Here is a 288,358-nt window from a genome sequence, read left to right on the forward strand (position 1 = left end):
GAAGTACACCCCCTCAAAAAAGGATGGCCTCTTTCAGCCCTCATCAGTCCCCCATCAGCTCCCCCAACCAGCCCCTCATCAGCCCCCATCACTGCCCCATCAACTCCCCTATCAGCCACCATCAGCCCATCAACCCCCTTATGAGCCCCAGACCATGAGCCAGACAAGCTCCCTTTGCTCATCTGTGCTGACAGTGAGATTATAGCCATCACCAGCCAGGGGCTGGGCCCCCGACGTGCCACCAGCCCCTTACCAAGCAGGACGGATCCATCACAAGTGCTCAGACCCTGAAAAGCGCTCCCATTCCCAAGTAACATTTGCTCCTCTGCTAACTCTACCTTGGAAACACCAGGTTTCCCTCCCAAGAAGTGCAAGTGAGAGAGGAAGAGCAAGTTTTTAGCCAAAATAAGTGGGAAGTACAGTCTAACTCGGTCTTGACTCGTTTCACAGATTTTCTGATTTAGGGATCTGAAGAGGCCCGCCGCTTCTCTCGTCTGTCCCTGTGACTTCACACAAACCCAGCTGACAACAACAAAGCACTTTCTTTGTCTCCACATCAGTTCATTTAAAGGGGACATGTTTACCAGCAGCTTAATCTGTTTAGTGCAAATACTCTTACATTCTTTTCCTCCATCAGAAACAAAGCCCTTCAAAAATCACAGGGAAACTTGAAAGTCACAAGCTGGCCTTCGAGGCCACGTGACAGCCGTGTGCATCTCAGCTGCACACACACGCCTTGCTCAGCTCTCTCAACTTCCTCCCTTTGTGAAAAGTTAAGACCAGAAGCTGGCTTTCTGAGTGCTGGTCTCCGTTTTTACAACTTTGCGTCACACAAACAATACAGTACCAACAAAAGATCGCTTTGATCCAAAGAAGCCCGTTCCTCTGATAATCAGCAGAAAGGAAAGCGACTTGTATGTCTGGCAATAAACTTAATTAGATCTGACATATTTAATAAGTGAACAGTTGCTTGGCATTTCACAAACAGAATAAACCAAGATGCTTTTCTTTGGCTATTACATAGTTATATCAGAAAACATCTGATGCTACCAAATCAGCTGCCTGGAAGTTTTAATATCAGATTTGCAAAAAATGTATAGTATAATTATAATACTGTATTTGCTTGTATTTTACTTTAAATATAAGTAATCTTTTAAATTGAATTTAACTATAAAACTTCCATAAAATAAAAATGCATGATCTCATAAAATCAAATCAGTCTTTAATTGTAATAATAAAAATTACATTTAAGTAATGCTGTCTCTGAGTTAATAGCTCCATAAAAGAGCAGCTGAAGAGCCAATCTGTGCTACCTGAGCAACTATTTCTTCAACATTTCTGTAATTAAAAGATGAGGTTTTAATACACCGTGCCCTGATTTGGCAGAACTCTTTGTTTGGAGGGAATTCCCAAGGGAGCCCACCTGGAAGTGGTGAAAGATGGCAGAGCAAAAATGACTTCTGTTGTTCTCCAAAGGAGTTATTCATTTTAACCAGATTCCAGAGTAAAATGGCAACATTAAATTTGGAAACATTAAGAAAAAACCAGTGCTGGTATTACACGTATTAATAAAGATGGAAGTAAATTTTGCTGTTGTTATTCACTGAACAATGAGTATTATTTTCCCAGTATTATACACTAATTTGCTAATTTGTGGACCATGTGGTTTAAAAGTCTGATCTTCATTTTTTAATGCATTATGAAGCTAACTAGTAAGAAAATTCTACTTCACCAATGAACTTTATTTTCAAGAAAGGCCCCCACTTGTTTATCTTCAAAGTAACACATGGTTACTTCTGTGTCTCAGAGGAGAATATCTGAAGAGTTTAAAGGCAGCTGATGGGACAGCAGAATATATCTGCAAATCATTTATGCCTCATCAGGGACTTAGATCCATAATATATGAAGAAGTCCTAAAAGTCAACAACAAAACAACCCAATTCCAAATGAGCACACAATGTAGCTTGTCCATTAAAAGCTTAATTTACCCTTTCCAAGGTTTCAATCCTTCTATCCACCCAATTATTAAGCAAAATTACTTGCAAAAAGCAGGAGTGACTAGTGACTGACTTAAAGCAACAGCCTCTGAACTTTAGACTGGCCTCTGAACCACCTGGTCCGTACAGCCAGCGGATGCTTTCTTAGTTACTGAAACTAAAGGGACAACGTGATGAGCCCTGGGCAGGGAGCCCAGGGACACCAAGTCTTGCCCTCAGGCCCCCTGAGGCCTTGAGGCGGGGAACATGGGAAACAGCGTCCAGGCCAAGTGGAACTTCAGGCACCTTCGGCCGCTGGCCCCCAACCCCAGTGCACAACCCAGGAAACTGGACTTGCGGATGCCTTGCTTCCCAAGCCAGCTGGGAACAGATGACTTTAGAGCCTTGAAACACCAGGTGGCTTCTTGCTCTCCACGTTCACTCTCGGCACCCCACCGTCAGCTGCGGAACCGCAGCCCTGACCTCATCACCGGCCGGGTTACCAGCTCTGCGGCCAGGACAGCAGGCGGCCTGCCCCGGCGCATCCTCGCCGCGGCTAACACGGCCTGACTCCTGCTGCGCACTCAGCGCCCGGGGGTGGCGTCTCCACCCGCCCTGGACACAAGCGCTGAGCCCCGGGCGCGGGAGCGCGCCAGCCGAACCCTGAGAGGCCTCGCACAGCTAGACAGGGCCTCCTCCTTGTTCTGTCTTCCTCTCCTTCCTGGGCCGGATTTACCTAGACAGCCGGGTCCTCAGACGCTATTTTAAGCCAGGACCACGACCTTAAGGACCTAAGCCCCTCCGGCCAAGGCTGGAGACAGAGGGTCCTAAGGCCGGACTACTCTGCGGAGCCGCCAGCGGGCCGTGCGCGAGAGGCCCACTCAGAGCTCCGCCACCGCAGCCACAGCCGAGGGGTCCCCGCCCCGCCCCCGCCCCCCACCCCGCTCCCCCGCCCCGAGCCGCTCACCTCACCTGAGGGGCCGTCTTCACTGGCTGGAAGGAAGCCATTTTTTCAAAGTGCGGGAAATGCTGATGAACGTCTCGTGCGGCGACCTCTGAGGAGAAGGTCCTCTGAGGCCCGGCCTCGGAGAACAGCCCAGACGTTCAGGAGGCTGGAGGTGAGGCCCGGGACACCCGGCGCCGCGCTCGCAGCCCAGGCCCCGCCCCCACCCGTGACGTCCCCTCGCGTCACGCCTGGCCCGTGACGTCACCACGCGTGTGCGGCTCCCGTGCGGAAGTCCCTGTATCGGCCTGTTTCCACCGGCAGCTCGACTGCCTCGGTGAGGACGGGCACGGAGGTCGTCTCCCCGCGGGTGACTTTTTAACCCTTCACAGGTGATGTCTGTGAGCATGGAGCAAGCACTTTTTCTCACATTTGCAGCTTCTCTTTAGAGCCCTACGGTAACCCGGAGTTAGCCCCCATTGGGAGCTCCTGTGTGCCCAGCACAGGTGTGTGCAGGTGTGCCCTGGCATTGCACGGGCACGGAGCCAGGTGACTGGTGGGCGCACGACACACCACCAATCAACACAGCGTTTCCTGGGTGCTGCCGGGGACAAACACAGGGGTGCGGGCACCTTGGGGAGCAGATGCCTGTCCTGGGAGGAGCCACACGTGACTGATGCCCAGCCAGCCTGGCAAAGGGGAGAGAACGGGCACGCAGGGACCTGCCCTGGCCGAGGGGCCCGCTTCGGGGATGACTGCGGCCAGAGCACAGACCGCATCAGGGGCCTGGCAGGTGGCCGGACAGTAGGCCTGGGCCTTCATCCTCAGGGCAGTGAGCATCATCATGGGGATGACAAGATGTCAGGATGCCTCCTGAGGTTTTCTTTCTTTTCTTTTTAAATTAATTGCATTGGCCTATAGTTGCTTTCCAATACAGTGTGAGTTTCTATTGTACAGTGAAATGAATCAGCCACACCTGTGTGGATCACAATAAACTGTGGAAAATTCTGAGAGAGATGGGAATACCAGACCACCTGACCTGCCTCTTGAGAAATCTGTATGCAGGTCAGTTAGAACTGCACATGGAACAACAGACTGGTTCCAAATAGGGAAAGGAGTACATCAAGGCTGTATATTGTCACACTGCTTATTTAACTTATATGCAGAGTATATCATGAGAAATGCTGGGCTGGAGGAAGCACAAGCTGGAATCAAGATTGCTGGGAGAAATATCAATCACCTCAGATATGCAGATGACACCACCCTTATGGCAGAAAGTGAAGAGGAACTAAAGAGCCTCTTAATGAAAGTGAAAGAGGAGAGTGAAAAAGTTGGCTTAAAGCTCAACATTCAGAAAACGAAGATCATGGCATCCAGTCCCATCACTTCATGGGAAATAGATGGGGAAACAGTGGAAACAGTGGCTGAGTTTATTTTCCTGGGCTCCAAAATCACTTCAGATGGTGATTGCAGCCATGAAATTAAAAGACGCTTACTCCTTGGAAGGAAAGTTATAACCAACCTAGACAGCATATTAAAAGGCAGAAACATTACTTTGCCAACAAAGGTCTGTCTAGTCAAGGCTATAGTTTTTCCAGTGGTCATGTGTGGATGTGAGAGTTGGACTATAAAGAAAGCTGAGCACTGAAGAATTGATGCTTTTGAACTGTGGTGTTGGAGAAGACTCTTGAGAGTCTCTTGGACTGCAAGGAGATCCAACCAGTCCATCCTAAAGGAGATCAGTCCTGGGTGTTCATTGGAAGGACTGATGTTGAAGCTGAAGCTCCAGTACTTTGGCAACCTGATGCAAAGAGTTGACTCATTGGAAAAGACCCTGATGCTGGGAAAGATTGAGGACAGGAGAAGAAGGGGATGACAGAGGATGAGATGGTTGTCTGGCATCCCGACTCAATGGACATGGGTTTGGGTGGACTCCAGGAGTTGGTGATGGACAGGGAGGCCTGGCCTGCTGCAATTCATGGGGTCGCAAAGAGTCAGACACGACTGAGCAACTGAACTGACTGAGGCATATATCCCTTCCTTCTTGGATTTCCTTCCCATTTAGGTCACCACAGAGCATTGAGTAGAGTTCCCGGTGCTATACAATAGGTTCTCATTAGTAATCTATTCTATATATTCTACTATCAATACTGTACATGGGTCAATCCCAGTCTCCCATTTCCTCCCACCACTACCCCTTTCCCCCTTGGTGTGCATATATTTGCCTGTAGAGACATGGATGGACCTAGAGGCTGTCAGGAGAAAGACAGATACTATATACTAACACAGAAATCTGGGATTTAAAAAAGATGATCTCATGCTGCAAAGCAGAAACAGAGACACAGCCATAGAGAACACCTGCATTTGTAGAAGATTCTTCCCAGAATTAAGAAGAAAGTCTGCGGAGGGAAGGAGGGGTGGGGCAGGCTGACCCCAGCTTCCACAAGGTCAGCGGCACCAGCACTCAACGGGGTGAGCGCCTCTGCCCGGCACCCAGTGAGGCGGGAGTGGGCTCGGGACATGGGTCCCGGAGACCGGGCCATGGTGTCCAAGGAGCCGGGATTCAGTCTAGTTGAAGTCAGTTCAGCCACGTTTATCGATGCCCTTGCTGTTTTCCTTGGGGAACCCCAAGTCTAGCAGAGGTGCTGCCACCCACACTCACTAGACACCCCGGTGCTAAGAGCTGGGGCAGTCATGGAGCAGGCAGGCAGGTAGCTGAGCAGTCTCGTGAGAGGAGGCGGCTCTGGGACTCAAAAGATGAGGAATTGTTGGGGGTGACACAGGCCCTCAGGGGGCAGTTCTGACTGTAGCTGCTTTAGAATGGACTGCTCCTGGACTTCTTGGTTCACTGAGTCCGCAGCAGCCCAAGAATTTGCCTCTCTGTCAGTTTCCCACCTGACCCGACGTCACTGACCTCGGGACCAAGCCCAGGAAACACGGGGGCACAAGAGCGGGCACGAGCCAAGGCAGAGGGCCCCGCGACAGGAAGACTGCTGGGCACAGGTGCCCGGGCCCCTCCCCAAAGGCCTGTGAAACCCCCGGGGGACCGTGAAGTGCTCCAGAGGTGACACCCGAGGACCCTGGTCGGGGCGTGAGCCGCCTCTCCCTGCTTCGTGTCACTGGTGACACATGAGTATTCTTTTTTCCCTAACTTTTTATTCTAGGTGGGAGTCCAGGTGATGAACCATATTATATTCGCTTCAGGTGTACAGCCGTGATTCAGTCATACGTGTATCTAGTCTTTTCCTGGAGAGGGCACTGGCACCCCACTCCAGTACTCTTACCTGGAAAATCCCATAGATGGAGGAGCCTGGTGCGCTGCAGTCCATAGGGTCACTAAGAGTTGGACACGACTGAGCAACTTCACTTTCACTTTTCACTTTTATGCATTAGAGAAGGAAATGGCAACCCACTCCAGTGTTCTTGCCTGGAGAATCTCAGGGACGGGGGAGCCTGGTGGGCTCCCGTCTATGGGGTCACACAGAGTCGGACACGACTGAACTGACTTAGCAGCAGCAGCGGCAGCAGTCTTTTCCCACTTAAATTGTTACATAATATTGAACAGAGTTCCCTATGCTTTCCAGTAGGTCCTTGTTGGTTCTCCATCTTAAATACAGGAGTGTATGTGTGTCAGCCCCAAACTTCCTGACTGTCCCTCTCCCAGCCATCCCCTCTGGGAACAATAATTCCCCATCAAGGCCACTGATGAGATTTGAACAAGCTGGAGTAAGGAAACACAGCATCAGAGATTTGTCCTCCCAGTTTACACCAGCTCCTTCACAGGTGTCGCATGGACCCTGGGCATGGTACTCGGCCCCGCCCACCTTACCCTCCACAGGCGAGGACCTCCGTCGTCTCCAGCCGCTCTGCAGCCCTCGTCCTGCCAGCACCGGCACCTGCAGGCACTCGGTGTGGGATTTACTGAGAGATACCTGGGAGCCATTAAAATCCTGCCCGTGGGGAATGCCATGGCAGAGTGTGCATTTTAGGGAGATCCTCAGACTGATTTAAACAGGAAATGAGAGATCTCTTTTGCACAGTGGTGATCCTGGTAAAGATAAAGAGAATGTTGGAAGGCAAGGAGAGATGCGAGTTTTAAACTGGAGGTAAGAGCTGCAGGACTGAATGGCAGGAAACTAGGCGTACCGCTCTCTTTGGAGAACATCTGTTCACTCTTAACTTAGCAATGGAGTCCTCAACTGTCTGATTGATGCAGATTACAGAAACAGCTTTAGGCCTCTCAGTTCCGCCTTTCCCTGTGTCTCCTTTCGTCTTCTTTCTCTTCATCATGAACTGCATGTAGTCTGACCCCAATGCCATAAAATCAGGCCTACACAGCAGCTGTCTGTCTTCATGTTGAGGAGACAAGCACTAGATAGACCCACACAGACTCCTGGAAGCGCACGTGTGCTTGGTGCATGAGCACCCAGATCCTGCCCCTCGGCAGCTCACCCCTCACCTGTGGCCTCAGGAAGACCACCCAGGACCAGCTGAGTCAGGAACAGAAAGCTGAGACCTCGTGTGTGAATGGTTGTGTGGGATGGCCTGCTGGTACCTTCCAAAAGTGGGCAGCAGGGGCCCCTGGCCCCACGCAGGCTGCTCCGAAGAGCTGTGGTTGAGGGGATCCACCCAGCAGGCAGGACTTCAGGGACAGCGTCCATTCATTCTGCCTGGAAGGAAGCGCAGCTGAGCTTCCCCGAGAGGCGTTGTTGCTGGGCTGGGTGGTCAGAGATTTGGAAGGAAACAGGTGGAGAGTAGACCACGAGGTGTGAGGAGGCCCGTGGAGAGACCTCTGCAGTGGACACAGAAGGAGAGTATCCGGGTCCCATGGAAAGCTTCCAAAGGGCAGCCTCATCTGAGAAGGATGGGTTTGTGAGCATCCGAAGCCTCCTTCCCAGCCACGATGGCCATGTGATGGACGCCGAAGCCGAGTGGCTACAGCAGCAGGGAGGGAGCCTGGGCTGGGGCTCCTCAGTGTCAGCGTCCACTCACAGAGGCCACCGTGGCTACGCCACGCTGAGCCACACGCTGCCAGCAGCACATGACAGTGCTGAGTCCTCAGATGGTTCCAGCCTGCAGGGCGACCATCTGCCCCCTGACAGGGGTGGACAGCATCTCCATCCTGGGAGAGGTGGGTCTGTCTGTTCTCCAGAACCGACAGGTGCTCCAGAAAGAGATTCGCTTTCTCCACCCACAATGCTTTTGCCAAAATTGCCATCCATAGAATAATGCAATACCCTTTTCATCCACCGATATTCCTTGTGACACTGCTTCTGGCCAGGGAAACTCATCTTGCAGCAAGCCAGCTCTTGTCTCTGCAAGTCCCTGCCCTCAGCACGTCCTCCTTTCCCTGCCTGTCCACAGGACCAGAGACGTGGGCCTCCACGCAGGGCTGGGGCAGTGTCCTCCCGGCTGTGCCAGATGCTCTGAATTCGTGACCGAGGAAGGTCCGGCGTTCAGCTCAGAAGTCTTTGCTAGTCAGACGGGTCCAGATGTACATGTCCCTGGACTGAACAGAGTTCTTGCAAATCTCCTTCTCTCCCTTTATCATGATCACTTGACTAACATCATCCACCTACATGTTTGCCCCCCACCTGAAAATCTAAAATGCCCAGGGGCATGGTGCCTGTCACATGCACAACATTTGAGGAAAGGAAGTGAAAGTCACTCAGTTGTGCCCGACTCTGCGACCCCTTGGACTGCAGCACGCCAGGCTTCCCTGCATATTATATCTCGAGATTCTTCATCATATCCTGGAGTTTTCTCCAAATCATGTCCATCAGGTCAGTGATGCCATCCAACTGTCTCATCCTCTGTTTCCCCCTTCTCCTCATGCCCTCAGTCTTCCCCAGCATCAGGGTCTCCTCCGAAGAGTTGACTCTTCACATAAGGTGGCCAAAATATTGGAGCTTCCGCATCAGTCCTTCCAATGAATAGTCAAGGTTGATTTCCTTTAGAATTGACTGGTTTGATCTCTTTGCAATCCAAGGGACTCTCAAGAGTCTTCTCCAGTACCACAGTTCAAAAGCATCAGTTCTTTGGCACTCAGCCTTCTTTATGGTCCAACTCTCACATATGTATATAAGTAAGTAAAGTCACTCAGTCGTGTCCGACTCTTTGTGACCCCGTGGACTGCAGCCCACCAGGCTCCTCAGTCCATGGGATTCTTCAGGCAAGAATACTGGAGTGGGTTGCCATTTCCTTCTCCAACATATGTATATGACTCCTGGAAAAACCATAGCTTTGACTACATGGACCTTTGTCATCAAAAGAAAAGGTAAGTGACATTATATAAATAGAAAAAGAAGACATGATCAGGGATTTTACAGAAGAGGAAATAACAGAAAGTTATCATATAAGAAGTCAACTTACAAGAATCATTTTTCTGTATATAAGCAATAAACAATTAGAAAAAAATGTAAACAGTAAATATTCACAGTAGCTCCAAAAATCATACATTTAGGTATAAATGCTAAACACATTCTGAAAACTGTAAAACCTTGATTAAAGAAAGAAGATATAATTAGATGGAGAGACATACAATGTTCATGGATTATAAAACACTCTTCAACCATCCTACAGGTTTAATGAAATTCCAATGAACATTCCAGCTGATTTTTGTGTGTGCATTCGAGCTGATTCAAAAACCAATAGGGAGGACTTCCCTGGTCGACAAGCGTCTGCCTGCCAATGCAGGGGACGTGGGTCTGATCCCGGGTCCAGGAAGATCCCACACGCTGAGGAGCAACTAAGCCCGTGAGCCGCAACGACTGAGCCAAGTGCCGCAACGGCCGCAGCACGTGTGCCTAGAGCCAGGCTCCGAGGCGGGAAAGCCGCCACGGGGGAAGCCGCGCACCACCGCGGAGTGCAGCCCTGCTCGCCGCAGCCGGGCAAGCCGGTGGGCAAGCAGGACCCAGTGCAGCCAAAAGCAAACAAATAAACAAGCTTAAAAAGATAGGGCAAGACAAAGCAGCCAAAATAGCCAAGCAACTGTGAAAAGAAGAGCAAACTTGGAGGACTCCCAATAACCGATTTTAAGGGGGGGCGCAGAGCGGAGAATATTCGTAAGTCACTTATCCACCAGGAGACTTGTATCCAGAAACCACGATGGATTCAAGCAATGCTTTTTTAAAATTTTTTTTAGTTTGTTGAATGTTAAGTTTTGTTTATTTTTATTGCTAGATATTTGCTTTACAATACTGTACTGGTTTCTGCCATGCATCAACGTGAATCAGCCACAGGTCTGTGTATATATAGGTGTGTGTGTATATATAAGTCCGTTTATATATTGGGCTTCTGCTGTCTCAGCTGGTAAAGAACCCGCCTACAATGCAGGAGACCTGGGTTCAATCCCTGGGTTCAGAAGATTCCCTGGAGAAGGGAAAGGCCAGCGAGTCCAGTATTCTGGCCTGGAGAATCCCATGGACTGTGTGGTCCACGGGGTCAGACACGACTGAGTGACTGTCACTTATGTATACACCACGCACATTGGGATGCTGGGAGGAGGGCAGGCAAGCCTACAGCACCCGGTGCTGGTGAGGAGGTGACGCGGCGGGAACTCGCTGGCAGCATCCCAGGAGGTTGTGCACACTCTCCACCAGACCCCCACTCTTAGATATCGATCTAAGAGAGGTGAGCACACGTGATCACACAGAAACCAGCAGGTGAGTGTTTATAGGGGCTTTATCCCTAGTTGCCAAAAACTAAGATCAACCCAAATGCCCATTAAGCTGTGAAGGGATTAACAAGGTAAGGCACACTCCCCAAATGGAATGTGTCTCAGCAGTAAAAAAGGAACTCAGCTTGCATGTCGTGACACGGATGAATCTCAAGCCACATCACGCTTAGGCCAGACCCAAGAGGTCACATACGGTGTGATTACATGTACAGGACGTACTGGAGTGGGCAAAGCTGCAGGGATAGAAAGCAGCTGCCTGGCTGCCAGGGGCTGGGGACAAGGGGAAGGAATTTGTTACAATGGACGGAAGGAGACGTTTATGATGATGGGTTGTATGTCTTGATTTTGGTGCTGGTTACGTGATTGTTTGTCAAAATGCAAACTGTACAATCAAAAAGGCGTGTGTATTTTTTTACCTCAATATATTTAACTTTATAAATATTCCTGGTGTAGAAATATAAATTTAAAGGAATAGTATTGCTTCAAACAGGAGACAAAGGGAATGCTGAAAAATAATGGTGTGCCTGGATAAATTCTGGTACACCCATACCATGGATTATTTTGCAGCTATTAGTTATATTTGTAATATACAAGCTTGAATTTCCTACCAATAATTAACTCTACAAATGCAGCTTGAAGAGCAGAGCTAAATTTCTTTTACGAGAATCGTAATCTAGAAGAGTTAAGAGTTAAGCATAGCCAAATGTCCCCTGTCCCAGTCCTCTCTCCTTCACCTTTTTATTGATTTGAGCCATTGCTTGTTAAAACCCGAGAGGAAATAGAAGTACAGGGCATCCCAGAAAACAATTAATTTATCTCCCAATATAATCAACACAGGCTCAATAAAAAGAATCTGAAACCAAATGTTCAGATGAAGATTACATGCCTTTGTTTTCCATCCAGTTTTTATGGTGTTGAAACAAGGATTTTTTTTTAAAGCCTTGACTTTCAAAAGGTCACATGAGCACCATTTCCCTGAATCTTTGTCTGGTCTCACAACAAGTTTCCTTAATGCTGCCGCCCATCAGGTAAAAGCCAGGCCGAGGGGAAAGTTAAATAAAAAGCTATCTCAAATAGCATTTTTAAAAGGCAAACATCAACCTTGTAAGTATTAAAAGCACGTTCTGAAATCCGCTCTGATGACAGTTTAAGAAAGCTGCTTTTATGTGCGGGGAGCCCTGCGGTGCAAGGCCTTTTAAATGCGAGTGTTTACCTGAAGGACCGGCAAGGGCCAGAAGCTGGCCTTGAAGAGGCGCCGTCAGTGGCAGCCGGGGAGCTCAGCCTTGAACTAATAAACTGTCCCGCACCTTTGTCTCGCCGAGAAAGACCCGGCCTGCTCTCTCACAAGAACGTACAAGCCTCTTTAAAGGACTTGGGTTTTCACTCTGCGTCTCTGTACTTGTTGATTTAGAGTTTCTGTGAGTGACAATGCACATCACTGGGTTTTTTTCTAACTCTGTCATCTGTGCTACTGAGTGTACTTTGACTCAGATCAAAGTTGAAAGCTTCTAGAAAGATACACAAACCACAGTGTGACAAATAGCAGGCTGTGTTTGACCCGGCAAACAATAAATTACTTTCATCAATCCCGGTAAAGAATCCCATGTTTTCAATGCTAATTCTGAGGTATGAAATGACAGAACTTTACTACATTCTCAAAGAACGAAGAGCTTTAAATGCTAAGGAAAAGATATAAATAAAACTCACATACTACAAGTACTGAAATTTCCATTGTTCAGAGAACTGTGATTTCAATCTGCCCTTGTCTGAAATCCAGTCGTAAAGTTTAAACGAAGTAGCATAAGTTCCAATAAAACATGTTAATTTGCCTCTCTTTCCATTGTTAGTCGCTCAGTCACGTCTGACTCCTTGCGGCCCCATGGACTGCAGCTCACCATCCTCCTCTGTCCATGGATTCTCCAGGCAAGAACACTGGAGTGGGTGGCCATGCCCTCCTCCAGGGGATCTTCCCGACCCAGGGAGCAAAACTGTGTCTCCTGCGCTGCAGGCAGATTCTTTACGAGCTGAGCCGCCAGGGAAGCCCTCTCTTTTCATAGTTGAGAATAATTTGTAGTATGTCCATGGCCACTCAGATGGCATGGAACGACACAACCTTGCTCTCACCCTGTGGACTCACCAGGGATGCTCTGATCAGGAATGGTCATCAAATAATATGGGAACAGGAACACCCGCCACCTGTAACCACTAATCACAGCAAAAACACCAACCGTCCACAAGCACGAGCTACCTACAGGCACTGGGGAAGCGCTCTACACACATTCCCTCAATGATTCCTACAAAATTCCTCACAGTTTGCATATACCACCTAACTTAATCTAATGCAGACATTATTACTCCCATTCACCGAGTGAGGAAACTGAGGCACAGGAAGTTGACTGTGCTGCCCAAGACCACACACACCTCGTAAGGGACAGAGCCTGGACTTGAACCTAAGTCTTTTCACTTCTAAAACCCAAATCTTACTGCATCGCAATAAGAACAGTTTATCCTAATATTTACTGTGCTGTGCTCAGTCGCTTGAGTCAGGTCCAATTCTTTGCAACTCCATGGACTGTAGCCCGCCAGGCTCCTCTGTCCATGGGATTCTCCAGACAATACTGGGGTGGGCTGCCATGCCCTCCTCCAGGGGATCTTCCCAACCCAGGGATCAAACCAGCATCTCCTGTGTCTCCTGCATTGCAGGCAGATTCTTTACCGCTGGGCCACCAGGGAAGCCCAATAAACAGTCTCTATAATGGTTTAACAATTGACACACGTATCTTTTATTTCAAAATCCTTCTAGAATCAAAGAAAAAAGTCCTTCTTTTCTATCCCTAACTGAAGGCTTAAATTACATGGCTATTCCAGCTTGGAAAAGGATGAAGTTCACACTGGGTTGCTGGGTGCCTGCTGTGGGCGGGTTACTGAGCTGTGTGCTGCGAACACCACAGTGAAGAAAACCAAGTAAAACAATCCTCAGTTCCATGAGACTTCTGTTTTGATTTTTTTTAAATGTAGTTTTGGATTCAGATGTCCTGCCAGAATCTAAAAACCAGTAAATTCAAACTGGAGCTAACATTTTAAATTTTGAATAATCCTTGTATTCCCTACAACTACTCAGAAAAATTAGGTGACACAATGTGGGCGACAATTGATAATCACAGAACAAAAATAGGGAAGTTGCAAACTGTGGAATGAAGGCGGCTGGCGCGTTTCCGTGGGATCAGAAGCGATGAAACGCGCAGGAAGCACTGCGCCGTGGAAGCGCCGGAAGTGACAGCAAGGAGCCGCTTTCATTCTTCACTCTCAAGCAAAGCGGACTCACTGGCCGTGCTTAGTGATGCCTCGTTTCTTGGCTGTCGACATCTTTTGTTAAAGTTATTATAGAAATTCCTACAGAAAAAAATAAGCCTCGATTATGAAGCTAAAGCTTTTTTCTCTTCCACACTGAAACCACTTCTAATGAGTCATGATGGTGTGAGGCCACACAGGTAAACCTGGCGTTGTGCAGTGAACGTTCTCTCCTGCGCTTCCGCGAACCTGCTCCCCGATCTCCAGGGTGCCTGGCCCCTTATGCCCGTCCTGGGGGTCTCATGGGGGCCCCTCCTGGCCACCCGCGCCCCTGACGCTGCTGCACCCCTTCCCCAAAGCCCTCCCCACCCAGGCTCTCCTATCTGCAGCTGAGCATCTGGGCGGGAGCCCTGCCGCCCCGACTCCTCCCAGGACGGGGCCACCAGGCCTGCCCTCGCGCTGCCCCTCCCGCCCTCCCCTTCCCACCCCGCCTCTCTGCAAGCCTGCCCGCCCTCCCCTCCTTCCACACCTCGGGCCTGGACACACACCTGCCCTGGCTGCTCACCTGTGTGGCTCCTTCCAGGACCTCGCTCTGCACGTGCTGCCCGGATCTCTTTGTCTCTTCTATTCCACTTTGCCTCAGGCCTTCTCTGATCTTGAATTCCCACCCCAAACCCTCGTCATCACTGCCCCCAGCGTCCCCCCACCCCAGCCTCTCCCTCCTCCCCCGAGTGGCCCGCAGCTCTTTTTATCGTAAGGTCAGTTCTTCACACGCATGCTTTTCTTCTCTTTCTAAACGATAATCTCCTTGAGGGCAGGACTCTGAACTGATTTCACTTCGATGTCACTGGCGTTCTTGGCATCATACTTTCATAGACTAAGCATTTCATAAATATTAGTTTAATGACTAGGCAATCAAACATGGATTTAGAAATAATGGCCATGTAAATTAGTTATGCTGAAAGCAGCACAGGAACCAGCTTTATTTAAAATATACTATACAGGAAAATACTTCCAAACCAAGCCACGCAGAGGGTTAGCATAGAACAACTTTAGAAAAAGAAAACTCACTCTTTATGTACTATCTTTTATTTAGGAGTTTCTTTTTGCATTTCTACTTACACAAAACTACCTCTTTTTCTGGTAAAGGAGTTGAAGCTTCGTAAAAGTTCTCAACATGACGTTTGTTCCAGCGTGGTGTTTATTTCCTGTTCGACACTGTCACAACGAGGCAGCTGGACCCTTTCAGTACTCAACTTCATGCATTGCTGTGTACACAAAACGTGATGTCTTCTTACAAAATTCACACACCTGCTGTACTTAAATATACTCCAAACTCACTTTCTTTATGATTCATTTTAAGGGCAATAAAGAAACAGTGACAGTTATTATAATAGGATTTAATATGAAGGAAAGTATAACCTATGTGTGAGGCTGTTGCTACCTACAGGCTCAGAACTAAGAAACTGAGTGCAGCGGGCAAAAAGAAAAGATCGTGGATACTTCATATAGAAACTTCTAGAGGACTTCGGGGCGTGTTCCACATGAATGACGCATACGACACTTTCAATTCTCACTAAACATTTACTTCCAAATTATCTCTGAGCTCTGAAGAAACACAGGCCACTGCATAGAAGTAGTTTAATGGACTCGTTCTAAATAATTTCTTGATTAATTAAGAAATTCTGGACCCATGAGCTAAGCTTTCACTTAAAAAGTAGTAATGATACGTTTCGCCTGTGTAACCGAATGAACTACCGTCAATGAAGCTGTCTCCCCAGACAGTTTCACTTGCCCAGACATAGGGGGTGTGGCCCCGCCCCGGGGCCGTGGAGGGGGCGGCAGGCGGGACGCAGAGTCAGGCAAAGCGCTCCGGCAGCCTGGCCCACCCCGTCCGCGTGCGCCCGTGCTCTCCCAGGCACTCCGGGTGCCACCCTCTGATCCGCGCCCCACCCTGGGCCTGCCCTGGCTGTCAGCGCAGCAGCACGCGGGCACACACGGACCTGAGCAGCCCCGCGGAGAACGCACCTGGGCCGGCCTGAGATGCAATGCTCCTGGGGCAGGACTGAGCGACCCCGGTTGCCAAGGCCACCAAGGCCACTTGAATGAGAGCGCTTTTCGGTTTCTTCCTTAGTAAGTTGCTTGTTCGTGTAAGAAGTCATCCCCGCCAAGGCCTCCAGCTAAGCCCAGCCAAAATCGCCAACCTGCGGACTTACTCACAGCCTAGATGAGTCTTACTGCTTGAAACCCACTGAGTCTGGGGTGGCAAAGGGCTGTCACGGGTCATCACTGCGACCACAGACTCCGGACGTGGGGTCGTGGGGGGACTGAGTATACAGGCAGACAACAGCCAGACCATATGTGATAACAGAATGCTGACCCACAGTCTGGCAGCAACCAGCCAGGGAGCCAGCCTGTAGCCTCTGCAGCCATCAGGCCCGGCAGTCAGGACTGATCCACACCGGCTTTGGTGTGTTTTATCCATCCTGTCAAGTCAGGGCAAGGCAGAAAAGCGAAGTGTGCCCCAAAGCAGGCACACCAGATGCCCCGCGTCTGTCGCATGCAGCCCATCCCCCGCTTCCCTGGGCCCGCAGCCTCCAGCAGGGCACACTGAGCCTCCCGCGTTTCGCTCCCGCCCATCTTCGAGGCTCTGCTGGACACAGTGCTGGTGGCCAACGCCCTCTTGAAAGAAAGCCCTCAATCAACAGCACGTCTTCCTGGTCAGTCTTTCTTTACTTCCACTGCACGAGGGCGCAGAGACGTGTAGACGCCATTACCAGCTCTGACAGAGGTATAACCAGGAGCCAAATGGACAGGTCATAACGTAAATAAAAGTGCCTGGTCAAAAAGCTGCGTTTTCACATCCCTTCACTTCAGCTTTGCCTTTTACAGCAGAGTCTTTCGTCGCAGGTGACGAGACATTCCTCACCGTGTGCCTAGGAGCTTCTCTTAACCCTTCAACCTCAAAGCCTTTCTCCTCTGAAGCCCCTTTCCTGGTGATCATCCTTGTCAATCTCCTCTAAAGTCACCGCCTAGTCTAAATCCACCAGATCTTCAATCAGTGATGGCTTTCCCCATGAGGCCATTTCCATCAGCCACAGTACGTCCTGACGCTCACAAGATCTGTAATCTTAGCTTTGCAATCTCTTTGCCTCATGTTCTTAAAAGTGTTCAGTGTCCGCCCTCAGTCAGAGGTGGACAGAGAAGCTGCGGCACAGCGGACGGTGGGGCATGGAAGGGACATTTCTATAGAGCTAATTCTGTAAGTGCTTCGGTAGATCAATTCTGATTGTGAAGCCAGGAAGCGATACTTCACTGTTTTCATAATCTTCTTGTGTTTTAGAAAGATCTTTTGGAAACAAAAAACATTATGGTAAAAAATTTTATCTAAAAACAACCCTCAATACTTTTTATTTTTTAAATAGCATGTCAAGTGTGATTCCCTTGATCACACATTCATTTTTATAGTCTATCTATTTGTATACATGCATTGGAGATACGGCTAAATGGTATTCACCAATGTTCATGATAACTGCTCCTTATGGTGGGGCCTTAAGTGTGTCCACATATGTTTATACATGTGTGTATATGTTTACTTTCTTCTTTGTACAGTTATATATTATTAGAAGTTGTTTAAAAGGCTCTATGATTTTACAAAACAGTAAAGTTTTTCTTTTTGAAAGCCCAAAAGTTGAAAGTATACAAATAAACATCTATTTATTCAATAACTTACTGACAATTTATGAAAGTAAAAAACAATCAGGGAAGAGTTTACAAATGTATATATACCAAATAAACAGTAGGTACAAGAAGGCTAAGGGAGTAAGTAAAAAAAATCAGGGATCATATAAAGTAAAAGGTTAAAAAACTAAAAGAACAGATAATGAGGGAGGGAGAAAGAAAAATTACCCAATGAAAGGGAATGAAAGAAAGTAACCCAAGAAGAAGACAGTTATGGGGGGAAAAAAACAACGAAACATCTAGATTCGCAATGCTGACTTTCACCTTGACATGTAAATAGCTTGCAGACATCACTCCCATACTCACAAGGAAAGAGCTGAAAAAAATCAACAACTTTTCTTAGGATGACCAGAGATTAAGATCAGAGGGCAAACCATCATGCAAAAAGCAGAGCTGGCTCGCTAATCACTGGAGCATGGGCTGGCTTAAGAGGTAAAGACCACTGGGGGCCAGGTCTTCCATGAGCTGTACCTCCAGGAGTTTCAACAGGTTCTCACGGTGAATTTTGCAGGAAGACTCCCCTCCCCTGGTGTCCATGGCAGTGGGAGGGACCACGCAAGGGAAGAGGCATTTTGAAATACACATGGGGCTTTCTCTTCTTTGATCAGAGACCTGCCCTCATGGGAAGCTTTGCTGTTGCAGCCAGTGACCTGGGGAGAGGACAAGTGGGTGAACCAAGCCCCTGCTATTCTTCCTGCCTCACAGGGCAGGAAGGAGGGCAAGGAGGCTGACGGCCTCTTGTCAAGTTCACAGCCCGTGGACACCGGCCCATTAAAAAGTGAAGACTTATCCTAAGACTACAGAACGCTTCTCCTCCCCCATACCCAGCCACCACATCAGCAGGGCTCCAGGATAATCAGAGTGGATTATGACTAAGAAAGATGAGGCAGAGCATCTGTCTAAGAGAGAGTTTCGAGGGAACTCCGACAGTACAGGAAAGAGCAAAGACCACAGCGGAAATGGAGGTGCTGGTACCTCCAGCTACAGCAAGGATTAAACACAGCACAACTCCTCACCAGATAAGAAAAACCATGACGCTGAAGGTCTATTCACCTCCCTTCCTACTACCCAAAGCACATGCCTGGCTCCCACCAAAAATAATAAGACACACAAAAGGCACTTTAAAAACTGCTGTCTGGGACGTCCCTGGTGGTGCAGTAGATGGGAAGCCACCTGCCAGTGCAGGGGACGTGGGTTCGATCCCTGGTCCGGGAAGCTCCCACATGCCACGGACACCACCGCTACTGAAGCCCACACGCCCTGGAGCCTGTGCTCCACAAGAGGAGCCACTGCAGCAGGAAGCCCGTGCACCAAGGTGAAGAGCGGCCCCCGCTCGCCACAGCTAGACAAAGCCCACACCCGGCAGCCAAGACCCAGCGAAGCCAGAAACTCAACAACAAATCTGTTTTTCAAAAAACATGAGGGGCAGTCCTAAGATGGCAGAGGAATAGGACAGGGAGACCACTTGCTCCCCCACAAATTCATCAAAAGAGCATTTAAACGCTGAGTAAATTCCACAGAACAACTTCTGAATGCAGGCAGAGGACATCAGGCACCCAGAAAAGCAGCTCATTGTCTTCAAAAAGAGGTAGGAAAAAATATAAAAGACAAAAAAAGAGACAAAAGAGGTAGGGAGGGAGCTCCGTCCCGGGAAGGGAGCTCCGTCCTGGGAAGGGAGTCTTAAAAAGAGAGAAGTTTCCAAACACCAGGAAACACTCTCACTGATGATTCTGTGGCGAGCCTTGGAAGCACAGAGGCAACATAACAGGGAGGAAAACTAAATAAATAATTAAAACCCACAGATTATGGGCCCAACGGTAACTCCTCCAATGGAGAAGCAGCGCAGCAGAGAAGCCTGCAGAGAAGCCTGCATCCGCCACTAGCAAGCGGGGGCTGGGCAGGGAGGCGAGGGCTGCATTGCTTTTTGAGGATGGGGCCCAAATGCCCCGAGGGTAACCAGAGTGAACTAACTTGGGCTAGCAAACCAGACTGTGGATAGCTACCACGCGAAAAGCTCTAACATAAGACACCGCCAGGACTGCGCACAGAACAAAGGACCGGACAGAATTAGCCGGCTGCAGACCATCCCCCTCTGGTGACAGGCAGCCAGAGCCGGAAGGGCCGGAACGGGGCAATCGCAGCCCCAGAGAGACATTACCTACCAAACTGCAAGCAGGCTTCTTTGCTAACTAAGACTTCTTGGGGTTCTGGACAGTCATCATCCGCCTGAGAAGGTGTGCCAGTTGTACACCCAGAAAACCAAGCAGCAGGGATGGGAGAGGCAATAAGTCACAGTGACCACGCTCGCCAAACACCTGAGCTACTTGGACCTGGGAAGGGCACAAAACGCAGGCCCAACCGAGTCTGCGCCTCTGAGGACTACCCGAGTGCCTGAGCCTGAGCGGCTTAGACCTGGGAGGTGCATGCAGCCCAGGGCCGGCCTCAGACAGTTCCCGGCGGAGCAACCTGGAGCCTGAGCTGCGTGTGCCGTGGGCAGGGGCAGGCGCAGTGTGGCTGAGGCACTGCGGGCACTCGCCAGTGTTATTTGTTTGCAGCGTCCCTCCCTCCACACAGCGCGACTGAACAAGTGAGCCTAAAAAAAGCATCCACCACCACCCCCCTTGTGTCAGGGTGGAAATCAGACACCGAAGAGACCAGCAAACAGAAGAAGCGAAAACAGAGGGAACCGCCTTGGAAGTGACAGGTGTAATAGATTAAAACCCTGTCGTTAGTACCGACTACACAGGAAGGGGCCTGTAGATCTTGAGAAATATAAGGCGGACCAAGGAACTACCCAAAAATGAACTGACCCCACACTGCCCACAACACCACCAGAGAAAGTCCTAGATATATCTTTACTATTTTTACGATCATTCTTTTTTTTCTTTTTCTTCTTTTTTAACTTTTTAAATTTTTAAGTCCTCTATTACTCCTTTCGGAGAAGGCAATGGCACCCCACTTCAGTGCTCTTGCCTGGAAAATCCCATGGATGGAGGAGCCTGGTGGGCTACAGTACATGGGGTTGCGAAGAGTCAGACATGACTGAGTGACTTCACTTTCACTTTTCACTTTCATGCATTGGAGAAGGAAATGGCAACCCACTCCAGTGTTCCTGCCTGGAGAATCCCAGGGACAGGGGAGCCTGGTGGGCTGCTGTCTCTGGGGTCGCACAGAGTCGGACATGACTGAAGCGACTTAGCAGTAGCAGTATTACTCCTTTAATTTTCATTTTTATAACCTACTATCACTTTTCCAAAAAAAAAAAAAAGACCCTATTTTTAAAGAAAACTTCATATATATATATTTTTTTTAATAATTCTTGTGACTTTGTGGGTTTTTTTCTTCTTCTTTTCTTTAATATTGTATTTTTGAAAATCTAACCTCTACTCTAGATTTTTAATCTTTGCTTTTTGGTATTTGTTATCAATTTTGCACCTTTAAAAACCCAATCTTCAGTACCCATTTTTACTTAAGAGCGAGATTACTGGCTTGACTGCTCTCTCCTCCTTTGGACTCTCCTTTTTCTCCACCAGGTTGCCTCTGTCTCCTCCCTCCTCCTTCTCTTCTCTACTCAACTCTGTGAATCTCTGTGTGTTCCAGACGGTGGAGAACACTTAGGGAACTGATTACTGGCTGGATCTGTCTCTCTCCTTTTCATTCCCCCCTTTTATCCTCCTGGCCACCTCTGTCTCCTTCCTCCCTCTCCTCTTCTCTGTATAACTCCGTGAACATCTCTGAGCGGTCCAGTTGTGGAGTGCACATAAGGAAGTGATTACTGGCTAGCGAGTTTGATTCCACCTCATCTCATTCGGGTCACCTCTAACTCCCTCCTCCCTCTTCTCTTCTCCATGTAACTGTGAACCTCTCTGGGTGTTCCTCACTGTGGAGAAACTTTTCATCTTTAACCTAGATGTTTTATCAATGGTGCTGTATAGAAGGAGAAGTCTTGAGACTATTGTAAAAATAAGACTGAAAACCAGAAGCAGGAGGCTTAAGTCCAAATCCTGAGAACACCAGAGAACTCCTGACTCCAGGGAACATTAATCGATAGGAGCTCATCAAACACCTCCATATCTACACTGAAACCAAGCACCACCCAAGGGCCAACAAGTTCCAGAGCAAGACGTACCACAAAAATTCTCTAGTAACACAGGAACACAGCCCTGAGCTTCAATATACAGGCTGCCCAAAGTTACTCCAAAACCATGTCATCTCATAACTCATTACTGAACATTTCACTGCACTCCAGAAACAAGAAATCCAGCTCCACCCACCAGAACACCGACACAAGCTTCCCTAACCAGGAAACCTTGACAAGCCACCTGCACAACCCTACCCACAGCGAGGAAACTCCACAATAAAGAGAACTCCACAAACTGCCAGAATACAGAAAGGCCACCCCAAATGCAGAAATATAAACAAGATGAAGAGACAGAGGAATACCCAGCAGGTAAAGGAACGGGATAAATGCCCAACAAACCAAACAAAAGAGGAAGAGATAGGGAATCTACCTGATAAAGAATTCCAAATAACAATAGTGAAAATGATCCAAAATCTTGAAATAAAAATGGAATCACAGATAAATAGCCTGGAGACAAGGATTGAGAAGATGCAAGAAAGGTTTAACAAGGACCTAGAAGAAATTAAAAAAGAGTCAATATATAATGAATAATGCAATAAATGAGACCAAAAACACTGGAGGCAACAAATAGTAGAATAATGGAGGCAGAAGATAGGATTAGTGAAGTAAAAGATAGAATGGTAGAAATAAATGAATCAGAGAGGAAAAAAGAAAAACGAATTAAAAGAAACAAGGACAATCTCAGAGACCTCCAGGACAATATGAAATGCTCCAACATTCGAATTATAGGAGTCCCAGAAGAAGAAGACAAAAAGAAAGACCATGAGAAAATACTTGAGGAGATAATAGTTGAAAAGTTCCCTAAAATGGGGAAGGAAATAATCACCCAAGTCCAAGAAACCCAAAGAGACCCAAACAGGATAAACCCAAGGCGAAACATCCCAAGACACATATTAATCAAATTAACAAAGATCAAACACAAAGAACAAATATTAAAAGCAGCAAGGGAAAAACAACAAATAACACACAAGGGGATTCCCATAAGGATAACAGCTGATCTGTCAATAGAAACTCTTCAGGCCAGGAGGGAATGGCAAGACATACTTAGAGTGATGAAAGACAATAACCTACAGCCCAGATTACTGTACCCAGCAAGGATCTCATTCAAATACGAAGGAGAAATCAAAAGCTTTACAGACAAGCGAAAGCTGAGAGAATTCAGCACCACCAAACCAGCTCTCCAACAAATGCTAAAGGATATTTTCTAGATAGGAAACACAAAAAGAACCCAAAACAATAAAGTACATGGCAACAGGATTATACTTATCAATAATTACCTTAAACGTAAATGGGTTGAATGCCCCAACCAAAAGACAAAGATTGGCCAAATGGATACAAAAACAAGACCCCTATATATGTTGTCTACAAGAGACCCACCTCAAAACAAGGGACACATACAGACTGAAAGTGAAGGGCTGGAAAAAGACATTCCATGCAAATAGAGACCAAAAGAAAGCAGGAGTAGCAATACTCATATCAGATAAAATAGACTTTAAAACAAAGGCTGTGAAAACAGACAAAGGACACTACATAATGATCAAAGAATCAATCCAAGAAGAAGATATAACACTTATATATGTACCCAACATAGGAGCACCACAATATGTAAGACAAATACTAACAAGTATGAAAGGGGAAATCAACAATAACACAATAATAGTGGGAGACTTTAATACCCCACTCACACCTATGGATAGACCAACTAAACAGAATATTAACAAAGAAACACAAACTTTAAGTGATACAATAGACCAGTTAGACCTAATTGATATCTATAGGACATTTCACCCCAAAACAATGAATTTCAGCTTTTTCTCAAGTGCTCATGGAAACTTCTCCAGGATAGATCACATCCTGGGCCATAAATCTAGCCTTGGTAAATTCAAAAAAACTGAAATCATTCCAAGCATCTTTCTGACCATAATGCAGTAAGATTAGATCTCAATTGCAGGAGAAAAACTATTAAAAATTCCAACATATGGAGGCTGAACAACACACCTATGAATAACCAAAAAATCACAGAAGAAATAAAAAAAGAAATCAAAATATGCATAGAAACAAATGAAAATGAAAACACAACAACCCAAAACATGTGGGACACTGTAAAAGCAGTGCTAAGGGGAAGGTTCATAGCAATACAGGCATACCTCAAGAAATAAGAAACAAGTCAAATAAATAACCTAACTCTACACCTAAAGCAACTAGAAAAGGAAGAAATGGAGAAGCCCAGGGTTAGTAGAAGGAAAGAAATCTTAAAAATTAGGGGAGAAATAAATGCAAAAGAAACAAAAGAGACCATAGCAAAAATCAACAAAGCCAAAAGCTGGTTCTTTGAGAAGATAAATAAAATTGACAGACCATTAGCCAGACTCATCAAGAAACAAAGGGAGAAAAATCAAATCAATAAAATTAGAAATGAAAATGGAGAGATCACAACAGACAACACAGAAATACAAAGGATCATAAGAGACTACTATCAGCAATCATATGCCAATAAAATGGACAACATGGAAGAAATGGACAAATTCTTAGAAAAGTACAACTTTCCAAAAGAAATAGAAGAAATAGAAAATCTTAACAGACCCATCACAAGCACGGAAATTGAAACTATAATCAGAAATCGTCCAGCAAACAAAAGCCCAGGTCCAGTCGGCTTCACAGCTGAATTCTACCAAAAATTTAGAAAAGAGCTAACACCTATCCTACTCAAACTCTTCCAGAAAATTGCAGAGGAAGGTAAACTTCCAAATTCATTCTATGAAGCCACCATCACCCTAATACCAAAACCTGACAAAGATGCCACAAAAAAAGAAAACTACAGGCTGATATCACTGATGAACATAGATGCAAAAATCCTTAACAAAATTCTAGCAATCAGAATCCAACAACACATTAAAAAGGTCATACACCATGACCAAGTGGGCTTTATCCCAGGGATGCAAGGATTCTTCAATATCCGCAAATCAATCAATGTAATTCACCACATTAACAAATTGAAAAATAAAAGCCATATGATTATCTCAATAGATGCAGAGAAAGCCTTTGACAAAATTCAACATCCATTTATGATAAAAACTCTCCAGAAAGCAGGAATAGAAGGAACATACCTCAACATAATAAAAGCTATATATGACAAACCCACAGCAAACATTATCCTCAATGTTGAAAAATTTAAAGCATTTCCCCTAAAGTCAGGAACACGACAAGGGTGCCCACTTTGACCACTACTATTCAACATAGTTCTGGAAATTTTGGCCACAGCAATCAGAACAGAAAAATAAATAAAAGGAATCCAAATTGGAAAAGAAGAAGTAAAACTCACTGTTTGGAGATGACATGATCCTCTATATAGAAAATCCTAAAGACTCCACCAGAAAATTACTAGAGCTAATCAATGAATATAGTAAAGTTGCAGGATATAAAATCAACACAGAGAAATCCCTTGCATTCCTATACACTAATAATGAGAAAGTAGAAAAAGAAATTAAGGAAACAATTCCATTTACCATTGCAAATAAAAGAAAAAATACTTAGGAATATATCTACCTAAAGAAACTAAAGACCTATATATAGAAAACTATAAAACACTGTTGAAAGAAATCAAAGAGGACACTAATAGATGGAGAAATATACCATGTTCATGGATCAGAAGAATCAACATAATGAAAATGAGTATACTACCCAAAGCAATCTACAGATTCAATGCAATCCCTATCGAGCTACCAGCAATATTTTTCACAGAGCTAGAACAAATAATTTCACAATTTGTATGGAAATACAAAAAACCTCGAATAGCCAAAGCAATCTTGAGAAAGAAGAATGGAACTGGAGGAATCAACCTGCCTGACTTCAGGCTCTACTACAAAGCCACAGTCATCAAGACAGTATGGTACTGGCACAAAGACAGAAATATAGATCAATGGAACAAAATAGCCCAGAGATAAATCCACACACCTATGGACACCTTATCTTCGACAAAGGAGGCAAGAATATACAATGGAGTAAAGACAATCTCTTTAACAAGTGGTCCTGGAAAAACTAGTCAACCACTTGTAAAAGAATGAAACTAGAACACTTTATAACACCATACACAAAAATAAACTCAAAATGGATTAAAGATCTAAACATAAGACCAGAAACTATAAAACTCCTAGAGGAGAACATAGGCAAAACACTCTCTGACATAAATCACAGCAGGATCCTCTATGACCCACCTTCCAGAATATTGGAAATAAAAGCAAAAATAAAGAAATGGGATCTAATTAAAATTAAAAACTTCTGCACAACAAAGGAAACTATAAGCAAGGTGAAAAGACAGCCTTCGGAATGGAAGAAAATAATAGCAAATGAAGCAACTGACAAACAACTAATCTCAAAAATATACAAGCAATTCCTGCAGCTCAATTCCAGAAAAATAAACGACCCAATCAAAAAATGGGCCAAAGAACTAAATAGACATTTCTCCAAAGAAGACATACAGATGGCTAACAAACACATGAAAAGATGCTCAACATCACTCATTATCAGAGAAATGCAAATCAAGACAATAAGGTACCATTTCACACCAGTCAGAATGGCTGCGATCCATAAGTCTACAAGCAATAAATGCTGGAGAGGGTGTGGAGAAAAGGGAACCCTCTTACACTGTTGGTGGGAATGCAAACTAGTATAGTCACTATGGAGAACAGTGTGGAGATTCCTTAAAACACTGGAAATAGAGCTGCCTTATGACCCAGCAATCCCACTGCTGGGCATACACACCGAGGAAACCAGAATTGAAAGAGACACGTGTACCCCAATGTTCATCGCAGCACTGTTTATAATAGCCAGGACATGGAAGCAACCTAGATGTCCATCAGCAGATGAATGGATAAGAAAGCTGTGGTACATATACACAGTGGAGTATTACTCAGCCATTAAAAAGAATACATTTGAATCCGTTCTAATGAGGTGGATGAAACTGGAGCCGATCATACAGAGTGAAGTAAGCCAGAAAGAAAGCCACCAATACAGTATGCTGCTGCCGCTGCTACTAAGTCGCTTCAGTCGTGTCCAACTCTGTGCGACCCCATAGACGGCAGCCCACCAGGCTCCCCCGTCCCTGGGATTCTCCAGGCAAGAACACTGGAGTGGGTTGCCATTGCCTTCTCCAATGCATGAAAGTGAAAAGTGAAGTCGCTCAGTCGCTCAGTCGCTCAGTCGTGTCTGACTCTTGGCGACCCCGCAGACTGCAGCCTTCCAGGCTCCTCCGTCCATGGGATTCTCCAGGTAAGAGGACTGGAGTGGGGCGCCATTGCCAATACAGTATACTAACGCATATGTATGGAATTTAGAAAGATGGTAACGATAAGCCTGTATGCAGGACAGCAAAAGAGACACAGATGTATAGAACAGTCTTTTGGACTCTGTGGGAGAGGGAGAGGGTGGGATGATGATTTGGGAGAATGGCATTGAAACATGTATAATATCATATAAGAAACAAATTGCCAGTCTAGGTTTGATGCAGGATACAGGATGCTTGGGGCTGGTGCACTGGGATGACCCAGAGAGATGGCATGGGGAGGGAGGTGGTGGTGGGGTTCAGTATTGGCAACACGTGTACACCCATGGCGGATTCATGTTGACCTATGGCAAAACCAATACAGTATTGTAAAGTAAAATAAAGTTAAAAAAAAAAGAAAGAATACTGAGCTTGGCCAAAAGCAGCAGAAAAAAAGCAAAAAAATAAAAAATAAATTTAAAAAACCTGAGATCTGGAAAGTCAAAGCAAGCATGTGAACCAGACTCCAATATGGCAGAGATTTTGAAATGATCAAATGGGTCTTTTTTAAAACAATGACAAATATGATGATGGTTCACATGGAAAAAAATGAACAACATGCAAGAACAGACAGGTAATTTAAGCAGAGATGGAAATTCTAAGAAAGAGTCAAAAGGAGACCCTAGAAATCAAAACTACTACAAAGAACTGAGTGCCTTTGCTGGTTCATCAGGAGGCTGTGGCACATGACCAAGGAGAGACTCAGCAAGCTTGAAGACATGCCAGTGAAAACTTCCCAAACTGAAATGCAGAGAGGAAGAAGAAGGAAAAAGAAAGAGAACATCCAGTAACTGTGGGACAGTTCCCAAAGATTTAACATTTGTGTAGTTAGACTATCGGAAGGAGAAGGAAAGAGGCAGGGAAAAGAAATATTTGAAATAACAATGGATAAGAACTTTCAAAATTAATGGTAGACACCAAACCACAGATCCAGGAAGCTCAGCAACATCAACCAAGATAAATACCAAAAATTGTATACCTGGCATATCACATACAAATTATAGAAAACCAAAGGAAGAGACAAAATCTTGAAAAGTCAAGAGAAAAAAAAAAAACTCACCTTACCTATAGAGGAATAAGGATAATATTTACATCAGACTTCCCCTCAGAAATCATGCAAGCAAGAAATAAGTGGAGTAAAATATTTAAAGCATTGGAAAAAAAAAAACCCACTAACCTAGAATTCTGTATCTAGTGAAATTATCCTTCCAAAGTGAAGGGGACACTAACAATAATCTGAAAAGGAAATAAAACAATTCAATTTTCAATTGCATCCAAAAGAATAACATATTTAGGAATAAATTCATGCAAGGAGGTATAAGGCTTTTACACTGAAAACTACAAAATCTTGCTGAAGGAAACTAAAGAAGACTGTAATAAATGCAAAGATATCCTATGTTCTTGGATTGGAAGGCTTAATACTGTTAAAATGACTACCAAATGGGGTACAGAGATTCATTGCAATGAACCCCTTCAAAATCCCAATAGTGTTTTTGCGGAAATGGGAAAATAAATTCTAAAACTTGTACGGAAGCTCAAGGGACCTAAAATAGCTAAAACAATCTTGAAACAGAAGAGTAAAATTGTAGTCTCCTATGGCTCAATTTATGGCACCTGCATAAGGACAGACACATAGACCAATGTAACAGAATTGAGATTCCAGGTATACATCTATGGTTAACTGATTTTTAACCAAGGTGCCAAGGCCATCCAATGGGGAACAGGTAGTGTCTTCCCAAAACTGGTGCTGGGAAAAATAGATATCCACGTGCAAGAGAATGGAGTGTACGTCTGCCTCACACCATATACAAACATTAACTCAAAACAGACTGAAGAACTAAGCGTGAGAGCCAAAACTACAAAACTCTTCGAAGAAAACATGAAGGGGAAATCTTCATGACACTGGATTTCGTGATGATTTCTTTAGTGATGACACCAAGAGCACAATTGACAAAAGAAAACACAGATAGACGGGACTATTAAACTATGAAATGTCTGCTTATAAAAGACGTATGAAGGGAGTGAAAAGACATACCACAAAATGGGAAAAAATATTTGCAAGTCACATAAATGATAAAAGTTTCATTTCCAGAATATATAAAGATCTCCTAAAATTCAAAAACAAGCATACAAGCCAATTTAAAAATGAGCAAGTGACTTGAATAAACATGTCTTCGAAGACAATATGCAAATGGTCACCAAGCACACGAAAAGCTGCTCAATGTCATTAGTTATCAGGGAGATGCAAATTAAAGTCACAGTGAGATACCACCTCACAACTATTAGGATGGTTGTTACATTTTCAAGTTCAAGTTAGCAAGTGTTGGAGATAATATGGAGAAACTGAACTCGTACATCTCGGATAATGTAAAATGGTGCATCTGCTATATAACAGTGTGGTGGTCATGTACCATATGAGCAGTAATTTCCCTCCTGGTATGTGCACAGAAGAATTGAAAACAGATATTGAACAAATGCAAGTACACGTGTGTTCACAGTAGTGCTACCGACGTTAGCCAAAACATGGGAACAGCCCAAGCACCTAAGAATGGTGAATGGATACACAGATTGTGGCATATACATACAAGAGAATGCTACTCAGCCACAAAAAAGAATCAAGTACGGACACATACTACAACACGGATGAGCCGCAAACACATTATGCTAGCTTAAAAAGATCAGACACAAAAGCCATACAGTGTACGAGCCTATGTGTATGAAATACCCAGAATAGGTAAACCCACAGAGTCAGAATGCAGACTGGTGGTTGCCAGGGGCTGGGGGAGGAGGGAATGGTATGGGATTTTATTTCCACCATGGAGTTATCAGAATGTTTTGGAACTAATCAGAGGTAGTAGTTGCACATTTTGAAGATGTTAAATGCCACTGAATTGTTCACTGTAAAATGGTTAACTTTATGCTATGTGAATTTCACCTAAATAAATTGTTTTTAAAATAATGGAGAAATATAGACCTTTTCAGACAAACAAACAACAAAAAAAAAAAACCTGAAGGAATTTGCTCCCAGGAGAACTGTCTTGCAAGAAATGCCGAAAGTTCTTCAGAAAGAAGGGAAATGACATGGCTCAGAAATTCAAATATACTTTTTAAAAAGTATATTTGAATAAAAAAGATGGTTAGAGAAGGAACAGATGAAGGCAAAACAAAATTTTTCATTTTTTTATATTCTTCACTGATCTAACAGATCTATTGTTTGTTCAATATAATCAACAAAGAGCAATATATTGGATGATTTATAGCTTACAGATAAGTGAAATGACACCAATGTTATAAGGAATGGCAGAGAATGGAGAGTCTACTCCTATCCATGAAGCAACATAATGTTATTTGAAATCAGATTTAGGTTAGTTGCAAATGTATACAGTAAACTTAGTGAGTGAGTGAGTGAGTGAAGTCACTCAGTCGTGTCCGACCCTTTGCAACCCCATGGACTGTAGCAGGCTCCTCCGTCCATGGGATTTTCCAAGCAAGAATAATGGAGTGGATGGCCGTTTCCTTCTCCAGGAGATCTTCCCGACCTAGGGACTGAACCCGGGTCTCCGGCATTGTAGGCAGATGCTTTACCATCTGAGCCACCAGGGAAGTCTCCACTAAAACAATTTTTAGAGGAGTATAATTGATGTACTAAGAAAGGAGAGAAAACGGAACAATATAAAATGTTCAGGTAAAATCACAAAAGGCAGAAAAAGAAGGAAAGACCAAAAAGAAACACAGAACAAATGCCAAAAAAATAGAAAACATGTATAGCAATAAATATTAATCCAACTCTATAAGGATCACTTTATAAGTGAATGATCTAAACACATTAAAACACAGAGACTGACAAAGTGGATTAAAATACAACAGTCAACTACATGTTGTTTAAAAGAAACCCACTTTATATAAAGACAATGCTAGATTAACAGTAAAGGAGTAGAGACAGATATACCATGCTGCTGCTACTATTGCTAAGTCGCTTCAGTCGTGTCCGACTCTGTGCGACCCCACAGATGGCAGCCCACCAGGCTCTGCCGTCCCTAGGATTCTCCAGGCAAGAACACTGGAGTGGGTTGCCATTTCCTTCACTAATATACCATGCTAGCACTAATCAAAAGAAAGCTGGAGAAATTGTATTGATGTCAAACAAAGCCAACCTCAGGAGAGGATAATCATCAAAGATAAAGACAGGCATTTCATAATGATAAATGGGTCAACTCTACATGAAGACATAACTATTTTTAATGCGCATGCACCTAACAACAGGTCAAAATATGTGAGGCACGAATTTACAGATCTGCAAGAAGAAATAGATAAACCCACTATTATAAGCCTCCCATCAGTAACTGACAGATCCAGCCTGTAGAAAATCATTAAGGACACAGTTGAGTTGACCAGCACCATCAATCAACCAAATTCAATTGACATTTAAAGAATAGTTCATTCAACAACAGCACAATGTACATTCTTTCCAAGTTCATATGGAATATTCATCCAGATAAACCACATTCTGAAACTAAACTACTAGTTATCAATAACTGAAACAGTTTGAAAATGCTGAAATATTGGGGAAATCAATTACACATTTCTACATAAGACATGAATCAAAGAAAAAAGTCTCGAGATTTTTTAAAATACTTTACATAAATATGAAAATGTAATTTATTGAAGTTTGTAGGATGCAGAAAAAGCAGTGCTTAAAGAAAAATGTATAGTATTGAACACATGTTAGAAAATAAGAAAACTCTAAAATCAAGAATCCTGGCTTCTGCATTAGGAATCTAGAGCAAGAAGAGCAATATAAACCAAAAGCAAAGAGAAGAAAATAAGTAATAAAAATTAGTGCAGGAACCAATGAAATTGAAAGCAGGAAAACAATAGAGAAAAATCAACAAATTCAAAGCTGATACTTTTAAAAGATCAATAAAATGTATAAACCTCTAATCAAGGCAAAAAGAGAAGACAGAAATTGCTAACCAGAAATTCAAATGGGATGATCAATGGATTGCTACTGAGCCATTGGACATATAAAAATAGTAAAGGGATATTCTGAACAATTTCAACATCCACAAATTTGATAACATATTAAACAGGCCAATTTCTTAAAAGATAAAATCTAACAGAACTTTTAAAAAGAAAAAGAGATAATCTGAACAGCCTATATTTAATAATAATATAGGTGCTAAAAAAATTAAGCAGCAGGTCAAGAGTGTTTCACAACTAGACTTTTAAGAAAGAAATTACACAAATTTTCTACAATCTCACCCAGAAAAACAGAAGCACTACGCTGATACCTGCACCAAATAAAGGTATTATAAGAAAGGAAGACTACAAACCAATATCCCTGATGAAAATAGATCCCAGTTTCTCAACAAATTATTAGCAAGTAGAACCCAACAATGCATGAAAAGACTTACATACCACAAGCAAGTGAAATTTAATCCAGTAATGCAAAGCTGGCTCAACAGTCCAAAATCAGTTAATGCAATCCATCACATGAAGAGGCTAAAGAAGAAAAATCATACGATCTTATCAATGGATGCAGATAAAGCATATGACAAAATTCAACACCCATTCATGACAAAAAACTCTTAGTGAACTAGGGATAGAGGGGAACTTCCTTAACTTGATAAAGAACATCTGTGAAAAACCTAACAGCTAACATCAGACTTTACTGGGAGAAGACAAGTGCTCTATCCCTCTCATGGGGAAAAAAAAGGCAAGAATGTCTCCTTATTCCACACCTATTCAACATCACACTGAAAGTCCTAGATAATGCAATAAGACAAGAAAAGGAAACAATAAAAACATACATATTGGGAATCTTTGTTCTCAGAAGATATGATTCTCTACAAAGAAAACACCAAAGAACTAGCAAAAAAGGAAAAAAAAAAGTCCTAGAACTAATAAGCAATTAGAACAAGGCTGCAGGATATAAGGTTAATATAAAAAAGTCAATCACTTTTCTGTATACCAGCAATGAACAAGTGGAACTTGAAATTAAAAACAGAACACCATTTACATTAACTCCAATAAAAATCAAATACTTAGGTATAGATCTAATAAAATATGTATAAGATCTACATATGGAAAATTACAAAACTCTGAAAGAAAGCAAAGATCTAAATAAATGGAGAGATATTCCATGTCCAGGGAAAGGAAGACAATGTATTTAAAATATCAGTTCTTCCCCAATTTGATCTATGGACACAACACAACCAAAATCCCAGTGAATTATTTTGTGGGACTCAACAAACTGATTCTACAGTTCATTTGAAAAGGCACAAGACCCCAAAATGTAGTTGTTGTCCTACAACAGCTAAGTCATGTCTGACTCTTTGAGACCTCATGAACTGCAGCACGCCAGGCTTCCCTCTCCTTCACTGTCTCCTGGAATTTGCTCAAACGCATGTCCATCAAGTCAATGATGCCATCCAACCATCTCATCCTCTACTGCCCGCCCCCTCTCCTCCTGCCCTCAAACTATTCCAGAATCAGGGTCTTTCTCCATGAGTCAGCTCTTTATATCAGGTGGCCAAAATATTAGAGCTTCGGTTTCAGCGTCGGTTCTTCCAGTGAATATTCAGGGCTGATTTCCAGGATTAACTGGTTTGATCTCTTCACTACCTACAGTATTTCAAGAGTATTTCAGCACCACAGTTCAAAAGTATCAATTCTTTAGCTCTCAGCCTTCTTTATGGTTCAACTCTCACATCCGTACATGACTGCTAGAAAAACCATAGCTTTGACTATACAGACCTTTTCCGACAGTGTCACGTCTCGGCTTTTTATTATGCTGCCTAGGTTTGTCACAGCTTTTCTTCCAAGAAGCAAGCATTTTTTAATTTCATACCTGCAGTCATTTGAAAATGCACAAGACCCAGAATAGCCAACACAATACTAAAGAAGAACAAAGTTCAAGCACTACATTATAAAGCTATAGTAAACAAGGCAATGTGGCATTGGTGAGAGCGGACAGATAAATGGAACAGAATAAAGAGCCCGGGGGAAAAAAGGATCTAGACACAGATCTTGAATCTTTCACAACAACTAACTCCAAATAGATAATACACCTAAACGTAGAATGCAAAACTATAAACTTTCTAGAAGATAAACTGTGAGAATATCTAGGTGGCCTTGGCTTTGGCAATGACTTTTTACTAACAATACCAAAACCACAATCCAAGAAAGAAAACAAATTTTGAAGATGGACCTCATTAAAATTTAAAACTCTGTTTTGTTAAAAATGTTGTTGTTCAGTTGCTCAGTTGTGCCCAACTCTTTGTAACCCCATGGACGGCAGCACACTAGGCTTCCCTGTCTTTCACTGTCTCCTGGAGTTTGCTCAAACTCATGTCCATTGAGTCGGTGACGCCATCCAACCATCTCATCCTCTGTTGCCCCCTTCTCCTCCTGCCCTCAAACTTTCCAGCATCAGGGTCTTTTCCAGATGAAAAAGACAAGACACAGACTGGGAGGAAATCTTTGCAAAATGCATATCTGATAATGGACATGTATTCAAAATATACAAAGAACTTTTACCACTCAACATAAGAAGGTATCTTAATTTTTTTAAGTGGGCAAAAAATCTAAACAGACACCTCACCAAAGTAAATACCTAGACAGCAAATAAAGATATTAAAGATGTTCAATATCACATGTCATAAAGAAACTACAAATTAGAACGAAAATGTGATGCCATTACACACTTATTAAAACGCCTAAACTTCAAATAACTTACTATATCAAGTACTGATAAGGATGTGGAGCTAGTGAGGATTCTTTGGAAGACTGGCAGTTTCTAACAAAGCTAAATATGGTCTTCATATAATCCAGCAATCCAAATGAGCTGAAAACTTATGTCTACACAATAAGCTGCACACAAATGTTTACAACAGCTTTATTCATAATCACTGAAAATACCAGAGCGTCCTTCAGTAGATGGGTGGCAAACAGTAGCATATTGCTCAGCAATAAAAAGAAATGAGGCATCAAACGTAAAAAGACGTGAAGGAAACTTACATGCATGTTGCTAAGTTAAAGAAGCCAGTCTGAAAAGGCTACACACTGCGTGAGTCCAACTCTATGAAATTCCAGAAAAGGCAAAACGACAGACGGTACAAAGATCAGCGGTCGCCCGTTATTAGCATCCTGCATTTATATGCAACCAATGTTGACACATTCTGATTAGCTGAAGTGTCTACTTTTAAGCATTCACATCTCTTTTTGTATTGTTGTAAAGATTTTGACAGCTGCACCACACCATGTCCACGATTACATTATCACTCAGAGAACTTCATTACCGTAAATATCTCTCCCTCCCTTCTTTGTACTGTCTGTCATTTTGCCTTTTCCAGAATTTCAAGATGTTTACGGTTTTACAGTTTATGAACTCTTAAAACTACACACGTCAGCTAATCGGAATGTATCAACATTGGTTGGTCGTTTGGGACAAATGCAGCAAAGAAATGCAAGATGTTAATAACGGGAAACTGTAAAGACACGCTCTGTATTATATGCTTAATTTGTCTATAGATTTCATTAAGTAAATAAAATTTAGTAATTAAAAAACCGTACCTGGGTTTGATCAGGATTGAGTCCGCACTGAATATATCAAAGCATCAGCGGATTCAACTTCCAGAGAAACTGTGCTGTCGCTGCAGTGGTTAGAGGCCAGCACGCACCTCTCTTCCAGGCTGCCGTGGAGTTCACACTAGAAACCTGGCCATCGTAATGCTTTTAACGGGCGTCCCTGGTGGCTCAGCTGGTGAAGCATCCATCTGCAATGCGGATGACCTGGGTTCGATCCCTGGGTTGGGAAGATCCCCTGGAGAAGGGAAAGACTACTCACTCCAGTATTCTGGCCTGGAGAATCCCACGGACTGTCTGGTCTGTGGGGTTCACAAAGAGTCGGACATGACTGAGAGACTTTCACTTCACTTCATTAGGGCAGAAAAATCACAAATGTCTGAGCAGCATCGGTACTTGCAACCTCCAGTGAGTAAGCATAATCGCCCTGAAGTGGCTTGTAAAGCGTCTGGGGCAAGAGAATCACAGGGCAGTGGGCACAAATATCTTCATCGTGCCAGCCATTGCATCGAAACAGGACACCCCTCTTCCCCAAAGTGGCAAATCGATTCTAAATATATTGGTTTCAACAACAAAGAATGAATTTGCTCCATTTCCTGTTCAGAAAACAAGTTTTCAAAGGAGCTCTTTGGCTATGCCCGTGGCCTTAAATTATAGGCAAGGTGCTGAAACACCTCGATCCCTCTCCCACCCCCACCCGCCCCGACGTAGGAGATGTTGCCATTAGTGTCTGTCGCTATTTTAACGTTAACAGGAATGGTGCAATCACTGCACTCTTGTCACAGATATGAAAATACAGATATGCCTTTGGCCAGAAGGGATGAACTCAACCCAAGCTCTTTCTCACTCCTTTATTACAAACAAAACACAACTCTGGTATAATCTCTAGGAAAAGGAGTAGTTTAGAAACATCCCCCACTGGTGTAACAGCCTTTACAGGATGGCTGCCGCAGGACTCAGAGAGATCGCAACATTTCCAAAGTTTCTGGACCTCACATATTGCAAAATACAGGAGAAGACTTGGTTATTTGGAAAAAAGACTTGGGTGGAAGTAAGATAGTTCAGTTCAGTTCACTTCAGTCACTCAGTCGTGTCCGACTCGTTGTGACCCCGTGAACCGCAGCCCACCAGGCCTCCCTGTCCATCACCAACTCCCGGAGTTCACTCAGACTCACGTCCATCGAGTCCGTGATGCCATCCAGCCATCTCATCCTGGGTCGTCCCCTTCTCCTCCTGCCCCCAATCCCTCCCAGCATCAGAGTCTTTTCCAATGAGTCAACTCTTCGCATGAGATGGCCAAAGTACTGGAGTTTCAGCTTTAGCAGGAAGTAAGATAAGAATTAGTAACAAATCTTGAAATATTAGTAGAAAGTTAAGAGCGATACTAAAGATTGAGAGAAATATATTGAAGGGAAGGCATTTTTGGTGACAGTTAAAATTGAAAGCTATCCATAAATTAAAGGTGGATTCTGCGCCACTGTTCTCCACTTTGCAGGTTTATTTCCAGCATTAAGGACAGTGCTAAGAGAGGCCGGAGTGGAATATGCATCGAGTGGGACTAAGAATATTCTGCAGGCAACAAAGGAGAAACGGGAGAGCACTAACGTCAAATACACGAGGATGCGGAGGAGGTTAAACTAGGAAGGACTGCTCTAAGCCTGCCTAGCGTCCATCAGCACAGCGTCCGTAGCCTTGGCGGACGGGCAAACTTCACCTGTGTGGACCAAACGTACTGAGAACCCAGACTCTCCCACCGCTAGTGTCCAACAGCTTGTCTGCAGTAGTCGTGGGAAAACCTCATTCTCAACCAGGAGACAAAGTCCAAATGCCAACTGTCATAGCTGGATATTTCCCTGTGTGGTAGAGAAGAACACGCCCAGCTCCACACTGACTCTCACCTCTGGGCTCAATCGTGCTGGCTCTGCACTTCTGTAAAAGGACATCGACTATAACCTGAAATATACACGGGAGCGCTTTCTCCATGCTCTGCCTCCCAGGCTTGGCCTTTCCATTTAAGGAGAGAGAAAAACGTGCAGGACAGAAAAATACCAATTATCTGGCTGGAGATTCAAAGGAACATTGTGAACAAAGGATTCTGGCACCAAGAAATATGCAACAAGCCCCTCCTCTTTGGGTTAAAAAAAAAAAAAAAGAACCCTCAATGCTAATTTGGGTAAAATGGTTTTCCGGGACACTAGTCCGCCATCTTCTCTGTCTGTTGGCTTCCCAAATAAAGCCACTATCCCCTTGACCCAACAACTGGTCTGTGGATTTATTTGACTGTCAGGCTGCGAGCAGTACCTGCTTGGACTCGGGAATACCTGCATTGCTCCTACACAGACAAAACATAGTATATGATTCCCCCATCACATACATGCTTCTCATCAAAGAGCCAGCCCTTCCCGTCCTTGGCTGCCCTGCCTTTGAGGTGTGTGGACACCACCACCCTTCTCTTCACCGTGTTCATGCCCGGATCACTAAACTACGGCACCACACACAGGAGGCCTCCCTCTTCGGGGCGTGGAGAACAGAGCACAGCGCACTCACTGCAGGCACGTCCGCGTCTTCTCTCCGCATCGAAGCGGAGCAACCAGCCTCAGCCTGTCCTCTCCACCCGCATCTCCTCTCCTCCCGGTGTCTTCTCCTCAGACCATTCCCAGAACATCCAGTTCATGCTTCTGAAATTCTAAGACATTAATAACGCAGGTGGAAGCAGACAGGGTAGGGGGTCCCCAGAGAAAGGGAACCAGACATGGCCTTCTAGACATGAGAGAAGCCATTTTTGGTCTAAGCCATTTTGAGCTCTAAGCCTGGCCGCAGTGCTTGCCCTTGACCAGGTCTCAGCCGTTAATTATATTAAAAGAAATGAAGAAATGCAGAGCCAAAGAAGACGCAATCAAGAAACAATAGTTCACCGATAACAGAGCCCGAGTTCCCCCAAAGGGGTGCAGGTGACAATCTGATGCAACCACTGTTGTTGTTCAGGCGCTCAGTCATGTCTGACTCTGCAGCCCCACGGACTGTAGCCCCCTGGCTCCTCTGTCCATGGGATTCTCCAGGCAAGAACACTGGAGTCAGCTGCCATCTGCAACCACTGAGTTCTGCAGGAATTAAGGCCCACCCCTCCACGCCAGTACAGAACGGAATGATGATGTTGACCCTTTAAGACCAAGACTTGGATAAATGAAAACCTGGACTCTGTTGACCTTCACCCCAATGCAATGCTGAATTCTCCTCTGCTCAGGCCCCTTCACGAACGTGCATGTGAAGTGAAAGTCACTCAGTCATGCCCGACTCTTTGCAACCCTGTGGACTATACAGTTCATGGAATTTCCCAGGCCAGAATACTGGAGTGGGAAGCCTTTCTCTTCTCCAGGGACTCTTCCCAACCCAGGGATTGAACCCAGGTTTCCCGCATTGCAGGCGGATTCTTTACCAGCTGAGCCACCAGGGAAGCCAAATTCATGACTGTGCATGTACCTTAGCTTAAAACTTCCCCAACTTGGCTGTTCTGGGAGGCACTGCCCTGGGATGGAAGAGCCTGGTGGGCTGCCCACCTATGGGGTCGCACAGAGTCCGACACGACTGAAGCGACTTAGCAGCAGCAGCAGCAGCAGCAGCAATCTTTATATCAATTTAAAGGTATTTGTTCTTTTTAAACTTCAACATCTAAGGAAAATTCCCATTTAAAAAACTTCCTTCACTCCATCCAAGTGTTCGAACTTTCAGGACTGTTTTCCTCTCTGCATGTTTTCTATCCTAAGGAAGTGGGTCTTTCCTCTGAGTGACACAGAATACTTTTCTGCAGGCATTTGCTTAAAATTTTAGTCTTGCACTTGTCACTTTGTAATTCTTGATAAAAAGCATAGCTGATGTGGCTGATATTTGAAGATGTTGTGAGGACCACAACTGTAGAGGGCTTTCCTGGTGGCTCAGAGGGTAAAGCGTCTGCCTGCAGTGCGGGAGACCCGGGTTCGATCCCTGGGTCAGGAAGATCCCCTGGAGAAGGAAATGGCAACCCACTCCAGTATTCTTGCCTGGAGAATCCCATGGACAGAGGAGCCTGAGCAGGCTACAGTCCACAGGGTCGCAAAGAGTCGGATACGACTGAGTGACTTCACCTAACTCACTTTCACTTAGGCGCTGTACTAAGCGGTTCACAAACATGTGCTGTTTTAGCCTTATCCATACAAGCATGGGGTTCCAGGCAAGAATACTGGAGTGGGTTGTCACGCCCTCCTCCAGAGGATCTTTACGACCCAGGGATCGAACCCACGTCGCTTACATCTCCTGCACTGGAAGGCAGGTTCTTCACCACTAGTGCCACCTGGGAGGTTCTGTTTTAACCTCACCAGAGCCCTAAAGCGGCAACAGTATACCTATTTATCATCTGAATTCTTCCCATTACAAGTAACGGAAAACCAGACCTCAACTGCCTGAAGCTTAAAAGGAAGTTATTCACTCAGGTTAACTGGAAAGACTCAGAGTTGGCTTAAAGCCCCTTCAGGACTTAAACTACCTCACCAGGGCTTGGACTCTGTCCAAATCTATGGCACTTCCTGTTTAATCTCCTTCTGAGGGTTCAGAACAGCCCCCAACAGCTTCGGGCTCTCACCTGGTGAGAAGACAGCCAGCACAGCTGCAGCTTCGCATCTTTCCTTGTTCCTACACTCGGCAGGAAGAAGAAAGGAATCTTCCCGTTGCTCCCACAAGTAGGCAGAGTCCATCTGATCGGACCCGCTCCGTACTACGCTCATGCCAACTGTAAGTCACTGTGGCCAGGACACGGAGACGTTCTGCTGAGCTGAGGCTGGTCGTAAGCTCCATCCCAGGGCGCCTGATGGAGCAGGGCTCATGGACGCTGAGGGGAGGAATAAGTGCCCCCTTTATGTGCAGAACCCAAAAGTAAGACCTACTGACTGATCCCAAAGCTCTGGCGCTCTCTCCTCTGTGCTGGAGGGACACTCCCAGTCACAGAACAAAAGGTTCTCAGACCAGTGACCCTGCCTTGCCTCCGAGCCCCATCACCAATCGGAACATCAATCAAGGTTACAGTGTTTGTTGGAAAAGCTTCCAATAGTATGTGAAGATTAATAAAATTCACTTCATTATGAATTTAATTTGGCTTTACCAAAAAATTTTAGCTGTTTTTAGTCAGTTTCTACAAGCTTCCAAACAAAAGTGGCCACCTTACAAAATTTAATTCCACTAGGAAAAAAAATCTTCAATGAAGCTTCTAATTGTCTTGTCTCGTCAATATAATACCATTCATTCCCATGTTACATCACTAACGTGGCCTTCACCAATCAATGATCTATTTCCAACCAACTTGGGAAGTTCTTTAGACCTCGCTTTCAGGGGAGTGGAGAAAAAAGGGACTATTTGCTTTTTGCATGCTGTCTCTGTACTTTCAGCTGAACTTCATTTGAATGAAAGCTGAAATAGTACAACTGGGTCAGTGTCTCAACAAGCTTCTGTTGGTCTCCGGTTGGGCCAGAGTGTGGCGTTAAGCACGGGATCCAAGCTTACCTCTAACAACTAAAAAGCCAAAGAAATGTACGAAACTGGTTTTCGGACGCTGGACAACGGTAGTGCGTGATGTGATGCTTAGAGAAGGGAAACCAGGGGGCCCAGGCGAGTCCAAGACATAACCGAGGCAGGGCGGCGGCCCGGGGAAGGCGGGCTCCAGGAACCGCGCGGGGCGCGTGGGGAGAGAGCCGCGGGAAGAGCGCCCCGGGCCCGGCCGCACGCCAGCCCGCCCCGCGCGACCCCGCGCCCCGCGCTCCGCCCGCACGCCTGCGCGCGGGCCCCCACCGAGGGCCGGGGGAGCGAGCACCCGCGGCGCGGCCTGTGCGGCGCGCGGCCGACGAGCGCGCGGTAAGAAAGCCCCGCCCAGGCGCGGTGGGCGCGCGGCAGGGCCGGCGAGCATGCGCAATGCGGCTGCAAGCGGGGCAGGACTGGCGAGCCTGCGCAGTGTGGCAGAGCCGCGATGGGCCTCCGGAAAGCGGCTCCCGGCCCGGGGCGGCACGGGGCTGATGAGCATGCGCGCTGGTGCTAGCCCGGCGCGGCGGCGGTTGCTAGGCAACGGCGAGCGGCGTCGGTGGAGGGCTCCGGCCGCGGTGGACGTGCGGCGGGCGTGCGGCGGGCGGGGTCGGTTGCGCCGCAGGTGTGGTCTCCGGTAGGGTACGGGGGAAGGGAGGGGAGGGGACGCCCTGCGAGAGAAAGCGGTCGGCACTGTCCCCAGGACAGCCCACCTGCTCCGTGGCCATCCGTTGGGAGGGCCTGACGGGTCAGTGCTTGAGAATCCGTTACTGAAACGCTTCACGTGTACAGTTGACCCGTGAACTCCGAGTGAGCTGCTGAGTCCTCCCGGGTGCTGTGCGCGGATGTTCTTCAATAAATAACGTGCTACAGCACCGTATCCTCCCTGGAGGAGGACGGGAGGTGGCGGTGGGCTCCTAGGGCTTGAGCGAAGTGGGGACTTGGTCAAACCACTGGTACCCAGGGACCCGAGGACGTCACTTTACATCTGTCTCTGTGCTGGCCCACCTAGGTGCAGTCTCATCAAACACGTAAAAACAAGGGATTCCTGAGTTATAAAACGTGATAAGACAGTGTCCAGTTGTCTTTTTAAAATTGTGTTTCTCTTGTATGCCTGTGTTTTTAACTAGCGTGTTTATAAATTAGCTTAAAGTCACTCAGACAAATTGGTAACTAATTACTTTGGCACCACAGTAGTGTTTTTTTGTTACCAAGTCCTACATCTTTTAACAATGGAATTTACAAAGAAAGAATATTCCTATTAATTTTAGCTCTAAATACTGGCTAAGGATTAACTTTCTAACCCTACCATTGCCACAGACTAATTATATAATTTTGGAGGAGTCACTAATCTCTGGATATGTTTTCTCATTTTAAAATGAAGTCAGTGTGTATGCGTGCACGTGCGGGCTCAGTTGCGTCCGACTCTGCGACCCAAAATGAAGTTGGACTATACCTCAAAAAAAATGAAATTGGGCTAAATACTTGAAAATAGTTTCTAATGCTGAAATTTAATGACGCTATAGGACTTACAAGGGGCACCGTTTTTAACAGCTCTTATCCTGATGTTAATCACAATGGCTTACAGGAGATAAAAGTGTCAACTGCAGATGGTTAGCTGTGATTATTAAACAATTTTTAGGATGATGTAAACTATACTCTGCCAGGTTGTGGGCGTTTTGAAAGTCAAAGATTCTGGTAGTGATCTTTCAGCATTGTAAATGTCTTCTGCCATTTCTCCAGCCTAGACTGTTGTGATAAAACATTGGAAGGAAACTTCCTTCATGCTTCTCTTGATGCCAGCATGTAAGGGGATGAGGTTGCCATGGAAACGGTCACCTCACTTCTAGGGGATCTTGGCAGCAGCTAAGCCCTGACTTTTCTCATTGTACATTTCTCATTCAACACTCTCTCCTTAGGACATTCATTCTGTGGGATTAACTGGATGTAGGTGTCCATCCTGAGACACACATGAGGGATCACTTCCTTTCTCCTCTTCCAGTCAAGCCCTCAATACTGCTCCCTAGGTGACCTCAGCAGGATACTGTCTCTCCCCACCCCAATGTATTTTGGTCTCTTGTCTTCTCAGATGGTAAAGAATCATAAGATATACCCTTGTCTAAAAACCGCCAGGGTCAATTCCAAATTCTTCCTCCAGCTTTGAAGGGAATCGGGCTGTGTCATCTAATCCTCACAGTAGTCCTGCATGGAAAGTGCTCTGTGTGTGTCCTGAGATGGGAAAGCAGACTCAGATATGCTGCGTATTTTTCAAACAGAGCAAGACTGGAACCTGGCTCACATTCTGTAGTCTGTACTCTAGGCAGGGGGAAGTCACAGAGCGCTCCTCCTCCATCCTGGGGCATCCGCGGTTCCCTTCTCCTCTGAAACGCAAACCTCTGCTGAGTTCTGGAGCGTCTTTGCTTTTCTCGTGCTGTGAGGCAGCATGTTCATCGCCCGCTCTCTGTCCTTCAAATCCCAGGTTTAGTATAATATTATCTCCTTAAGAGGCTTCCCTGATGGCTTAGATGGTAAAGATTCTGCAATGCAGGAGACCCAGGTTCGATCCCTGGATCAGGAAGATCCCCTGGAGAAGGGGATGGCAACCCACTTGAGTATTCTAGCCTGGGAAATCCCATGATCAGAGGAGCCTGGCGGGCTACAGTCCATGGGGTTGCAAAAAGTCATAGCAACTAACACTGACTTTTCAAGAAGTATTTCACTTACAATATTTCAAGAAAGATTTCACTGATCTTTTAGTCTGAAATTCTGTTGTATTCACACATGATATCATTATAATTAGCAATGGATTGTTCTTATTCATGTTGATATGTTTCCCCCAACTCACTGGAGAACTGCTTGAGGACAGGGCTTGATCAAGATGCAACTGGCTTGAATTCCTCCAAGACCAGACCACGGAGCACGGGCTGTGGTAGTAGGCGGTCCTATCACTTCACCATCAATTAGACCCTCAATTGATCTCTTCCCCATAAACTTCACCAGATAGTTTATGCACACTCTAACTTTGACTTTCTGTTGACTTTTTTACAGTAGAAGAGTTAAAGGACTGGGATATGAAATGATGATATAATTTGACATAGCCAAGCAACAGCTTCTCCTGAATCAGCATGTTAAGAAATAAGGTACACAATCCTCTTTAAAACACAGACATTGCTTTACTCATGAATATGTTTTAATTCAGCTATTTAATGGTATAAAAATGGTTTGCAAACCTTGCATCAGTGAGGCACTGTCAGCTGTGGTGCTTGGTGCAAGCATTTCTTAGCTGCAGAGCAGTTTTATTTTGTATAAGTTTTCACCAAAGAAACATGCACTTGAATGCGAGGTCCTCTGTAGTATAACAGAAACAAGCTTTGCCTGATCTAATTATAGTGAAACAATGTGCTCGGGCATGCACAGCTTTTATAGGTCAGAAAGTATTCACTCTTATTATGATTAAGGCCTTAGTAATTAAGTGAAAAGATGTTACTGTGTCATTAACACAAATGAGACTGGGCTTTGGTCCCCCGACTTGGGTAGCGATAGGTGTAGCATTCTTTACTACTGGGTCTGGTATGCCATCAAGGTTGAGGATTAAAGTGTAAGCTTTCTTGTAAATGAGCCATTAGATAATGTAACTATAAGGCTTTTTTCCTGCTTTTAGGGTCATTCCTCTAAACAGGATAATTTAGCAGTCACTGCAGTGGCTTTACAAGATCACATTGTACATGATCTTCAACTTCAGAATCTTTCAATAGCAGATCATTCTAAGACAAAGGTACAAAAGACAGAGAACAGATCCAAATCTCTAAAAAGAAATGCAAAGGCAATAATAGATACTGGGCTTAAGAAGACCCCACAAGGAGGCCCTAAAGTGGAAGATCCAGAAAAAGAATATGTTCTTGATCCAAAACCGCCACCATTAACTTTAGGTAAGCTGATCTCATCACTCTTATTTTGACTTACTAGAGCTAAAGAATCTAGTTGAGATGAATAGTACCATTTTCTCTGATACAGAAATTATTTTAATTTACAACCTTGCAGAAAGATACGTGTGTACTAAAGTTTAAAAACAGTGGTGGGGACAGTTTGAGCAAAAATTAAAGATAGTAATGATAAATGAAAGTTGCTTGGTCACGTCCGACTCTTTGTGACCCCATGGACTAAACAGTCCATGGAATTCTCCAGGCCAGAATACTGGAGTGGGTAGCCTTTCCCTTCTCCAGGGGATCTTCCCAACCCAGGGATCAAACCCAGGTCTCCCACATTGCAAGTGGATTCTTTACCAGCTGAGCCACAAGGGAAGCCCAGTAATGATAAGTAGAGCAAGAATAAGTAAGAGGAGAACACAGTAAATATCCGTTAATCTACAGTGATAGAAGTAAATCATTGAGTAAATAATAGGAAAGGCTCTTTCTTGCAGTCGATTAACAGCTATTAAATATAGTAGGTAGGGGCTAGAAATAGGAAATCACCATCTGGCCAAGACCATAGTGATAAAAAGCAGCCACATCACCTTGCTGACAAAGGTCCGTATAGTCAAAGCTGTGGTTTTTCCAGCAGTCATGTACAGATGTGAGAGTTGGACCACAAAGAAGGCAGCAGCCAAAGAATTGGTACTTTCAAACTGTTTTTCTGGAGAAGACTCTCGAGAGTCCTTTGGACTTCACGGAGATCAAACCAGTCAGTCCTAAAGGAAATCAACCCTGAATATTCATTGGAAGGACTAACGTGAAGCTCCAAAACTTTGGCCACCTGATGTGAAGAGTCGACTCATTAGAAAAGACCCTGATGCTGGGAAAGATTGAGGACAGGAGGAGAAGGGCACAACAGAGGATGAGATGGCTGGATGGCATCACTGACTCGATGGGAGAAACTGAGGGACGCGAAACCTGGTGTGCTGCAGTCCACGCGGGCACAAAGAGTCGGACGTGACTTAGTGACTGAGCAACGCCCACAGTGATGGCGGTGGTGCCGGGATGCTGGCACTGGCAGGGAGTGGCACTGAGACTCAGGCCTGGGCGCAGCCTCAGAGCGCCACCCCAGGGACGCACTCACTGCTCGGAGAAAGCGGCGGCACCTTTCCCGGGTGAAGAAGTCTAGGGCCAGGCTCTCAGAAGGGTGCAGGCCCCTCCTAGACATTCCCGCCAGAGAAGCCTCTCTCAGTCTGCTCTGAGGACATATCAGTTGACCCAGAGGGAGGTTCCTGGCCGGGGCTCCACAGAAGCGTCAAGCAAATAAAGACCAAGGTGCCAGGCCAGGTCCTGAGGGGCCGAGGGGGCAGGTCTGCCGAGCACATGTGGAATCGGGGTCAGAGCACAAGGGCGTCAGTGAGACTAGAAGGACACCCAGCGGGGCGGACAGGTGAATCAACAGCGCTGGATCAACAGGCCGAGCTGGATGGGACCACAGCGCTCAGGTCCCGTGACATGTTAGCATCTGGGGAGGCCCAGTGCAAGGCGCGTGAGGTTTTACAGCGTTTACAAACAAGTCCAAACTATTATAAGCTGCAAACTTAGGAACAGAAAAGGTTTTATTTTTTTTTCCATTTTTTGCAAGGGAGGTCAGATCCAGCCATGCACACCCAGAAGGAAGCTGGTGAACATCAGCCAGCTTCCGCCATAGATTCACAGGGTAAAGAGGGTCTGTCCCGGCAGTTCCCTCATAGCTCGTTGGTAAATCATCTGTGTGCAATGCAGGAGACCCAGGTTCGATTCCTGGGTCGGGAAGATCCCCTGGAGAAGGAAATGACAACCCACTCCAGTATTCTTGCCTGGAGAATTCCATGGACAGAGGAGCCTGGCGGGCTGCAGTCCACAGGGTCGCAAAGAGTCGAACAGCACTTAGCGACTACACCAGCACCACCCAAGAACAAGGAAGGATGTTCTTGATGGAGACGGGCACATGCAGGGCTCTGAAGCAGGACAGCGTGGGTGGCTGAGTTGCTGAAAGGAGAGTGAGCTGGGGCCTGGTGAGCGAGCGTGGGGCAGAAGGGGAGGCTGGGGAGAAACCGGGAGGGGCCGACTAGGAGAGGGGTTGTGGTGTGGAACTTTTGCTGTGATGGAATATATCAAGTTTAGCCCTTCAGCCATGTTTAAGTGTGCCGTTCAGAGGCAGTAAGTGCACTCCCGCTGCCCAGCAATCATCGCTGCTGTCCGTCTCCAGAGTGCCTTCATCCCCCCAGACTCTGCCCACTTACTCCCCGCCCCTCTCCCCACCTTGGCAACCACGAGTTTCCTCTGCGTCTCTGAGAATCCGACCACTTTGGATCAGTCTGGTAATATCTGTCCTTTTGTGTCTGGCCTGTTGCTCTCAGCGTGACGTCCTCAGGGTTCTTTGTTCTGACAGCTGCAGCACTATCAGAACCTCCTCCTTGTTTAGGCCCGAACGCCACCCGCTTGCCAGCATGCACGTCTGTCCGTTCCGTCGGCGGACACTTGAGTTGTCTCCTCTCTCAGTTACCGTGGATGGTGCTGCCAGGAAGCTTTTTGTACAAGTACCTGTTTGAGTCTCCACTTTCCATTATTTGAGGCATGTGCCAAGAAGAGGAATTGCTGGACCGTGTGGTAATTCTATATTTAATTTTTTGAGGAACCACCATAAAATTTTTTAAATGATGCTGGGCCTGGAGAGGAGGTTTGCTGGGGACCTGGTGGTGGAGGGCGGCTGGCGGGCGGAGAAGGAGCCAGAGGCCTGCTGGCGGGAGCTGCCCTGTGAAGGGGGAGCCCGGGGCCCCCAGAGCGCCACGGAGGCTCCGACCTTCTCCCCAGAACTGCTCGCAGCGCTAGTCCCGTCCTAGACGCGGCGTCGTGCGGCAAGTGCACAGCGTGGAGCACACGACAGTGGTTAGTGACCGCCTTCCGTCTGCACGTGCAGTTTCTGGAAACCATCAGGAGCCTTGGCACCGTCACCTGAGGCTGTAAATTACAGCAGGACGAGCGACCGATTTGGGATGAAAAAAACAGCGTTACGCATGTTAGCTACTAGTAAGGTGGGACAGTTAGGGGAAGCACGCTGACTGAAACCTCCCTCCCTGGCCAGGCACCCCGGTAACCATTTGCATGAGTTGTTTTACGGCCGGAGGTCCCGGTAAGGAACACGGAACTGATAAGCCACCTCCCACCGGAAGACTGCGGGAAAGGTCAAAAGGAGACACCACATGTCTGACCACCTCCCAGAATCCTCCTCTCTGGCTTCCATCTTGGCTGAACAGGGCGTGCACCACCAGGAAGGACCCTGAGTCAGGATGATTGGCTAAGGACAACCTGGAAACTAATCCTGTCACCATGAAACCGGAGACTGCGAGCCACATGTGTCTCCTTGGACAATTCATTTCCGAGTGTTAGACAAGAGCCCGGTTTCAGGTCCCCCTTCCTGCAACAGTACCACACGCTCTTAACTGTTGTCCAAACCTAATACTGCTCTGGGGTTCCCACCTTTTCTCGCTGACATGCTGGAGTTCTCAGCGCCTCTCTGTCTGAATCCCGTGTGGACTTTGCCACGGAGACTACCCTCTCCAGGTCTGTGTCTGATCGTACATTTGAACAGATTCTTCAACTACCGTTTCGTCTACCAGTTTTTCTCGTTATCCTTTATGATTTGGGGGTTTCCATCTTTACCCATCCTTGAGATCGCAAAGATGTCCCTGTCTTTCCTTCACTACCTTTGACGTTTTGCATTTCACTTAGATCTCAGCCCAGTTTATTTTGCAAATGATCTGGGGGAACATCGTTTCATATAACAGTTAAAGTTAGAGTCTTCCCTCAAATCGTGAGCCATGCCTCCTTAGCTGGCTTGTGGCACCACGTTGTGCGTGTAGTGAGTTTTCTCTGCTTATCTGAGAGATGGGGAGGGGAGTGTGCGTGATTTGGGGCCTCTGTTTCTATATCAGCATCTCACTGTTTTCATGCATAAAATTTTGTAAGACGCTATAATAACTCATAGGAAAAGAGCCAAAATCTGTCCCCCAGAATGTCTTCCAAAAATATACTCTCTCAGAACATTAAAATACAATCGGTGACTTTTCGTTTTATCCTCATGGAGACATTCCTTCTAGAACCTTCCACCATTCCGCTCGCATCTGGACAGTTGCTCTGCGGGGCTGGTGCGGCGCTGTGGGCCCTGGGCCTCTGCTCAGCACCCTCCTGTGGGCTGCAGCCCTGAGGCTCTCCTGCCCCTTAGCTTTCTGCACCCCGCAGTGCCATTGTAGCAGGAACTTCTGGGAAACAGCATGTGAGCGGCCACGTCCAAGGGAGCAGACAGCAGACCCCTGCGCTCTGCTCTGACGTGGAGTGTGGCTGATAAGAGACTCTCACATGGAACGCGCTGCCTCACAGTTCCGGAAGGGCTGCCTCCTGGCGTCTGTGTTGCTGTGGAGGCATCCGACGTGCCTCTAGCTCCTGGTACTCTGGGATCTTTCTCTGCCTCTGCAGCATCGCAGTGACCGGACCTGGGTGAGCCCTTCGTTCCGGCCTTGCTGGGTGCTCTCTGGCTAGAAACAGGTGTCCTCTTCTGGGAGACGTTTGGGCTGTTTTCTTTAAGTTGTTTACTCTCAGATGCCTGACTTTCAGATGTCAGGCTGATCCTTGAGTTTTCGTATTCTCTGTCTCCTCCTTTACCGTTTTCTTCTACTTTGAGATTATCTTAACTTCCTCCTCCAGTCTTTTGGTTGACTCTGGTGTTTCTATTGGACACTAAGAATAGAGCTCTTCTTGTACTCTGAGCGGGCCTGACGAGGCCTCCCACTCTTGTTCCGTAGACCTAGCGCTTCACTCTCCATCCCTGAAGGCGGCCCTGTGGGCTGATGCCGTGTCCACTCAGTGGCCTGGGGCCATGGTGAGGAGAGCGGAAACTGTGCTGACGCCCTCAGCCCCATTCTCCCGAGCTCCTCGCAGTTCCTTCTCCAGAGTGAGTGCTTCTGCTGGCACAGATGCTCTGGTCCTGCTCCAGGGTAGACACGCAGAGGATCCTCAAACGTGGCTGAGACAAGGACTAATCCTAATGGGTAACTGTATGTCATAAGAAATTTTTAGCAAGGGAAGAACTGGGTTGATACTCATTTTACAAAGGTCACTGGCAGCAGAAACAAGCAAAATTGGAGGAAGGCAATGCCAAAAGCTGAGAGAGAAGTTAGCTGAGAAATGAGGAGACCTTTGGCCAACACCTATGAAAAATTCGTAAAATAGGATATCAGCCCGGCCTACTTTATAGAATCATTGTGAAAATGAAATAGATATGGGAAATTTTTTGTAAATAAAAACAACATAAGTGTAAGATATTATTCACCTTGAGGGTCCCTTGGACAGCAAGGAGATCAAACCAGTCAATCCTAAAGAAAATCAACCCTGAATATTCACTGGAAGGACTGATGCCGAAGCTAAATCTCCAATACTTTGGCCACTTGATGCAAAGAGCTGACTCATTGGAAAAGGCCCTGATGCTGGGAAAGACAGAGGGCAGGAGGAGAAGTGGACGACAGACGATGAGATGGTTGGACGGCATCACGAACTCGATGGACGTGAGTTTGAGCAAGCTCCGGGAGTTGGTGAAGGACAGGGTGAGCTACAGGGTGTGCTACAGGGTGTAGCCTGGTGTGCTACAGTCGATGGGGCTGCAAAGAGTCGGACATGACTAACACCAAATTATTCTCCTTGATGTCTGTGCACCCGTATAAAAGCAGCATTCTAAATACAGTGGAATGAAGTAAATAATGTAAATGTTTTGCCTTAATATTTGCAAAATAATGTCATTAAAATGATGCATGAGTTACCACCCTCTAAAATATACTGGACTCACATTCCCTGTTGTTTGCACTTCAGCACAGAAGTTGGGCCTCTTTGACCCTCCCCCGTTGCCACTGTCGGCGGATGAGTGGGACAGAGTGAAGCAGAGGTCCGTGGAGCAGGGGGACTCCATGCAGCCGTGCCCGATATGCAAAGAGGAGTTTGGACTTCACCCGCAGGTGCTGGACGTGAGCCTTAGATAAGCACGCCTGCGGGGCGCTCTCCAGTGACTGGACTCTGAACCGGGGATTAAGAGGGTCCATGCTGCTTTCTTCCAGCCTCTTCCTCCTACTTGACCCTCAAAGACTCAACATTTTCTTTTCCATTAGTTAAGTTTGTATATGAGAAAGAGCTAAACACCCTCACTGAACAGTCTTATTTACTGATTGCTCTTAATTCTCAAGTACAGAGTTTGTACAAGACCGTTCCCACTCCACCGGCCGTGCACAGCTGGCAGCGTGCACAGAGCAGAAGAGTGGGTAACGTTTATGTTGTTTTGATCATTGAAATCCTAAAAGGAAAACTGAGCTCGAATATCTCCAAAGAATCTGTGGGAGGATCTTTAAGTAAAATCCTATAACAATCTTTATTATGAAAGTTTACCATAGTTAAGACTGATGATAATACAGTTAATACACAGTCTATGTCAAAGGTTTGTTTGTTTTCCTATACGTACTTTGTCTAATTAAACTTCAATCTCGTGGAAGTTAAGGGACTCTGCTATTCCTAGAATCTTTTCTTTGTTTGTTTTTAGAAAATGACCACCCTGAGTAATTTCTCTCATGTGTAGCATTATGCTTCCTACACAGAAGCACTTGGAACTTTGCTTTAAAAAAAATATATAGCAAATATATTTAAAAGCAGGCTTAGAATTCACAGCCTAGGCATCCCAGGCTTCGTCTACCAACCTAGCGCATAAACTCTCAAACTTCATTTGTTGTAATAAGTTTTTATGGTTAATGAGTTAGTTCACAGTCACAAACTTTTGTTCTTTACTAATTTGAACTCACACATTATTTTAAACATACTTATCATGTTCTAGTTCTCTATCAAGACCTAATCTCTTAGGTACATGAAGGTTGGGTATTTCAGAAAGATTGTGGTCCTTAAAGTGCAGAAGTAGCTCTGGGACGATTTAGCATTTAGTGAAAGAGCTAAAAAAGCCACGAGGAGTCTTTCTGGCCCCAACAACCTCTTCCTTAATTGTGCTGCAGACACTTGGTCCGATGGTGATGTGAAGAAGGGAAGCTTGAAGCTGAATATCTGAAGGGGGACCAGGGTGTCGCACCCCCGGCGTTTCTCCCATTCTGCTTTTCATAAGCTTCTCACTGTAACGTTTTTGATTATAGACGTAGACGTGTGTCTCTTTTCAATTTCTGGTTATAGTTCTCAGGTTTAGCTTTTTTCTTTGTTGTTGTCTAGTCGTTCAGTCCTGTCTGACTCTTTGCAACCCCATAGACTGTAGCCCACCAGGGTCCTCTGTTCATGGATTCTCCAGGCAAGAATACTGGAGTGGGTTGCTATTTCCTTCTCCAGGGGATCTTCCCCACCCAAGGACTGAATCCCAGTCTCTTGTATTGGCAGGCAGATTCTTTACCACTTAGCCAACTAGGAAGCCCAGTTTTTCCTTAGTCGGCATTTTCCCGACCTTTGATACGTTCAACTCATGTGTCTCTGAGGTGGGCGTTATATCCCTTAACTGATGAGGAAATAAACAATTCCCATGATCCACAGCAGGCTGCCTTAGGACACGTACTCAGCAGGGCTAGGATCCAACCCTGACTTCGAGGACACTTTCAGTGTGTTTACCACCACTGAGTCATTCAATTTTCTTATCTCAGAGAATATTTGCCAATAACAACTATTCATGAACGTTTAATAGTATATTTTAAAAATACAGAGTTCAGTTCAGTCGCTCAGTCATGTCTGACTCTTTGCGACCCCATGGACTGCAGCACACCAGGCTTCCCTGTCCTTCACCATCTTCCAGAGCTTCCTTGAAGATTTGATGGACTCATGTCCATCAAATCGGTGATGCCATCCAACCATCTCATCCTCTGTCATCCCCTTCTCCTCCTGCCTTCAGTCTTTCCCAGCACCAGGGTATTTTCCAATGAGTCAGCTCTTCGCATCAGGTGGCCAAAGGATTGGAGTTTGACTTTCAGCATCAGTCCTTCCAATGAATATTCAGGACTGGTTTCCTTTAGGATTGACAGGTTGGATCTCCTTGCAGTCCAAGGGACTCTCAAGAGTCTTCTCAACACCACAGTTCAAAAGCATTAGTTCTTCGGTGCCCAGCTTTCTTTACAGTCCAACTCTCACATCCATACATGACTACTGGGAAAACCATAGCTTTGGCTAGATGGACCTCTGTTGGCAAAGTAATGTCTCTTCTTTTTAATATGCTATATAAATTAGTCATAGATTTTCTTTCAATCTTTAATTAGCTTTTTAATCTCTAAGGAACAAGCCTCTTTTAATTTCATGGCAGCAGCCACCATCTGCAGTGATCTGGAGCCCCCAAAATACACTGTCGCTGTGTCCACTGCTTCCCCATCTGTTTGCCATGAAGTGATGGGACCAGATGCCATGATCTTAGTTTTTTGAACGTTGAGCTTTAAGCCAACTTTTTCACTCTCCTCTTTCACTTTTATCAAGGGGCTCTTTAGTTCTTCTTTGCTTTCTGCCATAAGGGTGGTGTCATCTGCATATCTGAGGTTATTGATATTTTTCCCCACAATCTTGATTCCAGCTTGTGCTTCATCCAGCCCAGCATTTTGTATGATGTACTCTGCATATAAGTTAAATAAGCAGGGTGACAGTATGCATCCTTAATGTACTCCTTTCCCTATTTGAAACCAGTCTGTTGTTCCATGTCTGGTTCTAAATGTTGCTTCTTGACCTGCATATAGGTTTCTCAGGAGGCAGGTAAGGTGGTCTAGAATTCTCATCTCTTTCAGAATTGTCCACAGTTTGTTGTGATCCACGCAGTCAAAGGCCTTGGCATAATCAATAAAGGAGAAGTAGATTTTTTTTCTGGAACTCTCTTGCTTTTTCGATGATCCAACGGATGTTGGCAATTTGATCTCCGGTTCCTCTGCCTTTTCTAAACCCAGCTTGAACATCTGGAAGTTCACGGTTCACGTACTGTTGAAGCCTGGCTTGGAGAATTTTGAGCTAGACTAGATGGACCTTTGTCACCAAAGTAATGTCTCTGCTTTTTCATATGCTGTCTAGGTTTGTCATAGCTTTTCTTCCAAGAAGCAAGCTTAAAGGAGGATAATTTAAAAGGACCCATGTTAATGAGTTTTTGCAATTTAGGCTTCTTGGTGGCAGTAAGTTTCAAGGATCAGTTTTAGAACTTTCTGAGTTGTATTTATTTTGATATTTCTCCCATTCTCCCCATTATGAAGAAAAGTATAGACTGAATAAAGGCATGATGGTAGGGTGAGGGGACGATTACTTTAAAACTGGGAGGTTTCCCTCAGGCCAGTGGCCCAGGGAAGGCACGGGCCCGTCCTGTCTCAGAACATGCACTCCTGGCAGAGTTTATCTGCTGCATCCCCCTCCAGCCCAGCGCCCTCAGAGAGCCTTCAGGAACGCGGAGCAGGGCAGTGGGCTGCATGCTGGCTGCCCTGGTCTCACCCTTCCCTGGTCCTTCCTTCCAGAAGAACCAACGGCCTTTCTCTTCATTTAGTCTAAGCTCCTTTGTTCCAGCCCAGAGTATCTTTAGACAGTCTGGATATAACATATCAACCCAGAATATCACAGCACCACCGACTCGATGGACAAGAGTCTGAGCAAACTCTGGGAGATGGTGAGGGACAGGGGAGCCTGGCGTGCTGCAGGTCACGGGGTCACAAAGAGTCGGTCATGACTGAGCGACTGAACAACAACGGAATATCATTGTTCAGTGGGAATGTGGGCCACAGAAAGGTGGAATTTTCTGGCGGCCACCCTTGCTCTGCATTTAAAGGAGAAAAAGTAATTCACGTGTCTCTGGGATTTACTGCTCATTAAATTTGAGAGTGCAGTTGAGTTGAACAGAGCCCTAAGAAAAGGTGTTTGCTTTCTGTCCTCTGCACCCCGCCCCCAGCCTGGGTCCCTGCCAGCTGTGCTCTTTCTTAGGATCTGCCCAGAAATACTTCTTTTTTATAATCGTCTCATTTTTAAATATATACTTGTTCTGTAGCAAACTTCGTGTGTTCGTTTGATGTTTCAGATTTTTGTTAAGTTTCTCTTGTAGAGCTTATATACCTCCGAATATTGTAAATGTCAAGGCTGTTCATCTGCTTCTTAACTTTTTCAAAGAAGCAACACAGCTTACCTTTCAAAGAGTCAGAACTTTTCTTTTAATTAATGCATTTATGCTGCTTCTCCTTTAAACTAGTATAAGCTTCAAACCTCCTTTGTCTTCTCTGAACAGGTGCTGCTCTCCTGCTCACACGTGTTCCACAGGGTGAGGAGCCCCCTCCACGCCCCCGGGGCCCACGGCGCCCTCCTAGCTCAGAGGGCGGGCCGCCTCTCACTTTGGTGTTTAGTCCCTCAGTTGTGTCTGACTCTTGGCGACCCCATGGACTGTAGCCCACCGGACTCCTCTGTCCATGGGATTTCCCAGACAAGGATACTGGGGTGGGGTGCCGTTTCCTCCTGCAGGGGCTCCTCCCCACCCAGGGCGCGAACCTGCATCGGCAGGTGGCTTCTCTACCACTGCGCCACCAGGGAAGCCCTCTCTCACTTTCCGGCTCCTGGAAAGAGCCATTTATGTCATCCAGAGTCACCACTGATGGCTAGAAATATGATTTTAGGCTAGAGCAGGACTCATCCTGTTTTGAAAGTTGTGAGTTCTCGGTGGCGTTAGAGCCGCACACGTCCCTAGAAGAGAGTGTGGTTAGTGGCGTCCGCCGGCACGGGTGAGCCCCCCGCTCCCTCCGAGTTCACTGCCCGGCCGCCTGAACCAGCGACATCCCCCTTCACATGGGGGTTCTCGGAGGTGTTTGATGTGCCTGCATGTACAGTCTTGTAAAATATCACTTTCCATGAGGGAGGTGTTAACGTATGATGAAACTTCTTCCCTTCGTAATCTAAATTGGGCCAAGTCTCATAATTATGCGAGAAAAGAACACTGTAATTACATGAGAAGTAAAGTGTGTTGTTTCTACGTAATTACTCGTGAAATTTCAAGTGAAATGTTTTCCTTCAGGCTTGCCTTCAGGCTTTCGAAAAGTTCACAAATAAAAAAACCTGTCCTCTCTGTAGAAAGAACCAGTACCAAACCCGGGTGATCCGCGATGGGGCCCGACTCTTCAGAATCAAGTGCGCGACCAGGTGAGTGGCTGAGCCCGGCACGCGTGCCCGCCACGAGGGGCAGGCCAGCCCCGGGCGCTCTGGGGGCTGCGGGGTGGGGGGTTTTCCCTCCCCCAGGGCTGGCCCAGGGCTGACGGCGCCCTGTGCCCTAGGATCCAGGCATCCTGGCGCGGACACGTGGTCAGGAGGTGGTACCGGGACCTGAGGCGGACAGTGCCGCCCGCAGATGCCAAGCTCAGGAGGAAGTTCTTTGAAGCCAAGGTGGGTGTGTCCCCGACGCGCCTGCCGGGCCGCGACACCCTGAGCCAGGCTTCAGGTTTAGGCTCTTTCAGATGGTGGAAGGCCGGCCCCTTAAACTGGCTTTCTAACCCAGGCGGTAAATACTTTCAGATTTCCTCTTCTAGTCACCGCATGAAACAGAAGTCGCTCAGTCGTGTCCAACTCTTTGCGACCCCAGGGGCAGTAACTCACCAGGCTCCTACGTCCATGGGATTCTCCAGGCAAGAGTCCTGGAGTGGGCCGCCATTTCCTTCTGCATCATAAAACTTGTAAAATCGGATAAGGTGAAATTCAGAGCAAGCTTTTGTGTGTCCACCTTATGACAACGATTTAGATAAACTCATCTCTTCAGAGAAAGGAAAGGGAGCCAGCTCAAGGTTTCACACCTCCTCCTGAGCAATGGAAGGGCCTCCTGGCGTCACCAAAGTGCAAGAGAGTTTTAGAAATAAGTAACTGCGGTTTCTACCTTTTCCTTTAACCAGTTTTTACCTGTGTGTGTGTATATATATACATATATTGGTCTGTTTAACAACTTTCCCTTGCGCGCCTCATACAGAAAGGCCAGGCGCAGAGGAGGGGCCAGCCCCGACCTGCACCCCAGCTCTGCGGCCTCGGGCGACACCCCGGCTCCTGCCTGGGGCCCCATCTGTGCTGTGAAGGTCGTCGTCTCCCCCGCAGAGCGGAGGGCCTAGCCCACAGTGGGCACCGGAGACCACGTTTACTGTAAACGTTACTATATCGTTCAGGTCAGTCTGTGCGCGGCTTTAGACGTAGCGCAATTCCGTGTTTTGTAGACGCGCCCTGCATGAGAGGATGGCGTTGTGACAGTGTCGCCTGGAATCACTGGGCAAACCCGCAGTCACACTCCTGTGCCTGTTGTCTGCAGAAGCACCACTCGCGTTTACTTCCATCCTTTCTAAACACATCTGTCTCCTAGCCTGCACTCCACGTGGGATAACGAGCGCTAGGAAGTTACCCTTCGCTGTGCAAGGGGTGCCCTCTCTCCCGCTGTGTGATTCCTTGTGTCCAGAGGCTAAGGACTGAGCCCCGTGTGCTGGGGAGGGGGTCACCGTGGGCCCTCGGCCGACCTCCTGCCCGACTTCAGGCTGCAGGGCTGATGTCAGTGGGTCTCACGACCCCACCATCCTTCTGCGTGCCCAGGGTGGGAAGCTTCTTCACTGTCCCTGAAAGTGGGCGGATTTAGCTCGACCACAAAACAGCGATCATAACAGATTTTTCTAATGCCCTTCCTGGTCGCTAGGTAATGGCTCCAAGCAAGGTAGCTGTCAGTATGCGCAAAAGAAAATCAGAATCGTGGCTCATGTGACGTCACCATGCCTCAGACTTAATAGAGAAAGTGTTGTTGATTTGCACTCAGGAGTAGGACACCAGTGAAGGCAGCGTGTGAGCAAGCGGCCTTAAAATACCAAGTCTCTTGATGACTCGGGGGTTGACGCAGGTGGAGCGAGCCCTTCTGTGGCCCAGCACGGCTGGAGCTGCCCCGGGGCCGCCCCCTTCCCTGGCGTGGCGGGGGGCCGGAAACAGGAAAGAGGCGTCCGGAACCTGGGGCTCCCCCGGCAGGACAGGCGCGGTGGACGTGGGGCCGGGGCGGGGCCTGGGCGGCTGCAGGTGCAGGGGTGAAAACCCCTGAGTTCCCCGACGCCTGGGCCTTTTGCAAGCATCCCCATTTTACAGGAGAAACAGCAGATCAGCTAGGACTCCGGATAAGGGACCCGATAGAAAGGACACGTGCCGCCCTTGCTGTCCCTGGACAGTGAGCTCAGGCAGCACCATGCTCACCTCCTTAGTAGCTCCCAGCTCCACCGAGTCTACCGGCCTCTCCAGAGAGCCTTGGCCCTTCCCCGCACGGAGACCCTGTGCTCAGCGACTGCCTCCCACGTTGGCGTTTCCTCTTCCTCTCACGTTCCTGCCATGCTTCTCTGCATTCTTAGTCTGACAGTGAGGCTTATTCTCTGTGCTCCTCTTAATAATTTATAAGACATAATAATAATTATTATATATAATTATTACATAAATATATGTGGGCTCTCAAATCAGAAATTATCATTTCCGCTTGGAAGAATTTAATGACAGACTCAATCGTCGTTTTACCTTCTGAGTATGGTTTTTTAATTTTCATGCATCAGTTTAACTTTTGAAAGCGTAGACCACCCTTTGCGTTCACACGGAGCAGCGTCGAGCGGCTCAGCCGGCTGCACACACACGTCACTCTTCCCCAGAAGCATTTTAACTTAGTGAAGTTATACTCCTACTTAGTTACACAAATAGGATTTTATAATTGCCTCTTTCAATTTATGAAATCTAGAATCCCTGGCTCTCTCTGCTAGTTTCCTAAATCTTCTCCACAATATTTTCACACCTCAGCCCGGCCCACTTATCCCATTTGGCCATGAACAATCGACATCTGTAAACCCAAACCTCACTTTCGATAAGTGAAGACTGAGTTTACACCAGGTAGAGGATTGGCAGAAGTACGCACGCCTGTCCCTGCTCCTGGTGGCTGATGATGGTAGAGGCCTTGGACACTTAAATGCCTTCCTAGGTGGAGCCCAGAGACTGTCGTTTATGATGTAGACCACTCCTATCATTTATTGAACGACTTGATGGACTCACTTGTTGAGCTGTAAGTATGGTCTTGTTGCTCAGTCCCTCAGTCGTGTGACCCTTTGTGACCCCGTGGACGGCAGCACGCCAGGCCTCCCTGTCCTTCACCATCTCCCGGAGCCTGCTCAATCTCATGTCCATCGAGTCAGTGATGCCATCCAGCCATCTCATCCTCCGTCGTCCCCTTCTCCTCCCGTCTTCAGCCTTTCCCAGAATCAGGGACTTTTCTAATGAAGAGTCAGCTCTCCCTAGGGATGGTCTAGGAAATGTTGGCCTACAGCTTCAAGTGCCGGCATGCTTGTGTGGAGTCTGAGAGGTGATGGAACTAGGCCACTGAGTTTCACATCTCCCAGGAGTCTACACTCAGACAAGGATGTGCACAGATGGCAGTCTGAGAGCCATACCAGTAAGTCACTGTGAGCCGCTGGGTGAAAGGTTGTTGGGGAGCTGCATTTTTCACACACAGTCTCGAAGGAATCACCCCACAGATGAGTCAGAATCCATCGAGAGGAGGAGAAGTGCACACACTGGAAAAGCCCCGTGATCCTCTTCTCAGCCCAGGGGCCACAGTGCCAGGCACTGGGCAGACTGACCCCTGAGCCCCTCGTGTGCACGTGGAGCGCTGGGACAGAGCTGTGCCTTTGCACTTACACACCTGGGCCCAGCCACAGGGGCCCCTGTAAGCAGGTGGACCCAGAATGAGCAATACTCTGTGAAACAGCTGGCTTCAACAGAACAGTGTCATAAAGAAAAAAGAGGAATGTTCTGGAACAAAGATACTTGAGAGATATAATATTCAAGTGTGATGAAAAGCCTTTGACCAGCTCCTGGGCCAACACTAAACGTGAAAGGAACGTGAAAGCCAAGCAGCTGTGGCAGCAGAGGAGCACGCTGACCTTCCCAGCAACCGGCTCCAGAGGCACGGAGGCCTGCGGTCCCCATGGGAAGGACTCGGCGTCTCGAGGAGGCTCAGCGAGCGACCATGAGCACAGAGAAGCCATTCAGCAGTCTCAGGAACACACGCAGAAACACAATGAGAAGCTTAACAGAGTGATAGAAAAAAGAACCAAGCAGATTCTGGAGCTGAAGTATACAATGAATGAAATGAAAAAAAAAACTTTAAGAGAAGCCCTAAACATTAGAATGGTTCAGACAGACGAGTGTGAGTTAGAAGACAGAACTTCTGAAACTGTTCATAAGAGGAGAACAAGAAAACCAGTGCCGGAAGCACGTGTGACCCCGGGAGTGCGTTAGAAGCGGCAGTGTGTACATCAGCAGAGCCCAGGAGAAGAGGGAGGGGGCAGCAGATGGCGTATGGAGGACGATGGCCGAGAACTCCCCAGGCGGGGTGAGATTGAGGCATCCAAGTTGGTAAACCTCACAGGCCACCAAACAAATGCAATTTAAAGAGCTGTTCTCCAAGACACATTATAATAACAGTCAAAAATCGAAGACAGCATCTTAAAAGCAGCAAGAGAAAATAAGCTTGTAACTAACTTCAGAAAATGCCCACAGGCTATCAATGGGTCTCATCAGACTCACAGACCAGAAGGCGATATATTCAAGGTGCTAAAAAGAGAAAAAACTACCGAGCAAGAATCCTCTGCTAGCAAAGATGTCCTTCAGAAATGAAGGAGAGGCAGTAGAGCCTGCCCCAAACAGATGAGAGCCAGGGGCTTCATCTCTAGACCCGCCTCCTGAGAAACCGTGAGTTTTTCAGGCTGAATGCTAATTTCAGGAAGGACTCTGTGGCCCGTGGACTGCAGCCACCAGGCTCTCCTGTCCATGGGCTTGCCCAGGCCAGAATACTGGAGCAGGCTGCCCTTTCCTCCTCCTGGCGATCTTCCTGACTCAGAGATCGAACCCTTGCCTCTTGGCGTCTCCTGCATTGGCAGGGGTGTTCTTTACTATTGCGCCACCTGAGAAGTCCAGGTAGTAACATGGGAACATAGAAAAGAAAGCACATTGTCAAATTCAGAATACTCTTAATACTGTGATATTGTGCTATATTACTCCCTTGTAAAGGTTAAAGGACAAAGTATTAAAAATAACTATAGCTGCAGTAATTTCGCAGTGAATATATTTGTCAGTACTATAAAAAGATGTCAACTGTGGCACCACAGACGTAAAAGGGGGAAGTAAAAGGGCGGAGTGTGCGCAGTCACAGCCGTCAGCGCATCTATACCGTGTTTCGTGGAAGCCTCTTGGTGCCCACACGGCAAAACCCTACCGTAGATGCACTGAGTCAAAGAGAAGCGTAGAGAGTGTTCCACCCTGCAAGCCCTTCAGTCCACAAGGGACCAGTGAGGGAGGAAGAGAGGAAGACAGGAACCAGGGTCAGACAGGAGGCAGTAGGGGGCGTCCGGAAGTCCTAATATGAATGCATTAATCTGTCCACTCAAAAGGCATAGAATGAGCAGATGGATTAAAAAGCAAAACTGCCTACAGAGAGACTTGCTTCACCAGTAAGGGCACAAATAGGCCCACATTGAGGAGACAGAAAAGATATTCCATGCAGGTGGAAACCAAGAGAGCGCAGGGGCAGCTGTGCTTCTGTCAGGTAAAGTAGACGTTAGAGCTGCAGCAGACGGAGAAGGCCACTGCGTGACGGCGGAGCGGCTGATCCAGCCAGAGGGTGTGACTGAGACTAACCCAAAAAGGGCTAAAGACTTAAAGCCTGAAACCACAAAACCCTCAGAAAAAAGCACAGGGGGAATCCTGGCACTGATCTTGGCAATGATGGTTTTGGATAGAACACCAAAACACAGGCAACAAAAGCAAAAGTAAATAAATGATCCACCTGAAACCACCACAACATTGTTATATCGGCTCTCAGTGCAGTTCAGTCCAGTCGCTCAGTCGTGTCCGACTCTTTGCGACCCCATGAGTCGCAGCACGCCAGGCCTCCCTTTCCATCACCATCTCCCGGAATTCACTCAGACTCACGTCTGTCGAGTCCGTGATGCCATCCAGCCATCTCATCCTCTGTCGTCCCCTTCTCCTCCTGCCCCCAATCCCTCCCAGCATCAAAGTCTTTTCCAATGAGCCAACTCTTTGCATGAGGTGGCCAAAGTACTGGAGCTTCAGCTTTAGCATCATTCCTTCCAAAGAAATCCCAGGGCTGATCTCCTTCCGAACGGACTGGTTGGATCTCCTTGCAGTCCAAGGGACTCTTAAGAGTCTTCTCCAACACCACAGTTCAAAAGCATCAATTCTTCAGCGCTCAGCCTTCTTCACAGTCCAACTCTCACATCCATACATGACCACTGGAAAAACCATAGCCTTGACTAGACGGACCTTAGTCGGCAAAGTAATGTCTCTGCTTTTGAATATGCTATCTAGGTTGGTCATAACTTTTCTTCCAAGGAGTAAGCATCTTTTGATTTCATGGCTGCAATCACCATCTGCAGTGGTTTTGGAGCCCAGAAAAATAAAGTTTGACCCTGTTTCCACTGTTTCCCCATCTATTTCCCATGAAGTGATGGGACCGGATGCCATGATCTTCGTTTTCTGAATATTGAGCTTTAAGCCAACTTTTTCACTCTCCTCTTTCACTTTCATCAAGAGGCTTTTTAGTTCCTCTTCACTTTCTGCCAGAAGGGTGGTGTCATCTGCATATCTGAGGTTATTGATATTTCTCCGAGCAATCTTAATTCCAGCTTGTGTTTCTTCCAGCCCAGCGTTTCTCACGGTGTACTCTGCATAGAAGTTAAATAAGCAGGGTGACAATATACAGCCTTGACGCACTCCTTTTCCTATTTGGAACCAGTCTGTTGTTCCATGTCCAGTTCTAACTGCTGCTTCCTGACTTGCATACAGATTTCTCAAGAGGCAGGTCAGGTGGTCTGGTATTCCCATCTCTTTCAGAATTTTCCACAGTTTATTGTTATCCACACAGTCAAAGGCTTTGGCATAGTCAATAAAGCAGAAATAGATGTTTTTCTGGAACTCTCTTGCTTTTTCCATGATCCAGCAGATGTTGGCAATTTGATCTCTGGTTCCTCTGCCTTTTCTAAAACCAGCTTGAATATCAGGAAGTTCACGGTTCACGTATTGCTGAAGCCTGGCTTGGAGAATTTTGAGCATTACTTTACTAGCATGTGAGATGAGTGCAATTGTGTGATAGTTTGAGCATTCTTTGGCATTGCCTTTCTCTGTAATTGGAATGAAAACTGACCTTTCCCAGTCCTGTGGCCACTGCTGAGTTTTCCAAATTTGCTGGCATATTGAGTGCAGCACTTTCACAGCATCATCTTTCAGGATTTGAATCAGCTCAACTGGAATTCCATCACCTCCACTAGCTTTGTTCATAGTGATGCTTTCCAAGGCCCACTTGACTTCACATTCCAGGTTGTCTGGCTCTAGATGAGTGATCACACCATCATGATTATCTGGGTCATGAAGATCTTTTTTGTACAGTTCTTCCGTGTAGTCTTGCCACTTCTTCTTAATATCTTCTGCTTCTGTTAGGTCCAGACCATTTCTGTCCTTTATTGAGCCCATCTTTGCATGAAATGTTCCCTTGGTATCTCTAATTTTCTTGAAGAGATCTTTAGTCTTTCCCATTCTGTTCTCAGCTATACTCCAACACAAAATAAAAAGTTTAATTAAAAACATAATTAGCTAGAGGGGAAAGGAGGGAAGAGAGGAGAGAAGTTAGGGATGGAAGCCAGATTTCTCTGAAAGTGTTCAGTTTGTGTTTTTATTGATTAAATGTTCATAATAACTAAAAATAAATAAACTACAGCAAAATAAATAGCTTCCGCACATCACTGGAAACAGTCTACAAAATGAAAAGAGACAACCTAAAGAATGGGAGAAAATATTTGCAAACCATAAATCTCATAAGGGGATTGTATTCAAAATATATAAAGAACTCATACAACTCAATAGCCAAAATAACCCAACCATCTGATTTTTTTAAATGGGCAGAGGCAGTGACCAGGCACTCTTCTGAAGAAGACATACACACAGCCAGCAGGTGCATGAAAAAGGTGTTCAGCCTCAGGAATCATCAGGGAAATGCAAATCAACACCAGGGTGATAGCACCTCCCGCCTGTTAGAACGACTGTAATGAAAGGCGAGAAAGAACACGTGCTGGCGAGGATGTGGAGGAAAGGGAACCTCTGGGCGCCCGCGGTGGGAATGTGAACAGGTACGGCCTCGATGGAGACCGCATGGAGGTGCTAAAGCTTGAGTAGCAGTGGGGCTACCACAGGCCGCCGCGCCACCCAGCAGCTCCACTCCTGGGCGTCAGGCCATCTAAGGCGAAACCGAGCGCTCAGGGAGATTTCTGCACCCCCACGCTGGCGGCAGCACTGTGCCTGTCGGCCGTGACCCAGGCGCAGCCTGAGCGTCGGTCAGCAGGCGGATGGACGAGGAAGACGGGGTGCGCTTGCAGTGGAATTCGGCCGCGAGGAAGAAAGCAAGGCTGCCGCTGGCGCCCGCGCACAGGCACCTCGAGGGCGCTATGCTAAGCGACACGAACCAGACGAGCAGGGTGCGATTCCGCTTGTCTGCGAAACCCGCCGAGGTGGAACTGACAGAAGCAGAGCAGGACGGCGGTGGCCAGGGCCAGGCGAGAGGGGCGGGCAGGGGGGCGCCCGCCAGAGGGCAGCGTCCCGCTGCGAGCCGCCCTGTGCGCAGCCTGGCGGTGGCCGCCAGCAGCACGGCACCCGACGCCTGAAAGCTGCCAGGAACGAGATCGGAAGTGCCCTCGCCACAGACGGGAAACGGTGCTAACTCGCCCTTCAGTACCTAAGAGACTCGGGTTCCACCCCTGGAGTGGGACGAGCCCCCGAGGGCACAGCAGCACACTCCAGTATTCCCGCCTGGAGCGCCCCGCGGACAGAGGAGCCCGGCATGGCTGTGCGCTGTGGCCCACGGGGTCCCGAAGAGTCGGCTTAGCGCGCACGCCCCCTCCTGTGGCGATTGCTCCCCAGTATCTAAGTGCATCCAGTCATCACATCGAACAGGAAGCTTACACCACGGTGTACATCAGTTCTGCCCCAACAAGGTTGTAATGAGGTAGCACATCCTTGCTAAATATCAAAATAGACATAAAACTTTGGTAACTGAGATTCTTGTGAAACGACAGACGGACGGGTGATGAACCAGTAGAAAATCACCCACCTCAGTGTCCAGAGATCCTAAACCTACAGGAAGGAGACACAGCAGATGAGTGAAGAGAAAGACCTGTTGAAAAGGACGGTTAATCCCGGCGCTCATGTGAAGAAGAGAGGCACACATTGCCTCATACCTTATCCTCAGAAGAGTTCCGTGTTAATTACACGAACACTTTCCAAGAGAATATATAAAGTTACTAAGAGGCAACAGAGGATGCACCGGGCCCCTGAGCTTTGCCCGCCCAGGGCCCAGGATAGCGTGGAGACCCGTGTGCGCCGGGAGCTTAGAAGACCCTCCTGACGTTGCCGCTGGAGCCAGGGGTCAGCGGCCCCCACCGAGCCGAGCTGCTCAGCAGAAAAGCACCAACACGACGATGGTCAACAGGGTGAAATGATCGTCTTTACCTGAGTTTTTAGTAACAGCAGAGCACTGGCTTTTATTAAGACATAGATTGAAATACACATGTTATTCAGGGGTTTTGGGTATTTCCATGTGCTTTTTAAAAGATGTGATCCTGTGAATAGAATAAGTATTTCTCAGTGCAATACCGTAACAACCTAATAAGAGAGATATTAGACACGAAACAACCGTGAACTCTGAGTTAGTAAAGAAAGAAGTCATTGTCCAGAGGTGCCTTTAGGAAAAAGACTTTCATCTCAGTTCAAAATGATACCCTATTTTATTAAAGATAATTCAATGGCATTTTTCTAATGGTGGAAACTCTTGAGAGTACCTTGGACTGCAAGGATTTCAACCCTGAATATTCACTGGAAGGACTGATGCTGAAGCTGAAGCTCCAATACTTTGGCCACCTGATGCGAAGAGCTGACTCACTGGGAAAGACCCTGATGCTGGGAAAGACTGAAGGCAGGAAGAGAAGGGGGCAACAGAGGATGAGATGGTTGGATGGCATCACTGACTCAATGGACATGCGTTTGAGCCAGCTCCAGGAGATGGTGAAGGACAGGGAGGCCTGGCGTGCTGCAACCCCTGCGGTCGCAAAGAGTTGGACACGACTGAGCGGCTGAACAGCAATGATGGAAACAGAATTTTATCATTTTCATCAAAAAACAAACGTGTAAGTTTGAACTGATTGTTTTCCTTTAAGTGCCTATAAAAATACTTTAACTTGAGCTTGTCAGTATAATGAGCCTTTCAAATCTAGAAATCACAGGTTAAGAGATTTAAAATAAGAGTAACTCTTGGTCCTGGATGCTCACTGTCTTTATCTTGACAGTTTTTCAGAACCAGACGTGTGTCCCAAACAGAGCCCAGCTTCAGAGGCACTGGGGCCTGCAGGTTCCCTAGTGATAGATCCAGTAAAAGATAAAGCCCAGAGCCGCGGCGAGCAAGGGGTTCATCGAGGCCCCAGTGGGCGGGAGACCAGCCCTGTGACAGGGACATTCCAGGAGCGCTAGGCGCCTGCACGGGCCTGCCTTTGGCTCTGCCTTCTGATACCCGCGTGCTCACCCCGCCACCCTCCTCACACAGAAATGTCGATCAATGCGCCGTTAGGGACCCAGAGTCTGAATTTCAGAAATCGGACCATTTACAGAGCAAAATGTGCAGTAGCTACGGTATTGAATATAGTGCGTTTATCCTTCTCTGTGGAACCGGGGTCCTTTAAACTGGCGGTGACTTGTGCAACCAGAAGCTGCATTTCTCAGCTGTATCTCCATACTGACCACGGGCGAGAGTCAATGTAAAGTCATCTTAATTTAGTCTAAGAAACTGAAACTGCCAATGACTAAAGAAACCGCGTGACCCACTTCACCGCCCAAGGCCGACGGATGGGTGTGTGTCGGCCCCGCCACCTCTGTGGGCCCGTGAAATCGGGGCACTGCAGTGGGGTCCCCTCTCCTCACAGCCCCTGCAGCTCTGTACCCCAGGGGTCCCCAGCCGTCCAGAGTCTGCCGGTGATCAAAGAGAAACCCCGCCTCCAGCAGATTCATTACCAACTTTCAAAAACTGTTCATTTGGCCAAGTAAGAGTTAAACCCAAGCATCACATGGAGGCCCTCAGAATCATCTCGTAAGATTGAAGGGCTGTTTCAACAGCAGGAAAGCTGGAAGTACCTGACCACACACTACAGGATATTCCTGGACACTGAATTGTTCAGCTCTAAAAGTTCCACTCCACTGAATTCCCTTTTTTTTCCCCTTGACTGGCCATAGGTGAAAACTTCTCGCCATACCTGGGGACCACTGGCCTGGTTTCCTTCAGGGAAAGGAAGGCTAATCCACAGAAAGGGAAGGCAAAGCGGGGGTGAGACTGTGATATTTTTAGGCACCACACATGAGGAAGTGCTCTTTCCTTTAAAGTTTCAAGACCTCACCAAGATGTATATGTCTTTAATACTCGAGATTAGATTAGCTCCGGCCATTCTATTTTTATAAATCAATCCGTCTTTCTTGTGAAGAACCCTGGCCTTGCCTGCTCGCCCTTCTGTCTCAGGGCGATTAATAAGGGGAATTAATGAGGTCTTCTCCCGCCTCAGTCGTTGTGCGTCTGCCGGGTGTCAGCAGTCCAGCAGAAGGCAGAGGTCATCTCTCTACAGACAGTCACGCTCCCCCAGGCCCAGGCTTTGTCTTGGCAGAGCTGCCTTGCCTGGAATACCCCTGGCACATTCCTGACAAGACGCAACAGGGCAGAGTGAAGCTGCGTCACACCGGAGGTCTCTCAGACACCAGGCAGGGCTGTGCTAAGGACGGAAGGGGGTCGCCTGCTGAGCCCGAGCCCCGGGGAAGCGTGCGGAGTGACCCTGCGTTCGCGGCGCCCTCGTCGCAGCGACACTGCAGGCCGGGCGCGCTCCCGCGCCGACGGCTGAACCCAGATCAAAGCAGCCCAGGGAGGTCACGAGAGCCGCCGTGCTCACGCCTGTCGCAGTGTGTGCAGAACGCCCAAGTGTCGCCCAGAATGCAGTGGCCGGCCCTTGAGTGCCTTTGATCCTTATCTGGGAGTTCTGCTAGCATATGTCATATAATTGAGGTATGGCCTTTTATTGCGGCAATTAAAACTTTTCAAATGCATTATATTATCTCCACCCGAGCTAAAAGTCCGGGCCATTGTTTAGAAAGCGAGGTGAGGGGTCTGTCAGATGCTGCGGTTGACTTTAGGGACGGCCGCTCCCAGCCCCGCCCCCGGGAGGGTGCTCTAACTTTTTTTTTCATTCCATCTCACCAAACAGCATAATGGTCTTCACGTTTGCTCAGCCCTTTTGACTTCCTTTATCACATAGAGATGGCAAACATTCTGTTGCTAACTTGAAGTGGCTCCAAGCAGCAAGATGGGAGGACATTAAACCAGTAAAAGCTTATCAACGGATTCATTGATACGCTGTAAATTCCAGGCGTTTCACTTTGCTTTTGAGGGCGGCCGTAAGTCAACACATTAGTAAGCAATTGCTGACATCAAGATGGATGCTCAGAGGGGCCCCTGGGCAGGCAGAGTTCACCTGGGCACTTCTGTGAGCCCGTCTTCTTGACTCTTTACCCGGGATGTGCTTGTAAATGACCAGTGATTGCTCTACATATTGGTTACCTGAAGCCGTAACTGCTTAATTTATCAAATAATATGAAATGTTAGGCTTAGAAAGAGAAATAGAAGATACTTATTTTTAATGGAAAATTTTATGTACTTTGTATGCTTCTGTAGAATTAATATTAACCACTAGCTTGAAAACTAGAAGCCGATCGTCTTGGTGTGTGTGTTCTTGCCTTTCCAACCACTAACGGCCTCTGACCCACGTGACAGTGAGGAGCTTAACAGGAGCAGGATGCTGTTCAGGCAGGAATCTGACCCGTAAGAAATATTTAATAATAGCTACACTTCAGGCGTGGCCCTGACCCGGCCACAGCATAGTCAGTACCCATTTGCTAATTTAACTTTTTTTAGGATGTTATTCTTGCTAACTTTTCAATACTTGAAGCGCATGAGTGAAGTCACGCCAGCTCACTCCTAGAACTGCGCCGAAAGTGCACACGGAAGGCTTTTCCGCGTGTTTATCAACAAGCAAGAGCCCGTATTACCGGCCAAATACTGATGCTTTACTGAACCTCGGCACTGGAAATTTGTTCAGAATCCTCGCACACCGACAGGGCCCTCTTCTCAGCCCCCACGAGGAGCCGGCAGGGCGCTGCTGCAGGAGGTGTACCCTGGGGGCGTGTGGGCCTCCTCAGCTGTCGCAGATTTCAAGGTGGCGTCTTTGTTGAACGCCAAGGGCCTCCCCAAGATGAAGCGGAGGAGCCAGGAGATAAGAAATGCACACAGGAAGAAGGAAGGAGCCCCGGCCGGTGGCAAGTGTCAGCGGAAGGAGCCAGGAGAGCCCTCTGGGCGGCCAGGCAGAGCGCTAGCCAGGCCGGAGAAGCGCGGCGGGCAGCGGGCGGAGGGAGCCGGGCCGGCCTGGGCAGAGGAAGGCGGCGAGGAGAGGCTGCCGAGAGGCCCGAGGAGGGGAGCCGGGGTCAGAGGCGGAGTGCGGGGCGGCCGGCGGCGTCTGCCCGCCCCTCCCGCCTTCCTGCTGAGCCGGGCGCCCCGCTGGTCAAGGAACCACGTGGTCCCTCTCCCCGCTGGGCCAGGACCCTCTGTGCTTTCACCCCTCACCTGCGAAAGCTAACCGGCAGGGGGAGGGCACAGTGCTTTAGCTTAGCTTAAAGAACCTGCCTTTTTTCAATTAAAAAAAAATTTTTTTTATTGGAGGATAACTGCCTCACTGAATTTTGCTGTTTTCTGTCAAACCTTAGCTTGAATCAGTCATAGGTATACATACATCCCCTCCCTTTTGAACCTCTCTCCAGTCTCCTGCCCCATCCCACCGCCCTAGGCTGATACAGAGCCCCTGTTTGAGTTTCCTGAGCCACACAGCAAATTCCCGTTGGCGATCTATGTCACATATGGTAATGTAAGTTTCCATGTCACTGTCCCCATGCATCTCACCCTCTGGTCCCCTCTCCCCAGGTCCATAAGCCTATTCTCTATGTCAGTTTCTCCATCGCTGCCCTGCGGATAAAGTCTTCAGTGCCCTTTTTCTAGATTCTGTATGTGTGCATTAGGATAGGATATGTCTCTCTTTCTGACTTACTTCACCGTGAATAATAGGTTCTAGGTTCATCCACCTCATCAGAGCTGACTCAAATGTGTTCCTTTTGATGGCCGAGTAATACTCCACTGTGTGTGTGTGCCTCAGCTTTCTTATCCCTTCATCTGTCGATTGGACGTCTAGGTTGCTTCCGTGTTCTAGCTGTTGTAAATAGTGCTGCAGTGAACAATGGGATACACGTGTCTCTTTCCATTTTGGTTTCCTCAGGGTATATGCCTAGGAGTGGGATTGCTGGGTCGTATGGTGGTTTTATTCCTAGTTTTTTAAGGAATCTCCATACCATCTTCCATAGTGGCTGTATCAGTTTACATTCCCACCAACAGTGCAAGAGTGTTCCCTCTTCTCCACACCCCCTCCAGCATTTATTGTTTGTAGACTTTTTGATGATGGCCATTCTGACCAGTGAGGTGATATCTCACTGTAGTTTTGATTTGCATTTCTCTAATAATGAGCGATGGTGGGCATCTTTGCATGTGTTTGTTAGCCATCTGCACATCTTGTTTGGAGAAATGTCTGTTTAGGTCTTTTTCCCACTTTTTGATCGGGTGGTTTGTTTTTCTGGTGCTGAGTTGTATGAGCTGCTTGTATATTTTGGAAATTCATCCTTTGTCAGTCGTTTCATTTGCTGTTATTTTCTCCCATTCTGAGGGCTGTCTTTTCACCTTGCTTATAGTTTCCTTTGCTGTGCAAAAGCTTTTACGTTTAATCAGGTCCCGCTTGTTTCAGTCCAGTCGCTCAGTCGTGTCCGACTCTTTGCGACCCCATGAACTGCAGCACGCCAGGCCTCCCTGTCCATCACGAACTGCTGGAGTCCTTCAAACCCATGCCATCGAGTCAGTGATGCCATCCAACCCTCTCATCCTCTGTCGTCCCCTTCCTTCTCCTCCTGCCCTCAATCTTTCCCAGCATCAGGGTCTTCTCAAATGAGTCAGCTCTGTGCATCAGGTTTCAGCCTCGACATCAGTCCTTCCAATGGACACCCAGGACTGATCTGCTTTGGGATGAACTGGTTGAATCTCCACTTGTTTACTTCTGTTTTTATTTCCATTACCCTAGGAGGTGGGTCATGGAGGATCTTGCTTTGATTTATGTCATCAACTGTTCTGCCTGTGTTTTCCTCTATGAGTTTTATGGTTTCTGGTCTGACATTTACGTCTTTAATCCATTTTGAGTTTTCTTTGTGTTAGGAGGTGTTCTAATTTCACTCTTTTACATGTAGCTGTCTACTTTTCCCAGCACCATTTATTGAAGAGGCTGTCTTTGCCCCATTGTATATTCTTGCCTCCTTTGTCAAAAATAAGGTTCCCATAGGTGTATGGATTTATCTCTGGGCTTTCTGTTTTGCTCATTGATCTATATTTCTGACTTTGTGCCAGTACCATACTGTCTTGATGACTATAGCTCTGTAATATAATCTGAAATCAGGAAGGTTGATTCCTCCAGCTCCATTCTTCTTTCTCAAGACTGCTTTGGCTATTCGGGGTCTTTTGTGTTTCCATATAAATTGTGAAAATCTTTGTTCTAGCTCTGTGAAAACAATGCCATTGGTGATTTGATAGGGATCGCAGTGAATCTGTGGCTTGAGCTTGGTAGTATAGTCATTTTCACAACATTGATTTTTCCTACCCAGGAACATGGACTATCTCTCCATCTGTTTATGCTGTCTTTGACTTCTTTTGTTAGTGTCTTACAATCTTCTGTGTAGAGTTCTTTTGTCTCCTTAGGTGAGCTTATTCCTAGATACTTAATTCTTTTTGCTGCAGTGGTGAATGGGATTGATTCCTTAATTTCTCTTTCTGATTTTTCATTGTTAGTATATAGAAATGCAAGGGATTTCTGTGTATTGATTTTGTATCCTGCAACTTTGTTAAATTCACTGATTAGCTCTAGTCACATTTATTTTTTAACTGGAGGAAAACTGCTTTACAATGTCATGTTGGTTTCTGCCATCCAACAATGCCAACCAGCTATAACTACACAGAGTGCTGTCCCTCGTGAGCCCCCCTCCCCGCACCCTACCCTCCGGGAGTCACAGGTGCCAGGCGGGGCCCCTGTGCTGGCCGCAGCCTCTCACCAGCTCTCTGTGTTAATCTGCATTTCAAGTCTCCGACAACCCCTGCAGATAAAGGGATGGCTGTTTTTCTCATTCGTGAAACGCTTCCCATTCAGGCTGAGGAAGGTGCCCGTTAACAAGTGTGAGAGCGACGTCAGGTGAACTGTGCACCCCCATGCACACTGACCCTGCCCTCCGCACCCAGGACCGGGTTCCAGCTGGGGGGCTGTGCCGCAGACCCGGCACACAGGGAGTGCCCCCGGCCAGGTGCCTCCCCCAGGCCCACGGCTACCTCTGGGTGTGTCCCGCCTTCCTCGAGGGGAGACACAATCAGTCAGGGCTTTGTTGAAAACATGGATTTCCACCAGTTGTGTCCTGGAGAAAACCCTGGAGAGGTGAAGGGGTGGCAGCGACTTCAGCCGCCCCAGAGCTCCTGGCTGCATCTGCAAAACCGCCACGGCCATGTTCTTTAGCCAGTGCTTCCCCGGCGCCTCGCGGGCCCGTGCACAGAGCGGCTCACAGACACACAGACGGGGGCACACGGGGAGACAGCCCCGCCCAAGCTGGCAGAGAGGACGAGGCGGTGCCGCTGCAGGGCTGGGGGCAGGCGGGGGGCGCCACGGGCGTCCTCACGGGGCCACTGGGACCAGCGCGCACAGCCGCTCCGGGCACACCAGCTCCGTGCATCTCCAGCCGTGAGAGCTCACGCAACACGAGGACAGGAGTGGATTCTTGCCATCGCCCTGGGCATGTGCACAGGAAGAGGAACACACATGTCTCGGCACGCACACGTGACAATACACACACATATATAAGAAAATAGAAGCGCCCGTGGCCTCCACACTTCCCCTGCCACTCCCTGAAGTGACCCTGGGAAGCTCGGGAGGGCACCGCACACTTGAAGCTGGGTGGTCCCGTCTCAGGGAAGGGAAGGGAGGTGAAAGCCGCTCAGTCGTGTCTGACTCTGCGACCCCGTGGACTATACAGTCCATGGGATTCTCCAGGCCAGACTACGGGAGTGGGTAGCCTTTCCCTTCTCCAGCAGATCTTCCTGACCCAGGAATTGAACTGGGGTCTCCTGCATTGAAGGTGGATTCTTTACCAGCTGAGCAATGACGGAAGCCCCACATCTCAGGGAGTGACGACTAGATTGGTGTTAAACAACTGTGACTCCTAACCCTTAATCGGGCAGCTTCTACGAGAGCAGTTCCCGTCGCCAGTGAGCGTCAGTCCCCTTGCCCCAGGGGCTGTTAGAACACGGATGGCTGCCTCCGCCCACAGCGCTGACCCAGGAGGACTGGGGCGGCCCGGAATCGGCACTGCTAGCAGCTCCCCAGCGAGGCGGATGCTCTGGTGCAGTGGCCTCGCCTGGAAGAAGACTGCGGCCCCCCCACCCCAGCGGTGGGACACCCCGGCACTGCCGTCCCAGCAGGCAGCACTTCTGCTGAGAACTAATGTGAGAGCCAACCTCGGCATCCCAGAGACTGTGTAAGGTCTGCACTGGCAGGGGCTACCTCTGGAGAAAGAAACGATCTTACCTCTCAGCTCTATACGGGGAATCTCTCATGCTGCATGAAAAGCCAACTCAGAGAAAACCTGACTTATAAGACATTGATTGGAAGGCACCTGTATATGCATTTCCAAGGAATTCTTCCTTTTATAAAGTATAGGGACCTCTTCTACTTTTAATAATAGAGATTATCAGGTATTTGAAAGGCCAAGACGTAGGCGCCTGGATTCAAGCCGTGGGCTGCCGGCCGCTTCACAGGCGGCCTTCCCCTGACAGTCGGCACCTGCCCTGTAAGCCCCAGGGACCAAGGCCGGGGAGGGTCAGTCCCCACAGCCCTGCCCCCATCCTGCCCAGGCTCAAGGCTTCTTGCGGGACGGAAGGGAGCTAGAAGGGGCCCCTGGGGCCACGAAGGCACCTTCTGATGGAGGTGACCGGCACGGACACGCTGCACACATGCGGTGTCCTGTAGACCGGAATACTTGACGCTGGGACGTCCTCTGGGCCCGTGGAGAATGTGTTCCACGCATCACACACCTGAAGGACCATGAGGCCAAACTGAGTCCCGAGGAAGGAGGACATAGCTTGTGCTTTGCAGTGAGCCACCGTTAGCCCCCAGTGGCGCGAAAGGCGCGGGCTAAGGGGCGGCACGCCCTAGTCCACGCGCCTCCCACGCGACCTCTGCCCGTAGCATTTTACAAACCACACGTGGCCAAGTGCGCCCAGCAAACGCGTGTGCTCATCTCGGCAACCCAGGTTTGCTCAGAGCTGTCGCCCTCAGCGGACGACCACGATTCCCGTTACCTCGTTTGTCCTGAGAGCAGAGTGCTTTTCTAGATATCTCTGTACCAAATGCAGACCTTTATAAAGAGGCCTGAGCCTGGGGGAACGTTAGAGACTGTATTTGAGGGCTGTGCCTTCAAAGCAAAACCAAAGTTTGCGATAAGCTGTGATAAGCCGCCTTCATATTTAGGCTGACAGTGAAATCGCGATGGGTAGGTAAGTCCTAAAAATGCGTTCTGTAGCATGGAGACACACGATCATCCATAAACTGATTACCTCAGCTTATTTTTTTTAGCTCTTTAGGCAACAGGGGTGGGTTCAAAATGAGGATTTCAGAGCTTGATGAGGAAGGCAGGATGAGTAACCAACTCAAAGGGAGGAGATGGTCTTTCTCTTGGATTCCCTTTTTGGAAATGTTCACACTGAAAGGACGGTTCCTGACCTGCAGCTGCAAGGGACGATGCTGCGGAGCCAGGGGACGTGCCATGCTAGGCATCACTCACGACAGCCTGGCGTGGGCCCGGGGGGTGGCACTGCCCAGGGGCGGGCTCCGGGGGCGCTGTGAGCACAAAATAAGCGTGTGACCCACTGTACCCGGCTCTGGTCCCTCCTCATCTCAACTCACCAGCGTGCTCCCTGCCACCAAGCAAGTCTCGCCAGCAGGTGCCCCTTCCTGAAATCTCCGCCCACGCCCTCTGGGCTGGCGAGTGTGAGGGCAGCTGGGGGAGGGTGCTGGGGACCCCGGGGCACTGCCCAGTGTGGCTCACGGTGGGCGCGGGTGCTCAGTTCACAGAGATCAGCCAGCGCCTGCTCTGCTCCTTCTGCACGGACATCGACGCGCTCTTCTCTGAGGTGGACCACTGCCTGGCCATCAACCGCAGCGTCCTGCAGCAGCTGGAGGGGCGCTGTGGCCGCGAGCTCTCGGAAGAGGAGTGGGGCGAGATCCAGACCCAGGTAGGCGCGCCAGGCCGGCCCTGCAGCGGGCAGGGAGGGGAGGGGGTGAGCTGGGCAGATCCAGACCCAGGTAGGTGCGGCCAGCCTGCCTGGGGCGGAGGGCCACACACCGCGTAGAAGGGCCTGGGATGTGTGTCTGCCACCAGAGGGCCCTGGGACCCTCGTCACCCACTCTGGGGTGAGGTTAAGGGCCTTGGGTGTGGAATTCCGCTTTGATGAAGGCGTCTAGTGAGCAGGGAAAGCACCAAGGTCAAAGGCCTCCCCACGTGCCCCCACCCTGAGCTTCCCGCCAGTCTCAGCCTGCGCACCCCTTGCATCTGAGGAGAGGGACTCCAAACCCGGCAGGGGAAACACTTACTTCAGTTCAGTTCAGCTCAGTCGCTCAGTCATGTCCGACTCTTCGCGACCCCATGAATCGCAGCACACCAGGCCTCCCTGTCCATCACCAGATCCCAGAGTTCACTCAAACTCATGTCCATCGAGTCGGTGATGCCATCCAGCCATCTCATCCTGGGTCGTCCCCTTCTCTTCCTGCCCCCAATCCCTCCCAGCATCAGTCTTTTTCAATGAGTCAACTCTTCTCATGAGGTGGCCAAAGTACTGGAGTTTCAGCTTTAGCATCATTCCTTCCAAAGAAATCCCAGGGCTGATCTCCTTCAGAACGGACTGGTTGGATCTCCTTGCAGTCCAAGGGACTCTCAAGAGTCTTCTCCAACACCACAGTTCAAAAGCATCAATTCTTCGGCGCTCAGCCTTCTTCACAGTCCAACTCTCACATCCATACATGACCACAGGAAAAACCATAGCCTTGACTAGACGGACCTAAGTCAGCAAAGTACTGTCTCTGCTTTTGAATATACTATCTAGGTTGGTAATAACTTTTCTTCCAAGGAGGAAGCGTCTTTTAATTTCATGGCTGCAATCACTATCTGCAGTGATTTTGGAGCCCCCCAAAAATAAAGTCTGACACTGTTTCCACTGTTTCCCCATCTATTTCCCATGAAGTGATGGGACCAGATACCATGATCTTCGTTTTCTGAATGTTGAGCTTTAAGCCAACTTTTTCACTTTCCTCTTTCACTCTCATCAAGAGGCTTTTTAGTTCCTCTTCACTTTCTGCCATAAGGGTGGTGTTAAAAAATCACAAAAATAGTAAAATGCATAAAGAAGTTTAGCAGCTACATAGTGTCAGAGACTGCTTAATTAAAAGAAAGTTGGTTACAAAGGTTCAGCATTTGATAAACTGTGTTTTGAAGTGAGTTATCCCGGGTGGGCTGCGGTCCCTTCCATTTTTTGCAGGAGTAGCACAGCACAGACATAATCAGCATTATTTTAGCCCAGGGTGAAATGTCTTCACATTTAGAAGACCCTCGTCTGTGGGTGTCTGGTTCTCACTAAACTCGGGGCACTGCCCGCCGCGGCGTGGCCCGCACGTGTGACCGCCCGCCCCTGTGTTGCAGGCCCTGTGCCGGGAGGCCCCCGACTGCCCCATCTGCCTCGCCGCGCTGGCGCCACGGGAGAGGGTCCTGCTATCCTGCTCACACGTGTTCCACCACGCGTGCCTCCAAGCCCTGGAGGAGCTCTCCCTGGGGGACAGCACACCTTTCCACACGTGTCCACTCTGCCGCTGCTGCTATCAGAAGAGGATTCTTGAATGTTGAATTCACAGGGAAAAAATTGCATAATTCGGGGGGGGAGTGTTAACTTTATTGTTGGTAGTTGTATGTTAGGAAAGCTGACAATATTTTAAAAGCTCACAAACCCATCCAATTCTAGTCTTTATAAAAAGAAAACTTCAAATTCATAAGTTGAGTCAGCTGAAGTGAGAAACAGATTAAAAACTTCTATCTTGGAGGCTCTACAGTTTGCTGATTAGCTTGGCTTCTAGTTGGTGGGCTGGGCTGCTCGTGAGAGTACAGTGATTCCCTCCCCAGCCCCTCCACAGCGGTGCTGATGGTGTTTGGCGGGCCTGCCGGCAAGGCGACAACACAGCATCTCCCCAGGCCTGCTCGACAGCGGCAGCTCGTGTCCGACTGCAGGCTGAACCCAAACCTCTTAGAGCGTCCAAAGGCCCTCTGCCACTCAAATGCTTGCTTGTAGTTGTTGCTTTATCTCTATGGGATAAGTTACTGTTGACTCCAGCACTTTGAATACATAAACCCAAGATATAAAAATAAGATATTCACTGGTTTCAACATCAGTTCAGCCACTCAGTGGTGTCTGACTCGTTGTGACCCCCTGGACTGCAGCACGCCAGGCTTCCCTGTCCATCACCAACTCCCAGAGTTTGCTCAAACTCATGTCCATCAAGTCAGTGATGCCATCCCACCATCTCATCCTCTGTCGTCCCCTTCTCCTTCCGCCTTCAATCTTTCCCAGGGTCTTTTCAATCAGGGTCTTTTCCAGTGAGGCAGTTCTTCCCATCAAGTAGCCAAAGTATTGGAAGCTTCAGCTGCAGCATCAGTCCTTTCAATGAACGTTCAGGACTGATTTCCTTTGGGATTCACTAGTTTGATCTCCTTGCTTTTCAAGGGACTATCAAGAGTCTTCTCAACACCACAGTTCAAAAGCATCAGTTCTTCGGCACTCAGCTTTCTTTATGGTCCATACACATCCATACACGACTACTGGAAAACCATAGCCTTGACTAGACGGGCCTCTGTCAGTAAAGTAACGTCTCTGCTTTCTAATATGCTGTCTAAAACAGCACATCACGTGTTAATAACTCAGAGTCACATGTTCACGGCTCACATGTAAAGAAATCCATGACTCTTCCTGGAGCCTGGTCATTCACAAGCACTGACCATAGGGTCCTGGCGAGGTGCCCCAGCTGCTGGGACAGAAGAGGCCCCAGCTGCTGGGACAGAAGAGGCCCCAGATGTTAGGGACAGACAAGGCAGCCTGTCCTGAACTTGCCCGCCCGTCAGCAGTGGGAGAGGGCCGAGGAGCTGCCCTCAGTGGCTCCTGGCTCTTGGCCGCTCTGCCTGGGGTCTCCAGCGAACCCTCCCCCGTGCTGAGGAAGAGCAGGTAGACTTTTCCTTTTAACTAAAAAAAAAAAAAAAAATCTTTCTTTATTTGGGTCTTAGTTGTGGCTTGCAGGATCTTCATCGTGGTGCCCGGAGTGTGTGGGATCTTAGTTCCCAGACCGGGGGTCAAACCCACATCCCCTGCATTGGAAGGCGGGTTCCTACCCCTGGGCCACAGGCAGGTCCTGCAGGCAGGCTTTGCGGCCACCCAGGTGCTCCTGGCAGGTCAGTGCAGCCACAACTAACAGCCAGGCCGGGAGGCAGGGACAGACAGGCGGCCAGGGCCAGCCGCACGCCTGTCAAGGTGCACAACGGCCCCAGCGTCGCCTGGGAAGGAGCCCCACCACGCCTGTTCCTGTTCATTTCTCATCCCATCTGGGGCGCTTTCTTTACATAAAGCCCATGCACACATGGAACAACAGACTGGTTCCAAATAGGAAAAGGAGTACATCAAGGCTGTATATTGTCATCCTGCTTATTTAACTTCTATGCAGAGTACATCATGAGAAACGCTGGGCTGGAGGAAACACAAGGTGGAGTCAACATTGCCAGGAGAAATATCAATAACCTCAGATGTGCAGATGACACCACCCTTATGGCAGAAAGTGAAGAGGAACTAAAAAGCCTCTTGATGAGAGTGAAAGAGGAAAGTGAAAAAGTTGGCTTAAAGCTCAACATTCAGAAAACGAAGATCATGGCATCCGGTCCCATCACTTCATGGGAAATAGATGGGGAAACAGTGGAAACAGTGTCAGACTTTATTTTTGGGGGGCTCCAAAATCACCGCAGATGGTGATTGCAGCCATGAAATTAAAAGACGCTTGCTTCTTGGAAGAAAAGTTATGACAAACCTAGATAGCATATTCAAAAGCAGAGACATTACTTTGCCGACTAAGGTCCATCTAGTCAAGGCTATGGTTTTTCCTGTGGTCATGTATGGATGTGAGAGTTGGACTGTGAAGAAGGCTGAGCACTGAGGAATTGATGCTTTTGAACTGCGGTGTTGGAGAAGACTCTTGAGAGTCCCTTGGACTGCAAGGAGATCCAACCAGTCCTTTCTGAAGGAGATCAGCCCTGGGATTTCTTTGGAAGGAATGATGCTAAAGCTGAAGCTCCAGTACTTTGGCCACCTCATACGAAGTGTTGACTCATTGGAAAAGACTCTGATGCTGGGAGAGATTGGGGGCAGCAGGAGAAGGGGGCGACCCAGGATGACATGCCTGGATGGCATCACGGACTCGATGGACGTGAGTCTGAGTGAACTCTGGGATCTGGTGATGGACAGGGAGGCCTGGCGTGCTGCGATTCATGGGGTTGCGAAGAGTCGGACACGACTGAGCGACTGAGCTGATGCACGTATGTCCCTTAATGAGTACATCCACATATCCTGGGGTATGTTCACTTTGCAATGATGGAGAGTCCCATGAAAGAATCTGGAGCCTGACGTGGAGATGATTTAAATGGTGAGCAGACACTTGTTGGACCATTAAGAAGGCTGAGCACCGAAGAATTGATGCTTTTGAACTGTCATGCTGGAGAAGACTCTTGAGAGCCCCTTGGACTGCAAGGAGATCCAACCAGTCCATCCTAAAGGAAATCAGACCTGAACATTCATTGGAAGGACTGGTGCTGCAGCTGGAACTCCAATGCTTTGGCCACCTGATGAGAAGAACTGACTCATCTGCAAAGACCTGATGCTGGGAAAGATTGGAGGCAGGAGGAGAAGGGGACGACAGAGGAAGAGATGGTTGGATGGCATCACTGACTCGATGGACATGAGTGTGAGCAAGCTCTGGGACATGGTGAAGGACAGGGAGGCCTGGCGTGCTGCAGTCCCTGGGGTCGCAGAGAGTGAGACACGGCTGAGCGGCTGAACAGCAACAACAACACTGTCATGAGAGCTGGGGAAGGCTGGCTCCCAGACACGCCCCCTCCTGCTTCCCGCCGGTGGCCCCTCCAGCAGAGCACAGCCTGCTGAGGACGAAAACCTGGCCGACCTGATGCCAGCCCCATGCCCAGAGCCTGCAGGGGGGCAGCCAGGGGGCCCCAGGTGCTCGGCGAGCACGGGGGGCCACTCAGGGCCGGCGTGACCGCGTCCTGGGCATGCTGCCCACACCTGGTGACCCTGCCCGCTTCCGCAGCCCGCCTCTCACACTGTCCCTGGCTCCGTGAGTTGTGCAGATCCTTCCAGGAAAGGACATAAGCAGCGGCTCCGCAAGAGCCTGGGCTGCCGTGGGAAGTGGCAAGTGAGAACCCCGTGAGGGCCCCGGGGCGTGTCTCACTCGGCCGGGACTGTTGATGGCAGATCAGGGAACTTCCTTACTGAAAAGCTCTGGAACATGACGCCCGGCAAAGGCTGCAGAGGCCACACTTACCGGACAGGAAAACGCCACAGTGGGGCAGCCGCTTCTCCGGGCAGACGTGCGCAGGGCAAAAACCACAGGCACCACGCAGAGGCTATACGATTACATCGCAGTCTCTCTGGGTCTCCTTTGAAAACTGTTCACTGATCAAGAAAGAGTGGCGGCCCAAAGAAACGCGAGTTTGGTGGAGGACTCACTTGTGAGGCTGCCTAAATCCATAGATACTCCCTAAGTTTCGTCTTACCTGTCCAGGCAGCTGGGTATTTGGCTTATTCTCATTTTAGTAGTGAATTCCATAACCTAGGTGCACAGAGTTTTAACAGTTCCCAGGGAGCCTTCGCCCAGCTTCCCTGCATGTTAACACGCCTTAGTAAAACTGTCAAAACCAGAAAACTAGCATTGAAACAACAGTGTTAACTGACCTACAGATTTGATCCACTGTCTCTGGGATGTCTTGTGAACAAGAATTTTCTTTGCCAACAAGAGTGCTAATGTCTAAAAGAATACATTGTCCACGCTATAAGCCAGGGGTATGTAGGGATGTCACCGTGTCCTGTGGGAGACAGAGGGGAATGAGTCACTGATCAGGGCCCAAGAAGTGAAGAGGGCGAGTAAGTATCCGTAACTCAAAACACACGGTTAGTGTTTGGTACATGAAGAGGCGCATATTCTTCAAAACAGTGTGAGAAATACTAGTGAGAGCTCTGGGTTACAGAGTTTAGACTCAGCCCGATCCTTAAGGACACTGGGTTTATGGAGAAGACACGAAGGTCACACACTGTTCGCCGTACAATTTGCCACGACCCACAGCAGCCTCGTAGGGAAGCAAAGCTGATGGGCGGGAGCTGCGTTCGGGGCTCCGAGCAGACTGACGGTGGTGACCTGAATGCCCGCGGGGCGGCCCTGCCCTTGGGAGCCCCGGAGGGCAGGCAGCCAGGTGTGCCCCCGGCGGCTGCCCAGTCCCTGCAACTGTCCCTCCGGAGGGTAAGTTCACGCTTGGAAGTGGCTCGGAGTCCTAGGGGCAACTCCCCTTCACATCCACAGAGCTTCTCCGGGTGGGCCCGCTTCTTTGCAGTCAGTCACCTTCCCAGGGCCCCACACCACACGGCTTTTGTTTGCCCCTGAACCGCGAGGGGCCAGGGCCCCGGCCGCCTTGCGGGAAGCCACACTCCTTGCTCTGAGCAGCTGTGTGGCAAGTGACAACCACGACTGCATTCCTTTCCTCAGAAGAAACTGGGAAAAGGATGACTGATTTCCACAAAGGAAGCCTTCCAAGTGGCATGTTTGGGCTTCCCTGGTGGTACAGTGGCTAAGAATCTGCCTGCCAATGCAGGGGCCACGGGTTCCATCCCTGGGCCAGGAAGATCCCACATGGCTTGGGGCAGCTAAGCCTGTGCTCATCAATGCCTGAGCCTGGGCCCTAGGGCCCGGAGCTGCAACCTCTGAAGCCCATGCTCTGCAATTAGAGACACACGCACACCGCAGGGAAGGGTAGCCGCCGCTTGCCGCAACCAGAGCGCGACCTGTTGCAGCAAAAATAAATTAACTTTCAAAAAAGTAGGCTGGTTTGAGGAAACGGAAGTGTTCTGGGATTGATGTAGATGGTGGTGTTTGCCCAACCCTGAGGATATACTCAAGGTTAGCCACCTGGGTCACCGGGCTAAAGCCCGTGTTCCCTGGCCTAGCGGCAGTCTGGGCCCCCACCAGAAATGTAACCTCGGCCCACTGTCGGGGGCCTTCCGGTCCTCACCAGGTGGCCTGTTGTGTGGGCCCCCTCTGCCCAGAGAGGGAGGGGCAGCCTGCACAATGGCACCCTGCCAGTTGCCTTCCCCCAAGATGCCTTGGCTTAAAAACGCTCCCTCCTCCTCTTTGGCTGATAGCCCCCTTGTCCTGCCCCCTCCCTATAAACGAGCACCTTCCTTCTTCTACAACCCCTGGATGCTCCCTCTAGCCACAGGACGAGATGCTGCCCGAATCATAAACCACCTAGTCAAGCCTTCAGATCCCTGGATTTACTTGAATTTTGGTTTTGAACATGAACCACCAATGGACTGTACACTGTGGGAGTGAGTTTTATGGTGTGTGGTCAGGTCCCCCCCGCAAGATGGCCATTCTCTTGCTCTCTTGCTGGCCCAGTCCTTGCCTCACCTGCAGCCTTCTCACCTACACCCCTTCCCTCTTCCTCACAGAGCCTGATCAGTACCTGCCCGCACGGCTGCCTGCCAGCCCCAGCTCCTGAGCCCCCCAAACTTCCACCCAGAGGGCTCCTTCGTGCTGTTTTCCTGACACCCAGCCAGCCTGACATCCCCCACCACTGACATCTACCCCCCGCCACCGATACCGGGCCCTACCCCGGGGCCAGCCTGTAACTGATCCACACCCCCTGTAGCTGACACGCACCCCCACCCTCCACTCGCAGCCTGAAGTCACTCTAGGACCTTGCTTCCGAGGTAAGAGCTCTGATCCAACAAACCACTGAGGTCTCTGCTGCCGCCACCAGCCTCCTCCTTTGGTCTTGTGACGGGGCAGTTACAGGCCTTGTAGGCCTGTGGGGTGCAGCCTGACACGTGGTATGCGAGGTACCGCTCAATGAAAGGAGTTGGGCAAAACTCGGTAAGTACTTTAAAAGCTCTTAGAGTAGGGAAGTCCTATGTACGATATCAAAAAGTTTATGGGTTATTATAAACTTTACTTCAAAATTTTAATTTCCATATAGCAGAAAACAATGTGAACAAGGAAAAAAAAAAGCAGGGAAAATATTTATGACGAAAAGATAAGCACTTAGCACTGGATAACTGTATGAAAGAGTCAGGATGAGAGCTAGCAAATGGCGGCTAGGCATCTGTAATAGCCATAGAAGGAGAAATGTAAACAGCGGACTGACGCTGACGCTGAGCTTCCGATCCTTTGGCCACCTGACGTGAGGAACGGACTCACTGGAAAAGACCCTGATGCTGGCGGGAGGAGACGGGGACGACAGAGGGTGAGATGGCTGGAGGGCATCACTGACCTGATGGACATGAGTTTGAGCAAGCTCCGGGAGTCGGTGATGGACAGGGAAGCCTGGCGTGCTGCCGTCCATAGCGTTGCAAAGAATCGGACATGACTGAGCGACTGAACTGGATGGAAAAATTCTTTTTAAAGCTCTCCCACTAGTTACTAAAACTGCAAGAAAAAACACCTTTTGCCCATCAGGTTGTCATTAACTTGAAGACTGGCAAAATCCAGGGTTAGCCAAGTGCACACATCTCAGACACGCTGCTGCTATTCCAGAGTTAGCCAAGCGCACACATCTCAGACACGCTGCTGCTATTCCAGGGTTAGCCAAGCGCACACATCTCAGACACGCTGCTGATATGGTCTTTCTGGAAAGAGTTTGCAGTATGCATCCTCTTTGAACCATTTTCATTTCTAGGAATGTAAGACATTGTGACTTACAATAAGAAATACACATATGGTCTTCCTCCATTTCTGGCACAGAGCTCTAAAGAAAGACCCTCGGAATTTCCTAAGTGATAAGAGTGTCTTTTGATATTCATAACAAGCCCCTTTCAACCACACCTGGGCTTATGTGAATGAAGTGACTTTTAATTTCAGTGAAGCCGATTTACAAAACTGTGTTCATTTCACGAGTACAGCAAAGTGATCTGGTTATTCATACACGGGTGTATATGTATGTATTTACACTTTTTTTCCAGTCTGTCTTTTCCACTGCATCAGTAACTTGTCAAAAGAAACTGAATATACTCCCTGTGGTGTACAGTAAACCCTTGCTGTTTCTATTCTGTCTACAGTAGTCTGCGTCTGTTAACCCCATGCTCCTATTTTGCCCCCCCGCCCTTCCCTTTTGGTAACCATGTTTCTTTTCTGTGCCTGAACAGGTTTGTTTCGTAAATAAGTTAATGTGTACTCCTCTTTGGTATCCACCTGTAAGTGGCATCGTATCTTTCTCGGACTCGCTTCACTTAGTATGGAAATCTCTAGGTCCAACCATGTTGCTGCGAATGGCATTATTTCATTTTTTATGGTTGAGTAATATTCCAGTACTTTGGCCACCTCATGCAAACAGTTCACTCGTTGGAAAAGACTCTGATGCTGGGAGGGATTGGGGGCAGGAGGAGAAGGGGATGACCCAGGATGAGATGGCTGGATGGCATCGCTGACTCAATGGACGAGAGTCTGAGTGAACTCCGGGAGCTGGTGACGGACGGGGAGGCCTGGTGCGCTGCGGTTCATGGGGTCGCGGAGTTGGACACGACTGAGCAGCTGGACTGAACATTCCATCGGGGCCTCCCTGGTGGCTCAGATGATAAAGAATCTGCATGCAGTGCAGGAGAGCCGGCTTTGACCCCTGGGTTGGGAAGACCTCCTAGAGGAGGGCATGGTAGCCCACTCCAGTATTCTTGCCTGGAGAATCCCAGGACAGAGGATCCTGGCGGGGGCTACAGTCCATGGGGCCACAGAGCTGGACACGGCTGCGGTCGCCTCGCTTCGGCTCTCCACCGCGTGGGCACCGCGCCTTCTTCACCCACGCCCGTGCTGACGGACGTCTGGGCTGTTTCCACGCTTTGGCTACTGTCAACAGTGCTGCCATGAACACCGGGGTGCATGCCACTTTTCCAGCCGGAATCTTCTGGTTAGATGCCCAGATACACGCCCAGGAGTGGGGTTTCTGGGTCATATGGTAACTCCAGCTTTTGTGTGTTTTTTAAGGAGCCTCCACACTGTTCACAGTGGCTGTACCAATTTGCCTTCCCATCAACAGTGTAGGAGGGTTTGCTTTTCTCCACACTGAATGGGGTGACTTTTGTAGACTCCCCAAGGATCACCAGGGGAACCAACCCTGTGATTAGGGGCTGAACTGTCAGCCCCACCCTCGTGACCTGTGGGGAGGGGAGAGGGGCTGGAGCTGAGCTCATCACCAGAGGCCAATCATTTCATCCAGCACGCCTGTAGGGCGGAGCCTCCTCCACACAAACTGCCTCCTGAAGGCATCCTGAGGGCTTCCAGTGGCCAGGTGGAGGCTCTGGGGGGTGGGGCACCCCAGGAGGGTGGGACCCCCGCCGACGGTGGGGAAGTTGAGCGCCCCCTCCCCAGACCTGGCCTGGGGGTCTCTCCCAGCTGGCTGGTCCTGACCTGCACCCTTTATGGGAGGCAGGTCATCCGGTGAGTGAACTGTTGCCCCGGGTCCTGTGAGCAGCTCTGGAAGGGGCTGGACTGGATGAGGGAGTCCTGGGCTCTGCTGTGGGGCGGGCCAGGCAGAGCATGACGGCCTCTGGGCTCCGGATGTGCGTCTGAAGTGGGGGTGGGCAGTCAGGCTTCCTGAGACTGGCCCCCTCGGGTGTGGGGCTGCACTGACCGGAACTGCAGGACACCCAAGCAGTGATGCACAGAGGACCGGAGAAGCGCCTGGTGAGGGGAAACCCGCACTGGCGGCCAGAGAGGAGACAGAGCAGACAGCGGAGGCTCCCACTGCCAACTCCGCGAGCGCTGCCCTAAGGCGTGCAGAAAGTGATTCCTCAGATTCCATGGCAGCTAGGGACCGGAAATAAGCTAGACCCACACGGAGCTGACTAGATACGGCCCCCACACATCAGGAGGGGGGCTATACAGACATCCCATGGAATGACATTAACCTACACGTCGGGAGGAAAAGAAGTTCATGAGCAAAGGATGTTCCATACACACACGACAGTCCCGCGGGGGCATCTGGTGTGTCGCAGAGCAACCGTGTGGAATTATTGCGGCAGGCACGCTTCCTGCAACGTAAGAGTGCAATTCGGCAGAACAGTGGGAACATTTCAACCATCCAATGTCATCGCCATTTCTTTTACCAGCTGTGCCATGTGGCTTGTGGCACCGCAGCTCCCCAACCAGGGGCTGAACCCGGGCAGTGAAAGTGCCACGTCCTAAGCACTGGACGCCAGGGAACTCCACACTGCCTTTTGTAGACCAAGATTTGATGTCTATTTCAAGGACAAAGCCTCATAAGAAAACTGTACTTAATTTAACACATCTCAACTTTCAAGTTTAACCAGAAGAATATAACAAGGATGTACAGACTCAAAAGTGTTTTCTTGTTTAAAGTTTTCAATGTAGCCTACATTGTTCCAAAATCCTCATCACAACTTTAAGACACTAAGCCTTTAAGCAACCCAGCAGCTGAGTCATTTCTGTAAGGATCAGCAAGGACGCATTTAGAAAAGCCAGGTGGACCAGACAGACGCGGAGCAGCTTCCACAGGCTGGTCTCAGCTGTCCCTACAGTGACCACGGCCAACGATTTAAGGCCCACCGTAGCTCCTTATAGGCTCTGCCCCAACCAACTGTGACATCCTCTTACCAATGTCAAGCCATCATGACGGAACATTTAATTATTAAGAACAGCAGCCAATACTTAGGAGCATCTGATGTTTTGGGCCCTGCGCTACGACAGTGGCCTGGCGGCCCCGCTCAGAGCCCTGGGCACAAGGCACATGTGTGCAGGTGAGAAGCCACCCGGGTCCCCCTACACGGCTCGTGGGTGGGATGCCCACTTTCTGACTGGCACAGGTCACGGCTACCGTTGCCTAACCCTTTTCACAAGCACAGGCCCTGCCCGTCCCGTGCATGGGAAGGAGTGTGGAATCGCAAGGAAACCGCAGCTCTGCTCAGCTCACAGTGGGGGCTCAGAGCCCACGTGCTTGCCCAGCACTAGCGGCTCTGCCAAAACCTCCCCAGAGGTGGAGCTCGCTGGGCCGCGGGAAACCCGCAGGGCCGAGAGCTGGGACGGGCACAGCAGAACCAGCATCTTTAAGAAATCTTCCCAAGCTGTTTTCTTCCTTCCAACGTGATCAAGCCGCATTCTTAAAGCCCCGACGTCTCACTCGTGGTTCCTTATCTGGCTCACTGTCCTCACTAAGCACCGTAAAAACAGGTAACAATTTTAAACAAGCCCCTTAGTTTGTCTCAGAGGCTCTGATATTGCAAGGCTCTGTCAACTAGCACAGGGGCTCCCCGTGAAGACAGGTGCCCTCCATTGGCTGTAACTGATCAGGCCATCTGGGAAGCAAGGCTCACAAAGTGGCGACGGGTGAGGACTCAGGAGCCAGCTGGCCTGGGGTTCAGACCCTGTGCTCCGTGGGTCCCGGGCAGGTTACCCAGCCCCTCTGTGCTTTAGCTTCCTCATCAGCAAAGCGGGAATACTAACAGTGCCTCCTCCCCAGGACTGTCGTAAGGACTAAACGAGCTGCTGTTGTTCAGCTGCTCAGTCGAATCCGACTCTTTGCAACTCCACGGACTGAAGGCGTCCCTGTCCTTGACCATCTCCCAGAGCTTTCTCACACTCACGCCCATCGACTCGGCGACACTGTCGGGCCATTGCATCCTCTGCCGCCCGCTCTCCGCCCACTCTCAATCTTTCCCAGCATCAGCGTCTTTTGTATTCGGTGGGCAAGAATTTTTAAAAACACCTATAAAATGCTTAGAACAATACTTGCCATAGGGAAGTATAAGAGCAGTGCCTACTGCTACTATCTCTGTTGTTATTACCAATTTAGACCAGTAAGTCTCTTTGCAAGCTATATACGTAAAACTGGTCTCATCTTAAAATGACATCTTAGATACCTACTCATGCTATCTGTAATCTAGACAGAACTAAGTCGGCTTGAGTTTCTGAGGCCATGCCACACTTCTGCACCTGAGACAAGAAGGCAGTGTTCAAATGCTTGACTCGACACCCCGGTGTTGGAAAATCCCGAACCACCCGACTAGAGTCACTGGGAAATCAGAACCCTTGGAGCAGGCAGAGGGGAGGCGGCAGCGACGAGGACCTGCACTCACAGCCAGTGCTACAGCTCGCCGGCATGTCCCCAGGCCGCGTCCTCACCTCCCTGTGCCTGGGCCCCCGAGCTCTGGAGCGGAGGGGGGCATCTCCCCTGCCCCCAGGTCTAGGGCTGCTGACAGCAAGGACTCTGCACCCGCCTCCTGACTCTACCCCCTAACTTCGAGGCCTGATGAGATGCCATGGTGAGGACTAGAAAGAGCAAAGAAGTGGGTCGCTGCTGAGAAGCAGAGGCGGGAGGGGAGCGTGCAGGTGCGGGCAGGAGGGCCAGGCTGCAGCCAGGCTCCACGTGCTGCCCGACACCCCCCTCCCAGCACAGGGCCACACACCAGCCTCCAGCGTGTCCAAGAGAAGCGCCTGCAATTAGAATGAGCATCTCACTCAGGAATGAGGTTTGGACATGACCGGGAATACACAGGCTATCTGCAGTCTCAAGTGGTTGTCATTACGTGCAGACCGAGGATGTAACAACCTGTATTTGCTCACACAGAACACGTCTGAGACCCAAGGTTAAAAACCATCCATCTATTCCACACAGCAAAGAAGACGCACCCAATGAGAGCTTGAAAAATCCACTATACATTTCACTCCTTACCGACCCAAACCTGGCTCAAGTCCTCTGATGGAAAGAAACTTTCAGATGAGCAAAGAGTTGATACAGACATTGAAAAGTTTAATACTTTACTCAAAAATTTTCAGACATCTTACAAATACCCAGAAGCTCTTCTGGATGTGTGCCCTGAAACTGGTGTAAGTTAAAAGTGATATTCTTTTATTTAAAGGAACTTTTTTCTCTTCTCCCCTTGACCTGGTCTGCTCAAAGCAAGCCAAGTTTCAGTAAAAATCAAAACCTCTAACTAATGCTTAACTAGGTATAATTACCAGTAAAACTGAAGAAAGCCATTTTTTATAAATTTTTCTCAGTATGTGGATCTTATGCTGAGAATTCACCCATACTAGACTGCTTGTATTTACTGAGGGTCATTTAGAATCACAAAATGTTCTTTTGTTTTAAAACTAAGCTGCATTTTAACAAGAGAAACTCAGAAGGAAATGGAGAGGTCTAAATTAAGAAGTATGCACATGGAGCGGAGGTTACTTTTTCTTATAATTTTGCTTCTTAGTGGAAATTTTTAATGTCAAATATATACAGCCTATTTTTCATAAATTTCTCTCCCCAAAACCTTTAGATTCAACAATTTGAGAAAACTATTCTTTTGCTTTTGTCTGAACACAGACTCTACTGCCACACACCCAGTGCACGTGGGCACACGCATTTCTGGCGGCCTCGTGATATGAGGCGCGTGAGGGGCCCGCCGCCTCCTCCTGCGTGCACAATTTCTGGCGCTCTAACCTAGCGGAGGGTGACACAGAGTAGCATGGCATAGTTTTCACTCAGTGGACTTGAGGTCAAGAACCTGTCCCTGTAACTATTTACAATTTAATAACTGAATGAGCGTGAGGTCATGACACACTGCAGAACTGTCCTGACACCACGAATGTTGGCCGATGCTGTGTGTTCTGGCATTAAATGATCGCTTTTGTAAGTCTGAGGTTTAACTTGGCATGTGCAGAAGTGACCGAAGGCAAAAGAAGGGGTTTCTACCACAGATGATTTACGGTTCCACAATGGACACAGGAGCACAGGGAATTACGGGATTCCTGAAAAAAATGTTTTAAAAAAACTGAGTGTACATACAGCCTATAAGGCAAAACCTAAGTTCCAAGTGTCTTCAACACTGGCAACTATGTGTGCGAGGTAATGCTGAACTATCTACACACAGACTGTCAGAAAGCATGGTGACGTAACCCACCCTACCATAGCTATTACACTGGGCAGCAGACGGGTTCCTGTGGCACTCTACCAAGGCTCAGGTTACAAGAGTTTTGTATTTTTCCCTTAACTCAAGTTCCAGTCAGTATCCAGGAACATAAGTCAGAACTATGCTTTTGTTTTTTTCTTGAAGGAAGTAGAAAACATCATTTGCAACCATCACAGTTTCAATGCAGCCACTGCAACACCAGTATATAAACTTCCATTTTTCTGCAGAAACTGCCCATCTGAGGACTAAGGAAGGATGCCTTTCATGTAGGTGTCTACACTTTGAATGGACTATATAATGAGATTTAAATGAATCCTTAGAAAGCCCCAAAGTCGCCTTTTCTCACATTCTCACGGCTGCACAGCTGAAGCAAGCAAGCATGTCCCCCAGAAGATGCGCTGCCCGGAGGAGCCTGCGCTTGGCTGGAAACGACAAGGTCCACCCAAAGGCAAACAAAGAGGAGACGACCTGCGGCAGCCACGCCCTCAAACTGTGAAGACGGGGACACGGACCGGCCCAGGCCCGACACGTGGACCACGGCCAGCGGGACGGCCCGGCTGGCGGGAATGTCGCGAGTGTGGAGTGCTTGCTCCCGACTGCAGAGTGGCGCTGCGGCCTCACAGTGCTTTCTGATGCCCATTTGCAGAAGGCTTTGCTGTGTCTGAATCCCTCGGCGTATCTGATAAGTGCAGTTTATGAAGCCCTGCAGAAAAATGAAGAAAACGTAAGAACTGACGCACTGCTGAGAGGCTGGGCAGAACATGAGGTGCTCCTGAGGAGACTGCCGCGTGGCCTACTCCCTGCACCAAGAAAGGGCTCTGTGCCCCACTGGCAGCGCCCAGGGCCTCCGCTGAAGACAGCTGCCCAGCAGGAAGCCAAGCCTCCCCTCATGCTGGAGCCGCCGCTCACCCAGCCTCCCACAGGCCCAGCTCAGCTTCCTCCGCTGAGGGCAGAGCCCCTGCCCTCCACACAGCCCCCGCCCCGCCCCACCCCCAACCTCGGCCCCAGGAGCAACTTCTAATGAAACCGCTCCTGCAGGCTTATCCCCATCCTCAAGTGCCCTTCTTGGGGAATAACCTGAAACAAGGATGATCCCATTTTTGTTTTAAAATACACTCATACATACACACTCACAGGAAAATGCAGGGAAAAACACACTAAGACATTAAGCGTGCAAGTAAAAAGAAAAGCAATGGAGAATATTACCAAGAAGAAGGGAAGGACAAAGAGCAACCTGAACACAGAGTACACGATTACCCCTGCCTCGTGAGCTGCACTCCTTCCCCTCTACCACACGGCGATTACTCAGCGGGGCACCCGGCACACTGAGCAGTACTGTGCCTTTCTGGGCAGAAAAGGCAGGGATTTTTAAGAGCTTAACTGGTATTGAAGCTCTGAGCACTTTAACAAAACGAAGCATAAAGATGTTTAAGAACACATAAGCGGCACATCCATGGAACAGGTTTCCAGGGAACGATTTTCATGAGGCTCAGACATTTATAAAGATATACTTGGATGACTTTTCCCCTAAAATTTCAGGTAGTTTTCTAGCTAACTTGATATACAATTTTATACCCCTCCCAAGCCAACACAACATGCCAAATTTTTAAATTTCTATGACCAGCACATCTTCATGGAAAAAAAGTGAAATTGAGCCTGTCTATGATGGATGACTGGGAAGGAAAATATAAGTCAGTCAAAAACAACACACACACACGCACGCACGCACACACGCTCGCTCACTCACTCACTCACTTCTGGTTTCAGGAGTGGCCGAGCCACTGAGTGACAAAAGGCACCTCCTGGACACTGGGCAGCCCGCTAACTCAGGCGGCTGCGGGGGGGCGGGCAGGCGCACGGCCACCAGGTGGTCAACTCTCGCAGACACTCAGCCCCTTCGGGGGCCATTATTCTGATGAGCTACTTTTCAAACCTGGGGGGGGGGGGGCGGGTGCGCGGGAGCACAGGTTATCTATTCAGAAAAACTACAGTGTCTCTCTTCTGTAGAAATCATCACCGGCTCCACCATCACGGCAGCTGAATTCCCAGTGGCTGCCATGTGCCAGAGGCTCTATGAGAAAGACTCTGTGATTCTCAACCCACAGCAGCAGAGGAAAAAGCCCTCCCGCACCACCCCCAACACACAAAAGAAGAAAAAGAAAGGAGATGGTTAAATTTTATATTTTCTGATCAAATTATGATTCTCAGTGCAATTATATTAAGATTTCAGATCATTCACACATAATACACACTTAATGAGGATCTTTTTCTAGCTATCAAGCACTGCCTCCTTAGAGCACTCCAAAGAGTAACAGAAAGCATTAGGAAAGCTGTGCCTATGAGATGTTCTACATGACTCTTGATACCACCACTGCCTCTTATGGTCAAAGAACCAAGACAACACACATAAGCTTTACCTCCGGTTAGATTATGTCTTACTACTTTGATAAAGACTCCTTTAGCAAGATGACATCCAAAACACCCAACTCAAATGCCAGATTTACTGCAACTTATCCACCACCTCCTCATTTTAGTGGCTGGTGAGTAGGAATTTATCTCAGATTATGGTAACTACTATTGCTGACGCTACAACAGGCTACAATAGGATACAACAAGCGAAAACATGAACTTGGAACTCTAAACATCTGGCTAAGAGAACTGTTTGATTCCCATTTCATCTTCAGATTTAAATCTGACCAGCATTATGGAACCTGGGCATTAAAATCCCCAAGGTGTCTGGGGCTTCAGCTGAAATGAGATGTAACTCTTCCCTTTCTGCCCAGTATTTCATCAGCCACTCTCCTAGGATAAATTCACAGTAAAACAGACATGAGTAGATAATCTGAAGTCCTTTTTCCTTCCCAGTGGTCGTCCTTTCAAGCATCAGGATTGGAAAGCTTGGTGGTGTGTAAAGCTTTACTGCGGTCTGCCTGGCAGACACCCCTGTACGTGCAAACAGGGCCTCAAGGCACCACCGCCCGCTGCATTCTGCAAGAGCCCAGAGCCACAGAGGCGCACGGAGTCTGCGCTCACACGGCGTCAATTCAGGCAAACGGGCTCATGGCAGGACTTCCTAGCAATGGATCACTGCCTTCCCCTCTTTTATAAAATTACACACCCTAAACCCAAGAAGGGTTAGAAACAAGACAGTTTACACTGTCCTGGTATTCCCAAAATACAAAGCCTGAAATATGCTTATCATTAACGTTGAAGCGAGCATGAGGAATACGGTCATGGGCGATGTCTGCCCCTTCTCTAGCTTGGCCAAATCTATGAGGTTTGATACTGGCTGAGTGCATATGTCTCAATGCACATGACCCATGGAATACGTGAGAAATGCCCTCTCTCTTGTTAATGCCAAACACTAATGCTTTTAGTCCGAATTATTATCTGACTTATGAAGAGAAGTGTAATTGTGGGTCAGCCTGAAACTTACAAAATCCAATTCTCAAAAAAAACCCTAAACTACTGAGAGGCGTCACTACCAGAATGTAAGCCTTGCACCTCACGCTCAGTTCACCGCCACTACCCTCAGCAGCATGGGAGAGCTGCTGCTCCTTGAGCTCTCCCGGGCATCAGGGCTTCCCTTAGGCCCTGACGAGAGCTGTTCTAGTTGATATTCACAGCAGCTCTGAAGATGATATTGTCACTGTTTTATAGATGAGAAAGATGAAGCTTAATGAAGCAATTTTATACAGGTGCAGAACCAATAAGCAGTGGGTCAGGAATGTGACCTCAAAGGTCACACATTCGGAAAATGAACAGGTGAAGACTTAAAATCAGCTGAAAAGTTAAAACTATTAAAAAGTAGAAGGAGAGAAAAAGTCCCCATAACCCTCAGGATTACCTAGGGCCTTGAAAAGCTCTTCTCGCACAGCGGAGGTGAACTTTCTGACCAGACACAAGGTGGTCACAATGGCAAACAGCAGATTGTAGGATAGCACAATGTAGAAATTTCCCAGCCAATTAAACCTTCCGAAGTCTCCAAGCAGATCGAATCTAGTGATTCCTGTTAAAATAAACAAAACAGCCCTTAATAAATCAGGTACAATATATTTATATAAATTACATTTACCAAGATAAAGTACAAATCAGGTCAAATTCCACGGCCTTCCTCATTTCTGTGAGTGGGAATCCTGGGCTACCACACAGTCATGACCCTGTGGCCAACCCCAGTCAGCCTAGGCAGCTGTCCGCGTCAGTCTCTGGCAGTGGCGAGCAGCGAAGCTGCAACGGGCCATTCGCTCAGCATTTCCCCACGTCCACAAGAAACCCGCTGTGCTGCTCCTGTGTGGAAGCTGGGTGCGGCCCATTCCCCGAAAACAGGGAATGAGGGTTGTGTGGAAGAGACGCTGACAAACCCCCTCCCGCACCAACCCTCGTCCCACCTCCCTGCAGGGCCCAGCTCACACGCCACCTCCTCCAAGAGGCCACCTGCCTCCTCTACCCTGAACAGCTGACCTGCCAAGGTCCTCCACCCTGGAAATGTTTCTTCAAGGCACACACTATCTGAATGTTTCTTTTCCTTTGTGGCTCAGTTACTGCCCACTTTCCCGCAGAATTATAAGAATAGGGACTCTGTTGTTTTCAGCCCTATGATCCCAGAACCCAGAGCGATGCCTTGCACATACTTAAAACTTCCCACTTAACAAGTAAACAGACAGAGTGGTTCCTTTCCAAGGGGAAGAAAACACACATTCATATGTGAACTGCACGCTGCGGTCCTGTGGAGTGAGCGGCCAAGGCTGACATGCAGTGTCACGCTGCTGTGTATGCTGAACTGCAGTGCGGTTGGATTATACATGCATCACCACTTAAACACACCTGTGACATGTAAAAAGCAAGCCTTATTTTTCAAAAAAGGCTGAACAGTCATTCTATTCAACGAGCACGTGCCCTAGGCTCAATACTTCTTGGAAAGTTTGCATATGGAAGGATTTTTCTGACTATTGGAACATAAATAAATAAGTAAAAACAGCATTCAAATGGTCAGTCAAGTGAGAGATGACGGGACTATTGATGTTCTTTAAGGAAGAGACTGGAGAGCTAATCATGGCCATATAAAATTTTAACCACTATGGACTTGTATATCCAAAAACATGCACCTTTCATTTTGTGGGTGGCCTAAGAATTTCAAGAACAACTTTGACTAAACTCAACGTCACCTCATCAGCTAACTTTCAAACTCAACTCTCATCCCCACTCAGTGCAGTCCCATCACCTCCTATCTGGACACTACGGAAGCAGCTCGCGCAGACGACAGAAAATAGCAGGCGTCAGAAAGCAGGCCTCGTGTGACCACATGCATCCAGGGCCAACGCGTCGGAATCTGAGCGACAAAAGTCTGCCAAAGTCGGTTACGGAAGCGCAAGATTCACGGGAATGCACAGCGGCATGCTGCTTCAGAGAAGGCAGAAGGGGCCCAGACCCCAGCACCACGCATAGCGCAGGTCACACCACGAGGTCATGGCAACGATCCGGCGGCAGTTTCTCTGAGTGAAGACTTACTAAGACTTTGTTAAAAGGAACATATGTCTAATTATATGTATTGTTTTTCAAATGAACTATCACTTAATCTAACCTAGGGAGTTATCTGTAAACAAGAAGCAGCCCTCCCAAAACACACTTCAGTGGTTTCACGGCCCGGAGATCCCACATAAGCATCTGTGATCTTCGGAGCCCAAGACTCCTGAGCACCCGCGGAGGGACCCACACGCGTGCACACACAGCTGTGCACGGCATGAAGGGCATGTACAGAGCAGCGGACAGACCCCAGGATAAAAGCCCTCGCCCAGATGCTCTATACGAGTCTGATCTGGTCTCAAAAAGGTTTGATCACACACCATTAGCAAAAATAAAATCAGAGTATATATACCCATTACATGTGTATTTTATTTGTAAACTATATACTCACTGACCTATATATTATTTTATACACAAAATTAAGACTTAAAAAATTATAGCAATAAAAATAAATACAAGTTCTGATAGCTTCTCCACACAGCCCAATGACTTACTTTGTGAATTCATGGGGAAACCAACTCCACTTTGGAAACCTCTGCTACATGGAAACTAGTAATTCAGCGTCACCCAGAACTTGCTCTGTGTCACGCACCCCATGAGAGGAAAGCCAGGGGCAGTAAGTGAGAATTCACACAGTCAGACTGGAAGGTACGTTATCAACAACAGAAAGGTGCTTTCACTAGAACTTTGCAGTGGGCTCACCCTGGTATCTGGAGAGTCAGGTCAAGACCCAGTGGGAAACATAAGGAGAAGAGCAACCCCTCTTGTTAGAGGCTCTGGCCACAGACACCCCAGGTTGGCCTCAGACAGAAACCCAGAAGCCTGGTGTTAACTATGGAGGCACTGAGGCTTCAGACGAAACATCAGAGATTATAGAAGCAAGTTCCAGAAGACACTGTTGTTCAGAATTTACTGTTTTAGAAATATAATATCAGCTAAGTACCTCAAAAGCTCTTCAATTCTGAAAATCTTCTAATAGACAAAAAGAAGTCCTAAATAAACACTTTTCTAAAATGTCTGAGGATTGTGTCACAGTAATAATTCAACTGTAAAAAGTACTTATTTCTTTTCCAGTTTTATTGAAATACAATTTACACATCACTGCATGAGTTTAACAGGTACAGCATGTTTTAACTCACATACACCATGAAATGATTGATCTTAAGATCAGTGAACATGCATCACCTCCAACAGATACAAATTTTAAAAGTTTCAAAATTTTTTTCCGTCTGATGAAAACTCTTAGGATTTACTCCCTTAACAACTTTCCTACGTAACACACAGCAAATAATTATATTCGTCATGCTGCACATCACGTTCCTAGATTCTTCTCATAACTGGACATTTGTACCTGCGGATGACCTTCACCCAATTCCCCCTCTTCTACCTCCTGCCTCTGGTAACCACACATCTGATCTTTCTTCCTAGGAGTTTGCTTCAAAGTGTCATCAACTGAAAACACTGCATAAGTTCCCATGGTGTGACACTGTGGTTTGCTATTTCTGTGCATCTCAAAGTGGTCACCATCTAGTTACTGACTATATTCCCCACACTGTGCATTTGAGATCCTGTGAGCTTTGCAAATCTCATCTCCTGCACCTATTTCCTTCTTCCACTCACAATCTAGCCCCGGAAACCACCTGTCTGCTCTCTGTATCTGTAACTCTGATTCTTTTTCGCTGTTCATTTTTGTCTTCTAGAGTTCATATGTAAGTGAAATCACATAGTATTTGTCATTCTCTGACCTATTTTATCAAGCGTAATACCCTCTAGGTCTACCCATGTTGTCACAAACGGCAATATGTTAGTCTTTTCCACCTGAGTAGTGTGTGTATGCATGTGTGTGCATGTGTGCGCGTGTGTGCGCGTGTGTGTGCGTGTGTGTGCACGTGTGTGTGCGTGTGTGTGTATGTGCGTGTGTATGCACCACGTCTCTATCCATTCATCTTCTCATGGGTGCTTAGGCTGCTTCTGAACCTTGACTACTGTAAATCATGCTGCCATCAACACAGGGGCGCATATTTACTTTCTAATTAGGGATTTGATTTTCTTCAGAAAAGGACCCAGGAGTAACACTGCTGGATCATACGGTAGCTCTATTTTCAGTTTTTTAGGGAACTTCCATACTGTTCTCCACAATGGCTGCACCAATCAACATTCCCATCAATGGAGCAGGAGGGTTCCTTTCTCTCCACACTGTTTGATGATGGCCATTCTGGCCAGTGTGAGGTGATGCCTCAGTGTAATTTTGATGTGCATTTCTCTAATAATTAATGATGTTGAGCATCTTTTTATGTGTTTTTTGACCATCTGTATGTCTTCTTTGGAGAAATGTCTATTTAAATCTGCCCATTTTTGGACTGGGGTGTTTGGTTTCTTGGCATTGATCCTTTGGATATTTTGGATATTAACTCCTTATTGGATATATCATTTGCAAACATTGTTTCCATTCAGTGGGCAGCCTTTTCATTTTGTTGAGTTTCCTTCATTGTGAAAAGCTTTTTAGTTTGATGTAGTCCCATGTGCTTATTTTTGCTTTTGTTCCCCTTGCCTGAGGAAACAGGTCTCCCAAAAATACTGCAAAGACCAATGCTGGCAAGCACGCTGCCTGCGCTTTCCTCTGGAAGTTTACGGCTTCGGGTCTGACACTTGCATCTCTAGCCTGTGTTGCGTTTACTTTCGTGCGTGATGTGAGAGCACGGATCAGTCTCTTCTGCATGCAGCTGTCCAGTTTTTTCAACATCATCTACTGAAGTGGCTTTCTTTTCCTCATTGTGTATTCTCGCCTCCTCTGTCACAGATTAACTGACCATAGGTGGACGGATTCATTTCTGGGCTTTCTATTCTGCTCCATTCATATATATGTCTATTTTTGTGCCAGTACCATGCTGTTCTGATGGATGTAGTACTGTGGTATCGTTTAAAATCAGGGCACACTGACCTCCTTAATCTTCTTTCTCAAAACTGTTTTGGTACTTCAGTATCTTTTGTATAGTTCCACATGAAGTTTAGAATTATTTGTTCTAGTTTTGTGAAAAATGTCATTGGTATTTCGACTGTACTGAATCTGTAGATTCTCTTTGGTAGTATGGTCATTTTCACAGTGTTAATTCTTCCAATCCATGAACATTGTATTTCCCTTCATCTGTTTTTGTTGCTTTCAATTTCTTTCATCAACGTCATAGTTTTCTGAGCATGGCTCTTTAATCTCCTTATTTAGAAATACTCAGGTATTTTGCTCTTTTTGATACAATAGTAAATTGGATTATTTTTTAAATTAATTTTTCTGATTGGTTTTAGTGTGGAGATATGCAACAGATTTCTGTCTACTGATTGCTATATATTAACATTACATCCTGGAACTTTATGGAGTTCATTGATAAGCTCTAGTGGTTTTTTGGCAGTGTTTGTAGGATTCTATTAGTATATGTCATCTGAAAACAGGATGGTTTTACTTTTTCTCTACTTTAGGTTCCTTTTAGTTATTTTTTCTCGTCTCACTGCTGTGGCTAGGTTTTCACATAGTGTGTTGAATAAAAGTGGCAGGAGTGGGCATCCTTATCTTGTTCCTGATCTTTAATGAAATGCTTTCAACTTTTCAACACTGAGTTTGATGTCAGTTGTGAGTTTATCGTATACTGCCTTTATTATGTTGAGGTATGTTCCCTCTACCCAATTTGGGCAGACTTTTTATCATAAATGGATGCTAAATTTTGTCAGAAGATTTTTCTGTATCTACTGAGATAATCATATGATTTGCATACTTCAAGTTTCTTAATTTGATATATCACATTGATTTGCAGATATTTAACCATCCTTGCTTACATCCCTGGAATAAATCCCACTTGATCACAGTGTGCGATCCTTTTAATGTACTGTTGAATTCCCTTTGCTAAAATTTTGTTGAGGATTTTTGCACATGCTGACTCAAGTGATATTGGACAATAATTTTTGTGTGTGATATCTCTGTCTGATTTTAATACCAGGGATACCAGGGTGGCAGTGTGCCTTCCTAAGCAACTGTTTGGAATGTTTGAAAAGGGCAGGTGTTAACTCTTCTCCAAATGTTTGTTAGAATTCACCTGTGAAGCCGTCTGGTCCTGGGCTTGTGTTTGTTGGAGTTCTCATTTCTGTTTCTATTTCATTACTGGTACCTACCGGTACGTATTTTCTGTATTTTCCTGGTTCAGTCCTGGGAGACTGTACATCCCTAGGAACTTGTCCACTTCTTTTAGGCTGTCCATTTTATTGGGACATACAGTTCTTCTTAGTAATCTCTTATGATCCTTTGTAGTTCTGTGGTGTAGGTTGTAATGTCTTCTTTATAATTTCTGATATTTGGGCCCTCACATTTTTTCCATAATCAGTCTGAGTAAAGGTTTATCAATTTTGTTTCTTTTCAAAACACCAGCTCTCAATTTCATTGATTTCTATTTTCTTTTTAAGTTTCATTTGATTTATTTTTGCTCTAATTTTTCATGGCTGTTTCCTTCTACTAATTTTGTTTTTGTTTGCTCTCCTTTCTCTATAAGATTCTTTATCTGAAAATTCTCTTGTTTCCTGAGGTAGGCCTGTATCACTATAAATGTCCCTCTTAGAATTGCTTTTCCTGAATCCCACAGATTTTGGCTCACTGTTTTGTCTATAGGTATTTTAAAATTTCTCCTTTGATTTCATCAGTAACCCATTGGTTGCTTAGGAACATGTTGCTTAGCCTCCATATGTTTCTGCTCTGGGAAGTTTTTTGTTTTTTATACACTTTTATTTTCTCTGCAAAGATGATTCAGAGAATTTATCTTTTGGCTACACCACACAGCATGTGGGGTCTCAAGCAGGGATCAAAACTATGCCCCCTGCAGTGGAAGCATGGATTCTTAGCCACTGGACAAACCAGGGAAGTCTCAGGAATTTTTTAAAGATTGTAGTGGCTTTCTAGTTTCAAAGCATTGCTGTTAGAAAAGATGCTTAATATGATTTCAATTTTCATAAATTTACCAAGACTTGTTTTGAGGCTTAGCATGTGATCTATTCTGAAAACTGTTCCTTGGGCACTTGAAAAGAATGTGTATTCTGCTTTTGGATGGAATAACCTATATAAGTATATATAAATACACACACACATATATATATACACATACATACACACACACACACACACACACACATATATATACAGGAGGGAGGCCTGGCATGCTACAGTTCATGGGGTCACAAAAAGATGGACACAACTGGGTGACTAAACTATAATGTCCATTTGGACTAGTGTACTTTTTTTATTAATACCAACACTTACGAGAAAACAGCAATACTTAAAAGTTTTAACAACTTATTGACCAGAGATGTATTAATATATCTTTTGTTACCCAAACACTGATCAAAGTGTTTCACTATTCACTTACATAACAAATAGTCAGCCACAGGCACAAATTTCTGCAAAAATCCCCTGGGTGAATAACATGTTAATAAGACTTGTACAAATGTAAAACACTTCATAATCTCTATTTCTGAAAGACATAAAAAGGTACTAAGGCAGCAAATGTAAAAATACTACTAACCATAAGATAATTTTAATTATTTAATGTTATTGAACTGTCCTTGACATGGAACAACAGACTGGTTCAAAACTGGGACAGGAGTACATCAAGGCTATATATAGTCACCTTGCTTATTGAACTTATATGCAGAGTACATCATGTGAAATGCCAGGCTGGGTGAAACACAAGCTGGAATCAAGACTGCCAAGAGAAATATCAATAACTTCAGATATGCAGATGACACCACCCTTATGGCAGAAAGCGAAGAGGAACTAAAGAGCCTTTTGATAAAGGTGAAAGAGGAGAATGAAAAAGTTGGCTTAAAGCTCAATATTCAGAAAACGAAGGAAGATCATGGCATCTGGTCCCATCACTTCATGGGAAATAGAAACAGTGGAAACAGTGGCAGACTTTATTTTTTTGGGCTCCAAAATCACTGCAGATGGTGACTGCAGCCATGAAATTAAAAGACGTTTACTCCTTGGAAGAAAAGTTATGACTAACCTAGATAGCATATTGAAAAGCAGAGACATTACTTTGCCAACAAAGGTCCGTCTAGTCAAGGCTATTGTTTTTGCAGTGGTCATGTATGGATGCGAGAGTTGGACTGTGAAGAAAGCTGAGTGCCAAAGAATTGATGCTTTTGAACTGTGGTGTTGGAGAAGACTCTTGAGAGTCCCTTGGACTGCAAGGAGATCCAACCAGTCCATTCTAAAGGAGATCAGCCCTGGGATTTCTTTGGAAGGAATGATGCTAAAGCTGAAACTCCAGTACTTTGGCTACCTCATGCGAAGAGTTGACTCACTGGAAAAGACTCTGATGCTGGGAGGGATTGGGGGCAGGAGGAGAAGGAGACGACAGAGGATGAGATGGCTGGATGGCATCACCGACTCGATGGACATGAGTCTGAGTGAACTCCGGGAGATGGTGATGGACAGGGAGGCTGGCATGCTGCGATTCATGAGGTTGCAAAGAGTCGGACACGACTGAGCGACTGAACTGAACTGAAAATATTCTTCACAATAGACCACAAAACCAGCTCCCTGCACTAGGATTAAACTGAAAATGTCTCATGCATAGTTTCTTGAATAAAGATCTTTTTTTTTTATCCATACCTTTAAAAGAACTAAGGTACAAAACCTCACTTCAAGAAAGACCTGATTACTCCACCTGCAATATGAGTCAAGAGAATTTACGTTTGTTAGCCCACCTGAGTCAACTTTGACTTTTAGCAAGCATGTTCATGTTCCTTAACTAGCAAGAAGTTGTGAGAGAATATATAAAGCTTGACACACTAAAAGGGCCATTAAAGTAACTTTCTCAATAAATCATGTTTGCTGGCATACCATACAAATGGCTGCCATGTATATCCATGGCTTTAATGAAAGACTGCCAAAAAGAGCATATACATTTTGCTATAGAAAGCAAATTTATAAATTGAATGTTCTCTGATAAAATATTGGGATTAACACATTTTCCCCTCTCTGGATTCCCACAGTAGTATAAATTATTATCTTGACTAGATTTTTAAATTCCCTTCTCTAAAACCAGGGTTTTGATATAAAATTTACCTACACAGTGTCAAAAATTAAATGTGACTTAAAAAATATAAAATAATAAAATCCATAATTAATCATGAACATCATTAATTTCAGGACTAATGTAAATAAGCTCACTGTAAATTGTTTTATTTATTCACACACAATAATAAATTCTAAAACTAACAAGAGGTCCCACTTTTTAGGGGTAATGGAAGACAATGTTGTTAAAGGAAAGACTTTAAATCTGACCAGTCTTACTCTGCAAACAAGTTTTCATTATAGTACGTCAATTAGAAATATGTTCGTTGACATCAGAGTCCAGCCAAAGCTAAATAAAGGAGACAGCCTCTCACACTTTCATTAAGCAAAAAATTGGACAAGATATGCACACTTGTGGTATTCAAGACCCTGGACATCTAGCATGAAGGTCAGTGATGCCAAGAGATGAGAAACAAGCCAAGCGGTCCTCTGTCTGCCACAGCTCCTACCTAAAGAGGGCTCCCTGAATGCAGAGCGGAAAGGAACAGGGACAGAATCCAGCCGCCTCACCGAGGTAAAGAGGTGCAGCTGGAGCTTGGGACAGCACAGCGGCTAGACAGCTGCACAGGGTGGGAACCTGGGAGGGAGACAGAGGACTCCTGAGCATTCAGCTGGGAACTGCCGAACACACTGGCTTGCGGAAAAGCAACCAGCCCAGAGACGACACAGGAGACAGAGTGGCTAGCAGGGCATCAGGGCAGTTGTAGCTGTGCTTCTCACACTTCAGGAGCTAGGAGACTGAGCCTGTTAGACAGGGACATGAGAGATACAGAACAGACCTCAATTAACCTTCTGCCGAGAAAAATTACAAGGCAGGACATGGCCAACACACGAGATGGAACTAATGGCAGACTAGACACCACAAAAGAAAAGATCAGTAGGCGTGAAGACACGATTAACAGACGCTATTCAAAATGAAACAGAAAGGAAAACAAAATGAGACAAAAAAAGAGCACGGCACCAATGGCTGCAAAAGAAGATGACTGTCTCAGCAGAGGGAGAAAAGCATCGAACAAAAGCCAACATCCGAGCCTGACAAGAGCGCCAGCTAAGCAGGACAAGGAGGGAGCTTCCTCAACCTGTAAAAGGCGTCTACCAAAACAAACTAACGAAAACTACAGCTAATAACAGTTAGTGGTAAAAACCAGAATGCTTCCCCACTACAACGAGGACCAAGTCAAGAATATCTGCCCTCATCACTTCTATTCAGCACCGTACTGGAGGCTCTACACAATGCAACAGACAAGAAAAGCAAGTGAAAGCATCTGTACTGGAAAGGAAGAAGTAAAGCTGTCTTTATTCACAGAACCACAAACATCCAACTAAAACATTCCATGAACCCTATAAAACAGATTCAACAGAACCAATAAATGAGCTGAGCAATGCCGAAAAAGATCAATACAGAGAAATCAACTGCATTTCTATGCACTACAAATGAACTATTGGAAACTAAACTTTTTAAAAACACCATTCACAAAAACATCAAATGCGTAAGACGTAAACAAAAAGCTACAAAAACTGGTGAAGACAAATCAGAGAACTAAATAGGTACAGAGTGTCCAGGGGCTGAAAGACTCAATACTGTAGAGATGTTAATCCTCTCCAATTTCTTCTATAGACTAAACACAATCCAAATCAAAATCCTAACAGACATTTATTTGAAAAATGACAAGCCATTTTTGAAAGTTATATAGGAATGGAAAAGGCCTTTGAATAACTGAAACCACTCTAAGAAAAAGAACAAGCTGAAGGTCTCTCAGCACCTGGTTTCAGATCTCATCACCAGTTCCACTCCAGTCGCTCAGTCATGCCTGACTCTCTGCGACCCCATAAACTGCAGCGCATAAGTGGTCAGTGGTCTGGTATTCCCATCTCTTTCAGAATTTTCCACAGTTTGTTGTGATCCACACAGTCAAAGGCTTTGGAGTAGTCAATAAAGCAGAAGTAGATGTTTTTCTGGAACTCTCTTGCGTTTTTGATGATCCAATGAATGTTGGCAATTTGATCTCTGGTTCCTCTGCCTTTTCTAAATCCAGCTTGAACATCTGGAATTTCACAGTTCATGTACTGTTGAAGCCTGGCTTGGAGAATTTTGAACATTACTTTGCTAGCATGTGACATGAATGCAATTGTCCGGCAGTTTGAACATTCTTTTTGGCATTGCCTTTCTTTGGGATTGGAATGAAAACTGACCTTTTCCAGTCCTGTGGCCACTGCTGAGTTTTCCAAATTTGCTGGCATAGTGAATGCAGCACTTTCACAGCATCATCTTTCAGGATTTGAAACAGCTCAACTGGAATTCCACCACCTCCACTAGCTTTGTTCATAGTGATGCTTCCTAAGGCCCACTTGACTTTGGACTCCAAGATGTCCGGTTCTAGGTGAGTGATCACACCATCACAGTTATCTGGGTCATTAAGATCTTTTTTGTACAGTTCTTCTGTGTATTTTTGCCACCTCTTCTTAATATCTTCTGTTTCTGCTAGGTCCAAACCATTTCTGTCCTTTATGGAGCTCATCTTTGCATAAAATGTTCCTTTGGTATCTCTAATTTTCTTGAAGAGATCTCCAGTCTTTCCCATTCAATTGCTTTCCTCTAGTTCTTTGCATTGATCGCTGAGGAAGGCTTTCTTATCTCTCCTTGCTATTCTTTGGAACTCTGCATTCAAATGGGTATATCTTCCGTTTCTCCTTTGCCTTTTGCTTCTTTTCTTTTCTCAGCTATTTATAAGGCGTCCTCAGACAACCATTTTGCCTTTTTGCATTTCTTTTTCTTGGGGATGGTCTTGATCACTGCCTCCTGTACGATGTCATGAACCTCCGTCCACCGTTCTTCAGACACTCTATCAGATCTAATCCCTTGAATCTATCTGTCACTTCCACTGTATAATCGTAAGGGATGTGACTTAGGGCATACCTGAATGGCCTAGTGGTGTTCCCTACTTTCTTCAATTTAAGTCTGAATTTGGTAATAAGGAGTTCATGATCTGAGTCACAGTCAGCTCCTGGTCTTATTTTTGTTGACTGTATAGAGCTTCTCCATCTCTGGCTGCAAAGAATATAATCAATCTGATTTTGGTGTTGGCCATCTGGTGATGTCCATGTGTAGAGTCTTCTCTTGTGTTGTTGGAAGAGGGTGTTTGCTATGATCAGTGTCTTCTCTTCGCAAAATTCTGTTAGCCTTTGACCTGCTTTGTTTTGTACTCCAAGGCCAAATTTCCCTGTTACTCAAGGTATCTCTTGACTTCCTACTTTTGCATTCCAGTCCCCTATAATGAAAAGGACATCTTTTTTGGGCATTAGTTCTAGAAGGTCTTGTAGGTCTTCATAGAACCATTCAACTTCAGCTTCTTCAAGCGTTACTGGTTGGGGCATAGACTTAGATAACTGTGATATTGAGTGGTTTGCTTTGGAAACGAACAGAGATCATTCTGTCATTTTTGAGATTGCATCCAAGTACTGCATTTCAGACTCTTCTGTTGACCATGATGGCTACTCAATTTCTTCTAAGGGATTCTTGCCCACAGTAGTAGATAAATGGTCACCTGAGTTATATTCGTCCATTTCAGTCCATTTTAGTTCACTGATTCCTAAAAAATTGATATTCACTCTTGCCTTCTCCTGTTTGACCACTTCCAATTCGCCTTGACTCATGGACCTAACATTTCCAGTTCCTAAGCAATATTGTTCTTTACAGCATCAGATTTTACTTCCATCACCAGTCACATCCACAGCTGGGTGCTGTTTAGCTTTGGCTCTGCCCCTTCACTCTCTCTGGAGCTACGTCTCCACTCTTCTCCCGCAGCGTGCTGGGCACCTGCCGACCTGGGCAGCTCCCCTTTCAGTGCCACGTCTTTCTGCCTCATCATCACCCCACACTCGCCCAGATGGTGCCGCACTAGTGCAAAGACAAGGGCATCAACAGAACACAACCGAGTGCAGAAAGAGACCCACACTCACACACAGACGGACAACTGGGCCCCAACGAGGTTCCAAAGCAACTGATGGAAGAGAATTCTCAAGCAGTGGTGCTTCAGTAATTGGTTACCAAATGCCAAGAAATAAAGTTTAGTTCATACCTCATGCTTTATACAGAAATTAACTCAAAATAGGTCACAGACCTGAGTATAAAGCTTTTAGAAGAAAACACAAGGGGTGATCTTTGTGGCCCTGGTCAGAGGAAGACTTAGTATATATGACACCAAAAGCACGATCCATGAAAGAAGATTTGGTAAACCTGATTTCATCAAATTAAGAATGTCTGTACTTTCTAAAATATTGGTAAAAGAATAAAAAGACAAGCCACTGAATGGGGGAAATATTTTCAAATCACATATCTTGATAAAGAACCTTTATCCAGAATATATAAATAGCACAAAAAACTCAACAATATGAAAATCACCCTAATTTTTTAAATAAGCCAAAGATCTAAATAAATATTTCATCAAAGAAAATATACAGATGACAAATGAGCACATTAGTCATCTAGGAAATTCAAGTTAAGTTCACTATACACCTATTAGGAGGACTGACATTAAACTGACTGACTGTACCAAGTATTCGTAAAGATGCAGAGGAACCAGAGTTTTCATGCACTTGTGATGGAGACATAAAAACGGCATGAGCACTTTGCAACAGTCTGGCCACTCCTTTAAAACTGCAGTGCACACCCAGGCATTCCATTCCTAGTAACAGTTACTACCCAAGAGAAGTGAGTCTAAATTCATACAGAGACTTTAGGTGTGAATGTCCATGGCGGCTTCATTTATAATAGTAGCTAGACGCTGTAAACAACCCAAATGTCCTTCAATGGGTGAACAGAGAAACAAACTGTGACACATACAAACACGGCAATAAAAGAAAATGAACTACTGGCACATACAGGATGGATTAATCTTAAACACAATGAGTTAAAGAAACAAGAGTAGTTCACAGCAAGTGATTTTACCTACAAAAAGTCCCAGGAAGTGTGAACTGCTTTTACCGTGACAGAAAGGCCAGTGGTTGCCTGGGGACACTGGGGTCGGGGAGGTTGGGGGCGGCGTGAAGGAGGGACTGTCCAGGGCCGGAAGGAAGCATCTGAGGGAGACAGGCTTGCTCGCCGTCCTGACTGCAGTGACAGACTCACAGCCATACACAGTAAGGCAAAACTTACCAAATTACACACTTTAAATGAGCACAGTTTACAACATGTCAGTTCATTTATTTCAATAAAGCTGTTAAAATGTATTTAACGGGCTTCACACTATATCCTCCAAACCGTGCATGGGTGTATTAGTGTCTGGCTGTGCCAAATAGATTTAATTAGAAATTCTTTATTTCTGTACTTGCTGTTGTGGTATGAGTCCCATTTTGCAGGATTTTTGAGTTCCTATCATATTCCTAACCCTACAGAGTACTGTAAGAGTTACAAGCAGGTATGTGTGGCATTTATTCCCTTCAGCACGACTAAAGTCCCTGTGCAGTTGAGTAAAATGGAAAACTCGACAGCACATGAGGTCCTCGCTGCACACACACGTCCTGGACGCTGCGCGCAGACACTGGGCACACCTGACCACGACTTTCCTTAAGGAGACCACAGTTTCAGTCAGAACACAGTGATGAGTGACACAGCAGATGTGCAGAGGACTGAGAGGAGTGTTATGGGAGTGTGCAGGAGGGAGCTTAAAGGGGGAGAAGTTCAAGGAAAACTTTATTTGTGGAGTTAATGGCTGAGATGACTCTCGAATGACATGTTAGGTTATGCCAGGGAATAGGTGGTGATGACATTATTCACCACAGACAAAGTAACACATTCAATGACATAATGAACAGAGCTGTATTTGCTTCCTATCCCAACACATCTGAAGAGCACCCCTGGTACAACCTGAACCAGGCTGAAGTGGGACACACAGGTGGGGCTAGGTATAAAGGTCGTGCTGTGCCACCTTACAGAGGTTGGAGATTATCTAAGGGCAGAAGCCTCCGAAGCACTGGGAATAGGAACACATTTCCACTGCAGGAGAAAGAGGGGTGCTGGGCCAGCCGTCAGAGCAAGGGGTGCTGGGCCAGCCGTCAGAGCACGGGGTGCTGGGCCAGCCGTCAGAGCACGGGGTGCTGGGCCAGCCGTCAGAGCATGAGCAAACGCTGGGACGGGAGAGGGGAGGGGGCAGAGGATGTGCCCCAATAGGATGAGCCCAAGCTGACCTAAACCAAGCCACATTATTATTAAAACATCAAACATTAAAGAAAGGCTCTGAAAAGCAGCAAGAGAAAGACAACTAGTCACATTCAAGGGAACCCCCACAGTTCAGCTGGCTTTTCAGTATGACCTTTACAGGCCAGAAGAGCCTGGTATAATATATTGAAAGTACTGCAGGGAAAAGACTTAAAACCGAGAATACTCTAACCAGCAAGATTATTAGAACTGAAGAAGAAATAATTTCTCAGATAAGCAAAAGCTAAGAAAGTTGGTTCATCATCACTAAACTGGCTTAACAAGGGACTTCATTACAGGGAAAAGAAAAAGCCATTAACTAGAAACCAGAAAGTTATAAAAGAAAAAAGCCTCACTGGTACAGGCAAACATAAAGGTAACAGGTCAGTGGCCTAAAAAGCTCACGGGCGCGCACACAGGCATCTCTGACTCTCTGTGGCCCCATGGACTGCAGCCCACCGGACTCCTCCATGTACAGAATCTTCCAGGCAAGAATACGAGAGTGTGGAGAAGGAAATGGCAGCCCACTCCAGTACTATTGCTTGGAAAGTCCCATGGACAGAGGAGTCTGGTGGGCCACAGTCCATGGGGTCACAAAGAGTTGGACACGACTGAGCATGCCAAGTTTATAAAGATATTGATTCTCTTACTTCATTGAAGGACTTTTATTATTTCTTTAGGACAGATTCTTAAAAATGAAATTACTAAGTGAAACGTATGCAAATTTTTAAGACTTTGAATACACATTGCTGGATTTTCTTCCAGAAAGTCTCTTCTATAAACATGTACACCCTGCTTCATGTCTATCCCCTCCCTCCCTCTGGTATACCTTCCAGTACCAGGTATTTTCTTATTCTTTTCAAATTAGATAAGTGAAACACTAAAAAAAAAAAAAAAGAATATGAGAGTGGGTCCCCACTTCCTCCTCCAGGAGATCTTCCCAACCCAGGGATCGAGCCCACACCTCCTGCACCGGCGAGCAGACCTGTTACCACTGAGCACCTGGGAAGCTCCAATAAAGCCAGTATAAAGGGTAAAAACAAAAGTAGTGAAAACATCCACGAATAGTCAAGTGATCCACAAAATAGAAAGATACAAAATGTGATGTCAGAAACACGCAAGTGTGAGGAAGAAGAGGGCAAGACGCAGTGCTTTTAGAGACTGCTCAACCTGATGCAGCCATCAGCTCAAATTGGAGAGAGTTGTTATGCGTGAGTGTCACAGCAGCCTCAAACATGCAAACAGGAAAAACACACAAAGGCTAAACAGAAGGAAATACAAATACAACATTAAATAAAGTCGTCAAATCACAAGGGAGGAGAAGAAACGAAGAAACACAGAACCACCCAAACACCCGAAAACAATTAAACCGGTAATAAAAAAGTACCATAAAAAAATTATTTTAAAACAGATAAATGAGCTAAATGCTCTAATCAAAAGGCACATGGTGGCTAAAAGAAGAATTACAAGGCCCATATATATGCTACTCACTAGAGACGAATTCAGGTCTAAAGGCACACACAGACTGAAAGAAAAGAGGTGGAAAACAGTATTTCATGCAGACAGAAATGAAAAGAAGGCTAGAGTAGCAAAACGCTAATTCAAAATATACATGCACCTCGACGGTCACCGCAGCACTGTTTACAAGAGCCAGGATAGGGAAGTAACCTCAGTGTCCGCTGGCGGATGGACAAAGGACGCGTAGCACGTGCAACATATACATGGTCACGTGCATACAGTGCAACATTAGTCAGCCACTAGAAAACCCCGAAATCCTGCCACCTGCAACACACGGATGGATGGAGAGGTGGCATGAAACAAGCCAGACAGAGAAACATAAACACCATATGATCCCACTTCTATGCAGAAACTAAAGACGAACCGAAATGAAAGCAGACGCACAGACACGGAGGACAAGCAGGTTGAGGGGAGGCAAGTGGGAGCGCGGGTGAAAGAGGTGAAGGGGATGAGGGGTGCAAGCCTCTCGTTATTAAGTAAGTAAGCCACAGGGACTTGATATACTGCACAGAGAACATGGTCAGTAGCACTTTGCACGACACATGCTCCCCCTAAGCTTCTCGCGGGGACCGATGCATCACGTACATAAGCATCAAATCACTGTGTGGAACATCTGAAACTAGTATTGTATGTCAGCTATGCTAAAAAAAATCAACAAATAAAAATTTAAGAAAAAAATTTACCCTTGGGATGAGATTACAAGTCAAGCCAGGGGTAAAGAGAACAGGCGCTAGCCACCATCTCGACCTAGCTGCAGCACATGCCTATCACTCCCCAGCCCTCTCCACTGCCCCTCACCTCTGGCCACGGCTGGCCCACTCCCTGTCTCTGCGGGTTTTCCCACTCTGGATGCCCCATGTGAGAGGGGCCACAGACTATGCAGCCTTCTGTGCCTGGCTTATTCCACTCTGCACAGTGGATTCTAGGGTCAAACACACTGGAGTATGTGTCCAATGCTTCATTCCTTTTTCTCTTTTTAATTTTGGTAAAACAAGCGTAACACAAGGCTGAAACAAGAATCCGATACACCTTTCACATGTGACAGAGGGTTTGACCTGTCTTTACAGAATGACAAGACTTGGAGAGGCAGAGCAAAGCTGGAGAGAGGGTTGTGGGAACAATGCGAGCCAGTGTGGGCTTGGAGATGGGAAAGTGTGCTTGTAAATATCAAATCAATTTTAGTCATGACTGTTTATATACTACAAATGCATTTTGTCCCAATGTGAAGGCAATTTAACTTAGTATTCCAGATGAACTAATGTATGTGAATTTTAATACAAACTAAAGTTAAATATGCCAGCAAATTTGGAAAACTCAGCAGTGGCCACAGGACTGGGAAAGGTCAGTTTTCATTCCAATCCCAAAGAAAGGCAATGCCAAAGAATGCTCAAACTACCACACAATTGCACTGATCTCACATGCTAGTAAAGTAATGCTCAAAATTCTCCAAGCCAGGCTTCAGCAGTACGTGAACCGTGAACTCCCTGATGTTCAAGCTGGTTTTAGAAAAGGCAGAGGAACCAGAGATCAAACTGCCAACATCCGATGGATCATGGAAAAAGCAAGAGAGTTCCAGAAAGACATCTATTTCTGCTTTACTGACTATACCAAAGCCTTTGACTATGTGGATCACAATAAACTGTGGAAAATTCTGAAAGAGATGGGAATACCAGACCACCTGACCTGCCTCTTGAGAAATCTGTATGCAGGTCAGGAAGCAACAGTTAGAACTGGACATGAAACAACAGACTGGTTCCAAATAGGAAAAGGAGTGCGTCAAGGCTGTATATTGTCACCCTGCTTATTTAACTTCTATGCAGAGTACATCATGAGAAATGCTGGGCTGGAAGAAGCACAAACTGGAATCAAGATTGCCGGGAGAAATATCAATCACCTCAGATATGCAGATGACACCACCCTTATGGCAGAAAGTGAAGAGGAACTAAAAAGCCTCTTGATGAAAGTGAAGGAGGAGAGTGAAAAAGTTGGCTTAAAGCTCAACATTCAGAAAATGAAGATCATGGTGTCTGGTCACTTCACAGGAAATAGAAGGGGAAACAGTGGAAACAGTGTCAGACTTTGTTTTGGGGGCTCCAAAATCACCTCAGATGGTGACTGCAGCCATGAAATTGAAAGACGCTTACTCCTTGGAAGAAAAGTTATGACCAACCTAGAGAGTATATTCAAAAGCAGAGACATTACTTTGTCAACAAAGGTCCGTCTAGTCAAGGCTACGGTTTTTCCAGTAGTCACGTATGGATGTGAGAGCTGGACTGTGAAGAAGGCTGAGCGCTGAAGAATTGATGCTTTTGAACTGTGGTGTTGGAGAAGACTCTTGAGAGTCCCTTGGACTGCAAGGAGATCCAACCAGTCCATTCTGAAGGAGATCAACCCTGGGATTTCTTTGGAAGGAATGATGCGAAAGCTGAAGCTCCAGTACTTTGGCCACCTCATGTGAAGAGTTGACTCATTGGAAAAGACCCTGATGCTGGGAGGGATTGGGGGCAGGAGGAGAAGGGGATGACAGAGGATGAGATGGCTGGATGGCGTCACCGACTTGATGGACGTGAGTCTGAGTTGACTCCGGGAGTTGGTGATGGACAGGGAGGCCTGGCGTGCTGCGATTCATGGGGTCGCAAAGAGTCGGACACGACTGAGAGACTGAACTAAACTGAAAGTTAAATGAAAGGGAACTATAATCATAGTCCAAGAACAAACCTAAAGTGCTAATTTTAAAACAAGTGCAAGTTTCAGATCTCCAACAGAGACCCACGCACTCTCTTCCTAGAGAAAGCCTCCCGAGCCGGGGGCCTCCAGAGTGGTCTCAGTGCCACGTCCTCATCTGGAAAGTGAGCTCTTCCCTGGTGCTCTCAGGGCCTGCCAGGTGGCGCAGCTGTAAGGAATCTGCTTCAGTGCAGGAGATGTGGGCTTAATCCCTTGGTTGGGAAGACCCTTTGGAGAAGGAAATAGCAACCCAGCCCAGTATTCCTGCCTGGAGAACCCCACATACAGAGGAGCCCCATCGGCTACAGTCCACAGGGTCACAAAGAGTTGGACACGACTGAGTGACTCACACTGGTGCTTCCGCTTGGGCTTCACTTCTTGCTCTGCACTCCTCAAAGAAAAGAATGTGCGTTTAAAACCCAGCTCATCAACAACCCTTCACAACGAAACATTAAACTAAACTCATACACTCAACTCTCTGCTTTGATTACTTGATAAATAAGTCTGATTCTTTTCACTTTTCTTTTAGTAAAGGAAGTGGAAAGGCAGAGTGAATGTGAGACAATTTTTTTTCTCTGTTGGTGCTCTGTGACATGTGGGATCTTAGTTCCTGACCAGAGATCAAGCCCATGCCCCCTGAATAGAAGCACAGTCTTAACCCCTGGACCACCGATGTGAGAGCGATTAACAAGATGAAAACAGGCAGTGCCGCTAGGTGTTGTCACAAGATGGTAGAGGTATCCAGCTCCCAACCCTCTGGTTTGGTGTGCTGTATAGAAAGTGCCTGAGGACTAAAAGGGAAGGACAAGGGGTGGGGAGAGAAAGAGCAGGAGGGGGTGAGGGCGGGAGGGAAGGAGCGGGGAGGGCAGACGCGCGCACAGGCGTGGATGGGTCCTGCTGTGGGAACGAGCCATGTGAGGAGCTGCAGGACGCCACGTGGAGGACAGGGCTGCGGCCGCCTGCCCCAGCTCAGGGAGGGCGGCGGGTTAGAGGAGCGGATCGGGGGGCAACTGTGTGGGTGAAGCTGATGGGCAATGAGAAAGTCGAAGAACGGCCGGAGGAGAAAAAAAGGGGTGCCCAGAAATGAAGAGAGAGGAGATCTGAGAAGAGGGCTTACAGAGCGCAAGTGCGGCAGAACAATTAAGACAGCAGCAAAACCCACACAGCTGGGCGACTGGGAGGCCACAGGTGATCTGAGCAGGAAGAGGTACGCATTCTGGTTTGAAATTCATTTTCAGCTGACTGAATTCTGGTACAAGAAATGAGTTCGAAACCTTCTCTTCTTCTAACTCCTACTGGGTGGACACTGAAGTTAGGAGTCACACAGAGTAATACCCAGGGGAGAATTTTCAATTTTCTACACAGTGCTGTGTCTCTGTGTGTGTGTGCCCAGAAAAAGATTTTAAATAACCATCTACATTAAACTGGTTTTGGAAACTCTGAAGAGGGGACTGGGATTAAAAGTGGAGGTCACACGGAAGTCAAGCCTGAGAGCTAATTCTTAATATCCTTTACAAGTGGAATTTGCTCATGTACATACTTATTAAAAACTAATTTTAAAATAGAACTTCCTACAAAGGAGGAGACAGTCTGTTCCTCGGTCTCAATGTACAGGTGTGCTCTTAAGTATTCTCAGCCAGGTTGGGAGAGTCTTGGTTCTCAGTGCAAACTATAACCTTACTGTGGTTTACATTTAAAAAACTACACCTTCCATCTTCCACCTGAATAATCCTAACTGAAATGATCTTCATATGAAAAAATATTTTATATCAAATTAAAATTCAAGGGATTTGAATGTATGTCAACAGCCGGCTAAATTCTTTAGAATGTGTGGCCAACACAACCTTCTCTCAGGCAGGAGGGACTCTGAAATAAGAACAGCCTCAGAAGGGCGTGACATGTGGACGCTGGGAACGAGAATGCTGAGGGAGTGAGCAGTAGTGACTCTCCGAATTCTTTCAGACATTTGACACAGAATGCTCTCTCTTTACTATTAAAAATCCTAACTAGACATACAAGTTTATTGCTCAGTTATAAGACCATTCACAATCAATCAAAAGTTAGTCACACCACTCATTCATTACTCTCTTCGATATAACAGAATATAATGAAGTCATATGCAAGTTTTTGCTAAGAAATTTTCAATACAGGGCTTTAGAGTTACTTTTACATGAAAGTCATAATTAGGAATATATACCATGATTTATACTTTTGAGTTCTCATTTGTCATGTCTAAGGATCATTTCTTTCTGATTCACACTGGGGAGGGAAAGCTTGGGGTAAAGATTAGTAGTACATTCACAAAATCCAAATAAAGACCTCTCCCTTGAAGGACCAGCGTCTAAACATGCTCCCTCCATCAAGGAACAAAAGAGAATAATCCACTCCATCTCCTGTAGAATGATAGGCTAGAGGGGACCCAGATGAGAAATGCATGGAAATACCAAAAACAGATTCAGATTCCAGCTGACTTGGAAGAATGAGTCGGGGGTTTTTGTTTTAATAGAGTAAGCATCCATATAAATTTATATATATATATATATATCTGTGCTTGGGCCTTGAATAACTTAAAATTTACAGAATTTTGAGATGAAACCATAACTATAAAAATAATTTCATAATAGAAATTAGTAACAGTATTTCAAAGTCTATTGGTTGTATCTGAGAAAACTTTTCCTGTTAAGAGATTTCAAATAAAGAATAAGGTAAAAACTGTCAATCCCTCAGTTGTTTCTTGATTAAGAATAACAAAGAATATGTCCGCAATCTCACAAAATTTATTCTCAAATTCACTGCTGCCTTTAAAATATTTTATTATGAAAAATCTGGACATCTATAGGTAATTTATTAGATTCGGCCCTCTTCTGTTTTCACTTTGTTAGTCAACCATCTCTAATCATCTTGAGAGTTCATTATATCAAAGAGTAAACTGATTACTAAAAATATGGACATCATAGCCTCAAAAACGTTGGAGTCTTCAAAAATTGCACACTATATATAGGCAGCAAAACAGCACTGTAGAAATCACATCCCCTGGCATGGCGTCACTTGTAAAAGGTTCTAAAGAGTTCGAATCAAAAGTCTCAAGCACAGATCCTTCATGTTTCCCATGGACAAAGCACTATTCTTTCTATTAATTTCATTTGGCTAAGAAGACATGGCCAAAACGCTCCTCACAACCTAATGCTCTGTGGTTAAGTGATATGCTTCTAAAATCTACTCAGTGGCAATTTTTAAAATTAGTGCAAAATCTTCTCTATTTAAACATAAGAAGCTATTTCAGAGGAATTCTGTAATAAGTCTGTCGTATCACACCAGGCATTCAACTCTAAAGCTATATTTTACACTTACGACGCAGCAATAGCAATTGGCAAATCACACTGTTTAAAAAATATTTTCATTTTTGAAGCAAAAATATCATCAAATGAATTATTTATATAGGATTCAAAATATTTCTAATTTACAATTAAAGTTATCATTACTAAAAATGATTAAAATAAGAGAAAAACAGCACTCATACAGGTAAATGATAATTTCCCTTGTTCCTTGGCTTCTTATTTAACTGAGAATGCTGGCTGAATTCACAGAAGCAAATGAGAGCACCCCAAGGTCAGGACTCCCTTGTGAGAGGCAATGAGAAAGAGCGAAAACTTTCACAGCTTGGAATTCGGTTGTTAAATAAATCCTCTATTCTAGTCTTATAAGCTTTTCAGCTAGTAAATCAAAATCCCGTTATACACTAGGATAATATTCATGACAATTCTCTATATTTTATCTTCTTAAAATCAAAGACTCAATTCTGAAGGGTTAATAGAGGAATGAAAAGTGACTCTCTAGTCTGCATTTCCCATAAGACTAAAACGAAGCTTTCTCTTTTAGTCTAGAAATGTGCTTTTTCAATACTGTGAAAAGCCTCTATGAATCTGTTTAACGTATTTATTTCTTTTCAGCTATTCAGTGCCACTGGGCATAACATGTAATGCAGTGTGTGTTGATATTTTGCAAAGCGCCACATGACTCACTGTACCCTAATACACTCCATTAATCCTGTTTGGACAGCTGGGGCCAGGCGTTTGTTAGCTGCATTTTAATTGTCCCATCTTTCTTTTTCTTCTTTTTATTTATCTCTATGGCAAACTACTCAGGAATTTAATGTGTTGATCTTCAAAAAGCACATTTTGCCATTAATTTGTTTTCTTTGTATTAAAATGGTACTCAGCATGTAATTTTCTTCCATAAAATCAGTATATGTTACTATTAACAATTAATCTTAAATAAGAGTGCACAGTGAATTTCATACAGGATAAAATGGGAGGTTGGCTGTATCACAGAAACTGTTGGACTTCCGTAACACAAATGGCAGCAGCTACAAATCAACTTGCAAAAGTGCATTTCTGGGCATTTTCAAGATTAGCACACGATAAGCAGATGTCAAAGCAATAACAAGTCCTATAATGCAAACACAAAGGAAGTAAGACCTCCTAAGTAAATGAGCTTTGCGTCAGTCTGGAAAAGGCAGTCCCTTTTACACTTACACTTAGATTCCACTTTTTACTAAAATACCGAATTCTCTGTAAGAATCATGAAGATCACTATGACGCTTATACTTTCTTGGCACAGCCTGCGTCCCTGAGAGCTATGAGTTTTGAATAAATAATGGAGGCAACATAAGAGCTAAAACAAAAGCAATTCAAAGTTACTTGCAATTTTTGTCATTAGCTAGTTGTTAAGGTTGAATAATGGGATTTTAAAAAACAATTTGTGAATACTCAAGTCAAAATCTTAAGACTAGAAAATGGAACAGAACTGCCTAGTGGAAACTTTTGTCTGAAATAATATTTAGCCAATAACTGAGAATATAGTCCGCTACAGTGTTTTACGAAAGAACATCAAATGAAGACTTATTCAACTATTTCAAGGACAAAGTGGAAATGTTTTACTTTTAAAAGATGACCAAAATATTCTTGTACATCGAAAAATTAAGAAAACTCTATGAATGACAGCAAGTAAAAACTAGGGAGCTAAAGTATACCCTTTAAGGCAGTGCGGGCATGCCAGCTCTCTCAAACATCTCACCACTTCCAAGCCTGTGCCACGGACATGAAAGCAGCGTAAAGTACATTCTACAGAGTATCAGTTTTTTAAACCACATGCTAAATTATATGTTTTTAAAAACATTTCATGTAGGAAAAAATTAGTTTAATATTTTCTAGACATTAAACATTGTTTTATTCAAAACAAAAACTTAACAGTTTCCTCACTAGAGGACTCAAAAGTTTAACCAGTCAGTGAAAAAAAATAAAGGCTACTGTTTGGAAAGGAATATTTCCAAGCATTTGAAAACAATCAATGGTCTTTATTTGATAAAAGTGCTTGTTTTGGTACAACCCTATATACAAATAAATTATAGAAGCAAAGATATAAAATAATGTGGGAGGAAATAATATATTTCAAAGAGTGATCTTTTGGGGAAAGTTTAGAAGTCTAGAAAAGACACTTGAAAAGGTACAGACTTTACGTGAAAAGTTCTCATTTAAACTTACCCAGTGTTCTTGACATCACAGGCAGCGCAGAGCTCAAAACCAAGATTGACACACAATTCCCAATGATCTGTTATGAGAAACCAGGAAGAATATTGGGCAGCTACACAGTACACGCTTAAGTAAAATCCACTCACATACTGGCAACTTACTGTACATTCTAGTTACCTATGGTACTTTGCTAACTCCTTAATGATACTATTCAATACAGAAAATAAAGAGAACCAGAAAGTTTTTCTTCAAGCATTTAAAGTTCTATTGGTAAGTTCCAGAAGGTATTTACAGTACCTGACACAAAGAGAAAACTGCATTTTACATTACTGACAGAGGTTGCTGATTTCAAAAAGATTCACCTTTAAAGCCAAGACTACTGCTCAAGATATATAATATCTACTTCTAATGTAAACTAAGATTTAAAGCCAAAAAACTAGAAATCTAAAGCACCTAAATTCTAGCAATTCTATTTCAATATATCCTATGCTTACTCTTTCATATAAATAAAAGATGCCAAAAGCACAGATTAGTACTTATGTTTAATTATGCTAAATATCTCAAGAAGCTATAACATTTTAAATAGACAGATAAAGACATGTAAAAATAACATCTCCCCTTTAGAATATGCTGAAAATAAGGAAAATCTGATAAAAGAAGCCAGCCGCTCCTGTGATTCTTCATTGTCAGCCTGTGGGAATATTTTACAAATGCAGTCTCTATATAAGATAACAGCCTTTGTTACTCAGAAGCCAATGACATATTGTAGAAAGTCAAATTAGCCTCAGACTACACAATGTTTCTGAACAGAACTCTTCCGTCTTGCTTTAATTATTCAAATTTGAAATACTTTGTCTCTACTACTTGTAGCAACTGAGTTCTTCAGATTTCAAACAAGCTCCCTGAAGTACAGTCAGCCCAATCAAAGTTACTCATTAGCAATACGTTTTCTTTGCAGGAAAAAAGGGTCCTTTCAGGAGCCTTCTATAGCTGGTTAACAAGCTCTGCGGTTCTCTGCATTTACAAGTGAATGGACACCATCCAAATTAAACAGAGCACATCCTTTTCCCACTCATTCAGCATTTTGAAAATCTTCCAGTGTGTGTTCACGCAACTTACAAACAAATACCTAGAACCGCAAATGAACCATTCAGGGCAATCACTAAATAAAACAGTCCGTTTGTCTTGGAAGGCAAAAGAGGGGCACAGCCACCTCAGACCCAAAAGTGCCTTACCTTTGTCATAGTCGTGTCATCCTTCTTGGGAATAAAATTTCCAAAAAATCGGAGGCTGTAGAAGCCGACGACAGAGGACACCATAAGATAGCTGTGAGAATCAAGGAAAAAACTCTCCAAAGAACGTTTCCTCGAGTTCTCAACAGGCCCACAGGAAAACAAAACAGAATGCCACCTGGAGTGCTTGAGGAAGACTTAACTTGTTTTTCTTCCAGGAAAGTGTCTTAGTGAATTACCACTGTCCCAGAAAACTTGTTAACAGACAGAACTTCAGTTAAAGAAAGGATACAAAATCAAAATGATTTCAAGTGCAGCTCCCACAAAACCAAAAGCAGAAAGAGAAGCATTTCCTATTCCAGGCCCCTGGAGGGGGGAAAAAACACTTTTCAGAATTCAGTGACACTATTACATTTGGTTTCCCTAAAACTGCTGTTTCATAAATATAGGACAGTTGAAATTAGAAATGTTTAATACCCTGGGATAACATCTAGACTTTCAAAGGAGAATAAAACACGGCATGAGGCTGAATTCACCAAAGAAACCAGCCACATGTTAACACTTAACAAGCTCAAACATTTCTGTTTCATCTCAAATATAATCTGAGTCGCTTATCAAAATAACATGATTACGTGTGTGTGCGTGCGTGTGTGTCCAACTCTCTGTGACCCCATGGAATTTCCTAGATGAGGATCTAGACTGGAGTGGACTGCCATTTCCTCCTCCAGGGGATCCTGCTGAACCAGGGATTCAACCCGCTCTCCTGAGTCTCCTGCATTGGCAGGTAGATCCTTTATCTGCGTTTATTGTTAAATCCTAAATACTCTTGGGGAAAAAAATCTTTAAATATAATAGTACAGTAAGAATAGAACATGTAATTGTCTGAACCCTGAGGCAACATATACAGTATATAGTTAAAGTTCGTCAGGAGTAAGCTAAGCAACGGGAGACAGTGAATGCACGCATCCTGTTACTGCTCCTGAAAGTTTCATCTCCCTAAGGAATTCAGGGATTTAATTAACACAGATTTTTCAAATGCAATGCTGCACATTGCTTCCTAAACATTATATCTATTCGCAAAATCCACCTTTATCTGGAACTTAACAAAACAAGCAAGAAAAGCAGTATTTATTAAAAGGCCAGAAAGGCAAAAAATCATTTCCTACTGAAGCAGGGACAATTTTTTCCTAAGCTTACTAATTAAAGAAACTCTCTGAATACGAACTACTATTCTGGTATCAGCTTCAATGACATGTAACAGATATACAAGGATAATTAGGAATATAAAGTCAGCCTAATGAAAATAATAATAATAAATAACATTACACATATTATTTATACAACCTAATTTAGGCATACAGAAGTGAGAATACTCACTGAAAATTCATACATAAATAAGGTAAGGGACAAAGAATTTGTCAACTTCTGTCAATCTTTTGAAGAAAAATAAATAATGCTAATAGAAGTCTTATTAACTCGGATGGAAAACACCTTGGAAACATTCTCTGTCTCAAGAGAAGGCCTACAGGCAGGATTCAGATGCTCTGATTTTATCACACAATCATAAACAGAGCCTACCATGTGGGTGTCCCTGTCCACCATGCACGAAGGGAATGGTACAAAAGTGTGCCGTGGGGCTCGGCCCTTACCCAGTGTGCACTACATGAAACTGGGTTAGAAAGAAGCCGGAGGTCAACACAGTAGAGGACTCCCTGCTCAATCGCTGGACCTATGTCTAAACAGTGGCGAGGACGAGGCTGTGGGTGGGAGAGGGCTGCTCCCTGTTGCTGTCAGTTGGTGGATCAGGAACCCGGAGCAAGCTGGGAGGCTCCAGCAGCGAGAGGTGACCAGGCGCTGAAGGGGCTGGGGGCAGGGAGTTAAACTGAAAATACTGCCCAAAGAATTCACTTCTGCATCTTGGACTGAAGGAAAGGAGTTAAGATAAACGTTGGCTTTCTTCTATGAGACAAAAGTGGGTCACGTGGTGCAGAGAGTGGCGTGCAGGGAAGCAAAGTCTGCTGCCCCAAAAGGCGTCTCTCCGGCAAGGGTCACTTCAGGCTGACGGTTTTTAAGGGACAGAAGGCAGCCGGCCTTCACTTTAGCCTGCTTCCGCTTCGCCCCTTAACTGCCTGAAAGCGTGTGGACAGAGGCCCTGGTCCCCGACAAGCCCATCGCCGGGCCCTCCAGGGTCAGGGCTGCGTGTGGTCCCAGGAACCTGGCAGGACCTGGAGACCACAGTCTGTTCTGGGTCCAGTTGTCTACCAAACAGCTGCTTCTCCATCTCCAGGAGAACTGCCTTCATTCCCCCCGAAGTCCCAAGCCCCTACTCTCTTCCTCTCTAAGATGGAATAGAAGCCTCAGTTGCCCAACTTGTCCTGGGGTCTCATTATTCTTACAGCGCTCCCTTATACACATAATTGAATAGTTTTCTTCTGTTAATCTGTCTCATTTCAATTTAATTCTTAGACCAGACAGAAGATCCTAGAAAGGGTTAAGGAAATTTTTTTTCCCCCCAAAGAATGAAAAGTCTGGAAAAGTTTTGCAGTCATTTCTATAGGGAAATGGCAAAGGTGCTAACTTCAAAAAGGATAATAAAATGTCAAAATGTAAAGGCTACTTTAAGTATCCAAAGGTTTATAAAGACACCTAGAAAAAGAAAGGCTTATATGAGTATTTAGTGGGAACTACTTTCCATCTGGAAAATATATATAAATAGACTAACTTCTGGAATTTAATAAAATCATTAATTTTTTAAAAAGAAAAAATTAAGTCAATTTGTGAAAAGATGTACCTATGACTCCCTCCAGCAATTGGACATTTTGATTCAAGTTCACACAATGTCTAACTCTTCTGAAGCATGAGTCCTTACAACCATATTTGGATCTTTTGCAAACTCAATGAATCCATCTAATAAACTCCTTCAGTTCAGTTCGGTCGCTCAGTCGTGTCCGACTCTCTGCGACCCCATGGACTGCAGCACGCAGGCCGCCCTGTCTGTCGCCAACGCCCAGCGCTTACTCAAACCCATGTCCATAGACTCGATGATGCCACCCAGTCATCTCAACATAGACTCTGTCTATTTCACTATTTCACAGAACATACACTTTCATAAAGGATCACAATATGAATGTTAGTAAAACAAAGATAAACTCTAATAAAAAGTATAAAAGGAAACTGATACTTGACACAAGGCCCAGACAATCTACAATAAGAAATCAGAAACAAAGGACACAGTTTATAAACACTGTTTATGAAAGCTCTTGCATAAAGCAGTTCATACAGCTTGAAGTGCATATATACATGAAGGCAGGTGCTTTCATCCACCTGTTTGGAACACTCAGGCCACACATGGATACTTCATCAAAAGAAAGACAGTAAGTGCTTTACTTTACCCTTGTTCCCTTTGGCATCGCTGTTTCATCGACCAACAGGCAAAGAATATTACAAGCCACCAAGAGGACAGAAATGGACTACAACAGAAAAAGTAAGCCGTCAGTTCTGAATCTCAAAGACATTTTGCCGATATACATATATTAAAATCTCAGTTACCAACCAAATGTCTGCTTCAAAATAGAGGAAAAGCAGAAAAGACCAAAACTCTACAAGTAAACCTGAAATAATGAGACCATAAAAATTTCAGAATAAATTCTCAAAAATTCTGCAAAGTACTGTAATCTCAAAGCTTAAGACAAAAGCTAGTAACATAGGTCCATTTATTAACCAATTTCACCAACTAGAAAGCCCCAACTGCACATACTTAACAGATGGTTAAAGTGTTATCAGAACGAATGCAGTAATCTTCACGCCCTATCACAGAGCTTGAGCCGGGCATCAGCAACACCAGGTCTCTTCCTAATTTTCAATTGAAACAAAAGAATGAACTTCCTGCTTTTATGAGGAACAGATAATCTTGAGAACTTTTTAAAAATTCCCCTTAATTTTAATTCTTGCTCTATTGAGTTTTTACCAAAAAAAAAACAGCATACATGGATTTTAAGCCTGTTGACAGAAAATCAGTTGACCTGAAAACATTTAGCTAGCAGAATTGCCATACACAAATGCTAAAGTAAATAGAAAATAATTTGCTTTATTTAACAGCAAATGAACCCTTACTGTCTCAATGAGGAGAAGAACCATAACCGCAGGATACACCAAGTTTCTCTCCCATGCTGAAGCCTTTTTGCGCCTCTCTATTCGAAGGAAAAACAAAATAGAATGAACGTTTCAGCAATTTCTAAAAACGCTCTCCAGATTTACATTTTCATTCCTTACTGCTACAACCAGTATGTATTATTTTTACATAAATATTTTCCTAAAGCCATAAATTGTTTTGAATTTTCTTTCACAAACTACTTTTAAAACCAGTTTGCTACATTAAATACAGCTCAGTCCTATGATGCTCAAATCCTGACACTGCTAAGTGAAGTGAGAGTCGCTCAGTCTTGTCCGACTCTTTACAGCTCCATGGACTGTAGCCCGCCAGGCTCCTCTGCCCATGGAATTCTCCAGGCCAGAATACTGGAGGGGGTTACTGTTCCCTTCTCTAGAGGGATCTTCCCAACCCAGGGATCGAGCCCAGGTCTCCCGCACGGCAGGCAGATTCTTTACTGTCTGAACCACCAGGGAATGCTGCAAGACATTAATGAAATATATTGTGGATATACAGCTTACTCCTGAAAATACAGTGATCTCTGTATTTTTTTAATTTACATATCTACATACTGATAGTCTGACATACTGGCAGAGATCTGGAGTACCAGGTAACATGGGTAAGCCCCTCTAATCTCACACCTAAAGATAAACACTCCCGGTTTCCTAAAGGCTGGAAGCAAAACTCTAGTGACTCAGTCTACCTTGTATCACCCCAATCCTGATGCCACAACTGGAAAAGCTGGATCACATTTAGTTTTTTAAAAAGCAGTGTGTGTGAAGAGATCAGAGAGCTGCCATGATGACGGAAGCTGAGGGCCATTCTCTGCCAGGTGAGCCGACGGGGGCCTCGGTGCGCACCACGCTCCCTCGCACAGCGCTTTCCAAGCAGACCACAAAGCTCAGGGATAACACAGACGCTGAGGGCAAAGCTTCCAGCATGCTCAACAGAGCCAGCGAGACACAGGAGGGCTGGGAGCTACCAAGGCGGCCAGAACTTGAGAGGCTGTGCTCACAGGGAAAGGAAGGAGCAAACGCCCTCCGCTACTTCCCCTTCGAGGCGTCAGCGGCTCAGAGGCTGAGAAGGGGAACCGAAGGCGGCAGCAGGAGGCAGAGAAGCCGAGCACCGCCGCTGTCAGGCTTACACTGCATGAAGGGGGCGCGGCCAGAGTCAACAGCAGGACAAGCAGGCTTTCAGCTGGACCAAGGACAAGCTGTGCCCAAGGAGGAAGGACAGATCGGAAACAGACAGGCCCTCACGAAGACCAAAACCCAGTCTCAGATGACGTTAAGCCCAGACAGACTAAGATGACCTGTCCGTACTCTAACTGCCCCTACTCTAACTCTAACCAGAAGTGAGAGTAAATCCTCCCAATAAGAACAAAGCATCATGCAGAGTCTCTACAGCTTTAGACGAGAAGTGCTACCAGGAGGCAGGACAGAGGAAAAGAAGGCAAGAGAAGCAGACTTTCAGCAGACCCTGACGCTGGACACAGAAGAAAACAGCTTTACAGCAGCTACTAATAACTGATACGCTCAGCACAAGCGACAAAATGGAAACTGCCACAATTCGAATCTAGAAAAATAACCAAATGGAAATTCTAGAACTGGAAAACACTGTAACTGAAGTTCAGGGTTCAACAGATAGTTCTGACAACAGTTGTAACATGGCTGAAAAGAGTGAAATGGAAGACAGATCAGTAGAAAATATCAGACCAAAGCACATAAATTAAAAAGGAGAGAAAACGACAAATGTAGAGTGAAAAGGTCCAGCACACTGCAGCTGCGGTCTGGGGATATAAAGGACAGGGACAGCTGCAGTACCTGCTGAGACAATGACCAGCAACTGCCCAAGCGGATGGAAGGCCTCAAGCCACACACTCTGAAATGCCCCAGATCTCAAGAAGGATACATACGAAGGGGAAAAGGCACTCAAAGATAGGAGGAGCAGAAGATGGCTTACCAGAAATAGTACAAGTGAGAGACAGTGGAGTGATGTATCTGAGCAGCAGCATCTATGAAAACTCATTTTGTGCACATACAAAACAGCGACTAACAAAGTAAGTCCATGCTCATCCTCCCTCGAAACTAAAAGACGTTCTTCATTAATGGTTTTAGGCAGACTGAAAGCTTGTAACACAGAGATTTCGTAACTTTTAAAAGTATTACAGACTACAGTAAAGTCTTTAATAAGAAACAAAGTCCAATACATAAGTCGAGGAAAAAAGGAAAAAAATGTACAATACCTAATTTTTTCTTCAGAATCTTTACATTTTCAAGTTCTTGTTCCAACTCTGTTACATTATATTCCACTGATGAAGAGAGTCCTATGAAAGCAAGCACATTTTAGAAGTGGAACGGCAGGGCCCAGACAGGCAGCCTTCATAGTTAATGAAAATACAAAAAACACATTGCCAATCCTGATTACTGATAATGAAAACAAATGCTGCTGTGATTCACAGAAACATACATCCCCTTCTGTACCCCGAAAAACTTCCAAGTGCTTGCTGATTAAACATTACATGATTCCTAGAAAATGTCTTCTCTGGTAAAACTCTTATTTGATCTATTATTAATTTTTTAATTAATTACAAAAGTATCAAGTGCTTGTAATAAAGAGTGAAAGAAGATCAAAACTGCCTCCTCATCATCCCACCTCCCGAACGGGACAATTTGCCCGCAGCTTGGGTGAGGCTTTCTCCATCTGCAAGAACATACTCACAGATACGTATCTCATCATATTCACAGTCTTCACTATATATTTTATAAGAATAGGGAAAATCAGACATTATTTCACCACCTGCTTTCCTAGTTAATGATACGTCCATGCTGACAAATAGGCCCAACTTAACAGCTGAATAAATATTTGAGTATGGACATACGTCAATTTTATCCAGAATTATTCTGTTTATGAATATTCAGGTTTTCCTCTTTTTTTTTTTTTTTTTGCCACTATGAACATTCTACTAGGCACATACAGCACATTCTGGTTTTATTATTTCTGTAGGACAGATTCTCGAAATTTAGACTGCAGAGTCAAACAATATGAGCATTTACAGTTTTAAAAGATATTTAAAGGTTACTTCCCCCTCAAATGTTGTGATTATAGTAAATTATCATAAAGATTTATATTTCTAGCAAGACTTCATCATAACACGTCTGACATCAGATGATTTGGCCCAACTGTAGGCTAACATAAGTGCGGTAAGCACAGTGCTCTGAGCACCCATTTTAGGTAGGCCAGGCTCAACTGTGTTTGGTGGGTTCGGGATTTTCAGCTTATGATGGGTTCATCAGGAGGTAACCCATCATAATCAAGAAGATCTGTGCTCTCCAGTCTTCCCAGCAGTGGATACTGTGACTCTTGAAGTTTCGCCAGGATGAAGGGTAAATGATGTTTCCCCGGTGTGCCTTTGACGTGCATGCCCTATTCGTATTTTCTGCTGCTTCTCCAACGCTTTGTACAGCTCTGTGCGTGCATGCTCAGTCGCTCAGTCGTGTCTGACTCTTTGCAGCCTTATGGACTGCAGTCCGCCAGGCTCCTCTGTCCATGGGATTTTCCCTGCAAGAATACTGGAGTAGGTTGCCATTTCCTTCTCCAGGGGATCTTCCCAACCCAGGGATTACACCCACATCTCCTGCGTTGGCAGGTAGATTCTTTATCACTGAAACACTTGGGAAACTCATTTCTATTTTATTTACTAAATTCTGAAATGAGCAAACTAACAACCCCCCGCTACACCTGTACTTTGGTTGATTAGCTTTTTCTCAATTTTTAAGATTTTTTTTCATTATGTATTTGCTAAGATTTTGGGGCTCCTATAAAACTGTAGCATGTCCCTCACAAATCCCACCTTTTATCATTACATCATGACCCCCACTGTCTTTAATGCTTTTCTTTATATTCATCTCCGCCTTTCAGACATCATATTGATAATTTTGATTAGCTCAATATTCAATGTCTACATTATTACAATCCAAATTTTATCCACTGCTTACCCATGTAATATACTACCATTAGCTTTCTTTTCTTCCAAAACATTCTTTTTTACTCCCAGAATTAACCTTTTTTTCCATTTGGTTAGCTTTTTATGCACTTACCACTAATTAAAAGCTAAACTTTCCTCCCAAATGTATTTATTTCCTCCAGCAGCTTGCAAAGAAAGATGAATGGGAGGTAATTTTTTTGAAACTATCCAAGTCAATATTAAAATTTGGTGAAACATAAATTAGTTTTTCATTTAAAAAACATAAATGAGGATGACAAGGCGTGTGACTTACACAGACTGAGATTCTCATCTTCTGTAGTCGTCAAGCAATAGTTAATGCAGGAAAACCAAGAAATCGCAAGGGAGCCTTTTCCTTTAGTGTTTACAGATTTATTATTATTTATTGCTAAGTTGCTTCAGTCGTGTCTGACTCTGTGCGACCCCATAGATGGCAGCGTACCAGGCTCCCCCATCCCTGGGATTCTCCAGGCAAGACCACTGGAGTGGGTTGCCATTTCCTCCTCCAATGCATGAAAGCGAAAAGTGAAAGTAAAGTCGCTCAGTCATGTCCGACTCTTGGCAACCCCATGGACTGCAGCCTACCAGGCTCCTCCGTCCATGGGATTTTCCAGGCAAGAGTACTGGAGTGGGGTGCCATTGCCTTCTCCATTATTATTTATTAGCCAGGTCAAAACTACTTATCCATCAGGACTGTGATGCCATTGCTCCACCATCTGCCAGCTCCCAGTGATAGCTCTGAGCGGTGTGAAGCTCTTTTTCCTGCTGGGCCTGAGTGTGAACTGCTTCTCATTTCCCCCAGAGAACAGGTGGGCCCTTGTCCAGGTGTCGGGAGTCACTCTTGTGCCCCAGGCTGGGCCCTGGGTGAGCACTTTCAATCCCCGAGTTCCTGTCCTTTAGGACTGGGACATCTGCTTGATTTTGTCATTTCCTCCATCTCATTTTCTCTGCTCTCCCCACTTGGAATTCCTATTAGTTGGATGTTAGATGTCCTGAACTGGTTCTCTGATATTCTAACTCCACCTTATTTCTGCCCATTTTGACCTGTCTTCTTTATCTTCCAATCCTTCAGACATATCACCATTTCTCACTTTCAAGGAGCGCGTTCTTTCGCCAGCGGCTCCATTTTTGCGGAATCCTGGCCTTTCTCGTGGACGCAGCCCCAGTCTCTCACAGAGCACTGACGACAGGTTTGCTTGTCTGCGTTCTTATGCTGTGCGTGCTCTGTTCTCCCCCAGCATCCTTTACTGTGTGTTTGTCTTGGTTCCTGCTTTCCTGGGAGAAGTCTTCCTCTTAAGTCTGGTGAGTCGGAGTTGTTGGTTCATACTTAGGAAGGAAGCATTAAAACGATAATCTGATTTGAAACTCTGCAATTGCGACAAGACTTCCTGGTGGGTGCTCCAGCGGGTTCTTCATGGGCACCCAACTGCTAGGAGCCTGGGAGGCTCTCCTGGACAGACGGAGTCCCCAGAGAAGACTCCTCTGATCTCCTTCTCAGGGTTTTAGGGCTCAGCTGTCCCAGCAAAGAGAGCCGGGCACCCAGGCATTTAGTCTGTAAGAACTCATCCATCCACCACTCCCTCGACCCATGCCCAGGCCACAGGTTTCCCTTCTCCAGAAAATAACTCCCTCTCCTGCTGGGGTGAGGGAGAGGCAGTGCTCTGAGACCCTGGATAGAGGGGAGAGATGGGGGATCAAACTCTTTCATGAGCAGGCTTCTCAGCCAGTCCTCCTTGTCTTAATTCGTCCCATTCAGCCCCATTTTGGCAGGTGTCTGCTGCTGCCACTTTGGGGACTTTCAGGGGTTGGGGTATTAATCAAGGACAGATGGTGTAGGATTCAGCTTCCTGGGGTCTGCTGAATTAGTCACTTCTAAAATTCTCTCAGGTCTACTAAATTTCAAAACATTTGTGCGGCCTTCTCTGCTCAAGTTCTCCTTCTTTTAGGTCTGTGTTTGTCTGAAAACTCACCTCAAAAATAAGGAGACAGTTTCATGAAACTGGAAGTTTGCACACAGAGCGGGCTGCAAGGCAGGTGTTCTAGCAGTGTATCAGTGACCCCCAGGCCCTCAGCCCCACTGCCCACAAGCTGGCTGGTGACCGAGAGTGATGCCCTCCCCCCTTTCACGTGATTTCATGATTCCTGTTTATTTTAGTTTCCTTATCATTTCTTCTTTCCCCAGCAAGTGGAATTTCTGTTTATTCTTTTCCCTCATGTTAATTTGACACTTCAGTGGTTACTTTCTCATTCTGAGCACACAGACTTAAGACTTATATTTGTTTCAACATAAAACCCCACAGGGAAACCTTACTAGGTAACTGATCCCCCACCAAGGTGAAATTTCACAATGCTTTCTAGAAACCATTCTCTCACTGCTTTCCACCCACCCCTCCTAAACCATGGTTTGTGCTGAGGTGGTTTTAAAAATACTTAGTTTAAGATTATTACTACATTCTTCCATTGGTATGGAGCTACCATATCCTTAATGACTAGAATAGTACCTAGTCACTAAATATACTACTCTAAAATGAATAAATAAATGAATGCCTTTTTCTGTCCTAATAGGTACATGACATCTTTAGAAATGCATAAATTTTTAATTGCTACAGTCCCTGCACCCTTAAGACTCCAGAGTACTCAATAATCCTTAACAGGTGATACATGGGGAGTTTAATTCTTTTCTCTCTCTCCTTTGTAAGTGACTCTTCTATGTGAAAGCCAGTAAACCTTTCTTTATTATCATTATCATTATTCTTAGAATTCACGAATCTAACAGGATAACTGGATCTGTTCAATTTCTTGCTATAATCTTACCTAGGACTCTGCGACCTTTTTGATGCACACTCAACGCTTTCCTCAGCTCATTGACTATTTCTTCTATTATTTATGTGCTTTTTTCCTAGCTGTTTTTTCCTCCCTCTGGATGTTACTGAGACGAGCTCTATCAGCTCTGTAGTCCACGTCTATTATTTCATTACTCATTTCCTCCTCTCTGCACTTTCCTTTCTCTCACTGGATTCTACCAGATGACTGATTCCGTTTTCAGAAGGACTGTATCATTTTTCCCCTGCCGCTGTAACAAACTACCATAAACTCAGTGACTTGAAGCAGCACAGACCGCTTGCCCTCACTTCCGGAGGCGGGGCAGGACCGCGCCCTCTGCAGACTCCGGGGAGAACCAGCCGCTGGAGACGGCCGGCTCTCCTGGGCTCGGGGGCCTTTCCTCGGGCCAGTCCACCCTCTGCTTCTGCGCCATGGCCCCTTCTGTGGCCGCCTGCCTCCTCGCTCACTCCTCACGCTGCTGTGATGACACGGTGCCTGCCCACCAGACCGTCCAGGGTAATCGCAACTGAAGCAGTGCGCAGGCCCTGTCCCCCTGTAAGGAGACGTGCGCACAGGCTCCGCAGCCGAGGACCTGGACGCTTCCGTGAGACCCTGTTCTGTCTATCACAAGGACTACCTCATCTCTCGTCTACTAAATTTTAAGACTTGTCCCCGCATTCTAGGCAGTCTTTTTTTCTGCTCTAGTGATATCTCTTTGATAACCTGTACCGCTCTGGGGGGCTGAGTACGAATTCTCCTTAGTCTCTCCCAACAGCTGACTCCAATCAGAAGCACGGTCTCTAGATGCTCACCTTGGCCCTCACGCTCAGCCCTGAGCAAACACCACGTCCAGATCTGCTGTCCTTCCCCTGCCCGTCTCCAGGCAAACCGGCCCTCATCCAGTGATGGACATCTGCAGGGCCAGTAAGTGCAGTTCTTGGGGACTAGGGATGAACCGGCCAGAAATACCGACTCGGGAGGAGGAAGACTCAGTGCTCTGGCGTCTCTCAGGGTACAAACAGCACTCCTTTCTTAAAGGGAGAGACTCAAGAGAGGGTTCAGGCCAACGACACAAGGCAGCACGGCACGCTAAGCCCTCCTGTGGAACCAGAAAGCTCCCATCTTACCTGGGTTTCTAGGAAAGGGAAGGGCCATCCCTCTGCACCTCCGTTCTCACCACTGCCCATCACTAAAGAGACAGAAACCCAATCCTCTCCCCTTTGCAGAACCTGAGGTCTTGAAAGCACTAAAACGTTATACACTATTTCCAGAACTCATGAGTTTTTTTGCTTCCCAATATACAGCTGATTAGAGAACGGGGATAAAGATAGTAGAAAGGTATTCAGGTAGTGTGCCCCCAAACTACGACACTGCTACTGCAAATCCAGAGCTTCTGGCAACCAAAGCAGAAGACAGAGGCTTAAGTCACAGAATCAATGGACACTCTGTACACCAAAGAGATCCGCAGTAAGACGGCACAGCTTTATAAGATTTGGTAAGAACATTTTGCTTTTCATCCCATTTCTTTATAAATTATATGGTATGCATCTGTAGCTAATGCTCATTTAACTTCTACACCTAATAAATTACAAATACAATCCCAAACTATGTTTCATCCCCTATGCTTGTAAAGAAAAGCATAATTCCAGTAACCAGTTCACTGCTAGAAATAATAATCTGATGACTATTCAGAATTTTGAAATGGAATCAAAGTAGATCGTATTCCTGCTGTTAATGTAAAATTAAAAGACATAAATGCCTACTTTGTGGGTGTGATATCTAAAAAGCTCAGTACAGATGTCCATGCCAATCAAAGTTTTCAAAGGAAAATAACTGAAGTGATGTTTCTGTAACACTGTTTTTATTTTTTTTGATGGCACAATGCTAGGTACACAATAGGTAGTTTAATAAACACTGAGTGACCTGCACACTAAAACCAAGATTACATTCTTATTGTCCTTAAAAGAAATTATCGTTTTACTAAATGACTAGATTTTCATCTGGAATAACAATTTTCAAAGACATCACCACCTTTTACTGTATATCTCATTACCTAAGTGAGAAAAGTAAGCTTGTTTGGGCTGAATATTCTAGTATAAAAGGAAATGATGGCTCTTGTAAGGAATCATGACACACTGCAAACAAGTACTGGAATGTTCTACAAATTTAAATTATACCAACAAAATCATCAAAATATCCTAAAGAACTACATTATCATTACTTTATTTCAGAATGAATCTGAAATGTTCAATGTCAGCATTGTCTAGTCAATAAGACAGATTGGTAGACCAAACCTGTTTGGACTAGTCACGAAAAATAAAAAGGGATTCTCCAAGAAAACCACAAAGCAGCTCATTTAAGGTCAATTTAACGGTATTATTCTGTTTTCCTTCCAGCCTCAACATAAGACTTCACTACCTCAAAGGGAATCGTAAGAGTATCTATTTGCACTCCCCCTAGGTGATTGGCAGTTCACCACCAATTAGTTCAAAATTACACTGTTACTAGCATGCAATAAAAACAACACCTTTCATCTTTCTTACACAGGTAAGAATACCTTCAGAGCCAATAACTTTGATCAAATGAGTATTTTTGATCCTGCCACACCCGTCTCTTTGGATTCAGGAAAACTAATAGCTGAAGGCAACTTTTCCCAGCTTTATTCTTAAGCTGAAAAACTAGTGTGGCATTGAAAATATTTTCCTCCCAAGATAACAGAATTCCCCAAAGTCCAGCATTTCAACAATTAGGCTGTCTTCACACCTTTTCTTAATATGTAAGACAGCCTTAACGGCCACGTATTCATATATTAAAGGGCAGACACTATTTACTGTACAATATATAACGCTGCATTTCTAATAACCACTATAAATCTCCAAATGATTATGTAAATAACTCAAAGAATATGAAGCAATAGAACAGTCTCCCTAAACAAATCAGTACCCTAAACCACCCAGGGCCCTAAACTTAGTCTCTAATGATTACTACTTGAAAACAGATGCCTCTAGTATATACTGTTTCATTTAACTTTCAAATTTAGTGTACAGACAAAAGAAAGCTCGTTATAAAATCTATTATCTAAGCAATTCTTTAAATTTTTGATTATATTTAGTACTTTGAACTGACCAAAGTTATCTCTGTCACCAAGAATGTGAGGTCACTCAAATACTTTTCATTATTCCTAGTCACTTAGACAAACGAGTTTGTTGTTAAAACCCAAGACTCCTAATAATTCATAGAATGAACAGTCTCCATCCCCTAAGCAAACACCAATTACTATACACCATAAAGCCACTGGTGATTAGACAGACCCCACAAAGCTTTTGAAAACTGAAGCCTGGACATGCAATCTCTAAAACATCTACCTGGGCATGAACAAACACTGTTACCATCTACAGAGGAGACAGACAAGTCATACACTCAAAAATTCTACTTCCATTTCTATTCCATTCGCAATGCTAACATTTGTTAACAGTTTGTTTACTTCTGACATATGCACAAAAATAGGGCTAGTTACTGAACCAAGTAATATGAGATTTTTTTTTATATCCAACACAATTTTGAAAATGCAAAATACTTTCATTATAAAATGATCACAGGCAATATGCAGAATATTAAACAACTTTAGGAACATTATATGAAACTGTGTACAATGAAAGGTTTGGCCCTTTTTTTTCCTACTTTAGCTACAAGGTAGTGGTGTACCTCAAGCCAGATGAGGTGTTAAGATTACTTTACACATTACTCTTGGGAACACCATCATAACCTGGGTGTGGTTACACAAGCAGCTCACGTGCATTAAACTCATCTCCTGCTAACAAATCTAGACCGTCTACACAGAGCAACCTCTCTCTCTCAGTTTCAGAGAACACACTCGACTCTTGAATTCTGCCAAAGTAGTCTCCATCTCCTGGTGCCGTATCTCTTCAGTCTCCTCGTTTCATCCCTTCTTCATCTCACTATTTGGGCCATGTTTTATTGTCATGGAAGTGATTCTATGGCCCAAGAAGCTGAATAAATTGTAACAAGATATCTCCTACAGTTTCAGACCCTCGGACCCAAATGTCGGTGTCTTACTAAAAGAAACCATTTAATTAGTATTACCAGTAGAATTAATATTCTTTTCTGTTAGTTCATAAAGTCAAGATATTACTAAATCCTTTCTTCTGTCACAGTATTGCCCCCAAAGGGGTCATTCAGTGTCAACAATCTTTGCTATGCATGTTCTTGATGAAAGTCAGTATCTGATCAACTTCAGACTGTCTACAACTCCCAGAGTCTGGTAATCTGAGTTACTCTTATATCAGTGGTATAACCAACAGAATAACCATTGCTAGACTATAAAGAATGCTGAGGGCAAGTCAAGATGAAAATAGCGCTGAGGACCTGAGATGAAGCCCAGCGTGTCCTTACACCGCGGAGGGTGGCATGTGAGAGGCATTCCACAGCCAACCACGCTTCCCGTGACAACGGGAGAGCCTCTGACAGGATGCCGCCACTCTGAGCAAGCACAGACTGCCTGGTAAACTTGGCTGAGGGATAAACAACAAGATTCTAGGACTACAGGTTACTGAGTTACACAAAAAATGAGGATGTGTGGGAGTTTTTTCCATCTTTTACTTTTCATAATACAAAAATACAGCAAAAATGAAATCAGTACATCTTCTGTGCTCTTGAGTAAATAATTAGTACAAACCTCAATGGAAAAAGCTTTTAAAAAGATTAGAATGAAGCAGGAAAAGTAATTGCCACCAAAGGTGATATACTAACATTTTATCATGAAGATGAAAATAGTACATAAAAAATGGAACTGAATCATTAAGTTCAAAGGCTATATCTTAAAATAAATCACATTAAAAGAACTGTGAAGGTTTTGAACTTAACAAAAAATAATTCCTGTTCATTAGGTACTTCTAAAGTTACCCAGTACACCCATAGGCTATACACAGGAAAGCTAATTATTTCAATTAATGCTGCTGTGCGACTGAAACATTTAAACAGGCTAATGTATATGTATCTTAATCCTGGAAAGGAATTACAAAAGATTTTCTACTAAGATTAATGTAATGGGACTTGCTGTTGGGCTACTCTTCAGGGGTCCTGCAGTAGAACTGGGTTGTGACTGCTCCAATTTCATGGCTTAACAATAGAGGGAAAATGGCTCTATTTCTCTTCCTTCACTGACACCAAACACACGGCCTCCAGCTCCTCCGTCTTGGCTTGTCTCCAGGGGTCTCTACAGTGGGCTTTTCTAAACACTGCTCCACGCGGTGGGTTTCGTGCTATCACCAAATTTCACTTCTTCATTCTTCACACGGCAGGTAAAATGACAGATCACTGTGTGTGCTTTTCATCTGTCCACTTACTCCCAACCCACCACGCGCCTGGTGCTATCAGAGGGTCAGGAAGAAAACCAGCCTACAGCCCTGCCTGCTGAGTTCCTGTTCCAGGCAGGGAGAAGGGCAGTATGAGAAACGAGCAGTACATCAGTGACCACGAAGTGCTGTGCAAACAAGGAAGGGGAAGGCGAAAAGAAGCGCCGGTGGCGGGGAGGCAGGCCTGGCAGCACTGGCCCGGAGGCTCACCCACGGGAAAGCACATGGGGAAGGGGCCCCGCAGGTGAAGAGCTGAGAGGCAGAGGCAGGGGCAGCAAGCGTCTATGGGAGCCGGGGCAGCCGGGAGCCCGCGAGGGAGGGAGGGCTGACCCTCAGTGCTCTCCTCCCTCGCAGGCCGAGGATGGGCGCACGGAGGAGGGGCAGCGGTGACTGGCCGTCGCTCAGACCAGGGAGGCGGCAGGGCAAGGGGTAAAGCGTGGTCAGATGCTGGAGAGGCTTTGAAGCCAGAGGCAAGAACTTCGCGAAGGAATCCACACAGGAATGAAGAGCCGCCAAGGAAATTGCCTGGGCACCTGAAGATCGGGTCTGCCACCTGCAGGGACAGCTCCGTGTGAATAGAGGCCGACTGATCTGATTTCAAACGAGATGTGTTCAGGACGCCAACTGGACAGCCCAGTGGAGTGTGCACGAGACACCCGGCTCTACAGAGCTGGGGGCCAGCAGCCGCGGCGCCGGAGGGCCGGCCGAGAGGGCGGCAAACAGAGAGGCGCGCCAGGACCGAGGCTCGCGGCGGCCGATGTGAGGGAGGGGGCCGGGAACACCCAGCCCCGCAGGCTGAGCAGCAGCAGCCCATTGGGCGGGAGGGCAAGGAGCGCGGCGGCGGAGCGGCAGCATCCCCAGGAGGACGGAGCAGGAGGGGGGCTGCCGGTCGCGGCCAGCGCGGCGCCGGCACTTCGGTAGCCTCGGAGGTGGGAGAGCCAAGCCTTTGAGCAAGGCTGTGTATGTAAACTGGCCGTAACACGTCACTGACATACCGCCCTGGCTCAAAACTCACACAACTGTGCTTTGACCTCCAACAGGAGGGAAGGAGCTTTCTGAGAGACTGTTGCGAAGGTGTAATCCTCCATCGGGCTCGATGAACGCTTTCCGCTTCCTTCTTAGATCAACTGTCCCTGAGGACACTTCCTTTCTTACTCCTTCCCTTGCTTTCATTCTGTTGAGAAAGATCATGGTACCTCCCTGTGCTGACGGAAGCGGGCCAGCTGCTTCTGGGAGAGGCGGCAGCCCAGCCGGAGCTCCGTCCTGCAGTCGGGGAGAAGGGGCGCGGCCCGCTGCACCGGGGAGGGCCGGCCGCAGCCTCGGTCCAGCGGCGGGGCGGCCAGGCGCCGCGCGCAGGCAAACCCAGGCGAGGGGCCAGAGTTCTGACACGAGAGCTTCTGCTTTCTCGACAAAACAGGAAGCAAAGTATCAGCTGAGAGTGACAGCGAAGGAGGTCTGAGAGACGAGAAGACGTGAGCAGTCGTCTAGAGACTGTCTGCTCAGACAGGCAGATAGGTCAGGCGGCCACAGTCAGCGGTGAACCGCCATGCGGGCAGAGGACGCGCAGGGCGGGCTGGACCGAGGCCGCGGTCTCGCCAGGCGTGAGCACAACACGGGGAGTGCGAAGGGGCCTGAGAGCGCACACGAGGCACTGGCTGTGACGACAGCCTGGCACCAGTGTAACTGTGGTGAAGCCTGGGGACGAAGGGAATGCGGGGGCAAGCGGCGGTGGCGAGAAGTTACGAGGGTGAACACACGGCATGTGTGAAAAGTGTCCGCCCCGAGCGGCGGCGGGAAGTGAGCTGGAGAAGCCAGAGCTGGGCGGCAGGTGCCGAGGTCACGCCAGCACGAGCGCGTGCGCACGACGAGGCCCGCGCTCGCATGGCGGCAGGAAGCAGCTGGGCGGCGATTAGAAGGGAGGGCTCCAGGGGCTTCCCAGAGGGGGCACGCCGGAACCACCGAGGACTGGCTGGCCCGGCGGCGAGCGCGCTCGTGAAAGAGCAGACAGCGCGCGTCCTCCCGCAGGGAGCAGGCCGAGCCTGGGAGGGGAGGGTGGCTGGAGAGAGGAGACGTGCTCAGTCAGGTCAGGGTCTGCAGACACCGATTCGGCGTCTGACACAGCAAGGGCAGCCCAGGCAGGCTCCAGGAGGAGTGCCGGCGGGCGGGCGGCAAGCGGGACCCCACTGGGGGCTTCTGGGGAGCCGAGACTTCAGACAGAGGGGAGTCCGCGCGCTGTGGGCCTGCGGCCGGCCTGTCCGTGCTCCACCCCAGAGCTGGCGCAGGGTGTCCCAGGGGAGGAGACAGCAGGAACCAGGGGCCGAAACGGCCCCAAGGCGACGTGCGGACCAGAGTCTGAGCCCACAGGACAGCCCCGGGCTCCTCGGCCGGACCAGAAAGAGGCCAAGGGCAAAAGGCACTGTCACCGCTGCCCTCTCCAGTGCGGGTCTGCACGGGCACCCTCCCGCTCCAGAAACACACACAGCACCTTCCTCCACGTCTTGTCAGGCCCTTCAGCACTGGACGCAGCCTTCGCGCAGTCTCACCGCGCCTCTTCCTCTTCTTCAGTTAACTAGCCGCCGGTCTCAAGACTCGGGTTCTAAATTCACCTGCACGATGTCTGGTGCTTAGAGAAAGAAGCGTGGTGAACAGAAAAGGGAGGAGAGAGTGGGGCAGGCTGGAAGCGGGCCTGCTTCTCCCTAAGTGCGCCAGCTAGCTTTGCTACTGTCTTTGAAGAAATAACAACACTATTAACAAGCACAAAACCTCTAGCACCATCAAGTGTCAAGGAGGAGCAGTGGAGAAGTCACAGGCAGGCAATGCATGCCAAAGCTGTGCTGATAACTCGAACGCCAGCACGGAAACCGAGCTCAGGCACATGATTACCACAAGTCATCCTATCCTCCAGAGCAAAATAGTGTTAGTCCCACAGTTAAGTCCCTTTTGACATCAAGTATCATGTTTCATCAGGTAACCACAAAGCTGGGATCAGAGCAACCATGCAGATGTCCCCAAGCTACACACGATGCCCGTCAGCCCACGCACGCCAAGCAAGCATGGCCAGTGTGCCCTCAGCAAACAGCACCACGAGTCCTGGGTGGACCACCACTGTTAGCTGTAGTGTTTAAAATCTGTTCCTCTATCCTGAAATTCTTTTTACTAGCCCAGAGTAAAAACTTAAGCTTCATTATTCAGGAATAATTTGAAACCTACGATAACTATCACAACACAGCATACGTGGCAGAGTGCTGTATTAAATATGCTCCATGGGGTGACCCTCGCAGTGAATGTGTGTTCAGTCGCGTCTGACTCTGCAGCCCTCCGGACTGTCACCCACCAGGCTCCTCTGTCCACGGCATTTTTCAGGCAAGAATGCTGGAGTGGGTTGCCATTTCCTCCTCCAGGGAATCTTCCCAACCTAAGGATCAAACCCACACCTCCTGGTCTCCTGCACTGCAGGCAGATCCTTTACCCGCTGGGCCATCAGGGAAGCCCTGCTAACCTCCGATGACCTATGTTTTCTTAAATAGCAAATTACAGAATAGGGCTTTGTGCCATCGTGGCTTTTCTTCCCTCTGCACAACTGAAAAATATACTTACTGAAGCTCGTAATTCTTAACCTGTCTTAATCAAAATGTCCATTTTGCTTCAGAACCCACTATGTTCCCCCTTCAACAGTCCACAGTGCTAACCAGCTGCAAAGAGCAAAGCGACAGCTTTATCCCAACATATCCCAACACAGTCTCACTGGAAAGATTCTTAATGACCACCGACAGTCAGAAGTAGTGCATCGCCTCCCAAAATGGCAGAAAATAAAAGTACACTTATCAGTGGCAATCATATCATCCTTTTTTTTTTTAAGTCTTTACTGAATTTTTATAATATTGCTTGTTTTACCTTTTGGGTTTTCGCCTGCAGGGCACCTGCAATCTTAGTTCCCCAACCAGGGATCAAACCTGCGTCCCCTGCATTGGAAGGCAAGGGACTGCCAGGAAGTCATAGATCATGTTATTCTTAATCCCCTGCAAGCTATACCATTGCTGTGTTAGCTGGGATGTTTTATTTTGGCATTGCATACTACCTTAAACTCCTGGCAAGTGTTTCCTCTTCAATTTCTTTAGCTGTAACGGAGCCACTTTTTATTTGAGGAGCTAAGGATCTAGAGAAATTCTGGAGAGACTTTTTTTCTCCACTGTTGAAGGACAAAGTGAGAAAACCCTACATTTTGGTGTTTCTTTTGATTAGCCTTATTTCAAATTCTTTAATTCACAGAGCTCTGTATTTCACCCTTCCTAGATCTGAGCCTCCTGATCTGTAAGACAGAAGTGGTATGTATATAGGATGAGACATAACCCCATGCTGCAGGGGGCAGCTAGACATGGATTCGGAATGATCCAGGCAGATTTAGTATACAATGGCATGCTTATCTAGATAAGACAAGTTCATTACAATATTAACTACTTTAATGAAATATCAGAAAGCTGACAGTATTGATTAGTTACAATTCTTAAGTTTAATAGGTTTAAATGTTAAAATAGCTTTAATAAAGTTAGAAGAATAAAAGATACATGTAGTTCCAGTCTAAAAGCTAACAGTATCAAACTATATAATTATTACTGATAAGAATTCTCTAGAATAGATACAATCCGAAATTCTTTGATCTAAGAATAATATCTAATATCAACATTTTGGGGTTGATGATTTAAATTTACTATCTGTGACTGAATAAAATAGGTATCTTTCTTCCCATTTCTCAATATTGTGTAGTTAAAGTAACCTTCCATTTTATACCTACTCTTGAATTATGATTGTAAAATACAGTTAGCTATTAATAATCTGATCTCGGTGGTAAGTTTTCAACATTTAAAAGAAAACTGCGTAGGAGAAAAGAGTGCAGGGTGAAATCATCTGAGTAAAATAAATTTTACTATGTCATTTCTCTGTTAAACTGTCATTACTCTATTCTTTATTTTTTGTTTGTTTGTTTAATTGTTTATTAACCAGAACACAAAAATAATCCTGGTAGATACCTTAGTTCATCCTTCTAATAAGCCTGTTGATCTGGTCTTCCCAGTTGCCAGCATCTCCACCTTCTACAAAATGGGTGGTCTTTTTCTTCATTCCACCTCGTGGAGAAGACAATTTAAAGGGCCACAGGAAGTTGTTTGCTTCTTTGAAACGTTTTCCAACGGTATAGATCTCATGAATCAAATCCTCCATGCAGATGATTCCATATTTCCCAAGAGATCGAGCAATCCATGCATTGTCTGTCAGGGCAATTCGTTTTTTGTTGATTTTGCCATAACCACGCTTGTAGATCAATTCATTTACAGACTTCAGATTTGGGTACCCCCATGCAATGTACGGCTCCACAGTTCTCAGCATGTTAACTGACGCCTTGTTGAGCTTCACAAAGGATCCGCTGAAGATCTGCCAGAGGCGAGGGAGCTGCAGCGCCTTTCGAACCTTTGGGCTCACACCGTTGATGCCTCTGATCCTGATGACAAACGCCAATTTGGGTTCCACGGGTACATAGAAGTTGCCAGCTTTTCGTGCCATCCTAGCCATTCGAATTTCAGTTCTGTACATCTGCCTGTATTCCTTGTGGGAATGCTTAGCTTTTTCATAGATAAGCTTCCTCCTTGCCCTTCGAAGCATCTTTTGGGCAAACTCCTTTTCAGTCGCTTGATCTTAAGCTCTGCGAAATTCTTCCGCTTTTTCTTAAGGGTTTCTGGCACAGCAGGAACCTTTTCTCTTCTCTTCTGCAACCTCCATGGTTCCAGCCGGGAAAGAGGCTACTCTATTCTTTACTGGTTCATCATTTGAAGCTAAAACTGATCAGTAATGAAAATTTAAATTTTAAAGTCTTTGACAGGCTTATGTGGTTATCAGTTGGTAATGAACAGTATCCCCAAATGAGGACAGATTTCCTGAGTACAGCAATCTAATCTGGCCCCTTCTTATAGAAGAAACACTGCTTCCTACCACACATGCGCGATTTCAACAGGAGAGACACAAGGAAAGGATGTTACAGCTGCTAAGACAAACCTGCAACACGCCAGGAACTCTGAGTCCTGACACGCATCGCGTGTGAGCACCTGGCGGAGGACAGGCACGCATAGTGGCCAGTGTCTAGGCGCTGAACAGACCCTGCCAGATCACAGCGACTTTCAGTGAGGGGGGCCTGGCCCAGCGCCGCTGCTCCTCAGCACTCGGGCCTCACCTGGGAAGTGCACGAGCTCCTCTGCCGCCTTAGCCTCGGGCACCAGCACAAGGGCCTGAGGGGCTTGTCTTTCTCCCCTCAATTATCTGTCTTTTTAGAATTAACTAATGTTGTATTCTGGTCTAAATACGCAATAAATATAACAAATACATACCACTAAGTCGTCTCTGGAGTGCTTCTTCCTCTAGGGTAATGATATAAATTTGCTCATCCAGGTCTTCAAGAATCTAAATGTAAACACCACACTATTGAATAATACATTACAAAAGCAGTGTTTATGAGAATATTTAGGCTACTTGGCCTATAATTTAGACAATTATTCAAATTAATGGGAATCTAAAATAAAAATAAACTATTCTATTTGCAAATTAAGTAAAAAAGTCTTGGTACAGAACTAAGCGAACTGAAAGCTGATTCTCACAAAATCTGCAGACATCTAAACTGGGGTTGTTTCAGTTTAAAGAATGAAAGAACTCTGCAGCTTTCTCAAAGGCACACAAATGCAAGCATTCTAAACATCCAAAAAGCTGAATGCAGTAATCTCTTCGTGCCCAAGCCAGTTCTCTGGAGCTGGAAGGAGCAGATCACCCAGTCCAATAATGGTTTCTCATCTGTTATTACATTAACCTGTATAATGTGTAGAACAAGAAATCCGTACATGAAATCGCTACCATTCATACTTTCCATTTACATCATCTTTATATACTAAAAGATGCCCACAAATATTAGACACTGGGATTATGAAAATCACCCCAGACCGAACCCTACCGAGTGCTGAACACACACTCACTATCAGAGCATACAACATTAGTAAAATCAACCACCAGAAAACCCCACTAATCAACAGCCAATTTATATGGGCTATTCTCTGCATTGTCTTCATTGCTGATAAAATCTAAAGGCTTTATTATCACAGGTGGGAAATTTATTATCACTCTGGCCACCTGATGAAAACAACTGACTCCTTGGAAAAGCCCCTGATGCTGGGAGGGGCTGGAGGTGGGAGGAGGAGGGGGTGACAGAGGACGGGATAGCTGGATGGCATCACGGACTCAATGGACATGAGTTTGGGTACTCTGGGAGCTGGTTATGGACAGGGAAGCCTGGCGTGCTGCGATTCATGGGGTCGCAAGGAATCAGACACGACTGAGCGACTGAACTGCACTCATCACAGCTGGCCTCCCTGAGCCAATCCTAAGTATCTTCCTAGCTCTGGGAAAACTCCAAAAGAAGCCCAGAGCTGTTATTAATGTTGTGTCCTTCAACCCCAAACTACTTATTTCTCAGCAAAACAATAAATTGTGAGTTGACGGACAAAACAAAATGATGGAAATCCTATATATTAATACATATATCCTTTCAGAACCCTGATGAGGCATTTTCAGAAAAAGGAGTTTCAATCATGCAATCCCTATCAAGTACCAAGCAATCCAATAATTCCCAGGATTTGAACAAATTTATGGCCAAGAGCTGAAAACAAAATAAAATAATAAAATAAGAATATATAGTAAGAAACAAGTAATTATAAGAGATGGCCATCTTGTAAGCCCCGGAGGAGCAGGAAGAAAGGGGGGTGGCCCTCCCGCAGAAGCCAAGGCCCTGACACTCCAGTCTCCGGAGGAAGAAGGGTCCACGGAAGCCCCAGGGGGAGGCCAGGAATGGGGCTGAGTCATCCAAGGCAGATTTCGCCTGTGAGGAGAGCATGGGCCACACCTCTGTGGGCCACGATACAAAATTCCTTTTCCATCAACGTTCTCACCACTTTCTACTATTTGGACCACAACAGACACTTTCTACTTTTCTCAAGGTCTAACACATACAAAGGGGCCCTCCCTGGTGGCTCAGCCAGAAAGAATCTGCTTGCCAAACAGAAGACCTGGGTTCAATCTCTGGACTGGGAAGATCCCTCGGAGAAGGAAATGGCACCCCACTCTGGTAATCTTACTGGGAAAATCCTATGGACAGAGGAGCCTGGTGGGCTACAGTCCATGGGGTCACAAATGAGTCAGAAATGACTGAGCAAATAAAGGACAGTAACACACACGAAAGGATTCCTTCTGGCTCTGCAGCTGCCCACTGATGGCTCGCCACCACAGGGACGGGCTGGTGTGAGTGAGTGACGCAGATGAAGCACAGAGAGGCACAGGTGTCTGTGTGACGGCTGGCATGCTTCATCCCATCACTCCACAGCAACCCTGTAAAAAACAGACTCTTCTCACCCCACCCTGTAACAGCCACCAAACTAAGGTCTGGCAAAGGAACGTTATCTGCCTTCAAAGCCTGTGCTCTTAGCCAGTCTGGGCTGATGGGGACCTAACTATGGATCGGACTTAGTCCTTGACCTCAAACAGCTTATATTCTATGTTCAGGACAGACATGAAAAAAAATTATAGAATTGAAATCAAAGGCATAAATGAAGCTAAAATAAAATGTTACAGAAGTTCGCAGGAAGAAAGAGTCCCAGCTTCTATTTGGGAAGAAAAAAGTCTTCACAGATGTTTTTGATGGTGGTAGCATATTACCTGGTAGCTTCATTTACCAAAAGGAGAAAAGGCATTCCAATCGGAGCAGAATACCCAGGTGGGGAGGTGCAAAGTACACTCGGCAACAGAAGGGCTCGACTCGAGTTCTTCGTGCAGAACAAGTGGTGGCCGGAGTCCCAGCTCCGAGAAGAGCCTCTGGGTTCAAGCCCCGCCCCGGCCTCTCAGATCTGTGATCTTCTACAAGCTAACTGATCTCCCTAACTGCAGACAATTCAAGCATAAAGTAAGAACACCATCACCAAACTTATGGGCTTATCATCAGGATTAAATGAAGTTATGAAAAATGAAATTAAATGAAGTACTCAGTGCACACATACAGCAAATACTTAATTACTAAATAAATAACCATTATTATGAGATGTTAGGAATAAGAAGTCTGAAGATGTTATTAATAACTGACAAGGTTAGGAGAAAATAAGCTTGGGGAGGGGAGATAAATAAGTAGTTTGATTCTTTATCTGTTGGGTTTTCAACTCCATGGGGTATTCAATTATAGCATATAAAATATACTGTAGTTTATATGCATTATCTTTTTCTCACTAGAAATAGACATTTAGAAGTGAGGTGGAAGTGGCAGAATGCTCAGGAAAACAGAGCAGAGCACCATTAGCCCAAGGACAGAACTTGAAACATTTGCCTATTCTAGGAGGCAGAAAGTAGAAATGGAGAGAGAGATCCAAAAAACAAAACAAAACATCCAGAGAATTAGGAAGAAACTAAATGAATACCATGTCATAAAACCTCTTTAAGAGGAAAGCAAATTTCAAGATTTAACAGCATATGTATTATATTTGAGTGTGTGCACATATACATAGCAGGTAAAAAAAATCCATTATTTTAAAAAATATGAAGATTGCCATTAAAAAAAAAACTTTCAAAATTAAGCAAACATTTCCTAAAAGAATATCTACTATGATATTCTCTGCTTCTTTCCCTTGATGAATCACCCTGACAGGGAAGAAAACATATAACCATGATAATTTAATAAATACAACTAGTGAAATACAGACAAAGGGGAATATGGAAATGCAATTCAAGAAGCTTCACTGTCGCAGCTGAGAGAAGTGAGGCAGGGCTCGGAGCTGGCGTCAGAGCCAGGGCTCCAGGACGCTGCCAGGTGCCCGAAGCAGGTAGGAGGCAGTGGTGAGGGAAAAGGGGAGAGCCCAGCATGCTCGGGCACAGCACCCCAGCTGCGAGGCTGACCGGAATCACAGACACCGCGGAGGCCACGGCAAGAGGGGTGGCTCCAGGTAAGCTCAGGACGGGCCGGTGTGAAAGGCCTTCTTACATGTGCACAGCTCAGACAGGAATATGCAGGCAACAGTGAGCCGTGAAAGCGGTGGGCGTGACAAGCTCCCGAGGCCCAGGTGAGAATCATTCCAGATTGTTGGGCACTTGACACAGCAGCTAGAAGCCGAAGCGTGCGTGCGTGTCCAGTCAGGCACATCCGGCTCTTCGTGACCCCAGGGACTGGAGCTCACCGGGTGCCTCTGCCCATGGGATTTTACTGACAAAATACTGCAGTCAGTTGCCATGCCCTCCTCCAGGGGACCTTCCCAACCCAGGGATCAAACCTGCGTCTCCTGCACTGCAGGCAGATTCTCTACCGCTGGGCCACTGGGGAGGCCCAGAAGCCAGAGCAACTCAGGAACAAATCACCAAGACTACTATCAACTGAGAATTATTCTTAAATGAATATACAGTATTTCTGAGATTAAAGGGGAAGGTATAATTCAATTAATCAAGATACAATATGCAGACAAATTTTCAGGAAATAACTGCTTTGTAATTCAAAGAATATAGATAGTAAACTTTGAAACATAAAAGAGTTACTATTTGATATTAGATCAGTTCCGGTCAGTCGCTCAGTCGTGTCTGACTCTTTGTGACCCCATGAAATATAAGATAATGGACACTTAAAATACCTCTAAATATCTGTACATTTTGTCTTTAAATCTGTTAGAAGCATTTTCACCTGCGTGCCTCTACTTTGCATTTTAAGAGCAAAAACAAATTTGGTTTCCAAAGATGAGAAAGATGAAAACAGAACAGTAGCAATTGGGGCATCAATATATAAAAATATTCTCTGTTTCTGAACGCTAGTTTAGAACCTGAGAGATGCTCAAGCGTGGAAGTGTTCATTTAACAGACAAGACGCTTCACGACAACATACTCACTGCTGGCTTCACCAAGAGCTGCCCCATGACAGTGAACATGCGGGAGAGGCCGACCGGAGTGCACACTGCGGAACAGAGAGAGCTTCCTTCAGAGTCAGGGGAGGCCGCGGGCCTGAGGCGAGCGGCTCGAGGGCCGCTGCCACGCCGAGACGCGCGTCGCGAGGCTGGGTTTTCTCCGTGCCTGTCCGGGCTCCTCAGTATCACCGCTAGAGAAGCTCTGGGGGCTGGCACGCGGAGGGTGGGCACTCTTGCACTTAAGGGAGACTTGTGAAGACCAAGGAGGGGCAGGAGATGCCAGAGTCCAGCTCCCTTCAAAGAAGTCAAAGAAAACCAGCCAGAAACAGGCTGCATTTCAAGCGTCAATGCTGACTAGCTGAGAGCGGCGCCGATAAACTGACGCCGCTTCACCTGCACTCATCTGCTTCGAATGCTGCTGAGACGTGATGTGACGCTTGACGTGCAACAAAACAGATTGTGAAGGAAAAGAAGACCACAAATGCATCAGACAGAATTTTACAGTTACCACTCAAAGACAGAGGGCAGTGCTGGGGCCGTGGCGGGAGCAGCAGGGAGAGCTGGGGAGCGTGTCTGATTGTCTCCCTCCCGTTCTCTCTCCAACTCCGTGCAAGAGGCTTTCTTTAGAGAAAACCAACGGTATCTTATTGGTTCAAGGTTACAGTGTATCAAAATTTATCTTGAACATACAAAAAAAGTTAAGAGCCAACTTAAAAAAAAAAAATCTCCAAGCTGTTAAAAGAATCTCATCAGGAAACTTGCCCATAATTTTTTAGAACACAGAACAACTCTGCTTTAACATCAATATTATGTCAGAAAAATACTTACAAAGAAGTAACAAGCATCCCATCAATGATATACAGGAATATAAATAAGGTAGGTAGAACTCCCAGAGATCTGTTAAAAAATGTAAATATTTTAGTACATCTGAAATACTGTGCATTCAGACATAGGCTGACTATAGATTAATGCACAGCAAACATCGTAACTGCCCATTTCAGTCCACTAAACCATGTAATTTCTCAACTGTACAATAAAAAGATCTAAAACAGAAGAGCAGGAAATAAGTCTTTTGCAAAACCTGTTTAGAGGGAGAAAATAAGCCTCCACGGAATTTTAAGAACAGAAACCAATTAACCAAAGGGGGGAAAAAAAGTCTGAAAAGCTGCTTGCTCATTCTACATACAAGAGACACAAAAACACTCATTTCTTCCCTTAAACGCGCCAAAAGACTTCTTAATTCTGTGAATTAGCAATATGGATTAACTATGCAAGGATTGCTGCATAATAATATACAAAGAATTATTAGAATGTTTTAAAAAGTGAATGTGTAAAAATATTCCAAACCATAGTCTCCCTTAGAGAAACTGGTTTAAACAAGTCAATCCGCACCATATAAAGATTCCATGCTGGCAGCGTCATTGTCAATGAGTGCTGAGGCTACCCACACGATCCCGAGAATAAGCAAGGCCAGGAGGATGAGCATGACCAGAGTTTCTAAAATTCGGGCTCGGATTCCCTGAAAAATACAACAAAGATTTAGTTTTTTTATTTTAACACATGAACAATTGGGCTTCTGTCTATGTGAAAACAAAAACTCTTTGGAAGGGGAGGAAATTTATACTTCTCAGCAAGACAAAACACACTAACTGCTTATTGTTTGTAATGTTCAGACTGACTTTCTTTTGAAAATTATGTAAAACACCATTAATCTTTGAAGAAAGTACCCAAAAAATTCTTTAAAAAAACATTTTGCAGAGCCATTTTAAACAATTAATTACTTTCCTAACACTTTCCACCACGAGAGTAGATTAACGAATTTTTATTTGTGATTCTAATCAAGGGATTATAAGGCTAATTAAGGCATACTGCCCAGCAGTTCTGTGAACACCCAACTTGGTGAGAGCACAAAGCGCCGTCTACTGGAGAAGGCAGGAATCCCGCCGGCTCCCCACAGCCTCCCGCGCCCTCTAGCGGCCGGATGAAGGCCTCTTCACGGTGACCCAGCCTCAGAAACCATGGGGACAGACGGTATCAATATTTATATCAATTAAACATCACTCCTTTGTCCACATTAGATTGAATTTTTCACTAAATCCACCAGGATGGAATATAAAGAATCACTGTGTGCAATTTTAAATGTATAAAACAAATTCTGACCTCAGGGCCAAACAAGAGGCCAACTCAAATCTGAAATCCAGGGGACTGGGCAAAAAAGAAGCCTTTCTCATACTCTTAGGGAGCCGCCAGATGACCGGGTCTGCACTTAGATGCAGACATGCATGCTGCTCTTTCATGCTGTGACATGGCAAAATGGGAAGTGTGTCCATGCTTCTCAAACCACACAGTATTTCCTTTCATATTAAAAAGTCTAAAGATATGAGCTATACATATAAAATCTGAAATATGGACTTATTTCCATTTTGCTCTAAATGTTACTTTCTAATTTCTGATTTACAGAAACAGGTTGCTCCGCAAATTCAGTAAGAAAGGAAATGTCCTAAAGCCACGGCCAAGTGTTCACAGCCTGAAGTGATGACTCAGACTTACCTTACCACAGGGTGGCCCCTCGTAGGTGAGAACATATCTGGGAAAGAATCCGCCTGCAATGCGGGAGACCTGGGTTCAATCTCCGGGTTGGGAAGATTCTCTGATGAAGGGAAAAGCTACCCACTCCAGCAGTCTGGCCTGGAGAATTCTATGGACTGTATAGTCCACGGGGTTGCAGAGAGTCGGACATGACTGAGTGACTTTCACTTCACTTCATGTCTTCAAAGTTAAGAGTCAGTGCCCCTTACGTGCTCAAGGCAAGGGAGGCTGGTGAACCAGAGTGATGGCAGCCTGCATCTGGCTTAACACATCAGCTCTCACGGTTGCTATGACTCAAGTGAGAGGAAACAAGGACAGCCACAAAACAAACTACTAAAAGACACTTCTACTTTTCTGAAGAACTCTCTGAACCCACACTTCACAGCCTTCAAACCACTGAGGATACCAAAACACGACCACTACCTTTCAGCACTGATTTCTTTCTCCCCCTCTTCCTCTAAGCAAGAATTTTTTAATTACACCTTAAATATGATCTGAAAGTCTATAAATAAAACAGATTAAAAGAGTAGGCTCTGGAGTGTATGTATTACAATCTCAGCTTCATCTCTTCCTGCCTCTGAAGTGAAGTGAAGTTGCTCAGTCGTGTCCGACTCTCTGCGACCCCATGGACTGTAGCCAACCGGGCTCCTCTGTCTATGGGATTCTCCAGGCAAGAATACTGGAGTGGGTTGCCATTTCCTACTCCAGGGGAACTTTCTGACCCAGGGATCGAACCCGGGTCTCCCGCATTGTAGGCAGACGCTTTACCGTCTGAGCCACAAGGGAAGCCGCTGCAGCCCACATCCTGCCAGCCTCCAACTAGCCCACAGGAGCACCTCAGCTCACAGAACACGTCACACATGTCTGAAGTGTCATCATACATGAGCTAAAGAGCAGTGTTACTCAGAACTATGAGACTTGATGTCCAAAAACAGGGCATTTCACTACAATAATATGTTACAATTATACCCAGCAATTACAATAATGTAACAGTATGTTACAGTGAGTGTTATAATGATAATAAATTTGGGGAACCAGTCACCAGTAAGACTTACAGACTTCTGACATTTTGGTAAGAACTGGTGGTGATTTAGTCGCTCAGTCGTGTCTAACTCTTGCGACCCCGTGGACTATAGCCCACCAGGCTCCTCTGCCCATGGGATTTCCCAGCCAAGAACACTGGGGTGGGCGCCATTCCCTTCTCTAGGAGACCTTCCCGACCCAGGGATCCAACCAGAGTCTCCTGAACCTCCTGCGCCTGGCAGGTGGGTCCTTTCAGCAGCTGAGCCACTGGGGAAGCCCATGGGAAGAACTGCTTCTTAGCAGCTCAACCTGCTCTCATCACATCTGTTCCTCTGTGTTGGAGGCGATGCTCCGTGGTTCTCTCCCACGTCTGAGCATCTCACCAGCAGAGGTGGGCAGTTCTCATTCTGCACCATCTTTTCAAGGATAGCTGCACAGCGGACGGCCTGGGAAGACACAGACACCGTCTCTGCAGCAGAGGCACGTCTGCCTCCTTTACAGCGTCAAAGACGAGGTCGCCCCACAGAGCAGAAGCCACGCAGGTGTGCTGCAGGGTCCCCTTGGCGCAGGGCTCCGCGGCTGCGACACGAGCCCTCTGCGGGAACAGCTTCCACGGGGCCGCGTCGCCCCTGTGGGGCCCAGGGCCTGGGGAGCTGGCAGGAAGAGCGGGCTGCTACACTTGCAGGCTGAGGCATGAAGGCCCCTGCGTCAGACCAGGAGTCTGTGTCTGCAGCCAGTGTCTGTGAAGCTGGCCAACGAACCTATCGCCTTGGAGGTACCATAATGTCTCAGATCCCGGCAGTTTCAGACAGCTTTGGGCAGCTTTCTGGGAGGAACAGACAAGGGCCCACACGTTTGGATTCAGGGCCAGGATCGAGCCGTGAACCCTCTCACCCAGGCCTCAGACAGGCAGAAGTAAGGGCCCCCCACCCTGGCCCACCGGCTGGCGCCCAAGGGGGCTGACCCCTGGCCCGCACAGCTCCTTCTCCCCTGAGCGGAGCAGGAAGGGGTCTTCTCGTGACCCGGTAAGAGCAAGCCCTGCCAGGCCGGCTGACAGGAGCGTCCTGCACATGCCACGGCTACAGGGGACTACTTTTCTGTACGCTTGGCGCCCTGTCATATTTTTCCAACATTTTTAGAGTGGATGTGTATGACTTAAGATACAGGAGAACAGACTAATGTTATCTTTAATTTTCAATATTTTCTTAAAATAATAAATGTCCAAGAGTCTGGAACCCGAAAGAATAACTTTTTAAAAATATCCAAGTTTGGTTTATGAGACAGACAGTAGAACAGGCTTGTTAAGAGCCCCAACCCGAGTAGCAGACCGCTGAGCTCAACTCCTGTTTCCACGCCTGGCCCACTGTGTGACCTCGGCCTAGCGCCTAAAGCCCGCTGTGCCTCAGCTTCCTGCCTGCAGCATGAGTTTGCTAAAGACGCCCCTGCCTCACGGGTGGCTACCAGGACCACAGGCGTGGGCGTGTGCGGCGTGCGGAGCACAGTCTGGCATCATGCCTCGCACTGCTGCCTCTGCGTCTGGAGTCTCCGAGACCTGGGAACTCACCTATCAGTCGTGTTTCTCGGTCAAACGGAGACCACCCTTCAGTGCCAGCACGCTCCTCTTTTCCTGTCTACCACGTACAGCCTAGAAGAAACCAGACTGACTTCCTTGCTATGTGAACACCCACCTCAGCAGAGCTTCTGAGCGCATCCCCAGCCGCCGAAGGACCCGAGGAGCTCACACCGAGCCCTGTCTCCGTTCTGTGGCTGCCCACACATCTAACCGGACCCCTCATCTCTCAGGCCCAGGGCAGCTGCCCCCTCAGTCCAGGACCTCCTCGTCTCCTGCGATCTCTCCACCCTCTAGCCTAGCTCTGGGTCTTCCTCCTCATCCTCCCCCATCCTCTGAGCCTCCAAAGCCCTCCAACCAGTCTTGCTTTCACTGGTCTAAACCCCACAGTAAACTAGCACCTTTTAGTGATAATTCAGTATCAGTAATGTTCTAGTATTCCTGGCCCCTTTAACTTCCACCAGACCAGTTTAATTCCACCTGGAAGCTACAGCATTGTTCAAGAAATTTACAGAATCAAGAGAACTTTTTGATGCTACCCTTCACAGTGGGACTCCAATGTCATCCGGCAATCCTCATGGTGATCTGTAGCTACTAATTCCCTCAGACACATGCAAACGTCTTCTTGGCCTTGGTCCTAGCCTCACGCCCTGTGTCCTTCCGTGGCAGCTGACCTTGCTGACCCCTAGGGAGAGCCAGCTGGCGACCTGCGCGGCCCTCGCCTCAGCTCCCCACCCCTCGGCCTTCGCTGCTGTCTCCATCCCTACGTCTTCCATTCTGTAAAGGGAAGCATCTCAGACCCTTCTCTCTGATGGCCCAGTCTTCAGCGTCCAGCCTTTCACAAGCGGTGTCAGGGCTTCTCGAACACTGACGTGCGCAGATTGACTGAGGGGCTTGTCAGTCTCTGCGTACCAGCCCCTGTGGCTCCTCGGCCCATACTTGTGAAGGTGCTCCCCCAGACAGACTGCTCCCTTCTCTCCTGGAGGATCTTGCCTCCTCACGTGGCCAACAAACCTCAAGTTTATACCTTAAGTCCAAATCACACCACAGAGGCCAAGGTCCATAATCTTAACCACCACCTCACCTTAGATACCTCACAGCAACTTTCAACTGAACCCGAAAATCAAACTCATCACTTTATCCCCTAACCCTGCTCCTACTCAGTGTCACATGCCTCAATAAACGGCACCGCTATCCACTTTGTTGTTTTTGCCAGATACTCTGGAAACATCTGTATCACCTCCTTCCTGCTGCACCCTACCCCACCCCTCCCCAACACACACACACACACACACACACACACTCGATTCTTCCGTGTCACTTCCTTCCTGCTGCACCCCACCCCTCCCCCACACACACACACAAACACACACACGCACATACACTCAATTCTCCCGTGTCACTTCCTTCCTCCTGCGCCCCACCCCACCCCACACACACACACACACACACACACACTCGATTCTTCTGTGTCACTTCCTTCCTGCTGCACCCCACCCCACCCCACCCCACCACACACACACACACACACACACACACTCAATTCTCCCGTGTCACTTCCTTCCTGCTGCACCCCACCCCACCCCAACACACACACTCACACACACACACACACACACACACACATATCTGGACGCCAGGCCAGTCCAGCACCAACTCCTTTCGATTCCTCCGTGTAATTACAGCTCAAATTCATCCACCTCTTTCCACTGCCACAGCATCTGTCTGGATGACACCCAGCCTCCTAGCTACACCCACACTCCTATCTCTCCCTGACCTGCCGCCTAGCTCGCATGGGAGTGTGTATCATCTCAGAATGCAAATCTGATCACTCCGCGCGTACTCACAGCTTGCTAGCCTGGGAAGCAGATGCATTACCGTGACAACAGACAGCAAGGCCCGAGCCTCCTCAGCGCCACTCTCCACCTGAGGGCCTGCGCAGGCACGTCCCTGAAGCTGGGCCTCGCTCCTCCTTCTGCTGTTTAAAGAGTATGCAAGACAACTAGCGATACACACGAACCGTTCATGGCTAGCCAGCACGGCACAGCACTGCCCGACAGCTCTCTCTGTGGTCCCGGAGGCGCGCTGCTCCACGCCAGCCACCGCATGTGCACAGAGCACCAGAACAGCAGAATGCAGCTCTGGGGACTGGAGAGCTGGTGTTTACCTTTAGTGAAGTTTCGTTACCTTAGATTCATATAGCCGCACATGGCTACTGGTTACCACACAGGTCAGAGAGACTGCTGGCAGCCTGCTTCTGACAGAATCTCATGTTTAGCGCACTCTGTACTCTCAAGTACTTTCTGGCCATTTTCCTAAATTTAACCTTGACATAAAATTCTCTGGACAAATCTCTCTGTGATTAACAACTATATGTGAAAGTTCTTCTTAAATGAAACAAGCTGTATCATTCCAAGAGGATGCTTTTTCTATTATAAATTTATGAATAAAATCAAGAAGAAACGTCTGAAATGCACACTCACATGCTTAAGCAGCCAAATAAGAAACATTTAACCAGATAAACCTCTGCATTCAAAGCACATGCACTCTTCAAAAATTCACTTCAAACTGATCACCGTTTCTTCTGAAAGCAACAACTCATAAAAAGGAATTTTTCTCATTCTCAGTTATTAATCTAAGTTTTTTAAAAAGAGTGAATGAAGAATTTCAGAAAAGGCTGCCACAGAGCAAGTCACTGCAATTACAGAGTATGGCTATACTTGTTTACGAAACACTGAAGATGACTGGCGCCATCAGAAATAACTGTCACACTGACCCGGTCCACTGTGAGGCGAGGGTGCCTGTTTCCCTTTTGTTAATTCTATTCCCTTTTCATGATTAAATGGGACAAAATCAGCCCAATATGAAATCAATTAAGTATCACATTTATGAGCTTTAGCAAAACCAACAGAAAAGCATAACAAATCTGTTCATTAAATGCAATGTGGCAGACTTTCCACCTTCAACAAAATCAGAAGAGAGAGAGAAAGGGTGAAGGGACTATAAATAATCAGACTTCATTTGTTCATTTAGCATCGACTGGCTCATGTCTCAAAAATACACAAACTGATCATTGCCTTTCTTTAGAACACTAAAATAGTGCAAAGCCTAAAGAGTACAGGCTTTGTGGCATGTAGTGTGGAGTTTTTTAAACTTTTGTGTGTGGCTCTGTTTACAAAGAAATGAAAAGCATTGTGAGAGCTTTTATCACTACCATTAATCACCAGCAAGACAGCATATGAGCAAAAAACTAGGCCTACTGCTCATCTTTCCATTAGGAGTCAGAATCAGGGGCTCGGACACCCCCAGGGGAAGGTCCCTATCAACTTCATTCTTGCATAAGCTGAGCTAAAAGAAGTGCCAGATGTCAGCATAAGGGACTGAAGCATCCTGCAATCGACAAAGTGGCAGACACTGTCAGAGCGGCAGCAGGCTCCCACTGTTCATCCTAGAAAGTGAGAAACGTCTCCAAAACATGAGACCACAGGACTACTCACCATCAACAGTAACACTTGCTCACAGAATTCTGAATGTTGTACCATGCCATACAGTACTAGGATTTCATGAACTTTATAACATCTTTATAAACACTTGTCTAATCCAGCCCCAAAAAACATAAACCTCAGTTACCTTAATAAAACACCATCCCTTTTATTGAAATCATAGTATAATAAGCACTCAGTGTATTAGTAAAAAAAATAAAATAAAACTTCAAAACAAACTACTTTCTTTCTGCCAAGGAAACATTGTTTTTAAGAAAAGTAAGCTATATACTTAATTACTTTAGTTTCATACCAGTTTTATTCTGGAAATTACAATTATCTCAACATTTAACAGTTTAAATTAGATTAAATAGGCTAGTAAAGACTAAACACCAAATTTTGGTGCTGGTCAACTACACATTAAATGCTCTGCACTGAGCATCAGTGCAGTGAAAAACACAATGTATTTACAAAAGCTCTGCTAGTAAACTGGCATGTTTCTATGGTGATGAACATTTAAACAAGACTCTGCATGGACATCTTGACCTCTTGGAAGGTATGTAAACACCACTTCATATACCATGTCTCCACCCAACAGAAAAGCCTGGGAAAATTTCTACATTCACAGAACATTTAAAATAAATATCAAGCCATTGTTTCCATTTAACAAAAAGGGTCTCTTAGTAACATTAAGATAAGGTTTGCTCAGCATGACATCAAGACAGCACCAAGCATACACGCAGTCGTCTGGGTAAGATCGATAGAAGTACTAATAAAGAACAGAAAATAAAGGCAGGTATTAATTATTTTCAACCATGAAAAAACTACAAACAAGCATCCCTAGAGAGTCAAACATTTCCCCCTTTGCTCCCAAAGTAATCATTAAAAGGAGAGACAAAAAGAGTTTTGGTCCCAAGTCAAAGAAAATAGCTTTATGGAAAGCACTGTTAAAACTCTAGAATGAAATGCTTTTTAATGTTAATATTTTCTGCAGTTTATTATATATATACATATTTATTTAATATAGTCATACAGTAGGAAAATTGAAAATGCTAAGACTCAAGGTATTGAGACTTGACAAAAAGGAAGCATTTTAGGGTAAGTTAAAATAATAACACCAACACTGCCAGTTCATTGAACTAAGTTGTTCACTAGATTTAAATTAATGGGCAGAAATTCTCAGGATTTTAAACAAACAAAATCCTCCAGATTGCAAGTAAAATAAATAGATACAGTGAATTTCCAACATGTAAATGAAAGAACTGAATTGTAAAGACTGCAGGGACTTTCCATCAAAATGTTTAAATATAACTCTAAACTGGGGAAAAAAACATTTCTCAGTACACTTGATCACATCAAAATAAACTAACGGTTGGCCAGTAACGATCTTTTCTAATACTAACTCTGTTCTAATAATTCTTTAGTAAAACTTGACGGAAAAGGAAAGAAGGGAACTTTTTGCAAAGCTCCTACTACGTAGTTGCTTTATATGTAATCACTGAATATTCAAAATCAAGGCAAATTTATTATAAATGAGAAAGCTCACACCCAAAAAACAAAATAATCAGCCTATGGTCACTCTGGTCAAGGCCTGTCAGAACTCTTTAATTCAGGTCTGTCAGCTTTTGAAGCCTGTGCTTTCTACCCTCAACAGAAGACAGAAGTAAGACCTAAAAGACAAACTGACATGGAAAGATAAGGTAGGGGGAGAAGGATTAAAACACACTAACAGTTTTAGGCAACCTATAATTTTAGTAAAGAAACTAAAGCAAAATACACAAAAGCTTCTTTTACCAGAATACCAATTTTTCAATTCCATTTCATGCTGAGCAAATGCTCAGTCCTTTAGCAGAACATTGTAGCCATTACTTCACTAGTCCTTTCATAAAACACCCAGGCACAAGTTTCAATACAAACTGAAAGAAGGACCATTAGGTTTACCATTGTATTACATTAGCACAGTAAAATGTATAAGCTGCTAACGGACACACTATAATATGAAAGCAGCTCCACGTGATGATTCAGGTAATAGTGTCCTATTGCTTTTGTGGCAGAAAGGGTACTTACACAAAAAGCACCAGGAATTCCCAGAAACCACAGAAAGCTACCCTCAGGGCACTGAACTAGGACTTACAAACTAGAGAGAAGTCAAGGCCTGGCTTCGAAGCTTCAAAGGACAGGCTGGCTCTCTTAATGCTGGTGATGACTAAGTTGAAGGCAGTGCTCACTGAGCATCTGAAAGTCCTAGGCCCTTGAGAATGACGCTAAACCTCTCTGCCCGTGCTCTGTGAATGGACAAAGCCTGGGTGACGGCACACCTGTCGGCAACATGCTTTACTGAGCGTTTTAAGCCACTGCTGAGACCTACTGCTCAGATCAAAGTGAAAGTGAAGTCAGTCAGTCGTGTCCAGCTCTTTGCAATCCCGTGGACTGTAGCCTACCAGGCTCCTCCGTCCATGGGATTCTTCAGGCAAGAATACTAGAGTGGGTTGCCACTTCCTTCTCCAGGGGATCTTCCCAACCCAGGGATCGAACCTGGGTCTCCCACATTGTAGGCAGACGCTTTACCCTCTGAGACACCAGGGAGGATTCCTTTAAAGAATCACTGCTCATTGACAACGTGCCTGGTCACCTAAGGGCTCCAGGTGAGATGTACAAAGAGATTCCAGCTGTTTTCACGCCTGCGAACACGACATCCATCCTGCAGCCCACGGGTCAAGGAGTAATTGTGACTTTCAACCCTTGTTATTTAAGAAATACACTCTGTAAAGCTTTGGCTGCCATAGACAATGACTCCTCTGATGATCTGGGCAAAGCTATTTGAAAATCCTCTGGAAAGGACTCACCATTCTAAATGCCATTAAGAACATTGGGAAGAGGTCAAAACACCAATATTAACAGGAGACTGGGAGAGGCTGGTTCTGACCTTCACGGATGGCTCTGAGGGGCTCAAGGCTTCAGTGGAGGAAGCAAGGGCAGATGCAGTGGAGACAGCAAGAGAACCAGCACTAGCAGTGGGGGTAAGGGTGTGACTGAAGTAGCGCGGCCTCATGATTAATTTTCACAGAAAAGCACTGCCTCTTAGGCACGAGCACAGAAAATGGTTTCTTGAGATGGAATCCATTCCTGGTGAAGACACTGTGAAGACTGCTGAGATGACAGCAAGCGATTCAGAGAGTCACACAAACTTAGGTAAGGAGGCAGCAGCAAGGTCTGCGAGGCCTGAGTCCAGTTCTGGAATCAGCTCTACTACGGGTCAAATGGCATCGAACAGCATTCGTGCTGCAGAGAAAGAAGAGTCACTTAAGGTGGCAACCATGGCCAACTTATTTTAAGAAGCTGCCACGGCCACCCTCCTTCGGCAACGTCCCCCTGATCAGCAGCCAGCATCAAGGCAAGACCCTCCAGCAGCAAAGATGCTGACTCACTAAAGACTCAGACGATGACTAGCATCTTTTTAGCAAAGAGGTGTTTTTAAATTAAACTACGTACACTCAGACACGATGCTATTGCACACGTAATAGGCTGCAGTACGGTGTAACCATAGCTTTCACACGTGCTGGGAAGCCAGAGACTCATGTGACTCACTTTCCCGCAACAGTTATTCTCTTGCGGTGGTCTGGAAACAAATCCACAGTATCTCCAGGGCTGTCAATCTGTACACGGTGTAGGTATGTCTATTAAATACCTTCGGATATCCACCCAACCTAAAGGAACATCACCACAACCACTGTGCACCTGTGTAGCCCTCTGAACCATACATACCTGCAGCGCCAACCTGGTAACCCCCCATCTGAGCTGCTATGCTCATCATTTACTTTTTTTGGAAAAGCAGAGAAACCGGAGATCACAGTGCCACAACATCCACTGGATCACAGGGAAAGCAAGAGAATCCTAGCGAAGCATCACTTCCACTTCACAGACCACACCAAAGCCTCTGACTGCGTGGATCACAACAGACTGTGGAAAATTATTAAAGAGATGGGAATACCACACCACTGTACCTGCCTCCTGCGAAACCTGCAGGTCAAGAAGCAACAGTCAGAACCAGACATGGAACAACGGACTGGTTCCAAATTGGAAAAGGAGTACATCAAGGCTGCTTATTCATATAACTGATATGAAAAGTACATCATGCAAAATACCGGGCTGGAGGAAGCACAAGCTGCAATCAAGACTGCCGGGAGAAATATCAATAACCTCAGATATGCAGATGACACCACCCTTACGGCAGAAAGTGAAGAGGAACTAAGGGGCCGCTTGATGAAAGTGAAAGCGAAGAGTGAAAAAGCTGGCTTAAAGCTCAACATTCAGAAAACAAAGATCATGGCTTCTGGTCCCATCACTTCATAGCAAATAGATGGGGAAACAATGGAAATAGTGACAAGACTTTATTTTCTTGGGCTCCAAAATCACTGCAGATGGTGACTACAGCCATGAAATTAAAAGACGCTTACTCCTTAGAAGAAAAGCTATGACCAACCTAGACAGCATACTAAAAAGCAGAGACATTATTCTGCCGACAAAGGTTCACATACTCAAAGCTACGGTTTTCCCAGTGGTCACGTATGGATGTGACAGCGGGACTATAAAGAAAGCTGAGCGCCGAAGAATGGACGCTTCTGGACTGCGGTGCTAGAGAAGACTCTGGAGAGTCCCCTGGGCTGCAAGGGGATCAAGCCAGTCAATCCTTAAGGAAATCTGTCCTGAATCTTCATTGGAGGGAATGATGCTGAAGTTGAAACTCCACTTTGGCCATCTGATGCGAAGAGCTGACTCTTTTGAAAAGACCCTGATGCTGGGGAAGATTGAGGGCAGGAGGAGAAGGGGACAGAGAGGATGAAGTGGCTGGACGGCATCACCGACTCAGCAGACGTGAGTGTGAGTGAGCTCTGGGAGATGGTGGACAGGGAGGCCTTGGCGTGCTGCAGTCCATGGGGCTGCAAAGAGTCGGACACAACTGAGCAACTGAACAACAATGTGTAACATAAAATTTACCATTTTAACCATTTTTAAGCATACGGTTCTGTGACATTAAGTACATTCACAGAGTCATGCAACCATCACCACCATCCATCTCCAGAGCTTCTTATACGCTCAGACTCTGCACTCATTCAACACTCTCCATCTGACCCCAGCCCACCCTCCATCTACTACATTTCTATGAATCTGACCACACTAGGCTGCTCATATAAGTGAGATCCTAACAGTATTCGTCTTGTTGTATCTGATTTTATTTCACTCAGCATAATGCTCTCAAGGTTTATCTGTGTTGTAACAGGTCAGAATCTCCTTCCTTGTTAAAGCTAATAATATTCTACTGTATGCACAAACCACAACTTATCTATTAATCCACTGATGGATACTGGGGCTGTTTCCAAGTTTGGTTGTCTATTATAAATAACCCTTCCATGAAAATGGTGTATATATTTATCTGTGGAGTCCTTGCTTTTAATTCTTTTGTGTACATACCCAAACCTGGAATATCCGGATCATATTATAATCATATTTTTAATTTTTTAAACAACCACTATAGTATTTTCCACAGTGGCTATTATCATCTTATAGTCTGACTGACAGTGTACAAGAGTTTCAGTTCCTCAATATCCTCACCAATACTTGTTAGTTTTTTTTTTTTCCCCCAGTTGCCAAATGGGTGTGGAGAAGGATCTCCCTGTGGTTTTGATTTCCATCCCCACTCCAGTACTCTTGCCTGGGAAATCCCATGGGAGGAGGAGCCTGGCAGGCTGCAGTCTATGGGGTCATGAAGAGTCGGACACAACTGAGCGACTTCCCCTTCTCTTTTCCCTTTCATGCATTGGAGAACGAAATGGCAACCCACTCCAGTGTTCTTGCCTGGAGAATCTCAGGGATGGGGGAGCCTGGTGGGCTGCTGTCTATGGAGCCGCACAGAGTCGGACACGACTGAAGCGACTTAGCAGCAGCAGCAGCAACGCCTAGTGGTATCAGGGTCTGCTCCTGTGCTTACTGGCCACTTGTACGTCTTCTTCAAAGCAGTGTCTATTTAAGTCTTTTGTTCCTTTTTAAGGATCTGATAGCGTGAGATCCATCACTGTGTTCTTCAAAACTGTTTTGGCTATTCTTGGTTCTCTGCCTTCCATAGAATTATACTATCTCCTTGTCACGTGCTATAAGATAACCTTAAAATTTTTAGCAGAGTTGTATTGACTCTAAAAAAACCTGAAAACTGGTATTGTTCTCATATAAAGAAATTCATAAACATAAAAAAGCTACCCATTTACCTAGGTCTTTAACATCTTTCAATATGATTTTTTCTTTCCATATATTATTTCAGTAAGTTTTAAAAAATCATTTGTTGGGTTTATTCCAATATACCTTAGTTGTCTTGCTATAGAAAAGATTCTGTAATTAGATTTTCTGTTTGTTTTTATTGATTTTTCTGTATTAATGCTACATCCAGCTTCCTTGCTAAATTTTATTTCATTTATAATTCATCTTTAGATTCTACAAGATTTTTCAAAAGACAACGTCATCTGTTAATCCAGACTGTTTCGCTTGCTCCTTTCAGTTCTTCCTTTCCTGGCCTCACTGTGGCTGGTGAAGAACTCTCCTACAGCGCTGTCTGTCACTGGAAATAAAAGCACCCGAGATGGCTCTGACTACAAAGCGACTGCTTCTAGTGCCTGACTACTCAGAAGTGCCCGCAGCGGGCTCAGGGCAGAGCCCACGCGGCGGCAGTGCTCCCACAGCTCTTGGTCTGCTTCCTAGCCGCCATGGCCACCCGTCTCACGGATGTGCTCTGTGTCTCTTCTGAGGTGCTCACTTGAGTCTTTTCTCTCATTTACTCTCCTAACAGGAATTGCAGTCACAGACTTTCCAGTGTTAAACCAACCTTGACAGCTGAAATAATTTGTTTGAATGATGATCTGTTGTGTGCATAGTTGGATTCAGCTTACTATTTCCTGATTCATAAGAATTCATGAATAAGAACGGCTATAATGTTCCTTTCTCATACTAACCGTGTCTGCTTTCGGCATCAAGATCATACTAGTTCCATAGAACACAACTGTGCGTGTTCCATCTTCAGATTGCTGGACAAATTTGATGCAACTGCAGTTATCCATTTTTTAGAGTCTGTAGAAACATCCTGGAAACTGTCTCAACTTTTTTTTTTATCAGAATGACTTAACATAACTTTCATTTCTGGCAATACCGAGAACAAGGCATCTTAATTCCCTCTGCCAAGACAAGTCTAAACTGCTACATCAAATCTTTTCAAATCTCTGTGAAATCTTCTTTTTGTCTATTAACTCCAAGCAGTACATTGAATTTGGTACCTCTCACAATGTTGACTTTTCCCAGTTGTCTGGTCACCTTCTGAGTCCCTGCTCGTGTTTAACACACAAACCTTTTGTCCTGCTGCTTCCTCCTCTACCACCTCCTGCCTCTGGTGACGCTGGGTCTGAGAGTGACTGGGTGAGGCCTCTCAGGACCCTGTGTCCTGGCGGGCCTGTAAGCGTTTACGGGACGATCAGCCCCCAGGACCACGGGCTCTGTGTAAGTGTTCCTGGAGCTCGCTGGCGGCAGCTCCGCTCTGAGCACCTGGCCCTTCCTGTTCTTCACATCCTTCAGCACATGGTTTTAATTTCTGTTAAAACCAGGTCTAAGAAGAATTTGAGGACTACACATACTTGGATATCCAGAAATATTAAAATCAGCCTGCTAACAGATGCAAAACTGGGTAACATCCTGTGGGACAATGAAATGGAATGCTGGGTGCTATCTTTTGTACAGGGAAGAAATCACTTACAGTCTCTATCAGACAAATTAATTTGCATCGGGCTCAGTTTCCTCCAGCTTCACTCTTTAAGCCAAAGGAGATGAAACACAGCCAGGTCAACAGAACTCGAGCCAAGGGGCACACCCCTGAGGGTCGCACAGTCCCCAGCACCCACTGGCAACACCCAGGGCCGCCTCCGTCCGCTCCCAAGTCTTGGACAATTTCCCTGGCACTAGAAAATTTATGTACACAAAATAATTTATTAAAATAAAGGCATAAAATATATGTACACACTAATTATGATTACACAATAATCCAAGCACAAATGTTGAAAGGTAATTTGGAATGATATAAAATACAACATGGGGTTAATTGGCTTTCTCTAAACTTGTTTAAATTATAATTAAAATATTAATGAAAAACCGACAGAAGTCAAGATATACAGGAGAATCGCCAAAATCATCAACCTTGTGAATATGCTTCATGCAAGCAAGTAAGAACCAGGAAAATGAAACGTTAAATATCCTGGAATACAGACACATTTAGGAAAGGTTTACATACATTTGCAGAAATCATCTTGGAATCCTGAGAAGGAATTTCTAAACACTAGATTGGAAAAGATCTTCTTTAAGCAACTTTAAGGTCACGAGGTCCTAAAGGTCCTAAAGGAAATCAACCCTGAATGTTCACTGGAAGGACTGATGCTGAAGCTGAAGCTCCAATACTTTGGTCACCTGATGTGAAGAGCCGACTCATTGGAAAAGACCCTGATGCTGGGAAAGATTGAAGGCAGGAGGAGAAGGGGACGACAGAGGATGAGACGGTTGGATGGCATCACTGACTCAATGGACTTGAGTTTGAGCCAAGCTCCAGGAGTTGGTGATGGACAGGGAAGCCTGGCGTGCTGCAGTCCATGGGGTCGCAGAGAGTGAGACACAACTGAGCAACTGAACAACAAGGTCATGAGAGGCCAAAACAGCTACAAAGCTAAAGAGGAGAGGCCAAAAGAAAAGACTGTGCCACATACTTGCTGATGGAATCAGAGCCAAGCCAAGCAGAGACCACAGAGACTCTAAGGTCTGGAAAAATGAACAAAGAATGTCCCCAAATTTACAAATCGCTGAGTTTCACACGAAAGGTCCGTAAAGCTAACAGGTAGAGAGACAGAGGAATCAGGGACATCAATTCAAGCTGACAGTTAACAAGCACTTCTTGCCACAGGCAACAGGGAAAACATGTGACCGATAAATGACCGGTCAGTTGCCCTGTCCCCGCAGCAGCCACAGCACCTAGCACACAAAAAGTGGTCAGCAGGAACTGACCGAATGAGCTAGCAATGCCAGAAGACACTGCCACCCACAGAGCAGCAACACTGAGAAAGCCCTGAATGACAGAAGCAAATGGGGTCAAGTCTACAGAGAAATGTCCAGGGGGGGATTACCAAAAGACAGAATGAAAATGAGAAGAGAATAGTGATTCCAGGTACTGCAAGCTGCAAAAAGTCCAAACCTACGTGTAATCATAAGATTTAAATATTAATATTAAAAATAATAGGTAATAGTAATATTACTGTGTGCATTTCTTTAGAATAACTGAGTTATAGAAAAATTTATTTAGCTTCACGCTTTTTAATTACCTCACAAAATTAACTACAGATAGATTTAAATATTAGATCTTCGTAAAAACTCCCAGAAAAGATAGCTAAAATAGAATCGACTATATTACTCATCCTTGGCTTTGAAGGAATAATAACACTTTAATAACTTAAACCAATACCAAATTACTAAGAAAATGTAAGTTTAAAACAGAAAAAAGCGAGGCTAAAATGAAATCAAGTTTTGTTGGCCTAGTTGTATGTTTGTTGTCAAGTAGTAAAGAATCTGCCTGACAAAGAAGGAGAGGCAGGAGACGTGGGCTCCATTCCCTGCATCAGAAAGACGCCCTGGAGGAGGGCATGGCGACCCACTCCAGTACTCTTGCCTGGAGAATCGCATGGAGGGAGGACACTGGCGGGCTACTGCCCATGGGGTCACAAAGAGTCAGACATGACTGCGCGCACATACACACACTGCCTGAGCTTCTCATACAGTTAACTGAAAGGCAGTCTCCCTCGTTATTAACAGGACCAGCTCAGAAGTTTCTAAGTTTTACGAATCTTAAAGTACATTAAATAAACTTTCTAATGTTTTAGAAACCAACATTAATTATATATTTATAAACACTTAAAATTTAATTAAACATTATGCTAAACTGATATTATACATCAGGCTGGGTGATAAAATGATACATCAGTTCAGTTCAATTGCTCAGTCATGTCCGACTCTACAACCACATAGACTGCAGCACACAAGGCTCCCCTATCCATCACCAACTCCCAGAGCTTGCTCAAACTGATGTCCATCGAGTCGGTGATACCATCCAATCATCTCATCCTCTGTCATCCCCTTTTCCTCCCGCCTTCAATCTTTTCCAGCATCAGGGTCTTTTCCAATGAGTCAGTTCATTGCATCAGATGACCAAAGTATTGGAGCTTCAGCATCAGTCCTTTCAATGAATATTCAGGACTGTTTTCCTTTAGGATTAACTGGTTTGATCTCCATGCAGTCCAAAGGACTCTCAAGAGTCTTCTCCAACACCACAGTCCAAAAGCATCACTTCTTTGGCACTTAGCTTTCTTTATGGTCCAACTCTCACAGCCATATATGACGACTATAAAAACCATAGCCTTGACTAGACGGACCTTTTTCGGTGATGTCTCTGCTTTTTAATCTGCTGTCTAGGTTTGTCACAGCTTTTCTTCAAAGAAGCATCTTTTAATTTCATGGCTGCAGTCACCATCTGCAGTGATTTTGAAGCCCAAGAAAATAAAGTCTGTCATTGTTTCCATTGTTTCCCCATGCTTTTGAACTGTGGTGTTGGAGAAGACTCTTGAGAGTCCCTTGGACTGCAAGGAGATCCAACCAGTCCATTCTGAAGGAGAGCAGCCCTGGGATTTCTTTGGAAGGAATGATGCTAAAGCTGAAACTCTAGTACTCTGGCCACCTCATGCAAAGAGTTGACTCATTGGAAAAGACTGTGATGCTAGGAGGGATTGGGGGCAGGAGGAGAAGGGGACAACAGAGGACAAGATGGCTGGATGGCATCACGGACTCCATGGACGTGAATGTGAGTGAACTCCGGGAGTTGGTGATGGACAAGGAGGCCTGGCGTGCTGCAATTCATGGGGTTGCAAAGAGTCGGACACGACTGAGTGACTGAACTGAACTGATGGGACCAGATGCCATGATCTTAGTTTTTCGATAGCTGATAATTGATAAAACGTTGAAAATTATACATAATACTTTGAAAAAACTATTAGGCTAATTTCTTGGCTTGGTGTCCCTCAACAATACAGGTAGTAATATCGAACCCCAACTCCTGTGAGGTAGAGGCTTGTGGACTCTCAGGGGACTTCTGCTCAGAGCTAAGGCTGACAGACATTCCCTTTGAGAGAGAGAGAGAGAGAGAGAGAGTGTGTGAGTGTGTGTGTGTGTGTGTGTGTGTGTGTGTGTGTATGAAACAAGTCTGCCCTTTTGCTGAGGGCTTTCAGTGGGGCTTGTTTCAACTCCCATCCTGAATGTCCTGGACCACCTGTAACTACCTCCCTCCCCTGACAGGATATCCACTTTTTCAGTTACCACTTAAGTTTCCTTGTACCTGTTTGATTTTAGCCCTTGGAGATTTTACGGAGGTGAGTTACAGACACAGTATTATTTAAAAGCAGTGCTAGAAGACAATGTGGAAGCTACTTCGTGGCAGAATGAAACTGAAAGCGGAAAACACAGACAGTGGCTTAAATAATCCAAGTAAACAATGATGAAGCCTGAACTAAGGCAATAACAGAAAGAGATAAGAATCTTGTTCAGGAGACTAAATGTGTATTTTAACGTGCAGGTTTTTATCACAACATAAGGTACTTCATTAAATCTCTTCTGAAAAAATCAGAAATATCATTTAATTCTAGGCCTTTAAGAAAGAAGCAAAAATCATTAAGAGATAAGATTTTCTGATACTTCAAAAAGGATTTTTTTTAATTTAAGTCTTCCACAAGCCTTTTTAAAGCCAGACTGCTTAAAATTTAATACTTGTTAATTAACAAGAGAAACATTAATATCAAGTAATCCCAGTAAAATATCAAAGTAAAAAAGCATTTAAATCCAATATTATAAAAACTTAAAATTTCTTCGTGTTTCAAGAAAGATGGCAAGAAATGTTTCCTTTAAATTGACCATTTCAGTACATTTTAATTCTTTTTCTGCTGTTGATGTATGCTTATTTTTTTGTTTTTGCCTACTCATCTTATTTTTAATGAATAAAAGAACATACATTTTATGTATTTTTAAACAGTTCAACTGCTTTCAAAGTCAATCAGTCTGTAATAACAGTAAGAGCTTGTCTTTCCAGATGAGAATTTCTTTTCCTTACCAGAAAGTGTGCAAATCAATAAATTTTCTAGTGTAACTATTAGTGACTTCAGTTTTAAAGAAAAGTAGATATACTACAACCTAAAAGATTACTTCATGTCAAAATTATCAAACAATCCTATTGCTTTGGATGTGTCTGAACACACAACTTTCATTCTGGTACAAATGGGCCAAATAAACAGGCTGTAAAGTGATGGTATCGGGGCCCAGCTGTACACGGTGCACGTTTCATGGGGGTCACAAGATTTCACTGTGGCAGGCTAAATAAATGACTTTACAGACAAGCAAACTGTTGCTCAGTCGTGTCTGACTCTTTGCAACCCCATGGACTGCAGCCAGCCAGGCTCCTCTCTCTATGGAATTCTCCAGGCAAGAATCCTGAAGTGAGCTGCCATGCCCTCTCCTCCAGGGGATCTTCCTGACCCAGGGATGGAATCCAGGTCTCCTGCACGGCAGGCAGGTTCTTTATCACCTGAGCCACCAGGGAAGCCCAAATAAATGTGAGTTTAAGTGCCCAAAACCAGAAGATTCTAGCAACCCTAACTAGCTGCTGGGCAAGCTCTCGTCCTACAGACCTGATTATGTAAGACGCTCTCTAGTCAGCATTGAACCTGGCATTTAACTTTACTTTCAAACAAAATTCACTACAACCAAGGGTAGCCAGTTTTCAACTTCCCCAAAAAAGTTTTAGAAAAGAGACTCTAATTGATGATAATGATTATTCCTATAAAACTTTTATGTATATCAGAAGTATTAGGGCCAGTTTAATTAAAAGTATAATTAGTTTAAAATCTGAACCTGGTGATTTTTTATTTCCTCCTTACCTAAACTTCTCAATTAACAGATTATGAGGCACTCGTTGGTGATTTAATTATCATATAAAATAAAGTTTAAAATTCAGTTACCTATTAAATATAATATCTTTTTTTATGACCTACACTGTTACAAGATAAAAACACTTCTATTCCAGAAAGTAAATAAAGCTGTGTTGGTTGACGCCACTGTAACTTCTTATATCATTTGCTATCACATGTGAAGCAACCCCACACAAACCTTCCTGATGCCTCATCACTGACTTGCTCACAGCTGGTGCCTCTAACCCTCTGATGATGATGGCACTTCTATCTGCACCTCAGTGCTTTACACTCGGGTTAGGTGAGGCACCCGGAGGGCGAGGCCAGACTGCAGTCCACTGTACAGATGGAGACACTAAGAATCGAGCCTGGACGTTGAGGTCAGCAAAGAAGACTCAGGGGTTGCGTCCGGGTCTTCTGAATGCCAGCTCATGGTGCCGCCACCATACTACCAGGCAAAGAAAGGGAAAACCCAGCCACACAGCAAAATCTCTCCCCTTCCGATAACTGGAAAGTGTCGCATTATTACACAGTGCGCAGGAACTGAGCAATGTGCCCTAAAAGCACAGCTGCTCTTTCACGGCAACTGACACCACCACTGACACCATGACCTCGTTGCCTCCTTCATGCAAGTGTACCAGGAAGAGTGATGAAATTGACACCATTCCATTAACTAGATGATTTTTAATTCAAAATCGTTTTAAGCTCAAATAAGTTTTAAATAAAATAAATGCAACCTTTTCTTCAACATAATACTTTTACACGTCTTCCTCTGAGACCCTGCATGTCAAGCTCCAATGTCTGAAGTGCTGTTTATGTTGTTATAACCACACCTTTCACAGCAGAGTCACGATGCCAAAAGGAGCCTTGCACATAACAACACTGCCAGAGCCCAGTGTTCTGAAAATAATCAGCATTATCCATATTGTTTCCACAGAAATAATCAGACCCTCAGCTGAAGGAAGGTAGAGGAATTCTTTTAATAAATTACTGAATGATTTTCTTTTCTTGAAGGTGTTGGGAAAATCAAATTAACACATAACAATAGCTAGTGAGATATGACTCCATTTTCTGTAATAAACACCAAGATCAAAACGAGACCCAAGGTAAATTTCCTTGAAAGGGCCCCAGCAGGAGCTTCCCCGTTTGCATGTGATTTCCTCTCACCCACAAAAACCAAGCCAAATATGCGCATGTGCCGCTAACACTAAGCAGCACTTCCTCAATCGCTCATTCCCAGCAATTTATGGATGATCAGTGGCAAAACGAGCAAAAATAATGAAAGAATGCAACGGGCTTCCTACTCATTTCTGTGTCTTTTTAAGATGGAGGCCTGATACAAATTAGCCACTGGGGGGGAAAGTCATCTGGTCATAAACTACAGTACAAGGCCCCTTTTATGTAAGTTTTGCCAAAAGGGACACAAACCAGGACGACTTCAAACTGTGACCCAGGATAGAAACATATTAAAGCGATGTCTGCTGCTCCTCCACTGTGCTGTCACGGTGCTCAGCTTTATAGGCCTTGCAAAGCACTGCACCCAGCTCTTCGCTTCCACCTGGCCAGCCTAATTAATTAGGAAAGGAAGTTACCTCAGATTTTGTCCTTTCTGCTTTTATTATCAAGCACTTTGTTTGAAGTTTGAGGAGTTAACCTCTTAATCCTACAGACCGTGTGCTATGTTCTGGACATTTGGGGATGTCTGGATGGCTTCGGTAATTGGTCAGGATGTTGCTGTCACTTATGGTAAATTTTATGCCACAACTTCAAATCAAAGATAGGCATTAATGTGAGGCACAGTATAAAGTTACTCCCAGAAACATCTTTGGTTCATGAAACAATCTGTCATCGAAGAGATTTTTTTTTTTTACTTTAAGTTGTTAAATTTTTTTCCTCATGACACTTTATTTTCTTTATGACATTTTAATTCAAAGTAAGATGTTAAGATACAATATGAAACAAACATATTCCTAACTCCCATTTAAACTCTGGCTAGAGATCACAAAGAGTCAGACACAACTGAGCGACTGAACTGAACTGAACTGAGAGAGCAGACTGGTTGATTATGCAATCGAAAAACATCTTCTGACATCATCTGAAATAATCCAGAGGTCCCTCCGAGGCAGCGTGGGGAGAAAGAGTTACACAGGTGACCTGAGTATGACAGGAACAGGCGCGAGGTCAGGCCCAAGACCCTCACACTCTGGTACATGACTGAGTGGACAAGACAAAAGCTGTGGGAAAACATCTCCACCACAAAACAAAGACAGAACCCCAGACACCACCTCTTCATCAGAGCTGAGACACAAGATGCAAGCAGAGGACAGGCTCGAGTACACGTGAGCACAGGTAAGGCTCACTGCAGCATAGACAGGTGACCGTGGAATAATCTAAACACATGTGAGCACACGTAAGGCTCACTACAAGACAGACAGGTGACCGCGAAATAACCTCAGCTAACTACTAACAGAATTCCAAGTTAAAAGTGACCTTCTTACAAAAACAAAACAAAAAAACCTGCTTTATCAAAACCACTTATATTCTCCTACCCTTGAGAATTATACAGAAGGGAAATAGCTAGGAGATGGGCCCAATAAAACAGAAACAAAGGCCAAGGCCAGGAGAGAGAAGAAAGGCGATTTAAGGCCCTTAAAAGGACATGGTCAATCCCCCAGGCCTAAAATGTCCTGTTTGAATTAACATAGTGGTTTAATTAAAAGCTAAGTAGAGAATTCTGCTTAATTTGATTCTCAATTCGAGCTCCGCATCCGCCATGGCCAGTGGCCAATTTCCGCATCTCGGCACGATATGCAAGGGGCTGCTTTACAATCGACTGCCCAGGGGAATCAATGGGAGTTTGGTGGGGCCATGTGCCATTCAGGGGCTCCGCCAGACTTTGACGCAGTAAAACAGCACCAGGAGGGAGGCCAAAGGGAAAAAAAGGAAATTTCACTTAATCATATTACAAGTTTGTCATTACTCAAATTATTGTGCTGAATCTACCAATTACGGTGCTTTCTAAAGCTCTCCTCAAGGTCGCCTTGGAAGTAGACGTGTCAAATGTAACCAATGAACAAAGCGCTTTAAAGGGACCCATGTCAAAATGTCAGCAGCCCACCCCCTGCATCAGAGCAGTGGAGTTCCTCACTGTGGTACAGCCTATGGCAACACCACCTGTGGAAAGCACTGGAGATGCTACCAAACACTGTTCAGAATCTGAGCAGTAGATACAAGTGGTCGTATATAACGGGACGGCCCAGTGCTGCAAGCACAAAGACGCCTAACACGTTAGACTGAAACAGACAATGCTAATAACAACCCCTGAAACTTCCCTGTGACTGGAAAAGGTAAACATTGTGAACGACATTCCATGATTACTCGGACTTTGAAGCTCTCTAAACATTCCTAATAAGGTCTAGATGACATTCTTTTTAAATTTTACTGAAATATATTTGATTTACAATGTTGTGTTAATTTCTGCTGTATACCAAAGTGACGCAGTTATACATATACGTATTCTTTTTCAAATTCCTCTCCTTAGGTTTATCACAGAATATTGAATATGGCTGGAGGGACTCTTAGGCAGTTTTGATTCTGCTTCAGTACATGCCATTTCAAAATGGGAAAAATAATGTGGAATCATAAAATTGTCTAATAACACGTGAATAATTAAGAGCCGACTGCTGTATGTCTTTGCTTCCCAAATGTCTATGCATGCAACACTGATGTGTTCTAGAGTGCTCAACAGTCAAATGCACGAAGCTCTAAGATAGCAACACGACACCTAACGTTTACGGAGTTCAACCCTGGGTTATGTGTTTCGCGTGGACAATCACTTCTCATTCAGTCTTCCAGATGCAACGGTGAGGTAACTATCATTACTAGACCCACTCCACAGAAAGAAAACCTGAGGTGTAGATGATGCCGCCAGCCCAGGCAGCCGGACACTAAAGACAGACTCTCCCCCATAGTCCTGCAGCCTCTCCTCCACAGCCCCGCCGCCAGCACTAAGAGAACTATTCTCGCCTCTTCCCCTCCAAGCCACCTCCCTCCTTCCTTCAGCAGCATTTATTAAAGGCCACACACTTTAACTTGGTCTCTGCAACTCCCATTCGTCCCCCAGCCACCAGAGTCTCATAAACAGGAGCCATCCCTTTAAATCTGCACCCCTCCCTTTAAATCCTGGCTGTGTCTGGGAATTAACAGGATGGGTCAGGCCCACTGCATCCTGCAATCCCTGGGCACATTAGTCCCCTCGGAGACCATGCAGTGTAGCTGGTGGCTGGAGGGACTTGAGGAGACATACTCAGAGATGCACTCAGAAAAGGCACTCTTTTAATCATGTACAAAGAGACTAGAAGTAAAAAAATTGGAAGGAAGAACTGCTGTCTAACTGTAGGTGCAACATCTCTCTACTTGCCTTCTTACACCTCTCCTCAAGCTGTCTCCCCTCTGACCTCGGTGGACAAGGGGGAACAGAAGAGTAACTTCTCACTGGGTTTTTGCATCAACTGTTTTTAATTCTAGAGATGGTGCTACCTCTGCTCCGACAGTCCCTTTCCCAGTTGGTTAGTTCACAGGAAGGGAGGACGATGATCTGGATGCAAGAGGTCTGCCCATACTGCACACTGTTTTTAAAATAATCTATTTAACTGATAACCAGATTTTTACAAAAAGCATAACCTAGGGAGCATACCTTTAATCTCCAAATATGAAAATACATTTATAACACTGAGCTTTATGTAGTTTCTGAACTTGATAAGATACCTCATGAGACAGACGGGGGGTGGGGGGAACTCTGCATGCATGAAGCAAGCACATCAAGGCCCTTTTAGTGGCTCTGAGAGCCAGGGCGTGACCGATTTGGGTGGTAGTGTCCCCACAGAGCGCTCTGCAAGCGCTCTGCTCTGTCCCCCTTCCCCAGGGCACATGCTGACACTCTGATGCATGCACTTACCTCTAAACGCACTTAAACAGAACAGCAGATGCAAAAGTCTCGTCAGCCACCCTGTGCCGACACCCCAGTGTCGACAGCATAAAACCCAGGCTACGTGGCAGAGGACGCAGGCTTCGGGGTCTGGTCCTGGCCAGTGCCCTGTCTCCATTCTCCACTCGGAGCTGAGCATCGGCCACTCCCTAGTTCAGGCAGTGTCTTGGCCTTTGCTCAAGCCTGGATGCTCGCCTGCAAGTCTCAGCTCATGGGCAGGATCACTGCTCCCTGAAGTCTTCCCAATTCTCTAGGCAAACCAAGACATCCCTCCCAGAGCAGCCTGCTGGGTCAAAGCTCCTCCAGCACCTCTGGCATCTCCCTGTGTGAACCCTCGAGGGCAAGAGCACTGCCTCTCGGTCTCCGTGCCCGCAAGCCCCTCTAGCAGCGCAGGAGTCACTGCTCAGCAGGCCTAGAGACTGCCGGGTGAGTGCTGCCCCCACAAGGCCCCCACGCTCGACAGAACGTGCTCGCTCGAGCACCTCCGACCGCCCCGTTTCTCTCCTCCGATGACCTCTTTCTTCTCCGTGACTGAATTCCTTCCTTTCGACCCCTCTTTGACGTTCTGTTCCTCGTTCCAGTCTCCTGGAGCTCCATCTTTCGGTTTCCAGACCACACCCGCTCGGTGCACTGCCACCTGCCACACCCCTGCAGCACACCCCTGCCCCCTGCAGCACGCCTCTGGTCCTCCGCCCCTGGGCCCCTGGCCGGCCGCTGCCCAGCAGGCGCCCTGCCGGCTGTGCCCGCGCTCCCCAGTGCTGGCCTGTGAAGACTCGCGCACCCTAGGAAGGCAAGAAGCGAGCCGTGGGTCTCAGTGCCAGTTCTGCAGTGGCAGACATGAGGCTCTTAGACAACTCAGTAACATTAATGCCCGTGCATAGAAAAGGAGACTTTGAACTGAATCCCTTTCCACAACAAACCTTTCTATGATTCTTCAAGAAATTATGTTTTTTATTTTTTGGTTTTTTTGTTATGTTTATTTGTTTAAACTGAAACCATACAAATTGTTCCCATTACATGGATGACTTAACTAATTTGCATATATCATAAAAAACAAATCAAATATATAAAAGACAATGTTCTCAATGCAGGTTTGACCACCATACACAACCACCCACTCTGGTCTCAGCAGACTCACCAAATATGAAAGCAACCACAGACCACAGTATGAATATGAATAACTCTAACTGAAAGTTAAAAAGGTGCAATGTGTCTGTAAACTGTAACACTAGAACTCATTTTGTCAAGTTTTAAAAGTCACTCAAAAAGTATTAACTACTGAAATCCTTCCATTATAGTCCAAGCTTTCACAGCAAAGAGCTCCACAAGCTATAAATGGAAATGTTCCCTTCACTTTAAAATGTCCTACTATTCAAGGACAGAGGGAGTGATTCCCACTTACAAGGTCTGGGTTGACTGTCTAAGATGCTGGCAGTCTGCTCTCTGCCCACTCCTCAGCCTGCCACACTCAGCTCGCAGGGAGTCACGGATCCTGGGAACCTGACAATTCAGGGCAGCCTGGTAAATGCTGCCCTCCTGCAGACACTGGGTGTGAAACCACTTCTACATCAAGATATAGCTTAAGACTTTTAGAATTTCATGTCATGCTTTACAGTAAATGACAGTATCGAGGAAAAGAATAATAGCTGTTGTATCAGGCTTATTCAAGAATACTCCACCAACTCTGCACATACTATAAAAAGCATTCAAAGGTCAAACGATGACTTCCTTCCTGTGGACACTTTTATTAACTCAATGTGTAACATTATTAACATTATTGTAAGAGCATTATTAATATTAATAAGGCATTGCTATTATTAAATATTTTACATTTCAGTAAAAGTTGCTTAAGCCTACTATTTCTAGCTCAACAATGAATGACATTTACTTCTTCATTTAAGAAATTTAATTCTAAAACATCATTTACTTACCTTTTTCAGACCAGCAAAACCTTCTGATTCCAGAAAGAAAAAGGCAAAGGGCATCAACACAAATAAACAAAGATTGGAAAAGAGAGAAGCAAGGTTCCACAAACCTGAGGATAACAATAGAGGAAAGATGAGTTAGATACTGACAACCTTGTCAAAGAAAACTGCTGTGCTAAATTGTGCTATCAGTCAAGGCTCTGCGCTTTTTAATAGTAAAAACTAAACATAAACTTAATAGAGAGGCCTAACAAAGGACCTAAACTGAGCAATCAGAATAATTACACATTTCTGTAAAATTTTTATAACTCTGCGACTTGTACTACTGGTAAAAGTCAATAGAAACTACGGATTTTTCCCCATGCTCTAAAATAAATCCACTAAACATATGACATGTGCCACAGTCCAAAGACACAGCCTCTTCAGACACACTGGCACCTGAATATTTAAATGAGAGCCAGCAGCACGTACTGAGTGCTTAATAAACGCCAGATACTCCACTAACCATTTTACATGTATTATCTTGTTTAATTTAAGCCTCATAAAACCCTAAAAGTAATAATTAGCATTTATTGAGCCCTCATGTGCCAAGCACTGTTCTAAATGATTTACAGATATTATACAAACTCATTTAGTCTTCACAGCAATCCCCCAACATGACAGAGGCTGGTTATATAAAACCCGCCAAGCCTGCAGAGCCTACATGGAGCTACACTAATTCCCGGGATTTTTTAAAACGACCGCATCAGAGAAGTTTAGTAAGCAACTCCAAATGGGAAAGAAAATTTGAGAGGCAAGCAAGTTTACATCACCTTTTCCCTTTCTGGCACATTCTACACTCATAAAATCACAATAAAAAGCAACTGAGATGATAGTAAGAGTTGATTTTTAAAAATACAGAACTTTAGGTATCTCACTGGGATATCTGGACCAGCAGCTCACTTTTTATAGGTTATACACCCAACTTTAAAACTGATGGCTATAATCGTCATTAAAATTTATACAATCAAAGATAAAAATTATGCTAAGCATAAATTCAACACACTACATACACTTAAAATCCAACGCTTTTGAAAACGGGCAACTGATGTTCTTCCGAGACCCTTACTTATGTGGCACTGTTCCAGGCCCTGGAGATGCAGCAATGGAGGAAACACACACCGCTGCCCTCGGGGACCTTCCACTTCAGACACACGGAGACCCACACCGAGCCCTCAGGGAGCCAAGGGAGACAGCTCCCAACTGCCCTGGTTACAGACCCCATGCACGTTTCGTCACACCCTAAACCCTCTTGGGAACAGCATGGAATGTAAACAAAAAGAATGCAGCACTCGTGCAAGTTACCTAGAGAGAGGCCCCTCCTTTAGTAAACACGGTGATATAATTAAAACCCAGTCTGCTGTTTCTTATTCAAAAATCTAGATAGGTTGAATGACTTTACAGTATATATTCATCTTAGCAGGAAACAGAATGTTTTACAAAGTGTCTTCAAAAACAATGTCTCATATCTTTCAAAGGGAAAAACTTTAATTTGTACTTGTAAAAATAAAAACTGTTCTAAAATACTTAACCACTTTTCAGTCTTAAAAAAAATTAAGGTGCTAAAAATCTTAATCTTCTTCTTCAATCAGAGGGGTTATAGTTACAGCCAATTGTATCGTGTTAATAACCAGGAAAGACACATAAGGATGGTGACCAAATGGACACACAAGACCTCCAGACAGACCCGGGTTCGAGCCCCTGCGCTTCATGTGACAAGCCTTCCAGGTCACAGGTTCGTCCTCTACACGAGGCTGAGGATCACGTCTGTAGGTGATGCTGAGAATTCAGTGAAATAATGCATGGACAACCAGCACATCTGTCACAAAACAAGCACTTAATGACTTTTTCCTTTTAATAACCATCGCATCCCCAGAGGCTACTAACACACGGTGCTAATTAGCTCCCGTACCAAGCTACCGGACTCTCCGAGCACCCGTGTTCACTTGGTAAAAAAGCAGGACATAGATAAAAAGCAAGAATATTAATCTGTAGCAAATTTGCTGAGTTATTATTGCTATAGTGTGTATAATTTATTGACAATTTATGACTTTATTGACATAAAGTGTACAATGTCATAAACTTTGACAGTTACGTCACCATAACCAAGACAACAAACGCAACCATCACTCCCAGCTTCCTTACCATTTTATCATCTCTGCCTCCTGCACTCTCTACCCTACTCCACACTCCAGGAGTCAGATTCTGCACTTTACAAAACACTACATTTTTTATAAAAAACTAAAGTTTTCTATGCATGGCAAATGTAGTATATGCTCTTGTTTCTGTCTGGCTTTTGCCACCTGGCGCAAGCCTGCTGAGGTTTCTCAAGCTGCAGCACATCGGTAGCCTGCCCCTCTGTATCAGGTTGCATTCAGTTCACCACACTCCACCCAGGTCCCTGCAAACTATCCGAGCTGCGGTTCTCACAACTGAAGCTGTGTTTAGTTGTGTCTCACAACCAAAGTTGTAGTTTATACAACACAACTTTATACATAAACTTGAGTTTTATACACTCAAGCACAAGTCATCATATGGACACAAGCTTTCCTATCTTTTGGGTAAATACGTGAGCGCGCAATGTCTAGGTCATAAAGCAGGTGTGTTTCTTAACATTTAAAGAAACTGCCAAAATGTTTTCCAAAGTGGGTATACAATTTCACATACCCACCAGCAGAGCTGAAGTCTCATCCACATTTGACAAAAAAAGGGTCTTTCCAGCCTCAGTCGTTCTCACAGATGCACAATGGTATCTCGTCACTGCTGTAATTTGCATTGCCCCCATGAATAATAACGTCAAATCTTTTCATGAACTTATCTGCCATCCACTTACAACTTCTTTGCTAAATGTCTCTCCCAATGTGTTGCCCACTGTTTCACTGGGTTGTACTTAGTGAGTCTGGAAACTCTTTATATACTCTGATTACAAGTCTTTTATAAGGCATATGATTTCCAGATACCTTCTCCCACTCTGTGAATTATCTTTTCATCTTCTTAACACCATCTTTCAAAGAACAAGATTTCCCAATGTTGACAAAGTGCAATTTATCAATGTTTTCTTTACAGATCATGCTTTACCTATCTTGCCGAAGAAACTACAGCCTAACCCAATGGCAAAGACTTTCCCCTATATTTCCCTCTACAAGTGTTACAGTTTTACATTTAAGTCTATGATTCTTTTGCATTGCTTTCTGCCAGATATGGACTGAAGTTCATTTTTAAACCTATGACCGACTATCCAATTGCTCCAGTACCATTTATTGAAAACAGCCTCTTCTGCCAAACTGCCTCTACATCTTTGTTAAAAATAAATTTACAATATGTTTGGATGTATTCCTGGACTCTGTATTCCATTTAGGTAGCCTATCTGTCCATCTCTGTGTTGATACATGTGATTTTTGAGCCCCCCAAAATAAAGTCTGACACTGTTTCCCCATCTATTTCCCATGAAGTGATGGGACCAGATGCCATGATCTTCGTTTTCTGAATGTTGAGCTTTAGGCCAACTTTTTCACTCTCCTCTTTCACTTTCATCAAGAGGCTCTTTAGTTTCTCTTCACTTTCTACCATAAGGGTCGTGTCATCTGCCTATCTGAGGTTATTGATATTTCTCCCGGCAGTCTTGATTCCAGCTTGCATTTCTTCCAGCCCAGCGTTTCTCATGATGTACTCTGCATATAAGTTAAATAAGCAAGGTGACAATATACAGCCTTGATATACTCCTTTTCCTATTGGAAATCAGTCTGTTGTTTCATGTCCAGTTCTAACTGTTGCTTCCTGACCTGCATATAGGTTTCTCAAGAGGCAGGTCAGGTGCTCTGGTATTCCCATCTCTTTCAGAATTTTCCACAGTTTATTGTGATCCACACAGTCAAAGGCTTTGGCATAGTCAATAAAGCACAAATAAGATGTTTTTCTGGAAGTCTCTTGCTTTTTCCATGATCCAGCAGATGTTGGCAATTTGATCTCTGGTTCCTCTGCCTTTTCTAAAACCAGCTTGAACATCTGGAAGTTCACGGTTCACGTATTGCTGAAGCCTGGCTCAGAGAATTTTGAGCGTTACTTTACTAGCACATGAGATGAATGCAATTGTGCGGTAGTTTGAGCATTCTTTGGCATTGCCTTTCTTTGGGACTGGAATGAAAACTGACCGTTTCCAGTCAGAGAGCATCTTTTATGACTTCAAGTATTGAAATTTGTTTAATGGCACAGAATATGACTTTCTTGGTTCACATTCCCAGAGTACTTGAAAAGAATGTGTATTCCATGACTGCTGGGCAGTGTTCCATAAATACAACTTAGGCCAAAATAGTTAATTTTATTCAGGCCTTCTATATCCTTAATTCTTCCTGGCTACTTGTTCCATAAATTATTGAAAAAGGGATAGTTACATATCTGAACATAATTGTAACTTTGACTATTAATCCTTTCTTAAGTTTCTGCTTCACGTGTTTAATAGTGAAAGTTGCTCAGTCGTGTCTGACTCTTTGCAACCCCATGCACTGTAGCCCACCAGGCTCCTCTGTCCATGGGATTCTCCAGGCCAAAATACCAGAGTAGGTAGCCATTCCCTTCTCCAGGGGATCTTCCCAACCCAGGGATCGAACCCAGGTCTCCCACATTGCAGGCGGATCCTTCACCATCTGAGCCAACAGGGAAGCCCGTGCATTTAATAGCTATGTAGTAAACAGGCATTTTTTCAGTAGATAAGTTTATTACTATGTTCTTTTAATGAATGAACCCCTTCATCATTATGAAATGATTTTTATGCCTATTAACATTTTTACCTTTCTCTGATAATAATATACTAATTATTTCATCTTCCTTTTCCTTAGAATTAGTATAGTAAATCTTTTTTCTCCTAGTAACCAGTTAACCAGTGTGTGTGTGTTTACATTTAAAGCAGGTTCTTACAGGCAGCATATATTTGTGTTTTCCTTTTTATTTAATATCTCTGCCTTTTAATCGAATGCTTAGGCCACTGATGTTTACTGACATGAGCAGGCTTAAGTGCATCAGTCTGCTCTTGGTTCTGTATTTGTCCCACTGTTTTGTCCTCCCTTTGCCTTCTTTTTCTGTGACCCTTTGGATTAACTGTTGCTGTGATCCCATTCTGTTTCTTCTGCTTGCTTATTGACGGTATCTCTCTTTGAGATACTTTAGGGTTGTTTGGTGTTTATCACATACACCTTTAAATCATCCCGACCTGCCTGCAAGAGGCACAGCAACACTTCACAGACAGCATCTAGGACGCTTACAGTCTGCCTCCACTTCCTTCCTCCCGCCCTCGTGCTGCTGGTGGCATGCGCTTTTACTCACACGTTATAAAACTCACAACATCTTGTTACTGCTTTTTATTTAAACAGCCAATTCTTTCCATAAGACTTGTATGGTAAATACTCCTTTATATTTACCCAAAAATTAGCCGCCTCTCGCGGTCCTCATTCTATCTTACAGGTCCAGGTATCTGTCTTCTTCCGCTCTGCCTCCGCTTGGAGGGCGCCCCTTATTTTTGGCAGTATAGGTCTGCAGTGATGAACTGTCACCTTTTGTATATCTGAGCCTGTCTTTATTTTGACTCTGTTGGGAAAAATGTCTTCACTGGATATGAAACCAGGTCGGCAGGGCTTTCTTCTTTCAGAACTTTGAGGATGCTGCCGCTCCGTCATCTGTCTTGCATTCTCTCCCACAAGAGATACGCTGTAGTTCTCATCACTGTCCCTCGGTACTTTATGTCTTTTTCTCTGATTTCTCCTTATCACTTGTTTTAATCAATCTGATGATGTATCTTGACAGGTCTTTTGTAACTGGGACAAGTTGAGCTTTTGGATAAGAGGGTTTGCAGTTTTCATCTAATCTTGAAATTTTTCTGCCATTAGTTTTTCAAATATTTTTCTTAACCCTCTCTCCTTCAGGAACATCAATTACATCACTGATGCCCTGGTTTTTCAGTCATTTTTTTCCTGTTTCTTTTTTAGACAGTGTTCTATTGCTGTGTCTTAGAATCCACTGATCTCTTCTACACCTAATCTGCTTTTATCCCATCCAGTACATTTCATGTCAGATATTACAGGTTTCATCTCTAGCAGTTTATTTGGTTGTTTTTCACATCTTTCACGTCTCAATATGTTCAGTCTTTCCTCCAGTCCCTGGAACAAATGAAACAGTCACAAGAAACGTTTCAGTGTTCTTATTTACTAATTTCGAATCTGTGTCACTTCCAAGTTCTGACTGACTTTTCTCTTCATTATGGGTTTTATTTTCCTGCTTTGTACGCAGCTGTAGGCTCATGGGAGGCAGAGCAAATCCCCAAAGATATTCACGCCTTAATCCCTGGAGTTGTTATCCAGTATTATTAGTGAATATGCTACATGGTATATTCGTTTTTAGGGCTTCTGTAACAAAGTCCCACAGACTGGACAGCTTCAAACAACGAGAATTTATTCTCCCACCGTTGTGGAGGCTAGAAGTCCAAAATCAAGGTGTCGGAAGGACCACACTCCTTGCAGAGGTTCTAGGAAGACTCCTCCCTTAGAGGTGGCACACTCCTGGCCTCGTAGACACATTGCTCCAACCTCTGCCTTTGTCTTCGCATTCTTCCCATTGTGCAAGTCTCTGTTTTATCTTCTTGTAAGGACACTAGTTATTGGACTAGGGCCCACCCTAATTCATCGTGGCCTTAATTTACTAACTATATCAGCAAGGATATAATTTCCAAATAAGGTTATGTTCTGAGGTTCTAAGCATTCGTGAACCTGGGGGAAACACGTTCAACCCAATATACATGGAGACAAGAATGCTGCAGACACAATTAAGACTGTGGACTTTAATAAAGAGAGACACTGAAACCATCTTGGATAGGCCAGGTGGGTACAGCCTAACCAAAGGAGTGCTTAGAAGCAGAGAGCTTTCTCTCAGAGGAGTCAGAAATGCAGCAGAAGGGTAAGTCAGGGAAGAACTTGACACAACTTTGCAGGGGATTGGTGGGGCGTGGGGGGGTGGGGCTGTCACATGAAAGCCTGAGAAAGAGGCAGGTAACCTGCAGGGCAGACGGGCGGCTCGCTAACAGCTAGCCAGGAAACGGGGGCTCAGGCCCACAGCTACAGAGAACCAAGCTGAGCCACAGCGTGAATGAACCTGGAGGCAACCTCTTTCCTAGAGCCTCTAATAACTATGCTATCGGGAGAACCTTCACTTCAGCTCATGAGATCCTAAGGGCTCATGAGATCAAGAGGGCCCTTTTTGGTCTGCCAAAAAGAGAACATCTGTTTCACAAGATTTTCTTAAGGGCCATGTTTAAGCTGAGAATATGATAGCCCCTTAATTCTATCCATTTCAGGAAAACAAAATGCTTAGCTGAGCTTCTGACCAGTTTGGAAAACACTAAAACAAAACACTTTTGAACATCCAAGCCTAAAGATACCAGTATGTCTTTCAAATACAGAAGGTCTTTAACCACCCAGACTTCAGTAAAATGCTGAACGGACTCTGTGCATTTAGCTCACAACAAGAGACTCACACGGCTCATGGTTTAAGGCCTTCCCAGGCCTGGCAGCAAATGTCTAAGTGAGGGGCGCTTTATGTCTGACCAGCCTGGGTTTGCACCCACCAGCTATACAAGACCTAGAAAAGGGACCTGAACTCTGCCGTCCTAGTTCATGTATAAACTGGGCTAAACATAACTCGCAGCACACTTGTGAACAACAGGAGAGAAATCACAGACCAAAATGCTAAGTTATCATCAGTGCCTCTCTCCACCCTGACTCAACATAATGCAAATGGTTCAAAATCCTGAAAATTCCAAAGTACATCAGCAATTAGGCCAGACAGATGGTGCCAATGTTTAAAAAAAAAAAAAAAAACCACCCATCTGCCAATGCAGGAGACATAGAGATGCAAGTTCAGTCCCTGGGTGGGGAAGATCCCCTGGAGGAGGGCAGGCAGCCCACTCCAGGATTCTTGCCTGGAGAATCCCATGGACAGGGGAGTCTGACGGGCCACAGTCCATGGGGTCGAAGCTCTTGATCCTTTCCTTAAAGAACAATTCTCAATTACGCCAAAAAAAAGCTTACACATCAATACTCTGTATTCTAATATGGCTTTAAAAATACATGAGAACAACAATGACCAAAAAAAAGGCTCAGAAAATAAACTGCAAAGAAATATACCAAATTATTAACAATGTGAACACATCAGAATTATGGATGACTTTTTCTTCCCACTGGCCTACACGGTCTGAGCCTTCTATAACGGGCACATAAAGACCCTTAAAAATCATATTTAAACTCCTTTGTGAAACTCAAAACCCTCCACACCACAGTATCAAATAACTTCCCCACAAAATGCCTAAGAAAGGCAGAGAGCAGCAAAGACTAACTGAGGTGCAGATGCTTGCTGGGCCACCGGTCAGTCACAGATCTCAGTCCCCTTACTTTGTGGCCTCCCTGAGCACAGTTCACATTCTACCCTCTGCAAAAGCACAAATTATGGAGTGGCAGCGGCTTCAGAGGCTGCACTCACACAGTTCCAACCGTGAGCATAAACCTTGAATGCTTCACTATGCTTTTATAATCAGGGGGACAATTTTATTTAGGCTTTGTAATTTGAAACAATTATCATCCATGTTATAAAGGAGACATCATTATTGTTGACTTCTAAATATAAAAAGTATATATACTTCTAGAATTTATCCTTCTGATCATTATGTGTCCCTTTCATATAGTGAAAAATACAAATTCAAATTCTCTAGAAATCAAAAGTTGAAAAACAAAAGTCTGCCTTAGGCACAAGATCACAAATCAGGAAAAATATCTATTCTACCTAACCAACACACTTAAAATGAAGACAGTCATAAAAATCTAAATAAAGAAATCTTTATCAATAAGTGAAGAAAACAGGATGATCACAAAGATTCTGAATAACAATTCATTTAAGTTTGTAATGAAATTGGTGTCTTCTTTTATGTACTGAACTTTATATACTATAACACATATAATTTAATTTTTTTTATTTTCCCCCACTTCCCTCTTTCCAGGAAAGTCAACATTACTGCTGATGGTTCTACCAACCACAATTGCAAAAAGAGATATAACCTCCACCACATTTATTTTTGTAAGAAAAATTCAGTTAACACAAAGAATTTGAGTTGATGGTAATATACTAGGTAATAGTATAATCACCTATGTAAATTAAATGCAAAAACTTAAATTTATTAACCAGAATAAATGTGAAAGCTTCAGACTCAGCTCATTCTAATTATCAAATTTGTAACATATAAGAAAGTTAAAGTTACTATGAGAACATTTAATTAGAAAAATAATAAAGCTACTGTACACTAAGTTGTCATTTTATTTTTGAAAACTGTAAAACTTAACAAGTTTTCAGCATTCTGCAAACGTATATCAGACATACACACATAAACACCTCTTAAGAATATGGTATAATTTTGATAAAATGTTCTTAAATTAAAAATTAGGGCTAATACACAAAAGATACTACTACTACCACCTTTATTATATTATATATTATTACTTATCAATTTGTAAAAGAAAAAATGTTAGCTAAATTTCTCTACTTCAGAAAACTAAAATATGCTCCAACACAGTAGAACCCTAAAAATCCAGAAAACTTGCAGTTTATCTAAATCAGTTGCAATGACAACTGTTTTGAAAGATATTCAATATCTATCCCCAAAAGAGGTAGCTAAACAAACAAACCCTATTTAACAATTCCAGAATACTTAATTCAAAACTCAAACCAACCAAACTGAACTGCCAGATCACCAATGGATACATTACCTTCTAGCTCCATCTGCTGGAGTCACAAAATATTTCAATACAAAATATAACACTATGAAGCAAAAAAAATCAATCACTTTTTAATCACACAGACAAAAAACTTCATTCTTTTAAATTAGAAAATTAATTCAAGTTCAGCCATATTCAAAAATTTCCAAAGCGGTAAAACTAAGTTAAAACCATATTTCACTGGAATTGAAGATCTAACCCAATTGCCAAAAAGTGACGTATAATTAAAAAAAATCTAAGAAAGCATAAGCTTTAAAGGAAAGACTAGAAGTTTGCTCTTGAATAGTGAGTGTTGCGAGAACCTCACAAGCATAGCTGTTGCTTCTGTACTTGGAAAACAAAACAAAAAGAACAATTTTAGCAACAAGCTGTGAAACATTTTAACTTTGTTTTTAAAATTTAAAAAGCAATACGCATCTACTGTAAAAATATTATAAATGCAAACACAAAAACAAAATTTTTTATAAAATATAAAGTTTCTGTATTATATAATCCTACCACTCAAAGAAAAACTTTTTTTTCAACATCTTTCTCTATAAACACATATTCGTCTACATCATCACCTATAACGGTAAAAAAGCACTCACTGTTTGGATCTACCAAAATTTACGCAAATTTCCTACTTAGGTTGCTTTTTATTTCACCATTATAAATAATAAATATCAAGTAACTATACAACTAGAATAGTGCACATTATAACAAATGGCTGAATTATTGAGACCAATTAACTAGAAACTATTAGTAATATTTGACTAAAAATGATACCTTAAAATTTAGTAAGAGCTAAATTTTGATTTAATGTTTATACATAAGTAAACATGATACCTATTTTTCCTTTTTAAGTTTAATTGCTTATAATCTAAAAGTTTGAATTTTTTGACCTTCTGTGGGTCTTGAAAATGTATAAAACAAAGATGAATTGGGGCTGTTCTTGCATCATGTCCAAAGTATCATACTGGCTCTTCTTGCTGACAGATCGGAATAAGGCACACATGCCTTGCAGAGCCCAGCCAGGTTCACCGTGGTTATCTTTCAACAGGCAGAATCTTAGAATGGTCAGGCATATTATAAATGTGTATCTTTCTCTGTCTGGTCATAAGTGGGCATAGATAGCTGAGAGAAAATGCCTCAAAAACTGAAGAATTATTTCCTTATTTAAGGTTATAACTTGATTATATCCAAAGGTATATGAAAGTTTCATTTTCATTTTAAACTCACATACATGAAAGTATTGTTTTGAAGTGGATACTTCAGCGGCATTTAGTGTGTTTAAAACGCTGGGCAACCAACTACCTTCATCCAGTCCCAAAGCATTCTCTTCACTCAAGAAGGGAAAGTCACTAAGCAGCTGAACGGTGGTTCATCTGGAGAATTCCGCGCTTCTCCACTTACTCTCTAATAGTAAAGACTCAGAAAGCGAACACAATAGACACTTTCTTCTATTTTTATTCTTTCCCTATTTTAATTGTAATAATAAATTAGAATTAAAAATAACACAATTTTAGCTACCATTTTCATTTGTCCTCTTAGTCCCTTTTGGACCATCCTATACTGAACTGTAATCACTGGTACGCCATGGCCCACACCAAGGGAACAATGAACCCCATCTCTCTTAGCATCCAGCTGACAGTGACAAAGAACCCCAGCTAAAACCATCCATGAGCAGAAGACTATCAACCTGACCCACTCCAGCTCCAATACCATTTCTATATTATGTTTTTGAAGAAAGTATTTTAATAATTCTCTCATTGTAGACACAGCTACATCTTACTGAAAGATAGCAATTTAGAACTAAGTTAAATATTCTATTTATTCATGTCACTAAATTTTGGCCCAGAACCCTGTAATTCCAAGGTAATACAGTTAACATGAAGCATTTCAAACACATGTCCAAGATCCAAACCCTGTATTCAAGCTAAACTGAATACATTTATAGATATCAAAGCACTGTCGACACATACTTTAGCCTCTAATCCTCATGTGATTTACACATTAAAGGCACAATCATTCCATACTGATAACTTTTCAGAATAAGCCGTTAAATTCATTTTCAGATTAAGTCCACTCTAGCAAAGTATTCCTAATAATACAATTAATAACTGTTACTCATCCAATCAATGAATCTTTACTTGGGAACTGGGACAGGTGCCTCATGGGAGATTAAGAGAATTTAAGACATGTTCCCAGGCCTCAAAGAATTTAAATTTTCATAAATTTATGAAACATTTAACAAAAAAGAGAAAAAATAATTCAAGAAAATCCCATAAATGTCACAAGACGGCAAATGATTAACACGTGAATACGGATACCATCACTGCCCTGGGGTAAGAGAAGTCATCAGACATTCGGGGACTACTAACTCTGACTCTGAAATGACTCTACCTCCAGGGGACCCGAAACATCACCCCGGTCAGAGCAGGGGCTTGTGGAGGTCAGGGGTCAAGGGAGTTTAGCTCAGGCTGCACACGCCTCACAGTGGGTCCCTGAACCTGTGCTGCAGTTCTCTCCCCAGGTCTGAAGTGCCTAACTGGAATGGACGTGCTCAAATGCAGGCAGAAGCCCCACACAGTTCCCTGACCTGCAGAAAAGAGCTATCACCGTGAGAAAGGCCAAGCAGAAGCCACTAGAACCACCCCTAACCTGGAAACCATAACCCACAAGAAATCCCACGTTCCTGAAGGTAAGGCGGGGAATGAGAGGGGGCTGACTCTCACATCCCCAAGAGGGACCTTGGAGAATGACTGTAGGTTCTTAGCAGCTTAACCAGAGAGCGACTGTCAACCAGAGGGTGCTACAGTGAAGCTGCTGCAGCAGACATGGCTTCACTGTGAGGGCAAATGAATACATGTCCTGGTACCTGGTATGCCTGCTGCTGCTGCTGCTGAGTCGCTTCAGTCATGTCTGACTCTGTGCAACCCCATGGACTGCAGCCCACCAGGCTCCGCCGTCCCTGGGATTCTCCAGGCAAGAACACAGGAGTGGGTTGCCATTTCCTTCTCCAATGAATGAAAGTGAAAAGTGAAAGTGAAGTTGCTCAGTCATGTCCGACTCCTAGAGACCCCATGGACTGCAGCCTACCAGGCTCCTCCGTCTGTGGGATTTGCCAGGCAAGAGCACTGGAGTGGGGCGCCACTGCCCTCTCCCCTGGGATGCCTACCGATGTGACTAAAGCTCTTTCCTCCATCCCTGGCCATGAGGCCTGCACTAGCAGGCGGGTTCTTCACCACTGGGGCCATCTGGGAAAGCCCACCCGTGAGGCCCGCCGGAAGCCGTCTGCTTTCAGCTGGCAAAGCAAACAGCTCAGCTTCACCGTCCTGACTTCGGGGCCCAGCTCCTCCTGGCCGTATGTCACAGCTGAGTTTGAGGGACCTCCTTCACCGTCCCCTTCCAGGGGACTGCACACCGCGCCCCTACACAGATGACAGGACGCTAGTCAGACCTAGTGAGTGAGCAGCAGCAGCAACCTGAGACTTGTCGGAAGACACTCCAGGGCCCAGCGGTCTGGGTCACAGCTCTTCTGGGTCACAGCCCTTCTCCTACGCCAAGTAGAGGTGCACTGCTCAGGGCCTTCTTGGGATTTGGAAAAGGAACATGCTCCTCGCATGGGTGTGCCGCTCCAGCCAATTGCTGAGTGATACAGAAAGCTGCTGGTTTTGAGCAGGGCTCAAAACAAGAGAAGGCTCTGTAGCATGCCCAGGCAGCTCTGCAGACTGCTTTGCCCTTGGCCTTACGACCCAGCAGATCTAATGGTGCTGGAAGTGTCGGCAGCAGAGAGGATGCTGTTCAGAGCCCATGACAGACCCTGGAGGGGAATCACCGCAAAGGCCCTTGGGATTTTGGAACAAAGCCCTGCCATCCCCCTGCAGGTAACTACTACCTTCCCTCTGAGAAAGTTACTGGCTTGCTGTCAGGCTTGTGGGTCACCAAGTCACCATGCAACCGGAGCGGGCCACCAAGAGCTGGCGGGTGTGCCGAGCCATAAAGTGGGCGTGCATAGCAACACCCAACTTCAGGTGCAAGTGGTGATCGTGCCGAGCAGGCCCTGAAGGCAGGAGTGAGCCACGTGAAAGTGGCCCAGACGCCACGATCCCCCTTCCCTCCCCTAGCTGGGCTGCACCTGTGGCCTGGTGGGCATTCCTTCTCATCAGCTGGCAGAGGAAGAGAAGATGGGGCCTGGCTCGCAGACAGGTCTGCCAAACATGCAGACACTGCCCCGGGGGGGCGGGTGGACAGCCCTCCCTGGGATATCTACAAAGGCCAGCAGTGACAGGGAATCCTCCCAGTGGACAGGACTGTGGGCAGTGCGCAGAAACGGCCAGACACATAATTACACATTCATACTGGCCTATGGCTCAGCTGGAAGGTCGGGGACTTGGAAGGAGTGTGACTGGAAACCCGATCACAAGGAGGTTTGGAGAAGAGGCATGCAGACAGCCAACTCTGAATGGGAAAAAAATGTGAACTGATTCGCATCTCATCAAAGGGAGACCTCAGCAGAGGAGCCTCATAGTAAGTGGACGGATGGCCTTGTCCTAGTCTCACAGATCCCGTCAGCCTCCGCCCCGAGCCACCCTGCCATCTCCCAGGGAGCTCATCAAAGAGTAGCCACGGTGCCCAGGACGGAGCTTATGTGCAGCCGCAGCAACGCGGACGTATACTCTCCACAGCCGACCCGGCCCCTGTCACCACCGCCTCAGCCGCACACTGAACCACACCCTGGGTGCCACACCCTGGGTGCCACACCCTAGGTGCCACACCCTGGGTGCTCCCGTGACAGTCTGGCCCCATTAATGCTCATAAGTTTTAAAAAACAAAGAAGCAAACATATCTAAGGTTGGCGAACCTTCAGCCCCAAGGCAATCTAAGGAGACAAACACTCCTGGGATGTCATCTGCAAGATTAAACACAGCTATGAATTCAGAAGAGAAAGACAGACGTGAAGCGTCATGAAAGTCACTACAAGCAGCTCTACCAAAACACCAGAAGCAGAAGTCAGGCTCATCAAACCCTCGAGAACAACGTCCAGCTCTGGTGGCTAGGACTTCCTAAGACCTACCGCGAGAATGTATCCAGAAGCAACGACGTAACTTAGGGGCTCCTCCTCTAGCCCCCTAACCTTTAGCAGACGTGGTTACTGGGGGTTAAAGTTACTGTTTGCAGTCTACCTACTCATCCAACACGTGTTCCTGGGCTACCACTATGTGGGGAGCACTTCTCTAAGCCCTGATTCAGAAACAAAACACAATGCCTGAGCTTAAACTCTTACATCATAATCAGAAAGGCAACCAATACAAACAGATACATCTACTCCCAAGGTTAAGAGTCCAGCATAAATCACAGCACACCGTGTGCAGACAGTTCTCACTTCCAGTCCATAAAAAGGATAAACAAATGGCTGTGACTAGTTCATTAAGTATGTCATGCACTTCCTGTTTAGTGAAACTGGAAACAAAGGCCAGCTCCCTCAAAATTCTGGTTAGCCTGGACTGAGACCACCTGCACTTCCGGGAAAGCACCTGGAGCCCAATCCTCAAAATGCGCACAGCACAGGCCGCAGCATCATGAAGGGGAGGGCCGAGGGAGCAGCCTCAGCAAGCGTTTCCGACACGTGCCGAAGCCACGCACAGCCATCTATGAGCCAACTGCTGGTCAGCGGCAGACTGCTGCCTACCCGTGCCCACCAGGAGCGCCGCTGGTGCTCTGAGCCGCGCGGCCCAGGCCGCTCTCCCGGCTCCTGCGCGGTGCCCCACCTCGCGTGCTCGCCTCCCAGCGCGCGGCCTACCTCCTCGCGGCAATCTCAGTGAAGACCTTAATTTGCTTGAGTTCAATTGCTGAGCAACAAAAATGGAGTTATTTCTCGTTGTTCACTTAACAATTAGCCCTAACTTCACTGAGTTCATGTGCTCTTCAGGGCATCAGTGACTCCATTTGTTTCCAGTTTCAAGTCTGACAGAAAGCATAAGCCCAGTGTAAAATACCCGATAGACTAAGGGGTCAAAATTCTTGTCAAGAAACAGGATAAGCAGTATTAAAGGCCAGCTGGGAAGGAAACATTTGCAATTAACCTGACAGTTAATAATTTAAAAATTGCAAAAATGGACACAAGAAATACAGGGGGGCAATTCACTAAAAAACAAATGCAAATGACCAATAAATGTGCTTTGTAAATCCCTCACTAGTAAGTAAAGAAATGTATATTTAAAAGGGGAAATATCTCATATATTGAATTCCATGAGGGTTCCATTTCATTATTTATTTAGTTGTGTGTTCAGATGCACACACACAATATTCAAGGCTTTCAGTGCAGCTCAGTCCAGTCGCTCAGTCGTGTCCGACTCTTTGCGACCCCATGAATCGCAGCACGCCAGGCCTCCCTGTCCATCACCAGCTCCCGGAGTTCACTCAGACCCACGTCCATCGAGTCCGTGATGCCATCCAGCCATCTCATCCTGGGTCGTCCCCTTCTCCTCCTGCCCCCAATCCCTCCCAGCATCAGAGTCTTTTCCAATGAGTCAACTCTTCGCATGAGGTGGCCAAAGTACTGGAGCTTCAGCTTTAGCGTCATTCCTTCCAAAGAAATCCCAGGGCTGATCTCCTTCAGAATGGACTGGTTGGATCTCCTTGCAGTCCAAGGGACTCTCAAGAGTCTTCTCCAACACCACAGCTCAAAAGCATCAATTCTTCGGCGCTCAGCCTTCTTCACAGTCCAACTCTCATATCCGTACATGACCACTGGAAAAACCATAGCCTTGACTAGACGGACCCTAGTCGGCAAAGTAATGTCTCTGCTTTTGAATATGCTATCTAGGTTGGTCATAACTTTTCTTCCAAGGAGTAAGAGTCTTTTAATTTCATGGCTGCAGTCCAGTATTCACAGTAATACTCTGGGTTGTGAAACTGTAATACTAATTTTCTTCACTATAAATTTTGCTTTCCAAATTTTCTACAGAAAATATGTATTTCTTTAAACACAAACACAAAGGGGTAAGAAAAAAGGTAGTTATCTGTATAAACTCCAAATGGATTAAACAGTTACATGCAAACAAAACCATTTTTTAAAGAACAAGAAAAAAAGGAGTATTTGTCATCTTATGAAGGGAGATCATCTTCTAAATACAAAAATAATTACAGAAACGAAAGGAAGAAAAAGACTGGACACATAAAAAGCAAAAATCCTGCAACCAAAAACACACAGTTAAAAAGCAAGATAACCAGAAAAACATATTTACAAAAATCTGATAAACAGCTGATGCGTTTCACATATACAGAGATAACATAATTCAATATGGAAAAAGGTGGGCAAAAGACAATGAAACACATAGAAAGATATGTGTGTTAGATCTTTGTACATATTTCACAAATTAAAATGTCCTACCTCATTTAACATTTCCAGAAAATCGCAGAGCCAAGATTGAAATTCAGATCTATTTTGCTTCAAAGCAATATACCACATTGCCAAAATAAGTCATTATTTTTTAACCACATTAATTTTTAAATCAGTTTTCACTCCAATCCCAAAGAATGGCAATGCCAAAAAATGTTGAGAGCTACCATACAGCTGTGTTCATTTCACATGCTAGCAAGGTAATGTTCAAAATCCTTCAAGCTAGGCTTCAGCAGTAAATGAAAAGAGAACTTCCTGATATACAAGCTGGATTTAGAAAAGGCAGAGGAATCAGAGATCTAATTGCCAACATTCGCTGGATCATAGAGAAAGCAAGGAAATTCTAGGAAAACATCTACTTCCGCTTCACTGACTATGCTAAAGCCTTTGACTGTGTGGATCACAACAAAATGGGAAAACCCTACAAGAGGTGGGAGTACCAGACCACCTACTTACCTTCTGAGAAACCTGTATGCAGGTTAGGAGGCAAGAGTCAGAGCCAGATAGGAAACCATGGACTGGTTCAAAATTGGGAAGGGAGTGCCTCAAGGCTGTATGTTGTCACCGGGCTTATTTTACTTCTAGGCAGAGTACATCATGCAAAATGCTGGTCTGGATGAAGCACAAGCTGGAATCAAGATTGCCAGGAGAAATAACCTCAGATATGCAGCTGATACCACTCTTATGGAAGAAAGCCAAGAGGAACAAAGAGCCTCTCGATGAACGTGAAGAAGGAGAGTGAGAAGCTGGCCTAAGAGTCGACACTCAGAAAACGGAGATCATGGCATCTGGTCCCATCACTTTATGGCAAATAGAAGGGGAAAAAGTGGAAACAGTGACAGACTTTATTTTCTTGAGCTCCAGAATCACGGCGGACGGTGACTGCAGCTCCTTGGCAGGAAAGCTATGACCAACCTAGACAGCGTATTAAAGAGCAGAGACATCGCTTTGCTGACAAAGGTCCACACAGTCAAAGCCATTTTTCCAGCAGTCATGTACGGATGTGAGAGTTGGACCATAAAGAAGGCTGAGTGCCGAAGAATTGATGCTTCTGAATCGTGGTACTGGAGAAGACTCCTGAGAGTCGCTTGGACAGCAAGGAGAGGAAACCAGTTAATGCTAGAGGAAATCAGCCCTGGATACTCATTGGGAGGACTGAGGCCAAAGCTGAAGCTCCAATACTTCGGTCACCTGATGCAAAGAGCTGACTCACTGGAGAAGACCCTGATGCTGGGAAAGACTGAAGGCAGGAGAAGGGGGCGACAGAGGAAGGAATGGTTGGACAGCATCATCAAGTCAGCCAACGTGAGTGTGAGCAAACTCCGGGAGACAGCAGAAGGCAGAGGAGACTGGTGGGCTGCAGGCCGTGGGGCCACAAAGACTTAGTGAGACAAGACCTACCAACTCAGCCACAACACAACAAATTTTAAAGTCTGTCCTTGACCAAACAGTTTTTCCCCCTTCTATCACACATTCTGAAATGACTAAAGAGATGAACAGCAAATAAATAAAATAGAAACTATGGTAAGCTTTTGTTTTTTTAAGGTCTGAAATGGAGGTTGAGTTCTGACATATCCAGATAAATCAAAATTCTCTTGCCAAATAATTAAATGAAAATGTATTTATCAAAATCACAGTATAAATGCTGCTTCCTGTAGAAAAGCTTTTCACAACTAACAATCAGACTAGTAAGTAAAATCTGATTTTCTGATTTTATGAAGGACTCAAATAGTTTACTGAAGGAAGACCCATATTTTTATGGAAAATAAGACACGGAAAAATTCTAAATACAGTACAGTATAAAATGAAAACACTGATTGTGATCATATTAAGACACATACACTAACCATGAATCAGGGAGCCATTCAGCCACTGAATATAGTAGTTTTGAGGAAAAGAAAGCAGGATTTCGTTGCTGATTATCGAGAAGGGTAGAAGCAAGACCGCTCCAGCCGACACTGCCAGGGTGAAGGTGCTCAGAAACAACCTGGAAGGGGAGAACAGCGTCAGCAGAGGCTGAACAGGCAGGGGCTGCAGAAGCCACCAGAGCGTGGGCCAAGCTCCGCAGCCCCACATCCGGAAAGAGCGAGCATGCGCCTCACTGGGCATGTGCAGCTGGGAGACAAACGGTGTACACACGGTCCCAGAAGCTAACCTAGACCAACTCTAAACTCACCTGTGAAAAGACCATTGAGCCCACCAAGTGGGCCTAAAGCAGACATAGGCTGGAGACAGTGCCCTTCACACGCTGATGGAGGATAAACGGAGTCTCACTCCTCTTTCAAATTCAAGCATTTATTTCACAACTGCAGTTAATTAACAATGCTGGCAATATACGCTAGGAGCAATGCAACAACTGTTTCAGGTGACAAAAATACTTGTGAAAACTGTATGAAAAATGACTTAAGCTAAAATGGATATTTCTGGAAGAAAAACTTCCAAAGCCATTGGTCTACTATCTCTTAAAATAGGTAAAGGTTAAATAAACTATATAATAAGTTGTAGGAAACTAACAATATTTAGAAGATGGTTTTGTCATGTTTTTAAATAGGATAGCTCAAAATGTGTAATATGGAAAACGTCTAAAAGTGAAAAAGGAAAGGCACAGACAATGAATATAAGCCATGCTCTCTCCCACCCTCTCCCCCAACGGGTATATTTTCACACAGGAAAAGAGGTGCATTAAAAAAAATCTGGCATGATATATGACAGCTCCTAGGAGAGGGCCCATAAAGGGCTTTCACTTTCTCAGCTATACACATCCAAAATGCTTAAAATTTTAAGATCTAGTTTTTAAAGTTTTTTGAAAACTATAATGACAAAGGAAAATGGAACCTCCCTCATTAAAATTAGAGATGAAATTTTAATTTAATATCCATTCCATTAAATTTAATGTAGAAAGAATGTGAAAATACATGTAAGGAAAAAAAATCATACTAAATGCGCAAAACACATCTAATAGACTAACTGTGAGGCCAGTGCCATCTTGTGGCAACCAAGAGAAGTGTTTTCCTACTTAAAAGCCATAGACAACCTGCCCTGTTTAGCAAATGACTGATAAAATTTTAATGTAGACATATGATACATGTCAAAAATACAGTTCAATTCTGGCACAGGAGAAGGCTTACCAAGTGGTTTTGCTGGATATTCAGCCTGTTTGCTGGGAAAAGTGGGGCCCCAGCTCCACCCCAGTGTACTGCCAGCTCGGGCACCTACCCTCAGCTGACCTCCTGTGACCTCATCTCTGTCCTCCACCTGTGACGGCCACCTCTGCTCCCTCCTTCGCACCCACAGGCCCCGCCCCCAGGTCCTGCACGATACTCCCAACCCACCCTCCCAAGCCCCCTGGCCACGACAGGGCCCACACGCTGTCAGGCTCACCCACCCTCCTCACAGGGAGCAGGTTCTCAGGCTCCGTGTGTCTGGGCAGTCGGCCCTCTCCCTCGGGGCCCCTCTGCGTCCTCTGGCCCATGAAGCATTCCCAGCCCCTCTACCTCTTGACCCTCAGCACACTGGCCAGCAACCCAGCTGTAAAGGCCCACTGTGGCTTCCAAGTCTAAAGCTAGGAGGTGTATGTGACCAAGGAGTAAGTGTGTGAGGACATGCCAATGTTTCTGAAATCAAGTTACCCAGAAATCCTGAATATATAGTCTCCATAAATATAACAGTGAACCTTACATCAAAAACCTTCTAGAAGGTACTGTGACTGGCCTTAGAGACACAAACAGGGCCATACCATCCGCTGCCCTTGAGTGGCCAGAACCACCCATAAAAGGCTGGTGCGGCACAGCTAAATGCCAACAAGGGGCCCTCAGAGCAGGGCCCGGGGTCAAGCCAGAAAACACACACATGGTGGCTGCTTAGACAACTGCACAAGCGCTCCTCAGAACTGAAGGCAGTTCTAGAAACGTCGCCTTCTGAAATGCAACAGACTCTGGCGACAAAGCCAGCAGGACTTCCTGGTGTGGGCTGAGAGAGGCTGAGGGGCGGCCAAGACCTTCTGCTGGCTCCTCAAGCAAGCAAATTTCAACAGGTAATCAGGCCACAATTACCCACGTGTTTGCTTACATGTACTTTCTTGAAAAAGCTGCTGTAATACTTTAAAGTTGCTGTAATACTTTAGGTGAATTTTTTCCATATTTCTGCCCACAGGGCAGTATTAAGTTTTGAAAATTCATGACTCTAGAATTAGAAAACAGGAGAACTGAACATTGAAATACATACGAAATCCTGTTGACTATGGCGTCTTCATCTTCTTGTTCATCTGCAAAAATGTTCAAGGCATTAATATTTTTATCTTCCAACAAAATGCTTCATTAATTTAATGAAACATAAAATATAAACCTGAAGAAGCAATTTTCCAACTCTAATCTCACTAAATCAGATAGGATAGAATACGGTTGAAGAACAACAAGAGTCTTTTGACTGATCAATCCTGATTAACAAAACTCCCATATGTAAATCAAAACCTTCCAAATCTTTAGTGCTCAGGGAAAAAGCTCAGTAGAGCCTTGGAACCACATTCAAGTTGACTGTTATAGGAAATCAGTGAAATTGCTAATGGATGAAATTTTCTGGTTGATAATGTGTATTAGCAGCTCAGTTGTGTCCAATTCCTTGTGACCCCGTGGACTGCGGCCCGCCAGGCTCCTCTGTCCATGGGATTCTCCAAGCAAGAACACTGGAGTGGGTTGCCATTCCCTGCTCCAGGGGATCTTCCTGATCCAGGGATCAAACTCACATCTCCTGCATTGCAGGCAAATTCTTTACCATCTGAGGCACCAGGGAAGCCCCTGGTTGATAATAGCCAAAAAAAAAAAAATTTATTATGAAATTAAAATTCAGAATCTTAGAACTCACACACTTTTCTGTACTTTGAGCCTATTGTTAGTAATGGTGAGAATGCGGACTTTACCCTAAACCACCCTGTACACCACTGCCTTGACACTGAGTCATTTTGTTCCAGTTACAGACAGAGATACCCCACGCTGCGTGTCTTTCTCAAGGAGCAGATGGCCCTTGCTCTGGTGCTTCCTCACCCTACCCTCTCCCTCACTCATGGCAGCTGGCCATCTTTTTAGTCCTCCCACATAATCTTACCAGCTAAGGAAACTATGATCCGATTACAAAGATATTACACAACACCCCAGCCCTTCTTTCTCCTCAATACCTCACTGGGGTTGTCCTCAAAGGCTCTCTGTGTGGGTCTCTGGAATTCTGAGTACCCACCGGCTTCAGTGACAACGGCATATGTGGGCCATTCTCTTAGTCCAAACTCTATTCTTAATTACTGGCTGTCCAAAATACTTCTACAACCAGAGAGACCACAAAGTACCAATTGTCACAATTAATTTTTATATTGTTGTACCTACATCTAATCAACCACAAAATCTTGAAGAGTGTTTTAATAGCTTCACATCCATTTCAGTTCTATTGCCAATATTCTATCAACCAGGGCCAGGGTCTTCATTACTCTTCTGTGATTACTCTAAAAAGCATCTAATAGATCCCCCAGTTTTCCTGCTTATCATCCCCTAATTTCCTCTAAAACAATGTGCATTGTTCATTCATTCTCTCTCTCTCCCTCGTTCAATGCACATAATCTATGAAGCTTGACGCCAAGACATCTTTTAAAGCAGCTAAGATACTGTCTCGGATCCCAGTTCTTCAAAATTTTGAGAGACTAAGGAATCCAAAGAGTATTTCAGGGCAGTCACAAAGCCAAGCAGTGCATGACAGCAAGCACTATTTCCTGGTTTCTTTAAAAATTCTTGAAGTTTAATATGATAACATAAGGAATCTTTAACATATGAAATCCTTAAACATTCACATGGCACCTACTATTAGCCTTGCATCACAAGTAGAAATCTTGTGATTTCAAAGAAGTAGCTCAAATTTAACAGAAGTCAGTAAAGTAACTAGTTATTTTATTTAAAAAAAACAATGGTTAGTTACTTACAAAACTCTGGCATAAAAATCTGTGACTAAATCAGCACAAAATTCATTTATAAAAAAGATATAATGGTCCCCCAGTGAGATAAGGGCACATATGAAAATAAAAGAATAACATGATACACAATTGAATGCTAAACGGTATTGTGCTGAGCCGCGCCGGCCACATCGGACTCTGCGACCCTGTGGACTATAGCCCATCAGAAGCCCCTTGGCTCCTCCGTCCAAGGGTATTCTCCAGACAAGAACACTGGAGTGCCACACCCTCCTCCAGGGGAGCTTCCTGACCCGGGAATCGACCCTTGTCTCTTCGCATCTCTGCACTGGCAGGCGGGTTCTCTACCACTAGCGCCATCTGGGTATTATGGACACTCTAAATTCTGTGCCACTTTAGGAAGAAACAATGTTCTCGTAGTGAGAGAAAGAATGGGGCAGGGGTGACGGGGGTGAGTACGTTCAAATTCAGAGCCCAGGAACCTAACGTCCTCATAAACTCTGGAATTTCCCAGACACTGAAGAGTCCTGGGCTATTCTTAGTTGAATGTAAGAATGAGGATAAACAAGGGCTCAGGGCTAAGAAGTAGACCTGGTCTGACTACTGAGCCTGCAAGTAGTCAGATTCCCTGAGGTTATTTTTAGGGCTCTTAGTCTCAGGCCGCTGCTCGCTGCAGTCACGGGCGTACTGAACACACCAGCCGTGCGGACGGGGCCATGCAGCGCGGGACACGTCTAGACCGCGTGGCACTGGAGGCGGGGCTGCCGGCGGCGGGCGTCTGCTCACCTGACTTTCTCTTGTACCTCGTGATGACGACGTAGGAGACGACGTAGAGCATGGCGAAGAGGAGGAAGCAGATCTGAAACGAGAGCCCCGCAGAGTCACAGCGTCCGCGCGCCTTCTAAGGAGCCAGAGCACATCTTCGGCATTTATGAGGAGGAAGGACTTAATCTATCACACAGTGAGAGTTTCAGCTAACAAAAAGTATTAGGAAGTGTTAACTTACACGAGCTAGTCAACTCAGTTTAAAATCATTCCAGAAAAAAAAGCCCAATGAACATTTTTGTTTTCGTAAACTGACCAAGTTGTTTTAAAATCTTGGAGCTATTATTAAGAAAGAGACCATCACTGACAATTTTGAAAAGTAAACTCATGAGATGCTCCTGTGCCCACCAAATATTAAAGCACACTCTGAAGTTTCGATAACATTTAAAGAGTATGCCGGCACCAACACCCGACAGTCAATGAGAGAGATGCAATTACAGGAGAGTGCGGACGCCCCTGGTGTTACAGCGGGTAAGAACCTGCCTGCCAGTGCAGGCAACACGGTCTGATGCCTGGTCCAGGAGACACGGGCGCCGTGGAGGAGCTAAGCCCACACACCAGCACTGCTGAGCCCTCGCTCTCGGGCCCCGGGGCTGCGCGTCCCGAGCCTGTGCGCCAGAGGCTGCGAGGCACAGCCACTGAGCCCGTGTGCTGCGACCGCTGGAGCCGGTGCCCCGGGAGCCCGCGCTCCACGAGAGGAGCCGCCACGAGGACAAAGCCTGTCTGCCACAACGAGGGGCAGCCCCTGCTCACTGCAGCTAGAGAAAGCGCGCTCCACGAGAGGAGCCGCCACGAGGACAAAGCCTGTCTGCCACAACGAGGGGCAGCCCCTGCTCACTGCAGCTAGAGAAAGCGCGCTCCACGAGAGGAGCCGCCACGAGGACAAAGCCTGTCTGCCACAACGAGGGGCAGCCCCTGCTCACTGCAGCTAGAGAAAGCGCATGCAGGGCACCGAAGAGCCCCACACACAGCCAGAATCAAGACAGGATTTTTTTTTACTTTTTTAAATTTATGTACCATGGTTATACATACAAGAGGCCTCACAAATCAATGTGGGGGTGAGGATTATTCAATATTACACCACATATCAAAACAAACAGCAGTTGCACAAAAAAGTTTTTCAATATTAAAGTCCTTTTAATTTCTATCTTATCTAGGGTATGGCAGGCAAAAAAGGATGGGTGAAGGAATGGGAGACCTCATGACAGGTAATGACCAAGCATGCTTGAAATAAAGGCTTAATGGAACTGTGGACCACACCAGAAATGTTTTGAAGTCTTTTAAATGAAACCATTCCAGAGGACGATAAAGCTGAGAGATCTCCCTTGTGTGTGGATTTCTGAAGAATGACCTTGGACTAGGCAGGAAACAGCCACGGAGCAGGGCAGTGACAGGATCTGACATACTGCAAAGGGTTTAGTCCAGTTACAGCGTGGAAAATACACTACGAAGGGGAAACAACAGGAGCAGGGAGAACAATCAGGAGTCACTCAACAATCCAGAGGAGAGGTCGCGCAGACTCTGCGGTGGAGGTGATGAGGCAGGAGGTTCTGAGAGCAGGCTTGACAGGACTTGCAGGGATGAGCATCGGGCTCTCGGCCTGAGAAACTGCAATGGGAGAGGCGCCGCTTCCTGCGTCAGGGAAGATCACAGCAGGAGCAGTTTGGGGTAGAAACAGGAAGGTGAGTTTACACTGCTGACCACGCAGCTGGATATAAAAATCTGCAGAGTCCAGTGGGAGGGTCCAGGCTCGGGGCGAGAAAAGGCTCAGCAGCAGGAGACAGCACTTCCTGCCGTGCGACCAAGCGCGCTGCCCACTGCAGCGGGGGTGCAACGCAGGAGAGAGGCCTGAGGGCAGAGCCCTGGCCCCCAGCATGTGGAGCCAGCTCGACACAAGGACACAAAGAAAGCTGCCGGAGAAGCAGCGGCGAAGAGGCCGAGGCGCTAAAGGCCAAGCGGAGAGCTTATCTAGGAAGACAGAACCAGCGACCGTGCCCAGTGCTGCTGACACGTCAGGTAAGATGAGGACTGAGGGCTGACAACCGCGTTTAGCAGCATGGAGGTCATGGGCGACCTTGACAAGAGCAGTCCCTCTGGAAGGGTGGAAACAAAACCCTGACTGAGATGAAACGGATCAAGAAGGGAGAAAACCTGGAACAAAACGAAAGTAGTTCTTTTCAGGAGTTTTATAATAAAGGGCAACAAACAAAGGCAACATGAAGCAGACTCCTGAGAGGGACTGCCTTAAGATGAGAGCAGTTACACAACTGTTGGAATGGCCTACTGCTTGCTCACTGGTGCAGGAAAGGCAGAATCTCTGCAGAAAGGCGTTCCAGGGCAGGGGCCACAGACACCAATTTATGCACAGTGAGGGGAGCAGGAGAGGCAGGAGCCGAGGGCACCGAGTCCCGCTGCAGGCGGCAGGGAGACGGCGGCGGCAGCGCGGGCAGCTTCTATTTCCTCAGTGAAAGGGAAGCAAGCACGCGAAATGAACTGCCCACGAGGGTGGGACGAGACATACGCACGCCACACAGGATGATCGGACGTAAGTGCAGTGGAGAAACACCACAGAAGTGGTGTTTAAACAAATGTGTGAAGAAATGGTCTCTAACGTTCCAGGCAAGCCCAAGCCAAAACTCAAAGCAACATGGGAAGCCTGACGATGTTACACGTGAGATGAGAGCCTGATCCCCCGATGCTGAGGCAGGAGCAGGCTGAGCTCCCCTAAACCATCACAGGCGTGAAGACTCTAACAGGTACCTCTCTCGCTGTATTCTCCCTGCTCACTGAACCCATGGCAGGCAAGGCGCAAGCGGGGAAGCTGAAGACGATTCAGGGAGTCGTGGGAGCCGCAGGCGCTCACGCTCTCCTGACTCGCAGAGCAGCCGCAGCCGCCGCAGCAGGCGTGTCCTCGTGGCTGGCCCAGCAGGCACGCCGTAACGCGGGCATGGCGCACCACCAGGGCTTGCTCAGGAGGAGCTCATCCACGCTTTCCAAACGACAGCGGCTGGCGGCCAGGCGGGCCCATCGTGGCGTGCATGTGCGGAGCTCTAAGGGAGCTCGGCTGCTACACAAGCACATGTCTGCACAGCATGGGGCCAGAAAGCCTGACCACCGCCACCTGGCCAACTGCTCGCTCCCTACATCCCACCCCCCCAGGGCCTCTCACTTCACAATCTACATACAGCCTCTCTTCCGCAGTCTTCCCCTGGCGAGGAACCCGGACCTTACAGGACACGGCCTTCAGAGTACACTGCTCTAGGTCTGGGACAGGCCTCCACAGGACACCTCTGCACCAATCAGCCCACATTTGTATCTGTGTACATGGGCTTCCCTTGTAGCTCACTTGGTAAAGAATCTGCCTGTAATACAGGAGACCCAGGTTCGATTTCTGGGTTGGGAAGATGCCCTGGAAAAGAAATGGCAATCCACTCCGGTATCCCTGTCGGGAAAATCTCACGGACAGAGAAGCCTGACGGGCTGCAGCGCATGGGGGAGGAAAGAGTCGAGCATGGCTGAGTGACTAACACTTTCCCCAGAAGGCACCCCTCCCAGCTCAGGCCCCCTTCGGGCTCTTCACACTTTCAAGATGGGGTCTCCCATGCTACCCTCTACTTCTCTCCGTAAGGACCCACTAAACCCTCCACAGGCACCAGGCCCATTCCTTCACCTTCAAAGAGGGGGTTTTTGCGGCATTCACAGCGCACATCACGAGTCTGTATGCTCGGGGTCACAGCCCACGTGGCGAGCTCGTGTTCCCGCCCAGCCTCTCGCTGCGGGCGCTGACACTGATGCTCCACTGGGCTGCACCACGGGCCTCACTAACAGGCAGGGGTCTGCAGTCTCGTGAAGTTCCACAACCTCTGTCTCAGTGAGGGGTGAGTGCTTATAGAGGCCAACCATTCCATTTCATCCCCTGAACAAATGATACTGTCCACCCCTGTGCTCAGATTCACAAAAGCCATGCTGCCAAGGGTTCCCCTTGCCTTTGCTGAAACCACTTACCCGAGTCGACCAACTCCAGCTGAGTGCATGGTTGACACACCGTGAACCCAGTCACACTGGGGGCCCCTTGAGGACGCCCCCTCGAGGACGCCCCTTGGGCCACAGGCTTCTCATGCTTCCCTTTCCGCTGCACCACAGGCGCCACTGCCAACCGGGGACCCGCGGGCCTCACAATGCTCATGGTCGTCGTCACTCATGACTTCCCTGTCGGAGGAGCTGGGTCCTCAGGGCCGTGCACCTCGTGCCCCAGTGCACGCAGACGCTGCTCCAGCGAGTCTCTGCAACTGGTGCAGCTGCGCAGCATCACAGAGGGCACCATCCAAACCCACCTTCAGGCCAGTCGGGAAAATCCACCTCAGAGTGCCAGCAAGAGAGCTCACTTTAGGCAGGCTGGTAAGGAGTCCACATGGAAGGCCCCTTTGAGGAGGAGGTAAACATTCTTTCTATTTCACATTCTTTTACCTTAGACACGTAGGCCTTGTAGGCAGCAGTATCTCTTGTTCAAGGACAGGCTTTTTTGGAACTCAACGATCGCTAAGGGAGACAGTCTGGGTAAAACCTCCACAGCCTTGGGCTCTGGGTTAACCGGTTCCTTCTGGCTAATCCTGTGTGGGTGTCATCCCAGGATGTATGTTACAGAAAAGGGTCTGAGCAGAACTTTTACAGCCTTCAGGTATTTTTCCTACTCTCAGCAGCTAGCAGAAAAGTATGTAATGCTCTGCTTAAACTAGCAAGGCAGGTGATCTTCCTACCCCCTTCTTCTGTCCATGTCAGCAGCTTTTTCTGCCACTGTCGCTTTAATAATGTTTCTACCACACAAAGCTCTCAGTGACTGAGACCGTCTTTGGTCCCAGAGTTAAATCTTCTCCTCCGGAGACCACAAATTGGGTGGGAAACCGTTCACTGCACGTGTAAGCTATCACTACCATCTTGGAGGCTCATCTGGGATCCCAAGACAAGGTACAGCTATCATTTTGGGGGCTAAGCTATAAGCCACCAGCAGCAGCAGTCCGTGCCAGCTCACTGAGCAAACAGGAACTCCCCGCCTGCAGCACCTTTTGAATGGGAGCCAGTGAGCCGTCCGCTGCTCCCCCATCCCCCAGCAGGGGCCGTGCCGAGAGGCCCACAGCCACCTGGTGCCACATCTGCCGTGGCGGCCGCTGGTGGCCTCCATCCGCCGGTGCCTCGGGCTGCTCCACCTGCTGGCTGTCCTGCGGACCATGCCAACCGTCTCGCTGCTCACCCTGTGCGCGGAGCCCAGGGTGGGCGCGGCGTGAGCGGGGAGGCTGGGGAAGCGCGAGGAGCTGCAGGCACTGGAGACACACTCATTCTCTGATGGCAGCCCAGCAACCGCAGGCAGCCGCGCTGCACTTCCTCGTGGCCGACCTGCCACATCGCAGCCACAGTGCGCACACAGGGCTCTTCAGCTAGAGCTTCCACATGTTTACAGGACAAGAGCGGCCCGTGACCCAGCAGGTGCGTCACGCCGCGCCCGCGCAGTGCTGTAAGTGCTCTGGGCTGTCACACAACCAGGCACTTACGAAACGGGCGAGAGCGAGGGGCTGTGGGGCAGAGAGCCCGACATCACAACCTGGCCAGCCAGTCCTCTTCCCCCCCATACCCTGCTCTCTGTCTCCCCTTTGCGGCCTCCACTCGTGGACTTCCACTTTTCACACCGCTCACTCACTCACTCTTCTAACCACTTAGCTCACTTCACACCCACTGACCAACTCAAAGCACTTCTGGCAGCAGGCAGTGGTGAACCAACAGCCAAACCACACTTCATGATTTCACCTGCCCTCTAAGTAGCACCCTGACGTCAGCGAGCTTCCTCCTTCTCTGACTCTTCTCCCAGACTCCATCACTAACTGGCTTCCCTTTTCCTGCCGGCCTTTAAACATTCTTCTTGTCTATGATTTCTGAGTAGAGCCAGAATCTTCTCCCAGGGTTTTAACCACCAACCCTCAGAAACCCCTAGACCACTGTTTGAGAACCACTGCTTTAGGGCATCAGCGAGAGTGGGTGAAACAATGGGCCATGAAAGCTAAGTGGGTTTGGGAGAAAAGTGAACCCAAGCGACAGACAGGCGTGGACACGCCCATCCACTGGGGTTCCTGGGAAAGCAGCAGCTGCAGAAAAAGGGCTTGCCCAAGGAAGCTGGAAGAATAGGAAGCCGTGATTAAAGCATGCTTTACGATTCTGAAAATTAGTAAGTAAAGCTGGTAGTAGAAGAGCAGTCTCAGGAGTCCCAAGATGTTTGTGCTGCAAAGTGGTACATGAGAAGGCATGAACGTTAATGGACAAACAGAAATCGAGGAACCAAAATGCATGGCATGAGATGGACAAGACTAACGGAAAGCAACCCCTCTGAGAGCAGAGTAAGGCTAACAATTATAAAAACTAACGGACATTTTACTACTTTGGAAATAAAAGTTTCTATGAACATAAACTGTATCAGACTGGAACAAAACAGTCACAGAACTGGTCAGACTATTTCTCTAGCTCCAAAGACGGGTCCAGGAGCAGGTGCTCCTTCTCAAATGAGCACATCTTTAGCAGAGACAGACCCACAGGGACGCGTAAAATGAGAACAAGGCACGGCGGGGCCTCCTATTCTCCTCCCTCCCGGGGGACAAAAGGAAACACCTAACCAAAAAAGGGGGCACCGCAGCTCCTCGCCACGAGAGGTGAGGCGTGCCGGCAGAAAGGGAGAGCACGGCTCCAAGGGCCCTCTGAGGAGACAGAGCTCCTCTCCCCAGACAGGGAGGGGAGCACAGGGCTAGCCGAGCCTGCAGCAGCAGCACGCGCGCCTCTGCTCTCTGCCAGCCGCCCCGCAGCAGCCCCCACTGGGGACCCGCGGCCTCAGTCCTGATGCTGAGCAAGAATGGCCAGGCATCTGGAAGCTGAGTTCCCAGCCACAGGTAACCTAATAGAGGTATTCCTAAAGTCTGCTTTATATCACTTCAGCTTTTGGAAAGGAAAAAAAAGTGAAAAGCAAACATCTCCTTCAGCTCGGCATGTCTCACTGAGCTATACAGAGGCAGTGTCCACCCCAGCCGTGAGCAGCCCCGCCCAGCTCCTGCCTCCCCGGGAGCCACGGTCAGCATCCCAGCACCGAGCCACAGCAACTGCGAACGGTGTCTGTGAGTGTCTGGGCTTCATCCGTTTATTCTGCGTGTCTGTGAGCAAGTGACTGCTTCTCTGCTCTGTGCCATTTCAGCTTAGGAAGGCTTTCCTAGGACGCTCTTCTTTCACATGTTGGGAAAAATCTATAATATTAAACTGTTACAAGCAAATATACTTTAATTCCAGGTGTAAGATTTGAACCTAAATTCAAACTAGTGCATTAGAATCAAACTGTACTACAAGTCTCTCATTTAAGACTGATGGGCTTCAGCTAATTTAAGATGACTACAGGCATAAACATCGTTTAAGAGTAATGGGTACAAATGGCCTCGAGGAGAGCTACCACTGAAGGGTTTCTAACAAAATCCTGGGAGAGGAGACAAGTAAACTGTAACTAAGCCAATAGTCTCATTCTACAGCAGAGCCAGAGACCTGGCTTTATCTTAAAGTTGCGAAATCAGAAATCAGAGATGCTTAGTATCCTTTAAGTGAACCAAACAGTAACTAAAATTAAAATCATAATGCTTTCAAATTACCTTAAGGGCCAGACTATGTAGTGAAACACAAGAAAACAAAAATAGTTACAAAAATAATAACATAATAAAGATGAAACATATAGAAATCATAATTGTAAGTAAAACTACTAACAGGAAACTCTCAGATTAAGACATAGCTAAAATAAAGTGACTCAGAAGGATGAAGACAAAACAATAAACAGAGACATACCAAGCAGATGCTAACAACAAAGAGAGTTAAAATGTCACATTCTTTTCCCCTCAGACAAGGCTGCATTAAGACAAAAAGTGTTAAGACAAACTGGGGCCCTCTGCCAACAATGGGATAGCCCATAATGAGGAGACAGTCTCCATGCACCAAAAGGCGCAGCGCCAGAATACATTCTTCAAAACTAAATATGCAACGAAAAATAAAGCACTCGTCGCGAGCACGCTGAGTCAGTCCTGGCCGACTCGTCGTGAGCCCGTGGACTGCAGCCCGCCAGGTGCCTCTGTCCATGGGGATTCTCCAGGCAAGAGTACTGGAGTGGGCTGCCACGCCCTCCTCCAGGGGACCTTCCCAACCCAGGACTGAACTCGGTCAATCCGCACTGCAGGCGGGCTCTTGTCTGAGCCACCAGGGAAGCCCCAAGTGCCCCCCACTCTAGCACTCCACTTCCCAAGCCCCTCACAGCCAGGAGAAAATTCTGGCTCCGTGGACTTGCCTATTTTGGATATTTCATGCAGAAGAATCATACAATGTCTGACTTTTTGTGTCTAGCTTCTTTCACTGAGCATGTTTTCAAAGTTAATTCATGTTGCAACATGTATAAATACATCATTCTTTCAGACTTTTTATAGTAAAATAAACCCCTACTTGATGAAAAACGCATTGCATTCTTGTTGCTAGCAGCTGCAAGCATTCTGCTCAGATCTACTTGCATATGTACACAAGGATATATGTACAAAGATGTTCACTGCTTCGCTGTAACTGCAACAACCACCTTTCAAAACAGAGACAACAAAATGGCCAGGGCTCCATTTCCACACTTAATCTGAATGCACAGCACATGCTGATATCTACTCTAACAGCAACTGACTAGGCCTATCACAATGAACTGCCCAATGCCTTTCAATTTGTGCTTCAACAAAGAATAAACAGCATTTCCTCACAAAAAATAACACTTGAGACATTTAACAAGGAGTAAATATTCCATCTCTCAAGATTAACGCAGCAAATTTCTAGTTCATTAATGTCATCTACAATATTACACTTTATTACTTGTTCTTGAGATTTTTCAGATTCTATACATTCTTACAATGTGAGTCGTGAGCAAGAAGCCCTTTAAATCCATTCTGAAACCCGTCTGAGAAAACGCGAAGGAAGGGCAGTGTCACTCGTCCTCTGGGCTCCTCCTCCCACTCGCAGCCCTTCCCACCACACAGCCTCCCGCCTCCTGGATCCCCATAAACCCCTCGTCCACAGCAATGATCTCTACCGAATGCTTCATGGGAATGAAACCTGTCCCCTAAATCTCCTAAACTATGTCTGATACTTAATGCATTCTGGGTATACTGGGGGTGCTAACAGAAATAGGAACGATCTCGACAATCTCCTGAATCCCGCTGAGCGCCCTGACAAAATTTTAAAATAAGCTGAGTAAATCACACTCCCTTTCCACTGCTAGTTTCTCAGCCTCAGTCAGGTATGATCAGGGAAAAGGGAAGACACTCTGAACTGGATGAAAGGTGAGCATTTAGATGAGACTGGACTCGACTGCTCAATAGGTGAAAGTGACTCTAAAGCTGTAAGGTGAGCCCCAAGCTGTCATCAGGGGTATGGCACAAAGATCCAACAGAGCCCCGTTGCAAGCAGCAGGACGAGAATATTCAGCTTCTTTATAACTGTTTCCTAGACAGCATGTTACAAAACAGACCCATCACTTTGCCAACAAAGGTCCATATGGTCAAAGCCATGGTTTCTCCAGCAGTCATATATGGATGCGAGAGTTGGACCATAAAGAAAGCTGACCACTGAAGAAGTGATGCTTTTGAACCGTGATGCTGTAAGGAGATCAAACCAGTTAATCCTAAAGGACATCAACCCTGAATATTGGAAGGACTGATGCTGAAGTTGATGTTCCAATACTTTGGCCACCTGATGCAAAAAGCTGACTCACTGGAAAAGACCCTGAAGCTGGGAAAGACTGAGGGCAAGAGGAGAAGGGGGCAATGGAGGATGAGATGGTTGGATGGCATCACTGACTCAATGGACATGAGTTTGAGCAAACTCTGGGAGACGGTAAAGAAAAGGGAAGCCTGGCGTGCTGCAGTCTATGGGGTCACAAAGAATCAGACACAACTGAGGGACTAACACTTTTCATAGGTATTTTGTGGATACTCTTTAGCAAGCTGAGGAAGTTCCCCTCTACTTCCAGTTTACTGAGAGTTTATCATGAATGGATGCTGGATCTTGTCAAATGCTCCTTCTGATCTACTGATACCATCTTAGGGTGTTTCTTCTTTAGCCTGCTGATGTAACAGATGACACAAAGTGGCTTTTGTAGTACAGTCCCAACAGCGTGGAGTTCTTTTGTACACTGCTGGAATCCCCTTACCAGTATCTTCTTGTAGATTTGTGCATCTATGCTCATGAGAGGCATCAGTCTGTAGTTTTCCTTCACTACAGTGTCTCTGTCTGGCATTAGGGTAATACTGGCCTCACAGGATGAGTTAGGGAGTTTTCCCTCTGCTTCTATTTTCTGTAAGAGACTGCAGAGAATTTATATCACTTCTTCCTTAAATATTTGGGAGAATCACCAGCCAAACAATCTGGCGCTGGTTTGGGAAGGTTAACAGTTGATTCAAGTTCTTTAGTAGATACAGACCTACTCTACTATCTGCTTTTCCTTGTGTGAGCTCTGGCAAACTGTATCTTTGAAGGAATTTGTTCATTTCATCTTAAGTTTTCAAATCTGTGGGCACAGAAATGTTCATAATATCCTGCAGTATCGTTGCAATGCCAATGGAATCATCTGCAATAGCTGCTCTTTCATTTCTGATTCTAGTAATTTGTGTTTTTCCTGTTTATCTTAGATAGCTTCAGTTCAGTTCAGTCATTCAGTCATGTCCAACTCTTTGCAACCCCATGGACTGCAGCACTCCAGGCTTCCCTGTCCATCACCAACTCCCAGAGCCTGCTCAAACTCATGCCCATCGAGTCGGTGATGCCATGCAACCATCTCATTCTCTGTCATCCCCTTCTCCTCCTGCCTTCAATCTTTCCCAGCATCAGGGTCTTTTTCAATGAGTCAGTTCTTCACATCAGGTGGCCAAAGTACTGCAGTTTCAACTTCAGCATCAGTGCTTCCTATGAATGTTCAGGACTGATTTCCTTCAGGGTTTCTTCTCCTTTCCGAGTACTTCAGAGCTCCCCAATGCTATCTGTGTTACTAATCTGTAGTCTACCTGGACTGTGGTGTGAGAGCAGACGTCGTGTGGTTTCTGCTTTTAAGGTGCGTTATAAAGTGTGGCTCATCTCCGTGAATGTTTCATGCAAGCTTGAGAAGAACATACATTGTGCTATTGTTGGATGAAGGCGTCTGTAAATGTCAATTAGATCCAGCTGACTGATCGTATTATTTAGTTTAACTATATATGTATACGCTTACTGATTTTCTGCCTACTGGATCTGCCCATTACCAACAGAGGGGGTGTTGCAGTCTCCAGCTATGTTAGTTGGAGAAGGCAATGGCACCCCACTCCAGTACTCTTGTCTGGAAAATCCCATGGACAGAGGAGCCTGGTGGGCTGCAGTCCATGGGGTCACTACGAGTCGGACACGACTGAAGCGACTCAGCAATAGCAGCAGCTATGTTAGTGGATTCGTCCGTTTCCTTTGGCAGTTCACTCAGTTTCTGCCTCATGTATTTTGATGCTCTGTTGTTACGCGCATACACATTAAGGACTGTTATGTCCTTTAGGAAAGCTGACCCTTTATCATTATGTATTGCTCCTTGTATTCCTGACAATCTTCCTCGCTCTAAGTCCACCTTGTCTGAAATTAACAGCTATTCCAGCTCTCTTGATTAGTCAGCACGGTCTATCTTTCTTTACCTTTACTGTGTGTGTATGTATGTGTGTGTGCACACGCGCGCACATGCTCAGTCATACCCAACTCTCTGCGACCCCATGGACTCTAGCCCACCAGGCTTCCCTGCCCATGGGATTCTCCAGGCAAGAATACTGGGGTGGGTTGCCATTTAGGAAATGGGATCTCCAAGGGATCTTTCCCACCCAGGGATTGAACCCAAGTCTTTCACAACTCCTGCACTGGCAAACTGATTCCTTACCGCCAGCACCACCCAGGATAACACACTTTTAATATATCTGTATCTTTATATTTAGTGGATTTCTTATAGACAACACACACTTGGGATTTTTAATTCACTCTGACAATCTTTTAAGTGATTTATTTAGACCATTAAAGTAATCACTGATATTGTTGCTTTAATAGTTATCATAGTTTTAACAATTTTCTATTCATTGACCATGCTATTTAGATTTTTGCCTTTAGTCTTTTTCTGCCATCTCTGGTTTAAACTGAGGATTTTATGTGATTCTATTTTCTCTCTTCTGTTAGCCTAACAGTTACACTTCTTCATAAATATTTTTGTTGGCTGCCCTAGAATTTACAGTTAAATACACTACACTGCTTCATAGGTAGTGCAGCTACCTTACAGAGTTTTCCCAATTCCTTCCAGCTGTCCCTATAACGTTACTGTCATTCATTTTACTTATCCACAAGCTAATCACTGGATACACTGGTGTTATCACTTTCAATAAACTGCTATATGTTGGATTAAAAATAAGAAATTTATTTAACCTTAATTTATTCAGAATACTTTTTCTTTTCTTATGTAAATCTGAGTTTCTTATCTAATTTTCCTTCTCTCTTTAGAACTACTTTTAAAATTTCTTGTCAAGCAGGTCTATTAGCAACAACTTACCTCAATTTTTGTTTGTACTATATAGCACAGGGAACTATCTTAAATATCTTGTAATAACCTATAATAGGGGTTCCCCGGAGGCTCAGGGTTAAGGAATCCCCTGGAGAAATGGCAACCCACCCCAATATTCTTGCCTGGGAAGTCCCATGGACAGAGGAGACTTGCAGGCTACAATCCACGGGGTCACGAAAGAGTCGGACACGACTTAGTGACTAAACAACAACAGTAACCTATAATGGAAAAGAATCAGAAAAAGAGAAGTAGATATAACTGAATTACTTAGCAGTACTAATTGACTGAAACTAATATAAGATTACTGTAACTTTAATGGCATTTTCCCCTACTTTTCGACTATGAAAATCGTATTTTCATTTCGTACTGGGCCCCAAAACTTAGGTAGCCAGCCCTGGAAAAATTTGAAAACATGGAACTTCCTGGACAGCAAGTACAGAATATGAAGGAAAAAGTCCCCATCACCTTGTTCTTTTAAGATCTAGACATTAAGTTAACAAAGCTACATCAGGTTCTCTTAGTAACTAGAACTCTGAAACTGGCTAGCTACTCACAGCCAGGTACTCCTAGCTAGGACTTGATTCTCCCATGGAAAATAAACAACTTCAGAAAACATTAACATCAGAGAAGGCCACTCTGTGACCATAATGGATAAAGAATTAATAAGATCACTCTGTAGCTATGTCTGAACAAAGACAAAAAATGTGAACTCTGTCCAAAGCATAAAAATGACTGGACACTCCTCACCCTGGCTAATCTGAATGACTTGCAGCTTTACCAACTGCAGCATGAGCCTCACTCAAATCTTTTTTCATCCTGTGTGCTCAGCTGCTCAGTCGTGTCCAGCTCTTTGCTACTCCATGGATTGTAGCCTGCCAGGTTCATCGGTCCGTGGAATTTTCCAGGGAAGAACACTGGAGCAGTTTCCCATTTCCTGTTTCAGGGGCTTGTCCTTCTACATATGACCTATTCAGATATCCAGCCACAGGGCTTCCCTGGTGGCTCAGTAGTAGAGAAGCCACCTGCCAAAGCGGGAGACACAGGCTTGATTCCTGCTCCGGGAGGACCCCACACGCCTCAGAGCAACCAAGCCTGTGTGTGCCACAGTCACTGAGCCTGCGCCCCAGTCCGAAGGCGCTGCAACTGCTGGAGCCTGGGCGCCCTGGAGCCTGTGCACCGTAGAGCCCGGGCGCCCTGGAGCCTGTGCGCCCTGGAGCCCGTGCGCCCTGGAGCCCGTGCACCGTAGAGCCCGGGCGCCCTGGAGCCTGTGCTCCGCAGCAAGAGAGCCACTGCAATGAGAAGCCCAACTCGAGAGGAGCCCCCACGCTCCCCAACGAGAGAGAGGGCTTTGAGCGACAAACACCCAGCACAGCCAAAAATAAACAAATAAATGTTTTAAAAGAGTGATCTAATTCTGTGCACCTGAGGTCCAAAAGGAAAAGGAAATAAAAAGACAGCAAAAAGAAGAAAGGAACTGGATCATTACCACCTCACAGTAGCAGCTAAATGTGACCATTATAGTAACTGACAAGAGAACTCTGAAATATTCATAATATTAAAGATTCATAATACTAAAGTAAGATTACATGAGCTTTTAAAAATTAAATACTACACCACATACACAAAACTAACTCAAAGTGGATCAAAGACCTCAAAAATGTCAGTTAAAACTATACAACTCTTAGAAGAAAACATAAGGGAAAATCTTCATGGTACTGGATTTGGCAGTAATTTCTTGGATAGAACACCAAAAATACAGGCAACAAGGACAAACAAGTGAAAAAAAAAAAACAGGGCTTCACCAAAATCTAAAACTTTAGTCCACCACCTTTTAGAGTAAAAAGGCAACCCACGGAATGAAAGAAAACATTGTCAAATCACAAAGGGATTAATATCCAGAATATATAAAGAACTCCTAAAACTCAACAACAAAATAACCCAATTCAAAAATGGGCAAAGGGCTTTCGATAGACATTTCTTCAAAGAAAATACACAAATGTCCAAAAGCACATAAACCAATGCTCAACATCACTAACCATCAGAAACACAAGTCAAAACCATAATGAAATACCACTGCACACCCACTAGGAGAACTACGCCTTTTTAAAAACCAGAAAGCAGCAGGTGTTGGTGAAGAGACAGAGAAACTGAAGCTCTGGCACATCACTGCCAGGAATGGAAGACGGTCCAGCCTCTGTGGGGAGCGGGATGGCGACTCCTCAGAAAACTAAGCGCAGGATTACCATGAGATCCAGGAACTCAGACTCTGGGCATATCCCTGAAAGAACTGAAACCAAGGCCTGGAACAAGTATTCATGCCCCCATGTTCGCAGCAGCATCGTTCACAGTAGCCAGGAAACAACCCGAAGGCCCCCTGATGGGTGAACGGGTGAGCAAAACAAGGCTGCACACACAATGGAATTTTATCCAGCCTTAGAAAGGAAGGAAATTCCAACACGTCCCTCAACATGGATGAAGCCTGAAAACACGCTAAGGGAAATAAGCCAGACACAAAAGGACAGATACTGCGCAACTCCATGTACACGAGTTACCTGGACAGTAACATTCAGAGACAGAAAGCAGAGCGGTGGCCACCGGGAGCTGGAGGGAGCGGGGAGCCAGTTTTGATCGAAGGGAACAGTTTCAGTCTGGAATGGCGATAAAGTTCTGGAGATGGATGGTGGTGATTCACAGCAGTGCAAATGTGCTCAGTGTCACTAAAGGCACACTCAAAAATGGTAAACTGTAAGCTACGTGTATTTTATCTTTTTGGCAAAACAAAAAAAGTTGAATAATGTAAAGAACTGGCACCGTGGCAGTCAGAGAAGAAAACTAACAGGAATCCAAAGTGGAAAAGAAGTTAAAACTGTCTCTATCTGCAGACGACATGACATTATACACGCTGCCGCTGCTGCTAAGTCGCTTCAGTCGTGTCCGACTCTGTGCGACCCCAGAGAAGGCAGCCCACCAGGCTCCCCCGTCCCTGGGACTCTCCAGGCAAGAACACTGGAGTGGGGTGCCATTTCCTCCTCCAATGCATGAAAGTGAAAAGTGAAAGTGAAGTCGCTCAGTCGTGTCCGACTCTTCGAGACCCCATGGACTGCAGCCCACCAGGCTCTCCCGTCCCTGGGGTTCTCCAGGCAGGAGCACTGGAGTGGGGTGCCACTGCTTTCTCCAACAGTGGAACACCACTCAGCCATGAAAAAGGATGGAATGACTCCACATGCAGCAACACGGATGGACCTAGAGACTACCTCACTAACTGAAGTCAGAAGGGGAAAGAAAAATACATTCCACTTATAGCAGAATCTTTAAAAAAAGATACAAATGAACTTATTTACAAAACAGAAACAAACTCACAGACTGCAAAAACAAACCTACTTTTAAAACTAAATGAAAAGAGAATTGGTGACAAGTCCCAGAGAAAATCAAGCATTTATACTCACTCTAAATATGAGCACTTCAAGGAAGGAAAGCCAAAGACCGGAGACTCACTAAGCTGGGCCACTGTCTGCACTGGCTCTGCAGCAGCAGCAGAGTCTATCTGCCATCCAAGGGTCCTGGGCCAGGAGAGGTAGGGCTGAGGAGGAGCAGTGACCATAGCCATCTTAGTGGTATCTCCTGGCCAACTCTCCCAAAACTTCCAAAGACCGGAACCTCACTAAGCTGGGCCACTGTCTGCACGGGCTCCGCAGCAGCAGAGTCTATCCACCATCCAAGGGTCCTGGGCCAGGAGAGGCAGGGCTGAGGAGGAGCAGAAATAAGGGATTCTAGAATCAGTGTCAAAACTGAGCTGTTTCCAGGATAGTGGACCAAAAAGATAAAGCTCCTGGATACTAAAATATGGGTACTTTTCTCAATCCAAATAAAAGTATATCTGATTAATCTAAAATACAGCCAAAATAGACCAGTGGAACTGCACAGAGTTTCAATTAAATCCCACAAATATATAGTTACTTAATTGTGTGATTGGGCTTCCCTGGTGACTCAGATGATAAAGAATCTGCCTGCAATGCAGAGGACCTAGGTTCAGTCCCTGGGTTGGGAAGATCCCCTGGAGAAGAGAATGGCAACCCACTGCAGTATTCCTGCCTGGAGAATTCTATGGACAAAGGAGCCTGTCAGGCTACAGTCCATGGGGTTGAAAACAGCTGGACACGACTGAGTGACTTTCACTTTCAATTTGTGACTAAGGTCGGAAGCAATCAGACATCCAAGTGAGAAAAAAAAAAAAAAAAAATCCCTCCTACTTTATAAGACACACAGAAAATGAATCCCAGATGAGCCACAGGTTAAAGAGGAGGTAGCTGCTGCTCGGTCACTAAGGCGTGTTCTGCTCTTGGCAACACCGCGATGGGACTGCAGCGCGCCAGGCTCCCCTGTTCTGCACTCTCTCCCGGAGTTCACTCAAACTCATATCCCTTGAGTCAGCGATGCCATCCAACCCTCTCGTCCTCTGCCACCCCTTCTTCTTTTGCTTTAAATTTTTCCCAGCATCAGGGCCCCTCCAATGAATCAGCTCTTCGCATCAGGTGGCCAGATGATAGAAGGAGTAAACCAATGAAGCATTTGGAGAAAAGCATAAGAGAGCATCTTCAGAACCCTGGAGTAACCAAAGATTTTTTTAACAGGACATAAAAAAAGTCACTAGTCATAAAAGAAAAAATTCTGATAAAGTGAACTATATTAAAATTAAGAATTTCTGCTCACAAGATATCATTAAGTGAAAAGGAATCCACTGAATGAAAAAAAGACTTACTATATACATACACATATATATACATATATGTGACTAAAGGATCATATCCAGAAAACACAAAGAACTCTTGCAATCACTGTTAAAAACATAAACAAGTTTAAAAATGGGGAAAAGACCTGAAGACTCGTCACAAAAGATTCCCAAATGGCCAAAAAAATATGAAAAGATGCTCAAATTCTTATCATCAGGGAAATGCAAATAAAACCTTTTGTTCAATAAATACCATGACACTTATCAGAATGTTTTTTTTTCTTAAATGCTAAGTATTTGTACAGATGAGAAGCAAATCAAACCTCTTCTACAGTGCCAGTGGGAGTGTAAATTGGTACAACCCACTTTGGCAAACTACTTCAAAGTATCTACTATAGATGAACAAACCCACAACCTATAACCTAGATGTTCCATGCTTGAGTGCAGACCTAACAAATGGATACACACATTCACCAAAAGCCATGTACAAGAATACTAGTAAACAGGGCCTGAACATAACTGAAGCGCCCACCAACAGTAAAATAAGATAAACTGTGCTAGGGCCACACAGCGACAGCATTCTGGATGAACCACAGTCACATACAACACAGAGGGATTTCACAAGCGCTGATGAGTGAAAGAAATTAGACACAGGACAAAGCATACCATAAGGTTCTGTGTCTGTGAGTTCAAAGCTAAGCCCAGCTGTTAAAGCCAGGAGAGTAGCTCCTCCTGGTGGAACAGAGAGGGCCCAGACCAGGAGAAGGGGCGGGCCTCTGGGACGCTGGCAGCTCTGCTTCTCAGTCTGTCCTCGGGACTGCAGCAGCGTGCTTAAAGCGCCTCAGGCTGGGCATGGATGATTACGTGCTTCTGTTTATTTCAGCTCCAAGTCACAAATTTAAACTAAAATGCCGTATCAGAGTCCACCAGTTCAGAACTTACATCTCTTTATTCCAAGGTATGACTTGGCAGAGTGTTCTCAATTTTCTAGATCAGTAACTACCCAAACTAAGCAATTCTCAACCAGCATTTTCCACCTAAAACCAAGAGACTGACTGAGTTTGAGGGAAGGGAGTTAGAAGAAGGAAGAGGTAACCACAAATGCCCCATTTACATATTTTACATTGTTATGAAAACACAAACACACACAACCATAATGTGCTCCAGTGCCATCAGGAAAAGGTGAAAACATCAAAGGAGGTTGCTAAGGCCAAGCCTGCTTCCTGACCCCTGGCAGCACCACAGGACAGGGGACCAACAACGGATGGCTCCCTTCAGATGCTGCTTCCAGAGCACAAAGGACTTCTGCTCGGGGCCCTCAACCCCATAGACCTTGGGTCTTCACACCAAACGCCAGGTTTCGGAAAGGTGTGTGCTAACCAGGATGAGGGTCCCGGCCGGGCGGGGAGACCAAGCTTGGCCCTTGCCCAGCGCCTGCGAGGGCGGCCCAGGTCCTGCTGGATGCCCGCCTGCACACTTGCCTACTGTGCCAGGCCACAGAGGGAGCCGGGCCACGGGGTGCGGGCCACGGGGTGAGGCCACTAGGGGGGGCCGAGCCACGGGGCTGCGGGCCACGAGGGAGCCGGGCCACGGGGGTGAGGTCTCTAGGGGGAGCCGGGCCACGGGGCTGCGGGCCACGGGGGGAGCCGAGCCACGGGGCTGCGGGCCACGGCTGCAGGGTGGGCTGCGGGGCCGTCGTCCGCCGCTGGGAGGGTGACCGGCTCAGGACGAGCCCGGGGCGAGCAGGACGCAGGTGGCACCGAAGCACTCCCGGGGGCGGACAGGTGACAGACGGAACCGCGCCAGGACAGGGAGCAGCTGGGCGAGCGGCGGGGACGGGGCCTGGGGGAGAGGCGCGCCGCGGGGACCCTAGGGAAGAGGGGAGGGCAGGTGGACCGAGGCGGGGAGAGGCCGACGAGGCGGGCGGGGGGCGCTCACCGTGGACTCCCGCACTTGGCTGTGAAAGTGCTGCTCCCGCGCTGACACCTCGTCCTGCCCTTCCATCCTCCTTCATGCCCGCCGCCTCGCCGCCCGCGCGCTCCGCCGCACCATCGCCTACCGGCTCGAGGGGCTGGACGGCCGCCCCGCCGGCCGGGACGGGAATGGGCGGACAGTCGGCCGCTACACGGACGGTGCCCAGAACCCCGGCTGCTGCCACAGCCGCCGTCTCAACCGCCGCCTGAGGAGAAGCCGCTCGGTGTGCCGAGGGCTGGCGCGTCGCGGGCCGGGGCGGGGCGGGGGCGGGGCGTGACGTCAGAGGAAGGCGCCGTGCGTCAGAGGAGCGCGCCGAGGGCCCCTGAGGGGGCGTGGGGCAGGGGGCGGGGCCTGGCGGGTGGGACTTGGGGCCACGCCCCTCGCGGGAGCCGGCAAATTCCAGCCTAGAGCCGGGCGAGGAGCTAGCTGTTGGGGTCGGGTCTCGCGTGAGCGCGGGCTAACGGGGGCGGGCGGCGCGCCGGGGACGACCCTGTGTGGCAGCTGCAGTCCGCTCCCCTCACCAGCACCGAGCCGCCAGTTCCCTGGGCGGTGTCGCTGGGAGGTCTCCGGCGGGCACCGTCGCTCCGCCCAAGTAAGCCCGGAAACCTGGTTTCACTGGATCTGACCAGCGGCCGGGCTGCCGCTGGCCTGGGGCCTCTCCACCGGGAAGACGTAGATAGCCCTGCATGTGCCGCCCTTGCCGGATCGGAGGGAGGGGGTATTCTCGGGGCCCCCAGAGGCCCACCACCCAGCAGTGAGTTTGCGGACCCGCAAGGATTCCACACAGAGGGAAAGTTAATCACTCAGTCGCGTCCGACTCTCTGTGACCCCACGGACTGGAGCCCACCAGGCTCCTCTGTCCATGGGATTCTCCAGGTAACAGTACTGGAGTGGGTTGCCATGCCCTTCTCCAGGGGATCTTCCCGACCCAGGGATGGAACCCGGGTCTCCTACATTGCAGGCGGATTCTCTACCATCTGAGCCGCCAGGGAGGCCAAGCATCTGTAGTCCTGTGTGGCAACTGCAGTCCGCTCCCCTCACCAGCACCAGCCCCGCCAGTTCCCTGGGCGGTGTCAGTCCCCTGCAAAAGTTCTCCTCCAGTGCGCAGCCCCTAAGTCCAACAAAGCTACCCTAGGTGTCCCTAACACAGTCGGCTGTATACCACTGCTTTGGGGGCTGCCCTGGTGGCTCGGACAGTAAGGAATCAGCCTGCAAAGCAGGAGACTCCGGTTCGATCCCCGGGTTAGGAGGATCCCCTGGAGAAGGGAATGTTTACCCACTCCAGTATTCCAGCCTGGAGAATCCCGAAGAGTCAGACACGACTGATCCACTAACACACAACCACCACTGCTTTTACACTCGCTTCCGGAGGCCCTGGGCTTGGAACAGACGTTCTGTGCCGCTGTACCCTACACAATTTTGTAAAGCACACAAAAGCACAGCCACTTGTACAGGATGCGTGCAAGGAGCAGTGTAAGCCGGACATATGAACTAACTTCCCCGACTGGACATGTGAGCACAGTTCGCATTTGGAAAGTTCACAACTGGAAGGCTCAATGTAGGGGCCTTACTGTAGTTTACCCCCCCTCTGCCTTAAATACCTTTTTGTTGTTGTTTTCCAATAAAGATGACTTCAAAGGAATATTTCATTTAACTTTTAGATTTTGGAAGTATAAGAGAGCCACTTAAATTGCTATTGCCTGTGAGCTTTCAGCATCTCCAAGAATTCTTAGGAAATGAGACAATCTACAGATTGCTTGCAGATTATTTTTATGATGTAAATTTATTTTGAAGTCTCTTTTTGTGATTTTGAATTAAAATTTTTTTCAAGACTCCAGCTCTTTTTTATGGCCCCTGAAAAGCTTCGAAGGCCTCCAAATACTGTGCATAGAGTGCCTCCTGCCAGAAAATGGTGGTGAGGACTTGGAGAGTGTGAAACTCGTCCTGAGCCAGTACTGCTACTGTCATAGGCGTATAAGAACCCAGGAACTACTTCTAACTAATTAAATCCTGTGCTCATCTTTATTTTGAATAAGTCTCAGTGCCCTGAAGAACCAGGGAAAGACAAAGAAGTATCTGTTTTCCTGAACACCCAGCTTCTGAGAGCTGAGTTAAATACCGGCCTGAAATGACCTGGATAATTTCTGGAGTAATGTCTCCAAAGCAGAGATTAATGAGATCCAATTTAAGATGTGAGATTTAGACACATATTCCAGAAAGTCAATATCTGTGGTATTTCTGATCTTTCAACACTCCAGCCATCTAGACCTTTTAATTTCCTTTTATGCAGCTGTCTGCACAGGTTCGCTTACATTTGATCTGAGTTGTTTCCCTGTCTTTGGTACTTACATCACCCAGGGGAGTAGACCTCAAAAATGGCCACAAGCTTTTCCCTCTACTGTCACCCCTTTCCCTTGTGGCTTTCCCCTCCTCCTAGCAAGGAGCAGAGCCTATTTTCCAGCCCTTGAATCTGGGTCTGAACATGTGACTTGCCTTGGCCAAAGGCACATCAGAAAATAGGATACTCTTGAGAAGTGCTTGTGTATTTGGGCTTGCCCCTTCTGACAGTCCCTGGGCGCCCTCCAACTGCCGCTGTGCACTGTCATCCCGCCCAGTTGGAGGCATCTCTGTCACTGCAGCTGACACTGGCTTTTCTGCATCCCCCTAAAATAGGAAGCCCACACGCAGTTTTTTGCCTCTGCTGGAAGCACTGCAATACAGTGTTCTCATTAACTGTAGAGCAAAAATCAAACTCCTTCACCAGCACCCAAGACCTTGACTTTGGGACCCCATCCTGCCCTTCCAAGTCCTCCCCACTTCTCTGCCTAAAGAGCCCTTTCCTGCAGCCTGGCTTCCTCCTCTCACCACCCCCCTGGGTCTTCCCATTGCCAGCCCCTAGAACATTCACCACTTCCATGCCCTCTTTCCTCTTCTTCAGATTCAGAGCTACCACTATTTACCGTCCACACCGAGACCTTCCTTACCCACGAAGTCTTTCCTGGGCAATTCCAGTCTCTACTCACTCATTCATTCAAACACACGAACACACAATGGAAAAAAGTCAGCTTCAGTCCCTGCTCTGGGGGAGCTGAGAGTCCAAGAGAACCGAGGGCACACAGCATTCGTCTGACACTTGGCACACACGTCCTTGTGTTTCATCTCAGCATTTCACATATCTGTATCCACCTATAGTCAGAGTGCAAGCTCTGTGAGGTCTGGAGTATCTCTTCTTGCACTCTGTAAATTTCTGTGTACTTCCTACAAAACTCTTAGAAAGAAGAAGTGAACGCGAAAGTCATGTCCAACTCCTTGCAATCCCATGGGCTATACAGTCCATGGAATTCTCTAGGCCAGAATAATACTGGAGCGGGTAGCCATTCCCTTCTCCAGGGGATCTTCCTAAGCCAGGGATTGAACCCAGGTATCCCGCATTGCAGGGGGATTCTTTACCAGCTGAGCCACCAGAGACGCCCAGTATCTATTGGAATGCTTTGACAAACATAGACGCTTTGCAGGTGTTTATTAGCCGGTAGGCTGGCTACCCTGAGAAACTTCAGGAAGTCTTCAGATCTACCGACGCAGAGAACTGTGTGGTCGTTGCCAGTGTGTTCGCCGTGATGACTTGCGTGCCCACAGGTGAGAACACTGCTCCTTGCTGTGTACTCTGGTTTCACTGTCATGTCGGGTCTTTGAACCTGCCAAGATCTGGGATGGCTTCCTTCATCCCACTAGACCTTGCTTTGACTCTAACTTGATCAAAATGAGATCAAATTTCTAAGACATAAGGACATAGAGACCAATTTTTTTTTTGTCTTTATACCGCATACAAAACCCAGCCAAGCAACATTCATGTATAACCCAAGTTCCTTCCCGCCTCTGTTAAAGGACTTCTTTCTTTCCCTTTCCAAGCACTCACAGTGGAGAGATAAACAAGCAAAAATCTACTAGCAAGCCAGCTGTCTATCCCCAGTGAAAAACACAACAAACTGTGATATGTTCACGAAACAGAATTTTACCCTAGCATGAAAAATCCTCAAACCACAGCTGCAAGCAACAGTACGGGTGAGTCTCTATATCAGCACTGAACAGAAAAATCTCCCCCCAGCTTCCCAGCTCACTTAGAATCAAACACTCATTCCTCACTGAGACCTCTAGGGACCCGGGAACCCACCCCTGCCCACCTCTGCAGCCCCTACCATGCCCCCATTGCCTTTGTCCAGAACATGCTTCCCATGGATCACTGCTGTGCCCTCGTCACTTACCATCGTAGGGAGGATGTTGTCAACACAAGCCAACCCAGAGGCTTGCTCGCTTCACCTTGCTCTCTTTCCCTCTGAACAGGACTATTGTTTACGTATGGCCTCATTTTCTGTCCAGCCTAATTTGTCTGGTTCGCTATTTTCCAACACCAAGCACAGTTCCTGGCAAATACCAGGAGCTCAGTAAATCTTTCTTAGATCAAGAACTAATCGTTCTAATGCAGCTAATCGTGTGCATGAGAGAGAACAAGAGAGGTGACGGGGGCGGGGGGTGCGGATAGAGAGAGAGAGATGGGGCGGCATCTAGCTTTTGCAGAATACCCACCACACTGCTGGCTTCTCGCGTGCGTTGCATAACAACCATCACGGCAACCCTGTGAGGTAGGTGCTGTTGGCTCTGTTTTACCGCTCAAGACCCTGAGAAGAGGGTGAGTGACCCGACCTGGTCACATAGTCCACATTTGAACTCAGGTCCGTCTGATCACTAGCTCCTGTCCTTCCCACAGCACAGTCGCCCCTTGTGCTGTTGGACTATTCCTTGGACTGTACAGTCCATGGGGTCGCAAAGAGTCAGCCACGAGTGAGACTTTCACAATTGCCCCTTGCCATGCAATAAAACCACAGCCTGAGTTCATTGTGGGTGACCCAGAGGAGAACTTCTAGGCCCCTCTGTTGGAGATTCTGCCCTAACCACTCATCTCCCTTCCCCTGAAGTTTTCCCACCCTTACGTGTGCCTGAGTACGTACTGAAACCCACCGGTCCGTCCAGGCTCCCTCTGCCCAGAGCTGCAGAGGTGGTGTAGTGCTTAGGGCTCTCCAGAGGAAAAGAGCCAAGAGGAGATCCAGAGAGACAGACACGGTAGACAGACGGGACAGACGGATGGACAGATAGATAGAAGGACAGGCAGATGGACAGACTGATAGACACAATGGGCAGATAGACAGACATGATGAATAGATAGACATGACAGACAGACAGACGGATAGGCCAAATGGGTGGATACATAGGTAGACAGACAGATGGCCACATGTGGTTCCTGCTTCCATTCTCTTATAAAAAGCCAAAGTTCCTTGGGGAAGTGGTTGATTCTAGGGCTGAGGCAAGAAATATACAAGATAAGCCAGGAGCATCTTGTAGTGCCAGCAAAGAAGGTGATCAGGGAGTTCCCTGACAGTCCAACGGCTAAGACTCCATGCTGTCACTGCCAGGGTCCTAGGTTCAATCCCTGGTCGGGGAACTAAGGTCCCACAAGCTGCAGGACACAGCCGAAAGCAAAAGGAAACGTTGAGCAAAACCCGAAACAATAAAGGTGTGGGGGTGTGACGGGGACACGGGCATCAACCTGAGAGTTAGAGCAAAAATAATCCGAACATAAAAATAAACAGCAAAGTATTGGGTTAGCCTCAAAGGATAAAATAAATATTCATGAGTCAGTATTGATACAAACAAATATTAACTTTGTTAAATTCTTCCCCTGGGAGAAGTGGAGCTTACCTCCCCACCCCTAAGCGTCACTCAATTTATTGACCTGCTTCCAAAAAACAGACAAAAGGAGGAAAAGTCAAGTAACTGCAGAGGAAGAACCTGGGGGTCAGTGTGAGCACCAGCAGGGGTGAGTCACAGCGGCAGCATGCCCCTTGATGTGTTCAACGAGAATGGCCCTCCACCCGTGAGGTCTTCCTCCCCGACGCACACCCTCACTCCAACCATGGGGAAAATGTCAGACACCCAAATTGACCTGTGTTCTACAAAACACCAGACCAATACACCCCAGAGTCGTCAAGGTCATCAAAAACAAGGGCAGTCTGGGAAAGTGTCTCAGTCCAAGGGAGGCTCAGGTTGACAATGTATCAACACTGGTTCATTGGTGGTGATAAATGTACTGTAGTAAGAGGAAGAAGCAAGGGGACTTGGATACGGAGGACACGGGGACTCACCATCTTTGCAACCTTCCTGTAAATTGAAATTTTAAAGTTTATTTTTTTAATAAGGAAGAGAAAGAATACCAGGTAGCTTTCAAAATCTCCAGGAGGATCGGAGAACCAGACTTGAAGGAATGATGCCCCAGTCAAGAGCTGGTCCCTTGAAGATACCAGTGCACCATTTCTGAGTATAAACACAGCATGTCCACAACTTACTTGATGGGAATCACTTTTTTTTTTAATTTGACCGCATCATGCAGCACGTGGGATCTTAATTCTGCAAACAGGAACCAAACCCATGCCCCCTGCATTGGAAGCAAAGAATCTTAACCACTGGACTGCCAGAGAAGGCCCCGACACTGTTACAGGTGCAAGCTCACTCTGCTCCCCACACAGCAAGACCTTAAGGATCTGAGAGACAAGGCGTCCGAGAAGACCACTAGTCTGTGACATTAGACGTTAGTCTGTCTCTCAAAATAGCCATCTTACGGGGCTCTGGCTGCCAGGTTCTTTTATAGATCAGAGGTGAGGGAGGTGAGGAAACACAAACGTCACTGTCGGTCACTCGGTGGTGTCCAGCTGTTTGCGACCCTATGGACTGTAGCCCACAAAGCTCCTCTCTCCGTGGGATTCTCAGGCAAGAATGCTGGAGTGGGCAGCCATTTCCTTCTCCAGGGGATCTTCCCCACCCAGGGATCGAACCCAGGTCTCCTGCACTGCAGATGGATCCCTTACTGTCTGAGTCACCAGGAAAGCCCAAAGAAGGCCATTAATCTTGCAAATATCTCCTAGAATGTCAAGCCTCAGGCAGGAGATGTGTTCATTTCTTTCTTCCTGCCATGCACAGGTAGACAAGGTTCTGAACAAAGGCACTTTAGTTTAACAGTTAGGCGGCCCGGCAGGACTCTCTGAGGCGGGCCATTATGTATGATGATAATAGCGACAGCAAAGAAAAGCAGGTCAAAGCAGCAGTTCCAGCAGGGAGGCCATTGTTGTTGCTCAGTTGTGTCTGACTTTTCAACTCCGTGGACTATAGCCCACCAGTTTCCTCTGTCCATGAAATTCTCCAGCTAAGAATACTGGAGTGGGTTGCCATTCCTTTCTCCAGGGGATCTTCCCGACCCAGGATCAAACCCGGGTCTCCTGCAGTGCAGGTAGATTCCTTACTGTCTGAGCCCCCAGGGAGACCCAACATGGAGACAGAACTGGCCTTTCCCTGCCTTCTAAGGCTTTTCCTAAGTCACTTCTAAGACCTTTCCTCTCTGGACCCCGGCAAATTGGCAGAGCCTGGGTCATGAGCACACATCTGAGCAGCAAAGGAAGGGAGAGATGTTTTCCCTTTCTCTCACGGGAGGGATCCCTGCTTCATAGGGAGGGGAAGTCCCCTGACAGGAAGGGGCTTCGAATATAGTCCAGCCAAAAGGAATTATATGGTCCAAAGACAGGGTTCTCTACTGGCCCAGTGTGACCCAAGCATGAAATCTAAATTGTGAAGACACTAATGGACTTCTGAATTGTGGTAGGTGATGACCACCCAGTGGTTTGCTGGAGGCCCCCAGCACTGGTTTGTGGAAGCCAGTGTTTGTTTTTAGGAATTCTGCAGTTATTAAACACAACATTATTTAAAACTGAATTATATAAACTTTGTTGTTGGTTTAGTCAGTAAGTCATGTCTGACTCTTTGTGACCCCATGAGCTGCAGCCCGCCAGGCTCCTCTGTCCATGGGATTCTCCCGGCAAGAATCCTGCAATGGGTTGCCATGTCCTCCTTCAGGGGATCTTCCAGACCCAGGGATCAAACCTGGGCCTCCTGCTTGACAGGCGAATTCTTTACTGCTGAGCCACCAGGGAAGCCCTGTATAAACTCACACTTAACTGAACTATAGTTGAAAGGTAAAAGCTCCTGAGAATCCGTCATGTCCTAACTGCTTTACTGCGCTTTCCTTGAGTCTACTTACGTCTTCTTTCCAACGATGTGCTACCCCTTACGCAGTGGCCTCTCACCGGTAGCTGGGGTCGGCCGCGCCAGGAGCCTGGAAACCAGGAAATTCACACCATGGAGACCAGGAAGCGCTGCAAAGAGCCTTTCCTGCCCCCGTGTCAAACTGGTTACGGTTACAGCACACCAGCGAAGCCAGAAAGATTTTAGAAAGAGCCTAAAATGAAGATTTTCCATTTCGTGGGCTGAAGTCAAAAAACAGCTGGTCAGAATGGTTACCCTTTCATGGAAACTGAGCGAAACTTGCTGATGGGGGTCATCTCAAGTGTCTGGAGCACTGGACCAAGGGGCCTCCTGGGGAGAATCAGGAAGACAATCCTGAGTCTGAGAGAGCACGTAAACGCTGAGAAACGCCTGTTACTGCAGGCCAGTGAAGCACCCGCAGCTTGCTTACTTATTGGTGTTTTAGGGGGCAAAGTGAAGTTGTTCTTCCCTAATGCAGGAGGGCAGTGTGCAAGTCGAGGTGAAACCATGTACCTGAGATTGGGACTTGAACCTAGCCAAAACCCTGCTTGGGACTTGAACCCATGGGACTGGGATTCAAACCCAGCCAAAACCTTGCTTGGGACTTGAACCCACGTGGCTGGAACTCAACCCCAGCAAAAAACCATGGTACCTGGTTTCAGGACCTAATGAAGCTCAGGTTCTTAATGTCTCATCACAGAAAGAATTCAGTGAGAGACAGAGTGACAGGTAAGAAGTGGATTTATCCAGATTCAGAGAGAAGCACGCTCCACAGAGTGTGGGCCATCGCAGAGGGCGAGTGGGGCCCTGGAATTTGCGTGGTGAGTCTTTATAAGCTGAGCGATTTCACATGCTAACGAGTGGGACGGTTATTGCAACCATTTTGGGGAAGGAGTGGTTTCCAGAATTGGGGCCACTGCCCACTCCTTGGTCTTTTAAGAGTGCCTTGGAACTGTCATCTGACAGATGACCATTGTATCTACTACTGTAGAAATAAAGGCAGGAATCCCTCAGAAGAAATGGAGTAGCCACTACAGTCGACAAAAGAGTCCAAAATGCAGGATTTGGATGCAATCTCAATAACGACAGAAGGATCTCTGTTCATTTCCAAGGCAAACCATTCAATATCACAGTTATCCACGTCTATGCCTGAACAGTAATGCTGAAGAAACTGACGTTGAACGGTTCTATGAAGGCCTATAAGACCTTCTAGAACTAACACCCAAAATAGAAGTCCTTTCCATTATAAGGGACTGGAATGCAAAAGTAGGAAGTCAAGAGATACCTGGAGTAACAGGCAGAATTGGCCTTGAAACACAAAATGAAGCAGGTCAAAGGCTAACAGAGTTTTGCCAAGAGAACACACTGGGCATAGCAGTGTGTTCTTCCAAAACACAAAACTCTACACATGGACTTCACCAGATAGCCAATACCAAAATCAGATTGAGTATATTCTTTGCAGCAAATATAGAGAAGCTCTACACAGTCAGCAAAAACAAGACCAGGAGCTGACTGTGGCTCAGATCATGAAGTCCTTATTACCAAATTCAGGTTAAAATTGAAGAAAGTAGGGAAAACCACTAGACCATTCAGTTCAGTTCAGTTCAGTCTCTCAGTCGTGTCTGACTCTTTGCGACCCCATGAATCACAGCACGCCAGGCCTCCCTGTCCATCACCAACTCCCAGAGTTCACTCAAACTCACGTCCATCGAGTCGGTGATGACATCCAGCAGTCTCATCCTCTGTCGTCCCCTTCTCCTCCTGCCCCCAATCCCTCCCAGCATCAGAGTCTTTTCCAATGAGTCAACTCTTCACATGAGGTGGCCAAAGTACTGGAGCTTCAGCTTTAGCATCATTCCTTCCAAAGAAATCCCAGGGTTGATCTCCTTCAGAATGGACTGGTTGGATCTCCTTGCAGTCCAAGGGACTCTCAGGAGTCTTCTCCAACACCACAGTTCAAAAGCATCAATTCTTCAGCACTCAGCCTTCTTCACAGTCCAACTCTCACATCCATACATGACCACTGGAAAAACCATAGCCTTGACTAGACGGAACTTAGTCGGCAAAGTAATGTCTCTGCTTTTGAATATGCTATCTAGGTTGGTCATAACTTTTCTTCCAAGGAGTAAGCATCTTTTAATTTCATGGCTGCAATCACTATGTGCAGTGATTTTGGAGCCCAAAATAATAAAGTCTGACACTGTTTCCACTGTTTCCCCATCTATTTCCCATGAAGTGATGGGACCAGATGCCATGATCTTCATTTTCAGAATGTTGAGCTTTAAGCCAACTTTTTCACTCTCCTCTTTCACTTTCATCAAGAGGCTCTTTAGTTCCTCTTCACTTTCTGCCATAAGGGTGGTGTCATCTGCATATCTGAGGTTACTGATATTTCTCCCAGCAATCTTGATTCCAGCTTGTGTTTCTTCCAGTCCAGCATTTCTCATGATGTACTCTGCATATAAGTTAAATAAGCAGGGTGACAATATACAGCCTTGGCATACTCCTTTTCCTATTTGAAACCAGTCTGTTGTTCCATGTTCAGTTCTAACTGTTGCTTCCTGACCTGCATACAGATTTCTCAAGAGGCAGGTCAGGTGGTCTGGTATTCCCATCTCTTTCAGAATTTTCCACAGTTTATTGTGATCCACACAGTCAAAGGCTTTGGCATAGTCAATAAAGCAGAAATAGATGTTTTTCTGGAACTGTCTCGCTTTTTCCATGATCCAGCAGATATTGGCAGTTTGATCTCTGGTTCCTCTGCCTTTTCTAAAACCAGCTTGAACATCTGGAAGTTCACGGTTCACGTATTGCTGAAGCCTGGCTTGGAGAATTTTGAGCATTACTTTACTAGCATGTGAGATGAGTGCAATTGCGTGATAGTTTGAGCATTCTTTGGCATTGCCTTTCTTTGGGATTGGAATGAAAACTGACCTTTTCCAGTCCTGTGGCCAATGCTGAGTTTTCCAAATTTGCTGGCATATTGAGTGCAGCACTTTCACAGCATCATCTTTCAGGATTTGAAACAGCTCAACTGGAATTCCATCACCTCCACTATCTTTGTTCGTAGTGATGCTTTCTAAGGCCCACTTGACTTCACTTTCCAAGATGTCTGGCTCTAGATTAGTGATCACACCATCGTGATTATCTGGGTCGTGAAAATCTTTTTTGTACAGTGCCCAAGACGCTATTGGAGATCAGTGGAGAAATAACTCCAGAAAGAATGAAGGGATGGAGCCAAAGCAAAAACAATACCCAGCTGTGGATGTGACTGGTGATAGAAGCAAGGTCTGATGTTGTAAAGAGCAATATTGCATAGGAACCTGGAATGTCAGGTCCATGAATCAAGGCAAATTGGAAGTGGTCAAACAATAAATGGCAAGAGTGAATGTCAACATTCTAGGAATCAGCAAACTAAAATGGACTAGAATGGGTGAATTTAACTCAGATGACCATTATATCTACTACTGCAGGCAGGAATCCCTCAGAAGAAATGGAGTAGCCATCATGGTCAAGAAAAGAGTCCGAAATGCAGTACTTGTATGCAATCTCAAAAATGACAGAATGATCTCTGTTCGTCTCCAAGGCAAACCATTCAATATCACAGTTATCCAAGTCTATGCCCCAACCAGTAATGCTGAAGAAGCTGAAGTTGAATGGTTCTGTGAAGACCTACAAGACCTTTTAGAACTAACACCCAAAAAAGATGTCCTTTTCGTTATAGGGGACTAGAATGCAAAAGTAGGAAGTCAAGAAACACCTGGAGTAACAGGCAAATTTGGCCTTGGAATGCGGAATGAAGCAGGGCAACGACTAATAGAGTTTGCCAAGAAAATGCACTGGTCATAGGAAACACCCTCTTCCAACAAACAAGAGAAGACTCTACACATGGACATCACCAGATGGTCAACACCGAAATCAGATTGATTATATTCTTTGCAGCCAAAGATGGAGAAGCTCTATACAGTCAGCAAAAACAAGACCAGGAGCTGACTGTGGCTCAGATCATGACCTCCTTATTACCAAATTCAGACTCAAATTGAAGAAAGTAGGGAAAACCGCTTGACCATTCAGGTATGACCTAAATCAAATCCCTTATGATTATACAATGGAAGTGAGAAATAGATTTAAGGGCCTAGATCTGATAGATGAAGTGCCTGATGAACTATGGAATCAGGTTTGTAATATTATACAGGAGACAGGGATCAAGACCATCCCCGTGGAAAAGAAATGCAAAAAAGCAAAATGGCTGTCTGGGAAGGCCTTACAAATAGCTGTGAAAAGAGGAGAGGCGAAAACCAAAGGAGAAAAGGAAAGATATAAGCATCTGAATGCAGAGTTCCAAAGAATAGCAAGAAGAGATAAGAAAGCCTTCTTCAGCAATCAATGCAAAGAAATAGAGGAAAAGAACAGAATGGGAAAGACCAGAGATCTCTTCAAGAAAATTAGAGATACCAAGGGAACATTTCATGCAAAGATGGGCTCAATAAAGGACAGAAATGGTATGGGCCTAACAGAAGCAGAAGATATTAAGAAGAGGTGGCAAGAATACACAGAAGAACTGTACAAAAAAAAAAAAAAGACCATTCAGATATTACCTAAATCAAATCACTTAGGATTATACAGTGGAAGTGACAAATAGATTCAAGGGATTAGATCTGATAAGAGTGCCTGAAGAACTATGGGTGGAGATTCATGGCACTGCACAGAAGGCAGTGATCAAGACTACCCCCAAGAAAAAGAAATGCAAAAAGGCAAAATGGTTGTCTGAGGAGGGCTTACAAATAGCTGAGAAAAGAGAAACTAAAGGCAAAGGAGAAAAGGAAAGATATACCCATCTGAATGCAGAGTTCCGAAGAATAGCAAGGACAGATAAGAAAGCCTTTCTCAGTGATCAGTGCAAAGAAATAGAGGAAAACAACAGAATGGGAAAGACTAGAGATCGCTTCAAGAAAGTTAGAGATACCAAGGGAACATTTCATGCAAAGATAGGCTCAATAAAGGACAGAAATGGTCTGGACCTAACAGAAGCAGAAGAGATTAAGAAGAAGTGGCAAGGACACACAGAAGAAATATACAAAAAAGATGTTCATGACCCAGATAACTGTGATGGTGTGATCACTCACCTAGAGCCAGACATCCTAGAATGAGAAGTCAAGTGAGTCTTAGGAAGCATCACTACGAACAAAGCTAGGGGAGGTGATAGATTTCCATTTGAACTATTTCAAATCCTAAAAGATGATGCTGTGAAAGTGCTGCACTCAATATGCCAGCAAATTTGGAAAACTCAGCAGTGACCGCAGGACTGGAAAAGGTCAGTTTCCATTCCAATCCCAAAGAAAGGCAATGCCAAAGAATGTTCAAACTACCATACTCATATTGCACGCTAGCAAAATAATGCTCAAAATTCTCCAAGCCAAGCTTCAACAGTACATGAACCTTCCAGATGTTCAAGCTGGATTTAGAAAAGGCAGAGGAACCAGAGATCAAATTACCAACATCCGTTGGATCATTGAAAAAGCAAGAGTTCCAGAAAAACATCTGCTTTATTGATTATACCAAAGCCTTTGACTGTGTGGATCACAACAAACTGGAAAATTCTGAAAGAGATGGGAATACCAGACCACCTGACCTGCCTCCTGAGAAATCTGTATGCAGGTCAAGAAGCAACAGTTAGAACTAGACATGAAACAACAGACTGGTTCCAAATCGGGAAAGCAGTACGTCAAGGCTGTATATTGTCACCCTGCTTAGTTAACTTATATGCAGAGTACATCATGCAAAATGCCAGGCTGGATGAAGCACAAGCTGGAATCAAGATTGCTGGGAGAAATATCAATAACCTCAGATATGCAGATGACACCATCCTTATGGCAGAAAGTGAAGAACTAAAGAGCTTCTTGATGAAAGTGAAAGGAGAGTGAAAAAGCCAGCTTAAAGCTCAACATTCCAAAAATAAGATCATGGCATCTGATCTCATCACTTCAAGGCAAATAGATGGGAAAACAATGGAAACAGTGACAGACTTTATTTTTCTGGGCTCCAAAATCACTGCAGATAGTGACTGCAGCCATGAAATTAAAAGATGCTTGCTCCTTAGAAGAAAAGCTATGACCAACCTATATAGAATATTAAAAAGCAGAGACATTACTTTGCCCACAAAGGTCCATCTAGTCAAAGCTATGGTTTTTCCAGTAGTCATGTATGGATATGAGAGTTGGTCTATAAAGAAAACTGAGAGCTGAAAAATTGATGCTTTTGAACTGTGGTGTTGGAGAAGACTCTTGAGAGTCCCTTGGACTGCAAGGAGATCCAACAAGTCAATCCTAAAGGAAAGAAATCAGTCCTAAATATTCACTGGAAGGACTGATGCTGAAGCTGAAACTCCAATACTTTGGCCACCTGATGCGAAGAATGGATTCCTTGGAAAAGACTCTGATGCTGGAAAAGGTTGAAGGCAAGACAGGGGGACAGCAGAGGATGAGATGGTTGGATGGCACCACCAACTCGGTGGACCTGAGTTTGAGCAGGCTCTGGGAGTTGGTGGTAATGGACAGGGAGGCCTGGCCTGCTGCAGTCCATGGGGTCGCAGAGTCAGACACGACCGAGCGACTGAGCTGAGCTGGAACTGTCATGGCGCCTCTGGGTGTGCCCTTTCGCTTGCTCACTGAGGACCAAGGTCCAGTGTTGTCTGCCGTCTTGGTCCCATTTGAATCTAATCGGTTTATGTTGCGTCCTTGGGCTATGTCATTCTTTCACAAGCTGTGCCCTGCCCCTTTCCCTACTGTTACCCAGGTGCAGAGAGGGGATAGCGGTGCTGGTCTGAGGGAAAGACCCCTGGCCACCATAACAAAGTACCCAGGCTGGGCAGCTTAAGTGAAGTCGCTCAGTCGTGTCCGACTCTGCGACCCCACGAACTATAGCCCACCAGGTTCGTCTCTCCATGGGATTTTCCAGGCAAGAGTACTGGAGTGGGTTGCCATTTCCTTCTCCAGAGGATCTTCCTGAACCAGGGATCAAACCCCAGTCTCCTCCATTGTAGGCAGACACTTTACCATCTGAGCCACCAGGGAAGTCTAGACAATAGGAATGTATCTTCTCACAATTGTGGCGGCTGGAAGTCTGAGATGAAAGTGTGGACAGGGTCATTGCTCCATGGCCTGCCTCCTCCTCCTGTCCTCACAGGGCTATCCCTCTGTGTCCATCTTGTCGACATCACCAGATATCAAATGGGATAGGAATGTGGTCTCAGATCTCACAGTCCTGGGTTTGAATGTCAGCTTCACCACGTCTCAGGTTCAGGACCTTGGACAGTTACTTACCAGCTCTGCCTTTTCTCTTCTCTACAAATGGAGATGGGCTTCCCAAATGACCAAGATGCTTTCCTGCTGCGGGTGTTTTAAGTATGTGACAGAGCCATAAAGTGCGAGGACGCTGTAAGAGTCAGCTGTTGTCAAGCTCACCCTCATCTGAAAAGCCGGGGCCCAAGCGTGGACTGCGCTGATGTTTACACGATGGGTTATGTATTCGTGAAACAGTCACAAATTTCTACGAAACTCATACCAAGCTTGTAACTCTTGTGTAGGAGACTAAAGACTAAAGAATGCTTTTTAAAATTTTTAATAATTTTCGGCCATGCCACGAGGCATGCAGGATCCTAATTCCTTGACCAGGGATTGAACCCACACCCCAGCAGTGGAAGCATAGAGTCCTAACTACTAGACGGCCAGGGAAGTCCCTGAAAGGATGCTTTAAATGGTTGAAAGTAGCTTTAACTTGCCAAGAAATCGTCCGGCTATAGATCGGTAAGAGCTGAGACTTACAAGGACTAATCAGAGGAAACAAAGGGGCGTGGATGAGAATTAGCCCCGGGGAAATTGCAGGGAATCATGGGAATTTAAATCCACAGCTAAAAATAGCGCTCTCTTCCACTTCCTCTTCAGCTTTTGGGGTCAGTTTCTGATTTTAACAAGATTCTGTCTTAGATAAATCATGTGGATTTCACCCATCCCTCTCTCTTACTGCGGTATAAATAAAGAGATGATCAAGAGTCTACTAGCAGCAGAAAGGAGAAAAGAGGCCTGAATAATTCCCGTGTGCCCAGAATTGTCCTTTATTCCCCCTCTCCCTTCGCCACGGGCTGTTGGCTTTCCTTAGTGTATACCCACAGGCCCCAGCCTCTCCACAGTAACCATCTGACAGCCACGGACACAGGACCCCAGGAATTCCAAGACAAGAAGAGACTTGCACAGACGTCTTTAAGGTTTGTCCCAGGCAGTGTACACACGAAAGCACTGTACCTCTGATCGGGAGGAGGGGAGCTTTCCCACCGAGGAGCACGCCGAACGGCAGGAAGAGAAGCAGCAGGCGAAGAAGAGGAGGTGCCCCAGGCCAGCGATCGGGGAGGGGGACAGGACGCACAGAGGCGGAGCACGCGTCCTGGGCCCTCCGCAGACCGCCGGACGAGAGCAGCTCCGGCCCCCGGTAACGCCGGCCAGCCAAGAACAGAGAGCAGGCCCCCACTCCCCCGAAGTCCTGTCTGCGCCCGTCTTTTCCGGCCTTGGCACAGGTGACCGCAAGGAAGCGGCCTGGTTGAGAAAATGTTCTTGTTGCAGAACCAGCTCATAAACTGCTCTTGGAAAGGGCAGTGAGAGCTTTGAAAAATGGATGCTGAACTGTCAACACTTTTTACACTAGCTTTTAAATTGCTTTCTAAAGAATTGCTTAAATTGCTTTCTAAAGAAGAAAGCGTATACAGGAAGCAGTGACCAAAACCATCTCCAAGCAAAAGAAATGCAAGAAGGCAAAGTGGTTGTCAGAGGAGGCCTTACACGTAGCTGAGAAAAGAAGAGACATGAAAGGCAAAAAAAGAGAAGGAAAGATAGACCCATCTGTATGCAGAGTTCCAGAGAATACCAAGGAGAGATAAGAGAGCCTTCCTCAGTGATCAATGCGAAGAGATAGAGGGAAAAAATGGAATGGGAAAGACTAGAGATATCCTCAAGAAAATTAGAGATACCAAGGGAACATTTCATGCAAAGATGGGCTCGATAAAGGACAGAAATGGTATGGACCTAACAGAAGATATTAAGAAGAGGTGGCAAGAATACACAGAAGAACTATACAAAAAAGATCTTCATGACCCACATAACGATGATGGTGTGGTCACTCACCTAGACCCAGGCATCCTTGAGTGTGAAGTCAAGTGGGCCTTAGGAAGCATTACTATGAGGAAATCAACCGGAGGTGATGTAATTCCAGATGAACTGTTTAAACTCGTAAAAGATGATGCTGTGAAAGTGCTGCACTCAATATGCCAGCAAATTTGGAAAAGTCAGCAGTGGCCACAGGACTGGAAAAGGTCAGTTTTCATTCCAGTCCCAAGGAAATGCAATGCCAAAGAATGCTCACACTATCATACAATTGTGCTCATTTCACATGCTACCAAGGTGGTGCTCAAAATCCTTCAAGTTAGGCTTTAGCAGTATGTGAACAGAGAAATTCTTGATTTACAAGCTGGATTTAGAAAAGACAGAGGAAGCAGAGATCAAATTGCCAACATCCATTGGATGATAGGGCTTCCCTGGTGGCTCAGCTGGTAAAAAATCTGGCCACAATGCAGGAGACCTGGGTTTGATCCCTGGGTTGGGAAGATCCCTTGGAGAAGGGAACGGCTACTCACTGCAGTATTCTGGCCTGGAGAATTCCATGGACTGTATAGTCCATGGAGTCGCAAAGAGTCAGACATGACTGAGCAACTTTCTCTTTCATTGGATCATAGAAAAAGCAAGGGAATTTTTAAAAAAAACTTCTGCTTCACTGACTATGCTAAATCCCTTGGTTGTGTGGACCACAGTAAACTGTGGAAAATGCTTAAATAGATGGGAATACCAGACCACCTATCTTCTGAGGAACCTGTGTGCAGGTCAAGAAGCAATAGTTAGAACCAGACATGGAACAATGGACTGATTCAAAATTGAGAAAGGAGTACGTCAAGGCTGTATATTGTCACCCTGCTTATTTAACTTCTGTGCAGAGTACGTCATGCAAAATGCCAGGCTGGATGAAGCACAAGCTGGAATCAAGATTACCAGAAGAAATATCAACAACCTCAGATATGCAGACACTAATGGCAGAAAGCAAAGAGGAACTAAAGAGCCTCTTGATGAAAGTGAAAGAAGAGATTTAAAAAGCTGGCTTAAAATTCAGTATTCAAAAAGCTAAGATAATGGCATCTGGTCCCATCACTTCATAGCAAATAGAAGGGGAAAAAGTGGAAACATTGGCAGATTTTTTTTCTTGGGTTCCCAAATCATGGCGAATGGTGACTGCAGCCATGAAGTTAAAAGATGCTTGCTTCTTAGAAGAAAAGCTATGACAAACCTAGGCAGCATATTAAAAAGCAGAGACATCACTTGCCGACAAAGGTCCATATAGTCAAAGCTATGGTTTTTCCGTGTACAGATGTGAGAGTTAGACCAAAAAGAAAGTTGCATGCTGAAGAATTTATGCTTTCAATTTGTAGAAAAGACTCTTGAAAGTCCCTTGGACTGCCAGGAGATCAAAACAGTCAATCCTAAAGGAAATCAACCCTGAGTATTCACTGGAAGGACTGATGCTGAAGCTGAAATTCCAATAATTTGGCCACCTGATGGGAAGAGCCAGTTCACTGGAAAAGTCCCTGATGCTGGGAAAGATTGAGGGCAGGAGGAGAAATGGGTGACAGAGGATGAGATGGTTGGATGGCATCACTGACTCAATAGACATGAATCTGAGCAAACTCCAGGAGATAGTGGACAGGGAAGCTAGGCATACTGCAGTCCATGGGGTCACAAAGAGTCAGACACGACTTCGTGACCGAACAACAACAAAGAGGAAAAAGAGGGAAGTATGAGGAAGACATGTTTAAAGAGTCAGGCCTTTTCCTGTTCCTTTTTTCCTCTGGGCACACCCAGGGGAGTAAAGCTATCTCGGCTGTCTTACAGGTACTCCACCCTTCTCACCACGCGGTGAGTCATCCACTGACAAGCCCTTATTGCATGTATTTAACCAGTCATATGTGGACAGACATTCAGGTTGTTTCGAGTTTTGTATTCTTGTGTAAATGATGTTGTACAAAGATCCTTGTACATATTTATTTGCACACTTGTACAAACCTTGGAGGTGGTCCCCCACATCCCCCATGGGAGTTTCTTCTCCTTTGCTCCCTCCTGGGAGCTTCCAGATGAAGTCAAAGCAGCCCTGGTGCTTTTGGCAAAGGCATCACGCCCAGGCCGCCTCCCAGGAAAGTGTTCCATGGGGGACCTGCTGGAGTCAGAGCCAGAGCTGCCTGGCAAGGGGGTGGGTCACATCTGAGTCTCCACTCGCCACCAGGCCTGGGAGAGGAGACAGTGCCCATAGGCGAGTCAGGGAACCCACCAGGAGGACGCAGACCTCACCCGGGCGTCCCCAGGGGCTGCAGCCCCAACCGCAGGTCCCCTGAGGACAACTGCCCGCCTGGATCCGCAGCCTGCAGTGAGGCTCCTCCCCTGCCGCGGAGCTGTAGCCGTGAGAGCCAGGCCCAGGAGTGAGCGCGTGGGGACGGGGAGTGGGCTGGGCCGGGGCCTCGGCTTGTCCCCGTGCTGCGCTGCGCCACGTTCCTCCCACACCTTTACCTTTCCAGATCAGCTTTGCTGTCATTTGCTCTTATCCCCAAACCCCTCCACATCCTCTCAGTCTTAGGTTGGATTTGAGTTATGCCGTTGGATTTGAGAATTGCCGTTTTTTTCTTTTTACATTTGAGTCTTCCTGTTTAAAGCAGGGAATAGTTTTGTGAGCATCTAAGAGAACGGACATCTCTGTGTTGGCTCTTGGCTCTGGGGTTGCAAGCGTGCCCAGCAGCCAGGACCCTGCGAAGCTTCTGCAAGACCCCTGCTCGCTGCAGTCTGGTCTGCCCAGGGCTCCTCGCACCCCAGGGGGCAGCCTTTGCACACAGCGAGCCCAGGGTCACTCACAGCAGAAGACATCCCACCAGGGCCCCTCTGCCAGGCGTTCCTGAAGGAGCTGGAGGGGCTCACCTGTGTGGCTTGTAAACCTGGTCAGAAATATCTTGGTCACCTTTATGGGCTCCTGGGCACTGGCATTGCTAAACATCCTGCTACTAATGTTCTTCTTTTACAGCATTTTTAAAGCAAGTTTCAAGTGAGTGTCATAAAAATCACTCTATCCAGGAAGTCAGCACCATAATCCCCAGACATAAAGTGTGAAAGCAGGATGGAGAGTGCCGCGGGGCCACCTGACGTGCCTCCAGTCTGAGCGCAGTACCAGTTCATCAGCAAGCCACCAGGGCGTAAAAATGCGCGTCAGGACCAGTGTGAAGAGGGCCCGGGTCGCAGGGGGGGCCTGGAGGGCGGTGCGAGGAGCTGTGACCTGGGAGGACAGCAAAACACTCCCTCATTAGCAGCGCTTGCTACTTTCCAGAGCTGACCTTCTCGGGAGGTTTCTGTGACTGCAAACATCGAGACAGGGGACCTCCCTGGTCGTCCAGTGGCTAAGACTGTGCACTCCCAATGCCGGGGGGCCTGGGTTGAATCCCCAGTCAGGGAACTAGATCCTACGCACAGCTAAAGATCTCTGGCATGCGGATGCTGCAACTAAGACCCCGTGTGACCGGACACATCGATCAAATAGATAGTGCACATTTTTTAAAAAACCGAGCCAAACATACGCGACCAGCCTGAGCCCCTCGCGTTGCTGTGCCTCACTGTGCCGTGCGCGCAGGAGTTCCTGACGTGGTGGCGGTTTTTGTGCGTTTGTCTCTCTGGGCATCAGTTCTCTAAGGGCAGCACCTGCGCCTGCAATTTCCCTCTCCAGCGCCTCACACCTCCCAGAGCGTCTCCGCAAAGGCCTGCTGCGGACCACGACCCGGGAGTCACAGCGGGAACAGGATCATAGCGGGGACTGTTGCTGTGGTTCAGTCCCTCAGTGGTGTCCGACTCTGCCACCCCATGGACTGCAGCACGCCAGGCCTCCCTGTCCATCACCAACTCCCAGAGCTTGCTCAGACTCATGTCCATGGAGTCGGTGATGCCATCCAGCCATCTCATCCTCTGTCGTCCCCTTCTCCTCCTGCCTCGATCTTTCCAGCATCAGGGTCTTTTCCAGAGGTAGCTGTTTGTCTCCAAGTCAAGAAATCTCAGGCGCTGGCGGTCCAGTAATTAGGACACCCCGCTTCCTGCAGGGGGCGCGGATTCAATCCCTGGTCAGAGAATTAAGATCCCACATGCCCAGCGGCCAAGTCAAAAAATTACAAAAAAAAGCTCAATGCAAGAACCAAACACAAGCGTTGCTTTGGAAGACGCTTCAGTAACCTCGTTTGTCTGATGGGAGCAGTGTGTGTTTGGACTTGAGTGTCAAAAACGTTAGCAGCGGTTGGGTGCCACTCCCGACAAAGGCCGGGGCCTCCTTGGCTCCCCAGCGGTCCGCAGGCGGTCCTCGGGAGAGCGTTCTGAGGAGGCGCCCCGGCACCGCTAGGGGGCAGGCGCGCCCAGCGAGACGCGCTCTGCCGAGTCCGCGCCGGGCGCCTGCGGTTGGTCCTCCCTGCTCGTGGGCCTCCGAGCCATCAATCGCTCACCTCGCCAGGGTTCCAGGTTTTGAGCACCGGAGCCTGTCACAAATCACAGGACTGGCACATTTTGCACCAAAGGTGATGCTATGGATCCTACTTATCTTTACACTGCATTTTTCCTGAGTCATGGGCGTACCCCGGGTCTTAAGGCGATTTCTTTCAGTGAAATCAACCGACAATGTTGGTTTCACTAAAAGGGACCGGTTGAGAGTGGAGACAGCTCTACGGTCCGGCCCCTGGTTCCTCCTTTACAACCCACAGATTCTCCCGAAGTGAAAAAAGCCTAATAAGCTACAGTCGTTCACTGGAGAAAAAGCCTTAAAATGAGAATCTATCCTAATTTATTAGCACTTCCCAAACTGGACTTATCACTAAGAATGTTTTATGTGGCATTTTGTAGCTCACAAACCACATGCTATCCATTACTTACAATAACCCAACAGGATAAACTAGGATGAGCATCCCTTCTTAACAGAGGAGGAAACAAATATGATGGGGTGAAGTAACTCCCCAGTTAGTATAGTAGTTAGCAAGTTAAAATAGTTTGCACGGTGAATAAACCACAGCGGCAATACCAGCCTTCAGATCTCAGTTCCGAGCCCAGCACTCGCTCTCCCGTTCTCCGCAGCCGTCCCAGGAGAAAAAGTGAGTCAGAGGCAGAGACGGAGTCACGGTGCAGACATAGGCAGATGTAGGACTACCGCAGCCAGGGGTGTGGGCGGAGACGCTGGAGACGTGGTTGTGGCTTGCTGTGGATGTCAGCATAGATGTGGCGATGGTCGCAGGTGTAGAGGTAGGTGCCCAGTTGCTGACAAACAAGGAAGGCTGGTGTGCTGCGGTCCGTGGGGCCACAAAGACTCAGACACAAACTGAGTGACTGAACTGAGCTGAGCGGGCCGCATTAATAGTTCTAGCATGCAGCTAGAAAACCCTGGGCCTAGATGCTCTAGTTCCAGGCCATTCCCTCTGTCCACAGAAGGTCTGGTTTTAGGGAGACAATGCCGTGGAAATGATGTCTGCCAGGCTGAAGGGTTCTGGGAGTGCAATTCTATGTACTGAAAGGGATGATAAAAATTCCCTTTCTCTTGTTCATCAATATCAGCCTTTAATATATTTAGAAATTTTGGAGCTTCCTGGCACAGTCTAGGATATTAGTTTATACATAATCCTACTTTTTCCTTATATATCTGAGAATAAAAGATTAAACTCAAAGAAAAAAATGAACAGTTAAAAATATGTTATATTTTTTACTAGTATGAAATTAAATTATGTTTTAAGAGTTCCAATACATTTCTAACTGTGGTAGATTTTAAGGTAATTATGTGTCTCTTCGGTAATATATTTGCTATCAACTTATTGCATAAAAGGATTGCTTGTGAATGTAAGATTATTTTTAGATTTATAGCCCTTTCAAGTGAAAAAGAGGTTTTTCAGGAGTACTTCCGATTTCCAGTGTCTGGTGAATTTTCCATTTGCCATCAATAATACCGCCTACAGAAATCCCCCTTCATATAAATCCAGCCTGACATTCCTATAATGCACAGTGCAAAAGAGTGCTCTTAGGGCAAGAAATAATCTGTGTGAATTATATCAGGCCAGCATGCTGAAAACATTCATCCCGCAATTTATGAATTCAGATGCTCCCAGAACACGTTTTGGTACTCTAACGAGATGTAGGTGTTTTCATTGGCTATCTTGATAAATGTTTTTTGTGGGCACAGTGAAAACTGCTGATTTGAAAAAATATTTCTGTAATCATTTTTTTGGCCTGCCTCTAATGTTTATTACTCACATGATCAGAACTGTATGGCACTGTTACCCAGCCTAGGGCTTCCCAGGTAGCTCAGTGGTAAAGAATCCCCCTGCCAGTGCAGAAGATGCAGGAGGCACGGGTTCGATCCCTGGAGAAGGAAGTGGCGAGCCACTCCAGTATTACTGCCTGGAAGACTCTACGGACCGAGGAGACTGGCAAGCTACAGTCCGTGGGGTCGCAGAGTCAGACACAGCTGAGTGACTGAGCACACACATTACCCAGTCTAAGGTGGGTTTTGTTGTTTTAACTTTTCCAATGAAAAACACTGGTAAAGGCATCAGCTGAAACTTTGCAATTTGGCTGTCTCTGCGGGTGTATTGGAGGCCTCGGTGTCCATGGACCGCTCCACTGCTGCCTGGCCTCAGTCTGCCCAGCACGGACTTGGAGAGGACCTGGGTAGGTTGCAGAGGCCCCGTCAGCGACACCACTGTGCGTGCTGTTGCGTCGTGTTGCCTCACGTGGCCTTGAGCTGCTCTGGGTCCCAGTGCAGCTCTGCTGTGCTGTGTACCATGTGCTATTGCGTCACGTTGCCCATGCTCTATGCCATCATATTACTACATTATGTTGTTTCAGGCTATAGAGCTATGACTGCAGCATGTAGAAATTCTAATTTTGTCTGAGTTGAGGATGGAGTAAGTGTTTGGGCTAAATGATACTCTGACCACACTGTCTGTATTCCCTGGACAGTTGGTACGCTCTTCACCTTCTGGGTTTTGACTTGTTCAGTTGCCTGTTTTGAAAATTAAAGGCTGAGAACTCAATGATTGCCCAGCCTCCTGCCTTTATGTAAGTGTGTGTGTGTGTGTGTGTGTGTGAGTGTGTTCTTTATGTAAGTGTTTGTGCATGTGTGTGTGTGTGGGTGGGTGTGTTCTTGAAGATCTCAGAGGGCTGGGATTCTGTTGGGTTGGCCCAAAAGTTCATTTGGGTTTTCCTATCCAGATGAAGATTTTGGCCACCTCAGTGTAACTGACCTTGGTGACCAGCCCTCCTGACTGAGCTCCTGAGCCATCAGCCGTCATCCACACAAATGCAGAGGCTGGAAGGCGCTCTGACTTCCCCGCTAGGGCTGCCCGCTCAGTGTTTCTCACGATGGTGGCCGTCTCACTTAGCTCCTGGCTTGTGTCTTGGGAGTGGAATTTAGTCTGTTATCTGAACTACAATTACAAGGAAAAAAGCATGCAAATAGATGTATAACATAAACCGAGGGGTTATTTTTGTTGTTTTTGTTTTTTTTTTTTTTTCGAGGGGTTATTTTTGAAAGTCACCCAGTTAGCGTCTACAGTCAGGTCACTGATGAGAAACCATACGCTTGTTTGTGAAAGATTGTTCCAGAAGCATTGGAAATCCGAGTAGGAATAAATCAGATTAATTTTCAAAATTCACAGGGATAAACTTTTTATTATGAAATCATGAATGTTCTATTTAAATTCAGATGCGGTTAACTCCTTTTAGATATGTTACAATAATAAATAGTAGACTCAGGGGTGGCAGTGAATATCCTTGATCCCTGTAAATAATTAGCTTGGTCAGCTTATAGAGCATAATGTCTAACATTGTAAAAATCCCAGTCTTCTAACTCTGTCTCATTAGCAAAAGTAAATAAGTCTGTGTTAGGCCCACAGACTAACACAGGGACCCAGTATTGTCCCAGGACCGGCCAGACGAGGGGAGCACGCTTGCTGGCGGTAGTTATCAACCGGGTTTCTTCGCTCTTCCCACGAGGAGCCGGATGTGATTAGGTTAGCCGCTCTCGCGGTTATTCCGGTGGTCCATAACAGCCAACAGCCGAGGGGCAGACAAAGGACCTGGTTCTCCGGGGCACCCCAGAGGGGTGGCAGAGAGCTTCTCTGCTTCCCCGAGATGGGCCATGGGGCTTCAGTGAGGTGATGCCAGTGGTCAGTGCGAACGTGGCAACGGCCTAGCCAGGCGCAAGCTGCCCAAGCTCCTCACCTTAGTGCTCCCGTAGGCGTACCCACACCCTCACTCTTGCCTCGGGCTGTTTACAGAGTCACGCTGTCATCCCCCGTCCACTGACACCTGCAGAGGAGGAGAATCACGCTCCCTCTGTGCACAGCGTCTGCGCATGCCTGATCCATCCTAGGACGTAGGTGTCCTTCCTTCGCGTTCCAAGCAGCACGACCAGATGTCTTGCTTGGGGTGAAGACGCTCACAGTCCCCCTCTTCTTTGCCTTTCTAGTTTCACCCATTCAGCTCTCCGGTGTTGACTTTCTCTGTGCTCTGCGCTATTCTGCAAAAAAAAAAGAGTGAAAGCCATTCAGTCGTGCCGCTCAGTGCAACCCCATGGACTGTAGCCTGCAAGGCTCCTGTTCATGGGACTCTCCAGGCACGAATACGGGAGAGGGTTACCATTCCCTCCTCTAAGAGAGCGGCCTGATCCAGGAATCAAACTCCAGTCTCCTGCATTGCAGGCAGATTCTTTACTGTCTGAACCACCTTAGGCACTTAGAATATTTGCATAAATAAAATTGGCAAATAGATACTTACATAAATAGATAACAGTGCCTACAGCTCAGCTACCCTATGCTTGAAGCGAAAGTGAAAGTCGCTCAGTTATGTCCGACTCTGGATTCTTTACCAACTGAGCCAACAGGAAGTCCAAGAATACTGGTGTGGGTAACCTATCCCTTCTCCAGCAGGTCTTCCCGACCCAGGAATCAAAGTGGGGTCTCCTGCATTGTAGGCAGATTCTTTACCACCTGAGCTACCCAGGAAGCCCAAAAAAGTGAAAATGTTAGTCACTCAGTCGTGTCTGACTCTTTGCAACTCCATGGACTGCAGCCCACCAGGTTCCTCTGTCTATGGAATTCTTCAGGCAGGAATATTGGAGTGGGTGGCTGTTCCCTTCTCCAAGGGCTCTTCCCAACCCAGGGATCAAACCTGGGTCTCCTGCACTGCAGGCAGATTCTTTATCATCTGAGCCACCAGGGAAAGTCCCATGCTTATACTTTAGGAAAAGGGCAAATGTAATTGATAATTATAATTCATCAATTAAGTATCAGGTTATGATTGATAAATGTTGTACAGAAAATTAAAATGGGGTCTTGTGATAAAGAGCAGATTAGGTCTAGGAAGACCCAAAGGAGAACTCTGAAAAATGGGCAGAGGGAAGCATGTTGGTCAGGGGCCCAGGCTGGAGGGACACCGGGCCAGGGGGTCGTCTCACAACCCCCAGCCAGCAGCACAGGCGCCAGGCCGGGCGTCTGCTGACCCACAGCCTTGAACAGGAGGTGATCTGGGTAGGCCAGTCCCTCCCCCACGACAAACGGGAGTTCTGCCCCCTGACAAGACCAGGTCACCCGGAGCATCAGCAGGGGACTGGCCAGAAGTGGCCAGAGGGTACACTCTGCTCACAGCTGGAGACACTGGACGCCCAGAGGCCCGGCGGCAGGGTGGGGAGGACCCGCCGTCTGGGCCAGGAGACACTCTAAGCTCTGGGGCTGGGGACTCATCTCCTTGAGGCATTGGGTGGCCTGGCCTGGGGAGGACTCCCTCACCCGCTCAGATGGCCACAGCAGGCACCAGGCAACAAGCAGAGTGAGCACGCCAAGCATCAGACCGCCGCCGGAACCGCCGCCCAAGGGAGCAAGCCAAGACCTGTGTGCGGACCTAAACGCGGCGACCGCCTGCTGAAATAGGAGGCCCAAGTGGCACCAGCCTCCCAACACCGTGACTTCAGTGTCCTGGACACAAGTGAAGACCGCACGTCATCCAGGAACTAGGAACATCACCACTGGAGTGGGAAACGGCGATCAGACAGAGCGTGCCAAGACCAGGTCAGATGCTGAGGTCATTGGGCAGGGCTGTAAGGCAGCCCTGAGCGCAGACGCACCAGTGAGGAGCCCCAGGCTCTCTGAAAACGGACGGAAGGTGGAAACCTTGGCAGAGAAACAGGCATTATGTTTTAAAAGAACCAAAGAAAATTACAGAACCGAAAACTACAATAACCAAAATAGAAAACTCGGTGGCCACCCTCAGTCGTGGAGCAGGGACAACAGAGGCCAGGATCAGTGACCTTGAGGACAGATCAGCAGAGCCTACACGATCTCAGTAACAGAGAAAATTGACTGAGAGGCGTGCGCAGAGCTCGGGGCCTGCTGGACAGTACTCAGAGATCCTGCAGGCACCACGTCAGAGCCCAGAAGAGAGCAAAGCGGTGGAACTGAAAGAAGGCTGCCCTGGTGACTCAGAACCTGCCTGCCAATGCAGGAGGTGCGAGAGATGCTGGTTTGATTCCTGGGTTGGGAAGGCCCCCTGGAGAAGGAAACGGCAACCCACTTCAGTAGTCGTGCCTGGAAAATTCAGTGGACAGAGGAGACTGCTGGGCTGCAGTCCATGGGGCTGCAAAGAGCCAGACACAGCTGAGCATGCACAGACACCAAAAGAGGAGTCCACGGACCGGTGGCTGAAAAATTTGGAAACGTGGTAAAAGACATACACCTGCAGATTCAAGCAGCGGAGCCTGTCCTCACCAGGATAAGCCCAAAGAAAGCCATCCAAGACATGTCATAGTTAAGTTCAGGAAACTCGAGACGAAGAACTGGGAGAGCAGCCAGAGGAAAAGCGTGAATTGCCGACCGATGGACATCAATCCAACGAGAGCAGCTTTGTCGTCTGAGACCCCAGAGACCAGAGGAGACGGCGCGACACTTGTCCAGGGCTGGGAGAATGACCTGCGAGCCACAAATCCTGCCGCCTCAGCAAGACTATCCTGCAGGGCTGAAGGGAAAGAAGGCACTCTCAGAAGAGAAACTAAGAGAATTTGCTGCTGATAGCCCTTCACGTGTGTGTGCTCTGTCGTGCTGACACTTTGCCACCCCCTGGACTGTAGCCCGCCAGGCTCCTCTGTCCACGGGGTTCTCCAGGCAAGAATACCAGAGTGCGTTGCCATTTCCTACTCCAGGGGAGCTTCCTGACCCAGGGATTGAACCCGCGCTTCCTGCATTGGCAGGCGGATTCTTTACTATGGAGCCCCTGGGGAAGCCCCAACAACCCTTCAAACATGGCTAAAGGAGGTTCTTCAAATGTTACGGAACTGACAAAAGAAGGGATCTTGGAGCATCAGGAAGGAGGAAGGAATGGCAGAAACAGGGGTCAGCACAACAGGCTTCCTTTTCCTCGTGAGTTTTCTAAGTCATGTTTGATGATTGCAATAAAAACTGTGATGCTGTTCGATACCCAGGACCAGGATGCGTAACAGTGGAGCCTAAAGGAAAGCAAGGTTCCCACACTTCACCTCCTCGGCACCGCAGACCCTCCCTAGGTGCTCGTGGGAGGAAGCTGACCCAGAGCTATCACGTGGCAAGGTGACACCAAACTGGGGGAAAACACTGACGTGTGCACGAGTCGCGCTATATAGCTAAGATCCGACGCTCCTTCGAACCCTAATTAAAATGTGAGTCCTCCCAACATGCGTACAGAAAAATCCTTCATGCTTATCCTTCCTCCGACTCAACATCAGTCAAACCTGCTAATTCACAAGTATCCTCATCTGATTACAGAGTCGGTGCCTTAGATCACGGCAACTGCCCAGGTTCGCAGTCATGAATTTAAGACAATCAGGTAAAAAGCCATCCTTCTCCAGCACACACATCCAAAAGGTCTGATTCCACCTTGACAGTGGTTAGTGATTTTCTGTCTTATCTGAAGCGTTGCCTCCATTATTCATTTTATTCCAAAAACAGTAGCCCTGCTGCTGCTGCTGCTGCTGCTGCTGCTAAGTCGCTTCAGTCATGTCCAACTCTGTGCGACCCCACAGACGGCAGCTGCTACTATCTGCCAAACTGGCCACCGAGAAATGGAGACTTGGCAACAAATGAGAGAATGGGAAAGGAGACCACGGATACTAAGAGAAGATAGGGACCGGGGGGCAGCCGTGACGATGGGGCCCAGGCTGCCCAAGACCCTGGGGTGGAGTCGGAAAGGGAAGTGACAACCCCTGCTCTCCCCCCGGGACCTGGGGACCCGGGTACAGTCTCTGCACGTGACCTCCCTGCTCACCCCCTCCCGTGACGGAGTGGCCATTTAAGGGGGTTCTTCCTCAAAGAGGGAGCCTAGGAGGGGGCCTGGGGAGGCTGGCACAGTCTCAACCCATTCATTTCCGGTCACCCCGCTCCTGCAGAGGTCCGGGCTTATGTGTATCTCCTCATGTGACAGTTCAGTGGGTCCCTGCTACATGAGCTGTTTGTCCCCAGGAGGACCCACCTGCCCTGACCCCCATGCCTTTCCCTGGGTTTATCTGGCCACCTGTGTCCACTGCCTGCCTCTCCCTCAGTGATTCCGGTCCCGAGAGTCAGCGCAGCCCACTGTGGAAGAGACAGTGGACCCAGAGAAGGGCGAGTGCTGTGTGTGTGTGTGTGTGTGTGTGTGTGTGTGTGTGCGTGCACGCATGCACTCGGTCATGCCCAACTCCTGGTGACCTCATGGACTGTGTCCCGCCAGGTTCCTCTGTCCATGGAATTTTCCAGTCAAGAAACTGGAGTGGGCTTCCATTTCCTTCCCTATGGGATCTTCCCAGCCCAGGGATGGAACGCACGTCTCTTGCGTCTCCTGCACTGGCAGGCAGGGTCTTTACCAGCTGAGCCGTTGGACAGACCCTTGGGTGGTTCCCTGAGCTGGCAGCATGTCAGGAAGCCGTGGAGACTGGCTCTCCTGCCCCCTCTCATCCAGCCAGCACAGGCTGGAGGAGGGACCCCTGCCCCCCTCACCTCCTGAACCGAGGAGCCTAGTCCTGCCCCTGCCTGGGCCCCTGCAGCACTCCTGATGCCCCAGCAGCTCCAGGCCCCTCTCACCCACGCGCGAGGGCTTTCTGCTGCCGTCGAGTCCCTGAACCGCGAAGCTCAGGGCCGGAGCCTGAGCCATGGGAGGTTTCCCGTGTGGAAGAAGGTGCCCTGGGAGGCTTGCCCGGGAGAGGTGCTCTTGCCCGAGCCGGAGGGTCAGCAGGACCAGCCCCTCCGCCGGGGGAGGCTGCCAGGAAGTGAGTCTCAGGACCTGGAGGGAGACTGTCGGGCCTGCACGTGCCTCCCTGGATGGTCCTGGACACACCGAGGGCCTGCGTGGGTCTCGGGGAGCCTGGGCCCCCGCCTGCTCTCCCTGGGCATCCTGGTTGAAAGCTGCCGGCCAGAGACAAGCCCTGGGGCCCGAGCTGTGCCCCACCCCCACCGCATCTTCTTTCTCCCCGGTTAGAGCACGTCGCCACACTCTGTGTGAATCCTCTGTCTCTCCTTGCACAGAGCAGTCATGCCACAACCAGACACTAAAGCGGGAGCGTTTTGGAGGAAAAACAGAATCCAGAATATTCTGAGCCGCCTAAGTTCCTCCGGGAAAGCGGAGGGAACAGCTGTGGGAGCATCAGTAGCTGTGCTCTGTTTAGACTTCACACATCGAATTTGTATGTGATCGTGAAATATGTACAAATGGAGGCATTTCCATAATTCTATCATAATTTACTACTTGACCAAAATAAACTAATAAGACAAATAAATAGAGCCGCTCCTGCCCAACTGACTAATATGACCCCGCATAGAAATAAAATATTGGATGAGCTGGAGATGCCAAGTTTAAACCAGATTAGGGACAGGGTCTCAGTGGGCTGTTTCGATATAATTAACGTGATGATTTAATATGTTTTTAGCTCAGAACCATCGTGAGAGGTTTTTTTTTTTGCAATAACGTAGAAATGAAGACACAGTCATCTGAGCTGCAGAGGAATAAAAGGTTGTAATATTTTTGAGTTCTCTTGGCAGAGTGATCCATTCTCATCAATCTCAGGCTCTGCAGGAGAACATAAGCATGTTTTTCTCCCAGTCACTCATAGCTGTTATTTAATGTGGGGTAGCCACCACAGTCCTCATTAATATATTAACCTATGGCTCAAAAAGGCCTCGCAGTAAACCAGCTGAAGCCTCCTCCTGGCAGCTTTATGTCACAGGGCCAGCAGACATTAACTACTGGGAACACTGACCTCAGGGATGAGCCCAAAGTTAACAAGCAGTCTGAGCCGGCAAGCAGAAAGAGGGAGCCAGGAAGCCCACCTCGTGGACACGCACACAAGCTGTTCGGGAGAGAAGGGCAAGCCCACGTGTGATGCAACCTCGTCACGGAGCCTTCTGCAGCTTCCAGAGGAAAGATCTTCGCCTATGTGTTGCAAAGTGGAACCAAGTGCTAAATATATGGTTACATTAAAAAAAAAAAATGAAGATAGTACAAGGAAGTACCCCTTCTTTGCTCAGCGTTCTAGCACTGAGGGGTCCCTGAAAGAGCGGCCGATTCCTGGCATGATGGCCCTGCAGTCTCCCTGGGGACACAGCACACGTTCTGAGCTGCCCTGGACTGGGGTTAGGTCGGGGGAAAGCCACAGACCCCTGGCAATACGGGAGGAGAAAGCGAAGCTCCCATCTGGACCCTGCTCCCCCGTCTCCAGATGACGCCCGGGCAGGTGTCATCCCATCGTAGCCCCGGGGCTCCACCCCACTCCCCTACAGTGAGCCGGGCTCGGGTGAGCCCCCGCAGGACACGAGAGCCAGGGCCTCGTCTGTAGCCTGAAGGTCAGCCAAGACGGACCAGACCTAGCTGGGAAGCCAGCAACAGGATGGAGACGAGCGAGGGAAACAAGAAAAGGAGCCGAGAAGCCATATGCACCTATGACCCCGCGCTGACTTAAGATGCACAGAGCGTGTCAGAGGAAGACAAACATCGCGTGACATCACTTGTGTGCGTAATCTAGAAAACAAACCGCACAGTGAGCTGCTCACAAAGCAGAGACAGACTCACAGACACAGGAAGCAAAGCGATGTGCATCAAAGGGGACGGGGAGGGGTGAGTTAAGAGTTCGGGATTGACAGAGACGCACTGCTAGACGCAGACCGGAGCGCAACAAGGACCTGCCATGTGGCACAGGGAGCTATGTCCAATAGCTTGCAGTAACCTATAACAGGAAAGAATCTGAAAAAGAGCAGAGAGAGAGAATTCCCTGCAGGTCCAACGGTCAGGGCTCAGCGCTTTCACTGCCGCGTCCCGGGTTCAGTGCCTGGTCAGGCAGCTGGGGACCTGCAGGCCTTGCAGCACAGCCAAAAGAGGAAGAAGGCATACTCAGTCCCATGTGTGACACGGGAGAAGGGGATGGCGGCCACTCAGGACTCTTGCCTGGAGAGTCCCACGGACAGAGGAGCCTGGGGGCTACAGGGTCACCAAGGAGTCGGACACGGCTGAGGGGCTAGAGAGACACGCATAAAACACAAGCTGCTGTTTAGTCGCTCACTCGTGTCCAACTCTTTGGCGACCCTGCAGCCCGCCAGGCTGCTCTGTCCATGGGACTCTCCAGGCAGTAATCCTGGAGTGGCCGCCATTCCCTTCTCCAGGGGATCTTCCTGACCCAGGGGCTGAACCTGCGTCTCTTGCACTGCAGGCGGACTCTTTACCACTGGCCCATATGACCAAATCACCTTGCTATACACCAGACAGCAACGCAAGGTTGAAAGTCAGCTCTACTGGAGTTAAAAATAGATGAGGTACCTCGAATAGCCAAATTCATAGTCAGGAAGTACTTTGGTATTAACAGACACCAGGGGCCAGGGTCAGGTTGGAGGGGGTGGCGGATGGGGACTTAGCGTGTACCGGGTGATTCTGATGCATCGATGTGGCTTCACCTCTAGTAAAGAGTGAGCCATCTGGTGAGTGGCGTCAGTAGAGGGGCATCCGCGCGTGTGGGAGCAGCTTACTCCAGGCCTCAGGACTCTGCACTCCCAAGTTCATTGCCGCGTCAGTCAGGATGTGGAAACAGTCTGCGTCCATCAACAAGTGGGTAAAGGAAATGCACGCAACAAGCAACCACAATCCAATCCTGAGAAAGAATGTCCACTCTCGTCTCTTCCGTACTACAACCGGGATGAGCCGGGAGAGCACGATGGCAGGTGGAATGAGCCAGTCACAGAAGGACGAATCCCGCGTGATTCCACTCATCCCAGGAGTCTAAAGTCATCAGACTCGAAGGACCAGAGGGTGGGACGATTGAACCGGGGGCTGGGGGAAGGGAGACCTATCAGCAAACAGGCGTAAAGTTCCAGGTGTGCAGGAGAAGCAGCTTCCAGAGGTCTGCTGCACAGCGTGTTGCCTCCACTGAACAATACTTTATCGTATCCTCGAAAATTAGCTAAGAGTGTAGGTCTCATGTTCAGTGTTCTTACCACAAAAAAAGAGAGGGGCGTGAGGAGTTGGGAGGTGAGGGGTAAGCTTGCCGACTGTGGGAATGGGATCCTCTCCAGACTCACCAGATTCAGTACATCACATAGGTGTGTTTTTATATGCTCATCATTCAGTTCAGTTCAGTTCAGTCGCTCAGTCGCGTCCGACTCTTCACGACCCCATGAACCGCAGCACGCCTGGCCTCCCTGTCCATCACCAACACCCAGAGTTCACTCAAACTCATGTCCATCGAGTCGGTGATGCCAACCAGCCATCTCATTCTCTGTCGTCCCCTTCTCCTCTTGCCCTCAATCCTTCCCAGCATCACAGTCTTTTCCAATGAGTCAGCTCTTCGCATCAGGGGGCCAAAGTATTGGAGTTTCAGCTTCAGCATCAGTCCTTCCGGTGAACACTCAGGACTGATCTCCTTTAGGATGGACTGGCTGGAGCTCCTTGCAGTCTGAAGGACTCTCAAGAGTCTTGCTCATCACTGGTTCCTCAGTAAAGCCTCCCCTGGTGGCTCTGATGGTAGAGCAGCCACCTGTAATGCAGGAGACCCAGGTTTGATCCCTGGGTGGGGAAGATCCCCTGCAGAAGGGCAACCCGCTCCAGCACTCTCGCCTGGAAAATTCCATGGACAGAGCAGCCTGGCAGGCGACAGTCCACTGGGCCACAGAGTCAGACATGACCGAGCAACTAAGCACGCACACACGCAGGCCGACAAGAATGCCTGTCTGGGTGCTGGAGTGATGCTGTTGTAGCGGTTCTCTCGAAGGTAGCAGAAGGGCAGGTTTAGCTGTGTCCTGACGCCCCTGGAGCACAGCAGTGGTTCTGCACTGTTGGCACGAAGGAGGGCCTCCAGTTTAGTTAATTTCAGAGGCCACATGACCAGCTCAGCTAAGAACATTCTCAAGTCTCCCGATGTGAGAGCCGTGTAAAACAGAGCCATCTTACCATAATTAAACACGGGATTTGATGTCAGGGGGCCGCTCCTGCCCACTCAGATTTCCTCAGCGACATTATGACGATGGCAGAAGGCGCGTTAAAAGCTTTGGATCTATACTGAGGTCGTAAAGTCTGGCCACAGACAGTTCCTGTCTGGGGATTCATACGCCAGAAAAAGATCAATAAATGCTGTGAAAAGTTCTACCAGCCGTTCCATAAACTGAGCGAATACTCCCTAGCTGAACACCACAGTATTCCCATAATTCCAGTACTAAACATACCACTTACTCAAATGAAATGTTTTCTATTTATTTCCTTTGAGGAAATCAACTGAGAAACAAAAGGTTCGCCTTGCCTCATTTTCCAAGTAAAATCCTGAAAACAGCCCCAGGTTAACACCAAACCCAAAGAGGCACCCTTCCCCACCTGCTCAGTGGACACCGGAGGCTCTTGGTCTTGAACGCTCAGGTTCCAGTTTGATGCCATAAAGCTCTAGGGGTGATGCGGCTTGTGGTCAGAGACATGCCTGTCTCCTGGGAAGCCAGCTGTTACCAACTGACCAGAAGGAAGACAGAAGCAAAATGCATACTGGTATCAACGTCCACTCGTTAAAAGCCTACAGAAAGTGCTCTCTGAACGACCGAGGTCTTCAGGCAGGGGGCAGGTGGCGAGGGCCAGCGGGCATTGCCCGGGCGAGGGGGCCTTCGGGCGCATGATCCCGCTCTCCACAGGGAGCACTTTCCTGGTGCCCGAGAGATGAGCCGCTCTTTCCACAGAGGAGACCCGCGGCTGTAACACGAGGCTGTGACCAACACTGGTCTCCCGATTCACGGGTGTGACTTTTGCAGCCACGCTGTTTAAGACATGCCCCATTGAAAAGCTGGTGTTTAGGCAGCGTTTGACTGTTGCTAAAGATTCACTCTATATTAATAAGAAAATTATGTTGTCTACACAGAGTCCCGGATCTCCCAAGCCACGGGTCCAACTTCCAATAAATCGCTTGCCAGGTGACAGATAATGGTTTTCTTCCGGGTAGTTATTATTTCTTTGTCTATTTTTTTTAATGCAGTGTAAACGTTCTGGAAGCAACATAAGAAAGATGTCTTGTAGCAGCAGCATTGCTGGGTGAGTACAAAGACTTAATCTTAAACACCCAATAAGGCTTCACACGGTGAATAAGTGTGTTTAGAGGGACCCATTTTTTTGCCAGCATAACACCATTCGAGCAGCGTTTGGTCCTTCAGGGAACACATGGAAAGGCCCCTGAAGTCCCCGGGGAGCCCGCCGGGGAGCCCCAGCCGGCGCCGTCTGCGCTGACTCACCCAACCCCGCCCCCTGCACGCTGAGGGGTGACCATAATCCTGGTCTATTGCACCTCCTGGGATCTTGGGGACACTAAGTGAACTGACGGATTTCCAAAAGTTTAGACTCCTGCCCAGCTCACGGTAAACCCACCATGACTGTGAGCAATTACCTTATTGCGACTGACACGGAACACGCTAAAGTCTAAGCTCATTATGTGCTAAGCAGCATTAGCACAAGAGTGTGATACACACACACACACACACACACACGCAAAGAGAGTAATACGAGACCACTTAGTAACTTTTTTTAAAGGACCTGTTAAAACTTCTCCCAAAGAATGAAAAACGCTGTCGTGTGGATAATTAAGATAATCGCAGTGAGCCCACAACTTCCCGTGGGACCCTCGAGAGCCAAGTGACTCCACCAGGGATTCCCCACCCCGCTGCTGTGGACACTGACAACCTCTCCACTTCAGTCCATCCGGGGATGCGTGTTTTCTGGAGGCCTCTGAGGAGTCAGACGTGTGTCTCCCAGGTCCTGTCCTTGGGGGGAGACAGGCAAGGGCCGACATGCAGGTGCCGGGGGAATTCTGACCCGGGGAGACGTCTGGGGACGTGGAGGAAGAGATCCAAAGTCAGTTTCAAAGCAGAGGTCCTGTCTGGTTGGAGCTGGGTGGGTTGAGGCAGTGTCGCTGTGAGCACGGGGCAGGGCAGACACCCTGGGCAGAGGGAAGACCAGCAGGAAGCTGGGACTAGGTCTGCTGGCTCTGGGCTCGGAGGGAGAAAGAGCTGCCTGAGATGCCGAGGGGTGTGTTTGTCTGCCAGCCTTGCCCCCGCCCTGGGGGTCAGTCCATTCTCTACTGGACCCCATCCTCACAACTGGTCCGTTCCCCGGGCATGCCAGGGCTTCGGGAAAGAGAAAGAACAGAATAGGACCCCACCCTCCTTCTCCCCAGAGTGTGTGTGTGTGTGTGTGTGTGCAAGAAAGAATTTGGGGCTGAGGGAGGAGGAAACCTAGTTTGAATTTAGAAAAATTAAGAAGAATAACTTTCCCTCGGTTATTTCCGGATCACTGTTTGACGCTTAGCAGTAGGTTTTGTTTCTTTTAACTGCTCTGCTGACCTCGACTCTTCCAGAAGCAGACCTCGAGACAGGGGCCTCAGCGGGGCAGGTCTGATGGAGGTCTGAGTGCGGTGGGGGTCGGGCCAGGACGGTGAGCACCCCGCCGAGGGTGTGTGCAGCTGGACGTGCCCAGTGACCCTCCAATCCCGCCCGGCTGGGGAAGAAGCCGAGCTGGGCTGAGGGCTGCCCCTACCCTCTAGGCTCCCGCCCGCCTCCATGCCAGTGGGGCCCGGGACAAAGCCCCTTGCTCGAGGACGCCCAGGCACGAGCCACACGGGGGGGCGCAAGCAGTCACTGACAGCAGCGGCTTCTCCCGCCTTCTTTTTCAAACTTTTTGATAGTATCTGAGAATTTTACTCTGATAAAAAGAAATCAAAAGAAAACTATTTCCATTTAGAAAAAAAAAAAAAGCCTGGTTATCATCACAGTCCCAGGTTTTCTGAGTGGAGAAGATGGTATCTGCATTCAGGCTGGGATCTGTGTAACCTAGAAGGCTGGTCGTGTAGCCAGTAATGACACTGAGTAGCATTAGGCAGTTTGAAAGGGCAGCCTTCCAGGAGGTGTGCGTGTGTGTGCATGTGTGTGTGTGTGTGTGTGTTTTACAGCCAAGTTTTACCAGTTTGCTCTAATATAAGCAAAATACAGTGTAACCAGGATAAGTCTGATAGCTGTCTAGAAGACAAAGAGTTTAAAACTAGAGCTAAAGGCGGGAGACACCCTTGTCCCCGTGTCACCGGAGTTGCCGTCAAATCTGAGTTAGGCTGGACGGTCTCGTGCAAGAGTGTTCGTGGGAAACAGGACGGTGAGCCCCCTGACCACACAGCCTGCTGTGGCGTCAACAGCAGAGGCTTCCTGAATGGCAGTGAGAGACCGGGGACTCCCCAGTCCAGGGGCTAAGACTGTGCACGTCCACCGCAGGGGCCTGGGTTCCATCCCTGCTCTGGGAACTAAGATCCAGTGGCCAAAAGAAAGATTAAGAAAAAAAATAGAAATCTTACATGACTAACAAAACAGGCTTAGCTTTTGCCAAGAAGATACAGTGAGCCACGTCAGAAACGCGTGTTGTTGTTTAGCTGACAAGTCGTGTCCGACTCTTTGCGACCCCATGGACTGCAGCACGCCGGGACAGGCTCCCTGTCCCTCACCATCTCCCGGGGATTTCCCAAGTTCACGTCCCTCGAGTCGGATGCCTTCCAAACATCTCACCCTCTGTCGTCCCCTTCTCCTCCGCCCTCAGTCTTTCTCAGCATCAGGGTCTTTTTCAACGAGTCAGCTGTTTGCATCAGGTGGCCAAAGCACTGGAGTCAGAAATGCAACCTCCCTCAGTTTAAGAGCATTTCAGCCATGTGCGCTCCACAAGGGAGAAGCGTCTCCAGATGATAGAAAAATACACTGAAAATGGGTAAAAGTATAGAAAGAACAGGAAGAGCTAATGAAAACTGACGACCCAGCTGAACTCCAGCCAGAAGTGGATGTAACTTTATGTTACTCAAACGCATAAGCGCTGACCGAGGCAGCCCAAGCCAGGGAACAAAGGTTCTGTAAGGACTTTGGTAATCCGGAATGAAATTGATAACTACAGTGAAAGCCGCGACATTAATAAAAAAGGGATCAATGACACAGACAAATATATTTACAGATCATCGCCTCAACTTGAGGCCTGCAAAGACCCAGATGTATCACTGCCTTCAATTTTATTTATAGATCAATGCCTTAATGTGATGAATAGTTGGCTTGTAAACTAAAAACACTGAAAGTCACAAAGTACAGCTACGGCTTTTTTCCCTTTGCTTTACTCGGCAGCGATGTCAGCCCAGGTCTGTGACCTGGGGGCAGCTCCTTGGTTCTCTGTGAGTGGGTGTCGCCTGCAGCGAACAGAACAAACTACACGCTCTGGCCCGAGGACGAGCTTGGCTCAGAGGCCTGCCTTCATTGGGAGACCCCCCCCCCGGGGGTCTCCCAGTCCATCTTACCTCTTTGCTCAAGCTCACTTGGCCCCCACTGCTCTTGGCAAAACATGCAGCTGGTAATTAACAAGCACGCATGCGTGCTAAGCCCTCAGTCCTGTCCGACTCTCTGTGACCCCACGGACCGTGGCCCGTCAGGCTCCTCTGTCCGTGGGATTCTGCAGGCCAGAATACTGGAGCGGGTGGCCATTCTCTTCTCCAGGGGCTCTTCCTGACCCAGGGACTTGCATCTCCTGCCTCGGCAGGGGCTCTGAACCGCTGGTGCCACCTGGAGAGTCCCTCTCTCAGCGAGATGAGAGGAGAAGCCTGAGGGTGTGAAGGCGCACCTGTCTGGGCCCCAGGAGAACCTGAAGGCGTCCACTTGCTCATTTACTCACTAGTTTACTGCTCGCTTCCTGCCTGGAGCCGAGGCAGCCGCTGGAGCTGGAAACAGGCCGCAGGAAGGTGAAGAAGCCGGAAGCAAGCTGCTGCCTCCGCAGACGCAGAGACCACAGGATTCCCCTGGGACGGGGGTCCCACGGGAGCAGCAGGCAGGGAGACGGCTCCAGCCACGGCAGGCAGACAGGGCACACGGGACGCCAGGGAGGCCAGCCCCAGGAGCCCCGGCAGAGGGGGCGCAGAGGGGGGCGGCGGCTGTCAGGGGGACCGGAAGGGCTGCCACGGGCTCCCAGGCCAAGAGTGGACTGCAGAGGACGAGGTCAGGCCTGGGCCCGGGGCAGTGGCCGGGCAGCGGGCATGGGTCTGGCTGGACAGTCTCGATCGGAGTCGGAGGGCTGGCTGCTGGGGAGGAGGCGGGCTGGTGAGGGTGCTGCAGAGGGGTTCGCTGACCTGCCACCTGTCAGGTGGGCCTAGAGGACCCCCCGGGCAGGTCCCGAAGGGGACCACCTTGAAAGCGAGACTCCATCTTGGGCTGGACAGCGGACTTTGAGCTGTATGCCCAGTCTCTATGGAAACGGCACACCAGCTGGAAAACCAGACCCCCTGCCCCCCGCCCCTGCCACCATGGAGGAGCCCCAGGGCTCCGACCTAGACTCTCCGTCCTAAGAGAATACCCTAATTATCTGTGTGACCGGATAGAATCTTCAATTCTATTATGCTTATTGGGGTATGACCACAGGGCTATTGATAATTGTCCGCTGTTAACTACCTAGGCTTAAGGCATACGAATCACGGGTTAGCTTTGATTCTTTCTTTTCCTTTGGTCAGACTAGTTTCAGGGAATTTGGGGAGGCGGGTTTGAGCACGTACACTTAGGGTAAGTATGGTTTTCACAAAAACTGGTCGGGTCCTTGGCTAAGAGGAGACTCTGCCCTGGGCCCGCCGGCATAACAAGCTGGTCTCCGCCATCTGCATTGTCCTCCTAGTGAGTTTGCTTCCCGGAATGTGTGGCTATAACGCTCACACTCTCTATTTGGAGGAGTTGGCTCAGGTTTCCGGTTGGAAATTGACATTATCTGTTCATTCAAAAAATATATTTATACAATTTCCCTAAGCATGGCACCCCACTCCAGTGCTCTTGCCTGGAAAATCCCATGGATGGAGAAGCCTGGTGGGCTGCAGTCCATGGGGTCGCTGAGGGTCGGACACGACTGAGCGACTTCACTTTGACTTTTCACTTTCATGCATTGGAGAAGGAAATGGCAACCCACCCACGTGTTCTTGCCTGGAGAATCCCAGGGACAGGGCAGCCTGGTGGGCTGCCGTCTATGGGGTCGCACAGAGTCGGACACGACTGAAGTGACTTGGCAGCAGCAGCAGCAGGGCTTCCCAGCTGGCGCTAGCGGTGAAGAATCTGTCTGCTCATGCGGGAGATGTGAGGGATGCGGGTTTGATTCCTGGGTTGGGAAGATCTCTTGGAGTAGGAAAAGGCAACCCACCCACGTGCTCTTGCCCGGAGAGTCCCAGGGACAGAGGAACCCGGAGGGCTACAGCCTGTGGAGTCGCAGAAAGCCAGACGCGGCTGGAGCAACTTAGCACACACACACCGAAAAAATGCGTAGGATCGTGACTTCGTAAAACACTGAGCGGTCCCCCCCAACACACACAGGAATATTTGTGTGGCACACTGGATAGCGCCGTAGGTATGTTTTTAAAAGGAAACGGATATTCACCATTAGCAGATTGGTTCCATAAACTGTGCCCATAAACCCACCCAGAAGAGTGAGGGACCTAGAACCAGCAGGTCTCCCAGGCTCAGTGCTGGGGCGGTGGCCGAGACCCTGGGAAGCCGGTAGGTGCAGACTCTGGGCCCGGGGTCTGGGAGGACCCGCCATGCCGGGCTTCCAACAGGACCCCAGGCAGCGCTGCTGTGGAGACGAGGTCACTGAGGTGGGAAACCGTGAGCTGTGCCATCAGGGGCAGATGGGCAACGTGTCCGCTGGTGAAGAGCAAGCGTGTCGCCAGTTAACACGTGCACTGACTCTCCGGGAGGAAGCGGGTTTCGGGGAGGAAGAGCTGGAGGCAGTCCCCCTTTTTCTAGTATTTATTTCTGTGGCTGAGCCGGGTCTTAGTCGTCTGCACCAGCTCCTACTTGCAGTCTGCGGGTTCTAGTTCCCTGACCAGAGATTTAGCCCATGTCCCCGGCGCCGGGAGCTCGGAGTCTCAGTCACTGGACTGCCGCGAAGTCCCCGGACGCCCCTTTATTCATTACACATCTAACCATGGTGTTTCAGGGTTTCATGGTGAATAGGAATTATTTTTGTACCTGAAAAAACAATATTTAAAAAAATATGTTTTTAAAAATTGTTTTTTTTTTAAAACAAAAGTTTGGGAAGCTGAGTGTTCTGGACTGAATGCTGCGTTCCCCCAAATGCGTGTGTGTTAGGGGGAAGGTGTTAGGAGGTGGGGTCTTTGGCAGGTGATTAGGTTGTGGGGGTGGGGTGCTGACGATGGGGTTAGGGTCCTTATACCCAGGTCCACAGACGGGCCCGTAGCCTCCCCCAAGGTGGAGACAGTGCCTGAGGATGGCCACCAGTGAACTGGGAAGTGAGTCCCCACCAGATGCCAGGCCAGGGCACCCAGACCTCTGACTCCAGCCCCAGAGGCACGGGGAGCGGACGACTGAAGTCTCAGCCGTGGTTCATGGCGCTCTGTCGCACGAGTCCGCATGGACTAAGACACGGAGTGGAAGGTTAGACTTCGGCTGTGTATCATCTTACTCTTAATAGATCATCCGTGCTATTATTTTTAAGAGCTGTCAGCAGCCAGCAGTTTGTTCTAGGCCGGGGAGCGAGCATCTGATGCAACAGCCTCCGTCCACCCATCAATTCTGAGTTGCCGCAGGCGGCCCTGCCAGCTGCCAGGCCGTCACTTCAAACACAGCCCCGTTCTGGTTACCCAGCCTCTGCCCACGTTTCCACCGGCTCCCCACTGCGCCCAGCATCAAGCCGAGGCCGCCCCCCAGGCCTCACCCACTCCTCCAGCCCCACCTCTGGCCCGCACCTGCACACACACACACGCACACAGACACACGCGCACACACGCACACACACACACACGCGCGCGCGCCAGCACCGGCCTTGCCACACGCACACACACACGCTCACACACGCGCGTGTGCACACACACACGCATGCACGCACACCAGCACCACCCCTGCCACACGCACACACACACACGCACACACACACACGCGCGCACATGCCAGCACCCGGCCCTGCCACACGCACACACACACGCGCACACACACACACACACACACGCACGCCAGCACCTGGCCCTGCCACACGCACACGCACACGCGCACACACGGGCGCGTGCACACACACGCATGCACGCACACCAGCACCGGCCCTGCCACACACACGCGCACACACGCACACACACACGCATGCACACACACCAGCACCCGGCCCTGCCACACACACACGCACACACGCACACACACGCGTGCACACACACGCATGCACGCACACCAGCACCGGCCCTGCCACACGCACACACGCGCGTGCACACGCACACACACACGCGCACGCCAGCACCTGGCCCTACCACACGCACACACACGCGCGCACACACACACGCGCACACGCGCGCACACACACGCGCGCGCATGCACACACACGCATGCACGCACACCAGCACCGGCCCTGCCACACGCACACACGCACACACACACGCGCGTGCACACACACACGCATGCACGCACACCAGCACCTGGCCCTGCCGCACGCTGTGGCCTGTGTGGCCCACGCATCTGCCTGTGTCATCCGTGGGCTCTCTCACGTTTGCAGCCAGATGCCCAAGCCCCCTCATCCGCCCGGCCGGCCCCTCTCACCAGAACCATCCGGCGCCCCCAGGCCTGCGTCCCTGGGGCTCTAAGAGGCGCGGCTCCCCCAGGTGGGGGCAGACAGAAGCACCACAAAGGCCGCCTTCCCCGAGGATCCTGCGGCTGAAGAACACCCCCAAGATCCCCCCTACGTTAAGCCCCGACAAGGTCTTCAAAGTCGTGACTTCAGAGCAAAAAACTCCTGAGCAAAAGCCGGGCTCCGGTCGGAGCAGAGGCGGAGGACGTGGGAGCCGCTGACCCCAAGCCTGGCCAGGTACCAGCCCCTCCCAGAGCACCCAGCGGGAGCGAGTGATGGGAGTCAGGTCAGGTCAGGTCAGTTCAGTCGCTCAGTCGTGTCCGACTCTCTGCAACTCCATGGACCTCAGCACGCCAGGCTTCCCTGTCCATCACCAACTCCCGGAGCTTACTCAGACTCATGCCCATGGAGCCGGTGATGCCATCCAACCACCTCATCCTCTGTCGTCCCCTTCTCCCGCCTTCAGTCTTCCCCAGCTTCAGGGTCTTTTTGGTTCCTGTTAAAAGGGGTGGGCGCAAGGCTGGCTGGTGCCCTCCCCCAGTCAGCACCAGAGAAATTACTGGAGGACAGAAGAGCCTGGGGAGGGGGGCCTGCCCCTGGGCCCTTCCCGCTGCCCCTCACCCCCAGGCCCAGTGTGCCAGCTGGGAGGCGGTCCTCCCCCTCTCTTCTCTCCAGGAACTGAGGACACTGGTCTGGGAGGCCTCCGCTCCCGGCCCAGCCTTTGCCGGCAGGGTGAACCCTCGGGACACAAGCCCTCACTGGGGAGGCCTCCGCTCCCGGCCCAGCCTTTGCCGGCAGGGTGAACCCTCGGGACACAAGCCCTCACTGGGGAGGCCTCCGCTCCCGGCCCAGCCTTTGCCGGCAGGGTGAACCCTCGGGACACGAGCCCTCACTGGGGAGGCCTCTGCAGCCACACGCAGGTGACCCAGAGGGCTCTGCAGAGCTGCGGGTGTGGACGGGGGCACGGGATCCATTTCAACGCGGAACGAGTCGCTTCAAAACTCACTGATGTTATGGCAGCCCTGTGGGACGGGCCCCGGATCCCCACTTTGCAGGTCACGCAGCAGCGAGGTCAGGATGGGAACCCCAGCGCTGGCTAGCACTTTCCCGCGGGTGTCCTCCCGCCACCTTTCAGCCCTAAGTCCTGGGGGCCCCAGCTCCGGCCTTCCCCGCGCTATGCTTCTTTCCGGGTACGAACCACCCCGCTTAAAGCAGACATCCACAGGCTCGGTGCTGAGGCTGGAAGCTGGGAATCTAGGTGTGTGTGCGGTGGGCTCCCTGGGCTGCAGGACAGGGCCTGTCCAGGCGGACCTTCCTCCAGCCTCTGCTATCGCCTGTCCTGGGAGCCGGGCCCCCTGAGTCCTCTTGGCTGCCTCTGACGTCCAGGTGGGTCTCCCAGGTGGGAGCTGGGGCTCCAGTGTCCCTCTCTTAGGAACCCTTGTCCCTGGACGCAGGGCCTGCCCAGGCCAGCAGGGCCTCCTCCCACCCACATATCTGCAAAGGCCCTATTTCCACAGCAGGTCAGGTCCGTGAATGCCAGCACACTTGAACTCTGGAGGCACCAGTCACGCTGGCGGGCGGCTGTCCATGGCACCATAACGGGGGAACATCACCCTGGCAATCCGAGCAACACCAGTGAAGAACAGGGGCGTCTTCACCCGGAGCCTGGAGGTCCGGAGGCCTGAGGCGGGAGCAGCGAGCGCGGGACACGGCTTCCGCGATCAGCGGCGCGGTTCCCACGATGCCACCCGCCCAGGTGCCCGCGCACGCGCCTCCCCAAGGATCCACCCCCCCAGAAAGCGCGGAGCCTTCTTTACCATCATCCCTAAGGTTTTCATTTTTAAGTGATACTGTTATTTGTGCTCATGAGCCCCTCTTGTGGGCCTGTGGGAGAGCCTGGAGGGACCCATCATTCTAAACAGGCGGGGTTATTTTAGCTGCTTTGTTTTTGGTTTGTATTGCCATTTCCTTCTCCAGTGGAAATCCAAACCAAAAACAAAGCAGCTAATAACCCCGCCCGTTTAGATCCAAGACCAAATATTTGTCTCTTTTTGAATTTTAATTATTTTTTGCCTTTGTTTTCTTTCGTTTTCAATGTTTTGTTTTTACCATGCATCTCGATTATTCTTTGCAACGGTAGTCCTCTCGGTTTTTATGTTCGCATAATGCTCTGATACGTGAATATATCGTGGTTTACTTATCTGGTTTACTATCGACAGACACGAGGGTTGTTTTCTGATTATGAACAACGCTGCACCGCGCGGCTCCCTGCGCTGCCGGCCTCCCGCCAGCAGGGGGCGGCGCCTCGGCCCGCCGCGCGCCCCGCGCCGCTCCCCGCCCGGAAGTCCCGTCCCGGCCGGAAATCCCGCGTTGGTGCGTCCCCAAAGATGGCGGCGTCCACCGGCGCTAGGGTGCCGGCGCGGAGCGGCTTCCGGGGACGCATGGGCCGCGGGAAGCGCGGAGGCGGGCGCGGGCCGCGCAGCGGGCCGGGGGGTGGTGGGGAGGGGCCCCTGAGGCGGCTGAAGCTAGCCGTGGAGGAGTTCGTGCAGGGGACCACGGAGGGCGGGACCCCCGGCGGCCGCGAGGGGCCCCGCGGTGCGGGCCGCGCGCGCCCCTGCGGGAGGAAAAGCCGCCGGGAGCTGAGGAGGGAGAAGCGGCATCTGAGAAAGGCGCGCCGGCTCCAGAGGGCGGCAGGCCCCGCGCAGGACCCCCGCCCGGGCGGGGAAGCCAGCGACCCCCGGGCGGGGGCAGCGCGGGAGGAGGCGGACCGGCTGTCCGCGGGGCTGCGGCGCCCCCCGGCTCCGCCCAAGGCCGCCCCGGCCCGGACCCAGGCCCCCGCCGCCGCCGCCGCCGCCGCCGCCGCCCGGAAGCGGGCGCTCCTGGCGGCCAACGAGGAGGAGGACCGCGAGATCCGGAAGCTGGAGCGGCGCCTCGGCTTGAACAAGCGCAGGAAGAAGGGCGACGGCAGCAGCTCCGTGCCGCTCAGCTTTGCCCGCGACGGGCTCGACTATGTCCTGGGGGCCCTGGGCTCTGGGGAAAGTAGTGGCTTGTGTGAAAGCGGCAGCGAGGCGGAGGAGGGCGCGGGCCCCACACCCCCCGGAAGTGAGCTGGACACTGACGCTGAGGACGGATGGGAGGAGCAGGACCTGGAGCGGGGCAGCGGGCAGGCGGCAGAGGATGCGTGCAGTGAGGAGGAGGAGGAGGAGGACCAGGACGACGCCGAAGAGGAGGCGCGCGGAGCCCAGGGCACAGCCACGGAGGAAGGAGGCAGAAAGAGGGTCCGTTTTGCAGAAGATGGAGAGAGGAGTGAAAACCCCTCGGAGGCTGTGCGTACAGACGATCAGGTATCCTGTGCACGATCGCAGTCCTCCAGGATCTCCTTCAGAGGAACGAGGGGTGCGGTTGGGTGTGGGTCTGTAGGGTCAGTACTCTTGCCTGGGGAATCCCACGGACACCGGAGCCTGGCTGGCCACCATCCGTGGGGTCACACAGTCGGATACGACTGGGCACACAGCAGGTAACAGAGAAGGAAGAAAGCATCTCCAGAGCCCTTTCTATCCCAGGGACTTGGCGGCCGTCCCCCCGGCTGTCCTCAGGCTGCATACCTGACTCCCCGCCCCCTTGCTCTGCTCGACCTCTGGTGTGTCCCCGGGCAGCCGCTGCGCCTCTGCCTGCCCCCACCTAGTCCTGGGCAGCTGCTCCCGGAGTGAGCCCTTCTAAAGCACACAGCTGCCCTCTGAACACTCACTTGGCACTGACGACCGAGTTCAGAACCCATGGCAGAGCTGACGGCTGGAGGGACGGCCCTTCACCTGTTAAGACAGCCGCACCTCAGCATGCGCCTCTGGAGCTGCTTTCTTCTCCACCCCTCCCCGGTTCAGCGTTCTGCCTCTGCTCTCACTAGGACTTCTTTGTGCGAGGCCTTTCCTCATTAGCTCACTGATGCGTTTCTCTGTTGATGTCAAACACCTCTGGGAATCTCCCCTTCCTTAAGGGTATGATCTGTCCCGTTTCTGTCCCTGCTGCCTTCGTGCCTGGCACTCTGAGAAAGTCCCCAAGTGCTATGAGTTTCTCTTGAGCACTGGCTTTCTGACTGTTCCCAAGTCTCTGTCACAGCTTGTGGAGGTGTAACTGACATACGAGTGGGTGTCTTAAGATTAAGTTTCTTTGTGCGTGAATGCACTTCTCTCTGTCTAAGCACGGATCTCGCTTTACAAAACATGTTTGTTTCCCAGCGGCTTTGTCACTCGGGTGTCGGGGAGGGTTGGTGATAATGATCTGTGACCCCGGAAGTTGAGCAGTAGGTCGAGTTTAATTTTATCATGTAAACTTAGATGCTAGTTTTGAGCAAGTTTGAAGTTTTTCCAAACTTTTTCTCCAACGTCGGTGGTGCAGGTAATTTCGGTGTTTTGCATGGCCGTGCCTGCTGTCGATTGAGGCTGGCAGGAGGGTAGGGTGTAGGGTCCTTGGGGGCAAAAACCAGAGGTGTGCAGCCAGGTCAGTAGGGCTCCAGAGGGAAAAGGGAGGTGATGAAATGGAGTGTTGACAGTTACCTAAGTGTTGGCGTGCTTGTCCAGGGCAAGAGCGGGCACTCAGGAGACAGCTGGTGTTCTCTAAGCAGCAGTGGGCAGTGGTGACTGCCTGCCCCATTGCCTGGGGATCCAGTATCTAAGAATAATTTATCTCTGTCCTTTCAAGCAGAATCTTGGTGAAAATGGTGGAAAGTACGTCCCACCTCACGTGAGGCGAGTGGAGGAGACAGAGGACGCCCAGAAAAAGGAAGAGCTGGAAAGGCTCAAGAAACAGGTCAAAGGTCTGGTCAACAGGTAACCTCGAGGCAGTGCGTGCTGTCCCTTCGAGAGACTGTCTTCTTGGGACAGTGGAGGAGCGATTCTGGGAGTTAGCCAGAGCCTGAGATGCCTTTTTAGCCGAAGCACTCTTCTCACAGAAGCAGTGTGTTCATCCTCCCATCCCCACCCAGTACAGCCGCTCTTCCACATCAGGGGATCCAGAGGCTTATGCCAGCTGACGGTGGGAGAGCTGGGCTTTCTCGGCAGCACATGCGGACGTGCTCAGGGCGGCCCCCTCGCCTGCCGGGGACACCGAGTCAGCGTGGCAGCAGGCGTCCTCGTCACGGCCTCTCTGGTCCTGACGGGGACCCATGTGTGCTTCACTGGGGCCTCACCTCAGCCGGAAGGAGAGCAGTTAGGGTATTTGCTGATCCCAGAGGAGTGTGTGTTCTCTACACAGGTGCTGGCTTTGGGGCTTGCCTACACAGAATAGGACCTGCTGGTATATCAGTAACTTATCCCTTTTCTTAAAATGACTCCCCAGAACGGCAGCCCTATTTCTCGTCTTTCCACCTGTGCGCAGGCTGAGCGAGCCGAACCTGGCCTCCATCAGCAGCCAGCTGGAGGAGCTGTACATGGGCCACAGCCGGAAGGACATGAACGCCACGCTGACCGCCGTCGTGCTGAGCGCCTGTGCCCCGGACACGGCCATGCCTGCCCGGCTGCTCATGGAGCACGTCCTCCTGGTCAGCGTCCTGCACCGCACGGTCGGCCTCGAGGTAGGGCCACTGCGGCCATCCAGGCGCCTCTTGTCTCAGTGGCCAGCCGGTGAGGTCTCAGTCCAGACCGCGCTCCGTACCCACGTGATGTTGCCCGACTTCTGGTTCTGACTGGTCCTTGTTGGCTATTAGTTTCTCTCCCTCTGGACCATTCCATCCAACTTGCCTTTGCCTTCTCTGTGTTCCCACCGTGATGGTGACTGTTTCTGGTGTTGTGAGCACGGGCCTTTTTGTTGGGCGGGAGGCCACCGGAGTGTGAGGGAAAACGGCACTAAGAGAGGAGACGGGACCGCGCCTGGCCTTGGAGTGTCGGTGTCCCTGGGTGGGGCGCGGGTCTGTGAAGGGGCCCTTTGTCAGGATTCCGTGGACGACGTGTCTAAAGCGCCTGCTGCTCAGAGCCTGGTCCCTCCCCCGCCCCCGGGGTTTCAGTCCCGGCTCAGTGCCTCCTGTGTCGGGTCGGGGGGCCCGCACACCGTGGCACCTCCTCTCACCCTCATATTGACCTTGGCATCCGCTCGCCCAGGGTAGTGGCTTCCAGGGCTGCCGAGGTAGCTCTGATGACAGGACTTGATAGTGAGGTGGCGGAGTAAGCGGGGGAAGTGGACGAGGCCGCCTTCCCCAGACGACGTCTGTATTCAGGAAAGCTTGACCCTGTGCGAGTCCTCGGGGCTCCAGGCAGGGGACGGGCAGAGCTTTATTCAGCCCCGCTTTGCAGGTGCACGCTTTTTCTCGACGTCTGCAGAGTTCTGGTCTCTTTGTCTTTAAAGGTCTGTTGAATGTAGCATAGTGGTTGTTACTGAAAGTGTGTGTTCTTCAGGGGTGTCTTCAGTGAAGAGGCTTGACTTGGGTGTTTGCAGGGTAGACGTCACAGGTCGTTAGAGGCCAGAGGACGCGTCTGGCCCGTCAGAGCTGCCTCTGCGGAGCCCTTGCTCCCTGCTCCCGTCGGCTGCCTGTAACTGAGGGCCCCCAGCGCTGCCTCATTTTGCGGTTTGCCAGCAAGTTGTGTGTGTTTTCCACCGCAGTCCGTCCTCACCGGGGATCTAACGAGGCCCTGCTTCTCCAGCTGCCCTCCCGGGCATCCGGGGATCGGGCTTACTCAGTCTTAAAGCAGCAGTCCCTGCCCACCCTTCCCGCTCCTCCTTGTGGGTTAATGCCCCCGCTGAAAGCTCCGTCAGCCCTGTGACCTAGACGGTTGACCTTTCCCCTCGTGACTGGCCACCCACTCTGGCTCTGTCCCTGTCGCTCATGTCCGCTCTGCCTGCCCGGGTCCAGCCCGGCTGCAGTGATCCTTGTTCCTGAGTCTCAGCTGGAGCATCGCCACTAACCTGCACCATCCCCCACCCCGGGGCCCCGCCCTCCAGGCCCAGACTGAGCCGGAGAACTGAGCCGCTTTGGATAGCATGTTTTTAGAGATGTGGCTGCGTTGTTAGCAGTTTTCACAACTGTATTTTTCCGAGGAACTAGAGTGGCTGCTGGCCACAAAAGGCACCTCCCTTGGAGGGAGGCCTGAGCGCCTTGCTCTGCGTCGTGTGAAGTTCAGGCTCTCCTCTGGGAAGCTCTGTGCCCTCAGGCTCGAGCTCTGAAACTTTCTGCCCTGTGAGGTCTCCTATCTTGCTACCTGTGTGTTTTATGTTAATTTTTAAAGCACGAATTCTTTTACTACGCGTTTAAGCTGAAAGAAGGGCCCCTGAGAAGAACCCGCTAACTCGAGCCTCGCTTGCAGTCATGTGTTTGCTGCTCTTCATCCAGGTGGGCGCCCACTTTCTGGAGGCAGTGGTGAGGAGGTTTGACACCGTATATAAGAGCGGGCAAGACGGGAAGGAGTGCGACAACCTGTTCACCATCATCGCCCATCTGTACAATTTCCACGTGGTGCAGTCTCTCCTCATCTTTGACGTTTTGAGGAAACTTGTCGAAAGTTTCACGGAAAAAGATATTGAGCTGATCCTGTTAATGCTGAAGACCGTGGGCTTTTCACTAAGGAAGGACGACGCTCTGTCCCTGAAAGAGCTGATCACAGAGACTCAGGCCAAAGCCAGCAGAGCAGGAGGCAGGTTCCGGGACCAGACCAGGGTACGCGCCCCTCCTGACCCGCTTCCTCACTGCCTGAGCGCAGCCTCAGCGCGCGCCCCTTCCGTCCCAGTGAGCCCTGTGCCTCCTGCCTGATCGGAGTTGCGGCTTTCTCCTCAGTCTGTGAATGAACCTCCTCCTCTACTCTCACGGGTTTAGAACGTTCAGCTGTTCAGAAGAGGCTTACTGGGAAAGCCTGTGGCGACAGGCTCGGGTCAGCGCACTTGGCCGCCGTGGGACCACGTGCTGCAGGCCTGAGTTTCCCTGTCGGGAAAGTGGCTGATGGTGGCTTCTGCAGACTGAGGCCTGGAGGAGCCGTGGGGGCTGGGGGGCCGGGCAGGGGCCCCGTTAGACGGCCAGGGACGGCCTCCCTGGGGTTCGGGCAGGGGCCCCGTTAGAGGGGCAGGGACGGCCTCCCTGAGGGGCCGGGCTGGGCCCCATTGGAGGGCCAGGGACGGCCTCCCTGGGGGAGCGGGCAGGGGCTGGCCTCGGGGCCTTGTGAACCTCCCAGGGAATTGGAACCCTGTCCCAGAGGCATGAGGCCCGTGATGAGTTCTGAGTAGGTAAACACGTTTTCACGCTCAGGTCACTTTGGCTGCAAAAAAGGAAAGAGAAAAGCCACCTTGGGTTGGGGTGATGATTAGCAGAGTTGCAGTGGGCATGAGTCTAGGAGTTAGAAGTCCTCAGACTCGGGGAGGGGGGCGGGAGACGGGTCAGAGGTCACACCAGGTGCCCAGCTTGGGTCTCCAGGTGGCGAGACACAGACCAGAAAGGAAGCCTGGCCCGGTTTTGAAATCCTGAGGTGAGAGCCGGCTCACTGTGAGGAGGGAGGCGGGGCTGAGCCTTCTGAGGGTCCTGGAGACCCTGGAGGCGGGTGGGAGCCAAGCGGGGGTTCCCGACCAACGCCCTTCTCCCGTGCTGGATCCTCAGGGAGAAGGCAGGGGTAGAGGTCAGCTCTTCACATCAGGTGGCCAAAGGGTTAGAGCTTGAGCTTCAGCATCAGTCCTTCCAGTGAATATTCAGAACTGATTTCCTTTAGAGCGGACTGGTTGGATCTCCTTGCAGTCCAAGGGACTCTCAAGAGTCTTCTCCAACACCACAGTTCAAAAGCATCAATTCTTCGGTGCTCAGCTTTCTTCACAGTCCAACTCTCACATCCATACATGACCACAGGAAAAACCATAGCTTTGACTAGACGGACCTTTAGCTTTGACCATAGAGAGGTCAGCAGACAAGTGCCTTTAGCTCGTGGTGGCACGAAGCTGGAGGAGGTGGGCGGGGGCGGGGGCTCGCCGCGGTTGGGCGGCGGCCCAAGTGCTCAGTGCGCCCGTGGTGTGGGTTGTGTCTCAGTGCTCACGATTCGGGGACTCTGCTCTGGGCCTGTGGGAATTCTCACTGCTGTTCTTGGAGCTTCTCTCTCAGTACAGTGTTCTTTCCAGTCTGAGAGTTAAAGAAGGAGAAGGGCCAGGAATGGGAAGAAGTCGGGGTGGGAAGGGGGCACCTGAGGCCGCCTGGCAGTGCTGCTCAAGGGCGGCGGTGACTGAGCGCGGGAGGGCGGCCCCTCCCTTCCCGAGCTGAAGGGCCGCCCGTTCCCCCCGTTTGAAAGGGTGGCTCCTCCTGCCCGTGTCTCAGGTCCGCTTCATGCTGGAGACGCTGCTGGCCCTGAAGAACAACGACGTGCGGAAGATTCCAGGCTACGACCCTGAGCCTGTGGAGAGGCTGCGGAAGCTGCAGAGAGGCCTGGTGAGCCCGCCCCCCCTCCTCCCTGGGGAGCCCGCCCCCCTCCTCCCTGGGGAGCCCGCCCCCCTCCTCCCTGGGGAGCCCGCCCCCCTCCTCCCTGGGGAGCCCGCCCCCCTCCTCCCTGGGGAGCCCGCCCCCCTCCTCCCTGGGGAGCCCGCCCCCCTCCTCCCTGGGGAGCCCGCCCCCCCTCCTCCCTGGGGAGCCCACCCCTCCTCCTCCCTGGGGAGCCCCCCCCCCTCCCTGGGGAGCCCGCCCGTCCTCCTCACTGGGGGCCTCCTCCTCCTCCCTGGGGAGCCCACCCCTCCTCCTCACTGGGGGCCTCCTCCTCCTCCCTGGGGGACCCCTTCCTCCCTGGGGAGCCCGCCCCACCTCCTCCCTGGGACCGTCCCCCCTCCTCACTGGGGGCCTCCTCCTCCTCCCTGGGGAGCCCGCCCCTCCTCCCTGGGGAGCCCTCCTCCCTGGGAGCACTGCTCCCTGGGGAGCCCTCCTCCCTGGGAGCACTGCTCCCTGGGGAGCCCTCCTCCCAGCGCCTATGCTCCCTGGCTGCACTATCCCGTGAGACTCCCCCGGCAGACAGAAGCCACAGGTCAGGTGCCCGCCCAGTTGCTGGGGTCCCCAGATGGGGGAATCTGCAGGTTTCTGTGGTGAGACCCCCCCCCTTGTGAGCTGTGGACACCCCTTTGCTAAGCCCTCAACGACATGGAGACTCTTGACAGGCGTGTCCTCTGCCTGGGGTCCCACCTAGACCAGCGAGGTCAGCCTGGGGGTGAGGGCTCGTCTGTTGAAATTCCCTGGGACATCTCGCCACGGGCCCCTTTGGCAGCTCCCTCAGCCCCGGGCCTCGGTCCCGTCGCTGTGTCCCACGGGTCACAGGCCCGTTGGCGGTGTCCTTGCTGCCGGCCGTGGGCTCTCCCCAGGCCCCATGGGACTGCTGCCCTCCCACAGCACGTCTGGGGGTGGGCCCAGGAGGCTCACACACGGAGGTCTCCTCTGACGCTGGCGTCCCTCCCAGGGGTTAAGTGTCCTGGTTGTCGGCGACTCGGCTCAGCGTTCCCCGGGCGAGGGCATCCTGGGTGGTGCTCGCGTGCTGAGCCGCTGTGCCGGCCACCGGCCGCTCTCTCACAGGTGCGTGGCGCCGGCGCGGGAACAGACCCCGAGCTCCGAGTGTCCTGGGACAGCGTCCTGAACGCCGAGCGCGCCGGACGCTGGTGGATCGTGGGGTCCGCCTGGAGCGGCACCCCGATGGTGGACGGCGGTCCGCAGAAGGCCCCGCAGAAGCCGCTCGCAGGGACGGTGCGTGGGGGACCGAGTCCGCACGCGGCTGTCCCTGGGGTCATCTGATGATATTACCGAAGTCGCTGTGCTTTTGTGATCCCGTGTAATTCCGTCTCTGCTACTTCCTCTGAAAGTATCGGAATGTTAGCTAAGAGACTTAGGTGCAGAGAGGAGTGAGAGGACGCGCGACCGTCAGACACCCGGCCGCCCTGCCCCTCACCCTCGGGCAGACCGCCCACACCCGGCGGGTTCCTCCAGGGGCCTGCTCTGTCTCTTGCTGTAACAGGGGTGGTGCTCAGAAATAAAGACTGAGCACTTAACACGTGTGGCTTACAGTTATCCCCGAGGTCAGGCCGCAGGATTACACACAGAAGTTTTTAGAAACTTCGTAACTGTACTGAACCAAAGGAGCAATTTAGTGACGTGTCTGTACAACCTACACCCTGTCGTCCCTCTTTGCAGGTTAGCTCAAAAATTCTGGAGCTTGCCCGCAAGCAGAGAATGAACACCGACGTCAGGAGAAACATATTCTGCACAGTAATGACGAGCGAAGACTTTCTGGATGCGTTCGAGAAGCTCCTGAAGTGAGTCCTGTGTGCGCCTCCTACTTGGCCTCTTGAGTCAGGGGCTGGGGTACCCCTCCCAACAGCGTCCCTCCTGCTGCCTGACCGCTGGTCGCTCCAGATACGGACAGCTTGTGCTCTGTTGATTGGAAGGACCCGGTGGCCACCTGATGGTTCTCAGTGGCCGCCGCTTGTCGTGAGTCGCTTAACTCTTCTGTTAAAGTTTCTTTCTGACTATATCTAAATTAAACCTCCCGTGTGGCCTCTGTACTGAGTCGTAATGCGATTTAAAAGCATCTGTGTACTTTGACAAAGTACATCTAAAAAGTCTAGTATGAATTAATTTTCCTTTATTTGCTTCAGAATCAGAAAGAAATAGAGGGTAGGTGTTGCAGGACTGTGCAGGCTCCACCCTGCACTGGAGGGGTGGGTCTCACTGTGGCCAGGCCCGCCCACACGGGACGCAGCAGGGGCGACGGCAGGGACGCACTGCCGGCCCCCAGCTAACATGCTGTTCCTGTGGCTCGGCCCCAGCCCAGGCCCGTGTAGGCCCGGGCTCCCCTGTTCCCGGGGCCGGGGGTCCAGTCCTGCCCCCCACCTTCTCCGCTCGGCTCACCTCACCAGACAGACGGCTGGACAGGGAGTGCCTCTGGGAGAGCTGTCTGCCTAAGGCTGCCGACATTGGGCGGGTTGAAGGTTCAGAGCTCGCTGCTTCTGCCCTCCAGGCTGGGGCTTAAGGATCAGCAGGAGAGAGAGATCGTTCATGTCCTGGTGGACTGCTGTCTGCAGGAGAAGACCTACAACCCTTTCTACGCTTTCCTGGCCGGCAAGTTCTGTGCCTACGAGCGGAGGTTCCAGGTGACTGGGCCGGGAGGCCGCCTGCCATCTCTGTCTGACTGTGGGCCCGAAGCCCAGCGCGGCGGGTGGGCTCCCCGGGTCCACATGGTGCCCCTAGCCTGTGTCACAAATGAGGGTGCCGTGACCTGGTGGACTGGCGAGGCCTCTGCGGTCCAGTGTTTCTCTTATTTGAGGGACAGCATCCCAAAAGAAAGAGATGACTGTGAAGCAGTTTCAAACTACTGTGTAATGAAGCCAGTGTAGTTGTTTCTAAGAAGTCTTCAGCTTAAGGATATTACATCTGAGTGATTAAGTGCCATACCTTTGGATTATGTTAACTTTTTTCCTCCTTCTTATTGTTCTGTTAGATGACATTCCAGTTCAGTATATGGGACAAATTTCGGGACCTAGAAAATTTGCCAGCCACTAATTTTGCTAATTTGGTTCATCTGGTGGCCCACTTGTTGAAGACGAAGTCACTGCCACTTTCCCTCTTAAAGGTGTGTGAAGTGTATGGAATAACTCAGGGCACTGAATCTGAAAGCATACAGCTGAGCCTTGAGCCGCGTGGGGTCGGGCACAGGCCCCAGGTGCAGCTATAGTCCTCGTCTGACTTCACAGTCACCTCCGCGTTCTGGTTCCACGTGTCAGGAGCCTCCCTGCTTGGGCGCGTGTGGTCCTGCAGGGCATTTTAGGGGGAGAAGTCCTCGTGTAAATGGACGTGCAGTCCAGTGGTAAGCTCGGGGCCCAGGGCCAGTGTGTTCATTGCCTTAGGAACACACGCATCCTTGGATCCTGACTCGCCTGGGAAACATCCTCCGGGTCCGGGCAGCCGAGCAGGCAATGTCAAGTTGCTGGTAGCTTAGGGCACCCTGACAGCTGCTGGCTGCTCTCCATGGTGCCAGGGGCACGAGCGCAGGGGCTGCTCACACACCTGTCCAGTTAGCCTCCTGTGCTTTTGGGGTGGGAGCTTGGGCGTCAGATGCCACACCAAGGGTGAGGGCCCACCGCCTTGCCCCACACCCCAGCACGGGGCATGCCTACGGCACAGACTTCTCTGGCTTTCTCGTTGCTGGGGGGATCTCGCCTTCTGTTTACTGGAGTTTGAGCTCAGAAGGGTCGGCGCACGGCGTGTCCCTCAGCTGCAGTAGGTCCTGGAGACGCCCCTGGGCCAGGCTGGCCCCTCCTTCCTTCACCGGGGTCTGACTGGGCCTCTGTCTGCACGTTGGTCCCCCCGTACTGTCGGTGGCAGAGGGTCACCAGGCTGCGGCCGTCCTTTACTTTAACTCAGCATCAGCCTGAAATGGACCCACGCCGATCTCTGCACTTCTGTTCTCAGGTTTTATTAGTGTTGGAGACGTTCCACTGTGTAAGTGCCCTGTGATTTTCATAGGCACGAACTTGTCCCTCCTGGACCTAGATTCTGTGTATGTGTGGTCTTAGTCAGGGGTGGTATCTCTGAGGCGTGGAGATGATCGCACCTCTCTCAGTTCGGGGGAGTCCTGCTTCGCTCGGCACCCCTCCGCCCTGAATTTGACTGAGCTCTGCTGAGTCCCCTCGCCGGCGGGCTCACACCCTGCAGCAGGGATGAGGGCGCAGGGCCTCAGCTGGTCGCCTGGTGAGACGGAGATAACCTTAGTTAAGGGGGCGGGGAGGGGGAGTCGTTCCCTCAGACTGTGCCTAGAAATCCTTGAAAAGTTGGCTAAGCCTGTGTAACTTTATTATTTTCCGTCCTGACTCTTATTAGGTTGTGGAATTCAGTGAACTGGACAAACCCAGAGTCCACTTCTTACGAAAAGTGTTACATATACTGCTGATGGAAACAGAAGTTGAAGACCTTGGTGTGATTTTTGCAAGGTTTGTTCCCAGTGTTTCTGATAAAACATATGGAAGAGAAAAGAGAAAGCGTTTTCACTCACGTTATCTTAGAAAAGCAGGTTTGCTGTGCTTTACGTTGTGTTTAGGTGCGGCTTTTCGGTTTTAGTTTGGACGACGTCTTGTGCGTTAGTTTGGGGGATGGGAGCAAACTGCAGCTGATGCGCGGCCAGTAGAGCGCGCTCCGCGCCGAGGCCTCTGCTTCAGTGGGAGCTGGGCACGCGGGGCGCGAGGGCGGCTGGTCACCGACGCGTGTCCCTTCCTCCCCAGGGTGTCGGACAAGCCAGCGCTGGGCCTGCTGCGTGAGGGCCTGAAGCTCTTCATCAGCCACTTCCTGCTGAGGGGCGCCCCAGAGGCCGGCGCCCTGCGGGAGCGGGCGGAGCTGTGCACCCAGGCCCTGCAGGGGCGGGGGTCCCTCAGGATGTAGTGGGTGGGGGGCGGGGGTCCCTCAGGATGTGGGGGGGATAGGGGCCCTCTCTGCAGGGTGTCTCCTTGTGTGGCTTATGGAAGGCGGGGAGCTGTATTGTAAGATAGTGTATTTTGCTCCAGGGTTATATTGTATTTGTATTTTAAACGATTTTCAGATAACTGTATTTATATCTTAGGGAGGGGGCCAGGTGGGGCAGGCGCTGGGCAGTGAGGGGTGGGTGTGCTGTGTCTTTCTTTCCGGAGACAGGATGAGCTCGAGGCTGCAGTCTGAGAGCGATTGGTGGTGGTTGTATATTGGTTAAAAACTCAGAAGTCGTCTGTCAAACGTGCCTGATGCTGTGTTGATGCGGGAACTGTCCGGGAGGCCGCTGTCTGGGAAAGGTGGCAGCTGACCCGGGCCTCGCGGTGTGGGGTGCTCCTGTCTCCTCACCTCAGGTTCCCGGTGGGGTGGGCCAGCTCCCCCGAGTGTCACTAACTCTGCACAACTCTGAAGCCCCCACGTGAGCAGACGGAGCCTGGGCTGGCCGGGCGTGCCTGCTGAGCGGGTTCTCAGGCGGGACGCAAGGCAGACCGCCCGCGGCGGCATGCTCAGGTTGCCCCTGAAGCACAGCGCCCGCCTCCCCTCGCTGCTCCTGGGCAGAGCCCAGGCGAGGCAAGATGTCCGCCTTGCTGAGTCCGGGTGAGCTTTATGCAGATAGAATGTATTTTTATAACTTTTCCTCAAGTTTTAAATTATTTCAAAATAAAGAGTTCTTCTAAAACATGCACGGCTCATTCTTTCAAAACGTGAAATATTCCGATGTCTTTTTATGAAGATAATTAAGCTGATTCGGATCACCGTCGGCCCCTCTGTTTTATTACCTGTAGTGGTGGCTACGCGGGGTCCTCGTAGCTGCAGGGACGTCTCTCTGGTTGCGGCTGTTCCCTGGTTTGGGGGTGCAGGCGCTCATTTGGGTGGCGTGTCCTGTCACTGAACACGGGTGCCCGGGCCTCCGCAGGTTCGGCTCCGAGGCCCCGTTGCTCCGAGGCACATGAGATCTTCCCAGGTCAGGGCTGGAACCCGGGTCTCCTGCACAGGCAGGCGGCTTCTTTACCACTGGACCACCAAGGAAGCCCTAAGCTCATTTTTAAACACATGGCCTAGTCCTCACTGTAAAGCAGTGGCCTGTGTGTGTTGCTTTACTTCCCTGCGAGGTGGGTCAGCAGGAGCCAGAGGGATGGCCTGGGCCTGGGCCTGGGAGGCCAGGGCGTCAGTCACCAGAGCGCTGGGCTCAAGGCTGTGCCTGCGGTCACGCGGCCGGCAGCCAGCCAGCCAGCCCCCGCGGGCCAGGCATGGCGCGCTTGCCAGAGGAGGTGACTCGGCCCCGGCCCTTCCAGCCAGAGCCCGGGGATGTGCGGGCAGCAGCGGAGGGTCGGGACGTGGGGCCGGGCCGTGTGGGGCCCCAGGACCCGGGACAGGCGGTGGGACAGGACTGGCGCCTGCAGCCTGCTTGTGAGAAGCGGGCATGTATCTGCTCAACCAGGGAAAGCCATCGAAAGAGCATCAGCAAGGGAGTGAAGCCACTAAGGCTGCGTTTCCAGGAATACTGCCTGAAAACAGCAGGAGGTGCCGGGTCCCCTGGTGGGAAGGCTGGTGGCTGAGCCCGGGTTGGTGGCTCTCGTCCCCTTCCTGGTCCAAGACAGCAGTGTGAGAAGGAAGATTCTGGAGACACAACTGAGACACGCAGCAGAAGTGGGCGCCTTTCAGTGAAGAGGTCCAGGGGGCGTTTGGGGCCCTGCTGGCGCCCGTCAGCAGCAGGGTCCGGCAGGGGGCCACAGATACACCGCCCAAGGTGGGGGCCTGAGGCCCGGATGCCAGAACCCCCAAGGAAGCTGAGTTAGAAGGGGCCCAGGGACTGGGTGCCGCTCGGCAGCTCCTGGTGCAGAGAGCAGAGCCTGGAAGGACCTGGAGACGGCCTGGGAGCTCCAGCACAGCTCAGGACCGTCCTGGGACGGCGGCTCTGTGACCGAGGAGGGGCTTCAGGCAGACCCCAGGTGGGAGCAACGGCTGTGAGCCTCTGCAAGTCTGCACGTCTCCCCGCGGGCGACGCATTTAAGGTGCATGAGTGGGTGTGTGGAGAGCATCACACACACGCGTCCGGAGTGTTCCGAGAGGCTGGTGAGCCTCGGGTCTTCGGGGGAAGGAGCACTGGCCTGGGAATCAGGGCTTTTCCTCTTCTCACATTTCATACCTTACTACACACGGATGAGGCCGACTGGAGAGGGGTCAGGTTCACACGCAGATGACGTCTGTCTCGAGTGGAGCTGGGTAAAATGAAAAATGATGTTTGCTTGATAAGATGATGAAAGGGAAAGTGGGGACCGAGTTTAAAATGCTCTGAGGCCGCTGTGTGTGTTTGGAAACCAACGCCGTGTGTGTGCACGCGGGCCTGGCGAGCAGAGTGGTTCTGACCTTGAGCGTGCCCAGAGCGGGACACTCGGCCAGAGCCTCCGGGTTATCGCGGCGGCATGTCCTGGGGCACTCAAGCCGCTGGTCTGCAGGGGATGGGCGCCCGCCCCCACCCCTGGCTGCGGCACGGCCTGCGTCTTTCCTTCCAGCCCTGGGGAACCAGCCTGGGCCCTCCCTAACCCTGCTGACAGAGGCGTGGGGGGTCACCCCTCAAGGGCCCCGAGACATGCAACCAGGGTGGCATTTATTTGGCTCAGCCTGAGGGCAGAATAAGTAAGAGGACTTTAAAATTATTCTCTAGAGAGAATCATTTAAGGTGGACTGTATGTTCCCTTTACTTGGTCAGAAGCATTTCCTGAGAAGCTGGCAAATTCTTCTGCTTTTGTTGTTTTGGTTTGTCCATCGTTAGCATTTTCCCCATTTGCTTTTTCTCTTTTTATTTTTTAACGTAATCCACATCCATTTACACGCACACACGTTTTGACGGCAGCTATAGAAAGTGCATACGTCAGGACACAGCTCCTAAGCCTGTGTCTCCTGAGGACGAGGACATTCAAGTACAGGGGAGCCAGGACCACCCTGAGAACACGGGCGTCTGTTCAGGGACCGTCCAGCAGATGGACCGTTTTTATCCTTCCGGTTGTTCTGGAGTGAATTTCCTACAGCTTTTTTTCCCCCTAGACAGAATACAGTCAAGGTTCAATCATTACATTTCTTTTTTATTTCTCTTTTAGTATCGAACACTCACCCCATCCCATCCCCACTTAAAATTTTCTCTCAAGGCCCAAAAACAGGGGCTGGGGGGACTTCGAACCAACGCAGGGGGCACTGGTTTGATCCCTGGTCAGGAACTAAGCTCCCACGTGCCCCATATTGCTGCCAAGAAACTAAAACTCCCCAAGAAAGCAGCTCTTTGTCACGTCGAGTCCTGCACACGTCCGGCGGGCTCCATGTGGCTGTGGCTGTGGAAGCACACTCGGGGGCCGGCCCCTCCCTGCTTCGCCGTGGGACAGCAGTCAGCCCACGGCTCAGGCCAGCAGTGCTTGGCCACTAGCTATGGCCGAGGCCCGCACAGGCACGTTGTCACCTCTGTGATGATTAAGGGAAACTAATCACCAGAAGTTAAGGCCATCTTCCAACGGGGGAAAGTGCAGCAAAACCTGAACTTCAGGCCTGTGTCAGCGATGCTCGCCAGAATCGACTATGGCAAGCTGGTCATTTTCTAACTCCGTCATCCCTCCTACATGACTAGCTGGCATTCTTTAAAAATGAGCCTCTATACTCCTCTGCTTTTCCTGGGAAAGCTCAGACTCTACCCATCTCAAGAGCACTGAAGTGGTGAATGGCAGTCTCGAGACGCCGTCGCTGGCCACGGCAAACATAGAAGACGTGTTCCCAGCAGGGCCTCGGGTCGGGCGGGTGGGGGTCCCCTGCCTGTCGGAGGAGATCCTGCCAGCTGGAGAGAATCCCAGCTCCGTAAACCCAGGTCTGGGGTTCAGTTTCCAACGCCCTCATTAGCCGGCTTCATGGCACGACCCCTGAGCACTCCCGTCTCGCCTCAGCGACGGTGACACTCCGGTGGCCTGCCAGCTGCTCAGTCACGAGGCGCAGAAGGGACGAAGCACGCCGGGCCTGGCTGGCTCAGGCCAGCCTCCCCCACTCCCCCACAGCAGCGGCCACCCCCTCTGTGAGGCCGCTTTGCCATCTGTGTGTTCTTTAGCTGCTCAGGTAGGTCTGTGCGTGCCCAGAATGGCAGCGGTAATTTCTCTGAGCCTCAGGATGGTTCACTAACCACGAAGTCCGTCCGTGCCCCTCTCGTTTCTCTTCTCACGGACCCTGAATCCTGCCCACTTAGGAGAGCGGGCAGCGTGGCCAGCTATCCTGGTCGGTCACCCCACGAGCTCAGTGGGGGCTGCTCTTGCACGAGCAGCGCTGGGAAGCGGGACCCACTACCTTCCAGCGGCCCCACAGACGGGCCTCAAGGGTCCCCAGCGGGGACGTGGGGTCTGTCCCCACACGCGGCTTCCCTCTCCGCACCCCCCCCAAGTCTGCATCAGTGACTTGACCGAAGAAGCCGTGCTTATCAGTTGAGCGGACAGCCTGACCTCGCAGGAGGGCGGGCACCTCTAACTTGCCGGAGAAGGAGATTTTATGACCTAAGATGAGCCCTGCGTCCTTCAGGGGACCTGGCGCTGTGTTGTGTGTCGCTCAGTCCCCAGGGAGCCTCTCACCTGGACAAAGCAGGCGCCTGTTCTTCGTCTGAGGGTGGAGCTTCCCTGTGGTTGCTTCTCCCCAAAGTGCACATTGAGGAGAGGGTATGTCTAAAGGCATTCTGCTTCCTCAGTCCCCAGTTTGCCGTGGCTATGATTCAGAAGGTCTGAATCTACTTTATAATTCTTAAATACCTTTGGCTTATCCAGGACATTGTTAGTATCTCTGGGAAACTATCCTTAATGAGAGTAAAACTAGACTTGCAGAAAAGCACAAGAGGAAACCAAGGTGCTGGAGGCCGGCCCGGCTCCAAGTCCTCCTGCACAGAGTGCCCAGCACCACACATCTGAAAACCGAGGGCAGGCCTCCTGAGTGCTGTTAGGGTCATTACTTAACTGCACCAGGCGGCCAGAGCTCCGACTTCCTCCCCTGCGAGCAGGTGTGCCTGAGGGTGTGATTATCAGAAACAGGGCTTTACAAACACCAGCCTCCCCAAGTGCTTCTCCCGGCTTACTGAGTGCAAAGAAGCCAGTTCACACGGCCGGGGCAGAGACCACACTTACTTAACTCATCAAAAATACAACGTGATCATTTGAGATTTATTTTATCCTTCCCTCAAACTTTTCACTGGGGGAGGATAGTACTTCTCGGTCTGGTCCCAGGCTAGCAGGTAAGACGCAGATAGTGGTCATCAGCACCCATACGCTCTTTGACTTAGATGGACAATGAGTATTTTTGCTTTTTAAACCTGTTTTCTTAATCAGATTTGATGAGCCAGCCAGAGTCCGCATACTACTTTAGTGACTGTAGGGCTCACTAAAGCTGCCCAGGCTGAGGCGGCCTGCCCCGGGTCTGCCCTGGAACAGGGCTGTGCCAGCCCCACCACGAACACCCCCCCAGAGCCATTAAACAGAGAAGAAAACACAGGGCGGACCCTGGGTCTGGGCTGGCCGTCTCCTCCTGAGCCCTGTCTATATCCGCACAGCGAGGCCCACAGCAGCGGGAGCGAGGCCCACCTCCCCCGTGCTCGCGAGCCGCGGGCCGTGCGCGCAGGACCAGGCTGAGGTGGAGCTGTGCTCTGTGTCCTCGTCCAGTCGCCTCGCGTCTGGGGCTTGACCTGCCCGCCTGGAGGCCGGGCCACTCGGGCCTGGAGGAAGCCGGGTCTGGGTCTCCCAGGCCGGCACAGGCCTCCACTTTCTCCCCGACACCAGTGGGCTCCAGCCACCTCCCTGCCGAGCTTCCGTGCCGGCTCCTGGCCCAGCCCCAGGAAGCTAGCGGGCAGAGAAACAACGCGCATGGGGGTCTGTCGTGAGCTGGTCACGACTATCGCTGAGGTCAGCCCACCCCAGGGGTGCCAGGGCCGTGGATGTGGCTCCTGAAAGCAGCGGCCAACAGTGCCTGTCGAGATCCCAGAGGGGACCCACGGGGGCTCTGCTCCCCGCTGCCTCCTGCCACCCCTATCTCCAGGCTTGGGGGGCCCGGCGGGGCCACCGGCAGGGAGACTGCTTATGCCCCAGGCCGCGGACACCATGTGACCACGGGCCCTCTCCCTGCTGGGTGGGATAGTAAAGTACTTTGTTACCTGTGAGTGAGAGGCCTGATAACATATTATTACCCCACCTGTGATTAGGGGGCATCTGGGCACCAGAGACGCGGTCACATATGTGAGCCAACACAATTTGTTTCTGCTCTCTGATTATGAAGGTCGCGGTGGTTTAACCCCGCTGGGACCGCCCCCGGCACACTATCTGCTCAAACAGAACTGGGAAAGGAAACAACCAGCAGTCATTAAAAGCGAATTACTTTGTTTTACGAAGATAGAGGAGAGAAGGCCTCACAGTGTGGGGGCGCTGGGACGGTTCCATGGCCCCCCGGGGTGGGGGGGCGACCACCCGCAGGGAGGGCGCTGTTGGGAGGAGACCCAGGGGGTCACGACACCCCTGGTGCTTCTGGGAAAACCTGGGACTACTTTAAGCAGTTTTGAAAAGCTGCCAAGAATGCAGTGTGTGACAATTCAGGTGTTTCCTTTACCTGTGAAAATAGGAACAGGAAATATGTCAAGGTAGTGGGAAGATTCCTGAGAGCTATGGAGCCGTAGCAGAGGACTTTCTTAAACACTATCCTTATTGAAGTAGAGTTGATTTGCAATATCATGTAAGCTTTGGGTGTATAGCGCAGCTTCAGTTACACATATGTGTGTATATGTGTGTGCATGTGTGTGTATATATATGTGTGTGTGCGTGTGTATATGTGTGTATGTGTGTATATATGTAGGTGTGTATATGTGTGTATGTGTGTGTATTGTGTGTGTATATGTATGTGTGTATATGTGTGTGTATATATATGTAGGTGTGTGTATATATATGTGTGTGTGCATGTGTATATGTGTGTGCGTATATGTGTGTATGTGTGTGCATATGTGTATATGTGTGTGCATGTGTGTATATGTGTGTGCATGTGTGTGTATATATGTAGGTGTGTGTATATGTAGGTGTGTGTATATGTGTGTGTATTGTGTGCGTGTGTGCGTATATGTGTGTATATGTAGGTGTGTGTATATGTAGGTGTGCGTGTGTGTGCATGTGTGTATGTGTGCATGTGTATATGTGTGCGTGTGTATATGTGTGTATGTGTGTGCATGTGTATTGTGTGTGTATGTGTACGTGTGTGTGCATGTGTATATACATGTAGGTGTGTGTGTGTACATGTGCGTATATGTGTGCGTGTGTATGTGTGTGTGTATATACATATATATGTATATTCAGGTTCTTTTCCCTTGTAGGTTATCATATAATACTGAGCATGTATGCTCTGCTAAGTTGCTCAGTTGTATCCGACTCTTCACAACCCCATGGACTGTAGCCCACCAGGCTCCTCCGTCCATGGGATTCTCCAGGCAAGAATACTGGCGTGGGTAGCCTTTCCCTTCTCCAGGGGATCTTCCCAACCCAGGGATAGAACCAAGGTCTCCCGCATTGCAGGCAGATGCTTTACTGACTAAGCCACCAGGGAAGCCCATAACATGTATACTGCTGAGCATACGTGTGTGTACACACGTGCATATTCAGGGTCTTTCCCTTGTAGGTTATCATATACTGCTGAGCATACGTGTGTGCATGTGCGTGTATATGTGTATATTCGGGTTCTGCTGAGCATACATGTGTGTGTATGTGTGTATACATGTCTATTCAGGTCCTGCTGAGCATACGTGTGTGTGCAAGTATGTTCAGGTCCTGCTGCACATACGTGCGTGTGTATACATGTATGTTCAGGTCCTGCTGAGCATGCGTGTGTGTGCATGTATATTCAGGTCCTGTGCATACGTGAGCGCATGTGTGTGTACATGTATGTTCAGGTCCTGCTGAGCATACGTGTGTGTACATGTATGTTCAGGTCCTGCTGCGCATACGTGCTTGTGCGTGTGGTTCTGCTGAGCGTAGCTCCCTGCGCTGCGCAGTGGAGGACTCGTGTCGTAGGGGCACTGGCTCTACCTCTCAAAGCAAGACGTTTGGCTGCCGCCTCCTGACCGCTGCTCTGTTGGCTGCCCCGCCCTCAGGCTCCTGGGGGCGTCCCGGGCAGCAGCACGCACTGGTGCCTGTGACGGCCCGTCAGTCAGGCCTCAGGGACCCTCGGCGCACAGGAATCAGCTTGCTGGGCTCCTGACCCGGGCAGCCAGCTGTTGCCCCTGCACCCTTGGGCTCAGAGCAGATGGGGCGGCCAGTGGGGATGCCCTCGGACACGGGGGCAATGGCGGAGGCCACGGCGCTGGGGCAGGCCCTGCGTGGTGTCCAGGGTGGCTTCAGCCACAGGGCCTGCACCGGGAGGATGAGACGGAGCACAGATGTGACCTGGAGCCCTTGGTTCAAACACCGGGGAGGAGACGTGGGAAAACCAGCTTCACTCACTGGAGCCCCTCGATGTGCTCAGACCTACAGGGGACGCTTCGGGAAGTGTCTGAAAGGACCACAACCTACTCATTCAACAGACCAGGCAGACTCTCAGAGCTGGACGGCAAAGCACAGGTTCCCGGGGGCGGGCTGGGGAGGCTGGCGTCTAAGCAGGACAGAGTTAGGCTGGGGTGAGAAATGGGGAACACGATGCTGTGATGCGACTGGACACACCCACGCGCACACATCCAAAACACAGACCTGCGCACAGACGGAAATAAAGGCTTCCTGACCGCTGGCAAAGCTCAGCGTGGGCATCAAGCCTTCTCACCCGGGAGTTTCCTGGTGGCCTCGTGGTCAGGATTTGGGGCTTTCACTGCCATGACACCGGTTCAGTCCCTGGTCAGGGAGCTGAGATTCTGCAAGCTGTGCAGCGCAGCCAAATTAAAAAAGAGAGACTTCTCACCAGAGGGGAGGGAAAGAAGAGGCCACACTCTGACCCCCAGGAAGGATGCACACCGCCCTCCGTCCTGCTGGCCAGGATGCCCGAGCCCCATCTTGAACCACAGACGGAGAGCCACGTGATAAAGGGCCTGGGCACCTGGGGGTCCCAGGGCCACCAGCCCAGCCCCGGGGCCCAGGTGGAAGGAGACAGAGTGACCTTCTGTCCCTCGGGCTCTCCTGCCCCCTGGGGACCCCCCCCACCTTGGTCCTAACTGATGAACGCTGACTCCGCCCCTGCATCCCGGCAGCCCACAGGCCATGGGGGTGCACACAGCGGTGAGGATGAGGACGCCACAGTCACCGACTAGCACGGGCTGTGTGGACACCCCCAGGGAGCTGCCCACTCCTGGGGACCCACCCGGGCTTCCTGCCTACAGCCTGCTCCGCCCTGAGGCCCACGGCAGGGACAGCCCGGCTCTGCGGTTCTCCATCCTCCATCCAGACTGGCTCCGACTCAGCAGATGAAAGTTACTCCATGAATATTACCTCCTTCAGGGGTCCAGGAGCCATCAGTAAGCCAGAGCTCACCCCAGTAGTCGCGGCTCAGACAGCTCCTCCTAGGTGACAGGCTGCCCCGGATGCAGCGACCTGCAACGGCCGACCTCAGCTCGGCTCTCTCTGGGTCGGTGGCTCAGGTGGGACTCGGGGCTCCCTCCCGGGCTTGTGGTCGCCCTGCGTGTCGCCTGAGTCCAGCCGGCTGGCCCCTGCCCCTCCAGGGTAGCGGGCGGACAAGCCCTTTTCAAGGCCCTGGCACGTCCCATCTTCACATGCCCACTGGACAAAAGGAGGCTCAGGGCTCGGGCTGCTGAGAGAGGCAGGTTCCCAGGCAGCCATCAGCTCACAGGCTTTCTCCTTCTGTGTCTGTCTGTCTATCTCTCCATTCGGCCGGAGTCCCAGAGAGAATGATCCCATGGTGTGGACACAGTGGCCCTGGGTCCGCGTGACACCTGGCCAACCAGCCTAGCAGGGCAGCGAGTGGACAGCGGGGACGCCCCAGGCAAGAGGGCGCAGGCTTGGGGGGCTGACGTAGGGAGCCTCCTCTGGCCCCTCCTCACAGTGCATGCCCTTCTCCACAGCTGCCCCAGGAGACGGGCGCTGCCACTCTGCCAAGCGAGGCCCTCGGGCACAGAGAGGTCACGCCCCTGCCCAAGGCCGCCCAGCCACTAAGTGCCCAGGTGTTGCCTCCACCTCTGCCTCCTGGATCTCAGCCTGGCTTCCCGAGTCCCTGGAATCCCTGAGGAGACTTCCTCCCCAGCCTACCCCCACCCATCACGGCCTTTCCCCGGACCAGCCTTGAACTGCAGCCCTGAGGATCCTCACTGGAGCTCGAGGACTGGTTCTGTGTCCCACCCAGGCTTGTGGCTCTGGAGGCCGAGAGCTGGTTTGTGTAACTGTTCCGTGAGCCTGCAAGTGGAGCCCGGCGCGGGTTCAGCTGTCGAAGCCCCCTCTCTTCCTGTGAGACGGGATGACCTGGTCCTCCTCCTACGGATGGGGGCACGGGGCCCTCTGGGCACAGAACGGCAGGGGTGGTGGTGGTGGTGACAGGCCTGCATCCTGGTTGGAAGTATGCACAGGCTTCCACGTCCACGGTGAGCGAGGGAGACGCGAGTCCTGCAGCTCGACCGGCTCCTG

General features: G+C 47.7%; 4 protein-coding genes and 1 long non-coding RNA gene across 25 annotated transcripts; 2 read left to right on the forward strand and 3 right to left on the reverse strand.

Annotated features, from left to right (window-relative positions):
* Positions 1-14,841: 14,841 nt before the first annotated feature.
* On the reverse strand, positions 14,842-41,596 carry LOC138438999 (uncharacterized). The gene is made up of 4 exons (XR_011256526.1): positions 41,206-41,596; positions 40,292-40,537; positions 35,665-35,914; positions 14,842-15,156 (listed from the first exon to the last, which is right to left on the reverse strand). It is a non-coding gene; the product is annotated as an uncharacterized lncRNA (long non-coding RNA).
* Positions 41,597-41,638: 42 nt separating this feature from the next.
* Positions 41,639-77,585, forward strand: RNF32 (ring finger protein 32). Of its 5 annotated transcripts, none has more exons than XM_069587213.1 (9): positions 41,639-41,854; positions 44,266-44,357; positions 44,879-45,146; positions 51,033-51,175; positions 55,423-55,455; positions 56,200-56,324; positions 56,456-56,564; positions 75,559-75,726; positions 77,187-77,585. In XM_069587213.1, exons 2-9 carry the CDS (start codon positions 44,343-44,345, stop codon positions 77,385-77,387), a joined length of 1,062 nt encoding a protein of 353 aa, XP_069443314.1. In that variant the 5' UTR covers positions 41,639-41,854; positions 44,266-44,342; the 3' UTR covers positions 77,388-77,585. The 5 variants fall into 5 exon arrangements, with proteins under 5 accessions (XP_069443314.1, XP_069443313.1, XP_069443316.1 ...); XM_069587212.1 differs by having other exon boundaries at positions 41,649-41,842; XM_069587215.1 differs by lacking the exons at positions 55,423-55,455; positions 56,456-56,564 and having other exon boundaries at positions 41,738-41,854; positions 44,269-44,357; positions 56,256-56,324.
* A 12,003-nt stretch (positions 77,586-89,588) lies between these two features.
* On the reverse strand, positions 89,589-220,202 carry LMBR1 (limb development membrane protein 1). 12 transcript variants are annotated; one of them, XM_069587218.1, is made up of 17 exons: positions 219,876-220,202; positions 200,524-200,596; positions 198,015-198,054; positions 195,638-195,777; positions 176,568-176,671; positions 149,299-149,425; positions 148,735-148,803; positions 147,892-147,956; positions 143,326-143,398; positions 126,993-127,073; positions 124,711-124,787; positions 123,990-124,067; positions 120,890-120,963; positions 120,601-120,691; positions 119,378-119,444; positions 94,607-94,768; positions 89,589-91,462 (listed from the first exon to the last, which is right to left on the reverse strand). In XM_069587218.1, exons 1-17 carry the CDS (start codon positions 219,939-219,941, stop codon positions 91,377-91,379), a joined length of 1,473 nt encoding a protein of 490 aa, XP_069443319.1. In that variant the 5' UTR covers positions 219,942-220,202; the 3' UTR covers positions 89,589-91,376. The 12 variants fall into 12 exon arrangements, with proteins under 12 accessions (XP_069443319.1, XP_069443320.1, XP_069443323.1 ...); XM_069587219.1 differs by having other exon boundaries at positions 200,524-200,688; positions 219,876-220,173; XM_069587222.1 differs by having other exon boundaries at positions 195,632-195,777; positions 219,876-220,163.
* Positions 141,909-142,690, reverse strand: LOC138439001 (large ribosomal subunit protein uL30-like). Its single transcript, XM_069587231.1, has one exon. It carries the CDS (start codon positions 142,604-142,606, stop codon positions 141,980-141,982), a length of 627 nt encoding a protein of 208 aa, XP_069443332.1. The 5' UTR covers positions 142,607-142,690; the 3' UTR covers positions 141,909-141,979.
* A 45,169-nt stretch (positions 220,203-265,371) lies between the features above and the next one.
* NOM1 (nucleolar protein with MIF4G domain 1) lies at positions 265,372-278,438 on the forward strand. 6 transcript variants are annotated; one of them, XM_069587232.1, is made up of 11 exons: positions 265,372-266,661; positions 268,016-268,143; positions 268,652-268,886; positions 270,636-270,959; positions 272,589-272,699; positions 273,822-273,989; positions 274,434-274,555; positions 275,260-275,392; positions 275,740-275,871; positions 277,119-277,228; positions 277,517-278,438. In XM_069587232.1, the coding sequence occupies exons 1-11, from the start codon at positions 265,705-265,707 to the stop codon at positions 277,671-277,673; spliced, it is 2,577 nt and encodes an 858-aa protein (XP_069443333.1). In that variant the 5' UTR covers positions 265,372-265,704; the 3' UTR covers positions 277,674-278,438. The 6 variants fall into 6 exon arrangements, with proteins under 6 accessions (XP_069443333.1, XP_069443335.1, XP_069443334.1 ...); XM_069587234.1 differs by having other exon boundaries at positions 268,691-268,886; XM_069587233.1 differs by having other exon boundaries at positions 268,019-268,143.
* Positions 278,439-288,358: the final 9,920 nt, after the last annotated feature.

This window comes from Ovis canadensis, chromosome 4 (assembly GCF_042477335.2).
Source record: "Ovis canadensis isolate MfBH-ARS-UI-01 breed Bighorn chromosome 4, ARS-UI_OviCan_v2, whole genome shotgun sequence".
Taxonomy (NCBI): domain Eukaryota; kingdom Metazoa; phylum Chordata; class Mammalia; order Artiodactyla; family Bovidae; genus Ovis; species Ovis canadensis.

Bases quoted from the DNA above. Each gene is read 5' to 3' on its own strand.
- RNF32 (XM_069587213.1), top strand. The intron at 56,325-56,455 runs GTGAGTGGCTGA...CCTGTGCCCTAG, and splicing joins AGAATCAAGTGCGCGACCAG to GATCCAGGCATCCTGGCGCG. The intron at 56,565-75,558 runs GTGGGTGTGTCC...GCGGGTGCTCAG, and splicing joins GGAAGTTCTTTGAAGCCAAG to TTCACAGAGATCAGCCAGCG.
- NOM1 (XM_069587232.1), top strand. From the start codon at position 265,705: ATGGCGGCGTCCACCGGCGCTAGGGTGCCGGCGCGGAGCGGCTTCCGG. The intron at 273,990-274,433 runs GTGCGTGGGGGA...CCCTCTTTGCAG, and splicing joins AGAAGCCGCTCGCAGGGACG to GTTAGCTCAAAAATTCTGGA. The intron at 275,393-275,739 runs GTGACTGGGCCG...TTGTTCTGTTAG, and splicing joins CCTACGAGCGGAGGTTCCAG to ATGACATTCCAGTTCAGTAT.
- LMBR1 (XM_069587218.1), bottom strand. From the start codon at position 219,941: ATGGAAGGGCAGGACGAGGTGTCAGCGCGGGAGCAGCACTTTCACAGC. The intron at 200,597-219,875 runs GTGAGCGCCCCC...CTCTCGTTTCAG, and splicing joins GCCAAGTGCGGGAGTCCACG to ATCTGCTTCCTCCTCTTCGC. The intron at 149,426-176,567 runs GTAAGTAAATGA...TGTATTTTTCAG, and splicing joins GTTTTGCTGGTCTGAAAAAG to GGAATCCGAGCCCGAATTTT.
- LOC138439001 (XM_069587231.1), bottom strand. From the start codon at position 142,606: ATGCTTCGAAGGGCAAGGAGGAAGCTTATCTATGAAAAAGCTAAGCAT.